At 37.7% G+C, this 288,358-nt stretch overlaps 15 protein-coding genes across 19 annotated transcripts in view; 9 read left to right on the top strand and 6 right to left on the bottom strand.

Moving 5' to 3' along the window:
• Nucleotides 1-9,872, top strand: part of crhr2 (corticotropin releasing hormone receptor 2) — a gene marked incomplete at both ends in the record, with an annotated part of 10,583 nt that extends 711 nt beyond the window's left edge. The window contains one exon of the mRNA XM_079453679.1: nt 9,790-9,872. Coding sequence (XP_079309805.1) covers nt 9,790-9,872 — 83 coding nt within the window. The remainder of the gene's footprint in view (nt 1-9,789) is intronic.
• A 12,000-nt stretch (nt 9,873-21,872) lies between these two features.
• On the top strand, nt 21,873-50,282 carry LOC306892546 (corticotropin-releasing factor receptor 2; the record flags this gene model as incomplete). Its single annotated transcript, XM_079453678.1, has 9 exons — nt 21,873-21,914; nt 22,506-23,007; nt 27,799-27,884; nt 28,827-28,933; nt 37,076-37,148; nt 37,511-37,596; nt 41,553-41,688; nt 44,394-44,435; nt 47,661-50,282. The coding sequence occupies 9 exons, from the start codon at nt 21,873-21,875 to the stop codon at nt 47,799-47,801; spliced, it is 1,215 nt and encodes a 404-aa protein (XP_079309804.1). The 3' UTR covers nt 47,802-50,282.
• Nucleotides 50,283-54,525: 4,243 nt separating this feature from the next.
• On the bottom strand, nt 54,526-58,932 carry myl13 (myosin, light chain 13). Its single transcript, XM_079452853.1, has 7 exons — nt 58,761-58,932; nt 56,748-56,775; nt 56,220-56,369; nt 55,953-56,126; nt 55,763-55,840; nt 55,470-55,502; nt 54,526-55,003 (listed from the first exon to the last, which is right to left on the bottom strand). The coding sequence occupies exons 1-6, from the start codon at nt 58,860-58,862 to the stop codon at nt 55,474-55,476; spliced, it is 561 nt and encodes a 186-aa protein (XP_079308979.1). The 5' UTR covers nt 58,863-58,932; the 3' UTR covers nt 54,526-55,003; nt 55,470-55,473.
• A 16,137-nt stretch (nt 58,933-75,069) lies between these two features.
• On the top strand, nt 75,070-126,287 carry pth1r (parathyroid hormone 1 receptor; the record flags this gene model as incomplete). The annotated part of the gene is made up of 13 exons (XM_079452852.1): nt 75,070-75,144; nt 105,937-106,039; nt 112,409-112,519; nt 113,488-113,612; nt 118,233-118,327; nt 121,533-121,719; nt 123,044-123,197; nt 123,811-123,871; nt 124,165-124,231; nt 124,321-124,415; nt 124,510-124,651; nt 125,268-125,309; nt 125,934-126,287. 13 exons carry the CDS (start codon nt 75,070-75,072, stop codon nt 126,285-126,287), a joined length of 1,611 nt encoding a protein of 536 aa, XP_079308978.1.
• A 2,889-nt stretch (nt 126,288-129,176) lies between these two features.
• tmie (transmembrane inner ear) lies at nt 129,177-148,456 on the bottom strand (the record flags this gene model as incomplete). The annotated part of the gene is made up of 4 exons (XM_079453677.1): nt 129,177-129,493; nt 136,017-136,166; nt 139,304-139,421; nt 148,310-148,456. The coding sequence occupies 4 exons, from the start codon at nt 148,454-148,456 to the stop codon at nt 129,177-129,179; spliced, it is 732 nt and encodes a 243-aa protein (XP_079309803.1).
• Nucleotides 148,457-156,658: 8,202 nt separating this feature from the next.
• Nucleotides 156,659-161,984, bottom strand: ccdc13 (coiled-coil domain containing 13). The gene is made up of 15 exons (XM_079453676.1): nt 161,738-161,984; nt 161,309-161,507; nt 160,743-160,891; nt 160,519-160,661; nt 160,354-160,425; nt 159,601-159,714; nt 159,424-159,528; nt 159,146-159,310; nt 158,821-158,997; nt 158,429-158,635; nt 158,254-158,348; nt 157,977-158,102; nt 157,179-157,330; nt 156,906-157,011; nt 156,659-156,785 (listed from the first exon to the last, which is right to left on the bottom strand). The coding sequence occupies exons 2-15, from the start codon at nt 161,503-161,505 to the stop codon at nt 156,779-156,781; spliced, it is 1,815 nt and encodes a 604-aa protein (XP_079309802.1). The 5' UTR covers nt 161,506-161,507; nt 161,738-161,984; the 3' UTR covers nt 156,659-156,778.
• A 2,727-nt stretch (nt 161,985-164,711) lies between these two features.
• Nucleotides 164,712-166,737, bottom strand: higd1a (HIG1 hypoxia inducible domain family, member 1A). The gene is made up of 4 exons (XM_079451998.1): nt 166,610-166,737; nt 165,835-165,915; nt 165,527-165,661; nt 164,712-165,407 (listed from the first exon to the last, which is right to left on the bottom strand). The coding sequence occupies exons 2-4, from the start codon at nt 165,908-165,910 to the stop codon at nt 165,319-165,321; spliced, it is 300 nt and encodes a 99-aa protein (XP_079308124.1). The 5' UTR covers nt 165,911-165,915; nt 166,610-166,737; the 3' UTR covers nt 164,712-165,318.
• A 4,902-nt stretch (nt 166,738-171,639) lies between these two features.
• Nucleotides 171,640-175,346, top strand: LOC306891422 (tripartite motif-containing protein 16-like). Its single transcript, XM_079451655.1, has 6 exons — nt 171,640-172,321; nt 172,406-172,501; nt 172,575-172,808; nt 172,991-173,150; nt 173,230-173,286; nt 173,723-175,346. Exons 1-6 carry the CDS (start codon nt 171,719-171,721, stop codon nt 174,256-174,258), a joined length of 1,686 nt encoding a protein of 561 aa, XP_079307781.1. The 5' UTR covers nt 171,640-171,718; the 3' UTR covers nt 174,259-175,346.
• Nucleotides 175,347-175,921: 575 nt separating this feature from the next.
• On the top strand, nt 175,922-177,766 carry LOC306891462 (atypical chemokine receptor 2). Its single transcript, XM_079451722.1, has one exon. The coding sequence runs from the start codon at nt 176,147-176,149 to the stop codon at nt 177,245-177,247; it is 1,101 nt and encodes a 366-aa protein (XP_079307848.1). The 5' UTR covers nt 175,922-176,146; the 3' UTR covers nt 177,248-177,766.
• Nucleotides 177,767-180,702: 2,936 nt separating this feature from the next.
• LOC306892132 (5-beta-cholestane-3-alpha,7-alpha-diol 12-alpha-hydroxylase-like) lies at nt 180,703-183,150 on the top strand. The gene has a single exon (XM_079452983.1). It carries the CDS (start codon nt 180,751-180,753, stop codon nt 182,281-182,283), a length of 1,533 nt encoding a protein of 510 aa, XP_079309109.1. The 5' UTR covers nt 180,703-180,750; the 3' UTR covers nt 182,284-183,150.
• An 876-nt stretch (nt 183,151-184,026) lies between these two features.
• On the top strand, nt 184,027-201,003 carry gjc2 (gap junction protein gamma 2). Of its 3 annotated transcripts, XM_079451672.1 has the most exons (3): nt 196,365-196,549; nt 197,834-197,915; nt 199,360-200,997. In XM_079451672.1, exon 3 carries the CDS (start codon nt 199,389-199,391, stop codon nt 200,631-200,633), a length of 1,245 nt encoding a protein of 414 aa, XP_079307798.1. In that variant the 5' UTR covers nt 196,365-196,549; nt 197,834-197,915; nt 199,360-199,388; the 3' UTR covers nt 200,634-200,997. The 3 variants fall into 3 exon arrangements, with proteins under 3 accessions (XP_079307799.1, XP_079307797.1, XP_079307798.1); XM_079451673.1 differs by lacking the exons at nt 196,365-196,549; nt 197,834-197,915 and adding an exon at nt 184,027-184,138 and having other exon boundaries at nt 199,360-201,003; XM_079451671.1 differs by lacking the exon at nt 197,834-197,915 and having other exon boundaries at nt 196,284-196,549; nt 199,360-201,003.
• Nucleotides 201,004-202,918: 1,915 nt separating this feature from the next.
• Nucleotides 202,919-205,423, bottom strand: LOC306891972 (uncharacterized protein). The gene is made up of 6 exons (XM_079452642.1): nt 205,340-205,423; nt 204,445-204,738; nt 204,077-204,373; nt 203,600-203,665; nt 203,432-203,512; nt 202,919-203,250 (listed from the first exon to the last, which is right to left on the bottom strand). Exons 1-4 carry the CDS (start codon nt 205,395-205,397, stop codon nt 203,616-203,618), a joined length of 699 nt encoding a protein of 232 aa, XP_079308768.1. The 5' UTR covers nt 205,398-205,423; the 3' UTR covers nt 202,919-203,250; nt 203,432-203,512; nt 203,600-203,615.
• A 1,326-nt stretch (nt 205,424-206,749) lies between these two features.
• On the top strand, nt 206,750-208,859 carry iba57 (iron-sulfur cluster assembly factor IBA57). Of its 2 annotated transcripts, XM_079451376.1 has the most exons (4): nt 206,750-206,823; nt 206,885-207,196; nt 207,743-208,095; nt 208,277-208,859. In XM_079451376.1, exons 2-4 carry the CDS (start codon nt 206,952-206,954, stop codon nt 208,666-208,668), a joined length of 990 nt encoding a protein of 329 aa, XP_079307502.1. In that variant the 5' UTR covers nt 206,750-206,823; nt 206,885-206,951; the 3' UTR covers nt 208,669-208,859. The 2 variants fall into 2 exon arrangements, with proteins under 2 accessions (XP_079307502.1, XP_079307501.1); XM_079451375.1 differs by having other exon boundaries at nt 206,750-207,196.
• On the bottom strand, nt 208,859-212,278 carry jmjd4 (jumonji domain containing 4). Its single transcript, XM_079451374.1, has 6 exons — nt 211,642-212,278; nt 211,381-211,546; nt 211,131-211,256; nt 210,387-210,654; nt 209,831-209,977; nt 208,859-209,489 (listed from the first exon to the last, which is right to left on the bottom strand). The coding sequence occupies exons 1-6, from the start codon at nt 211,892-211,894 to the stop codon at nt 209,181-209,183; spliced, it is 1,269 nt and encodes a 422-aa protein (XP_079307500.1). The 5' UTR covers nt 211,895-212,278; the 3' UTR covers nt 208,859-209,180.
• Nucleotides 212,279-212,465: 187 nt separating this feature from the next.
• snap47 (synaptosome associated protein 47) lies at nt 212,466-218,988 on the top strand. Of its 2 annotated transcripts, none has more exons than XM_079453438.1 (6): nt 212,466-212,747; nt 212,999-213,523; nt 214,061-214,563; nt 215,727-215,842; nt 217,294-217,487; nt 218,662-218,988. In XM_079453438.1, the coding sequence occupies exons 2-5, from the start codon at nt 213,030-213,032 to the stop codon at nt 217,438-217,440; spliced, it is 1,260 nt and encodes a 419-aa protein (XP_079309564.1). In that variant the 5' UTR covers nt 212,466-212,747; nt 212,999-213,029; the 3' UTR covers nt 217,441-217,487; nt 218,662-218,988. The 2 variants fall into 2 exon arrangements, with proteins under 2 accessions (XP_079309564.1, XP_079309565.1); XM_079453439.1 differs by having other exon boundaries at nt 212,677-212,729; nt 218,662-218,987.
• Nucleotides 218,989-288,358: the final 69,370 nt, after the last annotated feature.

The following is a 288,358-nucleotide window of genomic DNA, read 5'->3' as shown; positions in this document are numbered from 1 at the left end:
GAACAATGTATGAGAAGAAGGACATGTGCATCCTTGTAGGACAGAGTTTGCCTATAGCCTATATTTTGAGTCAGCGAGTCAGTCCTTGGGTAAAAGCTGAGTTATATCAAGGGTTCAAAGGAGAGCCAGTTGCCTTCCACACTGTGAGTTGTACAAAAAGATAGATAGATGGATAGATAGACAGATAGATAGATAGACAGATGCCTTCTTATTTATTGACACAACAATGTTAATAATGTAGGCAATTGTTTGCTCCCCATTTGTGCTTCTGTGAGAGAGGGACAATGTTCTCTGCTCTGCCACATGCTCTTTGGTCTAATGTGTGAAATGAAGCGGCTGTATGGCAAGCCGTTTTGACATATAAACCTATGGTTTGACTATCCATAAAATATATTTTAGATAGTTTCAATTGTATTTCGACGAGTCATAATTATAATTTCACTAGTCAAATTGATAATTAGAGATATCTGCAATTATAATTGCGCTAGTAAGAAATCTGATTCGAGATATCTAAATATGTTTTGACTAGTCAAAACTCTATTTGAGATATCTGTACTGATGTCATAGATATCTAAAATTATCTCGTCACACGTACGCAAAGTATTTAAAGATATCTCGAATTCAGTTTCGACTAGTCACAATTATATTTTAAGATATCTGAATTGTGCCTGCACCTAGTCGAATCTGCTGTTGTGTGACGTGAGATTTAATCTCCTCAGCTCCTCCCCTACACCAGAGCCAAAACCAAAAGCGCGACGGCTAATGCTATCACCTTAGCTTCATCGGAACACAGCAAGGAGACAACAGGCTAGTTTTTAAAATGGATGTCTATGGGTTTGTTAGCTGTTACGCTTTCTCCAGTTGGATGTATTAAAGACCCTTCCATCTAACTGAAATAAGGGTTACACCTCCATATACCTTGTGCTAACGGCTAACAACAGTAGACAGCGTTTGTAACTTGTCAAGGAGAGAAAAGAACCGAATGAAGTAGGCTTGTTACGTGATTATTAAATAATATTTGGATGCATTCATGTGGTAAAAGATGTCCAACAAGCTTGTCTGCATAGCGCTGATATTTTAATTGCAGTCATGTGACAAAGCGGACCAATCAATGTGTAATGTTCAATAAATACAAAGATCAGCAAACTGCTTGTTTTGTTGTAATTTATTTTGTATATATACAAAATATATAACTTTTTTGAAGAAGATTTCAAGTGAATCATAGTTTAACATTCATTAATGGCATTTATAAATATGTTTCGTTATGCATACAGTATGTATTGTTAATGCAGGTTAAGTTGTGTCTTTAGGTAGTTACACACAAGATGGGAGTATTGTAAAAGAGATCAATGATGGTGATGTTCTGTTGTGTTCAGTGATGAGTCCAGTGCAATTAAATATTTACAAATGAATCAAATTGTTGCACCAGACATGATTCCTATACAGATGCGTATCTTAAATGTGTTCATTTGGAATAAAGGCAAACACTATTTAATCCACAGCACAAATCTCCAACATTACGATATTTTACTATTACCTCTGCATACCTTATGCTAAGTTTTTATTTTCATTCTTTTAAAATGACTTTTGTATGAATCAGTTTGAATGACACAAAATGTAAGACCTTTATTATATAATTATTTGACAAAATGGCAGCTGACAACAGTTTCCAAGGAAGGATTGGTTAAAAACGCTTAAGGTGGGGCTTAGAAAAAGTGTATTTGCATGCATTCATTTTAGATATCTATGAAGTAATTTTGACTAGTTAGAATGTTAATTCCAGATATCTATATTGAAATTCTTCCTGTCGCCAAGCTAAATGAAGATATATCCAAAGAAAGATCTTCCTAGTTACAAATCAGACTGAGATATTCAAAATTAAATTGCAGATATCTTTAAATGAGATATCACTAGGAAAAATATGAATTCAAGATATCTCTAATTTAGTTTTGTCGAGTCAAAAATCCAATTCAAGATATCTACAATTAAAATAAGACTAGTAATAAGTTGCTTTCAGATATCTGCAAATGTGATTTTGGATATCTTTAAAAATGATTCATTAAAGATATCTTAAATGTGATTATGACTAGTCAAAGACCAGTTACAGATATCTCTAATTATGATTTCTACTGGTGGTAACTCAGTTAGAGATATCTCTAATTGAATTATCACTAGTAAAAATTAGTTCAAGATATCTCTAATTGGAATTATGCCTAGTACAAAATGAATTATAGATATCTTTAATTGCAGTTTCTACCAGTCAAAACACATTTGTAGATATCTGAAAATATTTTTCAATGGAAGTCAATGGAAGAATATGACTAGTCAAAACAGCATTGTAGATATCTCAAATGTATATTATGAATAGCCAGAATAACATTGTAGATATCTTCATTGCCTGTTATGACTAGTAATAATCACATTGTAGATATACTAATTCCAATTGCGACGACTCAAAATTACAGAAGAGATATCTGGAATTGGAATTTTGACTAGTCAAAACTAAATTATGACTAGTACGGCCAGGCGTATTTTATGTCAAAATGGCTTGCCATAGCGGCTGTGATGTTCTCCTACTACACACACGAGGCACACTGCCTCCATGCTGACACCATTCGTGTCTGTATAGCTGAATAACACGCTCACACACTGCCTCCATGCTGACACTGTTTGTCTTGTCTGTGGTGCTGTCTTGATTTCAAAAGTAGTTCGGCAAATGTAATATCATCATCTGGAAATATGGCGGGGAAATTAGCTGACATGCTGGTTTTGAGTTTGATGAGAAACGGTGTCTGTTTGAAGCTTATCATGTCTGTTTGAAGCTAATCGTAGATAATTAGGTTAGATCACACGATGGAGAGACACCAGCCATTAAAGCGTGGAGGAATGGAGACAGCGTACAACAATTGAGGGGATTTGTTCAGTTTGTTCAGTCATGAAATGAAATGTTTACAGTGTACTTCAGAAGGACACATATGGTAATTGATGTAGTGTTGTCAATAACATCTCTGTCATATGGATTTGTTAGTATTATATTCATTATATGGCAGTGGGTTGTGCCTTATTAGCATTATAAAATGATTCGTGCTTAAATGCATGTGTTGACTCCACATTGATATTATAAAGCTGCGGTAGCTGGCAGTTCCCTATCGATACTTCACTCGTACTGCGTAGCAGGACGCTATGGGGAAAACTCCTTTTTCTCCGATGACTGAAGCAATTCAAAAGCGCAGTGAAACTGCTCGGTGATTGGTTGGAAAAAAGCAGAGCTTTAAACCAATCGTAGCGGAGCTGCCGGACCAATGGCGATGGCACCCGCCAAAATGGGCGGGGCTTATGGCTATATAAGCAGACACATCGCCGTAGGGTCTTCAGATCTCTTCTCCTTCAGCGACGACTCGTCTTCGCTTCCCGAGACTGACTGCTTCGCCGTCGAGAGAGCACCTGCAGCGGATTCGACCTCCTGCTCAGCGCCTTCGCTTCAGCGGATTCGTCAGCGGCTTCGCTCCGGCGGATTCTGTGGGCGGCTTCGCGAGCGAACGGTTCTCGCTTCAGCACGGTCTTTTCCCTGCCGCTATCCGGCGACGCTGAAAGAGCATATTTTCACACACACTTTCTTTTCAGAGAGTGTTAGAGCAAATTTCCTGCGGCATTCACGTGCAGTTTTCACTGCGCTACAATGCCGCGCCGTACCTGTCGCTCGTGTAGTTTCCTACACGCCGCTGACGGGCACGAGGAGTGCGTCTCATGTCTGGGTCTCTCCCACGCAAAGGACGCGCTCAAAGAGACGGAATGCTCTCACTGCGAGAGTATGAGTCTCTCCTCTCTGCGCTCGCGGATAGCTTTCTTCAGAGAGCGACTCCGCCCCTCCCCCCCGCCTCTGCGCACACAGGACACTGTGCCAGCGAAGCAGCGGGGTAGAGGAGCAAAGCGCTCGGGGAAGCGCGAGCTCACGCCGGCTCGCCGTGCCTCGCGTTCCCCGCAGAGAGATGTTTCCCCGGTCTGTTTCACTCGAACAGATCAGCGTCCACTGGCGGCCGCCTGTGACATGATCTCGTTCGGTGGAAACGAACCGGAGGATGACGACGCCATGTCTTTTGCGCGCTCAGACGGGGAGGAGTTAGCGGGTTCGTTGGATGACCCCGCCCCCTCGCCGTCTCCAGAACCCGGCAGACACGCGCTCAAAGAGACGGAATGCTCTCACTGTGAGAGTATGAGTCTCTCCTCTCTGCGCTCGCGGATAGCTTTCTTTTCAGAGAGCGACTCCGCCCCTCCCCCCCCGCCTCTGCGCGCACAGGACACTGTGCCAGCGAAGCAGCGGGGTAGAGGAGCAAAGCGCTCGGGGAAGCGCGAGCTCACGCCGGCTCGCCGTGCCTCGCCTTCCCCGCAGAGAGATGTTTCCCCGGTCTGTTTCACCCGAACAGATCAGCGTCCACTGGCGGCCGCCTGTGACATGATCTCGTTCGGTGGAAACGAACCGGAGGATGACGACGCCATGTCGTTAGCGGCTTCAGACGGGGAGGAGTTAGCGGGTTCGTTGGATGACCCCGCCCCCTCGCCGTCTCCAGAACCCGGCAGACACGCCCCCAGTGCGGACTCCGAGCTCTTCCGGGTCCTCACGAAGGCGGTTAACGAGCTGGGTTTAGAAGCTACCCCCCTCGATGAGTCTGTGGCCGCACATCTGTGTCCGCCCACCGCCATCGGATGGAGGGCTAAAGCGTCTCATCCTTCAAAGCCGTGCAGAACCACCTCGGCCCTCGCTGGACGCGCATACTCGTCCTCAGGCCAGGCGGCCTCAGCGCTTCACTCCATGGCAGTGCTCCAGGTCTACCAGGCGAAGCTCCTCCAAGGCATGGATGAGTCTGACCCTGACCCTGCGCTCTTCAGAGAGCTACGGAGCGCGATGGATCTTGCTCTACGCGCCACCAAGGCCACGGCCCAGGCGATAGGCAGATCCATGGCCAGTTTAGTAGTGCTCGAGCGTCATCTATGGCTGACGCTGACGGAGATCAAGGATGCGGAGAAGGTCCCCTTCCTGGATGCTCCTATTTCCACGACCGGCCTCTTCGGACCGGCGGTGGAGGGTTTGAAGGAGGGCTCCAGCCGGCCCTCCTTCAAAGACTGCTCTCATGTCTGCCAGGTCACCCCGTTCAGTTCCGGGTGCCGGCAAAAATGTGTTGATAATGTGCAATGTTGTAAGTGCGGGGCCTTTTCTAACGCCCACACCACATTCTGCAAAATGTTTTATAAAACACAAACATTGTCAAAAAAAGAGCAAGCTTCCTCTTCCATTATCCTTGGGAGTCAAGCCCCCAAAGGGCGGCGTACCTCCTCTTTGCACCCAAACCCTTGCCGCCCGGGCCAAGGCCTGGAGGGCCATCCCCGGGGTATCAGATTGGGTTCTGGAAATAATATCCCGTGGATATTCACTCCAGTTTGCTCGTCGACCCCCGCGCTTCCGCGGGGTCGTCCCCACCCGAGTGCAGGACTCAAATTCTCACGTTCTGCGCACGGAGTTGAGGAATTTACTGGGAAAAAGAGCCATAGAAATGGTTCCCCCAGATCAAATCGAGTCAGGCTTCTACAGCCGGTACTTCTCGTACCAAAGAAGGACGGCGGCTTCCGCCCCATCCTCGATCTCAGGCATCTGAATCGCGCCCTTATGAAACGGCGCTTCAGAATGCTCACGATGAAGCAGATCCTCTCGCAAATTCGCCCAGAGGACTGGTTTTTCTCTCTGGACCTGGAAGATGCTTACTTCCACATTCAGATAGCCCCTCGTCACAGGCGATTCTTGAGATTCGCCTACGAGGGAATTGCTTATCAATACATGGTCCTTCCATTCGGACTCTCTCTAGCTCCCCGCACTTTAACGAAGTGCATGGATGCGGCTCTTTCCCCTCTCAGACAGAAGGGAATCCGCATTCTGAATTACCTCGACGACTGGCTTGTTCTAGCCCAGTCGGAGGACGAGCTAAGGTCCCACAGATCCCTCCTCCTCAGCCACCTGGAGTGCCTGGGACTCAGGATCAATCTTGTAAAGAGCGCACTGTCACCCAGCCAACGTATTTTGTTCCTGGGAACAGTCTTCGACTCAAAACGCATGACCGCCAGAATATCGCCAGAACGAGCTCTGGTCATTCGACGGCTTGCGGCCTCATTCACACCCGGGGTTTCCACATCCAGCCGGAAAGTGGTCACGACAGACGCCTCCAACACGGGTTGGGGGGCTCTGTGCGATGGCGAACCGGCCTTCGGCCTCTGGTCGAACCAGGAAAGAAGCCTCCATATCAACTACCTGGAAATGCAGGCAGTATGGTTGGCTCTCCGCTACTTCCTACCGGTGCTAAAAGATCGTCACGTCTTAGTCCGATCAGACAGCATGACGGTGGTATCTTACATAAATCATGAATGGACGCTCCACCCCATGTCGGTTCAGCGAATCTGGCAAATCTTCGGCAAGGCGGAAGTCGACCTTTTCGCCTCAGAAGACAATACTCATTGCCCGACGTACTTCTCGAAGGGCAAGGACGCCTTGGCCCACGCTTGGCCCAACCGGCTCCTCTATGCTTTTCCCCCGATCGCGCTCTGGCAGCAGACGATCAGGAGAATCAGGGATCAGCGCACCGAGTGCTATTGGTAGCCCCTCGGTGGACGAACCAGCCTTGGGTCGCGGATCTCTCCCAGCTGCTAGTAGCAGCCCCGTGGCCCATTCCCCTGAGGCGGGACCTCCTCTCTCAGGCAGGGAACACGATATGGCACCCCCAGCCAGAGCTGTGGGCTCTGCACCTTTGGCCTCTCGATGGGAGCCTACGGACCTCCCAGAGAGCGTACTGAACACCATATCACAAGCTAGAGCTCCGTCTACTAGACGCCTCTACGCCCTCAAATGGTCTGTCTTCGCCTCCTGGTGTACAACACGCGGCGCTGACCCAGTGTCCTGTGACGTATCACTGATACTGTCATTTTTACAAGAGTTGTTGGATAACGGCCGTGCCCCTTCCACACTCAAAGTCTATGTGGCGGCTATTTCAGCCTCACACAACCTCACTGGAGGACAAGGAGTGGGCAAGAACGATCTTATCGTTCGTTTCCTGAAGGGCTCCAGGCGGCTACACCCCCCTCGCCCTCTTACAGTTCCCACTTGGGATCTGCCCACGGTCCTGAGGGCTCTAAAGGGTCCTCCCTTTGAGCCTCTGCTATCTACGGACCTCCGTTCATTAACGCTCAAGACCGCTCTGCTTCTCGCTTTAGCATCGGTGAAGCGTGTGGGGGACCTACAGGCTCTCTCTGTGAGCCCATCCTGTCTGGAATTTGGGCCGAACGACGCCAGAGTCGTCCTCAAACCAAGGCATGGCCATGTACCTAAGGTGCTCTCTACTCCGTTCAGAGCACAGGTCATTTCGCTCTCTGCTCTCCCCTCCTCCGAGCGGGACCCAGAGCTTAGTCTGCTCTGCCCAGTCAGAGCATTAAAAATATACATTGAGCGCTCCGCCCTATTCAGACGGTCGGAACAGCTCTTTGTGTGCTTCGGCGACCGCACCAAAGGGTCCTCGGTCTCGAAACATAGACTATCGAAGTGGATAGTTGAGGCTATATCGCTGGCTTACTCTTCCTTGGGCCTTCAATGTCCCACGAGAGTTAGAGCCCATTCCACTAGAGGCGTTGCCTCTTCCTGGGAATGTTATAGCGGTGTCTCTATAAAAGATATCTGTGCGGCGGCCTGCTGGGCTTCGCCGTCCACTTTTACAAGATTTTACAATCTGGACGTTCCGGCCCTTCAGGCCCGGGTCCTTTCTGCTTGAATTAGGTCGCTGAGCCATGGCTAGTGCCACGCCAGCACTTAATTACTTTGGGACGATAACCGGTCTAGGCCACCTTCTAGCTTGGCTTTCGCCGCTGTCAGGGTTTCCCTGCTTTACCCCGTCTCCGAGCCAAGGCTCCGAGACTATTTATGTTTTTCGTTCCATCTGTAGCACGGCGTGATTATACTGGTTCCCCATAGCGTCCTGCTACGCAGTACGAGTGAAGTATCGATAGGGAACGTACTCGGTTACTTACGTAACCTCGGTTCCCTGAGATACGGGAACGAGTACTGCGTTCCTTGCCGTGCTACGAGCTGCTGTGTCGTCGCTTCAGTCGAAGTAACCTGAAGACCCTACGGCGATGTGTCTGCTTATATAGCCATAAGCCCCGCCCATTTTGGCGGGTGCCATCGCCATTGGTCCGGCAGCTCCGCTACGATTGGTTTAAAGCTCTGCTTTTTTCCAACCAATCACCGTGCAGTTTCACTGCGCTTTTGAATTGCTTCAGTCATCGGAGAAAAAGGAGTTTTCCCCATAGCGTCCTGCTACGCAGTACTCGTTCCCGTATCTCAGGGAACCGAGGTTACGTAAGTAACCGAGTACGTTATGTGCACAAATCAGTGCTCGGTGGTATTCCCCCATGTGCTTGCAGTGTGTGTAACTTTGTTCAGTGTGGTTTTGTTCACAATTGTGGATAAAACGGCTCTGCAGGCAAATCGTAGCCTTTCATTTTTTAGTGCAGATTCAGTACAGTAAGATATTTGCTCATAGTGGCCTGCTGATTACATTACGACGGCTTTTTAATGCAAATGTATGCTTCCAAAGCACTGGGGGCAGGTTGAAGCACTTATGCATGCAGTATTTGAAGTCAAGTCAAGTCAAGTCAACTTTATTTATATAGCGCATTTTTACAAATTTCATTGTTACAAAGCAGCTGTACAAGAAACATATTGACTATAAGCAAAAAATATAAGATTTTTTGTAAACAAAAAAAAAGGTGAAATAACAGAACACACACACCGATTCAAACACACCCACACAAACATCACTCCACATAACACGCACAAACACACACAGACACACAAGCGTGCACACACACAGATGCGCAGACACACACAGACACGCACGCACACACATGAACAGGGGCCATCACCTAGAACCACACACCCAAGATAAGGAGAGAGGAAACACAGGTCAAATGTTAAAAACATACTATAAATTCCTATATGCAGTGTTAATTTAATAAAACTTTATAATACTAATTCTAAAGCAGTCATGCAAATTGTTCTCAAATAATTTTTTGAATAACAAATATCATTTTAGGCATAGGCCTTTGTTGTGTTCCTAAGTTGTAGGTTGCTTTGGAGAAAAGCATCTGCTGAATGAAAAGACACAATAAATAAATTAAAATGGCAGTACCCCATTGATGCCTAAATGATTTAAAGAGTCTCATTTGGATGTTAATGGGATGCTGACACCCATGATTAAAAATATAATGTTTAAAATGTTGACATCATTTCTTCACAAATGAATCAAAATGTTTTTAATGTCCTGATCATCTGGGCTGCCAGCATCACTGAGATACAAACTTAAATAGGCTATTAGTTGTAGTGTAGTTGATGTGTTTTGTATATTAATTCAATTCAATTTTATTTATATAGCGCCTTTCACAATTTGCATTGTTCCAAAGCAGCAATATTACTGTTAGATGTGTTCTTTCAGATTTGTTAGTTTATATTTATCTTTTAATAAAATTCAAATATTAGTTTATACTAGTATGAAATATCGTGTCACATTTTACTTCTAGAATCTAGATATTATTTATGACATTAGATATGAATAGATATTTCTTCCTACTTTCTTACTGCCCTTTTTTAAATCGATGGGATGAACAACCATAAGGGTTATTTTTTCATCTTGCTTCAAAGTCAGGCGTGAAATCCCCAATAGGAAAGAGTGTCATTGAAACCCTTTTGCTGTGCAGAACTACAGCCTGAGGACTCCTCCAGTACTCCAGCCCTCATGCAGGCAGATCTAACAGTCTCATTGTGTCTATCTGATCGGTAGTCTGTTTGATCCTGACTAGTGTGCCTATACGATAGGGCTGTATAGTTAATTACATAGATAATTTAAGATTACAGCCACAATGAACTAATTATGATCTGTGTAAATGCACATACATAGTACAATTGTAGCATCGCATTTAGGACTACTTCAGTTGGATCAACAAATATTTTCTAATATTTTTTTCTAATATTTGTAGCAAAACAATACACTGTAGTAACCGGCATTGTTTGGTTTACGCCTAAAAGCACAATAACAGTTATTTGTGGGTCTGTGTGTTAATCTTAATGTAATCTAATGTTAAATGTTTGGCTGTACTAATAAATGATTACAGATAAAAAGAAGGTTCCTTGCTGACCTAAAATTCTACAACAAACCTTTGAAGAACCTTTAGAGACCAAAACATGAACAGTCTCTCTTGTAACCAAACAGCCTGCGGTGAAGTGATTAGTTGGATTAATTGAATATGCATTTCTCAAACATTTGCAAGGAGATGTGAAATGCACCTGTAATCATCATTTCCCATAACTGTTATTAAATAGAGCTTGCCGGTCCCACAGGTGAGATTTATTAGCCTGATATTTTCCACCAGCAGGTGGTTTGAAAGGTCAGGGCTTCTTGAAGTGTGTCTTTTAGGGAAACAAGATAGCGACTAAAAGTCAAAGATGACAAAGATGTCATCATGTTTTCGCTTTTTTCCTGAAAGAGATCATTTATTTACAAATCACGGTCTAGAGTGGTTCAGGACTACATACAACATGCGGAATTCCATGCAAAGGGTTCTGCGGTGTTTATAGATGGAAATAGCTAATTCTACTAAAAACAAAACGCTTTATTATGTGAGGTTTTTATACACCTCTGAAGACATAGTTATGTACTGTATATTATATTGCATTTCTGTCAATCAATCCTACAAAAAAATTACACATTGGACCTCTAAATAACAGTATTAAAGCAAATTAAATCATCTGCTTTTCAGCCTTTCTGTAAGCCGTAGCACACTGTTATGACATGTCAGTAACCACACTGTCAATGATCACTTTTTAACTGCAACTCTAATCCTTACATCATCTCAATAATGAGTCTGCATCAGATAAGCTGCAGTTTTGACAGGTTTTCCACCCACATCTGCTGTCTTCATCACCAAAATGCGATAATCCTTAAACCAGATCCAGGATGTTCAGATGCGACCATTAGGCCATCCTATAAAAATCCATTTATAACCAGATTTACTAAGGATAACTCTAAGCCTTTTTACAGTTTGACTATTTTTGTGGAATGTGGATCTGGCACATTTGGAGGTGCCGTTCAACTCTCAAGGGTTTGACAAAATTAACACAGTCCTGTGAAGGTGGTGAGAAGAAAGTATAAAAATAGATTGAGCTGATAAGGATGCTATTGTAGTGAGGGGTCGGAAGCATGTGGATCCATTGCAGATTAACTTTTAATAATCGAGATCAAGGTCAAACAGGCAGTGATCAAACAACAGTGGCAGGAATATCAGAGGCAGAGTATTAACAGAGACGATACCAGGCAAGAGTCAGGGCTGGCAGCAAAGCAGTCGAAGTTCCAGAGAGCAAGGTCACAAGTGCAGGTGTCAGAGAATCGACAGTAGTCAAACAATCCAGGATAATACACAGACGGTTCACAGACTATCAAGGTTAACACTTAGAAATGTCAGCCGGGACAAAACAAGACTTCACAATGAGTAAGAGTGTGAATGCTGCTTAAGTAGAGCAGATCATGGAGAACCCCTGTGCAGGTGATTAGTCTCAATGCGGGGTGCATGGGAAATGTAGTCCGGGAAAGTCAATACTCAGGAGAGCGTGCCCTCCGGTGGCCATTAGAGAGAGCCACAGAGGTCTGATTCATGACAGCTATATTTATCCAGCCCCTCCAATCTTTTTTTTCTCTCCATTAAGGTTAATTTTCAGCTCAACAATTGGTCAAACATCAAGTATCTCATTAATCGTGGGTCTCACTGCTTATCTGACATGAACACTGTATACAGGCCAGTGAATTGATTTAATGGCTGTGTGAAATATTATTGTTATTTTATTTTGAAATGATGCCATGTTTTTATCTGCAATGTTGTACATTGATCAGTATTTAACACAACTGTACACAAATGTTAGTCTTTTATCTGGCTGTGTAATGAGTTAGTCCAAGCATGAAACAGAGTGCAGCTATTAAGTGATTTAATGAGTCCAAATGAAGGTAACATCCAAGAACAAAAACATGAGCAAGATCAGACATGGCAAGGCATAACCAGAACAAAACAACTGAAAATACATCTAATAACCAACAAAAGACAATAGGAAATCACAGGGGTATATATACACAGGGAAAGTGGCAATGAATCAAGGAATAGCTATGGCAACAGATTAGATGGGTGTGGTCTTTGATTAAAGTCCATGGTAACTAACAAGGGGGCGGAGCTAGACAGAAACAACAGGAATGTCAAGGCACACTACAACAAGGGAAACACAGACAGGACTGTTAAATAACCCCCCCCTTACGGAGCGGCTTCCAGACACTCCTTATACAAATCCAGGGCCAGCACCATGAACAGGAACAGGGCTTGGCTGCGGGCTTGGGCCCTGGCGCAGAGGCGCAGAGGCGCAGGCTGGTCAGGTGGCCAGGGAGGCGCAGGAAGAGCGGGAAGGCTAGTAGTGGCCATCTTGGACGAGGCAGGGAACTCAGAGGTGGCCATCTTGGACGAGGCAAGGAGCGTTGTAAACATGACAGCTTACTTCTCAGATAAGACAGCTTCGTGTTGTTTCCAGGCGGACTATTAAAGAATACACACACGTCTTCCGAAAATCTTGTGAAATTCAACCCATCATATGACGACTTTGAACGTGCTGAAGTGTTTACAGAAAAGTGTGCCTTATGCATCAGACGTTTAGCCAAAGGTCCATGGGCATGTGACGTCCGAGGCTGAGACTACTAAAATACTTAACAAACAGGAAGTGTGTGTAGAGTGATAGGATGTGATCAGTCAATGAAGTGGAAGGGGCGCCACCTAGTGGTATGGATCAATGCGGTGTAGGAGGGTGTGAAAGTATGCCGGTGCAGATCCAGTGATAGTCCTGTAGGCAAGCATTAGTGACTTGAATCTGATACGGGCTTCAACCGGTAGCCAGTGGAGAGAGATGAAAAGTGGCTAATTCCTTCGTTTACTCACCAACAGCCACACTTTACAAAATTCTATAGTTTTACTTCTGATAAAGCTGTAAAGGGCTGTTTCCTTGACGGTTATAAATATTATAAGAGGTTCTTTAAGAGGTTTATGCATCTTTTAAAACCTCTCCCATTTTGTGCTTGCTCACGGAACATTCTTTATTCTGAGATTTTCACACGTACCCGACTTTTCTGACGTTGCACAAGGTCCTTCATTGTGTGCTGTGATAAAAGCGCCGCTGTGTCATTCAGAAGTTGAGCAGGGAGAGACCTTGGAATTTGATATTACAAATGCCATCATCTTATTTGTCATGTTCCTTAGCTTTTCATTCCTGCTGCTTTATTGTTCCCTCCGATCATCAATATCAAATCTTGCGTCTTTCCTGTGAGCTCTCTAGAGGTTGTGTAGAGAACTTGTAACCTTTTGATGAATCAAAGCTTAAAGAACGGATTCCTGTTCGCTATGTTTGTGCATTCTGACTGGCCAAACCCTACTGGGGATACGGGCCAGTGGCACACAGGTTCAAGCCATGCAGGTCTGCATGTTTGGAAAAGATAAGAGGTTACAATAGATTAGGGCTGTGGCACCTTGACAATTCAATGGAAGGACAGAAGTCACACATAAATAATACAGAGAAGGGAGGACAGTGGCTACAATATTGGTTGTGTAATGACTTTTACAGTAATTCTGCAAATTTTCAAAACTATAGGAATGTTTCAGGTATTACAATGTGGCATTTTGGTGCCTAAAGTATATTTTTCATTTTAAGCATCTTTGATGTAATTTACTTTTTATTTTAAATTCAGTAGATATCCATGAAGTGAACTGAATGAAGTATTTGAAATAAGATAAGACACAAAATGTGCAGTGCCACTGAGAGAGACACTGAGACCAAAGTTGAGATGTATACGGTTTCAGCAGAAATAACATAAACAAATGGTATGTGGCCCAAACTTAACTTCCGGTAGACCTCCGCAAAGAATCAATACCTGTTGAGTAGTTTTAATTTAATTTAATACAACAATATACAATTCAATATTAATATAAATTAATAATAATATAGATTAAATATAAAATAGATTGTTATTATAACCAAACACAGACCGGAAGTTAAATTTGGGACTGGCATGTGCCGGTGAAACCGTAAACAATATATAGTTGAGTAAATGATTTCTTAACATTTTTCAGCCATTTGAAAATTGTATGAATGTCGGTTAACCACTGATCTGAATACTCTATAGACTCTGTATGTAACCAATTTAGGTAAAACTGTAATCCATTTCATTTAAAAACTAAAGCACAGTAAAAACTGAAATTAAACGTTACTCTTATCACTCCATAAAACTTTGTGTTCAGACAATGTTTTTCCAAGCACAACTTTACATAATCAAATTCAGTCATCTGAAAGATTTGCCACATCAATTTAGTTTAGCTGAGATTTTATGCTAAAATAATCCCAGATTTCGAATAATTCCTGTCCCCTTTGAAGATTATGATTCACTTCATCTTTCAAAGAGAGCACAGCTTTATTTTTTATCTAGGTTTACAAAGTGGCATTGCAATAAATCTAAAACTACTGTAGCATTGGGAAGGCTTTTCTCTTTTATTTACTGTCATAGCCTATAATGTTACCTTGACTTTACCTCATTAAAAAAGGAATGGTTCTGATCTAGTTATATTTATTGTATAGCCATGTTAGAGAACACCTATTAAACAGAGAGATAAGACACTAAATGTATTGTGTAGACACATTATATGTTGTTACTATAATATGAATAGAAAAGTTCTCTTGTTTTCCTCTCTGTCTCTGAATGTAAATAAATATATCTGACAACACTATATTTTATGTCTAAAGCTGAGGTTCTCCTGGGGACCAACAGCACACTGCACATTTCATGCTTTGTATTTCTTATCCAACACTCTGAGTTCACTTCATGGATATCCCTGCTAGCAAACTGATGATTCGAATCGGGTGTAAAACTACTGAGAAATACAAAATGTGCAGTACTGTGAGTCCCCAGGCCCGTTCTTGATAAACCACTACTGGTAGATCCAGTAACATTCTGCTGGCTAAAATGTTTCCATTCATCTATTCTGATATAATAAAAATCAAAATATAAAATAATACTTTTTTTGTTCCATATTAGTTTCTAGAAGATATAAATACAACATTGCTGCGATCACTGTCATTTTAAAGATAAAGAATGAAATGAAAATGAATAATGAAAATTATGTTATCATTCACTTTCCCTCTTGTCATTTCAAACCTGTATGACTTTCTTTCTTCTGAAGAACACAAAAGATATTTTGAAGAACGTTGGTTACCGAACAATCACAGTACCCATTCACTTCTATTGTATGGGCACAAAACCAATGTACTGTATTGAATGGGTTGATTGGTTATCAATCTTATGTGTGAGAATGTTAAGTTCCTTAGCTCCCTTTCCTTACTTCCTGCCCCCGAGGAACCTGAGGAAAGGATGCAAGCATGAAATGTGAATATAGAGGAGTTAGAGCAAGATGCCTTTGTAAAACTGAATATACGACTCACTCAAGCGCCACTTCAAAGCGTTTCTTTCCATCACTACACATACGAGACGTGATGTTATATTGCTGAGGCTAGATGAATGAAGACAGATGGCTGGTGTTTCGACTCAATACTTCACCTACCCGCTGTGCATTTGGTACATATTTCATGATGAAGGCTATCGATTGATTCCTGGGTCATGGCTTGGAGGTTAAAAAGGTGAGGATAAAGGAAAACACCAGTTTGGGAAGACGCACCTAGTAAATTGGTTCTAATCTGTTATATTGCTAAAAAAGCACTTTTGTCACTTTAAATGCTCAAAAATGGTTTATTAAATACCACATGCATGTTTTTGAATTCTATATAAAATAACATACACCACACCATCTAATGGCTTTTTGCTTTATAGAATAGTTTACCAAAAAAAACGAATTCTTCTACTCGTTGTTATGTGATTCCAAACCTGTATGCCTTTCGTTCTTCTGCAGAACACAAAAGGAGATATTTTGAAGAATGTTGGTAACCAAACAACACTGGACCCCATTGACATAATATAGGCTAGGCACAAAACCACTTTTCTGAAAGTATCTCCTTTTGTGTTCTGCAGAAGTAGGAAAGCCGTACAGGTTTTAGACTTTTTAGTAAATAAACAATGAAAGAATGTTTATTTTTGAGTGATCAATCCATTTGAATTATACAGCACATTTAGTTTTTAGAAAAAAGGTTCTTTGTTGTGTAATTTATCATTTGTTCTTCTGGGTTAAAAGATGCATTTTACCTCATGGGTTTAGCACCACAGTGACGTTTTAAGCTATTCTAAGAACGTGACTTTTTGAGGTCAGTAAAAATTTGAATCATTTCCATTGGTTAAATAGAAAAACAGAATGGAAGGCTTGCAAAAATAGAGTGTGAATTATTCAAAGTGTGAATTGATAACAGTACACGTGAAGACATCTATTGTAAGAACTTATGAGAAGTTAAAGGGAAAGTTACTGTGGAGGCGAGAGTGTTTGTGTCTCTCAATGTTTCTGCCAAAATAAGGTCTCAGAGCAATTAACTGATCATAGAGTTTCATGGTAGTTGCAAAACGGCTCATAACAAAATCCCTGCCTCTATTTGTTGTTGAGGTTCTTTGAGGTGAATCCTGCACTATTAATCATCAGATTATCGGTTAGGCTCGACGTGGCATGTTTGACAGCACCTAGAGGAATCATTCTTCAACTGTGTAGCCGAAGATTGCCATCTCTACAAATGAAGCAGTTTCTGGACACTTATCTCAAGTGTTGATTGTTTTACACTATGGAGAATCTACTGCTGTATCTGCGGGTATCAGGGGAAGGAAAAGAAGATCATTTCAGGCAGATTTCTACCCATGTAATTTTTGTTAATCTCTGCACTATTAACAAGTGCGTTTGTCAGAAAACCAGTGTCATTTCAGTGTTTATGTGTGAAAAATTCTTTTTAATTACTAAAAGTTCATTACAGTATGTACTTCTGATTTTTTTTGTTTTTTATTTCCCTGCTTTGGGAAAAGGTACATCAACACCACCTTCATCTTCTTTTGGAACATTTAGGATTTCCTATATAAGAATAACATCATTACCAATACCATCAATTTAATTATTAGCAGTCCCAGAAATACTCAAAGCATTTAAGAGATCAAATCAAATAGATGTGACTTACTTTAGCCTTGCTGCTATCCTGAGCAAGCCTGATCACAAGCAAAAGTTTTTGAACAAATCTGAACCACGTAATATTCTGTCATCAATCGATAACTCCTCTGCCTCCGCCATCTCCGACACGAATCCTAAACTCCGATTAATACAACTAATAAAACAATTTAATTAATGTTCAATCTAATTTAGCGCCCGCAGTTTAAAATGTATGATGAAGACGAGCAGGAAGGCGGGATCTTGCTGATGAGTTAATCCAATCATAGCTTTGGAGGCATTGCCTCCTCTCACGTGACTTTTCTCCATTCTTTTCAATTACCCCCACTCAAACTCACGGCACGCTTTAGCGGGTATATTTAAAGTCAATGATCTTAGAGGAGGCAAGAGAAACGCAGTGTCCCTTTGGAATTCTTTCGAGCAGGGTCGCTGTTTCACACTGTTGTACACGCTGATTTATCTCATATTTAGCTCAATACGTCATATCCGCTGTCCTATTCTATTTCTGAACTGTTAATAATATTCTCATTGGATTATTTTCGAGGGGGAGGGGAGACACGCCCCTGGCCCAGTGTCAATTTAAAGGTTTATTGTATTGGAAATTAAAATAATTCTTCCAGAATGTTTATCTAACTGCCGGACAGTTCATCTTGGTATTGTTCAGGGGCAATGGCACTTTTCCAGCATGAACTACATTTCATTGAGAGATAACATTTGACACTACACATGTAGTTTTATTTTCAAAGGAAACAATTAATGTGCTTTAGGAGATGGGATTGGGAGGTCAATTGGATGACAAATAATCTATGTATCTACTGCATATGCAAAATATAAGCACATTGTGATAAACACAAATGGATTGTTCATTGTGTAAAAAATATTGTCTTGTACTAGCTAGAGCTCATATTTGCTTTCAAAACATCCCGACAACTCTACAGTACGTGCTAATATTTTTAATCATTCCAGAAAGTGTCAAGGTATTACCAACACCTGAGACTTTAGGTCAGGAAAGATCACTGAACTCTTTAGGCGGCAACAGGAGCAATCTGAGGTTGTGTAGTATGTGTCTAAAATATAAAACTTCAGTGACTCAGACCGAACTGTGTGCTAATAGTGTTGCCTGTAGATACACTTATAGCATAGATTTGAAGTGACGTCCATGTCATAGTGCTTTATTGTTGAATAGGTATATGATGTGTTAAAAACAACAAAAAAATGTATCCTTATAATTATTTATACAGTATACTATAACATCTCAAGTGTTGCAGTCAGGGTTGGCTGTGTTCTTCGGGACACAACCACAACATTGTCTGCTTCGCGTTCCTGACGCAGACATGTCAGCGGTGCTTGCACAGGCTTCTTGGCACCTGGATACGGAGAGCGGTGTCAACCGGTGCGGTAACTTTTTGCCCAGAGGGGCATAAGGAGCTTGCCAAGACCTGGAGGACCTCGACATGAGGGCATGCCGTTCGGGCCTCTTGAGTAGCGAAGGCCACCGTCTGTACAGCCGTTAGTAAGAGCCTCTTGTCGGCATTCACACAAACTGATGCCTTACTACACCACGGGAGGGTTACAATTGCGGTTACCCTCACTTGTGACTCGCCTAGGCCAGTCAGTGAGGCTCCGCTGGAAGTCGTGACACGGCTCAGCGCCGTGGCGTTTAGTATTACAAACCCATTCTGTCGAGAAAACTTCGAGAGACCAACAGAAAGGGAATGTCTTGGTTATGGATGTAACCTCAGTTCCCTGATGGAAGGAAAGAGACGTTGTGTCTGTCATGCCACAACGCTTCGCATGTCCGCTGCAGCGACCGAGAATGCCTCTCAGGTTCCTCAGCCCAAAAGGTGACTGAATGGGCACGCCATCTTCCTTTTATACCTGTATGATGATAGGGATAGAGCTTTCATTTGTGATTTGTCTTTCCAACAAAATAAACCCATGCAAGGGACACTCTGCCCTCAAGTACACTAAATCTATTATTCTTATTTTGCTAGTTTGTGACATCGAGAAAAGATGATATTAGACTTTAATTTCTCTGTCTCTTAACCGGCCATTTTTTCCATTCCCCTTGGAATTTTTATGACTGGTATTTCTAACCTCTTGTGCTGGGTGGAAAGCAGGTCATTCCTGAGGTAAATGCACCTCATCTCAGCAGGGCGTCTCTCCTTCAAACAGAGAAATAAGTTCCTTCAAATGGCATTTTCTATGGAGCTTTGGCAGAAAGTATGAACTGCCATTAGTGTAAACAGTTTGTGTCTTAGGTAGTATGAAGACTTTAAGATTTTTGTTTTCCAAAATGTATCCAGCTGAATTTATTCAATGGCAGAAATTTGGTTTAATCATTTGATAATTTTTATAGTAAAAGAACAATTGTCCCAAAAATAAAGGTCTGTCCTTTACTCTCTTTGTTCATTTACTCTTAATTCTTTGCGTTATACAGAAGGAATTTGTCAACATGTCTTTCACACATGCGGTAAGTGCTCCCATGGTCCAAATGTGAGCCATGTTTCATGTTAAGAATTTAGTAGAACATGTCAGGCCACAGATCCCCTGAATTCTTCTGTGCATTTACAAACAACACTGCAATGAAGAAAAGCTTGAGTGCAGTGTTTACTGCTTTAAATAAACTGTATTTCTAGAAACATTTGAGCTTTAGTACCAATTTCAGCAAGTGTAGGTGAAATAATGTAATAATGTTATTTATTGAGATTGCAGGTAATCATTTTAAGGTGCACTCTGGGAGGCTTTTTATCGAAGGCTATTCCATGCAAGACACTTGTTGCTTTTACTTTACTCTCAATTCCATGCATTGTATTGGCTTTTTTTCTTATATGATTCTGCTTATATAAGTCTTTTTAGCTAGACGAACAAGCTTTAAGGCAAATTTCTATCCTGAATGTGAATTAAAAGCTAGGTAAGCTCAACAACACAGTTTGAGGCTAAAATGGCTGCACTTTGGAAACTTTGGAAAAAAAATTAATCTAACCATGTAGTTATTTTCATGTGTATTTTCATGTTGTTGTTGTTGCACTACTGAATAGTTTGGGCACATTTACTCTTGACTTTCATCAGTAAAGACACTGGATCAGACATTGGATGAGAGCTACGAGCAAGAATAGAAGCCACAAACATGTTTGTCTTGTTGTTTTGGATGCATTATTATCCCAAGAGACTAAAACCCACAAAGTATTGTAGCACTTTAGACACATTGAGTCTTTTATACACAAGTGCTGTGATTTATACAGTTTTGCTGTAGCCTAGTCTTTATATCTTTGGAACTGATGGAACCAATCGTGTCTCTTTAGCATCATAAATGACCTCAGAGCATACCTGATTTAATAGGAGTCTGAGAGAAATTTTAAACTGAAATGTCGTGTGTTCATTTAATTTTGCATTTATATTTAAAAAGTGACTTTACACAGCCAGCTGGACAGATTGACGGTGAGGTGGTGGCCCTGTTATGAGCTCAGTTTGTCAATATTGGTGGCCTTATTAATATGCTAATTTGAGTGTTATGCCCAATCAATGTTATTGACTTTGTAAATATAAAAAGATTTAGTTTATCCAGGTATTACAAATACAGTGTGAGGTCCTGGTGAATCTCTGTTTACTGTCTGCTAGTGTAGCACCCATTCAAACAGAGGGCATGTGCCCACTCAGATTTTTGAATAGTCAGTTTTGCACGCAAACTGTTGCACTGTTTGTAATTGGGATTAAGTAAAGACTTAATTTTATTTACATTGTCTGAGTAAGAAAAACATACAAGGGTTAAGAAACAAATGGAAATGAAATAGAAAAACAAGAACAAAAGAAACATGATGTGCTACGTTTGATATCTGTTGATTATCTGTTGATTCGACTTTCTCTATTAATAGTATATTCTCTATTAATAGTATATTTCATATAGTGCTTGAAGAACCGAGTATAAAAATCCCCAGCATGTCATGACAGCTGTGATCCAGAGCTCGCAGCTTAACCAAATATGAATCTAATGCAGAGTTCAACATAATGAATGAGAACATCTGTAAATCTCTCATAATGCAATTTTAGCTTAAAGAAAGGGTTTTTAGGACAATACTACTAGAATGTTACGCAGGATGAATTTATAAACAGAGTAAAAAATGTAAGTCACAGTAATTTTGCTTTCAGGTGTGATGTCAAGAATATCGTAAGAAATTATAAAAATCTGTTTAGCTTTTTATTTTTGGTTGAATAGAACTGTCCTTCAGAAAGATGATGCCCTGCTGCAGCTCTGGAATTTGCTTATCACTGTGTTTCCGGGATAGTGCCTTACCGCATGTAGGGTTCTGACATACCCTGAGGAAACCATTGTGATTTAATGAGAAGTTTACCGGTGTGGAAATAAACAGACTGGATAAATGTCAGGAAAATCGATTTTCACAAAATCCCAGTTGATCACGTTCACGGTGGTGACAGGGCTTTTAGCATATCCAAAGTTATACTCTAGTGATTAAACTGCACACAGAATTGCATCAAATATTTTACCAGACAGAGGATTACTTTCAAACTGTATTCCTGTTTGATTCAATAATTGAATTGAGTTTATTCAGTCCAGTTAATACCAAATGCATCCTTATCCGTTACTTTTGGCTGCTAGAAGGATGGGTTTCATGGGTTCAGACAGTGGGGGTGGGGAGGTGGCAGTATGTCAGACGGCACAGGGATGTACCCAGTAAAAATTCCCACTTGGTAACAGCAATTAATGTCAGAAACCTTTTGTTTGTCCCAGTTTCCTAACACTATCCTTGTGCCGTGTGTCCTGCAGCCGTGGCCCTGAGGACATCTCAACACGTGTCCAGCCTGCAGGACATCTGCTGAAGATGAGTCGTATAAAGTCTCATGGCAGAAATATCATTTTAACCCCGGTTACTCAAACAGTGCTGTTTTCTATGCATCCATAGCCTGAAGGCTGATATGGAAGGTTTCAGGAGCAGCTACCTTCCCAAGGCATCAGTGCCACTAATGAGGATACTAGCAGGTGCCTGTAACACTCATTTGACAGAACCTCACAAAAACAGTATACACATCTATACATCGCTGCATATCCTACTACTGAATACATTTGTGTAAATAAATGAATTCTGTATATTCTTTATACGGTATATTTTTCTAGACCACGGTATATTTTGGTATACTCAATTATCAAACTACTTTTAATTTTTTATAATAGTCATAAAAACCAAAAGTGAAAGTGGCGCAAATCTAAAGAACCTAATGACGTCTGTCTCTATCAGTCTCTCCTCTCTTCTGTCTCTCCATCGGTTGTTCCTGCTTTGACCCACATTATCAACTCGTCTCTCACCACTGGTACATTTCCCACATTATTCGAAGAGGCCTGTATTACCCCACTTCTGAAGAAACCCACTCTTAATCCTGCACTGTTAGATAACTACAGACCGGTATCTCTTCTCCCCTTCATTGCCAAAACTCTTGAGCGTGTTGTTTGTAACCAGCTCTCCACCTTTCTCACGCAGAAGAACCTCCTGGACAGCACCCAGGCTGGTTTCAAGAGCGGTCATTACATCGAGACTGTGCTGCTCTCAGTCCTTGAAGCCGTGACACTGGCAAGAGCCTCTAACTCATCTGTACTTATCCTACTGGATTTATCTGCCGCCTTTGACACCATTAACCACCTCATCCTTCTGTCAACCCTCAAGGCTATGGGTGTCCTTGGAATGGTGCTACAATGGTTCAGGTCTTACCTCCCCTGTAGGTTATTTGGAGTATCCTGGAGAGGTGAGGTCTCGAGTCCCAACATCTCGATTCAGGGGTGTATTGTGTGGTAGTCTATATTAGACCAGTTTTATTGCACTTATGCTTTTTGTTGTCCATTTGCTTCCGTTTTTTTACCTCATTTGTATATGGCTTTGGATAAAAGCGTCTGCTAAATGACTAAATGTAAATTATCTATCTAAGGCCACCTTTACACAATGAAAAACGGAAAAGTTTTTCTTTTGCGGTTGTGAAAAGTTTCACGTACACACGACTCCGTTATTCAAACAATTACGAAATCACTTTGTAAAGAAAAACGCTGTTTCCGTGTAAACGGACAGCCAAATCGCATAAATTGTTTTGCGCTGTCACTTGAAAACGGTCTTGAGTTAACCGCGCGGAAATGTAGCTGAACTGTCAGACACAAGGCACAAATGGAATGTGTTTTTATATTATTTTATATATTACCATGTTTCCACTCTTTGCTGAACTTGTTTGCCATTTCCCAGGTAGCATTGTTTTATGCTACTTTTCAAAGGAATCAAGGGCATGCGAGTACAGAGAGCAATTTGATTTTCCAGAATTAAAAACTCTTTTGACAAATTGATTTTTAAATAAAATCGTATAACCTTTATTAGATGGAAAATGCTTTTGTATATGCTGTATGTTTTCATCTTCACTTTAAGTGTGTAAATTTGAGCCATGTGGTACCATTGGTATGAAAATCCCTACCCACATCCTACCAGAGCCCCTCCTATGCTGACATTTTATCATCCTAATTTTGGTAAAATAAGGGTGAAAAATTAATATTTGTACAATGGGTCAAACTTCTGAACAAACATTAAGGCGTGGCAACAAAGCAATAGTCATGGCAACCCTGCTTTGGAGCCCTAATCCCACTGTAAACCAATAAAAATATGCTGGCCTAAATAAACAATACACAAGCTAAAGGTTAGTGAGACCTCTGTAGCTCGAAAGATCTACGTCATTTTAAATAAAAAATCTTTCATTATTTATGTTTATTATGCACTGTTTTTAGTGTATGATATAATTTGATCTGACCTATAGATGAAGCCTGAACAAAACTGTTGGGAGCTACTTTCCATATTTGAAGTGTCTTCATCAAAGTACACAACAAAAAAAATCCTATTTCCAGACTGACAGAAATCATTTTACTCAGAGAAATAGAGACAACTTCATAAACAACAATCATTGAGCAATTGTGCACAATAATGAAAAGCCCCAACCAGCACTCCTAGATCAGTCCGTATATACTGCACTGTTTCTGCTTCGGTGGCTTTTATTAACCATAACATTGCTGGATAGAAAATGTTTTAATGCTTGCTTAGATTTGCATTTCTGAGAGAAGTGTTTGCTTTGTATTTTTCTTATTGAGGCGTTTTTATCCTACTGTTGTTTTTAAATTGGCTTACATTGTTTTTTCTTTTCAGTTAATGAAAGGTACAAGCCTATGTGAGTTTTTAGTCATGTGTTCATTTTTAAGCTAACATCTTGAGTAACAATTAATCAATGTGACTCTCTGAGCTAACAGAGTGATTGATGCCTTCATGAAATGTGTATAGAAAGCTCAAGGCTTTAAATCGATTGACATTGACAAAGGTTGTGGAATTTATTGTTCAATGCATTTAACTATTTGCAAATATTTTATTTTAAAAATATTTTTATTTTATTCAACCACAACCTATTTAAACCTATTAACCCTTTAAAGCAATACAGCCCTTGTGTGTAATTTTTTTATATGTATTTCTTTGATAACCATTAAGTTAATTTACAATATGCACACAATAGTTCTTAACCTTATCCCAAATAAAAACGCTGAATTAACAGTAAATTACATATTTTTATCTTAATCTGCATTTTGCATCAGTAAATACTGTTAAGAATCTTTGAGACTTGTTCAACATTTCTATTGTTAAACACTAAACAGTTGTCAGATATTGTCCAAATATTCAAAGTTTTTAGTCGCTTGCAGTATGTGGTGTGTCTTGTTGAACAGCTAAAGACGTGACAGCAACTGATTCCCTTGATTTGATTGGTCAATGCTCGGCTCTTTAACAAGTAACTCCTGCCTCCTTTCATTTGATTGGCCTCCTCACTTATTTTTATATTGTATGTTGCGTTTAGTCAGTAATTTCACTAAGTTTGACACACACCACAGAAAAAATAGTGGGTACGGCCGTAAGTGAGAACATTTATGTGTGTGGTGAATATATCACAAAAAAGCTGTAATTTAATTTGCTCTTGGGGGCCCCCTAGTGGTGGCAAGGCCCTAAGCAGCCGCTTTGTTCGCTTATAAAGATGTTGCATAGGTTATTGATTTGCACGATCATCATGAAAAATATTTTTAGTCCACTAAATATACAGAATGACTCTATAGCCCCTAACAAGTCTTTCTTTTCTATCCACAAATTATCCAGCAATTATCTACGACTCCTTTAAAAATTTATTATAATCTACTAGAAAAGCTGATGTAATGAATTGTAAAGTGTTTCTGTTAAAATGAATGTAATAACACGATGCAAAACAAATTTAGACATGTTTAATTTATTAAGTTAAGTATTGATAGGGAGATAAAAATGATTCGCAAAATGGAAAAATAGGAGGGAAAAGATCAGGGCAAAGTAAGGCTTTCTGAGCATCACAAATTTTTCAGATATGCATAATCACTCCCAGGAATCAGAAACCAAGTAAATCCTTTCTGTACGGTTAACATTCTTGTAGGGGATTTCATGAGAAACAGTATTATTTAAACACTATTCTCCACCAAATTTGAAAGAATTATCATGAGCGTTGATCACAATTATAAGTAATATTCTCCACCACCCTTTGTAAGGGAAACAAATATCAGCCCAAATTGGGATTAATTTAATTGATCATGATCAATTATACTTATCTGGATCAAATTCACGATTTGAGGAAATCATTTAGCATTACGAGCAGGTAGACACTTTGTTCAGGCTCCAGTTGATCTTGGCTGGATGTGATCAGAGAGAACCAGTTTATGCAGAGGGTCTGTCTGTATCTGGAAAGACAAGGCCGCCGCCTGGCACAAACTTAGTGGTCCGGCTGAAGAGAAAAGGGAGAAATCAACAGCCACAGCGGAAGAGACGGTGCTCTCTTTTAAGCTGTAAGGATGTCACATCCTACAGATGTGACTGACCCAATCAGGAGATGGCACCTTTGGAGGGAAAGTTAATGGTCTTTGTCTTCCAACATTTGTTTTGCATGTGGAAGCTGATTGGATGTTCTGTAAGAAAACTTCAGAGAGTTTAATAAAACTAATATGAAAAGAATTACCAAAACACAACAAACATTAACATTAAGGAATACGCAAATGCAGCTCATTGACCTGCATATCATCTTGGTTAAATGAGTAACTACAAATCTTAATAATTGTATTTATACACATTCATTCAAACTTCTTTGGGTTAATGTTTAAGACATATTAACAAGTACATCAATACATTATCAGGTTATAAAATAATATATGTACATTTATATATACATTTATATAGAACTGTATGTCTGTCCCCAAAGCGAATAAAGAGAGCGCATCTCCATACATTCCATTGGGTCGAAAAAAGTGTTATATTGATGGTTTGGTGTGGGTTGCTATGGTAACCAGAGTTTTTCTTTTTCAAGATAAACATGCTTTGTCACTTGTTTCAAAGATGTTTTCATAAAGCAACTTCTTTCATGATTAGTTTAATTATTAACGAGTTGTAATATAGTATACTGTATACGCTGTCTTCGTTGCTCATAATTGGGATTCATTTATCATTTACAAAATCATTATTGCTTTATTCATTTGGAAACAGAATAAAAGATTGTCTGAGTAACTTAAACATAAACACCAAGGGTTAATTACATTATTGAAAACGATGAACATTTTATGTAGAGGTATGACAACTATTCAGTGAGTACCTGTCAAATTCTAGCATGGAAACTCATTCCTTTTAGCTTGTTTGGCCAGTCAAGCATTGTGGAGATGAACCGCATAAAGTGGCACCTACAGGTACATCTAAATAAATTTGAATATCATGAAATACATTATACATTCTACATTATTTAGATTCATTACACATAAAGTAAAATATTTCAAGCCTTTATTTTCTTGAAACTTGATGATTATGGCTTACAGATAGCGAAAACCCAAAATTCAGTGTCTCAGAAAACTAGAATGTTACATAAGATCAATAAGAAAGGATATTTTAAACCGATATTTCAGTATGTTCATTTATATGCACTCAATTCTTGGATGGTCCTCCTTTTGAATCTATGGGGTATTGTCAAGAGTAAGATGAGCGACACCAGACCCAACAACACAGATGACCTGAAGGCTGCTATCAAAGCAGCCTGGGCTTCCATTACAACTGAGCAGTGTCACAGACTGATTGCATCCATACCACGCCGCATTGATGCAGTAATTCATGCAAACGGAGGCCCAACCAAATATTGAGTGCATAGAAATGAACACACTTTTCAGAAGCCCGACATTTCTGTTTAAAATATCCCTTTTTTATTGATCTTATGTAATATCCTAATTTTCTGAGACACAGAATTTTGGGTTTTCATTATCTGTGAGCCATAATCATCAAAATTGCAAGAAATAAAGGCTTGAAATATTTTACTCTATGTGTAATAAATCTTTATAATATATGGGTTTCACTTTCTGAAATGAGTGACAAAAAAATATTGACCTTTTCCATGATATACAATTTGTTTAGATGTACCTGTATTTAAGCTTTGAAAGTTGAAGTTCACTCATTTTGGAACTCTTTTCATTTTCGACAGGAATTGCTTATAGAGAGTGTTTGGAGAACGGCACATGGGCACTGAAGAGTAACTATTCCAACTGTGAGCCCATTTTGGAGGAAAAGGTGGGTAGATTTGTCTGGTCTTTTTGCTATTGTAATCAGTAGCGGCCTTTGTTTCGCCCATTTCACTTGAATTTTATTAACTTCGAATGAGCAATTTCACTGCGGGTCCCCTTGCATGTAATCCACCATGTTCTGTCAGCCGTCGTAGTGTTTTGAAAGGGAGGGGTGGAGTGAGCAGTTAGATGCAATTCACAACATTGCCGCTAGATATTACTGACTGAACCTTTAAATAAAATAAAATACATTAAATAAAAATATGAATATGTATTTCGTCACAAGTGAGTGTTGGGGGGCCTCCTGAGTGTAATACATATATTTTAAGAAAGTGAAGGGACACTTATGTATAAAAGCAAGACAAATTTATAGAAATATAAAAGTCCTGAATCTAATCTAGGAGCAAGTCATGACAGTGCTAGCTTAGGGGTGGATTTTTAGCTTTTGACACAAAATGAAACGCTGTATAACAGTTTTCCATTTTACCTCAAATAAAACCTTTCTCCAGTTATTTTATGATTTCTGGCGTGTTCATGTTGTGTAAACTCTTATCCTGTTTACTGAGCTCCCTATTGTTTATCCATGCATCACTCAAAATCTTACTTCACTTCAATTAACATTGTGTAAAGGGCATTTTGATTTTGTGTCATACTTTTGTGACCTCATTTTAACTTCAAAAACTCATGAGGTATATATAAATGACTCTCAATCCACACAGCCCTATTGTAAGCCTCCATAAAGTGTTAGTGTAACCAAGGACAATATTGTCACGGAGTCATAACTATCAAATTGTGCTACAAATGACCACATATATATAATCATAAAATCCCATATGTTAAGAAAACACACAGAGTTTAGCAATAGTTTAGTTTTTATCAATAGTTTTGCCATTTTGAATCTTTTTGAAGCAAAAGTACTGTGGTAATAATGAATTTGTCTTCTTTACAGAGAAAGTACCCCATGCACTATAAGATAGCTCTCATCATAAATTACTTTGGTCACTGTATATCTGTTGGAGCTCTAGTTATTGCTTTCATTCTCTTCCTGTGCTTAAGGTAAGTGTATCTGTGATGATACTGTACTGTTCTGTGTGAGTAATGTCTTAGGGTTAGACTTTAAAGGTCCGGTTAAACCGTCAGTTTCTTTAAATCTCATATTAATCTTGAGTACCTATAGAATAGTAATGCATACTTCGTATCTCAGAAGAGTATTTAGTTTGATTGCATTTATAAAAGCTAGATTCAGCTGTATGATAATTTCGGAAAACATACAAATATCCTGAGGGTGTGCGGGGGAAGGAACTGAATCACGAGCACACAATACATCATCGCATTAACCCTGCAAAACTGTTTTGATTCACTGTAAGTTCATGTTGTTTACATTATGCACGTGTCGATTGCCAACAAAACACAGACATATGGCTTTGTTTCACTTACCACGTGCGTTTCATGTCCAGCATCTTTTAGCGCTGGGACCGCTCCATCTATCAGTTTCAAACGATCTGCAAATCCAGCGTTATATCCACCGTTTATATAACATCCATCGCTGAATGCCGTGAACAAACAAACACAGCTGAACTTTTCTCACTTGCACAAGAGTAAAGAGCTGCAGGCCCACAGCGCAGCCAATCTTGATGATAGGCGGTTCTTCCAATCGCACGTCGGCTGACGTGTGGGCAGGCTATAAAGGACTAAGTAGAAGTTGCGCAGCAGTTTTTCATGTTCGAAAATAACCTTCCAAAAGCAATACGAACATTGGGGTAGTGTACTGAGCACAGAAATACGTAATACGTACAACTCGCTTTTTGACAAGTTGTAAAGAAGTCAGAATGCATGAAACAGTGTTAAATCCCCTCTTTAAGGGGGTAATTGTCACAAAAATTTTATTCTGTCATAATTTACTCATGCTCTTGACATTTTAAACTTGAATGACTTTTTTTCTTCCGCAGATCACAAAAGAAGACATTTTGAAGAATGTTGTTAACTGGCACCCCTTCACTTGCATTAGTTTTTTGTCCATGCAATAGAAGTGAATGGGTGCCAGTACTGTTCAGTTACCAACTATCGTCCAAATATCTTATTTTGCATTCTGCAGAAGAAACTCATACAGGTTTGAAATGACAAAAGGGCGAGTAAATGATGACACGTTTTTTATTTTTGAGTGAACTACATGAATCCATTAAAAAAAGTGTTGTTCCTTTAAGAAAGTATGTCATAGCAGGCTATGCACATTTATCCCTTAAAAAGATAATGTCCATTACAAGTTTACATAGCCTTTATAAAGTTGCATTGAAATATGAAATATAATTATTTCCGCTCTGAATTATATTCGTTAATTTATCATTGCTTTTTCATTTCCGGTGTCTAAAAAAATATTTTGATAACCTAGAGTTTGCATATTTACATATTTGCAAATGCTAAAACTGTGTCGAAGTATAATCACAGATTTTTCTCCTAAGGAGCATCCGATGTCTTCGCAATATAATCCATTGGAATTTAATTACGACGTTCATTCTGAGGAATGTAATGTGGTTTTTGCTTCAGTTGATTGACCACAACATCCATGAGACCAATGAGGTAGGAAACACTTTTAAACTATTTATCAGCGTATTAGCATGCAAGGGAATCAGCAGGTTTATAACATTTGCATTCATCGAGTTGAAAAATGATTCTTGAGCAAAGATGCATATTGAAAGCTTTGACACTGCAAAAAAAAAGTTACTGAAAATTAAGACGCAATGATGATTTTTTCCCCCTGAAAACACATCCGGTCCATCTCAAAGTAAATTTTCTGAAGATTTGAGGCTGTGATTGTCAAGTGCTTCATACTCTCCTCAAAGAATGACTGTAATCTCACTGATCAACAATCTGAAAACAACACAAGCTCTACATAAACATAAGAAAAGTGTGATTTTTAAGTGTTTTACAATTAAAGGTAAACAAAAGTTTACAATAGTAGATCAATTGTTTTATTTCCCACCCTCTTTAAAGATTTCAGGCTAGTGAGTAATTAGGAAGAGTTGTAAGTGTTATATTTTATAAAAGGGTGATCATGGATGCTGCATCTTCCGTGACAATGCCTTTTATCCACTATTGTCATAATAGTTTCACATAGCTGTCAGTACTGTATGCCATGAATATTAACATATTGATCAATTAAAATTCAGGACTGGAACTGTTTCATAAACCACATATACTAGACTACAGTATAGTACAACTTAAAGGGCATGTTCATTAAACAGAAAACTACATTGTGCTTTTGTTTACTTCTCAAGGGCTACATTTTCTAAAAAATTTTTATAAAATCAAATATAATTTTTCCAAAGAAACTTTGGAAAAATGTATGCCTGTGTTAAAGGCACAGTTATATACGGTAACTTGTGGTCTTGAAAATATGGATTTAAGGGGGGGGACTGAGCCGCTCAGTTCACTCATGCTGTTGCATGATACTAGTTTGGACTGTTGGCCAGTACATAGATCTTGCATCAGAGTGGCTCTGCATTTACAGTGGGTGTTTTAGAGGAGGAACACAACACTCTCTCAGTAGCCACCAGTCCAGAGCCCGTTTGCAAAAAGGTCACCAGTCCAGAGCCCGTTCGCAAGAAGGCCGCCAGCCATCATCCTGTTCACAAAATGCCTGCCAGCTCAGAACCCGTTCAAAGATGGCCTCCAGCCATCACGGCAGTGGTCCCAAGTCCGGTGGTCCCAGAGGCATCCGTTCCTGAGGTTCTGCCCATTAGAGTCTGCTCTGCCAGTGGTGGTTGCTGCCTTGCTGTGTGTCTGGTCTGTGCACTGTTCATCTACACCAGAGGCTGCTGACAAGATAGTCGCCCTGGATCCCCCTGTGCCTGTCGCGGCTCTGAATTCTCCTGTGCTAAATGCATTGTCCAAGATGTTCGCATCTGACCTCCCTGCCTCGGATCCGTTTCTTGCCTTACTCTGTTACAAATTGCACCTTATAAAACTTTTCAAAATGGTCAGGTCTCAGCGGTTGCATATATTTTATGAAATTTGGTATAAAAGATTTGCAGAATCGTAAAATGTTCAAAGAGTTCTCACCAATTAATATTCTTTCTTCTTTCTCTATAGCCCTGGTGTCGCCTTATAACAACAATCTATAATTACTTTGTGGTGACCAATTTCTTCTGGATGTTTGTGGAGGGCTGTTATCTCCACACAGCCATTGTGATGACATATTCCACAGACAAGCTTCGAAAATGGGTCTTCCTCTTCATCGGATGGTGTGAGTTGGATTCTCTTGTCGCTGCATGTCTTAAAAGACATAATCAGCTGCCGTTTCCATTAGCTGCAGATCTGAAAGTTGAGTGTGCTTTGCTAAGTGCTTAAGTTTTTATTCAGTGAAACAGATTCTTTCTCTGTCTTACTTCAGGCGAGTGAATGTAATGAAATCAGGGCAGAACATGTCCTGGTTGTATTTTTATCTAAAACATCAAGGGGCACATGTTATTTTGCTGAAAATGAAGAACTGTTTATTTTTAGAATCATTAAAACATTTTCAAGATTTTATCACTGTTTGTTTAAAAAAGCATATTTACACAGTCTACAAGTATACAAAACATTAAAAATTAATTTACCCTGTGTATCTTTACAGGTAGTTACTCGTTAGGTGTATAAAACATTTCACTGAACCTTCAAAGTTGAGTAAGTGAAGTAAATTGTACTTTAGGGTACAATTGTGTATCCAAAAGGATTAGACATTTTATGTTTCGCATACTTGTAGAACTGCAGAAATGAACCCTGAAAGGTACCAACCCCAGTAATGGTAAATTGTTATTTTTATGAAAATATATTAGATAAATTATAAATATTGTTAAAAATAAATATTATAATCATAATAAAGAGAAAACAAATACTTCTCATCAGGCAAATAACAAACTGAAACAACTAAATTGTCTTTGTTCACTGCACATTCAATTTCTCTCAGAAGTATAACATTTACCCTTTTTTTTATTAAGGACTGCAAGTAAATAACTGTAATTGGGCATGTGAATAAACTGCTTTACTATTTTTTCTTAACCATCTTTAATATTATTTTAATATTTAATGCTTTTACTTTTTTATGAGTAATCCCAGAATTTACTCATAGAATTTAAGAACGTCAATTATTTCTGTGATGTAGTATCTATTGGCCTTCACATTTAGAAAGCTGTAACCAATATTAAATGAAAAAAAAATGTAGTGATTGCAACATTGGTATGAGGACAGTAATGAATGGCTGTGACATGATTACTTGGTTTTATGCGCGTTATGTTTGCTTCCAACGATGCCACATAAATCTAAATGCGGAGATGAAAAGCTTCGGTTTTTGATTACACGCAGCTGAAATGTCAAACTTGTTTCGTCATACAACTCCTGGTAATTACAGCCATTATTGAAAACACGTTTCCAATTTTGATCACACTATTTTAACCCATCACACTCACAATGACGTTTGTAAGCATATAAACTCTTTGTAGAACTTTAAAACCAATATTCATTACGTCGTTTGACATGGAGAAAGTTTTGCTCTCTTAGACAACAAAAGCAATTAAATGTGGAAGTAGTTTTTCGAGTGATGCTTGAAGAGTGTGGTGGAGATTTAATAAAGTCACTAAGCATTTGAATGTAGGGCAAACTATTGAGTTCTTTTTGTGAGTATGTGGGCGCCGGGCCCTGAAAAGGAGGACTTGATGGAGACGCGGCAGGCAGCGTCCCTCCCCGATCCAGCGTTGGAAAGGCCGGGATCGGGCCCAATGAAACTTCCCCCAGATTCGTCCTGTCAGGGCTGCTAAGAAGAACTCTTGGCGGAATGCTGACGGGGGACAGATGCCAGAAAGAGGGGTCGACCTAGGAAGTCTAGGTCGACCCCTCCAAGTGGCAGCCGTCTACGGGCACAAGTGGCCCACGACCACACGCTCCACCTGGGGGACGTCAACATAGCCTCTAGCTGCTCTGCCATCCAGGGAAGTCACAGCCACCGAGCCCTCTTGCATGAGACGCGCCGAAAAGGGCGCATTCCAGGAATTGGAGAGCTCTTCATGCACCTCCGGAAAGAATGGCACCGGGGCGGGGCGCAGTTTTTGGCCGCACCCCGAGCCCAGAAACCACGCATCCTGCCCGAGAGAGCATGGCCGACATCTCAGCGTCAGTCTCCTCCGGAACTCGACTGCCTGACGACAGGAGATCAGAGGAGTCTTCCGCATCTGATGCCAGCAGGCAGCTGTCCGATGCAGCGACAGAAATGGAGTCATCATCCCTGTAGGAAGTCTTACCACTATGAGACAGCCGTCTGCCGCTCGTAGGGGACGAACCAGGTGAGCGTACAGGGGTATGGATGGTCCTTGAGCATGAAGCTGACGGAGCGACATTCATAGGAGTCCCTAAATCACCGCCGCTCGCCAAAGCGATCAACCGCGGCGCAACAGCGGCTGAAGACGCCTGGGAAGCAGACGGGGTGGTGGCCGCGCTCGCAAAGAACGTAGCCAACCATGACCGCAACACCCTGATTGCCATGTCCGCACACACAGGACATGCCGAATCAGTGAAACCTGTCTCAGCATGCTTGAGCCCCAAGCAAGTGACGCAGGTATCATGACCGTCAGACTCCGGGATGAGTCTTTCGCATCCGAGGACACAGCTACGAGACATGCTCGTAGCCGGAGGGACTTACCTCTTAAGGTCTGTAGCCTTCTGCCAAAACACCCAGGGGAAGTCCACCGAAAGGAGAAGTCTGCTGCTCCGCATCGTAAATCCAGCAGGTTTAATATAGTCTCGAAGTCGAGTAACGCGTATCGCATATAGCAAACACACAGGTTCCGAAGAACAAAAAATGAGTGAATGACCGCCGCCATCTTCCTTTATACCCGTATGTACAGAGATCGACTGAAGGGGAACTGGAGCTTTCAAAAAAGGAGGCAAGGGCACCATAAACATATCCTAACAAAACCCACACACAATTCCCAATGATAACTTCGGTATGGTTATGAGATCTGTTAAAATTGGAGTCTGTTACGATAGCATCAGCTGCATATTATATAATGTTGTTATGAAAAATAGATTCTTATCATTTTCTGTCAATCTTCCTGGCTCAATATGTGTTGTGTTGGCAGTCTGTTCATCATCTTTGAGTCTGTTTGAGTCATGCCGGTCCAGGTTGGAAAAGCTCCTTTTTCATGAGCCAAGTATCTCCGCAGACAGTTTATCAGCTCCTCCGTGTGCATCTCATAGATTTCTTGCAACCTGTCTATTTGGGATGAAGGATTGATTGTCATCAAAACAATCCACACACGGATTGTGGAAATCACATTTACCAAATAACTTCGATCACACAACCTAGAGCACAAATACAATACTATAAGCACGAGCAAAACAGCTTGAGCTCAAAATAACACCTGCTATGTGTTCTCATAATCTGCTCTATTGATGTTGTCAAAATACATGCAGCAATTTAGTTTATAATGGCACCTCTTCACGTAAACACTTGGCCAATGCAGTTTTCTTTAAGATGCCGTATTCTATAAACAATCACCTTTTCAGCCAAGAAATATTATCTTTAGCTGGCACCTGTTTCTGCTATTTGCAGTGTGAATAGTGGGAGCTTTGTGAATGAACGCAATCGTCTCTCTCTTGCAGGTATACCGTGTCCGATAATTGTTGCGTGGGCCATTGGAAAGCTGTACAGTGAAAACGAACAGTAAGTTGCTGACTTGAAAGGGACGTAAGCTCATTATGAAGGATGGAAGTTAATTGTAGAGTATTTCTTGGATGAGATGTGATGTTTTAATTTTTCAGAATGTTTTCTATTTGAAAGGCTTTTAGAAAACCGAAGGAGTTAAAGTTATTTTAAGAATTCAGTTTCATATCGGTTTAGTAGTAAAATGCTTTTTATAGTGGGAAATCGAGTGGGAAATCAATATTTCCTTTTTTCGCATCTGTCATATTTTTAACCACAGTGGTGCATTTTATGAATCTTCGGAATTCCTTGCCATCCATTAGCCCTAAATGTAAATTTAAATAAACACGATTTTGCGAGAAAATCGTGGCATATAATCTACATTAAAAGAACAGTTCCCCCAAAAATGTATAAATGTTGTCTTCATTTACTCACCTCCAAGTTGTTCCAAACCTGTATGAAAGATATTTGGAAGAATGCTTGTAACTAAACAGCGCCATTGACTACCATTCAGGGACATATCTTTGTTCTGATGAACACAAAAGAAGAACGTAGGAAGGCAAACAGTTCTGGGGAACATTTGACTACCATTGTAATTTTTCCTACTATGGTAGTCAATGGTGGTGAATAACTGTTTAGTTACAAGCATTCTTTAAAATATATTTCTCTGTGTTCATCAGAACAAAGAAATGTGTACAGAATTGGAACAACTCAAAGGGCGTGTAAATGATGACATACTACTTATTTTGGGGTTAACTGTCCATTTAAAGTGTGTGTGTTCCTTTATCTCTGTCATTTTGTTCTATGCCACTAATGAAGTGTTTGATAAAAAGGGTTTACACATTTCTTGAAATGAATGAATAGATTATAAATAGAGTAGGCTACTTACAGTTCTTGCGACATTTTAAGATGTGACAGGAGAAAGTGTTTTTAACATACAGTAGAAGTATTACTTAGTTGAAAGGGAAATGTTTTGTTTTTACGTATTTTAGGTGTTTACAGTATCAGACAACACCTTATAATGCTCACTGCTAACTGCCAATGACTCAATTTCACTAAAAGCCTTTCACATATTCCCCAGGCATGATTAAAATCAATATGAAACACAACAGGTCTCCATGAGAAAGGACATCAGCCTCTTGTGGGTTTTGTCCCTGTTTGTGAGCAGGCACAAATAACTTGCTTGTATTTATATGCATTGTTGTGTATCACTGGATCTTAATGGTTTTGAGTTGTAAGATTTAAAGTGATTGATGAAGGTGCAATTTTGTTGTTTGTTTTCCTTTTGGCACAATTTTACTCGATTTAAAAATTCTTTATCTTTATTCCCCGAGAACTTTGTTTTTTGTGTCACTAAATATTACCCAGAGTGTTTTTATCAAAGCAGGATTTAAAGATTACATGCTTTTTACTGTTGATTTATCGTTTATTGTACAAATCCTAGCATTTATTAAAAATAACATTTCATGTGTTTGTATTTTTAAGTGATTTCAGCTAGTTCCTGAAAAGCTTTTATTGTGTTTCAGATGCTGGTTTGGGAAGGAACCTGGGAAGTATATAGACTACATTTATCAAGGGCCTGTTATTCTAGTTCTTCTTGTAAGTTTTATTACTTTGTGTCATATTTTATTCTCAGCTGAGGTTCATGTCAGTTTTCCCATCTGCATATGCCTTGAACAGCCATGTCCTTAAAACCCAAGATTTCACGCTAAAGCTTTCGTAAAGCTGCTGAATATTCCGTGACTGTGCAATTATCTCCTCACTCACCTGATTGCGGATTCCAGCTAAAATTATTGGCTGTTGCCGAGCATCCGACAAACACAGCAGTAGTGCTTAAAGGCAAAAGACAGAGACCTGCAATGAACTTAGCTGAAAGTTTATAACAAACATTAGAAAGATAGAGAATCTTATAGTATTACATCATCATTGACCTACTTGTTTTTATATCTGTCCTGCAATAGATAAACTTTGTGTTCCTGTTCAACATTGTGCGCATTCTTATGACAAAGCTGAGAGCTTCCACTACATCTGAAACAATACAATACAGGTAAAGACCTTAAACTCATAATTCACAGCTCAGATAAGCAACACGTCATAGTTATGGAATAGTTCACTTAAACAAACAAACTCAATCATCAATAAATGTCAATATTACTCATGAAAATATATACTTTATTAATGTTTTTCTAAATCTATATGCTGGTATTTATTTGTAAACTACAAAATTAGAACGGCAAACCAACGGCTCACTCAAACCCTCCACTCCCTTTGAAGCACTATTGTGGTTTTCACATAACTAAGCTGTCGTCACGTTTTCGCTTCTTGCCAAAAGAAATAACGTATTTACGAAACGCGTTCTGTAAAGCAGTTTGGCCATTCAGGGCTACTGTAGAAACAACATAGCAATTTCCATGCAAGGGGACCCGCGGTGTACAGTATGTAGATACAGTGAACAAAAACAGGATTTTTGCTAATGGAATGTGACAACAAAGTGTGCCCTATTCTTGAGATGTGCCTGCTTTTAATGTGGCCATAATGTTTTTTTTTATTGCATTCTCTTGACATTCTAATCATTTTAAATATGCAAACGATCATAATTTTAATTTCTATATCTTCCTATTTCTTCCCATTCTAAACACTAAGAAATACAATTAATATTATTATGGAAAATATTTATCATTTGTTTATTTTAACTGACCATTATGTAGAGCTTTGCCGACAGTGTTTGCTATAAGTAAGCTTTGAATGTCATCTAGTATCTTCAATTTCCTCATTTTCAAGCATGGCTTTCATTCATTGTTTATCACTAGGATTTTGCTGTCTCATTTAATCAGTGATCAAATGAAGACGAGTTATTGGTTAACAATTCAAGGGCACTAGGAAATGAATGGGTTTGGATGTTATTAACTTTAAGAGCGTCTTTGGAGTGGGACGTCCCCAACACATAGTTACCAAAAGCAGAAATAAGCAAAACGCAGCAGGTAGCGACTGTCAGAGTAGAACAGGGACTTTGTGCTATAATGTTATTTAATGAAAATAATAACATCTGTAGTAGTTTCAGGGACAACTTTTTACAACTTAATGTAATGCATTTTTAGTGGGGGGGGGGGCATGCTGGGGTACTGCCTTAGAAGAGAGTGGCCACAAGTGACCAGAAAAGTTAAATAGTATACTACAGTACATTACATAGTGTAAGCTGCTACGGTTACCTCAATTGCTACTTGTGCTTGATATGACATTTAGTTTACTTTTGAACTACTGTTTAAGTAACACTGACATTTATTATTGTTTAACTTGAAAAATAAAATTAAAAAACAGAGCAATTTAAAAAACCCAGAAGCAGAAATTATGTCAACCATTTTCTTTTAATAATTGGTTTTGCAATAAAAGTATACAATAGTTTTATTCACAATAATTTTCTAATAATATGCAAAAGAAATAAAAAATAAAGGAAATTACTCACTCGACATAGTGAAATCTTACAGATATTTTTATTTCAAATGGTTAGGCCATAACTTATAGTGTTTAATTCAACATATAATAAAGACACTGGAGCATACCATGTGGTCCTGGCAGAATGCGGTCTGTGGAGATGTTGGTATCTAGCATCTGAGGTTTGTCTCACCCTCTGACATGTGCTGACACAAAGATTATTGGTGGTCGTGTTCAAATTCAGACTGGTTACTTACAGCTGAATTATCTGAAGATACCGCAAGATAATAATTAACAGATTAGACATAGGGTCCAACCTTTTAGCATCTAGGTGCTAAACATAAGCAAGGGGAAGAGCATTCAGGGCTCAACACTTAGAACTGCATACCTCTGTATTTCGGTGGGGTTGGGGGTGCTTTTTGATCAAGGAACAGTCAAAGAACATTCATCTTTATTCTTCATACAAAAGAAACAAAGTTCCTAAAAAATCTCCCAACAATTCCCTCACGTTTCCCTTCCCATACTTGAAGTTGCAGGAGTGATAGAGGAAAGAGGATGGCTGCTGCTGGCTGGGTCCACTGAAAACACTGCCTATTGATTCATTGCTGGCTGCTTCTGTTCCAGTGACATTTTTGTCTAGCTGCCTGATACCCTTTTCTGCTGCTTCTGAATCAACAACACTTGATTTTATCTTCTTTTTTTAAGAAACTCCCTATATCTTCATGGCTGTCTCGTTCCCCAGCCTTTAAAAGAAACACTTTTGTTGAAACACTGGTTGTCTGTTATTCTCAATCTGAACAATTATTTTTCAATATGTGAATACATTAAGTCAGAAATCTTGCTTTATTACAACACAGTGATGATTATTCCACATCACGTACACAGCTTGTACCTTAAAAGTGTGTTGTAATTAAAATACAGTCACAAATTTGCGTGCACAGCTATAAAACAAAAATGTAAACCAAATAAGCAATCGCATTGTAAACAACCTCCGTACCGTGCACATAATGTACATCAAACAAGCACGGTGTTGGACGGTAATGACGCCAGCATCATGAGACACTGTGGTCACTGTTGCAGAATAAACCCCATATTGCGTATATAAAACACCCTAAACCACCCTGTCAGTGTTCATTGATTGATAGCGACCAGCAGATTGTACTTTGTCTTTTGTTAAACACTGAAACACACAATCGGCTGAAATCAAACAACGGCCAACGCGAACAGGGCTGGCAGGTTAAACACACTGATCTGATCAGAACGAGAAAACTTGCATATTAAACCACACAGAAAGTATTAGTTTGGTGTCCACAATCACATATGCCAAGTCCACGATGCTGCTGTTATTTCAGCCGCGGCCCGCACTGCACTTTGAATTTTGAACTCCTGCAGAAACGATAAACCAATGGCTGTTCAAGAAGCCAATCGCAAGACATCTTGTTGTGGGGCATTTCAATGGGGGCCAATGCCACCACTGGCCCCGTGTAGACACGCCATTGCTACGGTGGATGACACAGGACAAAGAGGTCGTCACATTTTCACTTTGCCGAAGGAGATAACGCTTTAACGAACCGAGCTCTGAAGAGCAGTTCGGCTGCTGTAGAAACATGGCAAATTCCAACATTGTAAGGCTTTTATACACCTCGTCATTTTATATTGCATTTCTGTCAATAGATCCCCCTAAAAATCACACACAGCACCTATACATTTACTTTAGAAAAGCAAAGCTATTTAACCCTTTTAAACCACAGACATATTCTACCAAGTGGTATACATTTTTTCCATAACTCTGCAACCATTTGTGCTATCAAAAAAAATGAATTGCTCCTAAAAGTAGACAACCTGTGCTTTTTGGATATATATGGTATATAACGGTTATATCTTGCATTGTGTCAGCCAAATGCTGCGGTTTTCGTGGAGGACGGCAGGGGGCGAATATGAACAGGTAGTTACGGAGCGGCTGTTTTCGTGAAGCGCTTGAGCAAGCAAATAAAATTAGCAAACAAAACATGGAAAAGAGGAGATACCATCAGAAGGGGCGACTGTGGTGATTTTTGACAATGAAACATGAGTCTGATGTGGGCCTGCTGGAACTGCTTCAAACACCACCACATTTGAGTGAATTGCGCAAAAGATTACACCCGGAGAACTGGGGTAAAAAAAGGCTCATGAATGAACATGTACATGAGTGACACTAAAAAGACTTATGCATGTACTACAGTATATTATTTAAGATTATTCCGTTCTTTAGTTTTTCGAGAATTCTAAATAAAAATTATGGACAAATATTTCCTATTAAATGTTTGGTCTATTTCAATTCTATTTACAAACTCACAACACACAGTATGGTCAATAACCTTAATTTATTCAAAAACATTTGTTGGCAATGATACCTTACACATGATGATGGCTCTTAAGGGTTAATAAAGTAAGTCATTTTAAATGATCAGAAGAATGCCATCATAATTCATATTTGATTAAAACAGCATTCTAATAAACACGTGTGGACATTATGAAATTCTGGAGAAGCGAGCTCATCCCACACATGCAAATATCTATTTTCTATTGCAGAAAAGCTGTGAAGGCAACTCTAGTACTGCTGCCCTTGCTCGGCATAACATACATGCTGTTCTTTGTGAACCCAGGAGAAGATGACATATCTCAAATAGTCTTCATCTATTTCAACTCATTTCTACAGTCATTTCAGGTGAGCATCACACAGAGGTCTCTTCAGCCGCTAACTTAATTCCTTAAGTTAAATGTAATGATACTTATAACATGTCATTTATACCATTGCGTTCCTTGGATTGAAGTCAGGTCAGAGAAGATTGCAGGTGAAATGAAGACTGAACTAGTTAATATAACTCTTCCTTTATATCTTAAGTGATGTCATTCAGCTATAAGTACACTCGGGAAGGCACATCATAAAAAAGAGTGTTTGAGCATTGTGTGTGATTTGCTTCCTCTTTCTTAAAGGAATAATACAGCCATAAATTTACATCCCATCATTATTTACTCACCCTCATGTACAGTCATTTCAAACCTTGGTTTTCAAACCAAGAAGGCCGCAAATCGATAGTCAATAGCAACAATGTATTGCAAAGTTAAAAAGAAATGCTGTAAGTGTACAGGTTAAAAACGACATGTGGTCCTGTAGATGTATGACCGAATTATTTGAAGAGTAAAGCTTGCTAAAGCAAGATATAGTATACAGATGCACTTTACTTTGCATTCATCGGTTTGGCATTTGCTCTGTGCTAGTTATCTTTTTCAGTCAGCTGCTAGTAGTAAGAGTGGGCAAGAATGTGCCACAATTCTTTCTCTAACAGTTGAAATGCAGGAAGAGTGTAGGCACACGAAGCATCTCAGCATCACCAACTGCCCGTCACTGCATTAATGACTATGTGGGAGTTGATGCCCTTGTTATTTTGATATTTATTTATTTATTCCTCTTTGTTCTCCTTTAGTCATGTACCTTACCGAGCGCCTATTTTTATTATATTTTTACAAGACAGTAAAAGGGAAACTCAACCATATTGCAATTAAATGGCAAGGCCACTAGTTAAAGCGCACTGGTCTTGCTCCCACAATGCAAAACATCTTTATTGAACAATTAAGACCTATTTATTTAATTGAGAATCAAAATTGTTTTCTTTGAACATGTCTTGAATCTATTTAGTCCCAAGATGGGAGATGGGATAGGGCCTCCCCTTACCCTGGAGAGCATAAGTGGGTTTGAACAACGGATGACTGGATCTCTTGTATTTACAGTTTATTGAATTGTTCTTGTATGCGGTAGTTAGATTTAGACTATAATAAAGAGGAACTTGCCAATAGGGAACAAAGAATAAAACAATCAAGATATGTTCTCTGAAAGCACCTATTAGCATTGTACATCAATTATAATTTTGTTTCAGTGAGCTCAATTGGTATACGGTTGCATTGGCAGCGCAGAGGTCATGGGTTCTATTTTCAGACGTGTATCTTGAATGCACTTTTCTGTCAAATATTATATACAAATATTTTTAGTTTATTTAAGTTAATTTTGTGGTTTTACCATTTGGATATTTACAAACATACAAAATAACTTATTAAGGAAAGGGACAGCAAAGACCTCCTTCACTTCATTGCAATTATTACTGACATTTGTTTTATCAATTACTCATCAGTCCCATTAAAAGTTGTGGCGTGGGCTATTTAAAAAAAACTCTATTAATAGCAATTACCATCCTATGGGACTGTTATTGTTCCCATGTCACCTTTAAAGTGCAAACTCTATCCTTTTCAATCTTTAAGGTCTGGGGTTTATTTTTCTACTCTCATTAATATTTTAAGTGCTTCAATGTGAAAAATAGTTTTGTTTCCCAGGAGAACATTATTTCCCAGCAGCATTTGATTGTTCGCTGCAGTCCACCCTCAGCGAGAACACGCGCTGACATCTCAGGAACAACATCTGCCAATTATTCATGGATGGAGTTTTTTTTGTTTTGTTTCACAGTGCAGGGAAAAAAGTCCACTATCAAACCACCGTAAACACAGGGAAAAGGTCAATATTATTACATAGTTTCTAATAGTTTGGTATTCTTAATGTATGTCAATCACAGTGATACACAGTGACATATATTCTTTCTATTGAGCAGTTTAAATGAATAATTTACCCCAAAATTTAAATTGTTATCGCTTTTTCACCCATTGTTAATTTTGATTTGCTGTCTACTGAGAAACAAAGACGTGACACAAAATTAAGGTGCCTGACGAATTCAGTAACATTAACTTTCATTGAAGGAAAAAGAAGCCGTGTCTAACTTGACCAACTATAATGACTCTATTTCCCCTTTAATGCACTGCATGTGTTTTAAATAGCAAATATTTAGACGGAATATTTGTATACGGTACATATATTATGTCTAGTTTTACACACATTACTCAAAAAAGGCAAGCTGCTTAGTTGTCTAAAATATATTTTTGTTTCAGTTTGGTTTCGCAACATTTTTCTTACTGTAAAGTGTCACAGATAATCTATTTGTTATTCGTAATGGATTAGCAACACAAACTAACAACAAACTAAATATTTTACATCATTCATTGATCTTTATTTGTGTTAATTGTAATTCTTGGTCCATTAACTAATGTCAACAAAAAGAATTTAACATTTAAAAAATGTATATGTGTGCCAACTTCAACATTAGTTTAATAACAGATTTTTTATTGTTTATTTATTCTTCATGTTAACTAATGTTATCAAATGGAATCTATTTTAAAGTGTTACTGTCAGATTAGCCATAATAAATGTAATCTTTGTCTTTATGCACTACGTATACGTACAGAAAAAAGGCTATCAACCAACTGGCGTGAATTGAAATAACTGTTTACTGTAAGTAAGTGACATTGTTTTTTGCTCTCCTCCAACAGGGATTCTTTGTGTCGGTATTTTACTGCTTTCTTAATGGGGAGGTGAGTCAATGCTAAGTGTAATTTCATGGATGGACAGATCTGCAAGATGACTCTGTCAATATACAGGCCCTTTCACCAGCCACAACACCCCATTACCTTATCTGGCCTCTACCACCCAAACCTATTATTACGTGGGAGGCTATTTACCGCCAACACACTCGCACATAAACCCATGAGGAACAGAGCAATTTATCAGGAGCCTGCAAACTGCTCTTGTGTAATGGGCTCATTTTACTATGTGTGCTTCATCATCCTCATCCTTTTGTTGTTAATAGTAGTATCATCTAACATGGCAGTCATTGATCTTGTGCAATCTTTGGCATACTGAATTTATATTATATTGTTATGTAAAATAAACATATTTTTAAAAACATACATTAACGTTTTTGCTTAAACGTTGCTTTATTATAGAGTTATTTAGGATGTTTTTTGCGCATTCTCAGTTTTTAAGTGTGTCGCCCACCAACGTAGTTGCTCCTACCAGACCAAAAACATTATATGGTCTGCTTAATTCAGTACATACAGCAGTAACGTGTGAGGCTTGCCCCTCTGCGCGTGTGCATTAATAATTAATGAATAGTTATGCAGAATAACAGCAAATATGCATGCACAATATGTGCAATTTAAGACTGACGACAGTCAAAATCACTCGTCTCAACGTCAGGAAGTAACCAGAATGAATTGAGGCACGGCGGCAGAATAAATCGTAAATTACTAACAATTTGATGTTCAATTTTCTTAATAACAAAGTCTTCCTCCTGTTGTTTTAAACAACGTTATCAGCTATTCTATTTTTTTTCTCCAAGACTTTGACAGCGTATGACTTTGCAGAACTGGTTGGCTGTGTCCGAAATCGCCTACTTTCATAATATATAGTAGGCGAAAATGAGTATGAGTCATCATGAATAGTGTGTCCGAAACCCCAGTATACAGAAAATGGTAGGCGAGAAATACCCGGATGGTCTACTGCTTCCGCCGAAATTCGCGAGTGTGGATCGGAAGGACACTTATGTATCCCATGATGCCACAGGAGCTGAGCAATGTTCGAATTTCAAAAGCAAATCAAGTAAATATAAATTTAGGGCGGACATCCGAATATGAAGTGCCAAATATATTTCTCGTGACTAAATTATGTTTTTTATCTCAACGCTAACGTGTAGGTTGTTGTTAATACGTCATAGCAGGTCAAAAAGCATAGGGGTCACATGACCATGAAACTTGGCGGACGCAGTATGTCCGAAATGTATTCCTACTACTCCCACTCATACTATAAAGGACGTACTATAAGAATATATTTTAACAGGTAGGTACTTATTCAAATTCAGTACGTACTGTCACAGTATGCGATTTCGGACGCGGCCCTTGACTGCTCCGTGATCTCGAATAACTCTCGTGAGACTTGGAAATCTCACGTGGATAGAGTCTGCATCGATCCAGGATCTCAAATATATATATCTAATAGGGAAAATCGACTGACTTTAATTGAAAAGAGTATTTTAAAGTTTTTAAATATTATTTTTAAGATAGTTTAGGTCATCACAGAGGGCTCGCTACTGACATACAGTATAAAAAAATCGATGCAAACTTATGCAAGATATGATTTGCAGCTGCAGTTTTTTTACACAAATGTTTCCACAGTCTCCACTTGTTCGTTTCTTTGTTGTTCCCTTTAAGGTCTTCGTGTAATTCCTATAAATTTTCCTCTGACCTGTTATTATTATTCCATTTTGAACAACCGTCTTTTTATTCAAATAGTAAAAACTCACCAAACTTTGCATGAACAAATGGGGTGCGGCTAATTGCTTTCCATGTCTTTTTTTTATATAGGATGTATGGTTGCCTAGCAACTACTGATTAAACTTGCAATCTTAAGAGAGTAAACCCCACTGCTCCATATATGAGCTGGAGCCAGAACATTTCACACGAGAGGCTCACTCCTCACGGGAACAAATTGACCCATATGTTCCACATACATTTATGGAAGCATTGCAGATGAAAACCTTGAAAACGCTTCTTATCCTGTATAGCTGTGAGACATGGCTTTCATAACTTTCATTAAAACTCAACAAACCTATTTCCCATGCATGAACTGTATGGAAATAATGAAAGAAGAGAGAACTTTTTCTTGCACATCTGCATTAATTCTATTTTACACAATGATAACAATCGATAACATATTTTCAAGAATGTACAATTAGCCTACAATGTTTCAAGAAACCATTCATTTAAGGGCTCCAACTAATATAAAGAGCAAATAATATTCGTCGTTTGGTTAATTTTGTTAACTGTACTGCATTAAATTGTACTGCCTATAATAGCAGAGTTATCTCAGCCATAGTCACTGCCAACTTTCTATCTAATGTCCTTATCTAGAGCTTTTGAATAAAAAATGAATTTCATTTCTGACAGAGCACGAAAAGTTTTTCTAAGCAACAATTTACATTTGCTATTTTACAGACTAGACAAAGTACAGACATTATTCTCTAATGACTAAGACTTCACTGGCTGGGGATGCACAGTAGTTTGTTTAGCAAGGCCTACGTCCCTAAAACTCTCCTTTCTGCTTCCATTTCCCTGCTTTGCACAAACAATTTTGATATCCATGTACAAGGTGCTATTAAATGTAATGATACAACATTACCATACAACACAAGGGTTTAAATACACAAACTAATGAGGGCTAACCAATGAACAAAAGAACTTCAACGTGAAACAGGAATACAAACTAAAAGCCCACAAAAACAGAGACAAATACTTGGCAGTTAATGATCGAATCAAACTAATATGATCGATATTACGTACTTTAGATTTGTCATGTTTTCATAGCCTACCTCAGTCCCATGTCGGTTACGAAAATAACTTCATGTTGAGGTTGTTTTTACTAATTGCTGCCTGGAGCTAAAGTAAATTGTAATATCTTTTAAATATATGTTGAAAAAAGAAATGGCACTAACAATATTTTAAATAGCTTTTAGCTACTTTTTACCAACTTTTAGCTACAGTTCATATAATTTATTATGAGTGCAGAAAATGTAAAAGTAGTTCACATATTCCACGAGGGCATTCTAATGCTGTAAAATAAAAAAATGTAATGCCAGATGTGTATGTTTCTAATAACGTATGCAAATTTATACTTTTTTGCCTAGTTTTATTTTTATATATTTAAATGATTTCCATGCTTGAAAGCTGGTGATGCACATTCTGATACACCTTTATCCTCCGCAGGTGCGTTCCGCCACCAGAAAGCGCTGGCATCGCTGGCAGGATAATCATGCTTTGCGAGTCAGAGTGGCAAGGGCTATGTCCATCCCTACCTCTCCCACCCGCATCAGCTTTCACAGCATCAAGCAGACCACGGCTGTTTGACCTTTCCACGATTGCTTTTGCTCATTTCTAATTCAGCCACACAGATGGACTGGGAGTGGGTGGCGCGAGAGACAGACTGATTGTTTGCCTTTCTGGTCTGACGTGTCACGAAGTAACCTGTGAATTTAATTTATTTGTCCGTGTCATTTTGTGTGGCCTGAATTAAAGGGTCGTGAAAGTATAGATGAATTGTAAAAATTTAGTTTTAAGGTAACTTTTGTCATATTAAAGGGATAGTACACCAAAAGATGAAAATTCTGTCATCATTTACTCAGCCTCAAGTTGTTCCAAATCTGTATACATCAATTTTTTCTGATGAACACGGAGCAAGATATTTCGACGAATGCTTGTAACCAAACAGTTCTGGCCACCATTTACTACCACCATAGCAGGAAAAATGACAATGGTAGTCAAGAGTCTCAGAACTGCTCTCTTTCCTACATTCTTCTGAATTCAACAGAACAAGTACATTTCTACAGATTTGGAACAACTTGAGGGCGAGTAAATGAAGATATTATTTTATTTTTGGGTGAACTGTCCCTTTAATAAAGACAAAAATGTTTCCATTAAGCAATTGCCAATGGCGTACAATATGCCATAATTATTTATCTTATTATTTTTGGTGAACACACTGTTATACCTTTTAAGGTTTTTAATTCATATTCTTTTTCTGAGACTCAAAATCTAACTGTCTAAAACAACCTGTGGTCACATGGTAAATATCAAAGATTGTCTTTCTAGTGTCATTTTAGAACCTTGTGGTGTTCAAATTCCATTCATGACAATAATTTAGATGATCCGTTTGCACTTTCCATGTAAGCGGAGCCCAGCAGCATCCTTCAGATGCATCTGTGGATGAGAGAGCATGCTGTTACTCATGCCAGTCCCACTGGTGCTCATATCCATTTTAGGCAAGATGATCCTGTTGGGGACCAGTGAATTCTGTCTTGCCTCTTCGGAACAGCTTTCTCATGTCAATGAGTGGAAAATCCACCATATGATAGAACCCAGCAGCAAAGGCTTATTGTTTTCTACATTATCACCAGAGAAATGGAAGTAGGATTCTAGATCATAGAGAAATTTGAGATGCCGATAGATGAGAAGTAAAATGTGGGATAAGATGAAAGGTCAAGGGAAATTGGTCTCTTTGTGGCTTGACGCCTTTAAGGTAGAATGGATTTAACCAGAAAAAAAAATATTTTTCATTTTTGTGCAGTTGTGAGTGGAGCCATGATTCTAAGATGCTGTTTGTGGTGCTTACAGGCAAGATCGAGTCCTTTTCGATTAAGCATACACCTGTTGTCCAAAGCTATTGGCTTTTTCTTGAAAGTGGCTACATTGTGACATACATTTTGTGTTCCTTAAATATCCCTGTTTTGCTGCACTAATTTAAGCTTTGTGAATTTAATTTTAGCAACCAAAATCATTTCAACTCTTTAATGTATGAATCATGACAACCTCAGTCAGGACATTTTTCCTGTGTTTTTGTGCACTAAGGGCATGATTAAAAAGGATTTAAACTTTCTCACTTCATATATTTTCCACTTGAGTGGACAACTGAATATGTGACAGTCTACAGGAATAGCTGTCCGCTGTAATGACTTCTGCGCGTGAAAGGGTTAATTATAGGACACCTAAATGATGAAACGAAACAAAAAGTGATTGCGGTATCTGACAATAAACTTGAGTCCCCGGGAGCAGATGCAGACATTGCCCACATTGCCAATTCTCTGATGTTTATTGTTTTTAATATATTTTTAGTCAGTGCCAGCTGTGACTGCAACTGAATCCAAGTATCTATAATTAAGAGCGAACAGATTGCCGATTTCAATCATTTTCTTAATTTACATGTCTGCATCATTACGTATGATTTATATAAAGAGCAGAACTGTTTTTCTGACCTTTCTTATCATTGTATTGTATGTTTTGTTGTATTGTGTGTCTGTGTGTGATGTGTTGGACGGGAGGATACCGCAATTGTAAAAATGTCCTCTAATCATGTATATATTTTATATGTGGAAAATAAGTTATTTTCAAGTGAAAGGTGTTTGAAACTTGCAGATATGCAGTACAAAATTGTTTATAATGTGATTTAATTGGTTGGTGTAGTTCAAATTCAATATCAGGAGTGCCCGTTTTGCACAAGCATTTGCACTGTGTATGTAATGTTGATATTTTTGAACGGATTTCTGATAGTTTTACTCATTTTTATCAAGTGTAATTACGTAAATATTTTCACCAAAGATAAAAAAATATTTCATGTACGTTTTGTATTTGATTATGTTGTATTACATTTTTTATTTCATGTTTGGTTTTGTCTAATATGGTATGTAAATTCACTATTGAGTGATTTCATGAAAAGAAGCCATAATGCCTTAATTTTGTGAAAGACAAATGTGAGGATGTGAACAATTTATATATATATATAAATGTTACATTAGTGTTATTGCTCAGATGGAATATAAACAATTTCTGTCTCCTGACACTTTATTCACTTTACATGTTATGTATAGTAGCCATGATTTAGATTCATTCATCTTAAATGGTTGTCCCTGGTTTAACATACAGTATGTTTAAGGTTATGCATCTGTGACACTGACTTACAACAGAAAAAGTGACAAACAACATACAGAATAGGCACATTCAGATGCTGCTGATTTATGTTGAGATAGCCAGAGGGTGAGCAGCAGATAATGTAATCCCTCCCCTATGTGAAAGTCTTTCTTGACCAGGCAGTAAATAGAGGATTTATTTCTGATGTATTTTTTATTAAATTTCCTCAGCGATTAAGAGGATATTTGATGCTATTGTCTTTAATGGCCTGTGACAATTTGTACTTGTAGTGACAAACAAAGAGGGTTGTGTGTTGACCTCGAGTTCTGTCAACACAGAGCAAAGCCATACATAATGCATTTATTTAAAAATAATACATTTTTCCAAGACAACAAAAAAGAGATATTTATTTAGTTTTAAAAGATGAAATAATACAATCAAAATAAGGATAATATAAAAGTACAGTAGAAAGACACTTTGTAGTATGACTTTATTGACTGTCTATGTCTAGATTTTAACCAAGAGTGTAATTTGCTAATTGCAAAAACGGAATAGTAAAGAAGATATTTTGAAGAATGTAGAAAAGCTTACCGTTCTGGAGCATTTTTCCTACTATGTGGAAGTCATGGCCAAGAACTGTTTGGTTACAAGCATTCTTCCAAATATCTTTCTCTGTATAAAATAAACAGATAAACAGACAGATACAGAACACATTTTGAGTTAACAGTTGGTTAAACTGTGGCAATAACAGTAAACTCAACTGTGAATTGTTTTGGAAGGTATTTTAGTACTAGAGAGAAGTTCTGGGTCCGAGAGAATCTTCAATGAACCGAAGCACACTGCATAAGCTTACTGTAACTCCTGTGGGCAGAGAACCGGAGGGCATTGACTGAGAAGGTTAAGTTAAAAGAGCTTCAGTAAACATTTCAGTCAAAAATGCAGTTCTTTCAGGATATTTAATCGAAGTCAGTCTTCTGTTCTGAAGGATCTGATACATAACGTTAAGGTTTGTTCTGAGAGATTGACCCAGTTTAAGATCATTGTCATGCTAAAGTGGTGCACTACAAAGCAAATGACAAAGAAGATAATTCACAAAAACATTTATTCAATATATCCAAGAAGATGAAAAGGGTTACCCCCCCCCCCCCCCCCCCCCCCCACACACACACAGGGAAACACAAACAATAACCAGCCTTGAACTGAACAAAAGAGGGAACTTAAAGGTGAAATTTAGCTGCATTTAGTGGTGAGGTTACGAATTGCACTACAACAGCTCACTCCAACCCTCCCTTTGGAAGCACAAGGGTGGCTGACACAGGACTTAGATGTTGTCACGTTTTGCCTTCCACTGTAGAAAGTTACATATATGAATAAATATGTCCTTGATATACATACACAAAAGCAGTATTTAGTTAATGTAAATCATTGGGATCTGAAAAGAAGGGCATTTCAGAGACATTTTCTCAAGTGTGCAGGTATATCTATGAATCTTATAATGTGAAAACTGTAGCTCAATTCTCTGGCACTAATAATTCCAACTCGCCGTAAACTGTACACGGCGGACCTCTGATTTAAAATCCCCAAACGCCAGAACAATTTTTATTCTGCTGCACGGACAAGTGGCAAATCCAGGCTTGTATCCATTAAATAGTTGTTCACACCATATTAAACTGACTATCAGCTGAAAGACCAAACCGCACAGGACACTTCAATGTGCTTTGAACCTTGGAATAAACAAGACATGCTGACTTTGTGATCAATAGAGCCTATTGGCATTTTCAGTCAGAGGAACGCTTGAAGATCCAGCATAAAGGGAGCAGAGCCATAAACTTGCAGGAAAGAATTGACAATGTAACTTGCTTGCTTGCTCATGGTGACATTGTTGAGACACGGAAAGCAACCGTTTCTACATTATAAAGGTGTAAAAATATTGAAAATATGGTTGGTTTAGTGTTGCCAAGGTATAACGATTTATTTCATCCAGGTCGACATGCAGAGATGGCGGGGACTTCAGGTTGACACGACAGCTAAAACTGTCTGTGAATTCAAGGGATTGTCATCATTTTCTCAGCCTCGTGTCAATATAAACCTGTATGACTTATGTGTTCTGCAGAACACACAAGATGATATTTTGAAGAATGTTGGTAGCCGAACAACACAAGCCCCCATTCACTTTTGTTGTCTGGACACAAAACCACAGACAAGTGTTCCACAGAAGAAAAAGTTGTGTACACATGTTTAAAGAAACCCCTTTCGAGAGTGAATAAATGAAGGCCCATCCTTTCAACCTGGTTACATCTATACCAAGGCTGTACCAGGCACCCCTGACATTTTTCTCAGTTATTTCAGTTATCATTATTATTCCACTGAAGTACTGCACTTACAGTGCATTTTTTTGGAAATGGCATATTCTGACATGTCTGCTTTGGTAAAAGCACGTTGTTTTGTGGAACCCAGTGGTATTCCAGAAGATAGAAAATATCAAGCGGGGTTGGGTAATGCCAGTCATCCAGTGCTTGTTCAGACCCATGCAAATGTGCCCTTAGTACCTCACCAGAGAATTGAAGGGCAGCGTTTGTATCATTTAAACTTGAATGTGGGGAAATGCATTTGTGCTTGACTCATCAGATTACATAATTAAGTGAACAGATATAGTTAAGGCATAAAACTCATTCTGTAATAGATGTAATAGATGTTTTTTGTTGTTCTGTCCTAGCCCACTAGTCAGCCAAATTGTGTCTTTATTCTCAATCGTTTCTATGCAACCAAGCTATTTTTAGGCTGTATGAATTATTGCAGTCTTCAGTCTAAACGTCGTGTATGATGCTTTCCTGCCATCTGGCGTCTGTATTAGAGAATGCAGAGACAGCGAATATTCCCAGAGCCTTATTGAGAACTTGGTGCCTGAATACTGTACATTTTTGAAAATATGTGACCCAGTCTGTGAAAACCCAGCTAAAGTAAATTTTTGTGATTTGTTTTCTACATAAAATCATCCTACATAATACAAAGCACATTCTCTGAAAACATTCTTGACTTCTTTAAAATTGACTGTGTAAGGACGCCGTGTCAACAATTGAAATTGTAGAGCAATGGCGTAAATCAATGAATAGACTATCACTTTAAGGTCTCTTATCCTGTGGTGCACAGACAGCAAACAAATCAAATCTATTGATGATCATTTACTAATATGGCCAAAGCCTTCCAACAGATATATTTGTACTATGTTCAAGCCATAATAAAACAAATATGGTGTGATTATTTTAAAGTGAATGTGTATAAAGCAGAGTTTGAATAAAGGAACATCACTCTTCGCAATGCCCGCCAACCTTTTGCTGTGTCCGACATCAGCCATAGCGCTCCCTCCAACTGAGTTAAAGAATATTTATCGTTAAAATATCATTTCTGGGGAGGGTGACGTTTTCTACCGATATATGATTGGTCGGGTCGCCTGTCAATCAAACTGTCAATTGAAGGATGGTGGTAGACAATCTGTCCTGGTTGTCCAGGGTGTTAAATTAGAGAGCTGATGACACGCTGTCACAGAAATGAGAATACCACTAATGGCTCTTACAAAGAGGATATAACCCTGATTAAAAACAGTGCAAAGACTGATGGGTGAGGATAAAAATGACATCTCAGAATGTAATTTTCCCTTCTGCTGCCTCTTGAGACCTTAAATCATGCTTCCTGGCAGAAAGTACAACACCTTCAACATCACTTGCCGGTTCTACCTGTGCTATCCGAATGTAATGAAGTGCCAGCTTTTTTATTATAGCCTATATTAGATAATTATTCATTTTTGACAACTTTGACCACAGTAGATAGAAAATGTGCCTAGACACAGGTCCGGATTAAGTTTGCTTGAATGCCATTGTCTGCTATGAGTGACTTTAGATAACAAACCATAATGCAAGACCTTCAAACCCTTTTCTTAAAGACATGATTTTGCAATATTTGCAATCATTTTTGCCCAGCAGTCCTTAATGTGAATTTAGTGAAATGCATTTAAAATAATGTATGAGAAATATATTGTATTAGGAGCATGTGCGGTATTGGCTTGAGTTGCCTTTAATATTTTATATTTTTCCCTCTAATGTGGTTTTTCATTCACCCATTTATCTATTCATATTTAGCATGCTAAGAAAGCCAGACTTCATGACCAGGAGCTGTAATTTGTCCCCTAACATGATTTAATATATAAAGCTTGACTCCTGGTTCCAGTGACCACATTAGTCACTCCTGGGCATCATCTTATTAACCAACGAGCTGTTGCAGAATGCATTTTATTGAAAACATATTTAAAAACCCATCTGAATCATACTTCTAAATTCAGATCCATTCCAAATGATTATATTTTCCAAGAACATTAAAATTAAAAGGAATCAAAGAGAGTGTGAGAGAGAGAGAGAGAGAGAGAGATGGCTTTTTAAATCAACCATGACATTTAATACTTTTTTTATCCACATAAAGAACAGGCATGATGAATGATGGAGTCACTTTAGGCGTTACGTGGTGCCATATAAAAAGGAACGTTTGAGAGATGGATGGAGACGGATCAAGTCAGTAGACCCATGGCAGGAAACACACACATGGGCTTGCCATTAAAAATAATAATTCTGTATCCTCGACTGATGTATCTTGATCATCTTAAAAAGCAGAAAATTATAAAAGATGTTAGATTAATTCCAAGAATTAGAGACAATTGTGACCCTGGACAACAAAACCATTTTCGAAATTGAGATTTTTTAAATCATCTGAATAATTCATCTTAGTTAAGATGTCAAGATTCATTAATGAATTAAGATTTCTTAATATCCTAATGATTTTTAGTATAAAAGAAAAAGCGATGATTTTTACCCATACAATGTATTTTTGGCTTTTACTAAAAATGTTCCTGTGCTACTTAAGGTTTTATGATTCAGGTTCACAATGGATTTTCCCAAACATGATATTCGAAACTACCCTTTAAAATTTTCAGTTACTATGGTTCTGTGGTAGTTACAAAATAGAAAAATTAAGAAATAAAAATGTACAGAATAAGAATAAAATAATTAAAAAATGTAAGAATAAACAACATGCAACAAAGACAGTTGTTTAAAAAGATTGGTTTACCTGTTCAACCGGCCATGATGTGCTTTACAAAAGCTGTAAGAAAAGAAGAAAAAATATATTATTATGATTCTTTATTTTTATTCTATATATTCTATAGATTTTTTGGTTTGCACAAAGTCAATAAAGTAAGATTGAGAGATGGGTGTTTTCTTTTTTATATTGGAGTACTTAGTCAACACTGCCATCTAGAGGTCAACAGTCATGTTCGGATAAGACTGCATAGTTTTCCATGCATGTACTGGAAATACTTAATTTAACAGCTGAGCAGCTTTAAAAAGTATGCAGAACCTCACCCTCATAATTTATACAGCCGTTTGCATCTTCCTGGCCGGCCATCAGCTGCTCCACCTCATCTTCCTTCATCTTCTCACCTACAGTGAAGACACGACCACACACAGATCTCAACATGCTGCTTTCAAGGCAAAGACATAAGGAAAGATCCAGAAGACGCCTATCATGGTTTTTATGATTGTTAGCATTTACCCAGAGTGGCAAGGACGTGTCTGAGCTCAGCACCCATCACTGTACCATTTCCCTCCTTGTCGAACACCCTCAGACCCTCAACAAAGTCCTCAAAGGTACCGCGGTCCTTGGCCTTGCAGATGTGCTGATGCATGGGCAGGAACTGGTCAAAATCCAACATCTTCACTTGCATGTCTGCCGACACAACAGTGGGGTAGAAAACTCTATGTAATTACCATTGAATCTGTGGATTTGTGTAGTGACAGACTGTGAGAATGAGGAGCCCACCTTCAGCTTTGGGTTTTCCAAGAACATGCAAGACTTCAGCGTTGGTGGGGTTCTGACCCAAAGCCCTGATCAGGTCACCACACTGAGCGAAGGTGATTTTCATCTCGTTGGTTGGTGTCCTGTCAAACAGCTGGAAGGCATCCTTGAAATCTGCAGAGAAGAAGACCGTGTGCCATACTTAGGTGTTTCAAATCGACTTAAACCCTCCGTGCTGCTCATTTGATGTGCCGAGCAGCGGGTTCTGTGTTCATGTCTCTGTGGAATTCACAGGGGATGAGTTTTTTACTGGATCTTTGATGTGGAAATACCTGTTGGCTGTTAGGTGTCAGCAAACAACCATAGCAAATCAATGTGCACTGACCAGATTGCAATAAATTGGTCGAAAATGTAATATTGGTGCTGTTGCTGTGAAGGCTTTTGCATTTCAGAGGGCACAACCAGGTGAAAGATTTACCTTTGTTAATTATTTCGATTTTTTAATTATATACTATTTTATTGTTAAATGTATGCAGGCATTTGAAATCTCACCTTCAATCTGCTCAGCAGTGAATTCAATCTGCAAAGACAAAATTCAACCAGGATATTACAATTAAACCAGGTGTATTTTAAACAAATCCTAAATTTAACACAAAAGTTTGGAACAATTGCGTTATGGAAATGTGATTATTAAGTGTGGCAATTTTTATAAAGCACAACCTATCCATCGTCCTACAAGCGCATGCAGCATGCACCCATCAGTGACACCCGTTTAGGGTTACATGAGCTCAGTACCGTTTGTTCCAAAGAATGAATATGACCTTGGGCCGAAAGACACGTGTGAGCCAACAACTGTACACCCGAAACCTCTTTTGTCATTTTAGGATGAAGTTACGGGTCAGGGAAAGTAAGCTTTTTGACTGACAAGATGCTTATTATAAAGTTTCGGAAAGGAAAAGATAAAATTTAAGTACTGTTATCCTAACTGAATAATGCAAGACACAACATCGGTAATGTTATATTTTGTCCTCCCAAACCTTAATTCTAAGTACTTAATATTTTGATTGATTATTTATTCATAAAGTTGGTAGATGACTTTAGGCAAAACAAGGCTGTTTTGACAGTTCACCCAAAAATGAAAATTCTGGCATCATTTACTCACCCTTTTGTCATTTCAAACCTTCATGTTTCTGCAGAAAACAAAATATATTTTGAGTGTTGGTAATCGGCACCCATTCACTTATTGGTATTGGTTTTGTGTCCATACAATACAAGTGAATGAGGGTTAGTGCTGTTTGTTTACCTACTTTCTTCAAAATATCTATTTTTGTGTTCTGCTGAAGAAGGAGTCATAGAGGTTTGAAATGACAAGAGGGTGAGTAAAAATGTTTGGGTAAACTGTCACAAAAAACAATGTTGTGGGATTGAGAAAATAATAGCGGTTAATTATAAGTAATTACAGATATTAGACATATTGTTTCATATAGAATACAAATGCTAAATTGAAATCCATGGCGACTTCAGAATTCACAGCACATTATGGGTGGTCCATTCTGGTATACCATAATGAAAATCACATTTTGTGCGGCCCAAACCTGGAATATATAACAGCTTCCCCTAACCCGCAAATTCCAAACTATGGAAATGGTGTGTGTGGGTTGGGTGGGCAACGCTGACCACTAAAATCACTTTTGTTGCCTTGGCTCTTCTGAAACTAGAGCAATGTGGTTAGCTTTCCGCAATTTGAGCAGAAAAACAAAAAATCACTTCATCCGCAAAATATGTAATGTTTAGGAAATGGATATGCCAGTGGGTAATACTGATGATATGGTAAAGCGTATGTTTGTATGTTTCTTCGTGTGTAAATACGCAAAAACTTTCAAGCGTGGGAACGAATGCTGAATCCACAGACTATAACAAACACTGATGGTTGTTTAGTTTAGTACAAATAGCTTTTCAAATTAATTATAAACTTAAACAAATATGTACGCAACGCAGTGCCAAATAAATTTGCAAGCGTTTGTTCCCATTCTGTAGCTAATGGATCGGCTGATGGAATTCACAGTCATTGTTCGATGGCACTTTGTCCCTGGATGCACTGAAGTATCTACATCACATTGTCTCTCTGATGTTGCTCAAATATAGCTTATGGATTTCAAAGACAGCAATGAGAGCACAGCTATCTTTGCGAGAAGGTCACATTTAGCCTCGGGAAATTCAATAGAGTAACTGAGATCTTCCTCTTAGATCTTCAAGGAGTAAAGCTCAGATGCCAAGCTGTCGTGAAAGAGCACCTTAAGTCCTCGGTCACGAGCAGCTGGATCCCTTTCATCACTCTTTGTTCTTCAAGCATTTTTATCTGTTTACTGATATAAAAATAATTTTCTTCAGAAGCAAACTTATAAAATTCATAAAAACATTAGAGAATCTATCTTCAGTGAAATGTTCCAACCTCATTTTTCTTGTTTTAAGCACATCTCACATTTATGTAAATGTATGCATATACCTGAAAAAGCTCTGTTAGTAGTCCATCTCTTTCAACAGATCCAAACACCAAAGAGTTACCTGGACTTCAGCGGGGCTAAACTCGGGCTCCTTGGGTGGTTCAGGCTCTGGGGGTTTAGGGGCAGCTGCTGGTTTCGGCTCTTCCTTCTTCTTGGGGGCCATGTTTGATTCGACACAGAGGGGTAAGAGACAGCACAGGGTCAGTCACGCTCTTGGTACAGGACTCAATGGTGCCGGGGGGCATTTTATCCTCAAGTTCTCAGGTGTGCTCCACCCCCCATTGTCCCAGGATGGTGCCAAATACAAAGAGGAAGGCTATGTAAGGTCATACCCTATGGGTTCTATTTGAGACACAATGTTCTCTTGATACAGACGCTCTGGTCCATCTGTACAGGTCGACTGGGATGAAAAAGTGTGTTATTTGGATAGAAATTCAGTGTTACAGCTTTTGGTCATCTTCACACTTGGAGACATAATGGAAACACAAAACTTCATCAGGCTGTTGGTAAAAGGGATATTTCACCAAAATGTTTAATTCTGTATTCGTTTATTCACCCTCCTGTCATTTCAAACCTGTATGACTTTATTTTGCTCAAAAAATAAAATAAGATGTGTTGAAGACCTTTCGGTCCCCATTGACTTGGTTATGTGTCCGTACAAAATACATGTCAATGGTGACCAATGGTTTTTGATTATGAACATTCTTCAAAATACCTTCTTTTGTGTTTTTTAGAAGAAATAAAAGTCATACAGGTTTAAAAAGTCAAGAGGGTGAGTAAATGATGACAGAATTTATTTTTAGGCGAACCTCACCTTTAAGGTTGGATTTTTGTTCCTTGTAATGCATGATACATATTTTCTAATTCCTTTTTAAAAGCTGAATCACTGAACATAGTTGTTCATGTAAGATGTGGATTAACATGCAAAGAGACTAGTTTTATAATGAGCCTAAATAGTGCCTTAAGTGGTAGATTATGATCATCATCACGATAGCATCAATATGCATCTGTCGGATGCAGGTGCTATGATGGATTTTCTGCTAATTCAGAACTAATAGTAAAGTGATTTCTCCAGCAAATGGAGCAGAACTCTAATTACGTCCAGGTCAAAACTGTGCGACATGAAATTATCATTTCACAGATCTTGGTCGAAATTAATCAAAGTTAATAATCTGGACATTTCTCCACACAGCATGACACACCACATAACCAATAACCCATGAGAACTTAAAGAGAACAAGTTTGAATGCAAATGCAAAGAAAGCCATTGTTATTAATTATATATTGTGTTAAACATTGTAAACCAAACAGTTCTTGGACCTCATTGACTACCATGACCATTACAATGGTAGTCAAAAGTGCCCCCGAACTGTTTGCTGTCCGACATTCTTCAAAATATCTTCTTTTGTGTTCAACAGAACAAACGGTGGTCAATGGCAAACTGTTCCAAAAGTCCTAAAAGTAGACTTCCTGCTCTTTAAACAAAATAACATAAAAATAATGTTTTATAATTTTTTTCATTTCATCAGGTCATCATATTCCCCTGAAGCTTAAAGTATCCTTAAAGTAAACTGGTCCTAAAAGTAGACCTCATGGTCCTTAAACAAGAATATATAAAACATTTTGTTTTATTTATTTTTTAGTTTCATCAGGCCATCATATTCGCCTGAAAGTCAGTTCTCCAATCACCCAAAGACCACCAAAAGTTTGTTAGTGTTATAAATCCATGATGCCACACCTTATTTAACTTAAGGGTTTGATGATAGCTTAACAAAGACGATCAGCTGTTACATTATGTGTTGTTTGTTCACTTTATAGGACTTATTGCTACTTTAATTCATAAGCTTGAAAGAGGACAAGAAATTATGGCATGAGATCACCTTTTCGAACTATTTTGACAGAAATCTTACGCTATCAATTTATATGTAAAGAAGTGAGACAGCTGTTGAATTCTGAATGAGATTTTGTACTTCAAAGTATGATCCACACAAGAATTTTCCTTGAATGCATGTTGAATTATATTATAAAAAATATTTGATAAATAGCATTCCAGAGAATGAAGTGTGAGAACCTGCCCCAGCCGCATAGTTGAAAGAAAGGTAACTGCCAGCCATTAAATCAAAAAGCCATTGATTCCCATTTCCCATCCATTTTCATGACTCGCAGCAACCACTTTCCTTTTTAAACCAGCTTTTGACACCTCTGTGAACTTAATATGAAGCATACTTCACAGCCAAGTTCAACCTGCCACAGATGGCAAGAACTGTGTGTGTTGGTCCGGGGTATAAATGGATCCAGTTTTGCATAACAACACAAGCTCTGTTAAGACTATATCAGGTGATCGCTGGTGAATGCATTTCAAACATGCTTGCCATGAGCCTGCAGAAGACAAGCTTGTAAACCATGCAAGATCTGTCCAGAAAGTTATTTTAGCACTGGCCTGTTGTTCTCTTGGAATGAACCCTGTGAGGAGTGCAGACAATTTACAATGGCAATTGTCATTTGACCCCCCTCTGAAGTGACCTTCATGTCCAAATGCAGCCATAATTCTTGGACTCTATTTTCCTGTTAACTGAACTGACAGGTTCAAATGAGGAAGTAATGATAGCTCTGGTTTCCATGAAGCGTTTTTTATACGGTATTTTTAAATCTTTTCACGATAACTCTGTTTGATGTACACTCCCAGCTTATACATGAAAAAAAAGACACTTTAATAACTGAAGTCTCTTGATATTGATAAATGTTCCTCTCCAGAGTTCTTCTCAGTAGCCCAGGACCAAATAAACAGGTACAGATTAATTCAATAGATACAGATGAAAGAACAAATGAATAATGTCAAGAAGAAGTATTGCTTCAATCGCTCAGCATTACATTGCATTGGCATGGTGTCAAGAAAGTAAACACACAAAAAAGATTTAATGAATTGTATCACGACACAAGTAATACATCAATTTAAAGGAAAAACCTGCGGTTATGGAAGATTATTGTACATGTTAACTCTAGCCTTATAGGAACTTGCCTATATTTCTAATTTAGGGGATTTGTATTGATGCATTAATAATGTACCTGTGTTTATTCTAAATAAACCTAGTTCTTTTTGTAGAGTTTGATTGCTTTTGATGTGATTTCACATTCAATGACCTTCAAACAAAGACCCAACTAATCTCAAATTGATCTCTCCTAATGAGTTACAACAACGTGTCAAACTGAGCCCAGATTTGCCAATAAACTGCACAAACATTTGCCAAGTCAGAGATCTTAACAAATGAAATGCATCTCTATTATATGGAGGACTGGTAGAGTGTAATAAAGCATTTCATTGTTTAATAACTAATTCTACAATACAAGTAAAACATTTGTTTACAACTTCATGTAATAATAAAAATAATAAAAAATAAAATATAAATCTATCAATAAATGAAACATTAATCAATAAAATACTTCAAATGAAAAAGGGTATTTAAAAAAACTCAATTAGTAAATCATTTTAAAATGCATTAATGAATTCCTAAATAAATAGTGGAATTTCAAAATTTATTTAATAATGCGATTGAAAAATCAGTCATTTAAAAGGCAATTCCTTTCACCATTTGCATTTTCTTTCCTCGCTGCCTTTCCTTTTCCTATTTGCTATTCAATTAGCTTAGTCGTTTAGCTTTTCCTTTTAGACTCTCTATTTAGCATTACCCTGACACTTTGGGGTCCTTGCATTGGTAAAATAGTTCCTTGTACGTCATGTTCAGAGGTTATATGACCAGTGGAGAAGAAGATAGACCTGTTCACTGCATGTGTGACCACAGGATAGATCTGTTTTTTCCTTAACAGAAATCATAGAAAAAGGAAAATATTGTTAGAACAATAACATTGCTCATGGAAGCAGCAGTGCTGCGGTCGTTTTGGCGGCAAGTCTATTTTTGCTGCCCTGCTAACACGCAGCGACTTAAATGACTTATGCTTATGCTTATACCAAAATGGTTATAGATTCACTCGAAAAATAACAGTTTACCATTAAAGCATGTAACTTATCTGTTGTGTTTTAAACAGCCATTATGACTTCCTAAAATAATGGTTTTTTTCTTATAAAACCGCAAACACACCACACAGTAGATGCTACTGTCCACTGTTTATGTGTGAGAGCGGGGCAGAGCTGGGACTAAAAAGTGACCCTAGACATTTTTTCCAAGAGCAGCACACCACACAGCCCTAGCATTCCGATTCCCCAAACGTTTTCACTGTTAGATGTTGTTGTAGAATTAGCAGCACATTACTGTAAAAATGCACAGTACCATACTGCATTTCTACATTACTGTAAAATGCGGCTGTATAAATACGGAATAAAGCTTTATTCCGTATAGAAATCAATGTATAGAAGGTGAGTGTATATAGCACACTGTTTAAATGGCTCATATGTACATTTTAAGGAATAAAGCTTTATGTTTTAAAGAACATATACAGCCTGTATTTATTTGTATTTAAATACTGTATAACATATAATTATACACCTCCGACTTTAATGCATTCCGGTTAATCAAGTGACACATTAAAGAGAGCCATAACGGCTCTATTATTTGAGTGGAATAACAAGAATTTGTTTCAAGTCATCTGTTCTGTGAAAAGTTTATACGTTTATACGTTTTCACAAGTAGCTCCATGCCATACTGGAAGCATATGGGGTGTGACCTCACAAGACGCGTCTTTATGAGGTCGGGATTGATCGATCAGCCCCGAGTTCAAAGATCGGATATCCAACTTTGACGAGCAACATCCCAGACGTTACACCCGAGTTTGAAGTAGAGTCCTGTCTCTAGCTGTGAAGTAAGCGGTGTCTTATTGTTTTTGATGAACAAACCACCACCAGCAGTATTTGGATTCAACCTTTGCAATGGCAATTTTTTAATGCACATTACAATAACAGTGTTTTGGCAACCTCATCCAAGAGGTGAGTTTCAACAATTGATTGTGTGTAGATTAGCACCTGCTTTTATTTCTGTCTCTGATAATTGTGAGGACAGATTCCTCTTTAAATCATAGCCAGGAATATCAAGTACAATGTAAATTGTTGCAAACCGTTTGCAATAGCCGACATCTATGCCGACAAAACCAAACTGCCCCATTTGATAAATGGGTAACAGAGGGACAGTTTGATTCCTTTATAAATATCACAGCATTTGGTAGGGGCAGCAGTCAGCACACACGCACGCTGCTTGGACAGTTGTCGCCATGTCTTGTCATTCCCTCAAGGGTAAATGAGTCAGACCCAAAACCCAACTATCTCTGTGTTATGCCAATAAATGCCACATCCTTGCTGTAGTCATTTTGCTTCGGCTGCAGGTTTGGGCTCTTTAGTTATGTTGGTGGGGGTAGGAAATGTTATGTTACAGGCAGTGGTAGCTCACAGAAGGGAAGAGTGTCACCTACTGGCCCATAATTTATATATGCAAACTTTCAAAGAATCCAAGAACACAGCACATCATCCCAACTCTGTTTTCTGATTGCTTTCCACAAGTGCATGAAGAATGATACAGTATATTTGTGTGTAATCTGCATTTTGGAAAACCTAATGTTTTTTATATCTGTGCAAAGTGCTTTTATCTAATTTGATGGTTGTAGAAGTGTCTACTATAGGCCCCTTTTTTGTTAGTAAACATTGTGACATGTTTTTGGGGCGGAGCGGAGGAGGCAGAAAGATTCCCCTGGCCGCTTTACGATAGCGAGCATGTTTTGATAGCTTGCCATTTTTGACAATGACTAGAGAAAGTCTGATTTAATTTGAATGTGTAGGGTCCGTAACTGCCTGGGACTGTGACTTGTGGAAAATGTGAAGTTTAATGGAAGGAACCAGATTGGCCAACCTGTACACTCACTCAATAAATGGTTGAACTGTTAGGATTACCTTCCATACCAGTTAAGTGGTCTGACATCAACACAAACCAAATAATGAAACCAAGCGTGTATAGTTAAGAGAAACTGAGAGCATATGCATCTTAAGATGCTTATGTACTCACAGCAACAAACGGTACCAAATGCAACTCCTGGACACACTTGACACATAACATGAACCTATTCACTGTTTTCTCAATTTTACAAATGCACTTATGAAAACTCTAGAAACAGCAACAGCTTTATGTTTATTCTCCGGTCGTTGGCTAACTGCGAACAAAGTTTGCTTATATATGCAAAAACACTTACCTTGTTCCGCCGTAGTTGTGATTAGGTGGGCAACATTAAAAATTTTTAGACATATACCTGAACAATAATCCATACCAACAAAACAGGAGTTTATTTAACTTCAAGCGATATAAAGTGTATGTTGAAAACGGCAGCATTTTTTATGATCATTTCTACTGGTTCCCTCGTTTTATTGTGTTTAACTACAACTGTCGTCAGTGTTTTTGTTTGGCAATGGCAGCAGGTATATGTTAAAATATCAAATTGGAGACTGTATTCGATCGATTGTGGCACTAAACAACACAACAAAAGGATATTTTAAACTCCTTATGTAGCCGAATCTGTGCTGGTTTATATTGGCTGCCAATATATATATATTTGTTTTGCCTCCAGCTAGCAGCGTGACGTAATCATGGCGTCGGCCGTAAAGGGGTCTATGTAGTACATGTACTTAATTCATATGTATTTTTATGGAATATTGCAGACAGGGATCATGACGATCTGCGTGTCTTTGGAGATAAGATGATTACGAAAATTATTTAAATTTATGTGCTTTTTTCCAATAAATAAAATATCTACGTGTGAAAGAACAAGTTCGCACAAATTATATGCCAAAAGGTCTCGATCTATTTATTAATATTACCCCACTTGAATATCCATTAGTGCTGATGTGACGTTGTAAATAAATATCAAACCACAACTTTATTCTTTGATGCTTTACTCATGCAGACACCCATGTAAAAATAGGTTTGCTCGTTCTGCACATCAAAGCAGACCATAAAACAGACTTTTTGTACTCCAACCACTTTAAGAGAGACATAATAGATGGATTCACTCCGCTGCCATATTGAAATAAAAAACAAGGCATGGGTGGTAAGAAAACCGGAAAGACAGACAGACTGCAATGGTTTGGACTACCAACATGGAGTTATTAAAACGATTTATGATCTTAAATGTGACAATATAAGTATAGGATGCTTGTAACACTATAGCTGTTTTACCTGACCACTTAAGCCGTACCATCACATATTAGTGACTGTTTGCATATACAGGTTCATTGCACACACAGCCAATCGATCATTGTTTTTAAATGCATCATTTGTTTATTCATGTCGCAGACACCTGTTGGTAGTCCAAACCAAACCATTGTGGTCTATCAGTCCTTCCGGTTTTCTTCCCACCTCTGCCTCGTTTTTAATTTTAACATGACAGCTGAGTGAAATTAGTCTATAGAGCCATGCTTTGAATCAGAATCACCCCAGAAGTTTAGACAACCATCTAGTATTAAGGACATGTAAAAGTCCTTCTCTTTATAAAGTATGAAAGAGATGTATTTGCTATTTTGAGCTGTGATCTGCAGACATTGCTGCCCCTGTGGGTCCTTATGATAGCTGCAGTCTGTGTTACAGTGAGTCCCATGCTATAGACATTGTGAGATTGTGTGTGTTCAAGTCCATACAAGTTATCCGTTGAAGTAGCTTTCAGCCTGCGGGCACCAATAGGTCGTGTGCACATCACGTCACGGCACTGCGTGAAGTGTCGATGGAGGGCAGGAACAGATTTTCTCCATAGGAATTCTCTTTAACGAACTCAAAATCCCTGTGTTTTGCGTTTTTGACTGTTCAAATCGATCAAACCATGAAAGGTTTTTTTATTATGTAGATAATGTTCATGAAGGGGGAAAATGCGAGTATTGACTGAGGAAACCTGAATCTGCTGTTGGGATGAGCCGAGCCGAAGGACTTTCTAAAACGCTTTTGTTGTTAAAAGAACAAGCACTTATTCCTGTGGTTGTTGAGATTTCTCTCTTTCTCCATTTAATAAGGGCTTGTTCTTTTGACTGAAGATAGAATTTATTACAAGTAAGGTTTGACAGAAATTTGGGCTTACCTGTTTGTTGTTCAGGTCATTAAACATAAAGGTATACTTTGAGTTTGTGATAGTGAATTCCTATGGAAGAAAATCACTTGTTGCCCTCCAGCCTCGCCTCGTGCATCAAAAAAAACCATGTGACTGCACACGACCTATATCGTCAGTTTCATTGAATTCCTTCAACGCGAGTTCATTTCTCAGTGTGATAGTGTATGTCAGTGTTGGCGTGTGCGGAGATTGGCCGGGATGCACTTTGATTCAAACCCTCAGGGGTTTTACACCAATCATACTGGTGTCCATAGAGTGGCTGGAGAAGTGTTTGGTGTAATTGCCCTAAAGATTAAGAAAGGCAGAACCAGATCCTGTTTTTGTATCTGGCCCAATTGTAACAGCTTGAGCCCATCACCCAAAATCTACAATGCATGCACAACCAAGTGTCAGTTACATTAAAGGGATAGTTCACCCAAAAATGAAAAATGTTTGTTCCAAACCTGTATAAATCTACTAAACACAAAAGATATTTGGAAGAACGTTCGTAACCAAATCTCATCCCCCATTGACTCCCATAGTATTTATTTTCCCTACTATGGCAATAAATGGGCGATGATATCTCTTACTGACACATATCTTACAAATATCTTTCTTTGTGTTCAGTACAGGAACTGACCCTTAAAAGTTCGCCCCAAAATTAAAATTCTGTCATCATTTTCTTACTCTTGTATGTAAAATATTTTAAACTTGTATGCCTGTCTGTCTTCTGCAGAACATAAAAGATATTTTTAAAAATGTTAACCGAACAATGGTGGTACCCATTCACTTCTATTGCATGGACACAAAACAAATGGAAGTCAATGAGTATCTCCGTTGTTCACCCACCTCATTTATGGGTTTTCCTAATAGTAAAACACAAATAGAGTATAGCCAAGTAAAATTTTCAATATAGCATACATAAAAAAGCACAACCTCACAGAATGCATGCCTAGCTGGCCAGAACATTGGTTTTAGTTCTGTCAAATTGGATCTTAAGATACTCAACCAATCCAGTGGGATCTCTGAGATTGAAGCCGTCAAAACAATAGCCATCTCTTCCATTATAGATTGGTTTGACCCCTCTCAGAATAGACACTCACTCTTCTGAAGAATGAATCATGCCTTGTTATTTCTTATAAAGTCAGCCATTGTTGTGAGGGCACTTAGGGCTGTCAAAGACATAGGACTGTTTGTCAACTTAGAGGCAGTCAAAGTCCTGGAACTTGCAACTGAGGTTTTAATTATTAATCTACACTTCTCTGTTTTTAAACTGTCATCTATATGTTCCTGTAGGTCAGCTTGTAGAACAATAAAGTCAAGGGTTCATGTACTGAACAAATCTAAGCCATAACCTGAATGCACTGCAAGTCTCTTTGGATAGTCTCTCAAATTCATGCATTTAAAGGGTAAAACTACCTTTTCCATACAGAACACAAAGTCTTGATATGCATCCCAAAAACAAACGAGTACATTTCCAAAAGAAAAAGCAGGAAAAATTCCATTGTAGCGGTTTTAGCTGCATGTTAAAATAATGACGAGCTTAGCTCACCAAATAAATTCTCCACCAGATCTGTCTAGATCAAATTAATGAACTGAGTTATTTAAACATCAGTACAGTCAAGGAATTAGTTTAGCTCAATGTACAATATGTATAATAATCATTATTAAATATACATATTTTACAGTCTCTGATTAGTAATGTACATTATAACAATATTGGTATTCATTCGTCCAGCGAATGCATCAATTATTAATACACTTTACGTTATCTCATGGCCATAAGTAACGTTACTTCACTAAACAGAGGCTGGAGCAGAGGTAGCCTGGATCTAACACGGTTGAATTGACTTTGCGTTGTGAGCATTGATCACAGAAACCCATCACAGATGAATATATGGTTGTTTATTAAACTATATCTAAATGGTACACTTAACGAATGCAAATACAAACAAACACACAACATGAATACACATATGGAGAGAGGAGAGATAGAAATGTGAGAGTAGCATGGAGAGTAGCATCTGAACAACAATAAAACATCTTTAACAGAGGCACAAACTTAACGCAGCTATTCTATGAATAGGACTGAATACTTCGAGCTCTGTGCTGTATTTGTATCCGTAGCGTTTGGAGGGATGGCAAGGTTGCAATTGGTTTCAGGATGCGATCTCGATGGAAAAGTTCTGGCCTCGTGGCTCAGTGGTAGGCCGCAGTCCATTGTGCCTTCTCCCACCCCCCGATGGGGGTGAAGGCAATCTCCGAAGAGACTCCAAGAACTGGTTTCTGGTTGAGGCAGGTCCAAATGTGAAAAACAAGGAAGAGAGCCGAAGAGAGTGATCTCTTATTTAAGTTGTGAGGAGGTCACGCCCTGTAGCTGTGACTGACCCAATCAGACGGTGGCACATTTGGGGGGAAAGTAACTTGTCTTTGTCTGTGGAAGGTGATGGGGGTCTTCTCATAAAACTTAGCTGAAAATCTTGATAAGTGACCCTGGACAAACTACAGATGCAAACAGAGTCATCTCATATCTCCTTTTGCTTGCTTTGAAGCTTAGGAGTAGTAAATACCCCACGGAGAAGCAAAAGGGTTTGCCCTTTGATGATGGCAATCAAGGAACCAGTGGGGGGGGGGGGTTATGGTATTCCTCTCAATGATCCATACACTACACCATGATACCTTTTTATATGCTATAGGTGAAATGAAAACATGAATCTTGACGCTTTCCTTTTATGTGCAGTGACACGACATTCCACAGAACCAAAGGTTAAACAGATTCATACACGATTCATATCACAGATTTCTTCATAACTGTTCTGATGCACAAACACCCGAGAGTAAACATCAAAGTAAACATCTGTACAGTACATATCAGAGACACATACTGCTTTTCTATACATAAACCCTCTAAACCTCAGATGCTTATCCTAAGGCTCTGCACCTGTGCACCGATGCACCTTAGCCCATCTGGAAGGCTATCTCATTCCAGCTCCGTGATCACGTACAGTTTGACTGTGCATCTCAGCAGAGGGCAGAAATCTGCTCTTTAACCAGGCTGAAGTCAACTGCAATGTGAGCAGTGACAGACCGTGTTTCCCGAATGCCTTCAATAGGTAAAATGTAAGATTTACCATATAAATTGGAGAGGAATATTAAAAAGGTTTTGGATTTGATTGTCATAATAATTTTAATTGGTAACGAGTGCGATGAGCTCTGTATGTGGTTACTTAACAGATTGCATAGAAGTGGGAATTTTCTCAAGAACGACAGGAGATGGGAGTTTAATCAGATATTAATCACAGCTGGGTTTATTTGTCATAATAATTTTGTCTTATTCTGATTAGTCTTGGGGTTTTCGATTTGAGCAAACATCTAGCACTGTGCAGCTCCTTTATAATGATTTAATGATTACATTTAAATACCTTTAGATAGAGAATCTGTCTTTTTTCGACTCAGCAATGTGGACAGATAGAGACTTCGTTGCACTTTGCCACTTCGCATACAGTAATACCATCTGCTAAATGCTAAAATAGAGTACCTTAAACCTCTATCAGTACGCATGAAACACACACATATATATATATATATATATATATATATATATATATATATATATATATATATATATATTTGAAACAACTAGAGCGTAACAATATTAAAAAAGTTACTTCCACAATCGCACGGCTCTAATTTCAGCTCTCTATACCCAAAAGAGGCTTAATACTGTCATCGTATTGTACTCAACACATCTGCTCATGCGGCTGCATGCAGGCGCTGTTTGTTTTGTGCTTAGCGGGAGCTTGTGCTGTAGGTGGATTTTAACGTTGCCAGATGGCAGGAAGAGATCAGAGGCTATCCGATTCGATGACAATATAGCGACTAATGGAGAGGCTGAAACGTCAACCGTAACGATACGCACGCAGGCTCACAAAATGTATATGTGTGCGTGCATCACGGGAGAATTAAATTGCTGGTAGCCTTTAGATCCTCACAGCAGGGTTTTGTGTCACTGTGGAGGATTAAAAGCAGGCGTAATATAATGCGTGGTGGAATGATGCTTTTATTTGGAATGATGCTCATAACTTGACGTCATCTAAAGGATCTACTGTTAGCCTTAATGATGGCTTATTTGATGCATTTGATATATTTCTAGATACTTAAAGGAAAGTGTTACGTTTTTCAGCTTTCACTCAGAATTCTTTTGCATTTGAGCTTTCGTGTTGAATCTCAGATTTTTTGTGCCAAGCTTTTTCTGGGGCTCTCCAGCCAATCTTTTTCAAACCTATACAAATGATGGTGTTTATGTTCCTTAATAATTAGGGATGTTTCATAATTAAATAAAAGCATTACTATTGGAAGAACTGCAAAACACACCCCTAGTGGCTACAACTGGATGTGCAGTCCAAGAAGACAAACTAAAAACAGCAAGAGTGCAGTTTGTGCACCTTGGTTTAGCCTTGTCTATTAAGAATTAAAGATGACACTTTAGCTGTTTAAATCATAACAATCATCACAATCATAGCCTATGTTAGATTTAGTGTCTATAAATATAATATCTGCTCATACCACTTAAATTATAACATGGAAATGTCTTGTTACAGATTAGAATTTTAGATTTGCTATATTATATTCTACTTTAGATTAATCTATTGATAACATGAAGCTTGCCTTTCTTTGTTAAAATCCATTGCTGTAAAAGGCCATTTTAGCTGAAGTTTTTCTTACTTTTGCCAGTCTATAGGTGTGCGATCTTCTGAACATTCGATTCTCCCTGGGTGTCTGCTATTTTGCAGCTCTAATGTGCAAATAGTCACATAGCAATAAGACCTTTCCGTAAAAGCTATAGTACAGGCCACGTGGCTGGAGGTACATAGGGCATTTTCATCCCCCATTGTTTAAATAGAGCAAGAAGAAATTTTCCATTCATTGTGAAGTCAGAGCGGTTTCTTTGGCCCCTAATGGTAAAGGTCCAGACAGTGCTTGGGGAGACTTTATCCTAATCAGCGAAAAATCCCATATTCTCTTTAAACCCATATAACACCTTTTACCAGAAGCCATAAGAGATCATGCTGGCAGAGTATAATATAATGAAGTGCAAGCCCCCACTAGATTTCAAGACATCACTTTTCTAGTCAATGCACAAGGAATTCTACCCAGGTAAAAAAAGCACATTTCATTCTGGTTTGGTCAAAGGAGATTTTTTAAAGCCAATGGGATATACTGATTTAATGCTGCCCTGTCAGAGAGCTTTGGAGCGATAGAAGAGTTCTGATTCTTATTATTCTACAATATAAAGTCCAACATTTTATGAATTAAACATTGTTAATTGATGCTACTCGTGTAGCAGATGATTTGTTATAAGAAAATACCTTTTCAAATATTTGTCTTTCCTTTGTTTAAGACCATGATAATAAAATGTCAGTCTAAGAGAGAATTAAACTTAAATTACCTTTAATCCAAAACTAAATGTAGCCAAACATTTTGTTTAAAGAATACAAAGGTAATGGTGTAAATCTCAGAAAGCACAGACCATCCGCTGACCATTTGCTAAGTGTTTGATGCAGTGAGTTTGATAAGTGTGAAAAAGCTAAACATGCAAATGCTGACCTGATTTACTTTATGAAACTTTTGCAAATAAAGCCATTTAGTTTTTTAATGTACTATAGCATCAAAATATTTACCTCTATTTCATGTCAGTCTTTTGTTATGGTATCACTTCTATAATCTCCGAAGAAAATGACAGAACTCTTTTTGATTGCTTTACTTGTCAACCAACTCTTCCTGTCTAAGACTGGAAATAACACAGAACTTTTTCCACATTTAAAGGTCTGAGTATATGCAGGACTACTTTTGGTTTAAAAGAATTGGAACAAAAAATTTATGTCAAATCACCTGTTCCTGTGGCTCTACTGGAAAATCATGACGTATAGTGGCACAAAAATAATTGTTTAAATCCCAGGAAGCACACATATGATAAATTTTTTAAATGCACTGTAGACTATAATGTCATGTAAATAATGTAGAGATAAAGTCACTATTTATTATTTTCAACAGAAATTGCTTTTAATGCATTTGACTATGTGATTGTTGTTGTAAATTGCCTCTCTCTCCTCAGACCAACCATTTGGTCTGGTAATCTGGTAATTAGATTTTGATGCTGATTTTCTTTCTTCCCAACAATTATTTGCAGATTATAGAAGCTTGTTTTGGAATACATTCAGATTTTTAAATCTTTTTAGGGATTAAAGTCTTTTACAATGAGAAACAAGTTAGTTAAGACAAGCATGAAAGGCACTTCAAGAGGATTATTTTATAGGTTTAAAGGTTGAAGAATAAAACATCTTTACGTAACAACGGTTTTGGCAACTAAACTGGTGGATAGAAAATGAATAGACCTTCTTTCTCTATCAATGTATCCTCACGTATAAATACCAGACTGGGGTGACCACTTTGTATGCACAGTTCACATGTTTATTGATTATACTGAGTTGATGTTATTCGATTACATCATATCTACACGCCCATGACAGTGAAACGTATATTTACACATTTGGCAGGCACGTTTATCCAAAACAACTTGCAGTGCATTCAGTCTATCCATACTTTAAATGTGTGTTTCCTAGAATCCAACCCATGACCTAACATAATGCAAATATTTTAGTTATTTTATGTAGGTAAAGAAAGTAAACACCAAAATCCTTGACTTGTGTCATGAACATAACCGAAACACACTGTACTGCATGTTGCATTATTCATTCAATCGGCGTCAGCCTTTACATTAAAACTTCAAGAGCATCCAGAGTCTGCAAGATATGCTCTTTGCAGGTGTTAAGTTGAATTACAAGGCTGTCATTTCGAGAAATAGTGTTTGTCAAATATTTGTGTAAATAAAATCCCCAAAATAATATAGATGAAGCCAGGAAAATGTGTAAATCAAGGTTTTATCATAAGTGGACGTCAGGGACAGTTCAAGACATTTATGTATTTGATGAAAAAGCAAATATTAAAACCTTCACTGAAAGAAGTATTTCATAGACCAGCTAAAATACATCCAAACGTTCCCCAGCATTGTATTTGCATAATTTTATTGGTTGCATTACACGGTGTCGACGCGGACCGCTAAGAATTGCTCGTTTTGCCAACATAAAGTACAGCACTGAATGCGGAGCTTGTGCGAAGGGGGCGGGAGGCGCGTGTTGTCTTGAGTCGAGCTGTAACGGCCGTGAACCAATCAAATCCCTCACTCTCTCTCGTCAGCCAATCGGAGTTATTCACGGTTCTCCTTGATACCTGCCTCTTTCTGTCCGCTACTTCAATATGTGCTCGAGGTGCTGTGAGGCTTACCGACGTGTGCTACATCTGGAGTCGTTTTATCAATGAGGAGCTCTCAAAATTTACTCTAAGATACTCTTAAAAGCGACAGTGATGTATTTTTGAGCGGCTGCATCCTGAATTAAGTGTGAAGTAAAAGTAGGGTTATTTTTCAAACATTACAGTTTTCGTCATTTGTATCGCTGTTGGCGTCTGTGCTCCACTGTCAGTTCCACGTCTGCCCCAAATCTAAAGCAGTCGACTGGCATTAGAGGTAAAACCTCTATCGTTAGTTTAATCCGAAACTCCCAAGCGAAACATGCTGGATGTTTTTAAATAGGTGAAACCGGTTGCAATTGAGAAAGTCAACAAATACATTTCTGTGCTTTTTGAATGAACTGACAGCTCAAGCCGCCGCGTGTGTTTTTGACTAAACTGCGACATCCTGAAATTGTTTTCTTGTGGCTGTAGTTAGCATTTCATTCGGATCCACCGCATCGCTCTATCGCTCCACAATCAACACAGCCGATACTTTTTGCCGTTTTGATGTGCCCTTAGACAGAACTGGAGGCTGAGCCCATGGGACGCCACTTTATGTCGCTTTTTTTACAGCAAGGCTGAAGGGAAATTTAAAAGACCTAAAAATAAAGTCTCGGTTTCTACTCCACAAAGAATCATTTGAACTTCCTACCGCAGAAGCAGAAGGACATAAATAGTTCTGACATGTGGATGTAATTTCAGAAAAAGGCAGACAGATGCAGAGAAATAAAACTCGAGCGGGAGAAAGAGAGTGGGAACAGTTAAAATCGAGGCTGCAGAGCTGTGACAACGAAAGCCGTGAGAATATATTCATAATATTACACTCCACTGCAAACGATGTAATGGGAAGGCGGACGGAGGAGAAATGACTGACTCCGACGGCGCTTAAGTAGACGCGAACCTAAGAAAAATAAGCTGCCATCAATTTGCATGAACTAACTTTCTGTGACGGGATGGGAGCCACGCTGGTCGTGCACACTTTGGGCTTTCTCATTTGTGGCACCTTGCTGAGTTTCGTCTATGGTCTGGTAAGTTAAACGCCATTAACGGTGTTCATTTTATTTATATAATGTTACCATTTCCCACTGCCGTTGAGCGATATTCTATAGTGAAAAAAGCTTACTAATGTGGCTTTTATAGCTGAATTTCTTCAAGTGATGTACACTTCAGATAGTAAACCCATGCAAAACTGTCAAGAATTAAAGACATGGTGATATACAGATAAAACCTTTTAATCGGATTCGAACCTGCAACCTTTCCGTTACCATCATCAGTCCACAGCTTTAACCACGAAGCTGTGCAATAAGCCGTGTTTTAGTGCTTTTTTAATTGTTCGAATACTTGTTTTGGTTTATTTTTAGTCCTTCGTTTCTATTTTCCACTAGGGCACGTGGACTGAAGATGCTGTAGTTATACTAATTCGCTATGCTTCATGGTTCATATTCCAACATACTCGACAACATGTAAACCTGAATTACTGTTTTAAACTCTATCCGAGTGCCTTTCACTTTATGCAATCTGATTAAATTCACCCTTAAGTTCTTTGTAGTGTAGTTACAAGAAAGAATAGTGATGCTGCTTCAGTAAATGGTTTTGTACTGTATGTGCACAAATTCACTATTATGTGTCACAGTAGTGAGTCTTACTAGTATGACATATCGCCTATTGCTCCCTGAACTCTGTAAGTCGCTTTGGATAAAAACGTCTGCTAAATGACTAATTGTAAATGTAGAGTCTTTATGCATCTGTAGAGTGTCCTTATTAAAAGTCAGTAACTATTTTGCCATGATGATGGGTGATAAGTGATGTGGCAGCAGGTAAAATATGCCGCTTTTAAGGAACTTCACACAGTATTCAATTACATTTTATGTATATATATATTTATTTATATACACAATGTGCATTGTTCCAAAGCAGCTTTACATGAGAAAATAAGCAAAACAGAGAAAATGTCAAACACAGCACAATGCATGGTGTTTATAGAACAAGCAAGATTATTCTAATAAATAATATCTAATAAAAGCCGGTGAGCAAGCCAACACTGCCCTGTGACGAGGAACCCGAACTCCAATGATAAATTAAAAAAACCTCGGGAGAAACCAGGCTCAGCCGGGAGGGCCAGGTCCCCTTTGATGGTTTGAAGTGCACTATATAATTAATGCCACTCTCTGGTGAAATTTGTAATTTGTCACAGCGTGGACAAAAGGCTGTGCCTTGTTTCTCTCCACATGCAAAATCAAGTCCATGTCGACAAGACACCGCTGTATAGACGACTGTAGTGTCTATAGATGTATAGTTTGGACATCTGATTCTTGCATACACATATTTAGAAATGCACCAGCAGGTTGTCTTATTTAGCCAAGCTTGTGTTGCTCGGTCCACCATCAAACGTTATCATTTAAGGCACCTGCAGCTATGTAACCTTTATTCTATAAGAGCAGAAAGGCGATTCAAATATGTTTGTAAGATAAGACCGAATAATTATGTTCTGCAGGAGTCAAACAAACATGGCCTTAGACCATGTGCACCACAAAGTGCAAATTACAGCCGTCAGCACAGTTTTAGACATACTGAGATTTTTAAATATTAAAAAACAGTTGATAGCACTTCCCGTTTGTGCTCAGAGTTAGACTAGTGTTGTTACTTTGGCTTCTGCTGTTAGAATTGTCACATAGTGTATTTTGAGAGTGCCCAGGAAAAGCCATTCGCATTGATGTATTTTGCTGTCAGACATTAAAACAAGTAAATAATAGTAACAAAACGTTACCCATTAGTGCTGTATGTTAAACGACAGTTTCATCCACGCATAGCAACATCGTATGATAAAATCATCATACACATATTAAAAGAGCGTTATTTGACCAATATTAGTGCATTAGTCCCGTGTAGAGCACCCAGTGCGTCCATCTGGCTAACAAACTGTGCATACAGAGGTATTTTCATTTTCTTAAGTCTAACTGACTCGGAAACGCTATTTTGACAAAATCAGCTGCCGTATAACGCTAGTAAATTGATTGCACTGTTTCTCCCTGCCGCTCACTCACTGCACAGAGCAGATGCAGAGACCACCCCAAATATCTTGCTCTGATCTTGCAGTTTAGTCCTACAGGGCTGCATTTATTTGGTTTTCTCTCTTTCTCTATTGCTACTATATGCTCCACTGTGTTTGCGCGTCCGGGAGCTGCACTGCTCCTGCACTTGATTTCCTCCTTATTTGTTTCAAAGATGTAACGTTATTATATTTGGTAACATCAAAAAATATATTTGTGAATAGATTCGAATCGCTAGCAGAATGAATCGATATTCATTGAGAAACGATTTTTACTCTCACCCCTACAATATATTGACCATTAACTTAGTATGTTCTATAGTATGAGAGGAGGCATTTTGACAGGAAAGCATATAGGGTGCCACTGAACTATACATTTTTCATGTATTATTTCAGATCTGCCTGCCTTACAGTTTGAGTGGCAATTTTTAACCTTATTTGGCAATTGCTCAGGTCTTATTGCCTACAGGCACATTGGACACAATGTATCACCTCTGATAATGGTAAGCGGAGCTGGAATGACTTATTATATGACTATATTTTCATTACATTTTCACAACTCGTGCCATGTGAATTCAGCAGTATTTTTTGTATAAATGCTTTAAAACAGTAAAGCTGTTTATGAACGATGCTTGCTGCGGCTGTTGCTCCATCAGAAAACTGCTTTGCCCCGGCAAAGCACCCCCAAGGATTTGGGTCTAAAAGGGCTGGGCGGAATGACGGAATATGCAGCGGAATAAAATGTCTACCATGAGAGATTTTTCTATTTCCTTGTTTTTAATGTTTACAAGTAGGCGTGGTTAACTCGGCGCTCTGTAAATTGGGAGTTATGATGAAAAAACATGTGAATTAATGCACCCATAATAAAGTATCAAATCAAATACTCCTTGGCCTTCTCGTCCGGCCGTTTCTTTCTCCCGCAGTACTCGTGCAGGGGTGCAGGGATCTGTGCGTGCATATTAAAAAAGGCTTGTACTTACGTAGGCTATTTCAGAAGTCAGATTGTTTTGTAAAGCTGTTAATAGTTTTACTAAAGTTCAACTTTAGACGAGCCGAGGCAAACCTTGCGTAGAAATGCGCCATGCTTTGACGTGACGCGCCGCAAACCCCTGTTTTGGGAGACGCGTGCAAAGACAAGCATGGACAGAGCGTCGCAACACCCTAAAAATGCGCATCTAGTGAGTAAAGAGCGATGAAGACCTAAAGTACAGACCCCGTGAACACCAGTTTATTACAACAGTTTAATAGGCCTACTGTACTCATTGTTTGTGCATATATTCATACTTCATTGTTATACATGTTGTCTATCTTCCTAATGTGATATAGCTAGAAGATTAATAAATAATACATCTCATTATCAGAACTTAATTTGATATATTTAGTAATTTTTCATAACTTGCTTACATTATAACTATGGTGAGCATTCAAATGAACTGTAATAAATTGTCAGTCTATGAAAAATTAGGTACTGCATATGATATTGAATTTGTAATGGGAGATTGTTACCTTGAAAAATAAATTGTTTCCGAGAAATACAATTATTCATTCTGTGAAATAGAATTTTGCAAATGTCTTGTAAGCAGAGGCTACACTAACTCTGCCCACCAGTTTCTGATTGGAATAGAGAATATGTAAGAATGACTCTGGCCAACTAGCGCCTCTAGTGATGCAGAGAGTAAAGCCTGTGTTGACTACTTCACAGGTTCAAAAAGTCTTCTGCCAACTTTTTTCCCCATCACATATCCGATCATAAGCCATTTATTCTTAGTAAAATAAAAAAAGGGGCTAACAGATGTTTAATTGGGTTTTAAGGGTTTAAAGTTTTAGGGTAGGGACGGAACGACTGGCAACGTAACTAAACAGACCTGCATATTGTCAATCCTACCAATGACGAAGAGTCCCACTGATTTATTTCTTAAAATATTATTACTTTATTGATTTTTAATATAATGACAAACAAGCTGATAACACCCTAAATCAATCAATAAATAATTTTTCTGGATAATGTTTGAATGGTATCTGTTATCAAGCCTGTGGATGCTTTGGAACATCAGGTTCCAAAGCAATTGTACTGACAGGTGATAAAATGTCATCGATACTTCCTTATATCAATTCGATCCCGAATCTGATCAGGAAAATTAAGATGATCAAGCCGATACATCAACTTTGCCAGCGCGACTTGAGCAGGATGTAAAGGATTAAAAATATGAATATACTTACAGGCTGCGAATCTGAAGCACCAGACTGTCCTTGCGAAGTAGTAATGGTTTTTAACTAAAGCTTTCTCTGCCAGTTTCGCGAAGCAATCGTCCGTCAAATGTCCTGTACACACTTGAATATTTGGATTGTACTGTTCTGGAACAGTATTGTAAATAAAATGTAACAATTAGTTTTTAGTTGTCTCATCCTCTGGAAGGGTAAACAAAGAGGCTTTCTTTTCGCAACGAAACACACAGCGTTTCCACGACATGGCTGCGGCGACGATACAATGAGATTTGCACGTACATCCACCTTACATTTGGTCTTAGTCAAGTCATACCACGAAATGACGTAGATTCTTAGGGTGTTGTTACACAAGGCGTTTCAGGCAGGTCTGGGCTTTTAGATAGAATGCAACTTTTTGTTCCGACACTTACATTTTTGCAATTTTACATCTAATTTTACATGTCTAATACATGCATGGGCAACTTATACCACACCAAAGAAACAGAAAAATATGTTTTCACGCCATACGACCTCTTTAGAACGAATCACATTGACCTGGAAGGGAAGCTCTCCATCTTACCGCAGAGAGCAGCTCAAGAGCAGGTAAAGCGGATTGGTAAAGGGCCGTGGCAAATCCCATGTTGTGTTGCTTTTGTATGTGAACTGCTATCTGAGTTTACGTTATAGTTACAGATTTGTAAAACTACAACAGAGTATAAGGAGTTCGGGCCAATTGTGAATATATTCAACGTTTTGATTAATCTGCACTTTATGGGAACACGTCGCAGACTTTGCTGAAATTAGCGCGTTTTACTGCAAATTATTTTTCCATACAAAGAAGAGAGGAGTATAGCATTGATTAGTTTGCTTTTGGTTATAGAAAGAATAATGAGGCTAGTGAAGTGTGATCTAACCGTAGCAAAAGTTATGCGTTTTTAAAGGTAAACGTACAAGTATAGACGCCGACTTAGTGGAAGGACTGGAACCTTGTGCTAGTGGCTATTTTTTCCTAACAGAAACTTGTGAAGTAATAACTAAACCATACACTGACTGTACGCTACAGTACGCTCTGTAGCAAAATCTTAACTAATTAACAATAACTATATCTATATGTAATGCTCTACAACAATATTTTTAAGAAGCTGTTCTGTTTTTAAAAAATACGAAATTGCTAAATTGCTAAGGCATTTAATAATTGTAAAACCCCACCCTCTAAACTGTTAACCCCCCCCCCCCCCATTAGCACCCCCAAGAAAAACGTCCTGGCACCGCCCCTGGTTGATTTGTTCAAGAGCACCAATATGATTGCTTAAAAAGATTTTTTTTTCCACTGCATGAGAGTCTTTTAAGGGCAAAGACCTGGTTGTGGTTGAGTTAAGATACACCAGTCTGATGCAATAAAAAAAGACCATCCTCCTTGGGCACGTCACCCAACATGCCTTCTTATAGAAAATGCTGTCTGGACCAAGTGAATCACTATGTTCCTGCATTTATTATAGGGAAGTGCATTTTCTCAGGAGCCATGGCATGTAACTAATGCCTGCTGCATGACAATGTTGTTAATTTGCCATGTAACTACATGCATATTGGTCAATAGAATAAAACAGTGAGAGCACTGTCTTGGAAGACAGATAATGTGACCCAACATCTAGGTTTCACACCAGAACTGCAATGAGAAACGGTCATATTGTAAGGTCTTACTCACTGCACACACACACTGGTTACTTTAACAAAAGTCAATTATTGAGCATGCTGGTAATTAAGACTCAGTGTTTCCCACAGGATTTTGACAGACTTGTGCCGCTTGTGACGTCACATACTGTTTAGTATATTTGTGACGTCATCACGTAGCGTTGGTCTTAGAGTTAGCACTTGATGTTTGTTTTTGATAATGATTTACGAACGCAACAGCATCGGACAAAATCACAATACAGTATACAGTATATACATTAAGGTGCTGCTATATAGTGTTTGCCCGTTCTCGACAATGTGTTGCTGTATTATAAACACTTCTTTGACTTTAAATGCAAGTGACAGTTAAATACACTACACAGAGCTAACTACACATGCGGACGAGAGGCTGAAGGCTTGCGCACACATGGAGCTCATCGGAAGAGAATGCATACGAACATGGAAGAGGAGGACATGCACACAACCTCACGCCACTCACACCAAACGAGTCAGGAAAGCGAGAAGACACGGAAACGCTGTTTATCCACTAGTTAATCGTTCACAGATACAGTCATTATCACGGATGGATGAAAAAAATTCAAAATGTGATGCCAAATATACTTGGGCGGCCATTAATATACCTTGGTGGCTCGCCCAAGTAAATGCATTGTATGAGAAACGCTGTAGACTCGTATGAAACGGAACCGATGGATCTGTTACCCATTCATTATTTAGACTATTGAGGCCTGCCAAAGTCTTAATTTGTTCCGCCATAGTTTCAAAACGAAACTATTTTTTCTTCTTCTCATAAAATATTATTGTGTTGTCTGTTTCACATATATATGTATTCCTTATTCGTTGCGGTCTGGCACACTATCAACACTGGCCGCCGTGAATACATTTTTCATTATTCCCATGTACATTTTTGATTTAAAACAGTTATTAGATTAGATTCAACTTTATTGTCATTACACATATACAAGTACAATGTAACGAAATGTAGTACATTTACTGTAGAGTTGCAAGCACTTAGCGCCTCTCTCTCTCTCATGTTATGTGCAGCGCCTCGACAGCGCCTCTCTGTCACATGACAGTGAACGACTTAAAAGGTGGCGGTGTTTTCTATATGCGTTCCACCGTGTACTTGCCTTTCTGCGTAAACGTCAACAGTCACAGATGTTATTGACAGAAGACGTCTGATTGAGTTCATCATGACTTAACAAACAGTTAGCACAGTTTCCCTGTGCTTGGTGTGAGTCTGTGTGCGAGCTCTCACCCTCCCTATGGGGCATTGTGCGGACACTTGTTTTCCTTAGTTGTAACACTTTAACAGCAACAGTGTATTTACTCATGTTTCTGAGTTTATGCCAAATTGTCTGCACTATACGTGATCGACTATCACTCTCATCAAAATAAAAAAGCGCTAATAATACAACAAACACAATGATGAGAAGAGCAACGGCAGTAAAAGCTGTGCGCTGCATGAGAGCAGAGACAAACAAGTAATTTGGCCAAAATCCCCTCATATAACCGCTCATCAATGTTCAATGATTTTAGCAACAGTTGAAGTAACAGCTGGTGTGTGTCTGACAACAGAATAGATAATATGTGAAAATAGCATTCAGTTGTGTTAAAATACAATATAATGTAACTGAGTAAAAGCAAAACTAAATCCTGTGGGAAACGCTGCAGATGTTGTATCTGTATTTCTGGGACAATTAGGCAGTTTATAAAGGTAGATAAAAGGCCATTATAGATAATTACAGTAGGTCTCTAAATTTGACACACTTTAAAAGCCATATTGTTTGAACTTCTTGACAACAAGAGGATTGCAGGGACAAATGAAACGTGCTTCCAGAGGCGTTGTCTCTGCATTCCCAGGACATCCATTCCACCCGAAAGGGTGTTTTCTGCCACGGGTCTAACTGTCAACATGCTACAGACTGTCCCCACAACACGTAAACATGTCACTATTACATAAAAGCTAGCCAAGCTTTGGTTTGAAGTAGGCCTGCTATTTTTATTTAAAAAACTTTCTGATGGAAATAGATTTTGCTGGTTTTTCTATGTTTTTGTTTTGTCATAATTTGTTAACTATTTAATTTATTTTCTTGCCTGTTTATTTTATGCTTTGGATTTATATAATTAAGTCTTTCTCCATTGTCCAAAAGGCTACAGGTATGTGAAAATGTGATTATATGTGAATGCAGGTGCTGTTGTGGATCAATTCGTTATGCTGCTGTTTGCATGTTAAAATAAATAATTTCTCATCTCATTTTGAAGTTTGCATCCTCCGGTTGTCTTATGCAAAGGTGTATGCGGCTGACAAACGCGACCTCCGGCGGACGCAGCCTTCAAAAGGAGACGCAGCATGTATTTTTTTTATTCCAATTTAATAGTAAAATCGTATCATTTAACGGTTAATGTTCAGATAACAAGGGTCGGTTCTTGGTTAGGGAAATTAACCGAAATGAGCATCCCTACTTACTGCGTGCGGTTCATCTGCGGGCGGACTGCTCCATCTATCAGTTTCAAACGATCTTTTTGATGGTAAGCGAGTCTTCCTATCGCTCATCGGTTGACACGTGGGCAGGCTATTTCTTTTGCCTTACCGTGGCCGTACTTTTCCATGAGAAAAGTTTTTACATAACGTTTCTTTATGTTCGAAAATAGAGTAGATTAGTGGTTCTTAAACGGTTTCGTTGTACAGCCCCATTTGTGTGGAGTGCATCGCTTTGCTGCCCCCCAAATAAAGACATATAATCTTAAACTTAGAATTTTAATTAAAACAAAAACATATTCAGTTATACAATGCTGGAACTTCAACTATTTTGGTTGGTCGTCTTTCTTCTGTTGTCTGATTATATCAAATCTATGATAAATGTCTTATTTTAATATAATGGCACAAATCTGTGGCCCCCCTGGATCCATCTTGGGGCCCACTTTGAGAACCACTTAAGTAGAATAACATAAATAGGGCTCGACATTAACGCTTGTCCGCTTTTCTGCCGGGATAAATGAATATTTTGTATGGGCAAGTGAGAGATAATTTGACTTGCCCGACCAGACAAGTAACGAAAAAATATGTAGAATAAAAAGAATATGCGCATTAGACAGAGCTGCTTGTTTGGGTGAAGTGCGTTTGTCGTAGTTGTGCTTGTTTGTGTGTGACAATAATCAATCGAGTCCATGTAACTAGATGTGGACGTGGAGTCCTGTTATTTAAATGTCATCTGGCTGTTTTGCATTTCTGAGTGAATTATGTGCACCGTTTAACATATGACACAAGTGATCATCGAGGATTTTTCTACGTCTGTACTAGTTCTTTCCGATCACCTGTTCTGTTTTTACCTTGTTCTGCATGTACTAAATACATCATGAATTTCTGCATAATGACAGTCCGCTTTACTTTATCAGCAGTGTTTTTACAGTTACTATGACAGCTTTGACCTTCAGGAAGGATTCCTGCTGATTTGCTCTTCCATTTGTGTGCCTATTACTAGGTACAAATCGTCATGATTGCAATCAGACCTTTTTTATTTATATATTCATTTTTTTAGTTCATGCCTCCTAACCTTGCAACCACTTGATGGGAGAAACCAGTGTGTCAGCTGTAGGGTAACAGTGTGTGTCATGACACATTGCTCTAATTAAATCAAGCAGGATGCTGCCAGGCATAAAATGGTGCCATGGACCAGTGGGCAAGTATTTTTTAGCAGAAATGCTGAATCCTGGCAGCTCTGTGTTGTGTTAATCTCTGTACAGTCTGCAATGTCATAACAGAGAGTGATAGCAAGTGTTTGAGGGATACAGAACAAATTGAGTGTTTTTAATTTCATTCAGCCTCAGGGCTCAGTATGACACTATGTCACACCCACTTGTGACAGATGACTAACACTCTTAACTGCTGAGCATCTTTCATCATTCCGTACTTAAATAAGATGCTTTGTGCTCATGGTTTGTGTGTTTGTGTAGGTTTGGTTGGCTGCCTATGTGATTTAAACTATTTTAAAGTCCTTTCCCACCCTTTCCAACAACTGTTGGAGTCTGTATCTTCAACTTCATATGTTGGAAGTGGATTTTTGCATTTCACCACCTTTACATTACCATTACAATTTCAATAAAGCTTGCTTTAAATTATTAATGTACTTTAAATAATTTAAAGCAAGATTATTTTTAATTGAAACTTTAATTTGAAACATGAAATTAGATCAGAGCATATGGTCTACCATCCTCCTTGATTGTTTGATTAAGTTTATCCATAAGTTTTAATTATGATCCCAATCGTATATCATGCTTCTTTGATGACGAATTCTTGATTCAGATGCCTTTTATTGATCATTGGTTTATGATGACAGTTTTAAATATAACATTTGAACTATAATCTCTTGAACAATAACAAAACATGAAAATCTTCTCATCTATTGTTGTTATTTTTGTCAAGAAGTAATGATCCTCACATAAACAAAGCAAAACGTTTGCAAAGATATTCTGCTTGTTCAACATGCTGGATTCTGGGGAAAAGCTCCCTAAAGTTTGACAGGATTTAGAGGCAAGCCTTTCAATCCAGATCATAGACAATCCTCAACACTATAGTCTCTAATATGATTAAAGAAATCACTGATGTGGCCTGGAACATCAAAACAAAGAACACAGCTTGTAGGCTAAAATTTGTGAACATGAAGCAAACTCCCTCTAAGTCAACATTCCTCGGCTACAAACTCCCAGTTAAGGATAACTGTAAATGGAAAGATATATTCTTCAATTTAAAGTGGTATCTTTGATAGAGACAATTAGAGAAGTATTTAAAACTTGTGGCCGGTCTTTGGCATGATGTACAGTGCATACTGGCAAGAGTTCATGACTCCGAGCTCATAACTGGCACATCAATAGTGAAGGCCTTAGTTTCACTGGATTCGTAAAGCAATACGATAGCAGTGTTTGACTGGAAAATGTTGTTTACTTGACTTCCCTTGACCTTTGGAAGGATTTTTTTTCTCCCCCTTTTTCCACTTAAAGAATGTGTGAGTGTGAGTAACTCAATGCCACTTTTACAGCAAGCTAAATAGGTGACACAGCTAACGGAGATTTTTTACCATGTAGCATTTTGCCTGTCAGATTTTTGGATGCAGTCCCTGATGCGTCGACCCATGTGTGAATGCACTCATGCATTTCATTTATGTAGTATATTGATTTCTGCTGGTTGACTACCAACATTTCTTTTGAGGATTTTAGTGTGTGTTGAAATGTACTATTTTGTGCTTGCTTGATATTTGAAAAGTTGCGGCAGAGAGAAAACGGAAGTTTTTCACAATTATTATTTTAAGTGCAGTTGGACATTTGATGTCAGAGTTTAATTCTTTCAATTCAATTCAATTTGATTTATATAGCGCTTTTCACAATGTGCATTGTTCCAAAGCAGCTTTACAGGGGAAAATAAGAAAAAACGAAAAACACGTAAAAGGTAAAACACAGTACATGATGTTTATATAACAAGTTAAATTATTCTAGTAAATAATATATAATAAATGCAGTCTCCCGGTGGTTTATTTAGCATATTTTGCATTAAGCGAATGCTTGGTTTTTTAAATAAATCTTTTTCTTAATGGGACCAGCGCATAGCATCAGCTGCCTAATGATGGTCTGTGCTGTACAATTTGTGTGTTCTTTTGTACAGTTTGCAATGAGCAGGAAAAATGTGTTTTAGTGAAAGTAGGCATGTATTAATGATGTGTTTTTATATTTTATTCTTCTTCTTATTTATTGTAGTGTAAATCATTTCTCCTAGCTACTTGTCATCACATTCAGTAAATTGAAAGGTGGCACACATTATTTACCCATGTTTTCTAACATTTGTTATCGTGTCTGTTATTGTGCCGCACTTGCATGCCATACGTGGGCAGTTGACAGGTTTCAAAGAGACACGAACAGAAGGATTGTGTGAAAATAACAGTGATTTCAAATACTAGGAAAACATCAAGATTGTCTCAGAGAGCTCAGGGAAATCTCGACAACTCTTTGTAGATTGCCATTTGATTTAATCTACATGATTTTACATCAGATCTGGGAGTTGAGTTTTCCATTTGATGCTCGAATAGATTATAAAAGCTATATTTTCTCATATGTAGAATAGTGAGTAAATCTTTATAAACATAAAACTATACCTGTAACTGTAAAAATATAAAAGCACAGTTGTTTAAATGTTTAAAAAGATCAGAGTATTTTGATTGGTCAATTTAATCGGATTCAGTCAATCCTATGTGAACGTTGTCTTCCCTGCTTTCATTTTCCAATCAATCTCCTGGCTTCGGAATTCCAGGCAGCTCTGCATTCCACAACTCCCTGGTTGACAGAGTAGTGTTACCATGTGAAAATTCACAGTCATGCACATTTGCCTCACCTCCCATTTTTGTCCTCACCCTTACAGAAAAGGACCTTTATTAGTTTCATTGCAAACCTCAGGGCCTTATGGGGATGCATTTCTCAAATATAATTAGTAGGCAGGCCTGGTACAATTATCTGTTCTCATGACTCAGCATCATTGTACATTGATTCTAGCATGGCTTTTGTGCTTGTGGAAAGTTGGGATTGCCTGTTCTGTAGTGCTGGCTGATAAGGCGACTGTTCTTTACCAGTGAGGGCAGGTTTCTACAATGTCCCAGATAGAAAATCAGTCCAGCAGCCCCTGAGGGGCCTGTGGTCGAGCTGGACTACTCTCCGTTTACAGTTCTCGAACTTAAGGTTGCCGATTTATGTAAGTTGAGTCACTGAGTGAGAGCGTTAGTCTCAGTGACGTTGTAGCAAAACACTGGGGCTCATTTATTGAACTTCAAGTTAATATATGCAGAGAGTATGTGGCGTAAATGCTGTACTATCAGTTCGACAACTTGAATTCCTGCACACGGTTGCTTACTGATGTACACAATCTGCTTTTCCTCATGAAGTCAAAGATAAACATCGTGCTTGGAAACGCTATGGCCACACTGGGACACTTCACCAGAGAGGCCATTCCTAAAGGCTTGGTAAAGTCAACATGAAATAAGAAAGACCCTATTTACTTTCGCAGTACACCAACTTATTGTGTGTTACTCATCTGTGTGTGTTATCCCAAATAAACAAAATAATCTTGGTAATCTTTCAGCAAAATGTAATGACTTTCTCAGCCTCTGAAACAACTTTCTTGTTCCATTCTTTTATGTAAAGTCCACTTTTTCACAGTTTGAGATGCAATCATACATTTTTGTCTTAAAAGATCAGGGTGCAGTTTCACAAATGCTAACACAATTTTTGAACACCCTTTTTTCCAATAATTAACACTTTGTAGGGCTCCAGACTGTGACTAAAACATATTAATCTGCCAGTGATACTTTTGGAGAGATTGCCACTGGCGACCATGCAAATATTCTAGTTTTTTAATTGTTTCCAAACGGCACTTAAATAAAATGTAGTGTACCGAATGCCAACGGGAGAGGGAGAGAGAGAGAGAGAGCTGTGCAGGTAAACCTCACTTCCCCACCCCAAAAGGTGCTCTAGCGACAGACACTAGAGGCTGCGTCTTTCCTCGTACCCAACCGGTTATACCAGCAGCTGAGCTTTTTCCCGCATGCTCAGCACCTGCTTTCTGTTTTTTTAACACTGCGGACCAGAACCTTACTGAATAAGCGCATGCATATCTCCGCAGAAAACTCCATGGAATTCTGTGGATTTCAGTGCTTGTTATTGAAAAATATACAAACATACCATGAACGCATATGATGCGTTGTTTGCTGTGACAATTTTTTGTGAACCTGAGAACGAACAATATGATATTTGAGTGGTTTAAACTAAGCTCAGGGAAGTTAAATTGTCTATTACTTGAGACTGCTCTGGATCCTTTCAAATCCGTTCAAAGCGAGAACAAACAATATGCAAATTATCTTAAGTTTTATTTGAAGTTTTCTTTACAATGTGTTGTGAACATGCGGAAAAAAATTCATTACAAACTAAAATCATCGATTAACACAAGCCCTTTCTTTTTGCTTTACTCAACAAAATGTTTACTCTTTTATACAGTATACATAATATATTAATATGGTCTTGACATTAACCTTTTCTGTTGGAAAAGTCTGTTGTACTCAGTTTAAACAGTCGACTTAGCATCAATCGATAACAAAACTTCTCTGCTTCTTTTTAAATTATTAACATATTTTATACTATTATGCAGAATGAACATGAAAAGTCTGGCCGAGCTTATGATGAAAAATGCGTGACCATGGTCACAGCTGAGGAAACTCAGTGCTGCATGGAGTTGGATGCATACTGCGCCTTAGTGGAAAATGTCACACCGACACTTAATATCCAGAGCCCGACTGACTCTGCACCCAGGTTTTGAGGCTTGCTGTCTGAACCCATACATGCTACAGATAGCCTATATGCACTTCAGACTGGAGCATGGACCACTCCAGGCCAGCAGAGATGAGTATGTTTAGGGCAGAGCTAAATAATTGAATGTATAAATAGGAAATTAAAGATTTATATATTAAAACAATATAATTCTGTTTCTTATTTACAAGTTGCCTATATTTACGTTATGACTACCTATGTCACACTTTCTAATGCCATTAGTACAGTATAAGACAATCACTACTGACATTTTGTCTGCCTATCTCCAGACAATACCGCTACACAGCATACAGGCAAGTTGTCAGCGGGGCCTACGGCATTGGACGTGGTGGAAGAAACCAAGTGCAGGCAGACACAGGGATGACGGGGTTAACAATAATTTATTATAAGATAAAACAGAAAACAAAAACCCACGAGGGGGTAAAACAAGACAGGATAAACAATAGTTACAAACAGGACACGGACTAACTAACCTAGGGACATAAACACTAAGGACAAGACTAACTCACCAAAAACACGAGGTAACAAGAACTACACACGATGCAAGACTTAACCATGCTTTCAAGGAAAACAGCATACAAGGTACAAAATACAATGAACGAGCACAGGACAATGAACACGAGGATGTTTTAAAGGGAGACAGACAAAGGATAATTAACAAGGGTCAGGTGCGGGTACTGAAACACTCAGGGAAGGTTAACTAGACAAAAGGGCGGGAACACTGACGAGACACGAGAAAGTCAGAATCAAAACAAAGCCATGTCTTTCTCACACAAAACCTAAGGCTATGCCATAACTCCGCTGCAAGACCAAGAATAAACATGACATGATAGCGGAATCATGACATAAGCCCCCCTTAAATGAACACCTCCAGGTGTTCATCAAGGGGTAGACTGACAAGACAAGGCAGACTGGGACACCGACAAGACAAACCATAGAAAACTAAATCAGGGGTAAACAAGAGTACATGACAAAGGGGCTGGGGTGACATAATAAAAACAATAAACAAGGAACAGCAAAGTTCATGGGGGGAACACATGGGTCCATGGGTGGAACAGTCTCTGTCTGTGACTCTCGAGAGCGCGCAGTCCCAGAGGCTCTGGGAGGCACCGGACTTGGGACCGCCGGACTTGGGACTGCCGGACTTGGAGCCGCCGGACTTGGAGCCGCCGGACTTGGAGCCGCCGGACTTGGAGCCGCCAGACTTGGAGCCGCCCTCCGTTGCCTCTTCTCCACACTCAGGGAAGGTTAACGAGACAAAAGGGCGGGAAACACTGACTAGACACGAGAAAGCACATGGCAAGTCAGAATTAAAACAAAGCCATGTCTTTCTCACACAAAACCTAAGGCTATGCCATGACTCCCCTGCAAGACCAAGAATAAACATGACATGATAGCGGAATCATGACACTTCGTGTATTGTGTCAGCCATTAGTTTCCTGAAGGAGGGACTTACAAAGGTTTTGAATGGCCCCATTTTGGTGACAACCAATAAAATCACAATCACAGATTGTCTTATGGTATTTACATAAGTTATCTCATCGTACAGTTAACCCACATCACAACATTGCAGTTTGTTAAAATAAACTATTGAACATTTGAAGTGGAACTTTTTTGATCCACTTGAAATGTTGAATACTGTATATACAGTATGTAGATGTACCAAACATACACAACCGAAGGAAACATATACCATCTGACCCATTGAAAAACATCTTAAAAAACAACAACGTTTAATTACTTGCCCAACATCTATGTGGGTATTACATTAACACCCTAACGTTAATGTGTGTTAAATCGTGAATGCTGTGCTAGATACGCTCCAGTAGCCTCATCCTTGTTGATCAACTGGAGGGATCTGGAAAGGGGAGCAGGTGTAGTTGAAGACTAGACAGCGCCGCGTTCTCGTAGAGCCTGTGTTGACCTTGAGTATTCCACTCTCAGAGATTCTATTAGGGTTGATGCATATTCTGGGAGAAAGAAGAATAAGATTACATAATTTTTGTGAACATGGTTAACCATGCTTTACCTCCATCACATCTCCGTCTCCATTAGGAGTGGAAGCTCCAGGCCAGTAGAGGTGGTTAATAATAGCTGGCCTCACACTCCCTCTTCTTTGCAGCAGCAGCCTCTAAAGCTTTCCTTAAACCTGTATCAGAACAGAAACACAAAATGTTAAAAAGGAAAATGTAATTATAGGACTACCTTTATCAAGATACATACTCAATATGCCAGATGTAAAAAATATGGCTTGTTCCTTTTGGACACAACTCCTCCCGCACCCACATGGCAACCTGATTATGAGAAAATTGTATTTAGTTTTAAATATAGTCAGCAGCTAGGTATTTTGTGTATACATGTGCATATCTGTATAACGGTTTAGATATTTTTTGGGCCAAATGCTTACACGCTAGTTGCGGTGCTTCATAACTTATACACATCACATTGCGTCTCATTATTGAAATCATTAAACCAATCATGCTAGTAGTTAGCAAAAACAACACTTAGTCGAAAACGTTCACAGTTCACGTTTTCGTCGAGCTGCATCTCTGACGGATTGGTGACCATGTTTCCCGCCAGCGGCCAAAGCACATAATGACGGCTGGAACAGCACCAGCTCCAAGTCTCACTTGGTTCTTACTACGATATCCCAACTTGAACTGCATCATATCGCCGGGACGATAATCCTTGTGTAAAGTGAACGCTTCACACCATCCCAGTGACTTGAAGCAGATGCAGAGGTGAAGTCTCGTCTCTTCACCTGCACTAAACGCACCCATACCATCGTCCTTTTACTTGTTAGAAAACCTGTGGACACAATGTCCTGACATGCATGAGTTTGTGCAACCTCAACAAACACAATAATTTACCATGACGATGATAAATGAAAATGCGGTAACTAGCTTTAACACACTGACTCACGAAGCTCATACTGCAACATACTTTGGATTGAGCCAAGGTAAAGCGCAAACTTCTCCCTCTCTTGACGTCAAATGATGCGATGTTGAAAAAATACTTTGAATACTTTGACGACTGTCAAAGAAACTGTCACTTCATCTACTAAATTTGTGCCCTCATGTTTCGGAAAACATTTTAAATCCGGCATTAACTTTTCTTATGGTATTTGTTAAACAAGGTTATGTATTCATTTTATAAAATAATGACCCTGGAGATGCACTTTAAATGTTAAATCTGATCGGGCAGGAATGTTTTTCAGGACCAATAGGGATGTTGTCCCAAGCATTTGTTGAACTTGAAAAAGTCAGGTTCACCTTACTGGATCGACATACCTTTTCCAGCATGTACATGTGCCCCTAACCCATTATAATAGTTTCTTCACCTCTGTAACATGTTGTAATGTATAAACATAAAGCCGTGGAAAAAAGAGAAAATCAGCAAACCACTCCGAAATACATTTGACTTTCATCAAGGTTCATTTACAATAAGTCATTTAACTAGCTAATCAAGGGGGAGGTATGTTTTGAAAAGATAGGAGACACCTCCTTATAATTAAACAGCTTTGATTAACTCCCATTGGGATGCTCACAATTCCCCCCTCACTGTGTTCCTTCTGGTCCTCCTTAATCATCCACTTACACAAAACTCAAGCACTTCTTCTGACCTCTGTCGTTTTCCATCAGGTTGTACCTTGTAACAGAGTGTTGTCTGCATTTCAGAAGACCAGCTGAACACTGTGAGAGGTGCCACTTCATTACGCCGATAACCAATTAACATGTTGTTCTGGATTAATTGCACCTCCCGTCTACTACACTTAACCATGTAATTTTTGTCAACATGAAGTCTAAATTTATCCTATTTATTTTTTGAACACACATACAGTTAGTTACAGTTTTATAATGGGTATTGTCTCAAAGTGCACACTCTCAGCTTTATTTAGAGTGTATTCACATTCAGATCAGCTGAAGGGTTTAGGAATTACAGCTCTTATGTGCATTCACAAACGTCTTAAAGTTCATTGTTTCTAAAGAACTTTGGTAACACTTTACTACAAGGCATAATTGATAAACTAAAACTACTTTTATAATTCATCATACATACATGCTTTCACTCGTCACAAAAATTTGCCCTGCCTTCTAAAACAGTTCCATTGCTTTTAAACCAAAGGGCATCAGCGTTCTTTTAGCAGTAGTCTGAAAAGTCTGGTGTGCATTTATTTTTCACAGTACAATCCATTCTTCTTGGATACAAATATGTAATGCCCACTTTTCTGTTTTTTTCTCTTTCTTCTTGTCTTGCTCAGCGAAAGCATGGGAAACAATGGCAGAAATGTTAACCACTTAACATTAAATGTGGTTTAGTATAATGTAGTATTTTGCAAAGAGATAATTTACACAAAAGGCAGGATAACATCTATCAAGGTTTCCGGCCACCCATGCTGTGACAAAAGCATCCTAAAAATCTCAATTCATCCGCAGAAAACCTTTCACAAGATATTTTCGAAACCAGCTGCATTTTGCTCTGACACACATAAGTAGACAGCAGATTGACAGCAGGCGATAGAGTGACGAAAGGACAGCGGCGCTCCCCTGATAACACCATGTATTGGGTTGACGCACTTTACATTGCAATTTACATGCCTCTGTGTGGCGATACCAGGGATCGTTTCCAACTATTTGCTGCGTGGCAGTAGCAGTCGTCGTGTCATTTGGCACTGGCTGTTTTTCAGAAGCCACTAAAAGGATCTGACAGCTTAGTGTTGGTATAATTTCACCGTCCTGTGTAGAAATGTTTTTTTTGGCTTTGGGACCTTCAAATAGCATTCATTTCCTAACTACTAGAAGTGATTGAAATATCAGTTTTACATGAGCTACTCATTATAACATATTCTGAGCTTGATTTGCCTTGAACGCACTCATTTATACAATGCGGAGTCGTTTGGGTACAGAAGGTATGCAATAAATAGTCAAATATGACTTGTATCATCATGACTATGTTATGAATCATGTTATCAAACTTTCAAGTTATTTACTTTGTGCATGCACATTGTTGATCTTATGGTGATTTGTTGTTCTTCCAATATACAATGAATGCAAGTTCTTAAAGAAAATAAAATGTTTTTGGATAAAAGTCTTAAATTAAAGTCCTTAAGTTTCATGTAGAAACATGGCACATTTCGGAAGTGCAAACTATGTTTTATTTATGTCATCATCAATCAGATTTGTTAAAATAATACTTCTAGAATACTTCTATTTCTAGAACACTTCATCTTTTTCCAGTGGTCAATCAAACAGTTTGTCCAACCCCCAAATCACACCATTGGTTGAGCTATTATAGCTGTGCTTTTTGGGATGCTCAGTCAAACAGCAGTGTTTTGATAGTGCCATAGAGGCTCCGTGTTTGCAGTTTTTTTTTTCTGGAAAATCAACTGGTGAAAAGCTTGATTGTAGTTGTCTCTGCACATTAGGTTTAGAAAAGAGAAAGCAGTGTAACATTGAAAACCTTACATTGTTTTAACACATTCAATTCACGAACAGCGAAAACAGAGACCTTGAAAGGTTTTTCTAAAGGAAAATACGAAATTCCGATGGGATATTGGCAAAATAGCAAATAAAAAAATATGACAGTGAATTATATTATAAACATATAATATATTATACTGAATGTTGTTTTCTTTTCTCAAAATAGGATTTGAAAGCACCACATATTAAAAGTAATATGCTTTTATGTAAACATTTTGCTTGCATTAGCGAACATATATCATTTTATCATACAACAGACCTTGACCTAAATCGTTCCGCTGCTGTGCATTTATTACTGCGTGAAACTTGTGTCATTTGTATGGACACATTGTAAGCGAACTGTATATTTTCTCAGAATAGATTGAGACTTTGGCTGAAGCTACAGACCTTTTGGTGTTTACTCTCGCTGTTTCTCTCTCGCTCTGCCATGTTTTTCTTCCACGCTTGTCATCATTCATTTATGCTATTTGTTGCAGGACATCTGTCTTTGGAGAGTCGTTCTCAGTCATATTTATTTCCCTAAAATCTTTTAAGTGGTCTTTGAAATGTAATGAATCCATTTTGACTCCCTTGAAATCTCTCTGAATAAAGGTTCTGGAGTCTTGCACACCGCACACAAAAAGAAAACTAGTCAATTACCTACGTTGAGAGGAATAGTGGTATATTTAAGTATGCGTGAGAATAGCTATTGGCGTTCTAAAGCGTGTAAGCGGTGCTTGTCAGTTTGTGCAAAGCACAAAGAAAATAAAATGCACTTCGAATCTAACCAGAGATGCAAATATCAATATGTCTAAATATGTCTATAAATATAATATATAGAAATGATAAAGTTATTAGCTAGCTAGGGAAAGCTGTGACCAGTTTCAAACGACTGAACACAAATACAGGAGGTGCAAAAATTGATGTTTTTATGGTATTTCACAAGAGAAAAAAAAGTTGTTAATAATATAAAATTCAAGTGTATAAAACATTGTAACCTATTTGTATATCAAGCCGACAACATCTGTAGCGCCAAAAAATAGCAAGCGCTTAGAGGAACTCAATATAATCCGTCTCTTCTAATCCTCAATCTCGTTGCTGCTATTCTGACATTGGATTAACTTCATAATGAGCCCACATGCGTTACAGATGCGCGTGAACTATTGTGTGGCACGTTGGCAGATGTTCTGCCCCATTACATGCAAACATCCACCCGCAGCCTATGGACGGTTACAAATGAATGAACCATTAAGACATTGCAAAACTCCCAGAGTCCACTCGCCACTTTACGTAACTGATTTTTAAGCCTTAGATGAAAATCATAATGATGCGTCTGTAATGTCAAACAAGAACAAACACTGTATATTGTAAGAGCTTATATAAGAGCTCAAAAATGCGCTTTTTTCAATTGAAGGGAACAAACATAAGGAGAGGCCCCTTCTGGCCTTGTGTGCACAGTAAAGCAAGCAACACACAATGTTTCCATACCAAATTCAGCTGCCGTTCCTGAATCGTATCTGGCCAAGGCAAGGCTGTAATTAAGGGACTGAATGCTGCTCTAAGTCAGAACGTGGTTTTGCGAGCATTTCCAAGGGACAACCAGTCTTGTGGTCTGTGGTTTTTATCATCAAATGCAAATTGCACAGTCGAGGAGGAGTGGCACTGACTCGCAAGCTTCACAATGTCCAGGAAGCCACTCGGCTCGAACATTCATGTGGTGCAGTATGTCAGAAGCAACAAATTCATGTCATTTCCAGATTGTGGACACGCCATTAAAAACACGATGGCAAAGCTGTAATTAACGATATCTCTGCTCTCTCTCTTTCTCCTATTGAAAACACGCCAATAACAAGGATGGAAATGTTACGGCGTGGCTTGAAGAAGGGCACATTACCAAAACAAGTAGAGGAAACAAATATATACTTGAATTTCCATAAAAAGCTTACTTTATGATGAGATATGTAAATATCAACTGGCATGTTGTTTATTATCCATGTGGAAAAGATTGATAGGAGCACAGGAAGTTTCACTTTTTAGTGACAGGGCTGAGATTTGGTATTCTTTGAGGGCACGTATGCAATGGATGCATCATTCACTCACATGCTTTCGGGTCCAGAGAATGACAGGATGACACGGATTGTTACAAGGTGGACACATACTGCTGATTCCTTCCTGTAATAACAATGATTTATTGTTGCACAACTTCTCAGGGACTGCCAAGTTGTACGCGCGTATGTTTCTCACATCCGTAACTAATCCCTGTGTGCCTTGGCATTAATGCAACAATTTAGTTTCATTAAACAAGGTTCTCATGACATGTCAGTAATTTCTGGTATTTATTATAAGGCACAAAATAGAGCCTGAAAGTCGTTGTCTTTTTCAAAATTATTGATAAAAACACCAAGTTTCAAGTTGCTTTTGTGTTTGTTTTAGAACGTGTTTGCAGTTCTGTTACCCACAGGGCTTTGTCTACAGTTTTATACCCTGATTTGCTAGTTTTGTTTTATTAAGCAAAGCAAATGCATCAAAATTGCCTAAAAAAGTTAAATGGTTGAATGCTAAATGGCATGCTTTGAATACATTTAAGCATTTGGCAGACGCTTTTATCCAAAGCGACTTACATTGCATTATCCTATACATTTTACATAGCTATCTGCAATCCCCTGGATCGAACCCACAACCTTGTGTTGTTAATGCAATGCTCTTACCACTGAGCTACAGGAAAGGCATGAATAAAAATCCTTTGCATTTTTTGTTCAGGGAAAGCCTGCACAAAAATGGATGAAAAATACAATAAAGGCACCTGATAAAGTTGTTTTACTTTTACTGGTAGTTAGAGCAGACATACTGTATATAGCATTTGCAAATAATGGATCTAGGTTTAAAATATACTGCTTAATTTCCAGTCTGGTTCACAGAACCATTCATAAGTAGCACGGCTATATTTGTAGCAATGGCCAAAAATACATTGTTTGGGTCAAAATGATCAATTTCTTTTATGCCCAAAATCATAAGGATATTAAATAAAAAGATCATGTACCATAAATATATTTTGTCAATTTCCTATCGTAAATATATTAAAACTTTATATTTGTGAGTTGATGCAGTAAAATTGCAAATTAAAATGGCCGGAATTGCGCCTTCAAACTTAGCTCGCTGCTGCCAGCTCTTTGGGAATCGCCGCTCAAGTTTTGTATCTACTGTTTGTAAAGCTTAGAATTTCTGCTTTCAGGTTCATTACAGCGATAAGTCAATAGAGAGCATTAAAACAAACCTGTTACTTCTTAGCAACAGCTGGCTAGAGGGCCTCTGATGGGCAACTTTAAAGGCAATTGTAGTGAGGTAGGACAAGAGCAGGGATTCGAGGGCGGCTGTTGCTGAGGTATCACGGAGGAGATTGGGAGCATGCGACCGGACGGTCATTGACCTCTTGATTCCCGGCTCTCGTCCCGCCTACCTCACTACATCGATTTTTTCAATATTTAGATTTTCTACACCCTTAGATTTTCAAATAGTTGTAAATCAGTTGTATTAATCACATTTTAGAAATATTTACTTTTATTACTGGATTTGCGGTCCTGGGTCACATATAAAACTATGTGTTTCTAACCCCAGCTGATGTTCGAATTTAGTTTCCAGTGTTTAGAAAAAGTTAAAACAAAACTGGTTGAAACCCACAGTGAAGTGCACGTAGCATCAAATACCAAATAAAGTACAGCAAAAAGCTTGAGGCCACAAATTTATTAAACATATTTTGCTTCTCAGAAATGATGGAAAAGAAAACATTTTGGAACTGTATTTGCCCATGGTTATGATGCGAATGCTTGACCACAGCTTGTTTTGGTGTGGCTGACTCAAACAGCGCTGCTATGTTTTGTTGTCAAGCCAGAACAAGCCAATAGTCTGCCACACAGGAATACTTGTCCTTAAATGCGCTGAAGTGCATTGCATATATTTCGGCTAATGGAGCATTATGGCAGTGACTGAGACACAGCAACATCCTTCCCATATGCTGAAATATCCATTTTGATGTTCGATCTGACATAAATTAGTAGAACATGCATGAATTCAGTACCTTTACAAAACTTTACCATAGTAGTTTATAAGAAAGTACCCTAAATGACAACGAGAACAAATTTCTAACCCGGTTGTGTAACATGATGGCTTGTGGAGGATTGATGTACTGTACTTTGTTGACCAAATGGACATTGAATATTACCGCTTATTCCTAAAACTTTGCATTGCGGGACTGTGAGTATTGTTGGGTTTTGACAAATTCCTTATGATAGGAGCTACGGTAGGTAGTCAGGAGTAAATGCATGTGACGTTACATTTGTAGTGTAAACTCTAATAGGTCTTGATGCATGCTGGAACGCAGTAAAGAACCGCCTACTCGCCTGTCAATCAACCACTGCGCTCTAACAAGGGTTTTTAACATTGCTGGTTTTGTACAGTTTTAAAAGCAAACAACCATTTCGAATGGAAATATTTGTGAAGGCACGTACATACACGTGCACAAGAATTAACAGAACTTCTTTAGTCTGCGTAATATCAGTGTGAGAAGGCAAAATTATGTGGTAAAATTCAGGGGCCGTTTACACGAGACCGTTTACAAGTTAATGCGCAAAACAATTTATGCGATTTGGCTCTCCATTAACACGGAAACAGCGTTTTAGGGGACTGATAACGCAAACTTTGAGTTCCAAAGTTTTTGGAAACCACGGCGTTCTCATTTCCGTGTAAACCCCGCAGTACGCAAGAATGAGAAAACGACATCTTGTGCATGCGTATTAGTTGTGGGGGTGTGGTATGCGCGTGTACACCAAAACACAAAGGCAGTCACCTGAATAACATTTATCAAAATTATAAACAATTCTACTAGCGTAAATTGCCATAAATCATATCTTGAGGTCGGTTAGTAAATACAGCAGTATGCAGATCTGCAGAAACTATATTTGCTTTAGATTTAAAGGATCAGGCCGAGTCAGCATCCTGAGCTAATAAAGTGACTCTGGATGAAGTACGCTGGATCTCTTCAACTCCCTTAAACCCAAATACAGTAAGCTCAATATTAGTTGAGGTATTACTTAGAAAAAAGGGTTTCCGTTTCAGAGACAGAAACAGAAGCGCACAGCGTCATTCAAATGCGGGGTGTGCAAAAACTGTGTGTATTTATACATCTCATTTTCTAACTGGACCGCCTCCATCGCCGCTTAACAAAAAGAAGACTGTGTTGCGCATTAAATGCTGTAAATAAGAATATCTCAGCCTCCTCTTATGAAGCTGATGTTTACTTTTTGTCCTGGGAGTCAAGCCAAAGGAAAAGGAATAGTTTTCAAAAATAATTGTGAGGCGAAGTCTAATTACCTGTGATCCTCCCCAGGGGAAGACTTAAACCCGAGTTACGCTCCGTATCGCGAAAGAGTGGCAAAGATGATCGTTTACTGCTAAATTATTGTGCGTTGTTGCCACTTGCTTTCACAATCCTGGTCTGTTTAGTATAATTGTGGAACACCTTGCAGCCAATGACTGATTTCTATATCTCTGCTGGAGCCACGTTCAATTTAATATTCTCCGAGTAATGTAAACCAGCTATGAATGGCACCAGGATAATATATATATCCGATTGAATTAGTCTGAGGAATGCCAAGGAAGACTAGAAGGGTCAGTGATTGCTTGTTACTCTCTACAGGAAGTTGCAGTTGGCATTTATGAAATTAAGTTGGACTTGTGTGACCCCAGCAATCATGCATCTTGATAAGTTGTCCTGTTTTCAGTCTGCGAGTAAAAGTGAACAGGAGCGGGAGGATGCATTAGCTGCTTATGTATATAATGTTGTCAGTGTAGCAGTTAATCCAGCCGAACCTAGAATCCACCCATCAACTAAGCAGCTTGGCCACATGGAAATGCAATATAGTGCAATATATGTAAACACGTGCTAGACGGACGGTTTGAGTCCGGAGCGCCTCGCACATAAAGCACTAGTGTTTACAGCGGTTCGCACTGCCAGTGTTGACATATTATTTCTGCAGAATATAATTCATTAAAACAGAAGTTTAATCTGTTTCATAAAATACAAGTTGATTTTGTAATGTTTAAATCTTTTTCATTTTGTGTTTTGAAGGTGATTAAGAGACTTATATAGTTCATCATTTCTTTAAAAAAGTCTAAAAATCTCATCTCGTTCTCGTGAACTCAGTCTCCTCTCATGGGATAAGAGTCTCGTCACACCCCTAGTGAACTGCATCATTGCTTTTGTTGGTGATGCAATTGCCATTGCTTGATTTGCACATCCTTGTTGGTAAATTGGTGATAAAAGAATACAGATAATATCTGGCTATGCATTCTCCTTATTTGCTCTTAAAGGGATAGACAAAACCCTTGCAATCAATGGGTGCCACCGTTGTTCATTTACCAACAAAATATCAAAATATCATTTTTGGTTTTCTGCAGAAGAAAGAAAGTCATACAAGTTTATAATGACAAGGCAGTGAGTGAATGATGCCAGAATTTTTACTTTTGGTAAACTATCTCTAACCAATAACACATTTTGGTTAAATTCCCTGTTTGTTTCTGGCACAACCTATGCATAACGTTGTGTCAACGCGAAGCAAATTTATATCCTCGTCCTCCTTCCTCAGCTGGTTGGATTAGGTTCTGGAACATTCTATATTGCCCATTCCAGAACAGCAAACAAGTTCTATCTATCCCATGTTTGCTTGTGGCAAAAGCTTGTTCCATTTGTGGTTGTTTACTGTGCGTAGCCCTAAACGTCTTTCCTCTGTACCCCCTTTCAGCCCAAAATATGACTTCCCTTCACCTTCATACTTGAGAGAAGAGAAAATATTGATGGCTAGAATATTACGGTTACACATGCTGCCACTCAATGAGATCAGATACTTGGGCATCAGTAAAACTCTTCAGAAATCCACAGTCTGATCTGAATGGGAGGTGGAAAAAGGTAGTGGAAAAGATGCCGTGAAGGAGCCTGTGATGGCCACTAAGCAGACAGTTTTGGTTGACTGGTCTAGATTAAATTTGGATGATTCACAGTCATGTCTAGCCTGTTAGTAGAACTTCAGCAGTGAGTTAGTGGTTGGTGGAAGTCTGGGAAGTCTGTTGGTGGCTTAAAATCTAGCATGGGACGGCTGAATGTCTAATCTGTTTACATAAAACCTCAATTCTAAGTAAATGTACAGATACATAAAGCTATTACATAGTCTGTATATCACAATCTCTTATCTGTAAATCCGCTTCAATTCCAACTGGATGACAAATCCTTATTTATCATTCTGTTGAATACCCTGCATTGCTTGAAATGTGTCATAAAAGTGAGAAAATGAATGATTTTATAGCATATAGAGAATTGTTGATGTGTCTGAAGTAACACCTGTGATTATCCTCCATTTTCATTCCTAGTGTGCTATAAGGGTGTGTTGAAATGAGTGTTTGGCTTGGACAGCTCCTGTCTTTCCACAGCCCTGTTGCTATTTTAACGGAATATCTAGATATCTTTTAATATATCCCCGAGATATCTTGAGATATTCCAGCATTCCTACTCATGGGTTCCAATTAAATTACTTTTTAATGACAGTCCTCTTTTATCTTAGGCCATTTGTTTTTGACAGTCTATCATATTTCAGGTATAGAAAAGGCGTTTTCTCCGTTTTACATTTAAGTAGAACAATTTTGCATAGCAGAAACTCTTCTATAATAGGGATTTCAAACTTTTGGCCAAGTTCCACTTGTGGGTCGTGCAAAGTCACGTGGCTGTGGCGGTAAATGAGATATGAGAATTAAAGGAAACATACAGCTCTGTGTATTTTTTCCCAATATTTCCCTTAAAAATATTTTTGTTGGTCTTGAGATAGATTATACCTGTCTTGGTGGGTCCTGGAATGAAAAAGTATGGGAAGTTGGGAACCGCTGCTCTATCATACCTTTATTGCCTCTATAAAAATGACTTTGAAAAGCTGGTTCTCATTATCATATCCAAACATGGCATTGCACAGTCGAGTTGAGAGTCACTCAACCTTTTAATCGTGAGAGAAAAAAAGATTTTGTTTCATTCATTTTGGCTGCGCCATTTGAGAAAATATTGCATTTTAATTTGATGAAACCCTTCTTGGCTACACAAGAGTGTTGACTGTAATGTTTAAGGTGAAGGCTGAATTATTTCCAAAATAAATGTGTTAATCTAATGGATAAATTAGAGGTTCATTAACCAAATCAATCTAGAAGACCTTTATATAGTATTTTCATGTTTATTATGGAGCTATTTGGTCAGCTGTCTTAATAAATGTCACACATACAGTGTAACTCCCAGTAATATCCTTCAGAATTGCCAAATATTGACAAACGTGCAGGGACTGGGCTTCCATAAAAACACATAGGCAAAAGAAAATAAAGAAAATGTCCTCCACTTGTTTTTAACAATTGTATTGTGATCACAGTTTTGACATGTACCAAACAATCTCAGTCTGTCATTAGCAAAACTGAATGTATGTAAAAATGTATGCAAAATGTAAACTTTTAGCTTTGTCAACACTTCACAAATATTTGAAGAATACAACCAAAAGAACATTAATGAATGTTAAACAAATATGTTTAAAATTTTGTTATATACTGTATATGACGAGTTTGGTTCCAAAATGAGATAATGTTAAAAAATCATGTTATTTATTATGTTATCATGTTTTAATGTGTTTCAGTGTTACTATGCTTTAAATCAAAACAAACCAACTGCAGTTTTATTGGAATGCACAATAAAGAAACATGATGAGTTATCTCATTTTGGAACCAATGTCATGAGTCTGCCTTCATGTCATGTCTATTCTTGGTCTTGAGGCAGATTCATGACGAAGTCTTATGTTCCAGTTTTATCGTGTCTTTGTTCCCGCCATCTCGTTTCTTTGTTAACCTTCCCTGAGTGTTTCATTACCCGCACCTGACCCTTGTTAATTATCCTTTGTCTGTCTCCCTTTAAAACATCCTCGTGTTCATTGTCGTGTGCTCGTTCGTAGTACACGTTTCCTTTACCTGTACTTGTCACCATGCCTTGTCCATGTTATGGTTACAGTGTATGTATTCCCTAAAGTACCTTGTTTGTTTTCCTGTCTGGTTATTTTTGCCCCCCATGTGGGAAGTGTTTGTTTTCAATTTTGTACTTTAGTTTTGGTTAGTGTTTTCCCCCATTGTGGGTGTTTGTTTTGTGTTTTATCATTGAAGTCTTGTTAACCCCTTCACCAACGCTGCCTGCACTTTGGTTCTTCCACCACGTTTACGACAACCAAACTCTTCATTTGTAAGATGTAAAAAATTAAACAAAAAACAAGCCATCTTCTGAAGCGATCTATAAAATATTTTTTCTTATATGTTTACAATTAAAGTTTGCAAATATTGCAATGATGTCATCAATTTTCAAAACTATCTTTTTAACGTTTAGCATAGAATAAAGTAAAAATTTTATTTAGTTTTAAGTAATTCGCTACTAATTATTTATGTTTTTTTAACGTCTTGCAAAATGGTCTATAGCCTAAAAAAGCTTCATGTGTTTGTAAGCCCAAAATAAGAAATGCTAAAATCGCCATAAGCATCACATTTTTCCAACCGGAATCACTACACTGGAAATCACTATATAATTATGACTTCCAACCATAAGTCAGAACTTCACAGAAGGATTTGCAAGCGGCTGTGGATCTCAATAGTGTGCGCTCACTCCCAAACTCTCAATAGACTCTGTATCCTTGTTTTCACAAATAACATTTCAATTTTGCTGCTAAATTTTTGTAGAGAGTTGCAGTAGAGAGGTTATGTGCTATTAAGGAAATCATTTTTTATTTGTTCTTGTGATGTAGGGCTGAGTGATTTGATGGTTTCAGTCCAGAGAAATTCTGCTATACATTTTATATTACTTATGGTTGTCAAGCAATGGAACTTGATTCATAAATATGCATTTTAACTAATGCATGATCACAAGTGACTGTTTCTTGTCTATTATACAAGTGGATTTACAGCTTGAAATGTGACTCATGGGAACTTAAAATGTAGACTATAATTCGTTTGAGCCTTTTGTTTTGAACTTATTATATAATTTGAAGCAGCTGTTCATACACGAATGCCAGATTTTGTTTCGTATAAATAATCCTATTTTTGGTTTGCTTCCATAAAGTTCCAAATAATTAAATGAAATACATTTTATTTTTATAAATTAAAGGGGTTATTAAGAAGTACTACTATGATTATGTAATTCATTTTAGGGTTGAATTCCAGCTAAATTAATTATGTATCATGATACCCACCAGTACTGGGGAACTCCCACTGGGATATAAAATGTTGGTCCAACCATCCAACCCTAGTAATCCGTAACTTTAGATATATTGTGATCTCATTGCATTGTTCTTTTTGTCCATTCTGGAAATGCCTTTTTAGTAGAACATTTGCTCATGTTGAATAGTTGCAAAAAGGAAATTGTCTATGGGGTCTATTTATCACCATGCAGTGGAACAAAATGTGTGCTATTGTTATCATTCATAATAAATACAACTTATAATAACTGCACATCTGCTGTGTGCTTCATAATGTTGCTTTATATTTGGTTATTGGAATCATAATTCAGAAAAGATCAGTATGGCCACTCTCTCTGCATCTCCTTCATTACATCACAAAGCCTCGACACGACACATGAGGGTCTTTTAATGAAGTCCTATTATTAAAGGTCTTCCAGGAGATCCCAAAAAGTGCAGCACAGCATAGATGCTGCTCATTTTGCAGTGTGCTATCGTTATATGAAATGTGGTCTGTGTGCTGAATTTGCTAAAGATTGTGATTTATTTTTCTATGTATATAAATGTTTTAAACATTATGTTGGGAAATAATAACTGATCACTAATAACATTTGATATCTGTAGGTAAAAAATGTAGGGTACCAAATCTAAAAAAATCTGGAAATTGTCTGGGTGTAAACTTATTCTCCTTAATACATTTTTAATGCTTTGTAAGTGTCTGCTTCATGAATAAATGTAAATGTAATGTTTGACATTTTATCTTCACAGGTTGATGCTGATGATGTCCTTACAAAAGAGGAGCAAATCAATCTTCTTTTTAACGCCAAACGGAAATGTGAACGAACGATCAAGTCCAAACATAAAATCCCTGGTGAGTATAAATATTACATTTTTTTCAATCTAAAAAGAAAATCCTTACTGCATTCTCATTATTAATCTCACTGGTGCTTACTGCAACACTGAATAAACATCCACCATCTCTGAGCTCCCAGAGCGCTATTGTCTTGACCCTCTTGTCATTGTAGCATCGGTGAAGTGATGTCTTTGATGAGGTAGAAATTGTCAGTATGTGTCTCCACAAGGTCAGGTCTGAGATGCGAAGGGCTTGACTGCAACGCTTGCGATATTTCAAATCAAGCTTATGCAAAGATGAACTTACATTAAGTTGGAGTTCCAAGCAACACTACATCATGCAAAGCCAACAGAATCATTAGCTTCTTTAACATTGCACTGACACGTTGTGTTCTTAATCAAAACTTCTTGCTTCTTGGTTTCGGAAAGACATTTTACTTACAAGACTGTCGCTTCATAAACATCCAAATATAAATCCAAATGTCCTACTTTTTCCCAATGATTGTGGTGGCATTCATTGCCGCTCATCTCATAAATATGATCATTACGACTAGAATTTCTGCCTTTGAAGAAATCCTAAAATTCGTGTTGGGTGTTTTATCTGTAACAAGTGACCCAATGACCTTACAAGCACTTGGCATTGCGGCATCAAAAAAGGAATTTTTGCTGGATCTAAAAAAAAACTCGCGCTAAAAGTGTCTAAGTTTCCCTGGAAAATAGAAAAGCACAGTTCTATGTAATCCCCTTTGGGTCATTTGCCACGTTAAATTGAGATCTGGGAGTACAAGAGTGTGTGAAACGGTTAGATTTTTTTACGGTAACCTCAGTTTCCTTTCACTGTGGTTGTTTTTTTCCCCCTGGCAGATTGATTCAAAAGCGGTTTTAATAACCTTTTTTGGCAGCCCACTGTCATAGCCAGACTGACATATTATTTTGTTCTCATCACAGGCTTATTTTACTCTTGTTAATTCACTGTCTCGTAGCATGAAAGAGTTAAGGAATTGTTTATGTGCGACCAAAGTGAACGTTTAGGAATCTTGTAGCCCAATAGTCTGTTCTCACACAATGAGACTGTGAACTAGACTTTTCAATTTTCGATTAAACCAATGGATGAAACATAACAGGCTGCAGAACATTAGTGGGCTTTGAACATATCCTGTGAAGTACTTTAAGTCATTACTCATGTTTGAGCAAATTTTGGTAAGATAAATATGATCTTAGGGCGTTTTCTCAAGCGGTGGGTGATCTATTAAACATTTGTTTCCATTTTTATATATAATAAAATCGATTTATACTTTGTTAAATATTATACGATGTTAAAGGGAAAAACTATGTATAAAATAACTTCACTAACTTTAAATACAATTACCTTTTTTTACTCATTTATATTAAATCCACCTACACCTACACTTCATTTCATCGATAGACTAAACTAAAGAAAAAGTAATATAAATATGTATATTTTAAACAAGCATACTGTTTCCTGACGGTAGAAAATCCATTTTAGATTGGTTCAGTGATGGAAATAAAAATCGGTTGCAAACCATCTTATAGTCAATGCAATGAATGCATTAATTCGTGAGGTGAATACTAGATTTGTCAATATTTTTCATAAATATTTCACATGGTATTTTTGTTTCTTGACAGTGGTGACCCATATTAAGTGATGGGAGGGAAAAATAAACATTTATTTGGAAAAGATATGGAAGCAGCAAGATGGCACCCAAAAATAAATGAATACTGAATACATCCTAAATAAGTCCTACATAAACTTTTGGGCATTTTTATGTTTAGTCCAGTACTCAAGAAGACCTTTAAAAAACAGGATGTGGCGAACCTTTGCCCATGGCTGTGTTTATGTAGCAGAAGGTAGAGATGTTCTGAAATAAATCTTCAGTTAATCCAGCAGCGGTGTGAAAGCAGCATGTTATGATGAAGAGGTATATAGAGGTTCCTGTCTCATATCACAGCCCACTGATCTCAATGCGTCTGGACGCTGATGCTGAGCAGAACTCTGGCATCCAACTCAGATGGAGTTAATGTTACTTTGTCTGAGCTCTGTCACAACTAATGCCTCCAGACATCTCTTTAGTGTCACTGCCAAGATGGACAAATGTGCGTTTTTCACTCGTACAAAGTCATTTCCAGTCTCTCTTTGACTGCAGACTACAGATTTGTTTTCAGAAATGTCTGGTATGATGAGGATCATACAGGAATAATTTAAATTAACATTCGGTTTCAATAAGTTATCAGTGTAATATGATTTGTAACACATATTTTTGTCCCCTTTTTGCTTTATTGCATTTTTGTATCTTTCATTGATTCCACAAAGAATCTGATGATCAATGTTTTTTTCTAGGAAATATGCTAAAGGAATTATGCAACACGTTTGTTAAAGAGATCTTTATTGTGCATCAAAAAATACGAACATGTTTGGCTTGAGAGTCTTCATCAGGGCATGTGTGCCACAAGTGTTGCCGTATCCCTCTTCTTATTTCCTAGCTGATTTTTCCAAGCACCTTCTGAGTGGGTTACTTACATTCCCAGATTTACATTTATCAGATCTATGTCATTATGGCATGATTCAAAAATGTTTGATTTAAAAAAGGGAATCGAGTGTGCTCACACTTTAATTTCAGTTTATTCCTGATCTTTTTTTTTTGCAAAAGGCTTTATAAAGAAATCACCTTAACCTCTAAAAATCTATTCTTTAATTCTCTGAATTGTTCAAAATGTTCATAAATGTCTGCCCATTGTTCACATTGATTCAGATCTCCATTATGTATCATGCATTTAAGTAAAAGTATGACAACCGCTGTCTCTGGGCATGCGTAAGTTCCTACGTTATCAAATCTATTCATAGCATCTGCTGTGATGTTATTTGCACAGGTTTCTTGGGTGTGATTTTCTGCTATCAGGTCTTTGCCGTGGGCCTTTGTGTTCTGGGGCAAGTGAGTCAGATGTGACCAGTTTATAGACTGTTTCTGGTGGCTGTTTTCTGACCTCTTTTGGAAGGGTGCACACGTCTTACTGATCACAGAACAGCAGAAGAAATTCAGGCTGTGGAATGGGTCTTTTTGCTGTTTGTTTCTAGGTGCGTATCAGAATGTGACCCGTCATGTTTTAGTGGTTGCAGTTCTTGTACAGTATTTGTGTCAATGACATGATTTAAATTTTAAAAAGTTTCTTGTATTTAAAAAATATTTAAAACTATTCTCTACAAGATCGGCTTTACTATTTTATTTGTTATATATTTTATGTGGGGCTTATGTTTAAGTGATCTACTGTACTGAGATACAGTAAGTCTTTTAAAGTATTGTATCCTAATAGATATAATTTATTATAAATACTTATATAGTTTGTTTACAATGAAACAAATAAATATATGGGTAATGGAAGCTAAGAAATAACTGTTATTACAAAACTAATATTATCGTTTGTAATGTAATAGTAACAGATCCTGATATTATAGTCACTTTTTTTGATTTACGTTTTTAAAGCATTTTTTTATTCATCACCTTGGATGTATTTGTCATTGGCCTATTTTTATGTATTTCTGTAGATTCTGAGATTTCTGGTTCTCATTTTTCTTTAGGTACTGCAGTCGATATTCTCTGAGGTCATTTGAGGGAGGTCACATCTGCGTCTCTCCCTGAACGTTTTCAAAAGCAAATTCCTGCAGCGGGGTTTAGCATATAATCTGTCGACCTCTGTACTGGGTTTACGCAGCATAATTCCTGCATCTGAGGTCTAAAAAGTTTGACACATGAGCTCTTCGTCACTCGACTTTCTCTTCCTCACGGTCAAAGCATCGCTCATTGTCTGTTGTTATGTGAGGTATTGCCAAGGACATTTCTGGCCCGATTGCAGTACATTTATGTCAAAAGGCATTATTCCAATTTCTCACAGAAACAGCAGTAAAAACAAGTCTTTTCATCAAGAATTCACGGTCAAGAAATAAAAACGGCCGCCTGCCACATCCCTTGCTGAGTGATGAAAGACATAGCTTGATTCACCGGCCTGGCATTTTTGGCCCCCCTCATGCACCTCGCCCCTTACCAATCCTTTATGAGACCACCCTTGATGTCGTTTTTGTGGCACCTTCAGTCCACTATTATTAGACCATTGGATCGGTCGTGTGTATTTGAGACTGTTTGCTCAGCTCATAGTTAGCCTAGGTGGTTTAGCTATTCTAGTCCGGGCTGTAGGTGGTGGAGCCTAACCTCAAGTCAAGGCTAGGCCTCAATGCTTGTCTTACTGCAAAGCTCCTTTATTTGTTATTATTGCACGTTTGTGCTTCGGTTAAGACCAAGTCTCCATGGCGGGACATGAACAAGGTTCTCATTGAGATATCCGCTGAGGTTTCAGCCTGGGTCGCAGAGAGAAGGGATGTGGCTTCCACAAGCCCCGAGTCTCTGTGCCTTGTGTGTGAAAATAGCCTGACGCTCAAACTTTGCGGTCTGGGTGTAAAATAACATATAAAGGCTTTCTTATATATCGAAACCCCTCCACAATTCAGGCCAGGCCTGAATCTCATGTTGGAGGGGGCTGGTAGATAAATATTTTTTCAAAAACCCCAAATGACATCATCAATAGCCACAACCTCTGATACGATTATAGCGTACTCATAACCTTGGAATTTGGGGAAATATTTATGCAACGTTTCTGTGCAGAGTTATATTTGAGAGCAGCGGGGTATGGGAGGTGGTCGCGGGTTAATCTTCTGTATTTAAAGCAAAAACCACCACATTTGGCCATTGTTATTTTGGAAATGTGAAACACACACGCGGTAGTCCCGTCCTGCAAAACAGGCCTGTTTTCAGAAACTCCCCTTTAATTAGATTCACAAAAGTGACAAGCTGGTCTCCAGGCATATAAAATGTGCTCCATCATTATCCTTTGATTTTCCCTTTGCAAATCTTTAATTACAGGGATAGGAAAATAATGGATCTGCAGTAAAGCCATACGCTATTGAGTTTTATCCTTAACTAGTTATTTGTGGCAAGTTGGGGGCAGCTGGTTTCAATAACAGTGAATGGAAGCAAACCCAGAAAGGTTTTCTTTGCCAAGAAACTGTGGAAAAAAAGGGCACTTCTGCCTTTATCAGAGGTCTGGGTCCTGCACTGGTACGCTTATATTCAAAGGCCTTTAAAAAGAATCAAGATGTTTTCGCATTAAACATTCAGAGTCTTTAGTCAAGCTTTTGGCAGTGAAATACAAGTCCGGATAGTTGGTCAAAAATAGTCATTTGGAATATTCATGAACAGAGACTAATACTGTAGGTGGTCTAAAATACACCTTGACCTTTATTTTTAAAGAAATGACTGACGTGAACCGCTGTTGCTTCTTGAAGAATGAAAGCCGCATTGACCTGTTTTGAACCTGCAAACGGTGACGTCATGACAGTACATGAAACAAGAAAAATACACTTTGAGTTTTACAGTAGCTGTTTAAGACATCGATAAAGAGATTCTATGGTTCATATAATCGTGTATTTCTAGCAGGTGTAGAAATAAGAAAAAAATACGCCAAAAGGTGGAAAGATGAGGTTAATGTTTATAATTATACGAAACATTTCAAATGAACCTTAATGTGGTAACTGATGGGTTACCTCTAATTTGTAAACCCACATTTCTATGCACATTTCTTTTCAGATTTTCTGCACTGATCGTGCGGTTTTCTCTTGGGCTCATTTGTTTGGCAATATTGTGTTTTGAATACTGTATGTGGAATGATTTTAATCATTTTTTAAAAGCACTGTTTATTCCTTTTAATGATACACATTTAGGGTATATGAGGAAATTTGTGTTTGTCTGGTTATTTGTAACTACAACTAAAGTGTAAAACACACCTAGAGGATTTAAATACAACATTACTTTTATCATTTTTAATGGGATTTTTTTTGGAAGGTACATGTAGTTGTTAAATGAAAATCAAGTGTATATAAAACACATTTTTTATTACATCTGAAATGTTAATTGTTCTACATGTGTAACAGTTTTATTTTTTGAATGCCTTTACAATTCCTTTTTGTAACATTCTTACGTTAAAAGCTTTTCCTGTTGATTCATAGCCAAACTAACATGACTAACTAAGGGCAAGATGAAACTTGAAAAACACACCACAGTTCACTATTACAGTGTTTGCCACTCTCTTTTCTGTCAAAGTACATTCGCCAGCTTCAATAATAGAAAGCATGGCCATTTCCGTTCACGAAGAGCAAAAATAAATGTCTGTAAGTGTTAGGGATGCTGCTGTCAAGCTTCTTCTGTCCTCTGGGTCCGTCATCGGATTATAGTGAGGTTATTCATGTATTGCTGCAGTGGGAGGGTTGCTCTGGGAGACTGGAGTTCACTTTTCTAAATGTCAGTCCTGTTTCATATCGTAGAGGGTTACTGCCTACCGGAGTGGGACGGCATCGTCTGCTGGCCCGAGGGAGCTCCTGGAAGAACAGTGTCCACTTCCTGCCCGGTTTACATCTATGATTTCAACCACAAAGGTGAGATCGCAGGTGCTGGTGAAATGACACATGCCTGCAGCACACAACTCTCTCTCGACAGAACTGGATGAAATTCAGAGCCGAAAGCCACTTACAAAATAATTTGTTTTTGCAGGCAGAATCTCTCCTCTCACATCATCGTTTTTATTTATATTATATTAAGCAGCAGAAAAAAATAAGACCATTCAAATTTTTCATTTAATAAGCATGTCTAGATGTAATGTATATATATATATATAAAATAAGCCCATGATATTTGTGGTTATATTTTAATTTATATTAATGTTAGTATTATATTATATTATATTATGGTACGGTATATATTAAATAAATGTATTACATTTTAATATATTCATATTTTAATATTTAAGACGGACAAATAATTTGACACAAAATGCTAAATCTAACTTCTGACGATTTAGTTGAACCTGTGGGGTATTCAATTCCAACATTGTACAAAAACACCCCCCGGACAATATACACTATATTGTAGTGCATATTTTTTTTTTTTAATTTCATAGTCAATTCAGAGCAGATATTACATTTTTATTATATCAAATGGCTGTATTTATATTTATTGCCATATAGTTATTCCCACCATCCACACATTTCAATGCAAAAATAACGTGTTATCACCTCACCTTCCATTAAGCTTTGTAACACAATAACTTGTAAAAGCAACATCCCATAATAGAGGATTCCTATATTAAACAGTGTTTACTTACAATTAATTATGCAAGCTAGAGACCTGAATGTGACACAAAAACACTAATTGGACGTCTTAGTCAAACCCACCTTATTACTTCATTCCTTAAATCAATATATTTGTCTGTAAGTGTATCTTTGATGAATGCTAACATCAGCAAACACTGTTTATTCAATAGGCTGTGTCTATTCTGTCAATTTGACAGAGAAATCAATGTGGTGAAGTGAAGAAACATTAAAAGGTGTTTATGATGTATTTTCAGGACATGTCTACCGGCAGTGCGACATCAATGGCTCTTGGGAGCTGGCTGCTAGTAACAACAGGACATGGGCTAATTACAGCGAGTGTGCCAAATTCCTCACACATTACAACCCCAACCAAGAGAGGGTAAGACCTCTGACCTTCAACCTGCTTACTGTCTTCTGTAGTTGCTGTTCTCTCAAATCCATTTCCGCAACTATTTCAGGCATGCAATATTATTTAAAGTAGATCAATCGTGAGTAAGACCACTTTGTGTGAACATCGTTCATCTGTCATTGTGTGTCCAAACAGGATTTGTTGACTCGTGTCCCATGGCGGTTACGGTCAATATTTAATCTTAGCTTTAGTTTGATCGATTAAACAGTTTGCACTGTGATTCATATCATTTCTGTCATGATAACATGTCACAACCTCTTACTGGTACTGGAACTGCAAATACAGCTGGATCTTTCTCTTCGGTTTATTTCCAGAATATAATTGCAGTATTTTAAACTAATTTTAAAACAAACCTGCTTTTTTAGGAAATCTATTTAGGTACTTTCCATGACCAGTCATTTTATAAACATCTCCTGTCTGCCGCTGACTGACAAAACTTTTGCTTTGGGTTGGATTTTAGTGTAAAGTATAACAATTTAAGATTAGATTTGACACTTATAGTGTGTCCAAAGATTAAACGTATCCAAATCATTTTCGGGACTTTACTTTTTCAGTTGTTTGTTTTTGCAAGCTGTTGTAAATAAAGCAGAAACTAAATTACAACAGGCTGAAACTCGGGCTCACCCACATTTTGTTTGACTTCTATTGATGGTTAGTTTGTTTAGGTTTGCCTTTCATCTGTGGGCTGTTCGTTTTGGTGTAGATCGGCAGACAGTCAACTGAGCTGTGGGCAAAACTATTTACCATTTAGATGAAGAATGCACATACATTACAGGGTTTCCTTAGAAACTCCATCTCTGTGAAACTGAGTGCACCTTTGAAGTCAGAATAGAATATAATCAATTAAATCAGCAGAATCAAAGTTGTTTGTTTTTATAATGGAAAGCTGCAATTTGCTTTTTACATGATGGGTATAAGATTTGACCCCATATGGTTTCCTAGAAGCTTCAGAAAACACTGATTTGTTAATTGTGTAAACATGAATTAAGAACTAATTTCTAGACGATCACGTTGTTGTGGCGCCTTGTAATGTTTGCATATCAATTTGCATACCAATTTAATTTGCATTTGTTTAAAAGGTTGATTAAGATGACAATTTTACATTTGACTCCTTGATCATCATACGTAGGATTTTGTGTAAAATTATAGATCAATGTGTTATTGCTTAAATTATTTCGTATTTTCGTGAATAGGGTACTTTACAAATGAAAGGTAGCAAAACTTAATTCTGTTTAATGGAGCAGCATTTTTTCATTCTCCAGCAACTGAAAACAATGCGAACTCTGATTTGCATCAAACCCTTTACTAGAAAGTTCCTCTTTGAAATATATAGTAATATTGTCATTTTTATATATTCCTATATGCAACGCAGTTCATACTTTACTGACACAGCAAACTGCAAAAAGACAAATTGTCATTCTGTCGTACTCTAATCTTATCACAATACATTTAGATTGTGTCATCCCACAACCTCTACATGAATAGACTGAAATGAGGAAATTTTAGCATGTTGTAGAATCTAGATGAAGTTATTTTCAAATTTTATCCTTTCAAATCAAGCGACTGTAGTTTGTCAAACACAGAATCTGTTCAAACTGTCGCCGTTACACGTCGCACTTAACATCTCACTTGTTCATTGATTATCAATCTAAAGAAGAGCCTACATTACAATCATATCTAATGAGCTCGGAATGTATTTGAGTATCAGATGTAAAAAAAAGTGTATAATAATGCTTTTTAAAAGTGCTTCTCAGAACTTTGGTTCATGAAAGCCCACGGATTCTTTTTTCAAATTTTTTAAGTTTTTGTGTCACGATTTTCCTTTGAACTGTAAATTGGTGGCTTGAGTGTATAGGAATCCATAGTTTGAGGTCTCGCTCTTTGCTTCCAATGTTTACATTTGATGAACTCCCAAGAGGCAATTCTGCATTTAATGAAAAATTAATCAATTTAAATGAAACATTTTGCAGCGACCACGCGGCACAAACTGAGCAGCGGGTTTGGCCGTTGCCCCGCACGCTAAATGAAAGCAGCTGGCAAATTCTTTGTTTCATGAGCTCCAGATCACCGTGAAACGCACGCTGCTGATCCAGCTACACCTCGGTCAGCGCGGTCGCGAATCGACATACCCGCCTGTCTGCAGCCTGGAGTCATCCGAGTTGAAAATATGGCAGCTCACCGCTTGCTTTTTTGTCAGGCCTGCGAACTTCAAGACAAACTATTTTCACAGGAGGCTGCGAGCAGACACCTTAGTCACCGAGCGTCAGGTTGCTCTTCAAATAAACACTTGCGTTTCAGTGAGAAATGCCTCAGGCAGGGATTTGCTTGGTAATCCCTTTAGCTGTAACGAAAGATCCAGCAGTTGAACTTTCGAGTTTAAAACCCATAATAAATTTCAAAACTGCTGACATATTTGATGGCATTTCATATGCCGTATACGGCAGTGAACTGTAGGATGATTTTAATAGCTTAAAAGTGCTCTTTAGTTGGGGAAAAGAAGCATTCTGGTATCTGGTATTGAAGTAGTCAACAAGCTCTTATGATAAAGGTAAAAGTCCCTATAGCCCTTTCTTAGTCAACCTACAATTTGTCTTTCAACACTCAACAAAGACTTTTAAATTTCAAATCGAAAACGGTTCTCTTTAAAGTAATTTAAAATATTTGCAACATAACAACATAATTGATTAAATCCTCCTCATAATAATTGTATTATTATTATTATTTGTATGGTGTTTGGTAGTTACTGATGTAACAGATTGTCCCTTGGGGGGAAATTTTTGACGACCTGTAATAAAACATCATGTTGCAAATTTGTTTTTGAAGTCATGTACTTGTTTGCTTGACAACAATATACTAAAAACTGAAATGTTTTTTTACTATTCTCTTTCGACAAAGACCAACATTGGTTTTTGTTGTCAAGTATTTGCGAATGCCTATAGACCAGAGCTATTGAGAGAGAGAGTCGCGTCAACTCCTTTGACTCCAATGGATCAGTTTTTTCACACAAATGGTGGTTAATGGAGGCTCCCATTTATTCCCGGAAGTTACTATTAACGCATGGACCTGCGGCTAAACAGACCAACTTAGGTAAACTGTTAACCCATTTAAAGACGAGGGCATTTAATGAAAAGAAAAAATAAATAAATAAAGTGCTTAAAAAAACATAACTCCTGGAACTATCTGAACGCTCCATTAACCACATGACACGCGAACATTTCGAACTTCCATTGGCGCAACTCTCTCTCTCAATGGCTCTGCTATAGACTGAACATGTAATATGACATCCCAACTTACACAATGAAGAAAAATCAACACTTCAGGTTACCTTATGAAATCACTGTGAATGAAAAGCACTACAATGGGGATGGATATCGGATTTCCAAATCACTGAATATACTTGGTGGACAGTTAAATCAATAGTTAAAGACTAGAAAGAGTATGAGACTGCTGTAAATCTACCCAGAGCAGAATCCCTGAAAGACTAACTGACTGTTTCTTGAGGAGAAAAAGCTTTATGGGAGAGTGGCAAAGTGAAAGCCACTGGTAATAAAATGTCATGACATCTCGACTTTAGTTGGCCAGGAGGCATGTGACAGAAAGTGAATCTGACTTGAAAAGGGTTTCTGTGGTCTGATGGGACTTTAGTTCAGGTTTTTTTGCCATCAGACTAAACAGAAAGTTTGGGACAAACCAGACATTGTGCATCATCAAAAACACAACGTCCCTGTTGTCAAGCCTTGTGGTGGCAGCGTCACTCTGTGGAGATGCTTCACTGCTGCTGGACATTTAAAGGGATACTCCACCCAAAAATGTGTCATGTATTAACCTTCCCCCTAAGTTGTTCCAAATCTGTATAAATATCTATGTTCGGTTGAACACTAACAAATATATTTGGAAGAATGTTAGCTAGTGACATTTCTGGGACATCATTGACTGCCATACAAGGACATTTTTTAATTTTTTACTACTGTGGTAGTCAATGATGTCCCACATTGCCTACATTGTTCCAAGTCTTTGTGTTCATCAGAACAAAGAAATGTATACAGATTTGGAACAACTTGAGGGTGAATAAAGGATGACAGAACTTGTATTCTTGGGTGAACTGTCCCTTTAAGACTTATGGTATGAACAGAGTACAAATAGAGCAAAAATACAGATTTTTCAGAAAGAGATTTTCATAGAGACAAATAAGCAACAATGTAAATATCTTGGAGTGGCCAAGTTTAGATTACAGTTCAATTGAGAGTTTTAGAGTGGATCTGGAAATTCTTAAAAAAATTACATAATGTGTGATGTTGTTCCATTATGGTATAAAATATTCAATGGGGGATGAGATCTCTTTGGTTACTTAAATTCTTCCAAATATCTTCCTTGTTTAGCAGAACAAATAAATGTATGCAGGTTTGGAACAACTATAGTTGTTGACTATCCCTTTACAACAATTGCATAAGAACTAAAGCAATCCAAGAAACTGTACGTTGAAAAAAATATTCTGGATTGTTTTGTATGTGTACAGTGTGACTCATATTCTCTCTCTCTCTCTCTCTCTCTCTCTCTCTCTCTCTCTCTCTCTCATTTGCTGTCACTCAGGAGGTTTTTGATCGGCTTTACCTGATCTACACAGTGGGCTACTCCATCTCGCTGGGATCACTTATGGTAGCGACGGTCATCCTTGGATACTTTCGGTGAGAAAAGCCAGCCTCCTTTTTTATTAAGGAAAAGGTACACAGCAGGCGTTTATAAACCAGGAATCTTCAACTTCAGTTTTATAAGATGCTTCTCATGCTAGGAGATGTACAGAAAACAAGTTTCTGTGTCTTTCAGAGATTCTCATTACAAAAATGTCGCATGTACGTGGAACACGGTGATATTTTCATAGTTTGTCTTGTTTATATTTCTCAGGTGTGCATAGACACCTGAATCAATCCTTCTTCTGTGCCCTTAGGCTACAATCTAATACATGCATCATTCTGTTGAAATATATGGGCTTGTTTGCTTGTCACAATCGTTCAAGTTTTTCTCAATTAGTGTTAAAGAGATAATTCACTGTAAATCCTTTCATCATTTACTCACCCATGTCGCTTAAAACCTGACGATTCTTTCTTCTACGGAACACAAAAGAAGACCCTTTGAAGAATGTTTTTAACCAAAGAACATTGGCTTTCATTGTATGGACACAAAACCACTGAGACATTTCTCAAAGTATCTTCTTTGTGTTTCACATAAAAGTCATACATAGGTTTCCTGTAACAGTCACAGCAAAATCCATTTTTAAGGGATCTTTTTTAAGTGTCGAGAAATAGCAAACAGTTTGGGATGGTCAAACTTTGCGTTTTGGCATTCGCCTAAAAGGATCAGTTTTCCTAATGAGCTGCATCAAATGAATGTTTACCCAATAGTTCACCTAGCGTATGCGCTGGCTGTTTTTCAAGACTAAGACATACGAGTGCATTTATTACTTTCACGTTCAATCGTTCCATTTTCATTACTAATTAATGCAAAGAGGTTCCCCTCTGTATTTATCCAACGGGCTTATTCAAATAAAAGGTCGGGTCGTGCGCAGAACGAGCCGCTGACAGGTGCCGGGTTCGACTTGACTCGACTCCAACGCTCCGTGTTATTAAGTGCCGGCCCCTCGCCTGGGCACCAGGAAATGCGGAGCAGGAAAATGACTTTAATAACGTCTCGTTTGGTTTCCCTGCTGATGGGCTGCCAGTCTCTCCGCGCTCTCCGTTCTCAGCGTCAGAGGTCTGGTCTCAGGTGCACAAGCTCTGGGACGTCAGCCATGCAGAGCAAAGATTTTTAAACATTAGCAGCAGTGTTTCTGAAGAGCGGATCAGCTCCCCGGAGCTTCCCGGTCGATAGTTCCCGACGGGATGGTGGTTAAACATCAGTAGTATAATGATGAGGAGGCAAATGATCCACACTGTCACTCTACACTCTCCAGAGCATGAAGAGGAAAGCAAAAACAAACCTCAAAATTATTAACCGAGGGTTTCGGTTTTCAACATGCCTGACTGCTGGAGGAAATAAAGTCAATGGTTAAGCAGTTAAACATTTTGGGAGGAGGATGGGGGAATGGTAAGAAAAGGCACAAGCTCTGTTTTGTTTATGCTTGCCTGAATGATCAAGGTCTGAATGGATGATTCTTGCGCAAGAAATTGACCTTTTTAAAGCTCACAAGCGTATTTTAACCACAATTTGTGTTTCTTGTGATTATTAAAACTAAAAGGCTTATGCTTTAAATGAGATTCATATATAGAAAAATACATTGGCTTATCTGACTCCACCCATGTATTGGATCAACAACCTGCTGTGCCTTTGTGGTGAAGAATGTCAGCTTAATTGTATTTTTGCTTCTGTTGACACTGATTAACTTATTCATTGAGGATTGATTTGTTGATGGGAATTGGCGGTTCGATTTCACAGCAAAGACAGACCTGAATATCAATTTGCAGTAAAGTGAGACTCTTGCCCCCTAGAAACAATGCTAGTACCCACTGTTAACTGGGATGTGTGGTGACCTTTTTTATCCAGTGCCATTCTTTATCATTATTTTAATATTAAATTACACTGCTTGTAATAGAGTTTCGCAAGTATGACGTATTTTTGTAGGCTAACCCGGAAGTTAGCATTGAATTGGTTCCCTTGACCTAAACCTATGTATTTTTCCAAAAAATTACAAATAATATGGTCTATGATTATAAGTTTTATCTATCAAGACAATCTTTATAAATTAACACAACATGTATTCATTTTGAAGCTTAAATACAATCGGCAGAAGTAAAACTAACATGAGTCTGTGAATTACACCACAGTCGCTTTATTATATACGTAACCATCACCAAACCTCCGAAAACTTTCAAACCTTATTGAAAACATGTTCCCTATTAACTATTCTGTGAATAAATCCACATTTTTGAGATCTGTGCCCATGTTGCATTATTTAGGCGCTTTTTATGCTTGATATCATTTAACGTCCCCCGTTTAGCAACTTGTTAGCAACTGTTAGCAAAACACAATAAAGCTGAAAAAAATTATGACCGGGTCATTACTGGTGTGAATTATGTCGTAAAATAAAACGTAAAGCTTCTGGTAACCACAGACCATATTTCAGACATTTAACCAAAATCCCATTCAAAACATCCATTTAGTTTGGAGCGATGGAACCGAAAGTGCTAAAACGCTAACTCGCTTCCAGGTTTTGTACACAAAAACATAGCATCTAAAGTTTCTAAAGAACTATATTGAACTTTCTTTTTGGTGGGCTACGATTTATTGTTTCAAAGAGGAAGGAAATTACATTTTGATGACACATTGAATTTTGATCATTTTGATCTACTGTAGGATTACGAATACAATATTTTTGTTAGAGTATGAGGGTAAACCGAGTTAATTTTGAATCAATGTTGACTTGTCAACATGGTGGTTGGAAAACAGTTGACAAAATTGCAGTCTAAACTGATCGAAGTCTTGTGAATTGGCTATGTGTTCTGTTGAACGTATAAACTGCTTTAAGTGGCTCCGTTTACCGGGAAAGTCTGAAGGAAATTTGGGTAGCACATGTTTGCAATTTTGTTTTTATAGCTCACTTTTCGAGCCCTGTGTTTTCGACACTTGGGTTTTCCGAACCCTTTAAATCAGAAGAATGTGTTACAGTCAGCGACAGGCTTACCTGGTTTCAATTAAGACTAGTATTGTTCTCCTAGCATTGGAAAGCAACTGAAACACACACAAAAGCCTGCTATTACATGCTGTTTGCCAATATCCCTTTGATTTCACGTCTGTATTCATCACGCTATTTACTACTATTTACGTAATGACACCTGTTTTGATCCCATCTGTCTTTTCTCCTGTAATATCATCTTTCTTTATGTCTTTTTCATTTAGCCGACTGCACTGCACCAGGAACTACATCCATATGCACCTGTTCGTGTCATTCATGCTGAGAGCCATTAGCATTTTTGTGAAGGACGTGGTGTTGTATTCAGGCGCCGCGCTGGAGCAAATAGAACGCATCACTGTGGAGGATCTAAAGTCCATCACCGAAGCACCTCCGGCTAACAAAAATCAGTTTGTAAGTGGATCGGCTGGATTTGCACTAGATCAGGAAGGTTTTGAAGGTTTTGCTGTTGCCATAGAAGCGAACAGGAGCATCATTATCATTAATAAAGCCATTTGTTGTGTCATGCCACAAACACCCTGGACTACTTACTGCATGCTTTTGCTACCAAGAAACGGAGGGGTTTACGTTATTTATTCATTTGTTTAATCAGAGTATATTAAAAGACAATTTGGGCTGCACTGTTTAATTTCAATTTTGGCAAAGCATTACAAAAAAAGACAGCCTTTGAAGTAGACGGCATGACCAAAATCTTAAAATACACCACAATACATAAAACACGGTGTATATGGGTGCAGATTAACTGCATCATGTGTCATATGGTGTGACGGCAAAAAAACTAGAAAACAAACTGTTAATAATGTATTGTTTTATATTATTAATATTTATAGAAAAGCATAATGGATATTTATCTTCTTTGTTAGTTTTTTCAATTTTTTTTTTGTCACACCACAGGACACATGTGTTGTTTATTTGTCAAAATAAATAAAAAACCCATATATATTTTATTAAATCTATAAAATCTATCTGAATAATCCAGTGAATGAAATGCATTTCAAACAAAATGTATTTCATTCAATTTCATTCAAAAGGGCTCTCACGTTTATGTAACGATACATAGCCGCTGACCACTCATAGCAGTGCGAACATTTACATTTTACATGTACGTTTATTCATTCAGCAAATGTTTTTATCCAAAGCAACTTGCAAGTGCAGAAAACAAAGGACGCAATCAAATCAACAACAGAGCAACACTGAGCGCTGGTCCCAGGTAGTCTATCTAGCATTGGGGTTTTTTCCACTTTACAATGCCAAGGGACCAGAAATATGATACACATGTTGTGTAAAATACATATTTATCTATATATCTTTATCCATTTATATATTCTCTATATTTTTAGATAACGAAACATTTAAAGAAATACCCTCGACCCCAGTGTTTGAAAACATTTGGTCTAGCATAGCACATGTAGAATAGAAAATTGGTAAACAAAGAAAATAGAAAAATATCTACATAGGTTCACATATAACATAAAATGATCACCGGTGATTCTACCATTGCAAAGTACATATGAAGAGATATCAGCACAGAATATCAAGAGAGATTTGAGGACTGGATTTCATAAAGAACCTTAGCAACTATCCACTGCAAAGCAACACGAATCAATCCACTCAGAAACCCCAGCTTTATGGCAGCAGTCATGACTCCAACCGTCACATTTTCTTTAAAAAGAAGAGTGAGGATGCATGCTGAATTGATTTTCAATCTCTCCTCCAGATCGGCTGTAAAGTGGCTGTAACCCTCTTCTTGTACTTCCTGGCCACTAATTACTATTGGATCCTAGTGGAAGGCCTGTATCTCCACAGCCTTATTTTCATGACCTTCTTCTCAGACAGGAAATATCTCTGGGGCTTCACTCTGATTGGCTGGGGTGAGTAAACAATCTTGTTTACTAATATTTCTGATTTATACAATCATTATCCGGCCTCTGGCCACTTAAACTAAGGCGTCAAAGAGAATTAAATTATAATTTTCTATAGATTTCTCTTCGGGCTCCTTTGAAATTTCGTTCAGTTGATCAATCTGTTTATCGATCTCATTTCCAGTTTATTCCTAAATTTTGTAAGAAGTTTATATGGTGTATTGGTACAGTGGGATATTTAATATCAGCTGGAGACCAGCAGCCACGTTTGAGGAAATACTCTGGACTCTACGGCCCCTGCATTGTACACACTGTGCGGATAGTTAGACGTGCACAGCGCATACAATGTGGATGTCGTGGAGCTAATACCTCAGTGAAGCTTAAACCTAAGCTGCAGGATTTTGTAACAATGGCTGTATGTTTATTTTTATTAAAACAATAAAGAGAAGTCACAGAAATGCTGGCTTGCCGAATCTGTGTATAAAGTGTATAAGTTCGAGTTTGGAAGGATTCCAATCATATGAAACATTCGTTTTCAAGCAATAACATTTTCCATTCAGTATAATAACACATGTTCTTTTAAAAAAATTGCATTTGAAAAATCACGTGTTTCACTAAACAGGTGTTCCCGCGATGTTTGTGGCCGTCTGGGCCAGCGTCAGGGCCACACTTGCTGACACTGAGTAAGTCCTTAAACTAGAATCTGTGTGCCAGTATTACCAGGTTTCCATTGCTACTGAAATGCTCAAATTTAATTTGCATTTTAATATTGATTTTAGCATGCTGTGCAAATAAAATGCGGTGTATTTGGATAAATGTTTAAATTAAATGTTATCCTTTAATACGCATGGAAGACTGGATTTTTTGCAATAGGCTCATGAAATAAAGCATGTCTATTCACAGTAGAGAATCTGTTAAATATAAATAGGATTTGTTTTGGCCTGTTAAAGTAACTGATTTGGTTTATGGTCAACAGGTGTTGGGATTTAAGCGCAGGAAACTTAAAATGGATCGTGCAAATCCCTATTCTCACGGCAATTGTTGTAAGTTTATATTGTGTTTGACTTACATTTAAACTGTTTTTATGTCATTTGTTGAGTTTTATTCATTGTTCATTACTTTTTTTGCCAAGATAAATTTTTTGCTGTTCCTGAATATCATAAGAGTTTTGGCAACAAAACTTAGAGAAACTAATGCAGGGAGATGTGACACCAGACAACAGTACAGGTAACACATCTTTGCTTTCTTACAACTTCAGTGCATAAGCAAAACAGACAACACTTAAAAAATATGAATTCAAAATAATTTTTGTCCCCCACAGAAAGCTGTTAAAATCCACCCTTGTCCTGATGCCTTTGTTTGGAGTTCACTACATAGTGTTCATGGCGATGCCCTATACAGAAGTTTCTGGAGTGCCGTGGCAGATCCAAATGCATTATGAGATGCTATTTAACTCTTTCCAGGTAATAATTACAACTTTTAACATACAAATACAAAAAAACACATTTTATGCTACAATGAGAGCCAATACCATAATATTTGAGTATAATATGTCACAGTTCACTTTATTTTGCTATCCTCACTTATATAAATAATATAAAAAATTACATCTGTTGTCTGAATAATATTGGTTTGACTGTATAACACCGAAAGCTTGGAACCACAAGTTCCTGCATTAATCACATTATGGTAGACTATCGCATCTTTAGATACTGGAAGCCTCTATGCTTTCCCCATCTGAACTAGGTCTTTAGTAGGTCAGAACTAGGTCATATTGCACTGGAAAGCATTGATTTAAATGTGGTATCGTTTGTTGACACCGAAAGACTCTGAATGAACCCCTATTATTTTTCCTTCATAGTTTTACTGTGTTTATTGTTTTTCTTATCATTTAGATCTTTATTGTTTTGACGTATTTTTGTAGATATTGTATCAGCTGTGGAGCCTTTAGTAAATTAGTTGTCTATTGTTTATCGCCCATCTTGTGAAATAAAGTAGGTCGGTTATCATACATTTGAGACATACAGAAAATGCAATTCTCAGTAATATGGGTAATAAAGTTCATACGTTCTTTCCCAGGGATTCTTTGTTGCAATCATATATTGCTTCTGCAATGGAGAGGTAAGACATAAATTATCCAGATACTGTATCACAGATCATTTGAACTGTTATGTATTATTTTTATATATTCATATTAACATATAAAAAGAATAAATGAAAATAATAAATGTTAATATTAATATTATATTGACTATACAGCCGCAGAAAAAATGAAGAGGCCATTTCAGAGACCGTTTTCTGATTTTAAAATGTACTGTTTCTGTGTATGTGTAGGTAAAATCATTCAGTGAACTCCTAACAAAATCTCCCCCAAATTTCCAATAAAAATATTGTTTCTATTTGCATTTATTTAAAGAAAATGACAACTGGAGATACAGGTGAAACAACAGAAAAGATTATCTGTGTTTTTTATGGGATAACCTCGATTCTGTATCACAGTTTTCATGTGTCTTGTCACGCCGTCAGTCTTTCACATGGCTGTTGGATGACTTTGATTTTATAATACAACACACACTGGACTGGAATGGCCACAATACGGTACATCTAGAAATGCTAATATGAAATGAAAACTTAGAATGGTCTGTTCATTTTTTCCGCGGCTGTATATTTATAGCATGTCTAGTTAGTAACAGCATTACTAATGCAAATAAATTACTGTTCACTGATTCTCTCAATGCTCTTTAGGTCCAAGCTGAAATCAAGAAGTCATGGAGTAGAAGGACACTTGCTCTGGACTTCAAGAGGAAAGCTCGTAGCGGTAGTAACACGTACAGCTATGGACCCATGGTGTCTCACACTAGTGTCACCAACGTGACCGCACGAGGCCCCCTGGCCCTGCACCTCACAACCCGCCTGGGGCCAGTCACCATCAACGGCCATCGGAACCTTCCAGGTTACGTAAAGAACGGCTCCGTCTCAGAGAACTCTATCCCGTCCTCAGGTCAGGAGCTTCATATACAGGAGGAAGAACCTTCGAAGAACTTCCAAGAAGAAAAAACGACCCCGGTGGTGGAGGAGGAAAGGGAAACAGTTATGTGACTTTAAAAACAAATTTAATGTGTCATTACATCAAGTACATTAAAGGATGAAAGAGTCCTTTGTACCTCAGGATTTTCTCACAATTTGGGTTGTGGGACCATCTCAGATGTGTTGGAGATGTCATCAGAGATCTTTTAAATGAGCCACAAAGTTTTTCAAGATTGGATCTCATACAGACACCAGGAAATCTTAACCAGACGATGTCTGGAGAATGAAAACAAATAAGGTGTTTTATGTTTATCTTTTCTGGTGAATGTCTTCATATGTTGCACGCAAGTTTCTGCATTGTAATCGCACATGGCTTTCAGGTTTTCATCTCACCTCTGTTTGTGTATATTTACATATACAGATCTGCAGATTGTGCTCCAGGATCAAACCATGTGAAACATATGGCATTGTGGACAGTGAATTGTAACTAAGAATCTCATATTATTTTCAATACATGTTAAAGCAAAGAATTTTTGTGTTTGGCACAAATGTTTTTTTTTGTACCGCAAATAGATAGCATCTCAAAAGGTTGCCAGTAGAGGCACTTTTTTATTATGGTAGCAGGATTTTGTTAGTAGAATGTGATATTTATATGTCTCCAGGCCTAGAGTGATTGTCTCATTTATCTGCTAAATTGATCCGTGGATTTGCCAAATCTTGCCAAGTCTTTCCTTCATTAGTCTGGCAGGGAAAACAATTGTTAATTTGCTCTGAATCTGTTCAGATTTATATAGGCTTGCATTATTGCCAGAGTTCGGTTGGTAAGGATGTCCAACATTTTATGTGTTTTGCTGAGAAATGTACAGTGTGCTAAGCATAAAAATGACTTTCTGTGTTGAAATGGTTGAATTTTCTTGGTCATTTTCATTTATCAACACTTAATAATAACTTTTATTAATAAAATGTAATAAACATTATTATTATTCGTAAACACTAGTGCCCGGTTTTACAGACAAGGCTTAAGGCTAGTCCCAGACTAATATGAATGTTTGAGCTGTCTAAACTGAAAGTAATTTGCTCTTACATATTTAAAAATATATCAGTGCCGTTTTTTGTCTCAAGATGCTCACTAGTAATGTTTTTTCCTTTGTAAATTAAATATGCTAATTTAACAATGCATAGTCCTGGTTTATGCTAAGCCGTCTCTGAAACCGGGCCTAGATTTTCTGAATGGTTGATGGGTACTGGCCCAAATTTAAAGTCTGCTCTAAAGTTTGTTAACATGTGCCCAACCCTAAATATAAAAAAATGTGTTTAAGACATTAATGAAAGTTATTATTGTGTAGCACCCTGTATACCTTATTCCTTAAACTGTTCTCTATTTTCTTAACTGGCGTAGTTTTAAAAGTACAAAAAATTCCAACAGAAATGTGTTTTTGTTTATTAAAGCAGCGTTGTGTTGTGTGTGATGAGCATTCAAGGGATTCTTTGAACCCTTGTATTGATTCCTTCCATTTAAATTCCGCACTTTCACCTGTTATAATGATATATAATTATAAAACCCTTTTGTTTACTTTACACTTTGTTTTTCTCAAAAAGGCATTTATAATACCTAACATCATTTCACTGAACTCATGCCTTCCTCCTTTGCCACTTAATTTACAGTTCATTTTGTCACAATAATGTATTTTGTGCATTTACGAGCAGCTGAAAATACCCATACCCCAAATCACAATCATCTATTTTACTGCTATCTAAACAGAAAGGGTTTTTACCCTGTATACGTCATTTATAAATAAACCTATTATTTATTTATATTAAATTTAGCGTCAGTATTAAAGATGCTCATTATGATTTGTTACGTGATCTAACGTTCTGCTGCTTTTTTCATTGTTGTGCATACAAAAATATCGTGGATATATAGGTCTCATTGTTTACAAAACATGAAAATGTCCATCCAGTTATATGAGCTAAATGAAGACGTTTCTTTGCCATTCTGTAAGTATGATGATTATGTAATGACCATATTCAGGATTCTGATTTCATATGCCGGCCAATTCATACAATGATTGTTTGACCATTAACTTGTTGACTGTACAAATACTGTACTTATATTTAGAAGTTTTAATGTGCTATTCAAAGATAATTTTACAATCATATTCAGTTTTTTAAGCATTGGTTTTCATAAATTAGCACTTTAAATTCCGATGGGTGTTTTTGACTTGTGATCGATTTGTAAAAATATACACATGCAATCGGCTTTTGTTTATGTACATAACCCAATCCTGACCTTGAGTTAGAAGACCGATTATGCTAATACTTTACCATTGAACTCTTCTGGAATTGAAGCTTTTTGATTCGTTTGTAAAATATAATATTTTTTCGCACTTTATACGCCTATTTACCTGGTCAGACTGTATTTTTCCATCATTCCCTCATGTTCTCAGAGAACAGTTCAGTGTAATTTACATTTTCGAAATTTCCTTAAAATATTTTAATTCAAATAATTCAAATGTTACATACTTTGTTTTTCATATTACCCATTTTCTGTAAGAACATCAGTATTGTATTTAGTGCAGATATGTGTTTTGTGAAAATGAATAAATGAAAATGTATGTATACAATAATATCTGTTCTTCCTTAAGAATGATTTCACACCTTTTTATAATGTAGGCAAACATGCAAGAACAACTACATCCACAATTAATAATGAATCATTTATTGTATATTTACATGTTTCAATAAAACACATGTTAATACAAATGTTAATGTACAATATAATAAAAAAACACATTCAAAAAACCTGTCAGTAAAAAATGGCTTAAGTTCAAAGTTTAGCACACGTCATGTAAAGGAATAGTCTACCCAGAAGTGAAATGTTTTATTTTTCCTGTCATTCCAAATAGAAACAACAAAATCTTTATATCAGGGCAAACTATCCCTTTTAGGGTGACTAAATGTTTACTTTTTTGCAGGCTTTTTGGCACTGCTCTTGGCTCCGCCTGCTTTGCTTTCTTTTTCCTCTCCTTTTTCTCCACCTCCCTTTTTACTTTTCCCTCCCTCTGTCGCTTCTTTCTTTGACACTCCTTTATCTCCTTTTTCTCCCTTCTCTCCTTTCTTTTTCGTGGTTTCGTCTTTCTCCTCCTCCTTCCCTTCTTTCCCCTCTTTTGCACCTTTGCCTTCTTTTTTGCCTTCCTTGTCTTTCTTTTTGGCGGCCTTTTCCCCGTCAACCTTTCCCGCGACGGTCGGCACTTCCTCCTTTACCTCAAGCTTAACCGCTAAACCAAAAAAATGGAGCCAGATTAGACAGTAATGATTAGTTTTCATTTCATTTACAAATTATAGTGAAATATTAAATATGTAGTCATGGGAAATGAACGGCTTGTCACAGATGGTATTCATAAATTTCAACTTGTACATTAATTTTACATACAATTATTTAGCAGACAAGCTTTTATACACTTTAATGATCTGTGCCAATATTGAAATTAAACTAAATTGTCTCCACCCTTCTGATGCACGCTCAACATATTGAACGTAGAAGAAGAAAAGGGCTCAGAATAGAACAGACAGCATTATGATATCATCTAATCATTTTTACATTGATCAGATTGATCAAGTGCAGCCCTGTACAACACACACATACTGTGTTTTTTCTGCTGAACTCTCAGGCTATATATATGAGTAGTGCTCATTGCCCAATCTGAAATAACACGGAGCCACAGTGAAAGAATAATCATTTTACACCCTGTAAAAGATTATAGTTTAAGATGTCATTTTCAGAAAATGACCACCCAAAACCTTTTCTAAACACGGTTTTCATTGCTCCAGCTACATACAAATACATAACAGAATAATATTGCTCTACTAAATGTAAAACGTGAGATTCCAGTGATTGTGCTTTAAGATAAGCCAAAGAAAGTTGAACAAAGTCTTTTTTTTCTCACTCAATGAAAGCAAACGTATGTTTACAGAGATGGGCCGTCCAAAAGAAGGGACAGTGTTGAGATTGTCTGAATCTTTCTGTGGCTGCCCTGAATTCCATCAAACATTTTTATGGGAAAACGTTCCAACTGTAATATTTTCCCTCCCTCGCGTTTGCCCTGTGCACACAATCTCATCCAGCGAGGGGCCAATCTTACCATGATTTATACCAGCACATGTGCAAGATGTGTGAGACACGACGCTTTGAAAGAATAATATTTTTGTAATGTTTAACAACATGCATTTATTAGTGATGATAAGATCATCATGTTTTGACAGGAAATGCTAATCTGTGCCTTAGTGCTGGTTAGATGACGCAATGAACCTGTGGATGATTAAAATCTGCTGAAAAGCAGTTCTACTCATCAGAGAGATCATTCGAGATCACAAAGATTTTGCCGCAAAGTGATAAACAGTGTTGAAACCTAAAAACGTTTTCATTTTTCAAGTTCAGAGAATCGCTTACTGAGAACTCACATGCTGACGTGCTTTTAATAACGTTCTGTCTGTCATAATAGTGACAGAATGCAATGTGATGTGTCATCCTAACTATAAAATCTGTTATTTACCTTCGCTGAAGATTTTTTCATTCAGCGATTATTAACACAGCAGCTGCCCGGAACAACAGATAACTGTGAAATTTCACAGTCCTGAGTTCATGCATCAAAAATAGAGCATACCTGTACATATAATAGAAAGAAATAGGAATGGAAAATGCATATAGCATATGGACAATACGGACAACATGGAAGATACTACTTGAAAGAAGGGATTGAAAAAAGCTCCGTATAAATCGTGCATTCTCAGTACAGGAAGATTACTGTAAATATTGTTCAAAACAAAAGTGTGAATCCTATGAAATATGTCAAGAACATTAACATTTAAGCATTTGGCATTTGGCAAATGCTTACAGTGACTTCAAGGTACATTTGTATCAGTATGTGTACTCTCTGGAAACACATTGAAAAACATCAAGGATATAGACGGCTCCGGCTGCAATAACATAAACAACATTATGTGGCCCACGGAAGATCTCTGCAAAGGATCTGTTACTGTTGAGTAGTTTTTAATTACAACAATTTTAATTACTTTCCTTTTCTTTAGCGTGTTTGCTGTACAAGCCTGAGCTTCATTTTAACAAATTACATCCTCAGTGATTTCCAATTCATTAAGGAAACCTGAAAACTGTCAAATCACTGCTGACCAGTGCAAAGCAGATAGCAGAAAGAGGTTAATGACTTGACCTGCCAGTTCAGGGATTGAATGTGAGACCAATTGATGGCTGTGCATCTTTCTGAAACATCTCCTTCTGTTTCTCTTTACAGTGTTCTAGGCCTGAAACTAGTCACACTTCAGTCATTTATTAAGGCATGGGAAGGAAAACAGAGAATGCAGTAGGCCTTTAAGAGCGACAAAAGCAAGTGTGTAATTGCTCACTTTTGTTAGTTTGAAGGTTTCGTAAAATGGGATTTGTAGGATTTGGACTTAATGTTTTAACTCAGCATTCACATGGATACAATACACATGGATACTTCGTTGAAGTCTTTAAAATATTGGATTAGTGAAAATCATAGATATATGTTATGAGATTAGTTAAACATGTTTAATGAAATAAAATGTAACAGCATTGCACAAATTCCAGCATTGTTTTATTTTTTGGACCACAAAAAAATGTCATGGGTCTGAAAGCTGAACAAATAAGCTTTCCATTGATGTATGGTTTATATAGGACAATATTTGGCCGAGGTACAACTATTTGAAAGTCTGCAATCTGAGGGTGCAAAAGAAAATATGGAGATAATTTCCTTCAAAATTGTCCATCGGAGGCGCTGTAACAGGTTTGTTTTAGCTTTGAAATTTGGCATTAAAGAAAAATCTAAAATTTGGAACCATACAATTTATTGTTGCCTATTGTTACAAATATACCTGTGCTACCCATTGCTGGTTTCGTTGTCCAGGGTCATAGTGTAACAATAGATTTATTATTTATATTAAACTTTTTTGAGCTTTTAAGTGTTTCTACATAAAAATGTATGTACAGCTGTGGGAAAAATATTAATTTAAACAATTTAAAAATAATTTTAGGTTTTTTACTATTACACGTGTTTAAGTAAAATGATCAGTAGTGACAACTTTTCTCCCGAATTCCAAATAAAAAAATTATTTGCATTTCTTTACAGAAACTTGTAACAGGCCAAAACTGGTTTAAATAACAAAAACAATGCAAAGAAAACAAATTCATGCCCATGTTTAAACAACACAATACTAATGTTTTCACGTATATTTTAGGATCAGTTCAAAGATTTAGATTTGATGTAATAAGCCAGATTTTTGTGTGACTTTATGTAATTCCTGAGGTTTGTTTCTGTTGAAATCCAACACACACTGGACTGGAATTGCCACAATAGATGCATAAATGCTGGATAAATGCAAAACTGGAGTGGACTTTCATAGTCATATTTTTCAAGATTCACAAATATATATTGTATACTGGCAGTGGCAACCATGCATAGTAAAAGCCAAAATAACAATTCCTTATGTATCAAACTAAAGTTAGAGCAGTTGATCAAAATAGGATATAAGTATCACTAAATCATACGACTCCATATGGAAAAACAGCTGTCTGGAGCGCTGCTTTAATTTAACGTTTGATCACGAGACGTGGGTCTTTCGATTGCAAACCACACAATCAGACCACACTGATATTTCTAAATTTCACCGGTGACCTAATTAATCCAGCTGCAGCCGCAGTGGAAACCCACTGACATTATTTGCATAGCTGCCTGAAAAATGCATGTGTCCACAGAATGAAGCCACAAGTGTGTAATGCGTTCCATCTAAAAACACAGGGATCCAGGATTCCAGCAGCGCCCGATGAGGGATGCTTACTGTGCTTAATGGTCTCCATGGTTTCTGGGAGAGTCTTATTAGAATGCCTTTAGCACTAATGATGAATATAATTAAGTCAGGGATTGTTTGGAGAAGTAAAGGCCGCAAAGGGTTTGTTTGTTTCGTGGCATGGCGTGTGCACAGACTCTTCTACATTTCGCTCATGTGTGCAAATGAAACGTTAATGCAGAGCTCCATAGATTGTTGTATCTCATGCATATCAGAGTTTGCTCAGACAGTCTCCATTGCTTTTTACAGTCTGTAAGATAATGCTTTATCAACCAGGAGCCCGTTAGGATAATGAGGCTATAAATATTCCTCTGACCTGTAATGTGATGGTTCAGCAATTTGGATGATTTCAACATCAAAACCATAATTTTGATGGATGGATGTAGACCTCATGTCTATTAGCTCTAAATTCATCTGAGATGGCTTTCTTGCTTTCTGAAGCAGAAACATTTAATGGCGCTATACACTGTTCTTTTCCAGGAAGCACACAAAATGATACATTCAAAATGCATACAACCTAAATTCCGGAAAAGTTGGGACGTTTTTTAAATTTGAATAAAATGAAAACTAAAAGAATTTCAAATCACATGTGCCAATATTTTATTCACAATAGAAGATAGAAAATGTTTTTTTTTCACTTTTATCCACTCATGTAGCTCATTTAAAATGTAATGCCAGCTTCAGGTCTCAGACAATTTGGGACGGGGCATGTTTACCATGGTATAGCATCTCCTTTTCTTATCGAAACAGTTTGAAGACGTCTGGGCATTGAGGCTATGAGTTGCTAAAGTTTTGGTGTTGGAATTTGGTCCCATTCTTGACTTATATAGGTTTCCAGCTGCTGAAAAGTTTGTGGTCATCCTTGACATATTTTTCATTTAATGATGCGCCAAATGTTCTCTGTTGGTGAAAGATCTGGACTACAGGCAGGCCAATCTCCGTCTTCTACGACAAAGCCATGCTGTTGTGATTACTGCAGTATGTGGTTTTGCATTGTCCTGTTAAAGTATACAGGGCCTTCCCTGAAATAGACTTTATTTGGAGGGAAGTATATGTAGCTCTAAAATCTTTAAGCATTCACAGAGCCTTCCAAAACATCCAAGCTGCCCATACCGTATGCACGTATGCACCCCCATACCATCAGAGATGCTGGCTTTAAAACTGAACGCTGATAACATGCTGGAACGTCTCCCTCCGCTTTAGCCCAAAGGGCACGGCGTCCGTGATTTCCAACAATAATGTCAAATTTGGACTCATCTCACCATAGAACACTATTCCACTTTGAAATAGTCCATTTTAAATGAGCCTTGGCCTACAGGACACGACAGCGCATGTTCGCATATGGCTTCCTTTTTGAATGATAGAGCTTTAGTTGGCATCTGCTGATGGTTGTGTTTACCGAGAGTGGTTTCTGGAAGTATTCCTGGGTCCATTTAGTAAAGTCATTGACACAATCATGCCGATGAGTGATGCGGTGTCTTCTGAGGCCTTGTCCATTACACACAGAAATTTCTCCAGTTTCTCTGAATCTTTTGATGATGTTATTCACTGTAGATTATGAGATTTGCGAAGCCTTTGCAATTTGACGTTGAGGAACATTGTTTATAAAGTATTCCACAATCTTTTCAGGCAGTCTATCCCAGATTGGAGAGCCTCTGCCCATCTTTACTTCTGAGAGACTCTGCTTCTCTAAAACATCCGTTTTATAGCTAACCATGTTACAGAACTGATATCAATTAACTGTATTAGTCACTAGATGTTCTCCCAGCTGAATCTTTTCAAAACTGCTTGCTTTTTTAGCCATTTGTTGCCCCCGTTACAACTGTTTTGAGACCTGTAGCAGGCATTACATTTTAAATGAGCTAATTTAGTGGATAAAAGTGTAAAATTTCTCAGTTTAAACATTTATTTATGGTATAAGCAGAGCTTACAAGGTTAATGGTTTATTCAGGAAACACACAAAGAGAGAAACAGATAGTATTAAAGTAGAACGTTGAAAGACTTCAGTTCGAAGTCAAAATGAAAAAGCTTTCTCAATTGCACTGCGTTTTCAAAAAGAAAACAATGCCAAATGGGACTTTATTTTCAGAAGAGTCAAAAAACACTATATGAGAGATGGTTATAATAGAACAAAGGACTGGTTATGTTAGCCAAAATGAAAGGTAGTTTAAAAGGGAACTTTTTTACTTTTTAATATTACAACCATAATATATATATATATATATATATATATATATATACAACTACTATAAAATATTTTGAGGACAATCATTCATGCACTGTTAAAACATGCATTATAATATAAAGACCACAAATGCACATTAGTTGTGATTTCATGTTGACTGTAAAACCTCAAAAAAGCTAAATAAGTCGAATATCCAGATCTGTGCTTTAAGTCAGTATTTCATGTTTCTAATACACCAAGCATGAGGTTTTGGGGCAAATTCACTAAGATGAACCTGAATATCTACTGACAGCAAATTCTTTTCGCAGCCAAGGCATTTGAGAAGCATATTTCTCCAGCTTTATCTTGATAGTATTTATCTAATTTGACAAAAATCACAAATCCAGGCTAAGGACACACAGGCAGAAATAAACAGGAAGTGCAGACGTGAGGTTAAGTGTGTCAGTCTAAGCAACCACATTGGCTGATTCATCTTCTTCCCTGACCACAGGAAGTTGTGCGCTCTGTCGGGCCTGCACTTGCTCAGAGACCGTCTGCAGCGCTGCAGCTTCCGACGGGACTGAGCAAACACGAGTGATGTGAAGAGAAGGGAAAGGAGACAGAAAAGCAGAAGTAAAAGATCAATAGCATAAGGGAAAGACAGATGAGATCAATCACAGCAGCGAAAACAGAAGATCTACAGAAAAGGATGAGTGTGAAAGTAAAAATTCAAAGTAAACAAACAAGCCTGTTACCTCCTGGCACCTCTGTGAGCTCATTGAGGGGCGGTACTGTCTCCAGTGTATTGGCATATGTTTTAGCTGCCAGTCTTTGTGCATGTCGAGCCTCGATCTCTTTTTTTGTCCGGGGAATTCGACATTTGAAGATGCAGCATAGTGTTATTACTGGGCAGAGAGGTACAATAGAAGGCTTTAAAATCTTGACAAACATAGTTCACAACGGACAACATCATTCAGTCACCAAATGTGCACTGTCGCAAAGCTATGGAGCGATTTTAGTCTCATTGATTATTCACGCGTAAAACAAGATACACACATGCGTAAACCGTTTTGCATGCATAAAACCTAATTTACGTGCACATAGTATATATTTACATTTACGAAAAGCAATTTACGTGCGTAAAACAAAACTATTTTCTCACAAAGTACGTTTCGCAAACATACAACTGCGCACAAAACTTTCGAAAGGTTAAAATTTACACATTTGTTTTGTTATGGGAATGTCCTAATCGTCACACACGTGTGAATCGCATTGGACGTGTGTGTGTGTGTTTTGAGACTCTCCTGGCAACGCAACCCCTACCACTTGGGTTGTCGTACTCTTTAGCCAATCAGATTCAAGCTTATCATTCAACCAATCACAACCCGCTGAGGGTGCAGGACTCAAGGAAAAGGGCTCTGCGCAACTTTAGTGCAGTTCGGCTCAAATAGAACGGAAATGACTCATCACCCTCACCGCACGTTAATCACATTACGATCTTTTCTTGAGAGTCCAAATTTATTTGAGGGTACAATTTATTATATTTTTTACTGTTTAATAAAATACAATACTCAATTTACTTCGCTGCTGTCCACCTGGTCTCATTTCACTATGCGTTCTGTCAAGTCAGTTTGAAATACTGTAATGTTTCCCCTGACTTTGTAGTTCTTTCTTCATGTAAATTAATTTGGTCTAGTTAGACATATGTGTTATGTTCCTTATTGGCTTCTGTAAACGCCATTGAAGGGATTATTTTACTAATTTAGATTAAATGGATAGATATATTAGCCTATATAGACCCATACTAATAAATTACTACATTTAAAGTTAACTAGTATTATCAGATTTTAATAAAAAAAAACCGACACAAACCGTCTTTGACAATACTACTGACCGCAAAGGAAACACGGTAAGGTAAATAGACATGATACAGCAATGAATCGCAAAATGGGAGGAAACTGAAGATTTGCAGTCGATAAAAATACTTTATTCCACATGTAACCAAAATCATCTATGTTCATGTAACAACTGTATTATTTTGGATTGGCAACCACATAAACACATCGTAATGGTAACGTAATGTCACGATTGTCAGCTGGAGTGCCCATGAACTCCAGTAGAGGGCACTCCACTCAGGACTACATTTCCCAGAATCCCATGCTAACCGCCACCAGGTGTCTCATGTCACAGACAATCACCACCAGATGATTCCCATTACCACTCCCCTATATATACTGTGTTTGGACTCTCAATCTTTGCGAAGTCTTTTTAGCCTGTCTGCATTTCTGAGCGTGTATATTACCTGTTTACCCGTGTATATTACCTGTTTACCCGTGTATATTACCTGTTTACCCGTGTATATTACCTGTTTACCCGTGTATATTACCTGTTTACCCGTGTATATTACCTGTTTACCCGTGTATATTACCTGTTTACCCGTGTATATTACCTGTTTACCCGTGTATATTACCTGTTTACCCGTGTATATTACCTGTTTACCCGTGTATATTACCTGTTTACCCGTGTATATTACCTGTTTACCCGTGTATATTACCTGTTTACCCGTGTATATTACCTGTTTACCCGTGTATATTACCTGTTTACCCGTGTATATTACCTGTTTACCCGTGTATATTACCTGTTTACCCGTGTATATTACCTGTTTACCCGTGTATTACTTGTTTACCCGTGTATTACCTGTGTCTACTCCTGTTCCTTTGACTCCTTGCCGCCTGCCTTTTGACCCTCTGCCTTGTTGATGACCTTGATTCTGCCTGGCTATGTTATCCTTGTCGCTGTTGTATGACCTCTGCCTGTTTGACCATTCTGAGAGTAAAGCTGCATTTGGATCTCACCCTAAGTCTCGGAGCAGTTCATGACACGTAAGCAACATTTAAAAACATAAAAACAGACTCGCCGTGAACGGTTAAACTATGTAACGTTAGCCTACAAAACAAAATATGTGCCGCCTGCACCAAAGCTGCGCAGAGCCGTTTTCCTAGAGTCCTGCGCCCTCAGCGGGTTGTGATTGGTTGAATGATTAGCTTGAATCTGATTGGCTAAAGAGTACGACAACCCAAGTGGTAGGGGTTGCGTTGCCAGGAGAGTCTCAAAACACACACACACACGTCCAATGCGATTCACACGTGTGTGACGATTAGGACATTCGCATAACAATACAAACGTGACATTTTAACCTTTCGAACTAAAATCGTTTAACATTTTAACTAAAATCGCTCCATACAAAGCAGCTCTATAAAAAAACATTAAAGCACAGAAAATGTATGCACTTAAAAATAAAATCTTTAAATAAACCCCGAAATGCAAACTCGTGAGCAAACTAAAAGCAACCATGGCAAGGAATGAAATCATGATTTTGCTCTGTAAACAATTAGAATTTAATTAAATAACCCTTTCAATATTTACAGTATATTGATCATGTATTGATTTATTTAACCTGGAATGATCTGGAATGAATATTTCAAATGACAAATGCATTACCTGCAATTTTAAGTCAACATGACTGATCCTATTATGTCTTTCATTCTGCATTACACATAATAATTCATTATTAAAAATTACAGTAATAATACACCATATGAACTGATAAATATCCTGAATATTCTTTTTCACTCAGAAAAAAAATGTATATTATTGCAATATAATACTATTATCAAGTGGTCTAAAGTTTAATCACAATTAATCGCATCCAGGATAAAAGTTTGTGTTTACATAACATATGTCCGTGTTTGTACTTATAAACACAAACACATTTATGAAATATTTACTTGTATTTATTTATATTTACCAATAATTTATCAACATTATATATATATATATATATAGACATGTAAAGTATATATTTTTATAAAGACAAAAATAATGTGCACAGTACACAGACATGTATTATGTAAACACAAACTTTTATTCCGGAAGTGATTATTCACGATTAATCGTTTGACAGCCCCAATTATTATATATTATGGGTAGAAATGGTCATGTAATGTACATGCATACATTCATACATACAACAAATACTTACTAATTGCTAAGACAAACATGGAGAAAATGCCTACGACCTGCCATAATCTCAGACCCCAAAACACCACCGTTTCTGAGGTGACCGGATCTGGCTTTTTCGGAGGATCTGTCGGCAGGAGCTGTAGAGATAAAAGTTAATAGGTTTTCTTCAACCCATTTTTATATCCATACGCCTATAAAATGAAAACAACAGCAAGTAACAGAAATTGTTTCTACTTCACTGTGGTCACAGAAGTGACTTGAATCAAACACCTTTGAACGATTGAAAGTGCTGTTTTGTGAATGATAAAGGACATAAATGTTAATACATTTTGGAAAGGGAAAGAAAAAGTAGTATGAGACAAGCAGAATTTTTGTGAGGATTTGTTGCCATTCATGATATAATATGACAGCTGTTAGTTGGTTGTGTGTCAGTATGTTGACATGTTGATGTGTTTCTCAACACTACCCGCTTATCAGTCTCTAGTGAGTCATGGTCCACTCCACACCTCATTTGTCTCCAGTCCTGAACTCTGCAGTGTTCTCTCATTAAGTTTTATCTCACTGAACATCTACTAGCTTCCCCTGGTACCTTGGTAATCAAACGTATAGAGTTAAGCGAAAAGTACACAGTCATTATGAGGACACTACTGAACTTTGTTGTAGTTTGTTATACAAAGACTGGGAGATGTTCTTTGACAAACAGGGTGAGAACACTGTCATAGTCTGTCACCTCCGAGATGTCTTGCAGAACCCGTCTGCCTCACTGCCCAATTTTTCACAGACCCAGTGGTGATGGGCAGCTGTTGGGGGATTGTCATGTTTGTTGGGATGTCATGTACCAACCTGTGGTCCAGTTTGCCCAGGGGCAGGAACAGAGTCGGATGCTTTTTTGACACCAGCACATAAGTCTGGATATCGTAGGTAGTGAATCCACAAACTGTTTTGAGTTTGGGTGGGTGGAGAGAAGAACATGAATATGGATGCCCTTGAGTGTATTTACTAACAGCAATTTGTATTGCTTCCAGTATATTCATGTACATAATGTGAATTAAATAACTAAATGTAACTGCACTGGGTTGTTTTCAACACACCGCTGGTTTGTGAATGAACATGGGTTGTTATTACATTTATACAGAGATATTATTGTACAGTGAGATAGGTAGTTCCTAAAGATGATCTCTCTGCTGCATTTGACACTGTGAACCACCAGATCCTGCAGTCCACTCTCTCCAAACTGGCCATCACTGGAACTGCACTCAACCGATTTGACTCTTATCTCACAGGCATAGCCTAGGGAAATGCAAGGGGTCTGCTAATTATGGTTTACTCACAGGCCACTTTTTGATACAAATATTAATATTACAACCAAGTTTAAGCACACGCGGACTCATTGAAGCTCCCGTTTATTGCAATTTTAACCTACGTGCATCAAGGGCCGGATTAACCATATGGGCAATTGGGCAATTGCCCAGGGGCCCTAGACCTCTAAAGGGGCCCCGCGGGCGGTAACACCAATCAACGTGCACTGAGCCGGTCGCGTGACGGCAAGCCCTACCACAACACAACTCAAAAAATGCAAACATGGAGTAGCCAAGTGGGAGCGCTAATCGGAAATTTAAAAGGGAGAAGGATATCAGGAAAAATGAATTTAAAATATATACCAAAAATAGGGAATTTCTTTACGCTAGTAAACGTTAGCAACTAGTCTGCTAAGGCACCATCCGTCAACGAGGACAGCTCAGCTAGCCAGGACATTCCTTCACTGCCGGCTCTAGCAAATGTTCACAGCCCCAAGAGCGAAGAGCCCCCAGCAGCATCTTCAACCACGACCCGGATTCTGCTGCGAGTGCGATCATTGAGGGAAACGGTGATGGATCTCGAGTCTAACCGCCATCGGAACCGCTCGTCGAGTCTGCGAGCAGCCCGTTTCACATTCAAAGAAAAATGCTCGTGTAAGATGTGTTTGCCAAATGAAACCAAGCATTTCAAATTTATACATGCTCTTCCCCATTATTTAGGATTCAAATTGTGTATTTTGCCAGATTATTTAGCATTTATTTTGTCTTGTCTAATTGAGATGAATTGACAGATTTCCAAGTTCAAAAGAGTTTAGGAGCAGATGATACTGTATTTGATAAATGTTTTCCTTGTGGTCTTGTGGTGGCTCCATGAAAATGCTGTAAATTTTGTTTGTTTATTGTTGTTGCGAGAAAACAGCAGATTTCAAAATGTTTATATTGCGCTATAACTTGATAGTCCTATTGAATTCTGAGGTGACAGGGTGATTTCTGTTTAAAACGAGATGAGGACCAAAATGCTACTTGCTTCTAGGAGATGGATTCTATGGATTTTTGTTTGTCTTGTCTGTGGACTTCCTCTGTGATGGCTCTATCAATTCTATTCATTTGTGTTTCGAGTAGGTGTTGTTAAATAAATATTGAATGCTTTGAAAGTCATTGCTTATTTATTTTTTGTGACTATGTAGTGGGTCAATTTTGCCAAATGATACTGATGCCGACGTGTTTTGTTTTCATAACATGATGACTGAGTGGTCTTGACAAGAGAACATAGTGGTGCATTTGTAATTCTATGAGCATTTGCACATCTGTACATCAAAATGCACTTTATGGCAGTTAGTTATTGAAAAATGTAGTATATTGACTGTATTACTCTAATTTATTCTGTATTTTCCCAGATTATGGTGATCCAGGGGTTGTGATGATGAGGCCGGGGCCCTTAAAAATTGTTGCCCTGGGTACAGTGAAGTGTTAATCTGGCCCTGCGTGCATCCATTCAGGCAGCTTTAGCAATAGAAGAAACTTTGCTTCACCATCTCCAGTGGCATTGCTAGGTCCCTTTTATGGGAGCCAAGCCCCCCTAAAGTTCTAGCCTAGCCCCCTAAAATGTTGTGAGTAATTATGTAAGTGTTCAAGATCTCTTTATAGTCCTCTTTAAAGATTTTATTATGAAAACGGCAGGAGGCTACATTATTTAGCGTATTCTTCAGTTCAGCCATGTTGCGGCTGCTGTGTTTTTTATTGTTCTGAGTTCCGAAGAAACAAAAGTGTACATAGAAGCTCTTTTTCATTTTTCAGACGCGTCAGTATTTTATTATTAATTTAAAACACATTGTGGATGTAATAGATGAACACGCAGTCATGCACAGGAGTGACAGCGCTCATGCTAATCAGAATGAATGGCAGGGAAACATCATATCAAGTTATTCCTCCTAGAAAATAATAATTCAGCAGTTGATTGTGACATTTTATATGGATTTGTGGTTGTTGCTGTCACTTTGAATTATAAATGTTGCAGATTGATCGATTATTGTGATACTAATTTTAAAAACTTTGTCTTTATTGAGGCTATTATTTGTGAATTATTTATTTCAGTGATGTATAAAGTATGTGGTGCTAAGAGAGTGGCTATGTATTATAAATTTATATATATCCTCCTTGAGGCTGAGCCCCCCTAAGATTGAAAACTCCCTGATGGTCTCCCTTGCGATAAGTTCAGAGTAGGCTACGCATGAAAGGAGTTGTGTGCAAATAACATGCATTCTCAAGTATTTCTGAACTTCTGTTCAAATATGTTAAAGCTGTAAAGCGCCAATTTGACAGGCAAAAGACACTGGTCCACGCCGCTTCTGCATTGTAAACTCGGACAAAACTGTCCTATGTGTTAAAATCAATGAAACGCGTAACGTGTAGGCTACTGATGGCAAACGTCAAACAAATTGTACCCAAAATATCGCAGACTCTTATAACGTTGTCTGATATGATCATCCGCGGAAAATACTTGTGAACTTTCGTGTAACAGCCGCGACAATGCTGATCCATGAGAAAGACAACGGAGAACCTTCACCTCCACTAGAATAATCTTTGTGCCATTAACCAAGATCAGTCATCTCATTGAAGCCTTAATAAAAACTTAGTAAATTGTCAATCTCAAAGTAAAATGAAAATGTCTGATGCTGCAAATCCCTTACATTAATCAAACAATCTATTTTTATAATAATTAAAAATAATACACAGAAAAGTGTGCATGTGCAACAATAACATGCATCATAGCGATAATATAATGTCTTAACATAATAGTGCTGTGACAATAAGGATTTGTTTCTATTTAAATAGTATAAGGGGGTACCTGCTCCATGCATCTCTCATCTAAGGGGCCATTGCCCCGATAAACGTTAAAGACCCCTGCTTGAAGGTATACTGGAGAGGCGAGACATCCAGATATCACCAGCTGACAACTGGAGTTCCTCAGGGATCAGTTCTTTCTCCTCTCCTCTTTTCTATATATTTTAATTCATTCATTTGGCGGACGCTTTTATCCAAAGCGACTTACAAGTAGGAGAGCATTTAAACATTTTGTCAACAACACACATGGGTTCTCATACCATTTTTATGCAGATGATAAGCAGCTTTATTTCTCCTTTCAGCCAGATGACCTTGCCATCTTTGCCCGTGTCTCTGCCTGCCTTCTGGACATCTCTTCTTGGAAGAAAGACCACCACCTACAACTCAACCTCTCCAAGACAGAACTCCTGGTTATAATGGCCCACCCATCAATTGTAACACCACCTTACCATTAGGCTCGGATCCTCAACTAATACACCCACAAAGTCTGCAAGGAACCTGTGGGTGATGTTCGACGACCAGCTGAAATTAACCAACCAGCTCTGGTCAGCTGCACCTCCAGTTTTCAATAAGCCTAAAATAACCCATGTAACAACCCTCCTGATTTCAACTCACTGGCTGCCAGTTGCCTTCCACATCAAGTTTAAGTCGCTGACGCAGGCCTTCATAACGATAACACCAAATTCTCCCCTTTCCGTTAACTCACTGCTTCAGGTCAACATCCCCTCCCATCATCTTCGGTCTGAAAGTGAGCGATGCCTGGTTGTCACATCACAAAAACTGTAACTCATTCGGTTCCCTGTGGTGAAATGAACTGCCAGCCTCCAACCGAACTGCAGCATCCTTCACAAAAACATACCTGTTCCACATTTATTTGACCAACCAATAACTATCTATGTCTTGTGTCTAAAACATAAAATCTTGTTTTTCATTCACTCCCTTGCTTACTCCAGCTTTAATCCTCCTAGCAGCATGGCCTTGTAAACTAACGGTATGCTCTCCCAATTGTAAGTCGCTTTGGATAAAAGTGTCTGCCAAATGAATAATTGTAATGTAAAGGTTAGTTAAATCCCAGTCGCTATTTATGACCAAAAAAGTATATGCTTACCCTAGGAAGAACTACTGATAATTGGTATTGACTGATATTATAATAACACAGATAAAAATGGTAATTTCCCATGTTGTTAGAGCAGGAAACAGCAGATGTCCCTTCAGTCTAGAGTAGATTACTATTGACCTGTCACTTTTAATCAATGAAGCCTCTGCAATGTACACATGCTACCCTGTGATGTCACATCAGCAGACAGTGTTAAATGCAGTTTATCTAGCTTTCAAACAGATCTGTGGCACATGACTGATTTAATGATGGATATCAGAGCCAGACAATGAGAAAAAAATCCCTTTAACTCCACTCGCTGTGTGATGTCAGCAGGAGGAGTACCTCAGGGATTATTTCTAAACTTTCAGGGTCTCTGCATGTGAATAAATATCACTGAGAACTAAAAGAAGCGCTCACAGTATTGTCCTTATGGGATTTATATTCTTACATAAGCCGTACGCTCATCAGGCAGACACGGAAATGTCAGACATATTTGTCATCTTAGTTGGTGCTTTGGAAAACATTATTTTCGGATTTTACAAAATTGGCCGGAAAACTATAAAGCAAGCAAATCAAACTGAGAAAAGGATGTAAAAATGCTTTCATTCTTGATAAGTACTACAGCTATGCACAAGCGGTTATACACATACCAATACTTTAAAGGGATCCTTGATGTGACAAAAAATATCAAAACTACATTGCTGCAACTCAGGGAAGCTATTTTATACGGTAATACTTGTATGTCACAGCTGGATCCCTGCAGATATGCGACAGGTGAACTATAATTCTGCAATCAAAAATATTTTTAAGATAGGCCTTCTTCACTTTCATTTTTGACATATACATTTGTCTGCTGCTATACTATCTTTCTTTTCAGAAGTGTTGTATTATGAGCGAATGATAAATCAAAAGCACATCGCGAATTTACGCTTTTTCGTTTTATTTCGATTTATACAACTATGTACAGTACATATTCTGATATAAACAATGCATTTAGTTTTGTTGGTGTGTCTGTGTCTGTTGTAGTACTTACAACATAACAATGAGTCAGACTGGTATAAAGGTATAAAGTATAAATGGTATAAAGTTCGTAAAGCTCAAACTTATTTTGGGTTGATGAAAAAAAAAATCAGTTAGTGATGCTTGCCATACGCTACTTTCCACGAGTTTCCAAGCAGAACTATTCTTTGTGAAATGCATAGAGATCTGTTAAATATCTAAGTGTAGGCAGACAATCATGAGATTTGGTTTTAAAGATCGATTGGTTCAATCACAAGATACAATCTCTCTTCTGTGCTGTATGGAGTTCAGCTGACACCAAGATATATCTTGTTATAATATATAACAGTTTTTCAAACAAAATGTCCTTTCTATTTCATTCTTTTGAGAAATAAAATGACTCTTATTTGAAGTGCTGTCCTTAACATCTCGAGAGAAAAAACATATATCGTGCAGAAAGATCCTCTGAAAGATCTTCAAATGTCACAGAATCCACTCAATTACGTACAAAGTAAGTATTAGTTCCTTGTGGCACATTAAATAACACAAACGCAATCAAAACAGATTAGCATTAGCTTTTGAAATCTATCATGTTTTGCTGTTATTACGGTTAAAAGTTCAAACATGCTGACATTTATGGCAAGCGACAAAAAACATTTTGTATGCTCAAATATAAACAGATACAAGAGCATATCCCTTAGGGAACAAGTTTATTTTGGAGATATACATAGATCCTCCTGTTTTTCCATTTCAACTCCTGCTGCCTTCTGAGTACGCTGGACCATAATGATATCACTGAACCCAATTTGTGTTGTTTTCTGTTGGTCTTAAACGTTCGGCTGACTGAGAAAATTGAAAGCACCTGGGCAAAAGACCCTGTAATGAGGGGATAATTAGCAGTAGGCGTAAACTAGTGGTTTTGACACCTGCTATCAAGGTCACATGCGGAAGACACCTGTAATAGATCACACCATCTCTAAAGCCTTTACTAGAACTTCAAACCATTTCCAATGGGCTTTTAAAGATTTGTCTGAAAACAACCGATACATTAAGCAGTCCTTGCTAGTCAATATTGTTGGGATATTGTCTGTTTTATAGATACATTTAGGCTGATGTGTGCAATTTTTTATGTGCTATTTTATTCTCATTTTAAAAAATCTTGTTGAATTGTTTAACATAAAAAAAATCTGTACTGAATACTGAACATTTGCATACTGTATTGTAATTTATCTTTCAGGCATTTATCTAACAATACAGTTGCTTTCTACACTGTGTTGAAACAAAACATACCACAATGTAGCATTTCATTTATGCAAACCTAAAGCTTTAACACAATTGCCTTTAAAGCATACGTACTTTTTAGATTTCCAAGTCTAAAATGTTGAAATAACCGTACAATGTCTCTATTAGTTCTGTAACGGTGCCACAATTTTATGACATCAGCCTTTAAGCAAACTTCCACTTTCACAAAGAGAAAGTTTCATGATGTTTGCCGCTGTTTACAAAAACTAAAAAGAAATCCATGTGTTTACACAAAACACGACTGATGATTCTGAACTTTCCAACGGGAAAATGTTTTCATTAAAAATCACATCACTTTCAACGATGACCATTACGGAGCAGTAATGTAATTCTTGTCATAATGGACGACATGGAGAAATGCTCAAATGTCCCTGAGGAGTTTATGATGAAATCTAAACAGTCATTCATTGTCTGAATTGTTCCTTTTTAATTTGACAATGTCAGCAGTTGGATGGTAGGAATACTGATCCTCTGACATGATAAAATTATCAGGGAACAATGTAAACATGTTTTCAGTGTGATGCAGCGCTGTAGCTTGTATTTGAGATGTATTCCTTATTGTCCAGACACAGATATTTTACACGGACACATAGTAGAGGCTTGTTCATAAAAGGACCACCAAACAAATATGTTAAAAATGTTGTACTATCAACTGATGATCAAATATGTTAAGAAGCAAAACAGCTTTAATAAATCACCTACATTTTCTAAATAACAGGTTACATGTGGCTAAAGTGTAATTTATTATTCTGTTTATCACCCAGCAAGCAGCAACAAGTCGAACAATTTAGAAAGAAAAGCAAAATAAGGCAAAATGAGTTATCAGGTCAAAATTGCATCAATATATATATATGTAAAGTACATTTGGTGATAAGAATTATATCAAGTAAAATTTATCTTAATTAAAATTATATTAACATGCAACATCATTGTGGTCGGTTTCAAAATTCATAAAACATTGTTGGTCAGATATATTTTCTGTGTAAATGTGACTAAAGAAAATCAGTGCTCTATGCCAAAAATGGTTCATGGTATATATCAATTCATATTTATATCCCAAAAATCTAATAATCTAATTGAGTGGGAATTTGTAACAATGACTCTTCACAAAATTGTAAACATGTTAATGTGTTCATTGCAGGTTTATTACTGTTTGTTTTAAATATGTCCTTGGCTCTTTCAATTTTCAGTTTTTTCATTTCTTCAGCTGATCTTGAGTCATGCAAGAGAGTCACTGAAATAATGCACCTTTCAATGTTATTGCATAAGTTTGACTATTTGGATGTATTTTTAGGGAAATCTATTGAAGATTAGACACGTTTTAAACCTGATGTGTCTTCTCAAATAGCGACGCAGAGCACTGCAGCTGTCTTGTTTCAATGCAGTGCACTGCTATGAAAGCACAAAGCGGTTCCCACCAATCTGTTCAATACAAAGGGCCCTAAAACAATAGGCCATAAAACTCAGTGAAACCAGCTCTTACCTCTGGATCTGGGACCTGGGCGGCTGCATTGAAGATATGGTGTGAGATCAGGACAGCCACCACACTCATGAGCAACGGGACGAGGGTTGGCGGCGGGTACATAGGCCCATCGGTCGCCATCTTCCCTCTTCTTCTTCCCCGTCTCATCCCTCCGCCTTCCTGTCCGTTCTGCTGGTAAACTGTGCAGGACCACAATAGTCCAGGTGATTGATAGTCGCTCGGGGCGAAACGGCCACCGCCTCCCCTACATCAAACCCCTTCTGTTTTCTTCTCTTGCGAATGCTACCAGGCTTTTACCCCTTTACGGACACAGTGCACTCTCCGCTTCAGAGCCCCAGCCTCTCAGAAAAAGGCCATTAATTAATTAATAGCCATGGTGTCGTTTACAGCCTGGCCCGCTCGGAGCTTGAAGATGTTACGAGAATATTTGTGGGGGAAGGGACACTATTGAACAGAGGAATTGTGTAAAACTCTAGAGATGGTGTATTTTGATGTTTAACTGTTTTACGCTCTTGCTAAGCGTACCACTTATAATTCCTCTAAGGGACTGCAGTTTCCCAAACACATCATGATAGTTCACCCAAAATAAATAAATCTTTATTATTAACTCACCCACGTGTCATTTCAAACCTGTATGACTTTCCTTCTTCTGCAGAACAAAAAAGAAGATGAACGTTGGTAACCACAACACTGACCCCTATAGACTTTCATTGTATGGACACAAAACCACAGAGACATTTCTCAAAATATCTTCATTTGTGTCATACACAGTTTCGAAAGACATGAGGGTGCATAACTTGACTGAATATTTATTATACCTTTAGGACATTAGTTGAAATTACACAAAGCACAATACCATTTTAATTAATTTAATGCAATTCTTTATCAAAAGCCTGTGTGAAGGTCGACTCTACATACATGTGCTAAGAACACATCAAATGTGCAGCATCACGCATAAACTGGTTTACTGTGTGTAACAGAAGGAAAGCTCCTCATGAAACCCGATAACGGGCATGAGTGTTGTACAAAGCCTTCCAGGAAAAAACTAAGGGTGACACAAAGTTTGAAGTTACAGTTTCATCTCTAAAGTAGAAAAATTTGTGCAATAGGCTTTCGATTTAAATCTATAGGATATTGGTTGCTCTAGTTGGTTGCTTGGGCTGTCAAAACATCAAATTTTTACAGCATGATTTTTACCTAGAATTGTAATTTTTCCTACTATGGGAGTCAACAGAAGCCAAAGATTAATATAAAGATTTAGAACACAAGGGTGAGCACATGATGACAGAATGTTTATTTTTAGGTAAACAATCCCTTTGAGATATATCCTGCATCGGTCAGTTTGACACCTGATGCTATAGCGTGAGATAGTGTTTCTGTGAAACTTGTTTCCTGGAAAAAAGCAAATGTGATTGATTTGCTCATCCACGATTCTTCACACCATGACAACCACCATTCAAAAGACAGACTGTGACATTACTGCCAACCCTTTCATGAGGAAAATATCAATAAGTAAGAGGCTTATATTCTGTCCAATTCTCTATTGAACATTCTGGATCACAGATCCAATAGAATGCCATTGCTTCAATGTCGCACACTAATCTGTTAACAAATCTATTGTGTGGTTCTATGGATTCACACAAACTCACATCTCAGAGAAAACGCTAGCCTTGACGTTTTATCTTTTTTTAAAGGGTATCCTTGAGAGTGGTTGATAATCTCTTCTGCCATCTAATGCTGGGGCCGGACCAAAAGATTTTTTTAAATCTTGTAAGATTTTGAAATGGTGAGAGACCACAAACATGAGGAGAAAAAAGTCCTAGATTTATATATTTTGCATCTTTAATGTGTGGTGCACCATGATGTGACGAAGACAGTACACCACACACAAACAGAGTCCTAACTGTAATCCCAGGAAATTCTCTCCAGACTTATTTATTATTGCATTGTTAGCTTTGTTTATTATATATGTGTTCAATATAAACAAATGTGTACATATAACCTTTTATGTAATTTAAAAAATATTACTCATTGGTGAGAAATTGCTCAAGCAACGTCATCTAAAGAATTTAAGGTGGCACAGCATTAGATATAATTTTATTGCAACTCAAATATTGTGGTATTTATGTCTTCACAATACTTAAAAAAATATATTCATACAGTTTTGTAAAAAAATAGCTGCTGCCTTTATCACACGAAAGAGTCTACTGGCTCCACTACAGCTTCACTGGACCTATTTTTTCTGTTCCACCTTAAAGCATCCCCACACTCGGACTCCAACCACTACCGTCACTTACACATAGCCTGGTTTTTATTGAAATTATTCTTAATTGCGATGATAGTGTTTGTAATGCTTTTGACAGAAAATTGACAGAATTAAGAAAAGGCTTTGTTGAAGTGATGATGACTACGTTTGTTATACTTCTGGCAGCTGGCTTTCTGATTGGGAATTGTTTTGTTCCACATGTCAATCAACAGAGTTCTTGTGCGTCTGGGTTTCCCCCACGTGTCAGGATTTCTTAACGTAAATATTCAACATGTTGAATATTTAAGATTCACGATCGAGGCGGCTCCCATGTTCTTCCGTTCAGGTTCAATCACTCTTAGCAGACATCACACCACAGTGAAATCTGACAAGATTATCCATAGAGCCATTCAAGATCATAGGGACTTTACCTAGGACTGTCGGAAGGGGAGAAATCAGCCCGATTATGTTTTGGTGTGGCCGCAGCATAAGCTACGTTAGTGCCGTTAGATTAAAGTGAACCGTGAGCCACACCCCCTGCTTGTTTTCCAGGTCAGATGTAATAGGGAGGAACTGAATGAACAAATTTAGCTCAGGGAGTGCGTCATATTGGTCACGTCAGTGGCACAATGTAAAATATGAAGAAAGGAGCCAGAAAAGGTAGAATACGGTTGCAGCCTGCAGTACTCAGTGTCATAAATAAACGAAATAATGCAAAGATTATGCAATTCATGAAATGCATGCTGCAGTGTTTGTGTTAGTAAGATCATCAACCATTAGGGATTGCTGTTCACACTAAAACGACCAATTCTGTATATGAATATACATCATGTACTGCGAATAACATGAGCAACAAATGCTAAACCGTTTGGTCAAACGGGTTATTATCAACTCTTTGGATCTGCTGATATAATCCGTTCTTTACTTTGGGATTTTCCATCCTTTTTTACAAGGGATATGACATTTGTGAGCTGTGATTCTCTTTGCTTTAATGTTCATGACTGCTGTGAGAATACATCAGCAGTCTCCAAAGCCTGACTGACAAGGTTTTCTTCACTTTCTTTGAGAGCCAGAAGAGAAGATAATGAACAAAATCAGAGCAAATGTCATGATAATGTTAAGATCAAGGAATTACTACGCAGACCATACTAATACGGTTCAGCATGCATTGTTGATATAAATGTCATGCCTCTTCTATATGACTGATTCTATCTTAATCCAATTTTATATCAAAGTTGTTTTTTTCCTGATAGAACAATTATAATGCTACATATATTCTAAGCACGTGCACAAACTTTCAAAATGGAATAGCTCATTCATCGCAGAGTAGTAATTTACTCAATAATGAACGACCTTCTATCTTCTGGCAAACACAAAAGAAGATATTCTAAAAGATGTTGATAACCCAACAATGCACCCATTCACTTCTATTGTATGCAAAACCAATGCAAGCGAATGGGTACTGCCGTTGAGTATACGATGACAGAAATTTCATTTTTGGGTGAACTACTGGTTAAGGAGGCCTTGTATATTATGCTAGTTCAAGGTCATGCTCAAATGTGTTTTTTTAGGCCAGAAACATTCCATACAAAGCCCTTCTAGCTAAGCTTTGACAAACATCTTCTTTGTTCCTGTAGCTCAACGGTAAAATATTGGATAAGAGCATCTGACAAATGCATATATATTATCATCCTGATTCATTTCTTCATTTCTTCATCATTAGTTCAACGGATATTGAATGTTTAGGTTTGGTTTACTAGATGGGCAGTTAGTAGTTTTGCACATATGATATCATAGACATCGACATCTTATTTGTAAAATGAACTAGAATGATTTTGAATAGCAGACACAACAGCCAGTGATTTTGAAAATTGAAGTTCATGTGTAGCTTTTATTTTCCAGTCATTGTTTCACGGCTAGATTCAGTGTCACAGCCGATTACTACAATAATTCAGTCCTGGAAAAATTCTGTGAGATTGATGGGAAACAAGCTTTAAAGGAAACAAAAAACTGTAACGTGAATCGAGACTGTATCGCTCGTCCCAAAATAGAAACACCCCACAGTTTTTTAAATGACTTAATAATAGGGACTGACCCTTTCCTTTCAACGGTTTCATTTCAAGTAATTAAGCTTATAAAGAGAGATACACCCGTGGGATTCTGGAAAAACAGCATATCTGTGTTGGAGTGGTGCGCAGGGGCCGCCACCCAGAAGGCCTCTCATAAACCACACTGCCAAACCGTAATACAGAGAGACGTGATGTGGTGCCGCTAAGAGCACCAATCACAGCCCGGGGTGCCAGTCTAAACGCTAGGCCATGGCTACAGTTTACTGTGCTATTTTCGCCTGATTTTGGGTCAGGAAAATAAAATATCTGCCATTATGAGACATTACAGTGCACTGTTAAATTCTTTGGCAGTCATGTTTTACTTTCATGTTTATAATCTCATGCATTCAGTTAGTAAGGGGCTGACTAATGTATACATGGACCAAAGTCAATTATGCAAGCTTTACTCATTTAATCTGGTAATGTAGGCGATGTATTCATTTGATTTTAATTAATGGATCTTGTAAGCGAAAATGTAACCTGGTTGTTAAAGTGATAGTTCACCCAAAAATTTTAATTCGGTCATCATTTACTCGCATGTCGTCAGGCATCTTCCGTTGTGCCGCACAGCAGCGTATCGTTACTTCCGGCAGCACCTTCATTATGGAGTTTACCGAGTCCCTTGCACAGCTGCCACTAATACGGCTAGATGACAAGTCGCTTACGGCAAGATCAAAAGCTAGATAAAGGATACAAATTCCTCGATGAAGGTCTACTTATGAAATTAAGTGTTTTGTTTTCATTTTGCCAAGGTGCTAGGATAAGTACTTGAATACATGTTCTGTCAGTCAAAAACGTTATGAAATATTAACATGCCTGATACTGAAACATATTTGGAAGGATTTTTGCAATTTTAGTAGGAAAGATTTTACGGTAGTCAAAGGTGCCCCAGAACTGTTTGTGTTCCTAAATTCTTAAAAACATCTCACTTTGTGTTCAAAAGAACAACAAAATATACAATATATTTTTCCTACTATGGTAGTGGACGATGTCACAAAACTGTTTAATTGCTAACATTCTTACAAATATACTTCTTTGTGTCTAACAAAACAAATACATTTATTTAGGTTTGAAACAACCTGAGGGTGAGTAAATGGTGACAGAATTGTTATTTTTGGGTGAACTATCCCTTTAAGCTTTGGTTTAATTTGATGTATGCTGCCCTCTTCTGGTAAAAACGCTTTATCTGACAATTTGAACGTTTAGAAAACATAAAACAGCTGAACTGATCTGCATGTTGATATACAGTAATGTTAGATTTTAAATGAAAACAACAACATAGGACTCAACAGAAGCCTAACACCATGTCTACACCAGACGCGACAGGCATGCCACATCCAGTGTGGACAAAATTTTAAGTCATAATGGGTTTCTAATGTCTTTTGTCGTGTCACGTCTGTCGTGTCCGGTGTCGACACGGTGTAGGCAACTGAAGATAAAGGATGAATGATTTACCTGTTACAGTTTTGATACAATTCAAACTAAACAGTAACATTAACAGTTCACACTATTTGAGGTTTCAATCCCTAACCAATATTTATTATTCATTAATTTATTATTAGTTATTATTTTTACATTCAGGTTTCATTTTTTAAAATCATGGCCTACCTGTATTCAAACGGTCGAGATTTGGTCTTGCACTATTTCACAACTGGCAAAGCTGGCATAGTACACTTTATCCTCTGCCTGCACAGCGGGGACTTATTTACCCAAGTTCCTGGATGTAGTCAATGGTGTGGAGGAAGCACTGGTCAGAAACGAGGGAATACCTCAGAGGAGTGGCACAGAGAAAGAGCCCATTCAAAGATGGAATGACAAATAGGTTAGTCTGTTTACGTACACGCTGTTGACACAGGTATGTATTTGGCCCGGGGGGTTATTGCTGGGTATTCAGGAATAAATCCACACCTTTCGGGAGCTTTGGGGTCTGGCAGAACAATACCAATCTGTTCGGTTTATACGACCACCTATTTCAAAGAGCTTCATTTCCAGAACTAATCTTGTTTTACAGAGATGAAAAAAAAGCTGTAGAAAAAGACATGGCTAAAATGGTTTTTCAATTTAATTATTAAAGCAAAAATATGATAAATAATATGAATCATATTAGAATATGTAATTTATTGTGAATATGTATGTTATATCATCTTTAAATATATAAAGATTTTGTTAAGGCCTAAATACGTATAGATATTGCAAAAACATTGCTTTAGCAGTTCAAATGTCCAAATTACTAGTAGTTTTATTTCTGTACATATCTTAGTTTAAATAGATCTGACAAATACATTGATATTCTCAAACTACAGACTGACTTGATCTATGTAAAAACAAGGTCAATATGCTGGAATGTGATAATCACTCAGTCTACTCATTATGATTGATTTATCACCTATGCCGCCAGTCACATACATAAAACAAGATTATAATGTCGGTTTTTGTGTGTGTCTAAAGCAACAGTAAATAACCAGTCTTACATTATTAAAACACTTGTGGAATGCAATTTTCAATAGTTTTACCACTAGTTTCACCCCTTTTATCTATAGGAGTCCACAGAAGCTTTGATGTGCACTCCCTATATAGTATATACAGTTCCTCATAATTACTTATTTGAAACTCTCTAGGCACTGTATTGTACATCGTTTTTCAATGAATTTCAATAGAGTTTGCTGAATAATCTAACAAGCCAAAAAATACCCTTACACAAATAAATATATTTTGCTATATATTAACTGTATATTATTATTAATATACACATATATTATTATTATTTCATATGGGTACCGATCACACACAAAGTCAGTCGCAGGACTGTTTAACATGTTAACATGATCCACAAAAGGAAAGAAAGTCTTATAGGTTTGGAGGGATGGGTAAACGATGACAGAATTTATATTTTTTTGGTGTACTAGTATAAAAACTTTCGGCCTAGATGACCTCAGCTGAAAGGGAAAAGTAATTCCATAGGTTGAGCGTGCTTCTATTGTCAAATTCCCATTTAAAATCCTGTGCATGGATGAATCATGCACAACATGCATTACAAAAAGTACTGTAAACACTTGATTTTGTGTCGACTTAATGGTCAAACATCCCTTACTCGAAATCTCATTTCAAACACAAGCTGCTGTTTGTTTCTAAACGTATATAAGGTGATTTTCATCATTTCCAATCCAGCGTGATATTTTTGTCTTGCGGTACTTTTGAGCTCATTACAGCCTCGGGCTTGCCAGCGTCCCTCAGGATTCTGGGAAGATGAAATAGTACGCCATTTCAAGAGGAGTACACTGCTTCAGCCACAGGTTCAAATTAAGCGTGGTGGAGCGGCGTGGGGAGGCCTCAAACCTCAAACCAGGAAACAGAATAACTCATGTATCCCGGTATGAATGCCGAGGCTGATATGCTTAATGTAAACAAGAAGAGAGATGGCTAACGTGAGGTCAAATCGTTGCATATTGCCGGGGGAGCTTGTTTTGGATTTGCTATTTGTTCTGGTTTCATACTAGGATGCAAAAATCTAATATTAATGAGCAACGTGCGTCAGAAAAGAAGGCAGCAAGTTTGTTTCCAGTTTAGGGAGCCAAAAATGATAAAGAAAAAACGTCAGAACTTGGTTTACCTGAATAATTTTTCAAAATGTTGACCTTCATTATACAAGTGAGGTCCTTCTAGTTTGACTCTCTTGTGCTTACTTTATATAGTAAACATCTGATGACAACTTGTCAATAACTTAATAACTTTAATTTTTTCATAGTCAATTCTTCCAAATGTTGCAAACTCACCTTCCTAAAACATGAAACATCTGTTTTATCTCTTTTCACCACTCAATGCTGGTTGGGTGGTGTCCAAATATTGGCAGTTTTATCTTTGAGTGATCTCTGTTTTTAGAGCTTTTCTGAGGTTGATCGTCACAAAGGAGGCTTATGCCAAACTCCTGTGGGCTAGCTCTGTTTGGCCGGTTCCATCATGTCCTTGCAGAATTGTAGGACCTCTTTCTTTTCCTTCAAGGTGTTTCTCAGAGTGGTTCTTAAGGCCTCGTTCTCCTCCAGTTGCAGTGCCAGCCTGCAGGAGCAAGAAAACGTGCCTGCATGTAGTTACTGGTCTGGAATGAGCAACTTATTTACCCTAATGTCTACAGAGATTAACAAATAGCAAAAGCCATAAAGATATGTTTTAGTTACTTGTGAAACTTTCTTTAAGATCTGAAATAAGGTTGAATGAAAATGATTTTCCAAGAAACAAAGAAAAGTACCGAGATCTGAGTTCATGAAGTTCATCGTCGTGTGAAACATTGGTGGGACTTCTGGGAAACAGGCCTTCGTGTTTCTCAGGGAGACTCAGCGAGCTGACAGAGCTTCCTATAAAAATACAAGCCAATGGAGATAAATTAAAAAACAAACTTTCTTTAATAATTGTTCTTTGTTTAGTGACATTCTCATGAAAGCATTTAAAACCAGAAACAATACAAATCTGAATAAACTTCAGAAAATAACTAAACACAACCACACACTCAGTCAGTCAGAACCTGTTCTAATGCGATTAGTTGCAGGCCGACTTAATTCTTTTCTCGAGTCCAGTTTGGCTTTCTCCAACTGCTTATCCAGCACAACTGAACGCTGCAGTTCTTGTCTGAATTTCAGCTCGGCTTCCTCACATTGCAGCTTCATCTCTTCCTCCCTACAGTACAGAATCAGAGACTTAGTTACAACAATAACTGGCAATAGTTTGTGTTTGTTAGGATGTTGATTATGTGATTGGTGTGTAAGATATTTATAAGGTTATTGCTTGTAAAACACTGTGGTTTTTCCAAAGGCTTAAGTATTTATAGACCTTGTTTTTGTCATTATTTAAATTGTATTATTTTAATTAAAGTATTAAATGTTGTATGCATTAAGAATACAGATGAAAGGCAGTTGGTCGGGTTGGACATGGAGGTAAAAAGGCTATTTATGCTGTTTAATAATGTAAAATAGTTCAGGATAACTCTCTGCATTGTCTACAATAGTGTCATAATATAATATTTTAAAATTTTCCTACATAAGGTGTTCTAAAAGTGGAACAAACATTACTGATTGTTTACCACTAGGGGCACGGCTGCATAACTATTTTCATACCCTAATCAGAACAAACACAACCAGGCAAGGAATATAATGCCCTCCGGAAAAACACCCTCAGTACTGAATATCTTTTAAGTAATATCACAAATAACACTAATGTACAAAATAATATAACATTTCAACTGCAAATGAACAATTTTGAAACAGAAAATAGTGAAAATAATTCCTCTGTGATGGATATTAATCACTTTCTAGTCTTGCTTTACCTGTTTTGCTGTAACTTGGTCAGCTCCAGCAGCCTGTCTCTCTCCACACTAGCAGCTTGATAGAGAGCTTTGTACTCTGAACACTGAGCCTGCAGTGTTGGGACTTTAACAGCACAGTCTGAGCAGCTGATAAATGACAAAAATGAGTGCACTAGTGTTGACATTTAGCAAAATCTGAAGACATACTTATGTATATTATATTGCATTTCTGTCAATAGATCCACCAAACCTGGACCTTTAACACAATTGGTGGTAGACCTGAGATGGATATAAATACCTGTTATAGTTTGACTCCCTGATGTTCTCCTGTTGTGATGTTAAAGGTCTGCCATTAGGACACATCTTATTTTCTGATTCACCTTCTTTGTGCTTCTGCACTAGGTACACAACACATACATATTAGGCGTGTGGAAAAGAACACAGCTTATCATCTGTGGTCAGATGTGTCGTACCTTGATGGCCAGTTGTTGGATCTCCCGCTCAAGTTCTTTGACCTTCTTCTCTTTTTCCGACACCATATGTTTGAGCTGCAGGATGAGGGAACTGTGCTGCTGGTATTCACTGTGCAGCTGTCTCTCCAGGCCCTGGTGAACCTCATCACGCTGCGACCCTTTCTGACTCATATGACCGAGCATGGCCTGCCACTGTGTCTGCTGCTTCTGTTACAGGTGGAAGGTCACAGGTCAGCTCTGCCAAACAGCATAAAATACATCTGCAGGCTCATGGCTCAGGCTGGTTGATATATAATATTACATTTTAACATTTATTCATTTGGCAGATGCTTTATCCACAGCTATATACTTTTTTATCAGTATGTGTGTTCCCAAGGAATCTGTTAGCTTACCAGTAAAGCATCAACCAGTTCATTGTCATGCCTGCCTTTTTCCAGCAGGGTAGAGATCTGGGATTTCAAGGCTTTGACCTCTGTGCTCAACACTTTGTTCCTGGCTTTGGAGCCTTCTAGTTTCTTCTTTACATCTGAATTTTCTTCAAGAAGCATTCCATAGTCCATGGTGAGCTTCTACAAATTTACATTGTTATTTTCGCCTATAATCGTTAAATGTTTCCTATATGAATCCATCTTATATATTGCACATTTTAAGAGACATCACCAAGTTACACAATAGGCCTACTCCTATCCATAAAGATGTTCAATAGATTTTTACAACCTCCAATGTCTCCTTCCGGTCTTTCTCTATAGTACGAATGTGGCTGATGTTTCTGTCTTGTGTCTTCTGCAGACCTCCCAGTGTCATGATCTCCTCCTCCAGGCTGAAGTCACCCAGCTGCTTCCTCTGAGATGTCTGGCTCAGTTGTTGTTCCAGATCTCGCACCTTGAATGTATAAATTGTTAATAGTAACATTAGACAAAAGCCTGATTGACACAGAAACCAATGTATATAAAGGGTAAATGAAATGTAAATGCATTTTAAACAGGCTGACTCACTCTGTTCTGAAGTGCTAGGATCTGTTGAGAACGACCTCTCCAACCTCCTGGATTATAAAGTATCTGGGGAATATTGACATCCTCACCCACCTCGCAGCTCAACACCTAGAACAACAGAAGTCTAAATGAGATCATGGGGAAATAGTAACCAATTCACAAAAATTCTTGTGCACAAACCTTGTGAGCCATTTTTAACTCTTGCTTAAGGGCCTGGATTTGGTTACGGTACTCAGACACTTTGAGTTGGGCTGCTGATAGTTTCTCCAGAAGAGATTTGTCCACTGGACTGTTCTGAATAAAGATACATTGAGAAACGGGTTTTGGGCAGTTGACTCAAAAATAATATGGACACTTACGTCAAACTAAAATGAATGACGTTCAATGTACATATTACATAATAAAATAACTAACCAAGTGGTGTCTGCAAATAAATAAATAAAATTCTACTTGGTTTGGCATTCTGTATTTTAAGTATCTTAGGTATTCACATACTGTTTCATACTGTTTACATTCAGTGTACGAAGCCACTGAAACTACTCACCCTCAAGTTATTTCAAACCTTTATACATTTCTTTGTTTGGTTGAACACAAAGAACGATCTTCGGAAGAATGTTAGCAACTGACATTTCTGGGACGCCATTGACTAGATTATTGGAAACATTTATTGTATTTCTTTTTTGTTCTGTTGAACAACAAAAACAGATATTTTGAAGAATTTGGGAAAAATAACAGTACTGGGGCACCTTTGACTGACATTTTTATTCTACCGTGATAGTCAATGGTGCCCCAGAAACCTCAACTGCAATAACATTTTCCGAAATATCTTTCTTTGTGTTCAAATAGAAGAAGAAATGTATACTGAGTAATTCATGACAGAATTTTTGGGTGAAATATCCCTTTAATAATAAGCATAAAATAAAACAATATTACTTCATTCACAGTCCGTGAAGCTTTCTTCTGGTTGGACTTCTGTCCAGGATGATTTAACAGTGTGGCCTGAAGCTTATAAAATGACACAAATATAAATGAATAAATGTATTGCATCCAAACTAAGAAAATGTTGCATTCTCATTTATTATTATTTTTTATCTTTACCTCTTTCTCCAATTGTTTGACTCTGTTGTTTGCTAGTTTATTTCTGGTCTTCTCTCGTTCCATTTCGGCAGCAATTTCACGATTCTTTTTGGACAGTTCCACAATTTTGGTCGCTGCAGCTTCTCCGGCCAGACCAGCAGTACCTTGGGTTGAAGGATTCAAACTCACATGGTCATCACAGTTTATCAAACACGTTCATGTAGATCGACCTCTGTAGCACTTACCTGCTAAAGCCAGTCTTTCTTCTTCTCTCTTCTTCTTCAGGTGTTTTATCTCAAAGTCTTTTTCACCAAGCAGTTTATGGAGTCTGCCATTCTCATCTCTCAGCTCCCTCAGCTGCTCGTGCAACTCCTCATTTTCATTCTGGATCAGTCTGAACGAAACCACAATGACTATTCCAATAATATACAGTATAAATAGCCATATGATAAATAAAGGTACTGATTTAATGACATTAAATATATACGATATACAAATATACATAAATGTGCATAAATCTCGGTGTTGCATTAAAAAGCATGGACAATTTGAATTTTAAAACACAAATTGAATAGATAATTGTATGTACACGGACAAAGGGCAGTAAAAGCACTTGTTAGTCAGCTGCACAGATTAAAATGCTGATTTATCACCACTGTGACTTTAATCAAGAAGTTAATCGGTAACTGAAATAGGTGAGGTGTCTTCCATTACATTTTGGCTATGTTAGCAGGTCTTGGCTTACTCACAGCCAAGTTCATCATATTTATGACATGCTGCACAGTGCTTTTATCTTATGTAGTTGTCACACCTTGCATTGACCAGATCCATCATGTCATCATCGTCTTCTGTGAAATTCAGATTGTCCAGATCGTTTGAGCCTGTATTTTCTCTCTCCGACTCCTTTCTCATCTCCAATCTTTTCTGGATGCGTTGAACTTGTTGCTCTTGAAGAGCCTGAAATTGAAGCCTCAGGTGCTCCTTTATTTGATCACTGTCACCATCCATCACTGAGAAATCAAAGACAATATAACACATCACAGTCTAAAATCATGTTTAGTCATACTAATGTAGTTGTTAATGGGATACAGCAGGCATGCCTGATGCTTTAAAACAGTGGTTCTCAGATCTTTTTATGTATGTAAAAAAACAATATGAAATAGACTACATCAAATAGGGGCTCGAAACAAATAATAACAATCGTCGTTAATGCATTTTATTATAAATAAAAAACGTTTACCTATTATCCCTCAGTACACAGACTCACTATCTTCTGTTTGAGATTGTTGACAACAACTAGTAGGCTAAGACTAGTTTAGTACTGAACAAACTAGCCAGATTTTTAAAATATTTGCGTAACCCGGATGATAAACAAATAAACAATAGCAAATATTTAGAAGTGTACTCAGTAATTTAAAGGCTTTTGGTTGCTTAACTTAGACAAGCGTTTCCCGTCCATTTGTACATGGCGCCGTCTCCATGGTTACGTGCTTCCAGGAAGTAAATGCAAAGATAAGCTCGAAAACCTCCCGAGAATAGCTGTACCATCCATGCTAAGTGCCTTAAATGGCAGCCTGGGATTTACTTTGTAACCAAGTGTTTAATGATATAAGGAATAAAATGATCGTCAAAACATTAGCAAAAAACAAATGGGGGTGTGCAGTCAGTTAAATGTCGGATAAACTTATGTTTTTCATAGACGCGAAGGAGTTAGAGCAAAAGTAAACAGAATAGATTGTTTCAGTTGAGCCTAAACTATTAAAAATGAGTCTCTTCGGTTTCCACGTAAATGTTTTATGTACAAAGTGTGATTATCGCTGTTGTTCCAAAAACTCCACTTGAACGACTGTTGGGAAGTTTTAACCCGTAATGTTTTTTGCGCTACACACTCAGGCCAGAAGGTGGCGATAATGAGAACAACTGGTGAACGTCTTTCAAAACTCACATATTTTCTCCTTACACTGATATGTCAAAACCATGGACTAGTTAAGGATTCGAGCGCTGTTTAAATAAACGTTACACAACTAAATTACGCCAGTCCAACGCACACATCACCACCTTTTCTAATAAATGTTGTTATGTCAACGTTGAATACTAGCGCAGTTAACGTTATTACATTGTTTCACGTGTGTTCTGTCTAATGCAGCTATATTTCAAAGTTCAAATCCAGGGATGTGATTGTTCCGTATAAGTATGTATTTCCGTATTTTTTCGCTGGGATCACCCGCGTAAATTGCATAAATTCGGCATAAAATACAGCCGGCCAACATGATCCTTTCTACGCTCTCTACATCATGCTTCTAAATGCAGAGCGGCCGCTTCATTCAGAGCACAAATTTGCGAGTTATCTTTGTGTATCCAGAGAGTCCGTGAAAAATAGAAGCCAAACAAAGCTGTTTTGGTACTCAAGCATTTTTAATAGATTCGTTTTAAATTAAGCAGGGAATTTAACAGCGTTTTGTAATTTATACAGAAAATCCAGATTCTAGAAGTTTAGAAATGTGTTCATAAAAACATATGATATGCTTAACATTATATTAACATTATACATCTTGTCACTGTCTAATATAAACGCGTTGAAGTCTCTACTGAATGCATAGGCCTACATTTAAATGAACTGAAACCGCAACATGCAGCGTTTGCAATACCTTACATACGGTTTCCGGACAAATTCTGTATGAATGACGTAGATGCGCCATCTAGTGGCTGTCTATGTAGGTCTCTTGAGGCCACAGTATTCTATTTACTTTTTGTGTTCAATGATTGTTTAATGAAATATTGATAATTACAACAAAATTAGCCCTAATATAAATGACTCAAGGGGTGCCATTTGTTAATGCCAATTTATTTGACATTAGCATAAGATATTTGCACAAACCATCAACCTTATTTATTGGTTGGAATTGGTTGGTTGGTTGGATTACTGGTGGAACATTCTTCCTAACTCGGTCCGGTCAACCACATCTCTCACAACCTCCAAAAAACGACTTAAAACCCATCTCTTCTGTGAATACTTGACAGACAAATGAGAAAAAAAATTATGTAACTAACCCTCTCTCCCTCAACAGGTAGTGGTCTAGCTTTTGTTGAAACTAGTAACTTCGTATTTGCACCTATTGTACTGTTGCTCTTGTATGACATATCGGTTATAGCTCCCTGAACTCTTTGTAAGTCGTTTTTGGATAAAAGTGTTTGCTAAATGACTAAAAGTAAATGTATTAAATATCTAGGTGACTTTTAAACTAATAAACATTTGAAATGATATTTCCAAAATTGCCAGTCATTATTGGGTAATCATAATAGTTTGTATTTATGTTGCAAGGGAAAAATATATATTTTTGGCAAACAGTTGCCTGTTTTTAATCATGTTACATGAAATTATTAACATTAAAAACCATTTTGTTGGGGGTTGGGTGAGGTTGAGTGCAGTCTTCCATCTTTTTTGTCCTTGGCTGATCACATGCCTGAAAACATAAATTCTTACGAGTCATTAAAGATTGATAAAATAACCTTTTAAAATGAATGCCACCCAGCTAGCACAGGTACATCTGTAAGACTTCTGCTAAATATCTGGAGATCTAAAAACCATCTGCTGTGTAAAAACATTAACATCTTAAATAAGAGCAGTTTTACATCCATTCTTAATCAAAAACATCTCACAGACGTCTTATATGTGTCTATATGACATTTGACAGCTAATTTCTCTGATACATATTGCAGATGGGCAATCTATGTCTTGCAGATGTAAATGAAGACATCACCAGGGCAGTATCAAGTGTCGTAGTGGGAACCGGATGGGGTTATGTTCCCAAGGTCCTTTGTCCCCAGTTTATCTGATATATATAATGAACGCATAAATGGATTAAGGCTAGCTAGGGTGCATCCTTGAAATTAGAATTAGGCTCGAATGTGGTATCCACAGATTTACAGAGCTGCCTTAAACAATAAAGCTCCTTAAACAAAAAGTAGCATTCAATACAGAAGTTAATCTCACTGCCACACAAAGTAAGAGTACTTTCTGCTGGTATTTAAAGTCAATCAATCTAAATACGCTAGATTAACAAGCACCTACTGAAGTATCTGTGTTGTGTTCAGCTGTACTTATCAGTGATGCATCAGCAACGCTGTTGTTCTATTTGATGTGTAACACACCATTTAGCTTAAGACATAACTCAGAAAGCTACTTAAGGTTAAATCAGAAAGAACACAGGAGTGGAAAAATAAACAGAACTTCCGATTTACATCGTTTTTATTAACAAATATAAACACAGTGGTAGTTCATATGCTTAATACATATTCTACTTACAAGAACATTTATATAAAAGTGTATCTGTAATATTTAGCAACACTTCAAAATCAAACCACAAAGTAATACTCTTACAGTTACACAATATATCACACAAACAAAATTAAACAAATGTGAAAGAGTTGGCATGAACATCCTATTTTTGATGACAGGTACACCGAATCTACAAAGATCTGCTGTAGTACCATTATTTATTTTGCAATAATGAGGTCCCCTCTTAATATCATGTGCCATTTCCTTACTGTACTTAAAAAGATTGAATTACAAGGTGTATAGGTATTACTGCCACAACTAATTACTGAAACAATGACATGGGTTTAAAACAAGGCAACAACCAACATCATTAAGCAAAAAATGCACATATACTATTGTCCTCTGCAAACATTGTTAACATCAGAGGTTTATTGATGTTTGAATAAAAAATAAAGTCTAAAGAGTTCTTTTAAATTATTTTGGCAATAAATACAAATATACACCTTAATATGAGGTGGCTGATGGAGGTTATTCCAGGGTTTTCACTTTTTTTCCAAAGCATTCTGTTCTAATGCTTTCTTGGCCTCAGCAGGTTTCATAACAAAGTCTCTGTACATGGTGTATATAACCCCTGCAAGCAAAACAGATTTATGTTATGCACTTCAAAAGTTGCAACAAGACATGTATTTGCCCTGATTTGCATGTATGTGTAAATATATGCTATGGGATCCTGGGGACATTAGATCCTACCTAAAGTCATTGCTCCGACCACAAACCCTTGAGCAGCCACACGCATGTGAATTAGGTGGACAGACATCTTCACATCACCTCTGCTCTTCAGTTTGTACAGCCTGTATGCCACAATGCCAAAGAATCCAGCCATCCCTTAAAAGAAAGTTCTCATATGATAAGATTTATGTAATCTTATATATTAAAGTTACATGATGCATGTCATCAATTGCTAGGCAGTAGTACTAAAAACATTTTTTTAAATGAATACACAATTTAGACCTTTGGATGCAAGCAATTATGACCATTAAAAAGAACGAATGGTTTACCTATAGGGACAAATGGATTCTCCTTTGCTTTCCTGATGAACTTGGATTCATTGTCTTCATACTCGACTGTGGTCATTTTAGCTAAATGGAACAGAATAAAAAATTATACAAAAACAGAAATTGACACAACCACTCTATTATTCATGAGTATACTAGCAAAAACAAACATTTCATTCTTCCTCAATACAACTTCCCAAACAAAAAGTTTACATAGACTACATTTAAATTTAATGACATTCGGGATGGTTTAGAGTTGGACTGATATCAACGTGTAATGCCATGCCATGTTAATATCTACATGTAATCTGCATACAAATGTACATGTCCATACAAATTATTAGGCTAGTCTAGACTGTCCTTTGGAAATCAAAGGGAGCTTTATGATGAACAAGATTATATAATAAATGTGATATTCACAGTTTTGTTTTTATAATCCCATTCAACAAAGTCACACTCGAGCCATGTTACATGAAGGTCAAACTATTTTAAACAAAGCATATAAAAGGGCATTTTTTGCCACGTTTGTGATCCTAACAAAATTTCTCGGTGTATGTCGATTCTATGCAAAAGGACTTTTAACGTAGAACTCTATTTATCGTGAGCCTGAAATAAATTTAGCTGCGTATAGTTAGCAGTGACACAAGCTTGCTTCTCAAAACAGAGAAAATGACCGCTGTTGTCTATTATCATGTCAAAGTTTACTGTTATATTAGTAAATACACGAGTAAATAATACATCCCGATTTGTTATTTATTTTAAATTAATAGAAAATTACCTTATTTATGTAGCTATCCGCTGAGTGAAGTATACCTTACTTTCTACCGGTTCCTGTAGGCAATGTGAGAGAGCGAGCGTGTGTTGCCAGATTGGGTGGACAATTTCCAGCCCAAAAGGCTCACTAAATCCCGCCCACTCCGACAACATCCAGGCCAAATTTTAACTGCCAAAATAATGTGATAGAAATGCTTTTCTTTCAATCAACGATCATAATGACCTTCTTCAAAATATAATAAAAACTTGGAAAATACATTAAACGGATCAAACAGCAAAACAAGAGCAATAAAATAATATAATGCAAAATGTAGCAAGTCTAGCAGCTCTCAAGGACGAGAATGCCAGAGCATAGTCTGTACAGTTTAGAGGTGTGTTGAATCTGCTGATGATGAACAGTAGTATAATCCCATATACAGTTTTATTTTTATTAAACCCTTCGACTATGCATTTACATAACATTTACATTTAGTCATTTAGCAGACGTTTTATCCAAAGCGACTTACAAAGAGTTCAGGGAGCAATAGGCGATATGTCATAAAAGAGCAATAGTACAATAGGTGCTATACTACAAAGTTACTAGTTTCAACAAAAGCTAGACCACTACTTGTTGAGAGAAGAGGGTTAGAGGGTTACTGACACAAGTGTATCAGACTAGTGTAGATTGTTTGAAGGTCTCCCTATCCCAGACCAAGACCTGGTTAAACTTTACAAATAGGGGCTTGTGTTAAGGAATAATATGTTTATTTCCGCACTACACATTGTTATCGAACGTTTCGAAATAACTTGACTAAATAAAGGCCAACAATAGGGCAAGCTGCTTGGGCGGGTTTTTAATTTGACAAGCAATTTTGGCCGGTCAAACCCGTTTAAAAGAAGCCCAATCTGGCAACACTGCAACGGGAACAAAGTGATGTAACATAGTCCTGCGTCTCAATGACGTACCACGTAGTGATTCTGTATTACAAAATAAGAGTCTTCATTTAAAACGGACTGCATGACAAAGCGGTTAAATAAATACATTTGTCAAAATATTTATCAACAATATAAATGGGAAAAAAATTCACCCGGAAAGATAGCATAGCTTATGGGTAAAGCAAACCTAAATTATTTGCTTACGTACTTTTACTTTGAAGAGGTTACAAAAACCGCCTTTCCAGGCCTTTCTGTTCCATCTCAGTGACGATCACGAGTGAGTGGACGTGAGCTGTGTCTTGTCTGTGTTCAGGGAGTGTACTGTACACTGTGTGCAGACGTTGTCTTTGACTCGTAAACAATGACAGCGGTGAAATTACAGCATGTTCATGTGCGGCACGTAGGCACGATTTGAATACACCTGGGGTGCATAACTGGTTAAAGAAAATATATCTTTGGTGCCAAGCTGTACCACGTTTGATCTATTAGTTATGTGTTGTGTTATAGAGAAACACAGTTGTCGAAATGAAAAAAAAATTATATATATATATATATTAATAATGTACTGTAAATTAAAAGAGGGCCTCTTTTAACATGTGTCCAACATGATGTGACCCCAATCTAAGCCGTAACCCCCATTAGAGCTAATGACATTGAGGCTGTCAAAAAATGCATGCAACTACTTTTTATTGAATAGCAGTGTTAATTCCTTTAAAATGACCAAAGACTACTGTGGTATGCTTATTCATTCTATTTGTATGACTGGTATTGTGATTACTAGAATGGACCCAACTATTTGATGCTTTACGGAGTTTTATTTTGTTCATACAAATTGTAATCACGAAATGTCGGTAAAACCAGATACATGAGTTTACGCTGGTGATTTGTACAACAATGGATCAGCACAGCCAGCAAAATAGAAATTAAAATGTATTACAAACAGATAGGCCTTACTACATGGTGAACTGTAACAAGTAAATAAATACATCGCTAGATGATGCAAAGCAGTTAAAGAAGCTTTATTATCCTACCAAACAAACCAATACTGATGTAGACGTAACATATATGAGCAATAAATGATCACTTGTGTACAGTCATAGAGTACAGGCCTAATGTACAAAGTATTACAACAATATAGAGATCCCTGGTAGCACACTCCATCCGGTTTACGTCTATTTGACCCCTGCGAGATAGTTTGCTGTCTGCTGTCAGACGTCATATAGAAATCTAAGATGTCTGTAAGATGTTTATGAGATGTTTTTACACAGCAGATATTTTCCAGATCTCCAGATCTTTAGCAGACAAACAGACGTCTCCGAGACATATTGCAGATGTAAATGCAGACGTCAAATAGGGATAAGCCAGATTGAGAGCACTATACACATGTCTGTAGTTAAATTATGACATTCGGATAAAAATGGAGAGATGCAAACTCATGATGACAGTAAGCAACCTGAGACAGTCACATGTTTTTAATTCAAATTATTAACTTTATTCTGCCATTGCTTCAAAGCAGAAAACCTAAATTTAAATTTCACAAGACCCACACTGCGCAATTCCATTTAAAAAGTATTTTCATACATACAAGACAATACGTCGTATGCGAAATAATAACAATTATTAACATCAGTGGGTCCTGTCACATTAATTCTGACCACAACAGAGTTATATGTCACATTGAACTTTACTTTATCTTAACTTAAGTCACTATATGGTGTTAAAAATTAACATATGATATGCAATAAATTGGTACTCTTTGTATAATACATAAAACAATATTTATATCTATAGGCAAATGTATAATGTGGTTAAATAATGCAAACTTATGATGACAGTGAGAAATCTGAGACAGTCACAGGTACGAGGGCGTGTCAAGTCAAGTTAGTTTAATTCATTGTGCAAGACATATTGTCTGTAAGCCATTAATTTCTCAAAATAATATATGGCTTGGTTACAGAGACTAGCAGATCTCTCATGCATCACTATAATCAGGCTAATGTCTATAACAGTATTAGCCTAAGTCTAATGTATGATTACTCTAAGCTTTCATGTCGGTCCACGGTTGAGGAATAAAACAGACACTAATCTCGCTGCATCTTTATATTATAAGCCTATATAAAGTCATCAATAATTAAGGTTCTATAAACTTATTCTGACAGAAAGTGACAGAATTCTATAAAAAATATATGTGTGATGGTCTAGTGGTCAGTAAACAACAGTGAGAACTTATTAGTATAACATTACTTTTTAGAATTTAGAAATTATAAATCTATTAACAACAACAAATGCTTAAATAATTTTGGGAGTAGCCACATTTTATAGGAAAGTATCTGGGGAATTTAGGGATTCAAATGGTGTAAAGAATAATCTAATGTACAGTAAAAATATATTTTCATACACTAACAATCATTGGTACAGTGTTATATATATATATATATATATATATATATATATAAAAACTTATGATTTTACAAACTATATACAGTCAGACTCCAAACTCCACTTTGGCAAAGACCAAGGAGCTGTCAAAGGACACCAGAAACAAAACTGTAGACCTGCACCAGGCTGGGAAGACTGAATCTCCAATAGGTAAACAGCTTGGTGTGAAGAAATCAACTGTGGGAGCAATTATTAGAAATCGAAAGAAATACAAGACCACTGATAATCTCCCTCAATCTGGGGCTCCACGCAAGATCTCACCCCATGGGGTCAAAAACGGTGAGCAAAAATCCCAGAACCACACAGGGGGACCTAGTGAATGACCTGCAGAGAGCTGGGACCAGAGTAACAAAGGCTACCATCAGTAACAAACTACGCCGCCAGGGACTCAAATCCTGCAGGTTCAGACGTGTCCCCCTGCTTAAGCCAGTACATGTCCGGGCCCTAGTTTGCTAGAGAGCATTTGGATGATCCAGAAGAGGATTGGGAGAATGTCATATGGTCAGATGAAACCAAAATATAACTGCTGAGAATGCATCCAATGCTGAGTTGCATCCAAAGAACACCATACCTACTGTGAAGCATGGGGGTGGAAACATCATGCTTTGGGGCTGTTTTTCTGCAAAGGGACCTGGACAATTGACCTGTGTAAAGGAAAGAATGAATGGGGCCATGTATCGTGAGATTTTGAGTAAAAAACTCCTTCCATCAGCAAGGCCATTGAAGATGAAACGAGGCTGGGTCTTTCAGCATGACAATGATCTCAAACACACTGCCCGGGCAACGAAGAGGTGTCTTCGTAAGAAGCATTTCAAGGTCCTGGAGTGGCCTAGCCAGTTTCCAGATCTCAACCCCATAGAAAATCTTTGGAGGGAGTTGAAAATCTGTGTTGCCCAGCGACAGCCCCAAAACATCACTGCTCTAGTCTGCATGGAGGAATGGGGCAAACTACCAGCAACAGTGTGTAAAAACCTTGTGGAGACTTACAGAAAACGTTTGACCTCTGTCATTGCCAACAAAGGTTATATAACAAAACTATTGAGATAAACTTTTGTTATTGACCAAATACTTATTTTCCACCATAATTTGCAAATAATTTCTTTACAAATCAGACAGTGTGATTTTCTGGATTTATTTTCTCATTCCGTCTCTCACGGTTGAAGTGTACCTATGATGAAAATGACAGGCCTCTCACATCTTTTTAAGTGGGATAACTTGCACAATTGGTGGCTGACTAAATACTTTTTTGCCCCACTGTATATATATTTATGTTCTAGCTTTTGTTGAAACTAGTAACTTGGTATTTGCACCTATTGTATTATTGCTCCTGTATGACATATCGCTTTATTGCTCCCTGAACTCTCTATAAGTTGCTTTGGATATAAGCGCCTGCTCAAATAAAATATAAATGTAAATATCTTTTGAGTATATATTGTGTATAATGTGTCGCCTACAGTTATTTGTAAAGTATATTATATTGTATTTGAACTGTATTATGTAGACATTTTGTAGCATTCAAGTTTTTTTAGTGTGCACAGGGAATTTTTTCTTTAAAAAGAACTAAACTGTTAGTCTCAATACTGAAGTTCAATAGGCCCATTTATAGTTAAAGACTGACACCTGCTGGACTGTTCTATCATCACTGAATGTCCACTGAATACAGACACACCTTATTTGCGCACATCAAGCAGAACCAGGAAACGTGAAATTGGAGGGAAAGCGAAACTTACATGTTTGCTAGCTGTTGCACGTTATATTAATGTGTGCATACAGTAAAATGACAGAAGCCAGTTTTTCAGACAAGTTCAGCTGTCCAGTGTGTTTGGATCTACTGAAGGATCCAGTGACCATTCCATGTGGACACAGTTACTGTATGAGTTGTATTACAGACTGCTGGAATCAGGAGGATCAGGCGATGGGAGTCTGCAGCTGCCCTCAGTGCAGACACACATTCACTTCAAGACCAGATTTATGTAAGAATGTGATGTTTGCTGAACTAGTGGAGGACCTGAAGAAGACAAAACTACAAACTACTGCTCCTATTTACTCTTATGCTGGACCTTTAGATGTGGAGTGTGACGTCTGTACTGGAAGAAGATTCAAAGCTGTGAAGTCCTGTCTGGAGTGTCTGAACTCATACTGTCAAAATCACCTTGAACAACATGAAAAATTATTTCAAGTTAAAAAGCACGATTTGATGGAACCATCTGGAGAACTCAATGACATGATCTGCCCAAAACATAACAAACGGCTGGAAATCTACTGCCGTACTGACCAACAGTGCATTTGTTATCCATGTTTGATGGATGAGCACAAATCCCATGACACTACAACATCTGTAGCAGAGAGGACTGAGAAACAGGTATGAACTGAAATCAATTCATAAATGACAACAGAAATAAAATAAAATGAGTAATGAGTTTTTATGGTGTTGTTTTTCACACAGACACTTTTGGAAGAGACACAGAAAAAACTCAAGAGAATAATCCTGGAGAGAGAAAATAATCTTCGGGTGCTAAGAATGGATGTGGAATCTTATAAGGTGAGTATTTACCAGAAGTCCTGCTCAGCTTATGTAGCCTACAGTCTGGATCACACAATGTGTGTTTTGACAGCGCTCTGCACAAACAGCATTGGAGGACAATGAAAAGATCTTCACTGATCTAATCTGCTCCATCGTGGTGCGTCGCTCTGAGGTGACACAGCTGATCAGAGATCAGGAAAAGGCAGCAGTGAGTCGAGCTGAAGGATTCTTAAAGGAACTGGAGCAGGAGATTGAAGATCTGAGGAGGAGAAATGCTGAACTGCAACAGCTTTCACGCACAGCCAATCACATCCATTTCCTGCAGGTTAGACAACTCTGACAGTGGCCACCAACAGAATATTTCTGTAAGAGCATGCTTCAGCTGAAGTTGATTTTAACATGGTTATTGTAGTATTTAAGCAACTAAAATAATATAATCCAGGCAGGTGAAGTGCTTCAGTACATCATTTAAAGGTTTTTAAAGGCTTTGTTTCTTCTGTTTTGTAGAGTTTCAAGTCTCTCTCTTCAGCTCTTGAATCTACAGTCTCACACAACATCACTGTCAGTCCTCTGCTCTCTTTTGATGATGTGAAAAAATCTGTCTTGCAACTGAAAGAAAAACTTGAGGATTTCTGTAGAGTGGAGATTGAAAAATTATCTGGAAAGGGTAAAGTATTAAGATATTAATTTATTATGAGAAATGAGTTCATGGAAATTATACTAATTACTACTGTTTATGTCCTTAGTTACATATATCACAATTATTCACAATGAACCCAAGACCAGGAAGGAGTTCTTGCAATGTAAGACAAACACATTTTAAATATTTTTGATATCCACAGTACTCTAAGAATACAAAGCATGGTTTGTAAAATCGTTGCCACAAAAATCACTTTTAGTGTTAGAAATATGAATGTTATTGCTAAAAAACTAGTACGAGTCTAAAAACTAAAAACGCATAAGCTGTACAGTTTGTTACAAATGTAAAATTACAACATTTAATATGTTTAATCTATAAACATACAGCTACATGTAATAACAATGATGAAGGAAAGCATATACAAGTATAAATATTTATTTATTTGTGCTATTTTTTATTATCTGTCATAAAAGATAATGAAAATCCTTCCAAGTGATTCATTATAGAACATTCAGAATGAAGCAGTCCTGTGATATAAAGAAATATTATTATACATTTTAAAATGTTTTCATTATTACTTTGATATTTTTGTCCATCAGATTACCGTCAGTTCACAATGGATTTAAACACCGTGAATAAACGTCTTCGTCTGTTTGATGGGAACAGATCGGCAACCAATACTGATACAGTTCAGCAGTATCCTGATCATCCAGATCGATTTGATTTTCGGTCTCAGGTGTTGTGTAAAGAGAGTGTGAATGGACGCTGTTACTGGGAGGTTGAGTGGAGTGGGGATGATGGTGTGTTATTATCAGTGACATATAGGACCATCAAACGGAAGGGAAATGGTAAAGAATGTACATTCGGATGGAATGATCTGTCCTGGAGTTTGTTCTGCTCTCCCTTTAGATGCTTATCACTACACAGTAGAAACTGGACTGATCACTCTGTGTCATCCAGCAGCTCTAGAATAGGAGTGTATGTGGATCACAGAGCAGGAACTCTGTCCTTCTACGGTGTCTCTGACAGAATGACACTCATCCATCGAGTCCAGACCACTTTTACTCAACCTCTCTATCCTGGATTTACTGTTAACAAAGGATCCACTGTGAAAGTGTGTAAACATACAAAATAGATCATAGGGAGAATCAGATATGTTTATGGTTAAATAAAATCAAAGGACTGTCTAAACTGTTTTAAATGTGTGAACTATACCCACGGAGTGGCAGTTGTACAGCAGCATTACAGCACAGTGCATTATTATTGTAACATTATTAGTGTTATTGCACATTACTTGAAAAGGGGGTCATTTTAGTTTCAGTTGTACGTGCATGCATCTTATTATATTGCTGTTTTCCTTCTGAAACCTTGTATCGTCATATTGATTTTTAGTTTTTTCTTTGCCGTAAATCATTATTGTTGTTAGTCACCCTTTATGTTTGTTGCTGGGTTTTGCAAATATCTAACCAACAAAAAAGTATTAAAAAGTGTTTGTCAACACAGTATTTAATAATTTAAATGTGTAGTTTTTTGCAGGATCATTTGACAGAAATGCAATAAAATATACATAACGAGGTCTTCAGAGGCGTAAAAAGACTTTACATAATGAAGCATTATGCTTTTCATGGTGCTCTCAATCGATAAAAAAATTATCTGATTAATCCAACAATTATCTTGATCAGGCCAACCAGAGTGAATGTTGCGTCAAAGCAAATTTGATCAAATCGCGTCGGAGGGGTTTAAAGGCCTGTACACAAATAAAACCATGGTTATATCATGCAACGCTAGACAAAGGATGACAAAACAAATAGATGCTACATTAATTGCAGCCCTATATTACTGAGCTGTATCTATCTACATACAGCGCCCTTGCATAGAATTTGCCATGTTATTTCTAAAGTTTCTTTCAATTCATTTTCTAAAGAGGGTTCTACTTAACATGTTCTAGATTGTTTAACACTTTGGTTTTCATGAATGTGAAAAGAAAAGTGATATTTATTTTATAAACCTTATTTTTCTGTTAGCTTAATTTCACATTCGCAAATCTAAATTCTCTAAATGCACTCCTCTTTTTTTGAGGCTTAAACGTGAGTTGAAAATGTACTTAGAGCTACAAGAACAGTGGCTGTGTTTAAGGTGTTTAATGATAATGGTTGTTGTAAATGTTTGTTTTTTGTTATCTTCTACAAGCATTTAATAAAAATAAAAAATGTATGTATATTCTATTTCTTTCTTTTCTATTTTTGTTTCTATTTGGAAACGAATGTTAATGTGACTATATATCTCTTGTTCGTATGGCATTGATTTAATAAAGCATAAAAAAAGACTGTCGTAAAACGTCGGCGATAACAGGAAGTCATGTTAGGGTTAGTTTTGCGAATGCGCTGAACAAATCGTGTTTCCGGGACGGATCAGGTAGCGACACTGCTTCAAAAAGGGTGGAGTGGGCCGTTGGTTGCAATTCGCAAATGCCGCTAAATTCTCCACATTGCTCCTTTAAAATCTATAATGTCTTTTCAATTTCCTCAAAAAAGGTGCATTTGGAGGTACGAGGTTCCTGAAGAATAGCAACAATATATTGCATTTGCTCTTGAGCATATTGAAGAATCACGTTAATTAATTCCCAGTAAGTCTGCTACATTTCCTGAAATATAAACATCTCACTCAGACATGAAAAGGATGTGTATTTGTTTCCTCAATTGGATGTTTTCCTGCTCCTCCCAGCGATTAGTGATCATATTTCCTCTATTGTGCTGACAGATAACAGTTCAAATCCTTTCTAACTGCACTTCTCCTTTGAGTCATTGTTTATGAGGCAACGGAGCAAGATGTTTCAGCATTCTAATATTTTCCATGATATCGAGTATTTTTTCTACGTTTCCTGGAGACCATCACAGGGAGTTTCCTGAACACAGTATATAAGCTTATGGACCATATTTTGCCTCATAGTGTCATTCTGGTTTCGAAGAGGAACTGGTTTTGCTTTAACTAAAAAATACAAAGCCTGCGGACTCTTTTAAACCATGGATGATTTAACCCCTTCAGAAGACAGCACCTCTTATGAGGACTACTACAATGCACTGGGACTTGAGGAATTTGAACCTTGCAAGAAAACGCATATTAGGGAGTTCAGCAATGCCTTTCTACCTGTATTCTACTCCATCACCTGCATACTGAGTGTCCTTGCTAATGTAACTCTTTTAATAATTTTCATAAAGTATAAAACTACAAGGAAAGTGTTTCCTGTGAACATGGTCATTTCGGATATTGTTTTTACACTGACACTTCCATTCTGGGCAGTGTATACTAGTAATGAATGGATCTTTGGTTATCATAGCTGTAAAGCAATAACATTGGTCTATATGGTCAGTTTGTATAGCAGCAATCTCTTTGTCGCTTGCCTGGGCTTGCAGAGATTTTTGGACAATGTGATGTACAATATTAAGATCTTCAGAAGTCCGAAGAGGAACACTATCATGTGCATTTTGGTGTGGCTTCTTTCAGCTTTGGCTGCAAGCGTTCATGCTCATTTTGTGGAGACTCACGAGTTTGATAAGCAAAACATCTGCATATATCACTTCGGAGATGAAGATGCCTGGAAAATCTATGTACGATTTCAGATGAACTTTCTTGGCTTCGTCATACCATTCCTAGTGCTTCTGTTTTGTTCCATCAGACTTCAGTGCTTTTCCAGCGAGGGGACGACATTCCAGAGACACATGCCTGCAAAATGTGGAGCTGGATTTACTGTGGTGTTTTTTCTCCTCTGGTGTCCCTACAGCATTGTTATTTTTCTGCATGCTCTGCAAGACCTTCACGTATTTTACGCATGTACCATTAACATACACTTTGATGTTGCCATTCAGGTGACGGAATGCATAGCGTTTTTGCACGTTATTGTAAATCCTCTTTTGTATGTTTTTTTAAACAAGAAAATCAAGAGACGACTAAAAGGTACATTCAGAACCACTAGGGAGTATTTGCTAGAAGAATCCAACAGTTCATCAGTCACGTCAAGTCAAAATGGAACTTTTGAACTAAGGTCAGTTCAGCAATTTCAAGCCCGTGACCGGAACAACTCCTGGGCTGAGCGACCTGGTAACCTCATACCTGAGACAACATAAAACCCTGTTACGTTTATTTTGTCTTCTGTATTTCAGTTTAACAATTATTTCACTATATAAAATGTCGATTCATTTTTTTAGCATCTTCATGTTGTAGTTTGTAAATTATATATACTTTTACATAAAATATATTTGAGCCAGTATATATCAGGAAGCTGATTTTGTCCAACTTCTGAATTTGCATGCAAGTGTTCAATGAAATTTGTTTGTCGAGGACTGAGTTTTATAAATAAAAACAGTTACTAATATGATTTAAAATAAAAAACAAAGTCAGTGCTATATCTCATTATGTTGTGGGACAATAAAATAGCTAAATGTTTGTGTGTTTGTATATTTTACAAAACTATATCATGTTCATGTGCTTGTAAAATAAATGTTTTTCTTTTTATATTTTCCTGCATTTGCTTAATATACATTTATACCTAGCATTGCAACAACTAACCAAGTAGAAGAAAACATCTGTATTGTATTTTTTGGCAATGATCTTTTTTTTATTTAAACAATTAATAAATCTGTTCGGCCACGAGATGGCAGCATAGTTCTTATTCCTAAAATTGTTATCCTTGGATTATTGTACCATTTGTGCTGGTACGGTAGTAAGGTACCTCTTGGGGTCATGACTGTTTTGCACCACCTTAGGAGTAAACCTACAGACAAATAATGGCAACATTTTCATGCCTGTTTTATTTTTGTAAACCCTCTGAAGAGATTTTAAGACTCCCTAAAACGAAACAATACAGTACATGTCCTGTGCCAGATATTCAAGACCACATCCTGTGTAAACTTACCAGAAGTTTTTTGAAATAAATATTTTTGCGAGACACTTAGTGTCAAAAAGACACTTAGCAAATCTGTTGATTTAAGGTTTCTCTGAACTTCTTCTTATCATAAAGATTACTGCAGCCCTGCTCCTTTACCTATTAAAACTGATTGTGTAACAAGCACAATCAAACAATAATAATTACTCAATGTCTTCAATTGTAAAATTAAAGCTCCTGGTTATTAGTTTATCCAGCTTGAACTTGTTTAATAGTTTAATGCAAAAATTCAGATGACGGTCCACAAATTTGTATTCGAAAGATGCATTCTAATTTATTACTAGTGTAACAGCTGACTCACTCCTAACAAACTCATAACAAACTAACTTCCATTCTAAAAAGTGGCTTAAAGTCCCCAGTTTTGTTTGTGCAGCTCTTTAAAAGTTCAGTTTCTACATCCTGTGTATATCCTGTTTATATCACGTGTATACAACTTTTCCACTGCACCAGCAATGTGGAGGAATGTTATTTCCACTGTATGCATTACTTTTATGTCACTTGAATGACATTATTCTTAATACAAAAATAATTTGAAGACATCTCTTATCAGTAAATAATACAATTTAAGGTAAGAAGACTTTTAAAGTATAACACATTGTAAACCTTGGTTAAATGTAGGAAAATGTTTCAAGTTTCAAGAAATGAGTAAAAACGGTGCTCTTAAAAGGTCATACAGTATCAAAAACTAGAGGACTTCAACACATTATACAAAGGTCAAGGTCTATGAATGGTCTTGAATGATCCTCTATCATAAAGAGAGAGAGTAATTGAGGTCACAGGCTGATGTAAAGTGACACGAATCTATCTGTGAACCAATATATTGTATCAGCTTTGTCCAATAGAACTTATGACTTCCACAATCCACATCACGGTATTAAACAAAAGCACACAAAATTGTGCAAATGATATTTGTTGTAGCTTCCCTTTCAGCTATGCAAGACATTTACCACACATACTGTATAATTCACAATGTCAGCAGTATGATAAATAACCCCTCCTCCTCTTCTGCAAACCTTCTTACACCATGCGATTGCAATTATTTGACTAGACTCATAACGTCAGACTCCATAACCTGTTGTTTATATACTGCCCTTTAAAGTTAAATGTTACCATATCCTGTTTATACTCTGTATATATACTGGATACACTGTCAATGACACAATTACACCATTAACCTGCATGGATGTTATTTCTAGTGTATACTGGTAAATAAATCAGTCTGGTGATTACTGACTGTATGGTCAGAAAAGAAAACGCAGCCGGTAATACACCTTTACAGCAAAGTTGAAATAAAATTTTAAGAAAAACACATTAGTTATTGCAAATGTTTAAATAATTGTGTTCCAGTTATAAATGCAAAATATTTTTTAATCAAATGGGGTTGTTTAAATTTAGACTCAAAATAATTGTACCTACAGTAATATGCAAGCATGATTCATAAGTAGGTCAGTGAAGTATATTGTGAGTGTGTTTGTCTATATTTGTAAAGCTTCTGCTAAATTACTAAATGTAAATGTCTGTAGGCTGGTGACTAGCTTGATATCTGCTTTGATTAGTGTTTAACAATTTTGACTCCAGCAAAATACCTTCCTATACATTGTATTTTTTTATTTATATTCCTTTTTCTCAGTTTACAAATTGTATAAACTGTAAGTTTTCCAACTGAAGTTTATATTTTTTTTGTTAAATTTTAAGGTAATGCTTCATTGTTTAATGGTCATAAGACTTTCAGCCATCAGTGTTGTTTCCTTCTGCTGAATATCATTACACAGATGACAAAAATGTCAATAAAGATGTAAAAAAACATTTAAAACTTATTAAAATAGAAAAATATTATTTACATTATTTAGACAGACTTTAAGGGACATCTGTGAAACTGTAATTAAAGAGTAAAGTGGTAAAAACCAGCTAAACTACAAACAAATGCACACATTAGTAAAAGGGTGCAGAGTGTTGGATGATAGTTTCTAACTTACACCTGTAAATAACATAAAACATTTGGATAATATTAAATGTTATTTGTAACTGCTTTGCAAAATAAGAAAATATAGCTATTGAACGGAGCTTAACAAAGGACAGTCATTTGATGATGGGCAATGAATCAAGGTAACCTTTATTGCACCATGAAAAACAAGTCTTACCACCACAGTGACATTTCTGTTATCTAAGTGATAAGAATAGCCTTGATCCTTTCCCTCCTTGACTAAAAATTACCTGTAGACTAGAAGATGGGTTAAACTACACTCATCGAACATTAGTTAGAGTATTCTGAATTTTATCATGAGCTGAGAGTTTCCTCATCGCCAGTAAAAGTACGTAATAATTGCCAAAAATACAACAGCTACTTCAAAAATTTATTTTTGTTTAATATAATTAGAAAAAGAATACAACAAATATGATGAGGTATCCAAACGTTTGACTGCAATGCATTTGCAAACTATTACTATTTTCATTTTAGTCTTGATCTAATTAGACATGCTGTCTATAGACAAATCCGCCTACAGCACCTTCATGGTAAACTGACCTCTGTAGTCACAAACACAACTAAACCTTAATTTTGAGTCATTTCCTGACCCTGTCCTGTGATCTGGAACTATGGGGGTGGAGCTTAAACTGTAGTGCCAAGAAAAGAAAACGAAAACAGAGCAGAGCAGAGTGCAGCCGCAGAAATAACAGAAGAGCAACATGGGTTACCTCCTTCAAATCCTGCTTGCTCTTTTTGTCTCTGCCATCGGTGGCCTCTATCTTCTAGGGGCTTTTCGCCGCAGACGGCCTGGAGAACCCCCTCTGGATAAAGGCCCTTTTCCCTGGCTTGGCCATGTGCTGGAATTCAGGAGGGACACCGCAAAATTCCTGCAGAGAATGAAGGAAAAACATGGTGATATTTTTACAGTGCAGCTTGGAGGCTTCTATTTTACATTCATTACAGATCCACTTTCTTTCGGCTCAGTGGTCAAAGAGGCGAGATCAAAGCTGGACTTTACTAAGTTTGCAGAGCAACTGGTCGCAAGAGTGTTTGGCTACCATCATGAGGAAGATGAACACAAGATTCTCCAAACATCAAGCACCAAGTATCTCATGGGAGATGGTCTGGTTGTAATGACTCAATCCATGATGAAAAATCTCCAGAATCTGATGCTCCACAGTGTTGGATCTGGAGATGACAAGGGATGGAAGGAAGGTGGACTTTTTTCTTACAGCTACAACATTGTCTTTCGTGCCGGCTACCTGGCTCTCTTTGGCAACGAGTCACCCAGAGGTGCGGGAAGTTTAGAAAAAGCTACAGAAATTGATCGGCAACACTCGGATGAACTGTTCTCGGAGTTTAGAAAATATGACCAGATTTTTCCCAATCTGGCTTATGGGGTCCTGGGACCAAGCGAGAAGATTGAGGCAGAGCGTTTGAAGAGGCTGTTTTGGAACATGCTTTCAGTGGAAAAAATGCGCTCCAGGGATAACATCAGTGGATGGGTGCAGGACCAGCAGCAGTTCAGGGCTGAGAAAGGCATGCAAGAGTTTATGCAGGATCGATTCATGTTTCTGCTTCTGTGGGCATCTCAAGGAAACACGGGTCCGGCCGCCTTCTGGTTGCTTTTGTATCTTATGAAGCATCCTGATGCTATGCAAGCTGTCAAGAATGAAGTCGAGAAGATTCTTTCCGAAACTGGGCAGGATGTGAAACCTGGTGGGCCACTGATTGACCTGACCAGAGACATGCTTCTCCAAACTCCCATCCTAGACAGTGCAGTAGAAGAAACCCTCCGTCTAACAGCTGCCCCCGTCCTTACAAGAGCCGTTCTGCAGGAGATGACCCTCAGCATGGCCAACGGACAGCAATACAGCATCCGCGAGGGCGACAGAGTGGCCCTTTTCCCTTACACAGCTGTTCACATCGATCCTGCGGTTCATCCAGATCCACACACCTTCAAGTATGACCGTTTTCTCACACAAGATGGAAGAAAAAAAACAGATTTTTACAAGGACGGAAAGAAACTCAAGTATTACACCATGCCCTGGGGAGCAGGATCCACCATGTGTCCTGGAAGATTCTTCGCCACTAATGAGCTCAAGCAGTTTGTTTTTCTCATGTTGTCCTACTTTGATTTTGAGCTGAAGAATCCACATGAGGAGATTCCAAGTATTGATACCAGAAGATGGGGCTTTGGCTCCATGCAACCAACTAAAGACATCCAGTTTAGATACAGACTTAGATTTTAATTTTTTAAAAATGTAATTATATTAACTGATTCTCATACATCTGAACAATATTCATTTGTAATTCATGAGAGCTTATAAACTGTAAATGCTTTAAGGGCTTTTTAAAGACTTTAAAAAGAAACGTTTATACATTACAGAGCATTTGAACTTTGAGTTCGCTGGAAGAGGTTATCGAGGTTGCTTGACGAGAATATATGGTTACAATGTTCTCTTTTACTCTGAAGTGGTTTTACCTCGCAAAGAAAAGACGTGAAAGCGAAAACGATCAGTATATCAATCAATAACAACAATATTGGATTAATAAACTGTTTAAATATATATTTGCTATATTTTTTGCTGTTCCTTATGTGCTATTTAAGAGAAGCAAGAATGTCATGCATAAAATAAAGATGATGAAATTATTTTTGTCATTCCTTGTGATTTAATAACTAAACAAGGTGAAACATGGCTGGGTCTTCCCTTAATTAAATGTATATGTATATTGTTATTGTAATACATACTGTTTCAAAGTTTAACTTGTTTCCCATAGTTGTGTAATGAAGTTTATGCTGTTGCTATTAGAAGAAATATTTAAAAAAATCTGTCCCACAACTAGCCTACTAAGCAGTACAGTATAAGCAGTTATATTAAGTATGGACACTATTTAAAAATTCTGAAAAGGCACTGAAGATACCCTGACAGCGGGAACCTTGTTTGTAAAACTGGTATTATTTCTCTCACAGGCTACACCATGTGTACAAAGAACCTGGACTATAAGAACCATACTGTATATGTAGCCAGAGAATATCTCTGCATCCACATTATTTTTGTATTCCTTTTTGTCTTGGAACTTCCGTTTTAATAACTCAAAACATCATTAAAACAGCTCTGATGAATATGTATGTCATAGTGGGAGGGTGAAGTGGGATGATATCATATGAAGATATATAAAATTTTCTCTCGGGTCTCCGATTCGCAACTATAAAACCTGTTAAGTTACCAGTAACTAAACTTACATGCATAGTGGGAAATTCAGTCGCAAATTTAGACCATGTGAATTCTAGACAAAGTGGAGCAAACATTCCTGGATCCTTACAACAAATAACGGAAGAATGGAGACGGCTGGTTGCTCTTGTATCGCAGGTCTCCACCGAGCCCCAGCATCCATCACAACTTTATAAAAAACAACTCAAAACATGCTAACCAATAGCTGTCTGTTTTTATGTCTATTAAATAAAAATGATTTCATGTTGTTCAACGAGAGCAGGATGAAAGGACGCTTTGATAGCGTTGATCCACTTTCTGATTCTGAAATTACAGGCTGATAGAAAGTAAAACGTTTACATTTACGTATTTATATTATAAATATATTTTTGCTTAATTAAAGTTTCTTCCGTTTTTATACAATCTAGAAAGGATAAAACATGGTTCTCTTCTTTGCTTTTAATTATGCTAAAAAGTAGCAAAATATAGCAAAGAATTTCTCTGACTGAATCTGGACAGAAAACTATAATCAAAACATCACACGTCATCATGCTTTCATAAGAGTTTCTTTATTCCTTCGATCCAGGATATCACAAGATGTAACAAAAGTAAGCGCAATGACTAAATCTGACCGGAAAACCCACAATGAAAGCAACACAAAAATAGGTCTTCATGCTGAGATGTGGCCGCCCTGGCTGGAGAACAATGCATCCATTGCTCCTGAGTGTCACTGCATGTACTTGGTGGTGAGGGGTTTTGAGGAAAAATGAACCATTGTCCATCCCTTCGTCTTTGCTGCGGTGATCAAGGCAAAGGTTACGGGTTCATGATCCATCCCTGGCAGTTCTACAAACACATACTGTCTCTGCTCATCTGCCTTCACTATGGACAGGTAGGTTTACTTTTCAGTTTCCTTGTCAGTGCTGAAATGGTTTCATTTGCATACATGCACATGACTTTGAATAGTAGCCTATATAGTATACATATATTTAACATTTTACAAGATGTATGTGAATCAGAGTCAAATAATCTTGGTAATGCCTCTTATGTTGATTCAGATAACTCGACAAATAGATTAATCTATGTACTTTGTCTTGATGTAAGATTTATTTCTTATTGCTACTGGTTTTCTGTAACAACAACATTCAGTCAATTCTGGCATGGATCATGCAACTACAGGTATGTCTGCTTCTAAAGAACAATGAGTAGAATTTAATTAGATCAAATTTTGTTCAGTCAAGTCAAGTTTAAGTTTGTCCCAATGCCCAGATTCCCACAACATAAATGGTTGTTTGGTTTCATTCATTTCCTATCACTCAATGGCTCTCTCTTTCTCACATATTTGACATTAGATCTTAGCAGTGTTGGGAGTAACGCATTACAAAAGTCAAGATATTAAAGTAATGTATTAGTTTTTGCTGTAACGCAGTAATATAACGCATTAGTAATACAATTTGGGTAATGTTACACCCGTTACAATGTCATTAACAAGTGTTACAACAACGTATTTTCCCCCTGAAATTCTTTTAAAATAAATAATTTACCAACACATTCCATTCCCAGAAAAAAACAAATCTGTGATTAAAATACTATGATTGTAATATTTATACTGTAATACAGATTCTACAAAATGATAGAAACAAAATGAAAGTAAGTTGAAAGAGGCTCTGCGTTTTACCCTGTCATTTGGCTATAGGTTGCATTATAGTGGGCTATTCCTCTACCATAGTTCACCAGATGGCTAATAGTCAGTTTGTCTACTTTTGCGATTCCTTGTGCCATGAGCCTTCTCTGTGACTGTTATATTTGGGCTGCAGCCTCAATATATTTCACTCGAGCATTTAAGCCCGTCTGAAAAAGCTGACTGTGAACACTCGAAAACGCATTGATGAACATAGTTGGCCTTTATATGGAATGTCAAACTAGTATTAGTTTCGCAGATAGTTTGTTTAATAATTTTTTTAAATATTGTGGTAGTCCAGGGATATTACCTGATACAGACATTCACACTCGAATCCTAAAGTATTGTTTTTAGGCATTGTAGACAGACATACGGTTGTAGCCAACGGGTATTTACAGATTGGTTGATGCGGATATTGATTTTTGTCCCGCCCCTCCTGGACTGTGATTTGATGGCCAAGTGAAAAGTGACATGATGAGCACAATTATCATTATCCATTAATACATCGGCCTCCACTGGACGTTCAATGAGCAGCAATAAACTATATTTTAACATTTTAGAACGCATACACTGCTGAAAAAGCAATAGAAACCGTCACATTAACTATACTGGATTCAATGGTTATGAAAATGAAGGGTTGGGTATGTGTTGGGTTCTGTTGGTTCTGTTGATTTGGCCATTAATTCATACCCAAATAATGTACAAAGCACACTACAAAAGAGGTATTTAATAAAACCTATTGATTTTATTGGAGACCATTATAATTTCTGTGGTGTTTTTTTCAGCAGGCTTTTCATACTTTTGTGGTTATTTTGATCAAAGTAACTCAAAAGTAGTGTAACACATTACAATTATTGTAACATAACTAATTTCTTTTAAATGACAGTAACTAGTATTATATAATTTATTACTAATTTATTATAAATAAATATTATTATATTTATTATTAATTGTTATTTTGGAGGTAACTTGCCAAACACTGGATCTGAGCATTTGGCAATCTCGTTTATCCAAAGCAATTTACAGTGTATTAAAACTAAGATTATCTGGCAGGTAGTTTGAGTCTGCTTGCATCAGCCTATCACATCAGGTGCAATTAATCAATGTTAACCAATAGTCATACACCACAACCACAACCACAACCCCATCCCCTCCTCCCCCTACACAATAATGCACACAGTAAAGTTTTGGATTGTAGGGTACTGTGTAGGAACCACCTTTATCTAGCAGTTGTGGCCTAGTGGTTAGAGAGTCGGTCTGGTTACCAGAAGGTCACTGGTTGAATTCTCAGGGCAACTGATGTGCCATTGAGCAAGGCATCTAACCCCGGTTTGCGCCAGTGTGTGTGTGTTCATGACTTGTACTGCGTGTGTTAACTACTCTCACGTTGGGTTAAAGGCAGAGATGAAATTTCGGTTATGGCTCACCATAACTGACAAATAGGTCCCTTTCAGTTATTTCACTTTTCACTTGCATCATAGAGGATTTTACACCACATGATTGCAACAATATTAAGACATTTGCCAGCATACTGTAACTCACTGTCATATCCAAGCAGCACACTCTACCACACCTCTACCAATTCGGTTCTATCCGATTCTTCCATAATTCACACACAAACAAGCCATGGTCACAAAACTGCTCTTTAGAGAACTTTTTAAAGATAAATTATAGGAAGTTCTTAAGAATATTCTTAAGTGTAATTCTCAAATATTTTCTTATAAACATCTTAATTTTTCTAAGAATAAAAGGGCACACTTTGTCAATTATTATACTGTAAGAGTAATGTGTCCATTTGTTAAACTTTATTTTTGAACAAGCACCTCGCGTCAAGTAAGGCACTTAGACCTTATATCAAAATTCATTATTGCCGAAGAAACCCCACCAAATATATGTTAAAAAACTATTAGCTTTTGAGATTTTTAAGACAACAGAGAGGGTATTCTAACGTAACCTTTAGATTATATTTACAACAATAAAGCCATTCTCATTTACATATTTTCAGTTTCTATTGTCAGTTCTGACAAATTCTAACCAATCTTCAAAAAAAGCGCCGTTTTTGGCTATTCTTTCAAACAGCCCCTGTAACCATGTGCATATTAACAGATGAAATTTCTTCATGTTTATATATTCAAACAGTCAAAAACAGTAAACGCTGTTTTGTACTCATTGGGCACTGGCCCCATTAGCCCGGTCAGCAATCCATTGATGATTGCATGTTGTCCCCGCTTACGTCTCGCTTAAAATAACTCATGCAGTTACAGTCCATGTACAGAGCAGGCAGTAACGTTACCTGATCAATGCTTAAAGTGCGAGATCTTCTCTTGTCTGCACAACGTGAGCACCGTCAAATGTGTGTATCCAGGCAAATCGTGTGATCCTTCTGCAAGCATAGTAGATAACTCCTTCAATTGAATGGGATCATGATAGTAAGAGCTGATGCAGGGTTATAAAGCCAAATGTGTGAAATTATTAATGCAGTCACAATGTCTAATGTAGTCTGCTTTGCATCCAGAAGCTTTATTTTCAGTAAGTTTTCCACAAAGGGGCTGAATCCAAAATCGCATACTCAATGAGTAAGTACCTAACCGGGGCTAAATAGGTACGTTCTGTTTCCCCTGAATGGGTGTAGTATGAATGCGATCCGGCCATCATACGCCATATTGACGTGAATATGTGACGTTATTCTTCTTCTGTTCCTTTTCAATGGCGGGTGGCAACTTACGTTTGAGGTGTATATCCCCCACATACTGTACTGGAGTGTGGGCCAGAGATTAGCCATGTGATGTAATGGCAAGCGCAACAACTGAAGTTATAAGCGACAGGTTGTATTAAAACCGTAACATAGGTTTTGTAAACAACCCAAGTACCGCACAGACATTTTTATTTTCATGTATATTAATTTTTATCTTGTAGGGCTACAGTATATGCATTTGATAAAAGTATACAATTTAAAGCAATACAGCAGCTTTGTGATTTTGCGAAACATTTTCTCAGTTTAATTTCGGCAATAACAGGCCCATCCACACTTCCCATTAGCAGTTAACCAAACGAAACGTGATTGGTTGCTTTACCTGTCAGTCATATGGCCTTAAACCCATTCATCTCCTTAACAACTTGCTTGTGTAACTCTGGTGCTAGTTGTTCCAGGGTGTACGCTTCCCCTGCCAGCTTTACTGCTCATTTAATTTGTTTGGTTTGTTAACAACTTGCATACATTTAGTATACAAACATACAGTATGCATAGTTCCAAAATAAGTTATGCGTGGCATGTCATGGATTTGAATGCCAGTAAACACATAAACTGAAGAATGTATATGGGCAATTCCGTGAAAATGTCAACTTTATCATGAAAAAGAAAGTGTTTTTTACTATGGTAAAAATTTGTTCATAGACTGAAATGTTCGGATGTTTAGACTCTACCAACAAGGGTTTAGTAAAATATAAGCAGATGGTTCAATATATTCATAACAAATTAATTCTCTGAGCATTTTTATCACGTCCATAATGCAAAATGTCACGTCCATAACGTTGGAATTGCCCATACTGTGTCATGTCATTTTATTTTTTAAGAGCAAATCTGTTTAGTTTTCTTATTCCCCTGACTTTTTTAAATTCATTCTCATGACCCTCTGTTCTTTAAGTGAGTACTTATACACGACTGAAACTTTAACAAGACAGGAACTGTAACCTGCCGTTTGACCTATTGGTTACAGGCTTTAAATAACAAATAAACAAGATGCCAACTTAAACATGAGAAAACAGTAGGCTACAACAAAAAGAGACTTTGTCCTAAGATCAGGATTGTAGTTAAAAAAAACTAAAGTTATGCTATTTAAACTGTATCATGATCATTTTCTCCACACATTTAGTTATTTTATTATGTTCCCCGAGGTCCACTATGTAATGTTTAATCTTTTGCCAAAAACTACTAAATTAACTAAAAAATCGTTTAGATGCTTTCGTCTGAAGCTACTACTTGAAGTTACTTCTATCATGCTTGGTTTGCATAGTGTTTTTTATTATGTTCCTTATTGACCTGAACTTTAAATGACTTTTAATTACCTTAAAATGTTGTATACACAAAACCAAGCTAATACAGGATGTGAAAATAGGGATAAATGGCCTACAACTGACCCCAAAAAGCTAATGTTTAACCAACATGTTTTTTGCAGACGTTAATCTTTGAACCGTACGATGTCAAATTACAAATAATTGAACTAAACAAACAACCACTCTTGTAAATTCAAGAGTGGTTGTATGTAAATTATATATGTAATTATATGTATTGGTTTAATAAATTAATGCTGTATCTAGTGATTTATTGTGTATAAAAACTGTAAATATTTGGTTTTATCTTTAAAGCTTTAAAGAGAAACATGTAAACTGGAGTGCAAATGGAAAAAAAACAATTAGAGTTCTTTAAAATTGCGTAAAAAGAGAGTGTAAACTGTTATAAACAGGCACTAAAAGCAACAAAGGCTGAGCACCTCCATAACCTCATAGAAACTGGTTATTTCGCCGCACCATGGTAGCAGTAAATTCATGATTTTTTTTACAGAGAAAACCGAACACATACAAGACAAAATAGTAAAAACTCAACCTCCAAGTCTGTCCTATGAATTAGTACCAACAATCGCCCCAAATGAAAGGCTACGGTTTTATTCACCTATAAAACAAAAATATTTAATTAAACTTATTGCAACATCTAAACCTACAACTTGCTTATTAGACCCCATACCAACTAAATTATTAAAAGAGTTATTACCCGTTGCAATTGAGCCCATTTATAACATTATCAACTAAATTAATCTAGGCCATGTCCCAGGACCCTTTAAGTTGGTCGTCATTAATCCTCCTATCAAGAACTAGACCCCAATGCGCTAGGAAACTATAGACGGATTTCAAATCTCCCTTACCTGTCTAAAATACTAAAATTGAATTGAAAGCTAAATTGATTTACCTAATTTTGGAAGAACAGAAAATGTTGCCAAAAGTTTTCAGTGTAGGAAAGTCTCACATATGGATCCCTTCTAATGTAAGTTATACAGGCCTGCCATCTAGTGGTTGTCAGTTTTTTAGTCCATGTTCTGTTGGGTGGGATTTGGATAAATCACTGTACTACTAGAACTAGCCATGCATAGCACTTTTGCTATATTTGTACAATTAATAATTAATCAAATTAAATCAGACCTAGCTTTTATAACATCATGATTGTCTATAGTCGTGTGTCACGTGTACTGCTTGAACTGGTAGAGCATTGCATACAGCACACAACTCAAAGGTCACGATTTAGTTTTTCAGGAAACAAGTACTGCAAAAAAAAAACAGCCGGAACACTGTTACTTTGGATAAATGCATCTGCTTAATGAATACATTTACTGTACTTATAATTACACGTGTCCATCACTGTAATATAATCCTGAAGGGTCAAGTGAAAAGAGTACATGAAGTACGTCACTGCATAATTACTTTACTTGGCTACACTTAATTCCACCACAAACTAAAATAATGAACTTATACAACATCAGCTTTTTAGTAAACCCTCATTCTGAGACTATGACCTCATCTACATAAATGATCGCCTGAGCGTAATGATCTTGGTTAATGATGACAATTATTACTGTCAGAGCTAAAGTGGGGAGGCCCAGGGCATGAGTTGGCCCAGGACACTGCGGCTCGCTGGCGTAGACTGGGGGCTTTGAGGAGGAGATGTTGTCCTATGTTGCTATGGCAACCCAGATGACCCCGAGAGCTCTGAGACTCTTTGAGGCTTGTTTTGACCCCCATATGACATGGCCAGTTTTGACAAGATCATGACAAAGATTAAGAGCCTCAGGGGTCCTGAAGCTGAGTCTTAAACAACTTGATGAGTGTGTGTGTGTCTGAAGTTGTGTCTTTGTGTGTACTGCAGCAATAAGCAAATTTGGGCTGTAAATTATAAGGGTGTTATTAATGAAGGACTAATTTGGTTGAAAACATACACAAACATGATGCATGAAATGCATTTTGGGGATATATTTTTAAAAACGGTTATTTTAAGAGAATGTGCTTAATGTGCTAAAGCACCACTTCAGTATTCTTAAGAAAAAGTAAGAATTTAGTCTCTTAATCCTGTTATTTACTGTCGTCTCTATAAATGCCACACGTGACACATTCCTGTGATTATTAAATCCAGCTAGAGTGAATGGGACAGTCTGTGTCTGTTAAACTTCTGTTTATAAAATAGTGTTCTCACTTGAACTGCGCCAAAGGAAATGGAAAATAGACTCTTATCTGGAAAACCTCTAATGTATTTTTTTCCCTCATCTGACATATGCAGATGTTGAGTTACGACAAAATTCTCCTAATTACCAGAATATTTAGAGAGATATATATCTATTGTGAATGTATTTTATAGGTTACGGTTTGAAATAAAGTTCATGTCTGAATTATGACAATAAAACTGTAACAAATCAATCATTAAACTGGAGCCAAAATAACATTTTGCTCTTTTCAATGAACACAATTTCATCACATTCATAAATCATGAAACGCTGTGAAAATTATTTTCCCTAACAAATCATGTTTCCATCTTTGTTAAGACCTAGCTTTTTGAGTACTTAAGATTTTTTGTCTTGAATGGGAAATTTACTTAAACTTACTGGAACAACTGGGAACATTCTCCCCCCTTTGATGTGAGATGCACACGTAACGCCTTTATGGGGCATAGGGGCGTACCTCTATAATTTTTACTTGAGTATCATGAATTTTAGCAGCTTTGCAATGTCCAACGCACACTCCTCAGGTGTGACTACATTCACATTATAACACAACCTCTCCTTCCTTATTGCTTTATTTTTTAACTACATTTTGGAATTTTATATTTAAAAGATATTGATACAATGTGGTAAGCTACTTCTTGGTAGTAGCGTGTAGTTTACATAACTACTTTTAATTTAAATCCCTTATCTTACTGTGCATGATTAATTGACGCACAGTGCTGACCAAAATCAACTTTCTATAATGGTTACTACACCATGTGAAAGCTTTTTAGTCACAGAAGTATTTCTAATGCTGAAATATAATTATTGTTGTTATCCATGAATTGTACTGTTCATCAATCAAATTGACTGATTTACAAGAAAGACAGAAAAAAATGTAAAGCACTTTTTGGCCAATTACAGTTGTTAACTCCACAGATCTTTTATTATACTGTGCCCTACATGTCCATTTTTGCCTGCGAGTAAAAGGGGCTGTTTTGGTGTGTCTCTTTAATGTCCCTGTGAACCGGATGTTGCGTATTCTGACAAGGAATTTCAACGGAGAAAATTTCACTGCGAATGTATGGGATGTGTAAAAACAGTTATTGCATTGATTTTGAAAGGAAGCTGGCAGCAGACTGACAGTTGAAGGGGAGGAGTTAACGGATGCTCCGGTGAAGCCATCTAATCTACGTCATTTGAGATGGATAGTCATTTCACGGCGGAAGTGCATATTAAGATTTTGACTGAAGATTATAAGGTTACATGAATTTAAAAAAGAAAATGACCCTTATTGATAAGCTATTTACTATAAATGCTGCAATATTTCATGAAAAAAATAAGAACTGTAATTTTTTTTCACTGGGACTTTAAATGCAAATGAGCTGCTGGTCTCCACCCCCTTCCCAGCATAAACTGCAGGGCTGTGAGAGCTGGTGCTTCCAGTACTGAATATGGTCATTAAGCAAATGAGAAACACTGTCTCATTTTTAAAACCCAAACACATTGTTTTGTATAAGTGAAAGTTAACATAAACGCATCATATCTATAAAAACTGAAAACATGCTCTCTATCAGTGAATGTAAAACACGCCATGTCTTTACAACATGCAAATTGTATTTATAAGTGAGAATACACGGGACAAATGCATCATATCTACAAAACGGAACACATGATCTATAAGAGTGAATACACAAACGCTTTATGTCTTTACAACGTGCACATTGTTTCTATTAGTGACAATACACGGGACAAACGCGTCATATGTTTAAAAACCGAAAACATGACCCATTATGAATCCAGCATTTTACTAATATTCTTTTGTGAAGCATCCTGATGTCTTCTGCACATTCCGTTGATAAATAAAACTAATCAACAATGTCTTCAGAGGCTCAGATGTCAGGAGTAAATGAAGACCTATGTTCAGTCTTGGATCCAACAACAAAACACCTTGTTTGTTTACAAAACATTATTATAGCTCACTGAAATTAGCCGAGCGTGAAAACAATGACGACCGTGTACAACTCGACGAGGGCGGAGACAGCAGAGTCCATCTGCAGTCATGGGCAATGCTCAATCAACGTGACGTCAGATTACTGAGAGAATGCCAACAGCTTGTTCAAGAGTGTGTAATTTTTGGATGATCTATTGACAGAAATGCAATATAATATACATGACTATACAAAACCTTACATAATGAAGCTTTGTTACCTTATAATGAGGTACATACATGGGTCCCCTTGCATGGAATGTTGTTGCCATGTCGCCACGCTATGCCTAAACAGTAAATCTGCTCTACAGAATGCGTTTCGTAAATAAGTTATCTCTTTCAGAAAAAAAATTGAAAGAAGTGATGAAATCTTAATCTTCTCACAGCCTCCTTAGTGCTTCGAAAGGGAGGAGTGGAGAGAGCGGTTGGTTGCAATTCTGATTGAAGTTAAATGTGCCGGAAATCTTTGGGTTTACTGTATAAAAAGTTTTTGAAAAATATCCCAAATATTTGTGTTTTTTCTTTATTATGACAGGTGGTCTAATAAATCTTTCAAGTTTATTTTTCTTAATAAAAATGGGCTCTGTGATAAAATTGCTCAGACTAAAATGGCTTTCATCCTTAGGTCCTCCTCTCAAACAGACTTTGCAGAAGGTCAATTCCACACGGGGAGAATCTGCCCTTATTAAATGTTCACTCTGAAATACATAGCAGTATGGAAGTACAATAAATGTTAACTTTTGGCCATTAATTTTTCAGCTCTATGTCGGTTAAATACAGTACTTAAAACATTCGATGCATTTAGCAGAATTTTACTTTGTTTTCTTAAAGCCCTTTTGCAACCAGTTAAACCTTTGAAATGAAGTCAGTGACCAGGCAACACTTCACAGTCACTTAATAACATGATGCTTTAGCGCTTGATGTGCATAGCTGCAAGTTTTTATGATGGTCCAGTGATGTCCTTCTGTACTTGATTAAATCGCTAGCCAAACAAGAGACTTCAGCCTCGCTGAGAGAAGTTTCTCTGGCAATGTTGGCATGAACCTCTGGGCACTTGTTCTAAGTAACCTCCGTAGACTCGTGTTTTCATCAAACTCTGTGCAAGGGGCATTGACCCAAAGGAAGGCTGAGCCTGGCTCAAAGAGATGTAAACAAATGAGACTGACGCTACACAAACTGCCTATAGGTTGGCCGCCGCACTAGCTGAAGGGTCGAGCCACAGTGTCCGAATATGTGTGTATGTGAATTTGTCTATGACTGAAAGAGAGACAGTATAGAAGTGATTTTCAGAATGTCTTTGGAGTTCTTCGCGTGTTGTTAAGATTGATACAGTCTCTGTCTGAGAATGAACAAACAGCTTCTGTCATGTAAGTGGCCACACTGACATGGCCTCTAGAAGACGGACACCAGCAGAGTGGGTGGACAGCAGAAAAAGAACACGCACATCTGCAGAAGTCCACTTCCAGTTTTCTGCCCAGTGAACATACAATGCCCTCTTATGACATCATGTCTTTTTTTTAAGTAATGGAAGGCACTCCCTCTAGACAACTGCCTATTTGCCAGTGTAAAGAGGAACAAATGACATGAGACATTGTGCTTTAAAACAACAACAAAACGATTTGTCAGGATCTCTCTAGAGGGTAGAAAGAAAATGTAATCACTATTAAAGTAATAATCAGGCCTTCCTACCCACCAAGAAGGGCGGTTGTTGAAGAGACCACAAAACCAGATACATCACTGACAGAGCTGCAGAGCTTCATCTTAAATGCAAGAAACTGTCCAGACATCCATAACTTTGTCAGCACTCAGTGTCTTTGGGAAAGTTGCTGGAAGGATGTAACTTTTGAGAACGGTTAGGTCATGCCTTGAGTTTATTAGCACCCACATGACACCCTAAAACTTTTTGGAAGAAAGCATAGTAGCCCGACTAGGTTGACCTAAAATACACTCTACCTCATTGTTGGTGGCACTGGCAACATTATGCTCTGAGGTTACATTTACTTATTTACTTTTTAAGACAGCTTTAAATGTGGCTCATCCATTTAAAACAGTTTCTGTATTAGGTTAATTCTATTTTGTCTTTTTTAAAGGTATAGTCCCCAAAAATAGAAAAAACAAACGATACAAGCCACTTAATCTGTTAATATATTCTGTTGCTGTCATAGTAAATTACTCATAAGACTGGCGTCCCCTAATATGACCTATAAACATGCCATCTACTGCTTTTAAGTGTATCTGCCATATCTCAACATACAGCAAACGAAGTTGACATAAACCTCATGACACAGAATTAAACACAATTTATGGTAATTACTTGTGGAAAAATGTTAGATTTGTTTTAAACTTATAAAAACAGAATCTCCACAAACAAGCCCAATTTAGCACCAAGCAAAGGCAGTGTGAGAACCTGGGCCCTACAGAAACCCTGGAGAGAAAATCCCCACTGTAAACGTCCGAGTACCATGCTGGAAAAGACACGCCGCAGTGCTACGCTTGTCCCGTTTCTCCATCCCATCTCTGGCTCATCGCCTGGGCAGAACATCTAAATATTATGACACAAGAAATGACAGAGCATACCTGGCGGAGACATTCTACACTGTGGCAATGCGCTCTATTTCTATATTGTGCCACATCTTTCCTGGAAGGTTTCATAGCAACTTCTTCTGTAAAGAAAATGAGAACAACAGCAGAGAGAATATTTTCAATGACTTAAAATAAGAAGTACAATATAGCAAAGGAAACAATTAGCTAATGAAAAAGTGGAATGTTCAAATATTTCTAAATGGTATGACATGTCAAAATTGGCACTATTTAACGGAGAATTTAAAAAGGAACCTTCATTACTTCCATTATTTATGAAGTAAACTAACTAGAATGATTTTCATCTGTGAAGATTTTGTCCTATATCATTTTTATTTTATTAACACATGTCCAGTAGAGCACTGCATGTAATTGTGACCTTACAATGTTCTACAGATGCTTCAATAACCATTTGAGTGCTGGCGCACCGCAGCGGTCAATCTTCCAGTTTGAACCCTTGTCATGGGGTCATTCGCCAGAGGAACTTTTTCTCCCGCATTTTTTTCTTTTTATTTCCTCTGCTGGCTGTAGGGAGGTGTAAAACAGTCCAGACTCAATGCGCGAGACAGACGCCCGCTCTTGCGCTGGGGAGAATGTGAGATGTGTAGCACTTTGTGTGCAGCTCAGTCCGCCGCTGTCACGGCTCTTAGACGATCATGCCTCATCATATCATTTGACTGTGGAGCGGCGGCCACATCACAGAGCTCGCCTGAAAGGGATTGTTGAGAGGCCGCCGCAGTTTCGCGGGGAAGTTATGGCCGGATGGAGCGCGCGTCTTTTGGAGGAGTTTCCCTGCTGCAACTTTTTAAGGTCTGTGTGCGCGCTTACCTCGCAGTTTGCGATGTCATACTGTCATGACGAACGAATGTCAGTGAGGGGTCTGGACGGGTTCTTCTCAATATGCAGATTTTACTTCTATTTTTGTTATATAAATTGTGATGTTTTGTATTTTTTTACTTTTTGATCAATTCTAAACCAATGCAATCACAATTTTTATATTATTGTAAATGTATTCACGTATATATTCTTAAAATGAATGCTTACTTGTTAGCCTACATTATATTAATGAACGTTATTGTAGAAGCTACATTTGTAAGCTTTTGACCAATCTAGCAAGTATAACGTATAATTAAGCAGAATCAGTCATATATAACTATTCCACAAGGAAAACATCTGATCATTTAATGATGAGGAATCAAAGTTTAATTAACCATGATTCTTTCACATGGCCTTTACAGTCAATATTACAGTTTGTTACGGTTATATTTTTTTATATTATATATTTATTTTTATATTATATTTTTTGTATTTGTAAAAAACCATAAATCACAAAAAATGACAACGTGCATATATGCATGCCATGGCTTTCCTTTTGAGTTGGTCAAAAGAAAGTTCATGTTGTTGCACCTACCCGAACTTTTCATATCTATATATCTAATAAGGTTTTTATTTAATTTATATTGCAGTTTTACTAGAACAGATAACATACAAACAAATGCATGAAAAAATTTAGCTGCCTGAGATGAACTTTGATGTCCACATCAGCAAGGAAGTATGTAAATATTTACAATAAAATCTTAACTTCTTGGAACGCAATATACATTGCTTATGTTAATATCTATATTTTAAAATGTTGTGCATCATTAAGGTGTAGTTTACTCATTATTAATCATTGATTGCTCAAATAAAATTGAACAACACACTGAGCAATGTTCAATATTTTGGAGAAATCCAATGCACAGTTGTTTAAAATAAACAAATACAAAAAGTAGAGAAACAAATCTGGGAACACTTACATTACATTCAGTGAACGGGATAAAGCAAACTGGCATAACCCGAAAAACATTTGCTTAAGATTCGTGAATTCTTAAAACAAGATCATGTGGCTTAATTCTTAATTTCAGACTACTCCATCACGAACTATTTATTTTAGCCTATTTATTAAAAGGCTACACACTTTTTTACACTTTCCTTGAAAAGGATCTACTCAGGCAAACATCTATTGTCCCTGAGGTGTCTCAGGCTATGAGCTTTCTCAAATAGTCAGTGCCATCTGTTTCTAGTTACCTTTGCTTTCCTCTGTGATACACACAGTGAGCCTGTGGCAGCCGCTGTTGTCTGTTCAGATGGCACGAGAGATGGCTTGTCCCACATCAGGAGATGCCATGCTGGAAAGGTGAACAAGAGCCAAATCGTATACTCCAGAAAAGAGCAGTTGTTTTGCAAACCTTTCCTGGTTATTAAAAACATTAAACTGTGTTTGAGTTGACTCCATGGTCTGCTTAACATAGTGACTGCTCCGTCAGACATTTACAATTGCAAAGACAATACATTTTTATTTTATTTCTTTGTATGTCTGTTAACCTTTTTTATAAAATAATATTATGTTTCACATATTCATTGTGGAATGAAAAATGACACTGCATGCACTTCTCAACAGTTCATGTACATATTTGGAAAAAGGTAGAAATTCTGCCTGTATTCTCTTCGTAACTGTGACACTATTATAAATGTCACAGTTACTGCAATACATTTTATTTAAAACTATCCAAATAAGCAAGACTTAAAGGAACAGTTCACCCAAAAATGGAAATTCTGTCCTACCAAAATCAGAAGAATGTCTTGGTTCTGTTGAACACAAAATTAGATGTTTTGAATAATGTTGCAAACAGAAAGCAAACAGTTCTGGGGAACCTTTGACTACCATTGTTATTTTTCCTGCTATGGTAGTCAATGGTGGCCAAGAACTGTTTGGTTACAAGCATTCTTCCAAATACCTTCCTCTGTGTTTATCAAAACAAAGAAATTGACGCCAATATACTGTCTGACATAATAAGGCATGAGCATTTGGGTTTAGGTGAAACAGAAAGAATAATTGTTATTCCATGTCAAAAATGTGCATTAAAAATGACCTATGTATACTACTTTGTAAATGTATGATATGTTTACTGATCCCGTCGCTTTTTAATTGGCTTTCAGCTGAAGATGTACAGTTACAATTTCAGGATATGAATGTTACATCAAACTCAAGCTTTGACCATTGAGTGACTTTGTGGCCTAGTTCTTTCTTCAGGGTCATGTTTGGAAGCACAAATTTAACTGCGACCTGAAATAAACCTCAATTCAGGAATGACATGAAATGTGGTCAATGTGTGTGGAGAGGTACACCCAGGTGTGTATGCTGCTTCCTTGCCTGAGAGAATAAAGAAATGCACATCCCTTTATCCTGTCGTGCTCGTGCAAAGACCTTTTATCCTTATCAAGAGGTCAACAAAACTCTTTGATAATGAAAAATTTACGAACTGGCATGTTTTAATTCTAAAAAAGTGAACATAATGTGGCCATTTGGAACCCTCTACACTAAAATGTCATGTCACTAACCTTTCCGAAACCTAAAAATACTGTGTTTTGAAAGTTGACATGCACTTTTTAATACTGTTTTTTGGTTATATTTTTTAATTCAGTAACAACCCTAAACAATGACTTATAATAATGACGGCAAAAAATAAACATTGCAAAATATGGAGAAACAAGGTTTCAGAGGGAAATCTGCGATACTGTTATTTTGTCTGTGTAGTGTGTACACTGCTAACCTTTCCTCTTTTCTTCTACTTTTACAGTTCATAGGTGAAAAATTTATATCACCAACATGAGTTGGAGCTTTCTCACTCGACTTCTGGAGGAAATCCACAACCACTCCACGTTTGTGGGGAAAGTGTGGCTGACCGTGCTAATTATTTTCCGCATCGTTCTGACAGCCGTTGGCGGTGAGTCAATCTACTCGGACGAACAGACAAAGTTCACCTGCAACACTAAACAGCCTGGCTGCGACAACGTATGCTACGATTCCTTCGCCCCGCTCTCGCATGTACGGTTCTGGGTTTTTCAGATCATCATGATATCCACACCCTCTGTCATGTACCTGGGTTACGCCATTCATAAGATCGCCCGTGCCACGGAGGAGGAGCGACGCAAACATCAGAGACACCAGAAAAGGAGCCGCCACAGCCGGTGGAGAGACGGACATCACCTAGAGGAGGTTTTAGAAGAGGAGGATGATGACACAGAGCCGATGATTTACGAAGAAGACACTTTGGATGCACAAGAGGTCAAACCGGAGATGGATAAAACCAATAGTCAAGGCCCTGTGAAGCACGATGGTCGTCGCCGGATCATGCAGGAAGGCCTGATGAGGATGTATGTGCTTCAGCTTTTATCCCGTGCCATCTTTGAGGTGGGATTCCTCACGGGTCAGTATCTCCTCTACGGCTTCCGCGTGAACCCCTCGTACGTCTGCGACAAGATCCCTTGTCCACATCGGGTAGACTGCTTCGTCTCACGACCCACAGAGAAGACCATCTTTTTGCTCATCATGTACGTCGTAAGCTGTCTTTGTCTCCTGCTCAATGTCTGTGAGATGTTCCATTTGGGAATCGGTGCCTTCCGTGATACACTCCGTAAGCGTCGAAACCAGGGCAGGCGAACTTCCTATGGCTTCTCATACTCCAGAAACATTCCTGCATCTCCGCCAGGCTACAACCTAGTAATCAAATCCGACAAGCCAGGTCGGATTCCCAACAGCATCCTAGCACACGACCAGAACAGTGTGGTTCCAGAACAACATTGCACAAGCCCTGATGAGAATATTCCATCTGACTTGGCTAGCTTACATCACCATTTACGAGTAGCCCAGGAACAACTAGACATGGCTTTTCAGACATACAACACAAAAAATGCTCATACTTCCAGAACCAGCAGCCCTGTGTCCGGTGGCACAATGACAGAGCAGAACCGGGTCAATACAGCCCAAGAGAAACAAGGGGCACGACCTAAAGCCGGCACTGAAAGGGTTGGGACAATAGCAAAAAATGGAAAGACATCCGTGTGGATTTAAATCCACAATGGGAAACTCTTGACTACTCATTTGTGGACCATCATGAAGTATTTTTTCTTGCTAAACTACTGTAGTTAGGCTCCATTTCTCCAATGTTCTCAAGTAGAGGGATAGGGTTCATTTCTTTGTATTTATTGCTTTACCTGCGCTCACCCATCCTCTGAGCAAATCTTATTGTGCTTCTACTTATATTAAGTGTTATGTTCCTTTAAATTACTGTACAATGCATGTATTTCTATTGACCATATTGGAAAACAACATAAATTTTCACTTAAAAGGATCGTCAGTTTTAATGCACTGCATTTATATTCTCCACTCAAGGTGAGATGCTACCTTGACTCTTTTTCGAAAGAAAATAAAATCCATTGACAAATGACATTATCCCTTGCTTTCTTCTAACCATCATTCAAATCCTAATAACCACTGTTTGACATTCAGCTATTGTTAGTGATTATATTTAGTGCTGTGGAGCAATTCATGACAGTACGTTTATCGTGTTTGTTGCAGTGGTCTTTATCAACCTCGTTCTCTGTTTATGAATATGTCTTTATGATGCGTTCATTTCTGTTTCTCAGCTGTGACAAGACTTGCTTAGCTCTGTAAACAGCATAATACCAGCTGATTTAATTCAACTCAGTTGAATGGAAACGAAAGAAGCATTCCAGACTTAAACCAAATCCTGACGTGTTAAACAACTGACATGCTGTAACTCTTGACAACTGGTCTGTTTACTTTTCCTGCATTGTTTCAAAAGTGACAGTAACTCTCTTAGTGGTTCTCAGTGCATCTTGTGTTAGGCTTTCCTAGGTTATTTCAAAATTTAACTTGGCTCAGGCTGTTAAAAGATGATGGCTAACGTTGCCTATAATTCCATAATAATGCTCTGCTGCAAACCCTAGTAGCAACCATATAAAATATTTAACATGGGCACCTTTTAACATTTGCTCGCTGTTTGCAAATACAAAATATACTAAGTTTCGAAACATAGCTCATAAGTGAATGTTTTTATGCTTTTAGAAAGCAGAGACACGTATTGACAGAGAATCCCCATCCCCAAATTTGACCCTGGTGCTGACACAAAATTATGCCATTGGTTGAGCCAATGTTGCTATGTTGGGATGGTTGATGTTTTAATAGTGCCAAAGTGTTTAGTGAAATCAGATTTATCTGTCCCTACATATTAATCATCAAACATGAAAAAGCATTTTTACTTTTTAAGAACTCTAAACTTTACCGTTTAATTCCTATGTTATTTTGTACTGTTTTCTAAAACTATTATGCAAACCAGATTTCTCTGATCTGTGAATATTGTTACTAGTTATATAAGGAACCATGAAACCATGCGGTTGCAACTGCTGAACTTTCATGTGTAGTGCAATGTCAATAATACTCAAAATCATGTTTTGGACCACAGTTGAACTTCTCAAGGTTCTTAAAGATCTGCATACTTATTTGAAGTATAAAGTTTTAAGTTAATTTTAAAATCACTCTCCCTGTGAGTCTGTGGTCATGACGTTTTATTCATGATTCAGAAAATAACAAATGTAGAATTAACATAATGTGATGCCTTGACCTTAGCCTAAAAGGTATATATACTAAAAAGCATATATGAAGAGGGGACGTGGTATGAGTTCTACACATATAACAAAAATTAGCATTAGATATTTTAGGTGTGTCCAACTTCATGAAGCGCTGTGCAGACTAATCTGCTTAAAATGTGTATTGTGATATAATGCTCTCAAATCACTTTCACTGTATTTTGATGTCATATGTTAACCAGTCTTTGCAGAGTTGCATGAAGTCACATCTGTTGAGTTCTCTTTTTGTGTCCAGTCTACTTATATTTGTTTAAAGAAACAACATAAATGTCATTCAAGAGAGTGTAATTCAAGTTGAACGCAAAATTGCAGTGGCAAGTGCACAGTAGTCAGTGTAGGATTATATGTCATGGGCAGTTTGTCCTCAAATTACACAATAATATCAGACAAGGTCCAGGAGGCCCCAAGGATGTAGAGTCTCAATGACTGAACCAATTCTAAAATGTAGAGAATGCTGGATTTTTAGCATTCTGTATGATAGTGTAACACAGGATATTCACCCTATAAATAACCCTTTTTTGTTTAACTAACTTCTGTTATCTGGTTGTTTAATAATATATAATAGGTACTTTCAAGAGAATGAATAAAGTCAAGCCCAAGTCTAATTTCAGTGAAAAGGCTCTTCAGTCTGCCTAGTTAGGAGTGGATAGAAGCCTTTAAGTGGCTTCCTGAGATAATTCCTGAGATGGGTATCTTCAACTTTATTGTATTTCTGCTTTAGTTCACACTTTCACATCCCCTAAGAATCTTTACAAAGCAAGAAATATTACTCTGGGGTTCCACAATTTTCTATTTAATCTGAACACACATGGCTGCAGAGTTTAGGACAACTTGCAAGCTAAATACTAATCTAAAAAATAAATTAGGAAATTAAATTGAGCTGTCAGTCAAATATGGTTAGCTGACCAAACGTGTAAAAAATGGTTAAACTAATAGCCAGTGGTTAAAACAAACGAATAACCAGTGTTAAGTATTGGTATAATTGTATTTTCCGGGTGTTTTAGCCATTCCTCTGTTATCTGAAATGAAAAATACACACAGAAAATGTCATTTAAGGTAAAATATTAATTAAAATATAAATATAAATATAAGAAAATCACAAAAGCAGCATCTGAAAAAATGTTTAGTTGTAACTCTAATGGGTAACTCTAACTCTAACCCCTTTAATGGGACTCTGTTTCTGATCATTTTAAAACTCACCAGCACTTCTTTTACAGAAGATTTGCAGAAGTATTACAGAAGGGGCGGCAAATGCTGCAATCTCACCCAGAATTATAATCACTACAGGAAAAAAGACAAATTCTCAGATCACTTGGGGGTTTAAAGTATGCAGGTAAGGAGTAAGCAGTGCTCTTGTTTCTAAGTTACCTCTAGTTAAAGTTGATCATCTTTCAGAACATGAGATACCAGTAGATGATGGTGTAGTGTCTGGAGCTGTAAAATATGCATATTAGTCCATACAGTCAAGGTTAACCTACCATGTCCTATTCTGGAACTATATAGTTGTCCTCTTTTGAGCCACGTGTGGATACATTTAAGATTTTGTTAGAAACACCTCTTTTGTGCCACGAAAGAAAAACTTACGTATTTCAAGTTACATAATTATGGGTATATGTGGACAGAGGAAATGATCTGCAAAATGTGTGACTCATCTGTAATGACAACACGGGGATTTACAAAAGTAGTAATAAATCCTTAAGCAAACTTCTTCATTGTCAAAGAATTTGTTAGTCAGTTGTGTCGATATGCATGTACAGAGAAATCTTATAATATAAACTTCAAATAAGTAACAGAGAATAAAATAATACTACTTATCATATAAAAATATATTTTTAGGTTTCTTACCTATATACTTGACAGTAAAGCTGGCTGAAGCCTTAACTGCTTTTCCTTTAATAACCTGACATGTCCATTCTGTGATGTTGTCTTCATTCAGAAGTGTTGTAGTCAAAATGCTGCTAAATTTACCTAAATATATGATCTGATATCTGGAGTCAATGCCAGATTGATTTACCCAAGTCAGTTCTATTTTTTCCATTTCAACAAAATGGTCACAACAAAAATTATCATATGTAAATAAATGAGAGATGAGAGACAACGAGCTTCCTGTTCTGATCTCAGTATGTGTGGATAATGGTGAAACTGAAACAGAAAAAAGAAATGAAACGGAAATGTTTAAGTTGATCATATAATGAAGGAATAAAAATACTGACCACAAAGAACGTGCAGGAAAACATAAGCATAATCTGTTTTGTTGATATAGGCGGTGAAAATTCCATAATCTTCTTCTGTGATATTGTTGATGTTCAAAGAGCAGTCAGATGCCAGACTCCATCTCCCTACTTCATTACCCATGTTTCCTATAGGTAACAGTGTAAAAGAATATTGACCTCCATGTCTGTTATAATGCCATTTAGTTGCGTTGCAGTCTGAAAGAGTTCCATTGTATGGCAGAATGACATCTTCTCCACATACTCCAAACACATGCGTATCCACTCCACTAGTACCTGACACGACAGATGTTGTAGCAGTGTAAAATATTTAGTACAATTTATTAACACAGGATCATAACAGGTAGATTCTTCATTTAATATTTAGTCATTTGTAAATGTTTACACTGATTTGTCTTGCAATGTCTGCAATATTAGATAAACATGCTTATGCTTTCTGGGCAGAGTAGCCACTTTAAAGATGCTAAAATAAGCTATAAAGTTTTGGGCTTTACAGATTTTTTTTGTCACAACATAATTCTTTGCCATAACTTTGATGCGTTGATGAATTTACAATTATTTTAAAACACGACAAAAAAAAGGTTAACTATCTTAAACATGTGTGAACTGTAGTGGAATCCATTAAACAAAGCCTTGAAGAATTGCACTTGAAGAGTTTATTTCCACAAAGCGATAACTTTTATTGTGTTTTCCAATTAATATCAATCAAATTGAAGTGGGTTTGTTTTTATTTAAACTCAAAAACACAGTAAAACATAATAAAAACATGATGACATAATAAAAACATAATTTGTTAATTAAATTTAAACTGAGTTATCTATTTTTGGAAATAAACTCTTCATTAACAGTTATTTTACACAGGAAATATAAATCTTACCTCTCAGAAGGAATAGAAATACCAGTTGCAGCAGAAGCATTTTAGGCATGTCAGTCATTTTCTATCTGTTCTTCTTTGTTTATTCCTAGCATGGCCGCAGCTCTTTATAACCAACGCTTCTATTGGTCATCAACTTCCTGTGATCTGTCCAGTGTTTCGTTCTGAAACTGTAGCTGCTTAGTGACACTAACAAATTGCACAACAATATGAATTCCAATTGGCGGTGGCCACAACAATACTAGATAATGGATCTTTCAGATGGCCGCTCCAAAGAGCTAACTGTTCATATTAATGTTGTATTGCATTTGTATGCTAGAACATTGGACAACTATTCCAGGTTTAGACCACTGCAAAAATCAGCATTATGAAGCAAAACAGGTGAAACATTTGAACTCACATACACTTTCCACCCGTTTCCACTTTCAGAAGGCAGTTCATACCTGCTTTATAGAATATCATCAAAGTGTAACTGACTGTACCTTTATCCGAAGAACCGCATTGTCTTATTACTGCAGTATGGTAAATATGAATAGCAGTTGAGCAGTGCTCATATAATTGTACTTTTTTGTGGAGTTAATGATGTTTCTGAAGGTGAGCTTCTTTCAGAGCATGAAGTGGCGACATTGATCAGTGCAGTGACAACTGAGGAAGTAGTAGATGCATGTTCGTTCACGTACATCATGTAGAAAATACAATTCTCAACATCATAATTTTGCAACATATAATTCTGTACCTTCCATGAACTCTGAAAATCATTATTTTGTTATCTGGATGTGAGAATTTTTTTTATATTTATGTTCATTAATTCATGACTTTCATGTTTTACCCTATGGTTTCCAATCCATGTTATCAATATTGCAGATGCACTGAAGTGGCAATGCAACTAAAATACTCAAAGAGGAAAGCTATATGTTGCATTTAAATCTTCTTGGGTTAAAGCTGGGCTCTGACCATATAAATCATACATAGGCTAATGAAGGTTCACATTAGAAATGTTTAGGTTTCTCATCCAAATACTTGACAGAAATCCAGGCTAATGTTTTCATATTCATTAATAATATACATTATAAATGTAATTCCTATAAAGATTATGACGTTTTCTGTAAAGATATACAAATATGTCATGATTTTGAATTAAATTATTACAAACAAGTAGTGTTAAAAACCTTTATATTAAAAAGAAATTATAGAATTGGACAATCAAATAAATAAGTACGTGACAAAGAGAAAAGAATGTCTTCTTAAACCTTGTTTAAATAGAAATATATATGTATTATATGTATCCTCCGCTTTTGTTTTATGCTCAATGAAAAAAAAAGAATTACGCAATGATCTCATTAATATTCATGAGTCAATCCTTCGCCATAGTACGATCGCATAGTAAAGTTACGTATTACACGCGGAGTCTCTGTAAACGCAATGCAACACGGGAAGGAAAATGGAGGCGGAGAGGACACCTTAACGTCGACTCACCTCGTTTAGAGGTACTTTTAGCTTTTGTACAGTGGCAAACAACACAATGTACAATCTGGCTTTGTTTGGCAGTGCTGCTAGAGCGGTCTTTGCAGGATCGAGCGGACTTCCTGCGCGCAATTTACTTGGTTTCTGCCTTATGAGACACCAGACCCAGAGTAGAACATACACTCAAGATCAAGTCAAAAACAACACAGGACACTTTAACTGTTACAGACTACAGCACAGGACTCTCATCAATCTTTCTGGACACGACACGAATTCATTTCTTCAAGGAATAATCACTAACGACATGGGTCTTTTTGAAGAGGATGGGACCGAAGCTATGTATGCGCACATGTTGAATGTCCAAGGCAGGACACTGTATGACATAATCATTTACAGGTAATATATTGCATTTCTGCCTATTTAAATAGTTTGAAATAATAAATGAGAGATTGATGCAATTTTACAGAGGTTAGAAATGCGTTGTAAGATGTGGGCGTGACCTTAACATTTATCTTATTGTCGCACATTGGGCTGTGTGCAAGTTGTTAAAACATCAAAGAACAACAAAAAGTAACTTCGTCCCATATTGTGATTGTGAGAGTTCATAGAAACTGCATAGACTTTGGCTTAATAGGAAAATAATATTATCTTTAAATATATATATATATATATATATTGTTAATTTTTACAGAATTTTAAGGTATTGTTTGTGTAATTCAAAATGGGGTGTATCGGGTAAGCTGTCACAATGAAAGCTGGCATTAAACTAAATAAACAAACCGTTTGCATTAGAGTTAACTGTTTAGTTTGGTGGCCATCTAGAAAACCTTTAGAGTGCTGAATTATTTGGAAATATATGCTAAATTTATGTATAACGTATTTGTCAGTGTGTAATCTGTATATTTGTTGTTTATTAAATCTATGTTTATTTGTGTCATTCAGTTTAAAGGAAAATCCAAGTGGATTTAAAGGTGTTCTTCTGGAGTGTGACGGCTCTGTGCAGGAGTCCATTATTAAACATCTGAAAATGTACAAGATACGTCGCAAGGTAAACATCAGCATGTGTACCAACCTCTCGCTGTGGGCTTTGTTACCTCAAAACAAAGATGATTGGCTGAAGAAATCCAAGCCAAACGTGACGGCCCCAGAAAAAGTGTTTGTTTTGGAGATAGACCCAAGAACTGAGTTTATGGGATGGAGACTGATCACCAGTCATGAGGTCAATCCAGTGGAGATCATTTCTGCCTGTCACCCAGGCAACACAGAAGAATACCACCAACATCGATATGAAATTGGTATTCAATTCAATTTATTTTATTACAATTCCAGTTCTTGGTAATTGATTGATTATGTCCTGCACTGTGACATGCTTTACTTCATCCAGCACATTTAAACAACATTGTAGTGGAAGAATCACCAAACAAAAGTGATTTATGCTCATATCTAACCAAATTCTTGTGTGATTTCTTTAATTAGGACTACCTGAAGGTGTCAAAGACCTTCCACCAGGTGAGGCCCTTCCACTGGAGTCTAATCTGGTCTATATGCGGGGAATCAGCTTCATAAAGGGTTGCTACATTGGACAGGAACTAACTGCTAGAACTCACCACACTGGTGTAATACGGAAACGTCTAATGCCTGTTACCTTGTCTGGTCCGGTGGAAAACGTGGACCAGGGGGCTGTTCTGGAGACTGAAGGTGGCAAACCAGCTGGAAAGCACAGAGCAGGAATTGGCCTGTTGGGCATGAGCCTTGTACGCATGGCTCATTCCAAAGAGCCACTGAAACTTAAATCATCTGATAATACGACTTTGACTTTACAGGCTACGGTGCCTCACTGGTGGCCAAAAACCACAAAAGATAAATGATTTGCTGATGAGAAGGGCCAGTTTTATTAGCACTTCTACTACATATGTTGTTTTTAAATGGTCTGTTATTGCACTGTTAGACATATTTATTTATACTTGATGTAAAAGCTAGTTGAATCTAAATCAAAATAAAGTTTGATCCTTATTTATAGATATGTTGGTTGACATGAAAATAAAATAATATCATCTATTCTGTTTGTATTCTGTTGTATTTATTTCTGAAGTCGGACTGTAACTCAATCTGTTTTAATTTAATGCAAAAGAACTGTGCTGATGATTAGAAAACTATTACTAGTTCATTTTTAAATCAACAATGTTTTACATTTAATTTCTATGTAAATATATGCAGCATATGACATAACTTGATATGTCTGTTAGAAGGGCTAAAATGCTCTGTTTGTCAAGTTTGATATCATGTTGCCTTTAATTCATGAAAAGATTACCAAAAATGTTTATTAACATATTTTCCCTTTACTGAACCAACACAATGGTGGCACCCACACTTCCATGTCTTATACAATAATACGAATAGCATCTCTGATCTCCTGAAGTAACTCCTCAGGTTTAAAGCTCAGGGCAGTAAGGTCCAATCTTTTAAAGTCTTCATTATTAAGCATGCTTTCAAATATATACAATACTCTCTGCAGATCAAAAGCTGCATGGTGAGGCCCCAATGCTAACAGGCTTTCTGCAAGGTGACCTTGATAATGATCTGCATTTCTGGGGCATGAATTTAAGAAGGATATTCGATTATTTGCAATGGTCTTAAGGAAAGATGCAAACTCCCCATAATCAATGCCTGTACATGACTTCATGATCACCTAAAACGTAAAAGAATCACTATGCATTAGTCAAAACCAGAAAACAACACATTTAGGAAACAAACTATTAATTATATATTATTTTATGTTATTAATACTAAATTCATAATATAAAATTGCAAAAGCAAGATTTAACCTAATTCTTAGTTAGTTTTTCTTAATTTTTTGCTGTCGTACCATAGGAAATGTTTATAGTATATTTGTCATCTACTAATGTATAGTGACTCCAAAATAATTGTATTTGAATACAGCAACAAATAAAAATGAGGTGTCACTACAAAAACATTAAATCAACACTTTAAGCCTTAACATCATACAGTACCAGATATGAACACTGTTACCTGACAATGCTGATGCCAGGTGTCCATAGTATCACGCCATTCTTCAATCTCTCTCTGGACAGAAGAAAGTTCTTCTTGCAGAAACTCCCACATTATGTCCAAATTACAGCCATTCAGCCAGTTGTGATTAATGGAGATGGTATCCTCCTATTATCAAGAGATTTTCTTTAAATAACTGGTAATTAATAGGTTGAATAGACTATAAATGCTTTAGTAAGAAGCGCGAGAAGTAATACGACAAATCATCATTCATTCTACATAAGAAAGAAGCTTGTTAACACTTTCTCTTACTTAAAATACAGTACATGCATTTGTAGGTTCACAACGAAAAGCAAATATACACAAACACATGTGGTTCAAGCACAAGGAAATACTGTATGAAACATCCTCTCTCAGAAACATTCCTGGATACTTTAACTTTTGCTCCAGGAACTTGGTCTGTTTTTCACCCAACATTATTGTGTGAGAAAAGGACTGCATAGACATTGTAAAAACATTTAATCAGCAGAAAAAAGTAATGTGGCATGAGGGTGAGTAAATTCTGACTTTAACTTACCAAATTGTAAACTTGGTGATGCCAACCACTTGGAACAAAGATGATCTCCCCAGCTTCTTGAATAATCTCTAAGGGCTGACAGGCCTCTTCAAACTGTGCATATAGACCTTTGTCTTGAAGGACAGGTGCTGTAACATCATATGCTAATTTTCCATGACAATCCCGGAGGAACTCCTCTTGACCTGGAGGGTACAAGAGCCATTTCTTACGTCCACAGATGTTTGCAGACCAACTGTTCGAGCGAAACACGTCCGCATGGAAAGGTGTCCTTAAAACAAACACAGAAAACAATCAAGCATGATTTTGATGGGTAAAAAAGTCTTGACATATTGACAACAGTTCAAAATAGGAAGAAAACAGCAGAAAATTACAAAATACAACATAATATGTCTGATCAAGTTTCTTAATTCCCAAAGAGAAATTTAGTGTATGAAAAATTATAAACAGTCAAACTCAACACTTGCAAATTTTGGGCACATTATCCAATTGATCCAATATTGTTAGTAATCACATATTTTATTCATATCACATTTAAGTTCCTTTTCAGCCCAGAGATAATCAGAAAAAAAGACAATTTACTTTTAATTACTAGAAGAAAGCTAAATAAATAAATTTAAACAGTACATGCTTATTTCTTAAAAGAAAAAAGGAAAATCTACGAAACCAACAAAAAACTGTGACAGTGTACTCAACATTTTACTGCAGACTCTCAAATACAACTACAATAAGGTTGCTGATCCATACCATGACCCCTTGGGTCCCATGTAGACAAATCGATAATCATCCACTTCAATCGTGTCCCAATATTCATTCAGCCAATCAGAAGAGAAATAAATTGGGTTCTTGTAATTATTGTGGTCAGGAAAGTTCCTGTAGTGAACATTGATAAGGAGAGTGTCTTTACGTATACATTTACTGTTTACAGGACATGTAGAATAACTATATGATTTAAAAGAAAGATAAAAGACATAAGTTTAAATAATAAAAGCAGTACCTGTGCATATGCCAGTCCTTCAGGTATAAACACCCTTTTGGTGAAGAATGTCCATTCTGTATGTACTCTCTCCAGTACTGGATAAACTCCTTAAAAGGCACGATCTGCTTAGGATTTGAGTTGTATTCCTTTGCATTGCAATTTGCAACTGGAACAGGAGTATCATCTGGAAAGAGATCTTTTTTTTAAATGTGCAGCTTATAATGCATGGCATGCATGTGCAAAGATATTACAAACATTTTATAAAGATGCGTTGCTCACCAAATTCATGCAGAAGTCTCTGAAAATTGGGTTTTCCCTCATCTGTAACCCAATTTTTCCTGCAGTTCCAATCTTCAGTGAATCTTTTTGAGAACATGCAGGGATGATTCGGGATCAAATAGTTCTTGAAGAATTTGGTGTAGGGTATTTCTTTCTCTATGTACTCAATGAAATGAGATGAGCAGTGTTGCTGCTTGATCTGTCTGGGCATTTTGACCAAACTACAGCAGTTGTGAAAGGTTTCCCTATCCATGACATGCCAACACGTAACTCAGCACAGTTTACTGACTATAGTAACATAATAACAATAAATAAAACATAATAAAAAAACGTTTAAAATTCATGCAGATGCGAAGAACAACATGTAAGAAACCATTAATACAGATTGCCGAAGCCTCACGTTTGCCATTTGACAGGCTTGGGGTGTAACGTTTGACCTACAGAAAAGCAATAAATAGCCAGACGATTAAACGGCACAAAAATTGGCCTTAAAATATAAATACGAATCGATAATCACTTATCCTTTGTTATATTCAAATAATCCCCAAATAATTGTGATTTTCTGCGCCAGCCTTGTTTCATGGCTATCCAGGTGCTGCCCGGAAGAAATTAATGTACGTACCAGTCGCTGAAATGAGATGTAACAATGTTTTTCAGTAATAAAATACATAATTAATTTAAAATAAATGATATAAACAATGTTAAAACAATGAAAAATAAAACAATGATAAAATAATAAAAGCCGTGGTCTTTATCTATGAAAAATGGATGCTTCGCCGTCATTATAGCGGAACCTTTAACAAATGTATTGTCTTACATCGGACAGTAAACATGAGCGAACCAAACAACAACCGCAGCGTTCAGCTGTGTTTACACCGCATACGCAAAGCGGGGATAGGAGCACCATTTCTTCATTAAATATTTTAGATAATCTATAGCGAGAAACCGAAGTCAAACAGTAAATGTTTCGCGCACTTCTGAGATGCCTGTCATCGGGACACATATGACGGCATTTTACGATATGAAGGGAAGTTGTTTACGTTAAGTGCGTCATATATGTCACACCTTGTTGTAGCTGTCATCTAAAGGTGCATTTCTTCAGAAAGGTATTAAATAAATGTTGTTTTTATGGCTTTTATTAAACAACATCATACACGAAATAATATACAGTCTCCTGTTCAGCTGTTTTTTGTCTCATAATGTTTGTAATGCTACTCTGATGATATTTCAGTAAACCATCTTTTGTAACATTGCGGCTCGTTTTAAACATGATACAGTAAAACTCTGTATTCAATAATTATAAACAACTGACTTTAGACAAAAGTTTATATTCTGTTATGTACCACATTATTTACAGGTGGCAGGAGCTGCCAAATCACCCAATCAAGATGAGCCAACATGTGCCAATCCATAGCTGGTCTGGCTCTTATTACATCAACAGTGAGAAACGCTGGGTCAGCGGAACCCTTTCTTTAACTCGCACCACCCTGCGCTTCACCTCCGAGCAGAACCAGGAGAGTCTGGCCAGCCTTCGGCTTTCACGCATCATGGAGATCAAGATGGAGTCCTCGAGCTTCATCTTCAGCACTCTCACTGTGTTGGAGCAGGAAAACATCAAGCACTGGTTTGGCTCCCTTAAACCCTGCCGGGCGGCTGTTTACCATGTGCTGGAGCACTTCTGGAGGGAACGGCTGCTGTCGCCCACAGAACCCCATGGTGCCGAAGCACCTCTCAGTAAAGGACAGGAGCTGATCGGCCTGATATCTGGAGCTCAGCGGAGGCTTGAGGACACTGGGAAAGTTCTGCACCACCAGGGAGAGCAGTTTGACAACATGGCTCAAGGCCTGGACAAGATCGAATCAGATCTAAATGTGGCTGATAAGTAAGTTTCTTTCAGGTTCTGTTGCTTTTGTCTTTTTCTGTCATGCAGGGTAAGAGATTAGTGTCATAACCATGGGTAATTGTGTTGAGGAAGGCGGGACAAGAGCCGTGACGCGGGGCCGGTGGCGTGAGTGATAAGTACAAGCAGCTGTGCGCGCACCGGTCCCGCATCTTATCACGGAGGAGATTGGGAGCTTAAAAGGACGATCGGCAGGACTGTTGACGAGAGAGGACCGGGCCCGGACATATGTTTAGTGTGTGTATGTTTTATGGTCGACTGCCTTATTTTCATGTCAATCTCCTCCGTGATAAGATGCGGGACCGGTGCGCGCACAGCTGCTTGCACTTATCACTCACGCCACCGGCCCCGCGTCACGGCTCTCGTCCCGCCTTCCTCACCACAGTAATATATCTATTATGCACATAATTCAACAGCACATCCTCCAGTTATGTGTACCTTGTTTTCATTTTCACTTAAAGTAAGGTGTTTATCAAGCCCTGAACACATTTACCAATTACTTGTTTTTTTTCTACGCAGACTGCTCTCTGAACTTGAGTGCCCTACTTGGTGGCCTTTTGGCAAACTACCGTGGAAGAGCCATCAGGAGGCTAAATCTGAGGCAGCTGCCAAATCATCCTACAACAAAGCAGCAGACAAGGGCCAGAAAGTCATAACCATCATTCCTGCCATTATCTCTCGGGGTGGAAGCACAGGGGACATGAAACCGGGCAGTTTGACGGTGTTGGTTTCCTCACTGGAGTTTCGAGATTCAAGCGGACAGCTTCTTCATCACTATGAGAAGGAAGAAGTGGACGATATCCGTGTGCACAACCCCTACGAGATAAGCGTTCGACAGCGTTTCATCGGCAGGCCCGACATCTGTATTCAAGTTCTGTCTGCCAAAATGATGGAAGCTTTGTCTATACTGGAGATGCAGTACAAGAAGAAAATCGAGTTCACTCATGACTACGCTGCATTTCAGGTGACCCCTGCAACAACACCGGGCAGCCCAGAAGGTGCAGGGAACATCTGGCGTGCAGGTACAGCTGCAGTTGGATATGCAAAAATGCACATTTTCAGTCTTTTCTTTCAGTCTCAATGCTGAATCATGTAAATTGTAAACCAGTGAACATCAGATGAGTTTCTATCTCACAAATGTGAAGTTCATCCCTATAACAGATTATGTCCCTATATGACATATACATTGTCAGAAAAACCTTTGCAGGAGTGGTAGCCTTAAAGTTATAGTTCACCCAAAAATGAAAATTCAGATATCATTTACTCACCCTCTAGTCATTTGAAACCTGTATGACTTTCTTCTGCAGCAACAGAACACAAAAAAGTTATTTGGAGGAATGTTGTTAACTGGCACCTATTCACTTGCATTGGTTTTGTGTCCATACAATAAAAGTGAATGTTCGGTCACCAACTGTCTTCAAATTATCTTCTTTTGTGTTCTGCGGAAGAACAAAAGTCATAAAGGTTTGAAATGACTAGAGGGTGAGTAAATAGTTCACCCGAAAATGAAAATTCTGTCACCATCACTTTCAGGGTTTCTTTTTGTACCTTTACAGTACAAAAGTACAAAACATAATATGTTGCACATTTTTGGGTACTCTTAGAACCCATTTCTTTCTGCCACTGGGTGGCAGTCATGCTCTTTCATCTGACAGGGTTGCCTGAAATGAATGCCCCTGAAAAATAATTTTCATTGAGCCATTGTGGGCTTTTTTAAAATATGTTTACACTCTTAAAAAGGATGTGTTAATTATTAACGCACTGTTAGTGTTCTGCTTTTTAACACATTGTGACATTTGAGCACATTTTATGTTTATTTTGTATTAAATAAATGAAAGACACAATACAAGTTGAGTTAAAAGTAACACAAAATGTGTTGTTTTTGTGACACTTTAACACTTTAATGTTGTGGTTATTTTGTATTAAATAAAGGAAAGGGACAACAAGTTAAAAGGAACACAAAATGTGTTGTTTTTAAAACAATTGTTTTTAGAGTGCACATTTATAAGTAACTTTATACTTCTCATTTTTGTTTCTCTGACTCTCACCATCGAATAATTTTTGTACATATGTTCTTAAGTCATATATTTTCGGCAAAATGCATCTTCCATTGTAAAATAATCTTATTTGAACTGTTGTAGTTTTTTTATTAATATGTCCTTGTTATCCTGTCATCTGTCTGCAGGTCATGGGCAGGACACAGATGTGCCAGTGGAGGTGCCTGCTGGTGAACTGACTCAACTGCAGCTGCAGGTGCTGCCGCCCACAGTGACTGAAGCAGAAGCACAGGAGCTCAAACAGGTTAACTGTAAACTTCATTTTCTGAAGATAATGTGCAGAAAAAGACTTGGGGAGCATGGGAGCGTTTTTCCCCTAATTTCTTCGCATGAAAATTGAAATATACATTCACTTGAAATATACATTATTTATTCCCTAAGATTCGGCGTACCCCTTGAGATGACACATCTTACATATAATTTGAGCAAAAGCCAAATGTTATGTGCGGTTCCCCTTTATTTACCTTCAAAGCAGACATCCTTAACTTTAAGACCATTTTGGTTTTACAGAGAACAAAAATGGCACATCTTTCCCAGCTCTCCCTACTTCCAAATGCTCAAGGCATTCCCCCACCGCACATAGATACAGTTCTCTGTGTCATCGTCTCCAGACGACTGCAGTGCCAGCTGTAGTAAAATCCTCCGAGCACTCAGCTGAGGTGATCCATGGTACGCAGCAACCAGACATAAACACTGACGCAAAAACCGTGAGCTTTTTTTCATTGAGTACATTATTATGGGGTTGTGCGGAACGACTCTCTTCGTGTTGAACCATTTCAAAAAACAATATTATTGCTTTGACCGAAGATAATTAACGGTTGGTCAACCATCACAGATATCACTTTTCAAGATGGTTTTGGGGTTGAGAAACACTGAAAACAAACATGTTAAATGCCATGAGAAGATGGTAAAGACATATTTTAGAGGGATGAGGTCTTGTCTTTGGCAGGCCAGCATGTCTTACAGAGGCCTTGTAATATGCAGATTGTTAATAAGAAGGTGAAAAACGATGTAACATTGCACTTTCAACAGAATCAAAATGTTGCACCAGGTTTGATCATTTGAGGGTTTGTATGTTCTTATACCATCTCATTTCTCATGTCATTTAGTTTTATTTAAGTCACAGCTTTAAATAAAATAGAACATATATATATATATATATATATATATATATATATATATTTGGTCATTAAATTACATAAAATGTATTTGCATTATCACTAAATCAATAATCAGTAGTATTTGGTTGTAGAGTTATTTTTACGCTCCACACCCTAAATCTTTGAAACTACTGGACCTTATTAAGAGAAACATGAAAAGCCCTTTGTAAGTATTTTGAAATGCTTTATTTCCTGTAAGTGGACTGTATATCAAACACTTTGTAGATAAAAAGCAGGTACCGCACATATCATTGTTTGCTTCTGATATCAGTAATTTCCTTCAGTTTGTTCAACCCATGTCAGTTGGGCAAAATTGGGATGTATTTTCGCACAATGGTTGCATATTATAGCATCTGTTGTATCCAACAAGAGTATAAATACATTTGTAGTAGATTGTGCAAAAACCCATTTAGAGATGGAAAAACTAACTATTGTTTCCAAACATTGCTAAAATCGTTCAGATTCAATGGATTCATATTTCTGCCATTGCTCAAAATGATTTCCACCTGTTGCTTTTTGTGCTGTTTGTGTGCAGATGCTGCAGCAGCTGAAGAGTCTGGCTCTGGAGGCTGAGACGGAGCTGGAGCGACAGGACGAGGCTCTTGATGAACTCAGCTCTTCTACTGACCACGCAACCATGAACATCAACAGACACACTCGCCGTATGAGGAAACTGATGTGATCTCCTGAACTTTCGTTCACCAGATGAACCCTAAGATATATGCACAGGTATACACATAAGAAGGCAAATGTTTCGCAAGAGCAAAGGTTCCACTTGAGAAAATTAATCGTATTCGTTTCATCTTTATGAGTAAGGTGTGACTATTGAGAATACTGCAGATCGTAAGTGCACAGTCACTGATAGCAATAATAAACAGTATACTGTTTGCTGGAATGTCACAAGCTTTATGTCAAAAGCAATGATGCGTTTTAGATGCAAGATAACCACATTCATCTCATGAGCGATGTGTACTCTAAGGGCCGGTTTCCTGGACAGAATTAAATAAATGTTAAAGCAGTGTTAACTGAAAATCTTAATCTTAAAAAATATTGGTGCCATTGTTTTGTTTTAAGATTTACACCAGTAATCTTTGTAAGACAAGTTACTTATTGTAAATGTCCTAAACCTTAACCTATTACATTTTCTAATTAGCATACCTTTCAACAGCCACTTTTCAGATGCAATCTGATAATGTGTTCAAAACATGATACTGTAGCATGCCATTCTTGCTATATTTGTTTATATCGATGTAGTATGCATACTTTATAATAGCAGGTGTTACCCAGATTTCTGTTTATAGAAGCATATCGTCGGTTTCCTATGAAAAATTGTGGTGGCCATATGTTTTTCAGGAAATGGAAAAACACTGCACTCTTAAAATGATTAAATATAGTGATGTCAAAGTTGACAAGCACTTTTAAATACTTTTTATTGGTTAGACATTTACAAAACCTGGTAACAAACATAAAAGGGTACTAAAAATAATGATTTATGGCATCAACAAAAAGAAACGGAGATACAAGGTTTCAAAAAGAACATCAGTGATATGTACTAAAAGCTCATGATCTGTTTTATAGATCACTGCTTAAAGGGGAAGTTCCCCCAAAAAACACTTTGTGTGATTTTTTTTACTCACCCACATGTGGTTAAACATGTTTAGTACTTTTCTGGACCTTGATGTCTATGAGGTGGCCTGGAAATCTCTCAGATGTCACCGAAATATCTTCATATGTGCTCCTAAGATGCCGGAAGTTCTCTAAACATGTTTAACGTCGTGAGTAAAATATCAGACAAAGTTGATTTTTGGGTGAACTACCCCTTTAACCTTGAATTTAATTTAAGTACTTTTCATTGGCCTTGTTACTTCTCTGTTGAGGATGACAATACTTTTTCTTTCCTCAGGTCTACGTTGACCCGGCAACCTAAATCTGACCACACTGCTACAAATTACTCTTGTTTTCAGCATTACATGTTGCATGGCTTTGCATCCACCCAAAGGTTGTGGACGATATGTTGTTATAAAGTAACATCTCAATGTTTCATGATTCTGTGCACTGTCAATCCCTAATAGGAATGCACTTTATCGCAGGCGTGACCCTGTTTCATTGACATGACAATTACATGTGTGCTGAGTTTCAATGACATCGTTGATAAATGTAAAACCATTATGCCGTATTTATTTAGTGTATTCTTTGTGATCAAGTCAACTGTTAAATAAACTTAAACGTAAAAAATGTTGTTGTCACTCTTCTGTGAGACTGGTGGTATGGATTTGTTGATAACAAACTTTGTGTCCAGCTTAAACAAAACCACAAAGCAGGGCAAACCCAAGCCCCACCCAGTCTTGATTTCTCACGTCAAAACATTTCCCGGCTGGAGTCGGAAGCTTTTTGCAATAACAGCGCCTGATAGCGCGAAGTGAAGGCTTTGTAAACAGTTTGACACACTTGCGGGGGAACTCTGTTATTACAGCATCCTGTTGGCAAAAGAAGTTAAGCATCTGCTCACCACCCTGCCGTGCAGTTTTCACGAGAACCAGAAAGACCACCGTGCGCTAAAGGCGAAACAGGGCAGGAAGGAAACAGGAGGAAGATCCGCTTGAATCAGTGAGCTGTGGCCTAATGGTTAGAGCATTGGGCTTGTGATCAGAAGGTTGCCGGTTCTAATCTCAGTGTCAGCAGGTCATGACTGAAGGGCCCTTGAGCAAGGCACCTTACCCCTGATTGCTCTGCAGTAATGTGCCACTGTAAAAAAAAACTATGTGTAAGTCGCTTTGGATAAAAGCGTCTGCCAAATGAATAATAATAATAATTATTAGCTCCATTTGCTTTGGAGGGATTTTCCTTAGCCCAGCCCGGGGAGTTTCTCCTGCGCTCTGTATGCTAGTAACCATGTAATCCCTGGTCAGGATTTGGTTCCTCAAGACACAACCGCAACTTTCTCCAAGTATCACAACAGTAGTTTAATACGTTAGCCCTGTTGTTTCTCTTTTGCAGACAACGCAGGGCTCACTGACTCATCTATAGCATTCAGCTTCTGTTTATTCTGCAATACGTGAGATTTGACGGTTCACTGAGTTCTTCTCCGTTGCGTGATAAACAGAATGCTCTGTTGGGATTGTCAGAGTAAACTCTCAACACGTACCTTCCAACTATTTGGATGGGGAAGCCTGAAGACATGGAGAGAATGAACGCATAGTGATGTGGTTAGAAGCAGCCATGCAATGTGAGGAAGTGGCGGCGGTCTGGCCCAACCACAGTCACTGTACATAAGATCCGGCTCTGCCTTGCAGCGGATGGTGCGGAGACACTAGTGATTTTTACTGGCCTTGACTTACTGGTCTGTTTACATGATGGACTTGTGGTGGGAGGAGGGATGTCTGTATTGATGGTATATCAATCAGCTTTGGCCTCTGTCATGGGAAAAGGTTTGTGAGGGCATGAGCTTTAGTTGACTGGAGGACTATGAAATAATTTAGGGTAATTGCATAATTCTATATTTAAATATCCAAATATGCTTGTTATTTCTATATATGCAAGTACACAAGTCTTTTTGATCGTGTTTTTTGGAAAACTTCTATGACATACAATGACATTACTAATAACACTAGAATTTTATAGTTTTATTTAATCAACACTGCATATAGGAATTTATAGTCTGTCTGATATTTGACCTGTGTTTTGACTTGCATAACCTTAAATGTTTTGCTTATAGTAAATGTTTTCTTGTACAGCTGCCTTGTAACAATGAAAATTGTAAAAAGCGCTATATAAATAAAGCTGACTTGACTTGACTTATTATTGAGGATATGCATCGACGTCACTTTCCCACGTGAACATGCCCTGGGTCACGCCCTGGGTCACGCCCTGGGTCACGCCCTGGGTCACGCCCTGGGTCACGCCCTGGGTCACGCCCTGGGTCACGCCCTGGGTCACGCCCTGGGTCACGCCCTGGGTCACTCTCTCTTGAGTGGCAAAACACCTAGCAAAATGGCTAAGGAGAATAGGAGAAACAAAGAAACCGGGACTAAAACACGCAATTATTTGCTAATACTACAAGCAGCTGGACTATTTGCTGGATTACAAGCAGTGATCCAAACGACTTCCCTACGACTTACAAAGGAATCAGGTGTTCCAGGACACTGAAATGTTGCGCGAATTGGGTTTCCTCATATCGTAAGCACTCATTTTGCTGAGTGTTTTGCCACCCTCTATAGGAGAAACAAAGAAATCGGGAGTAAAACACAATTATTTGCTGAAATTACAAGCAGCTGGACTCGACAGTGATCCTTAAGATCCTCTAGGGCTGTCAACCGATTAATTGTGATTAATCACATCTAGAATAAAAGTTTGAGTTTACACAATATATGTCTACTGTGCATATTAAAGCCACACTAAGGCCACACTTGTCACCCAAACGTTTCCGGTTCGAGCCTCAGTACCAGCAGGGTTTGGAGGTGGGGAGAGTGAATTTTCAGCTTCTCTCCTCCACCTTTAATACCACAGCTGAGAGACCCTTGAGCAAAGCACTGCTCCCCCAACTGCTCTCCGGGCTCTGCAGCAATGGCTGCCCACTGCTCTGGGTGTGTGTTCACAGTGTGTGTGTGTATTACTCACTGCTGTGTGTGTGCACTTGAATGGGTTAAATGCAGAGCACAAATTTCGAGTATGGAACACCATACTTGGCCACACTTCACTTCATACATGTATACATATTTGGGAAATATTAACTTGTATATATTTATATTTACCGATAATTGAAATCAAATATAAATGTTTATAAATTTTTATATTTTTCTTTTTCTGTATGTGTTTATAATTCCGAAATAAATATGCATAGTACATAGACATACAGCCGCGGACAAAAATAAGGGACCATTCCTAATTTTCATTTCAAATCAGCTTTTCTGCATGTATTGTGGCCCGTCCGATTCGTTGTTTGTTGAATTTCAATAAAATCAAACCTTAGTAGTGACAGTCATTCAACAACAAATGTGAAAGACTGACCTTAAGGCGGGCGTACACGGTGCGAATTCTGATGGTCGGAAGATCGTATGTCCACGCACACGTCACAAGTGAGTTTATCTGAAAATCATACGGACGAGGTGATATACGACACGATTTTACGACCTGCCGATTTCCGAAGCAATCGCACAAAGTTCTGCGCCAAAAACATGGAGTCAGAGGAAGATCTGCTTTTTTGTGGCAGCAATGGCTTGCGAAAGAATAAAAAAGAAAAGAAAAAGAAGGACATGGCAAAGAGTTTGGCTGAAGAGCAGAGAAAAGCATGGACTTTCAGTTCTTCAAAAACAGCTGTGTATCTGTGTGCGCATGCTTTGATGTGGTCGTGGAAGATATGGCAAAGTATATAACCATAGCGTGTCACGCAAGTTTGTGCATATAGTAACGTCGTTTTTATATATTTTTTTAACAAATGTTATTGCTGGATAGTCTGGGTATAATAATTGTATACATACTGTTTTTACAGGCCAAATGTTTGATATGGAATAGCCTACATATTGTATTGTGGGAGAAAAGTGATGCAGAGTCAGCATGATGCAGAAAACTGCCTTCAGGCCTTTTGTTATATGGTTAAATCCGCTGTAAAATATCATCACGGATGACCCTGTCATGGTAAACGCTGCTGGAAACATCATACAGCGCTCGCTGTTCCTGCCAGAGTTCGGCGAGGTTAATCCTCTTTTTCAATAGTCCACATTCGCTGTGGCGCTGCCATCTTTGTCTATCTTCTTCTGTGGTTTTCCTAGTTCGTGATTGGTCAACTTCAGATAGATCAACAAATCGGCTCGTTCAACCGCACACGTCACAAATTCAAACCGAATTTTTCTGTTTCTTTGACCTGTTTCTCCAGTGTTCATTTTCTGCAAATAAATGCAAAAAGAAACAATATTTAAATTTATGTAGTAGGTCACAGAAGCAAACAAAAATTATAATTTCATAGAACACATACCTATAAACAGTCAATTCCTAAATCATAAAAATGGTCTCTTAATTTTTAAATAGTCACGTTCTTTAGACTTCATAGTATACACCTTTGACCATACTGTAAGTCCATACTGCATGTTTGATGTATGTGCAGTACAACTGCTTTGTGTTAGTACAGCCTATTCAACTCTAATTGCATGCGCAGACGACAAGCACGCGTTCACACAGTCAAGAATCTGAGTTCACACGCACAGTCCGCAAAACAAAGCGTGCCCCAGGCTTTGGGGATTTGCAATAAATCATCTGGCTTATTGAGGAGAGGTCTGCTATACTGAGTGATCAGACTTACAAGCTTTGTCTGGTGGACAATAAAATGGGTGGGAAAAACATTAAGGAGGAACAACAGAATGACTATTATAGGTTGGATTGTGGGCCAATAAGAAACCACCCAACGACTATATTGCAACACATTTGAAAAATGCTTAAAAATCAGAGCATTGTGGCAGTGAGTTGCACATGCAAGCGTTCACATCAGATCTACGAAAACTGATCTACACCGTCTGAGACTTTTATTTTTGTCTGTGCTGCTAATTCGGGCAGAAGTAATACACAGCGTGCATATGTGAGCAGCCCAATTAGAACATGTCTGAATGTGGAGCCTGACTCATGTGTTGGCTGCTCCCGGCTTGCTGCAGGTGTTGCTTCCTCTCTCTCTGGTTTGTTATGGGAGGTTTGAGTTACAGGAAATAAGCCTTGTTGCTTAATTTAAAACCTCAATGAAGAGTGCAAAAAAGGGAATAAAACGTGTGGAGGTTGCTATTTGTGTAGCAGTGCATTCTGGGAAAGAAATAAGGCTACTCTGAGAAATGTGTTTGCTTAAAAACATTTCATAGCATGGCAAGTCCCCATGATGAGACTTTAGCTATAATTTTAGAAATTTCCACACTGGAGAATATGGTTCAAATCAAAGGGCAAATAAGCCATAATATGAGTATGATGTCAACTGTACCAGTCAATTACTTATATTAAGTTTCACGTTATTCAACCTCAAACTTGAAATTCACAGATCCTTTGGTATCTCTTTCTTTTTCAACACTCCATTTAGCGATTAAACTTATTCCCAAATACATGCAGGTGGACTGTGTCTGTATTTGCATTGGATTGAAAACTGGCTGCTACTTTGGGTTACATAGCTTAAAATGACCTTAAACATATGTGTGGCTCTGGTAAACAATTCCTAAAAATATTGTAAATTAATGAGCACTTCAATAAGTTAGTCAGTACTTTTTGATACAGGGGGTTGAATATACGTGGAGCAAAGACGCAATCATTGAAGATGATTGTAAAATTATATTAGGATCTATGTAGTGCAATATATTTTTCAACCTATTATGCTGTTTGCCATATGTAAGCCTGAGGCCTCTTACCCGTTTACCTGTGCACCTCTTACCCGTTTACCTGTGCACCTCTTACCCGTTTACATGTGCAATATCCCCTTTTGTTCCCTGTGGACTTGAAAGAGTGTTCAGAAAGAGTGATGAGTGATGTGTTTAGGTAACATTATTATTTATTATATATTAATTTTTTTTACCAAATTTCAAATAAATTTTTTGTTTCTGTTTGAATTTATTAATTAGAAAAAAATGAAAACGGGAAAAACAGGTACAAATAAAAGAAAATATGCTTTGGTATTTTTCAGACCTCAAATACTGCAAAAAAACAACAACATTTCATATTCACTTTTAAGCAACACAACAGTTATGCGTAAATGTATTTAGGAAAAGACACACAGCAACAAAAATGGAAAAATGGAAACAAACTATTTCTGCTCCAAGCAATGCAGTCTTTTAGAAGAGGAGAATAGTTGCACAGTCACAGGGACGTAATGTCACCGGTGTGTTTCTAAAGCAGTTTACAGCGGCTTCTGTTTTATAAATCTGAATAGTTCATTTTGGTGCCATTGCAAAACTACTGTTCATTTGAATCTGAGAGCAGCGATCAGACTAAAGGTAAGTAGCATGGTGTGAAATAATACCTTACAAAGATCTGTGTCTCAGCATGAATGTCCTCAATATGACTGTAATGTACATTCCTAAACACTGAAGGTCCATGCAGAGATGAACATGATATCATCAGCCGTCTGCAAATATTATTGTTACCGCTTCTTTGGTTCTGAATGAGTCTTGACTCTTTTTTCAGATGTACTTGTTTAACGTTTGTTTAGCTGATGGATGTGCAAGCCAAAACTAACAAACAGTGTTAATCTCTAAGCTTTAAAGCAGTTGCTCATCACAATACAGTAAACAATTTCAAATACACGAGATTGCCAAGTAATTTAAACACAGGTAACAGTGACATTATTAGTAATGAATAATAAAGTTATTATATTTGCATACGTCATTAAATCAAGGACAAACAAAGCTGTACAATCAATGAAATCTGATTTTCACACCCGCTTCAGACATTAATGAAGCTTATCTTACCCTTCTGAAGGTGGCAGCACAGTCCTTATTCAGTTCAATTACTCTAAGAGCAAATACTTCACAAATCCAAGAGTTGTGATTCTGCATGAGCTTTCATCACTGTTTCTTCCCGTACCAATTCACAGCTCTATCATAAAGCACATACGGGCTGCTATCTCAACAAAGAAATCCTAAACTCATTATACAGCATTTTTTTGCAGTGATATATGATCATTGCTGTCTGCTGTATTTTTTAACAGTGGAAGTAATCAATCTAGGAAAGTCCCAGTTGCCTAAAAACACTTTTCCCTCAATATCCTTGTTAGGAGGCACACTCCACATTTATTTTACAGGGGCCACAGTTTCAATACCAGCTACTTTTAAATGGTTTACTTGATTTCAAAAGTTACAGAAAATTATTTGAAATTCAATAAAAATGTTTCTTTATAGCTGTAAGAGCTCCTCTCATGTTCTGAATTTGCATCAAAGCAAACAATCAACAACAAAATAAAACAACGATTTGCCGCCACCAAGGCAAGAATCATTATTACTATTGCTCACACACCACTAAACCCTACCACTGAAGATGGGACCACACTAAAATCACTCAAAATACCTTTGCAAACGCTCGACGCATCCACAACACCCTATTGCATTTGAGTTTTGCATTTGCGCTATTCTGAAAACACACTTTAGATTAATAATGCTCTAATGAGTTTGCAAGAGGTTATATTTTCTTCTCTGTACTTAGGTATGATCACTGGATTATGTATTCATTAAAATCCAATCTATACGGCTCCCCAAACAGGTTGTCAGGCGAGCAGCCAGTCCCCACCGCATCAGTATTTTTACGAGAAGGCCCCCCAGAAACCCAGGTCCTGCTTGTTTTTAGTGGCCCTGGCTGCAAATGGAAACACTTAGCTCCCACAATAAATTACTCAGCCTCAGTGATGCCATACTGCACACGGGGCCCTCCACCTCTGTCGGGCCACAGGGTGAGTCATTAAGGGGCGTTCAGCCTGGGAGGGGGCTGCACAGTTATCAGCAGCAGGGTGGAGATAAGGTTTCACGCCAGATCTTCCTCTCCGAGGGTGGAGAATGGATTCTTACTGGGCTCTTAAGTGTACCGGTGACCTGGTAGAAAGTGCTTCGAGCTTCATGTGCGAAGTCTTGGTGTTACAGTTGAGTATGACTGCTTCAAAAGAGCTCCAAAAATCTCCATTGTCAAAGAAAAAGTTGGAGAAATGGTGAACCAAACAAACACCCATGAATCGTGAAAGGTACTTCACTGTAAAATAAAGTCACCAATTTCAACTGCCTTAAATATTTGAGTAAAATCAAAGTAGCTTTATGAGTAAATTAAACTTCACTAAACTTCACTAAAACTAGATTTTTAAGTTAAAAATAATTTAATTGACTCGTAAAGCTAATTTGATTTAACTTAAAAATGTAATGAAGCTTTTAACTTCAGTTTTAAGTTATTTTGTTTGCAGTCATGACAGAACGGACCAGCCGGTACCCAGTCCTGCCCAGCCAGCCTTCCAGTCGGTACCCAGTCCTGCCCAGCCGGCCTTCAGCCTGGGAGGTCTCGCTCTCGAGCATCTCCAGGGACTAAGACCTTTCCGCCCATGGACTTTGTTGTTCCCTCCCCCCTCCCTTGTTTGTTATTTTTATTATGCCACCCCAACCCGTTTGTCATGTATTCTTTTCTGCCCTAATATTGTATGCAATGTTTTGTTGGTTCATGTCACTGTCCCAGTCTGTCTTGTCTTGTAAGTTACATTGAGGAGCGTCAGGATGTCGCTTCTTAAGGCGGGTGTTCTGTCATGATTCTGCTCATCATATCAGGTTTTTCTTGATCTTGGGGCAGAATCAGGCAGGATTCCTTGTTTTGTGTGGAGAGAAACATATTATTGTCAGTCAGGACATAATATGCGTTCTCTCCAGTCTCGTCATTGGCCCTGCCCCTCTCGTTCCTAGTATTGCTTTCCTCCTGTGTCTCATTATCCAAACCTGCCCAGTGTTATCTCCTTTGTTAGTCTCCATATTTAATGCCATCTTGTCTATTGTCTTGTGCTGGTTCCTTGCTCTAAGTGTACTTGTGTACTTGAAGATACCACGTTAGTATACCTTGTTTAATGTCTATAGTTCCCCTGTTTATTGTTCCTTAGTCTCTGTGTGACGTTCAGAAGTTTGTTTATTTTGGAAAGTGTATATTTTTAGTTTTGTATTTTAGTTTTGGTTAGTGTTTCTCCCTCATGGTGGGTGTTTGTTTTGTGTTTACAAAATATCCTGTTAACCCCTTCAGCACTGCCTGCACTTGGGTTCTTCCTTCCTTTTTCATGACATAAACCAAGTTTTATGTCAACTATTTGATTTTTTATGGCTCAAACAAGCTTGAGGCCTCATTTATAAAATGTTGCGTAGAAACCATCCTAAATTTGATTATACGATCATCTCTCAGAGTGCAATTTCATATGTGTAATTCATAGAAGGAACAAACGCACAGAAAACATGTGCAGGCCTCTTCATCAGATGTGAAATCTCTAAATCGAAAATTATCGTGAAATTGCGTGGAGCTGAACAGTTTCAGATCTCCGTCTTTTAACGTTGTCTAATAAATGTCATTAATATACGAAAGAGCACATTTCAACATCCAAATCCAATACAAGCAGCAGGAATTACTTATATTTCCAAAACCTGCAGCACTCTGAAGAGCAAAAGTGTGTTCGTCTGCTCAGACACTGATGTGGCGCTAACCGCTTTCCACTTCAAATACCGTTTTTATAAATTTGAACTTTGCTGTGAGTTTTTGCGTACGCATGCTTTACGATCAAATCTGTGCGTACACACGTATTATGAATGAGGCCCCTGATCTTACAGGAATTCTTAACTTTTACAAGGTGGCTGATTCATAAAAATTCATATGATGTAAATTATACAAAAATACAAATTAATTTAAATAAGCCACCTCATAAAATAGTTATGAATTGCAATGAGATGGTGTTGCTTTTATTACTTTCTAAATTCGCCAAAATTTGCAAAAGTGCATGATTAACTTTCTAATGACTAAACTGTGCATTTTGATCTGCAGTTCTGTATTTACTTAACACATTCTGGGCTACATGTCTCAACGCTGTTGTCTCTAGCACTATGTGCTACAAAGTGCTGAGGTGCTCTCTTAAATGTTCACACACTGCAAACACCATCAGAGTTTTCATTTCAGCAAGATGACAGCGCATGCAGCGATCGGGTGGGACTTGGGAAAGTCCTCTCCGACCGACCGAGGCCCCTGGCACGGGGCCAGCATGGTAAGCAGAGCTTCTGGGCAAAGATGTGAAGTCATTGTCCAGATGCACTTTCAGACGCTCCAAAGAGACTGGATCCAGAACAGCACACCCACCTGGGACTGTTATGCAGTTAATATGGAGCAGACGAGCGGGTGAACTCCAGTCCTGGCAGCAAGGGCTACAGGGTTCACACACCATCAGCACAGGACAGAACACAGCTAGACGAGCCAGCGAGGCAACAGACTGCGGCTTGGAAGGAGATCTTCTCAAAATGAGCGAGAGGTCATCTCTGGTGCGTAGTGATGAATGAAGTTTAGTATGCCAAAATCTAGATGAGTGTCAGTTAGGCTTGATTATTTAATGAGAATTCAATAAGGAAGTCTTCAATTAAAGATTTAAAGAGGTTTTTTCTATACTGAACTTATGTGAAGTGAGCCCAAAGGAGGTAAACATGGGGAATATTAAAAATATTAAAAAATAATGGAAACTTTCTGTCAGCATTTACTCACTCTCGCTAAACTCAGAGGGCTTTATTTCAACACAAAATATTCTAGAAGCAGCGCAATAACTTTTTCACTATATTCAAAGTTTTCTCAAGACAATGTTGCTATAATTTATTGTTTGCAGACATGCATATCGTGTCAAGGCCAGGTTTTACACCAACAATGCCAAATAAGCCAAAAGCTAAATCCAGATGCCTTGGTTTCTTATGTCTTCTGATTGTTTGAAAATGCAAAAGCATAAACAATATTTCAGTACTAAGCTCCAGGGCATTTTGAGAGATTTTTGGAGAAGATTTTCAGCAAACAAAGACTATTAAGGTCTTTTTCTCTAGCAAAGCTTTAAAAGACAAGTTGCATGGACCACTTATTAGGTACTTTTGTGCCGTTCCACCAAAATATGTATCCTTTTATCATTTACCTAATTCCAAACCTATTCTTTCTACCGCAGAATCCAAAAGAAGACATTTTGAAGAACACTGGTGAGCGAAGAATACTGGCTTCCAAAATACTTTGACTGTATGAACATAAAACCACTGTCTGGACATTTAGCTAAATATCTTGTTTTGTGTTCAACAAGCATTCAGATTAGTTTTTTGAGGAAGTGGTGGGGGGGCGGGGATCTTTCTTTAAAATCTTGACAGCCCATGTTTACTACATGCCTTTATTGAGCATAAAATAGATTACTTCAAGTATAAATCACTTCATTGTGCTTTTGTTGGCTGAATTGGATACAACTAAATGGTTAAATCATATGGTAAACGACAACATAATTGTAGTCTAATGCCTTATTAGTTTGCACCAACTAGCATTAATATAAATGTGTAATGTTCAAACGTTAACAATTGTGAGTTGATTCAAGGTAACACAAAATGAGGTCAAAGAAAAGAAGTGTAACACTAGGCATGATTTTGTGAGAACTAACGTTTAGACAGAGCCATTTGTAAGATATGAATAATAAAGGAAAATTCCCACGTCATGCTATGATAATGAGTTCCAGTTCAGACTTCCATTTTCCGAGAAGCGATCGTAGCATCACATGGCACATGCACAATGAAAGGATGAGAGTCACAGACATACTCTGTGGGTTTATTTCTCTAACTGCATGGAATTCATGGACAACACCTATTTTGGTGGAAAATCTTGCTGCCGTCCAGATCCTTTGTCCTAGTAAGGCAGCATTGGAGCAGCCTGGAGTTTTGAAACTGGAGATGACGGTGCTCCACTGAGAACAGAGACCAAGGTCTTCTGAGCCATCAAGGACCAGTCAAAGACTCCCAGATGTGGTGTGTAGCAGGCTCCAGCATGTGTTAGGCAGTTACAGATCTCCGTTTTAAAACGTCAAACGTGCCAGAGACGAGAGAAGAGCGTGGACCCACGACTCATAACAGGTGAAAACCGAAGGATTGCTAGTCGACTGTTGACGGTGTGGCTAATGAAAAACAGTGACGTCCATGCGGCTCGGTTTTCCTGGCGAGAGACACATAAGCGTTCCTCAGGATATCGCCCAGGAATCCCCTGCACAGAAGGGAAAGCACGGTGCAGTCAAAACAGCGTGCCGTAATCCCGCAGACTGGTTTCAATTATAGCATAGAATATCAAAGTTAATTACTCCTTTTTTAATGCGCCTTTTTCCGCTTTTCCTCTTCCGCGCCCTGTTTAGTTGGACAGAAAAATTGTGGGTGGAGCCCTCACTAATTGGTATGGAAAACTTGCACCCGTGGTAAACCGATGTTTTGAAAGACTAAGACGTTAAATATTTGTGTGTGCGTCCAGTTCGGATAAGTTTGGACGTGCCCCACGAGAGCTTTATAAAACCCTTCAGGCGTGTTAAAGTCAGAAAAGTCACGTGTGAGGTGTTTTCCTTTTGTTCTGCTATGTGTTTTTATGGGACCTTGGCTCACAGAACGTTTGATCTGAATGGAGTTTATATTAGATAACTTTGAGATTACTTTGAGTATGTAATAGACAGTTTAATTTGGACTAAGGTTCACTTAGTTCAAAGCCTAATGACGGAAGAGGCAAACAAACCATAAAAGCCAAACTTTGTTATCCAAAGCTGCTGGTTTGTTTGCTTTTCCTATTTCCTTCCTCATTAGCATGCAGCAACATAATAAACTGTTAAATCATTTCAGCTGTTGTAAGTGGAACAACAATTCAACACTGGTGCAAGAATGAAGCATCTCAGGTCACAGAAATAAAGTAGAATACATTTTTAGGGCTTGGTAAATGTTTCTGTTGAATGATCAAATGTCTATAGCTCATGATGTAAGCTTACACATTGTATTTTAACCAAAATTATTAAAATTACATTAACACTACAAATGTTGTCAAGAGACAATACATTTGTGTAGTTATTCATTATTACAGTATTATTTAAAGATATAAATATGTTATCATATAAACAATAGACTAAATATTTCATAAAACAATTATATATTAAATGATAAATGTTTAAAATATTCATTTAAAAAAGTTAGCTATAAACACGGTGGTGCTCAATAGCAAATTTAAAGGGATAACTCACCCAAAAATGAAAATTTGGTTATCACATTGTCATTTTAAACCTGTATGACTTTCTATCTTCCACAGAACGCAAAATCATATCATTTGAAGAAAGCTGGTAACCGAAGAGCGCTGGCACCCATTTACTTCCATTGTATAGACACAAAACCGTTGCAAGTGAATGGGTGCCAGTTAAAAGCATTCTTCAAAAAAACATTCTTTTGTGTTCTGGAAGAAAGTTATACAGGTTTAAATTTCACGAATGTGAGTAAATGATGACAGAATTTTTATTTTTGGGTGAATTATCACTTTAAGATGGCTGTGGTAATAATTTTGATAGACTACTTAGTTGAATATCAAGGAATCAAAAGTAAAAAGCATCCATACAAAATATTTGTTTTTATATTAGGAAATGTATCTGCTGTGTTAATCGCAATTCAGTAAATTTATCTTCCTGTCATAAAAATTCAAATTCAGCGTGGCCAATTTATATTAAATTGTTATGAACACAAACGAAGTCAAATCTCAATTTTGCCATCGCTTCCCACCTTCTCTTTCAATATACTGCAAACAAATGTGTTTCTTTCTGTTTACATGTTGTTTCCTTCTCTGTTTATATAAAAACATTTATTGGGGGACATTTCGAAAGTTAAAATTGATTCTTTCCAACCGAAGGTATCAATGACAAATATCTTCATCTAAATAAATACATGATTTGTGTCAGTGGAGATCCCTCCTCCATAGCTTTGTGGTGATGATCCAGGAAATCTCTATTCCAGTTTTAGGGTTTGTGGTGGCATCTAATCTCCAAATTAAAGATGGAAATCTTCTAAATATTCCACACATCTGCAAACAGGATGGAAAACTGTCAGAAGAGGAAAGGCAGAGAGAAAAAGACTTGTGGGAGTCACTCAGCTCTAGGAGTGGAACGCTGGAACACCATTGTTTATTTGCTCTCTTGACCTTTTCCTGTCAAACATGGAGCTTGTACTTAAAGAGAACCTGTGGTAGACTCAGCCATGAGACTGGCACAGATGCACACTTTGTTTTATGACAGCAGTTTGCCCTCTGAATGTTCCTGGTGATTATTGCACTTGCGTTTAACTCATGTGGTACCAAAGGGGCATAAATAACATGCATCTGTCAGGTTCTGCATTATAAATGTGTAGCGCTAGTTTCCAAACTCATGTCAATTTTGCTCTGAAGCCAAAAAGATGGTTTTAAAACATTTGCATTTTACAGCAAGCCAAAAACAATGCAGGGCAGGACTTTATTTCATTAATTGGGAATCAGATGTGAAAAGTGGTCTCTATACTGTATCAGACGCATAAGGGGAGAGTTTAAAAAAAGAGAGTACAAGGTTTATTACAAAAGCTGAAATAACTGGAACAAGTTTTAATAAATGCTTATTTTGGAACAATGTGCACCAATGACCAGGAACATGTATAAAGAGAGATTTCATGTTGACACATTTTCATATATTTATTCACCAATCATACAGACATCAATGGTATTGTAATTTCCAAAAGAGACTATTGCAACACTTTTGCTCGCTGTAATATACATATATGTGAGTAATGTAAAACAAATGAGCATTGTGTGTAATGTCCAGTTTAACGTAAGAGCTACATTTAGTTTCCCCTTACATGCTGAAAGGTCAAACCACATGATCACCTAATATATGATATGCTATGTAGTGTTAAAACAACATTATATACACAAACCCAGGCTCTGATATAATCTAAAAATAACACTCTCATAATTTCCTGTTACAACAAAAAATGCTGTCAGTCATAAGTAGCACAGGTATATACATTGTATGGGTCAAAATGATTGATTTCAAAAATCATAAAGATCATGTTCCATGAAGATATTTAGTTAATTAATAACCGCAAATATATCAAAATGTTTATTTTGTGAGTGAATGCAGCAAAATCGCAAACAAAACTGGTCAGAAACATGCCTATAAATATTCCTCGCTCCGGCCCGGTCGTTATTATTTCCAAATAATTGTATCTTGGGCAAATATTGTCCAATCCTAACATATCCTAACCATAAAGCTTATATATTCAGCTTTCAGATGATGTATAAATCTCAGTTGACCCTTATGACTGGTTTTGTGGTCCAGGGTCACATTTTATGAGGCAACTAATTTGTATTAATTTGGATTATGCGAATCATACAAAAACGCAATACTGAAGCCCCTCCCCTTACCCAGCCCTAAACCTAACGTCACTAAAGTAAATTGTACTTAAACGTATGATCAACAAAGATCTTACAAATGTAAACAAATTAAACACCTCATAAAATAGTTATGATTTCTGAACTACATCATTTGAGTGGAAACCAATATTAACGAAAAACAATGCAAATAGCTGTTGCAAATCATTTGTTTGTAAATATAATTTTCTTCAAAAATGCTTTCCTTTGATACACTGACACATACTCCTACATAGAGTATTTTAATATTCATTAGCATAGGCTTAACATGAATGCCTTCTTCACTTTCTCCTCAAATAAAAAAAACCTTTATGAAGAATGCATAGCTGGGTCACCAAAAACTAGTCCCAAAATTGTACTGCAATTACATGCCAAAACGGTGGCTGAGCACAGCTAAAGAAAACAGAGGTCTGTGTTAAAAGTCTATTGCAGTAAGACTCATGAAGCAAGAGGCTCCTATCAAGTATCTGGGGGAAACAGACCCTCTTGAAATGGAGGATATGGCATTATGACAATATGCAGTCAAGAACTGTTTTGTGTGCGTCTCTTAAAAAATGCATATATTATGAAGTTGTCTTGGGCTAAAATTTGAATGATGCTCTTCCTCCTTGCCTGAACATTCAACTGTATGTTTCTCAGCACACTGTGTAGACACAATGTAGATTTAAGAGGTTATATAATATCATATAACAGAATCAATAGTTCCAAAATATTTGTCAGTAACTTATTTTCCAAAACAGAGCTTTTGAATGACAGCAAGCTTTAACATTTATTGCACATGTAGGAACAAAATTTAGCCTAGGATTTTTGGATATAGGAGTCTTTCTTTTAATAAGTTAGAATGCATACTCTAAATTAGGTAGATGTCTACATTGTGTTTGGAACCTTAAAATCTAAATTCTTCCAGAGATCCTGTCAAGGCTTCTGACTTTCGCCTGGCAAGTGCGTGAGAGAGGGACCTGAGGCAAATGTAGATACAGAAATTCATACAGACTTGGGGGTTGGCCTATGTGACATGGACCAATGTATGTAACCACCTAGCGACACATTAACAAACACAATGTGCAAAGAACTATTCACAACACTAAAGCAAACAATAATTTAGAAGAAGCACTAATTTTTGCTGTGGCAAAAAGGGCAGTTAAATGTTCTTTTAGAAAAACAAATCACTATGTTCAAATATTTTCTGAGCAATTGAAAGAGCAAATCTGTCAGTTTACACAATCTAACATGACAAAATTCTGTTGACATGGTTGCTTGTAATATTTTCAATACGCAGCAAAGCGTGCAGAAACATCTGTGTGGTTCAAGCTAAAATGGTACAGCTCTCATTTGTCTTTCGTCTGGTCCAGCTGGTATCACCTCAGGAGACAGAGAAGGTTCCTGGAACCATTGCTCATGGGAAAGATCTGCTACCTTCGAGAATGGAAACAGAGTTTTGGCAGTCCGGTCCAATACGCTTCGGTACCACAGTGGAAATAAGGTGTAAGACTTAATACGACTAATATTGCGTGTAATGCCAGAAGAACTACAGTACAATGTCTTTCTGGAATTACAGTGCACACCCACTGACACACATGTCCCAGTGGTGGATTTGTAGAGGTTTTAGGTTTCATAATGCAATAACTTGGATTCAATAACTTAAGTCTGAACAATGACTTTTCCAGAGAAAATCAGATCCTCCGAGTCCACAAACATATACATTACACGAACGGGTTACTGCAATGTGTCACAAAACCACCAAATATTCTCACTGATTACCCTCAGGGTACAGTGCAACGGAAAGGAAAATAAATGTTATCAACATGGGAATGCTCATCATTGTCAAGAGACTATTATGTTAAGAATTATGAGGGAAAACCACAATGCAACACAATGCAATTTATAATCAACAGCACACTGAGGAGTCCAAAACTGTAGCAACTTTAGATTGTAATCAAAACTGTGAATGCAAAACTTGTACTGTAACATCTGGAGCTGTGCACTGACCGATGCATGTTTACACAGCAGAATTTCATTAAGTACTGGTAAAATAGCCCTATAGGTCTTCACACCTGCACAAATCAATTCCTCAACAAACAAATCCAATTTCTTAACCTGGGTCTCATTTGAACACTTTGGAATGGTTAATGAAGGGATACTTTTCACCAACACAACTCTTACAAAAAGGTATGCAGTACATTTGAACACTCAGATTTCAATGAATGAGCATGGCTGTCTACATTCACACATGCCAGCAAACTCATTCAGAAATTTTTTATTCAGATTGTTAACAATGAGATTGTATTGGTTGACAAAAAGTAAATGTATTTGCTAACATGAACCAACAATGAACAATACTTTATTTAGCACTTATCTTCAGGTCAATTTCTGCATTTATGGATACGTTTTTAAAATCAAAAGTTGTAATTGTTAACTTAAGTTATTGCATAGTAGGAAAAATAACATCGGTAGTCAAAAGTGCCCAGAACTGTTTGCTTTCGTACATTATTCAAAATATATTATTTTGTGTTCAACAGAACAAAGAAATGTATAAAGCAATTCTTTCCTGCTATGATAGTCAATGGTGGCCAAGAACTGTTTGTTCACACCCATTCTTCCAAAAATTCTTCTTTGTGTTCATCAGAACAAAGACATTTATACAGATTTTAAACAACTTGAGGGTTTTTGGGTGAACTGTCCCTTTTAGGGTTAAAGGTTGTGTTTTGTTTTAAAAGTTGTGCACTGTGTTTTCTTACTTTTGTACCTTGTTTTCAAGGTGTATGTCCTAGAGATTGCATTTTTATGTGTATTTCAAAAACATGTGAATACAACATTTATATTGTCCTCAAATAGAAGAAGCAACAGAAAAACACAAGGGCTGGAAAATGTAGAGTTAAATTATGACCGTTATGAACCTTGACTAAAACATTAAGTGTGTCTCAGGGAATATGTATGATATTACCTCCTTAAGGTATTATAAAAAGTACTAAGTAATTGAATACTGGGCTATAAACTTTAATTGCTCTAATTCGCCAAATCTGTCACTTTGATCTACATTATTCCTATCTTCTTTTAAAATACAGACATAATTCACTATTCATATTTTTCCTGGTTGTCAAAACATAAAATCAAGTGCTGGTAAAATGGTGTGATTTCCACCACGTTCTGTTCACAGTTGAGGAATTTTTGAAGTCTTCAAGAATAATTTCAAAACAATATCCAGCCCACATTTAATTGACCATATACCCTCTCAGTCCAATAAAACACCATTAAATTTGTTATTGTCAAGATCTCTCCCACCAGAGTGAATTATAATGTGCTTCAGCTTGAATACAGATGGGAAAAATGGCAACGCAGGTCTATTCCCTCGCAAATTTTCCCAGCTGCCTAAGATCCCAGAGCACATCAGTGAAGTACTTTACCAAATTTCTTCTCATTTGAGCTTCTGCTGTAGGCTACAGGTCTCTATTGTCTAATGCTTAACTTTACAGATGTCTATGAACCACAATAACCATTATCTGCAGATCTTTCCAAAGCTGTCAAAGGTAGATTTACAACGAAATTATATCCTGTCACATTACAATATCAGATGTTCATTATTCGAGAATGAAATATTTCAGGAGCGAACATTACCCGGTATGTGCTTAATCAGAAGAGAATATGTCAAAAGAAATCATACCAATGAGAACTGGAGTTTTAGTTGACCTCTGAAGGATATTATCCAACAGAAAAAAGGTTAAGATGGATAAGAACAGTGAGTAGACACTTTCCAATGTCAGACTCTACCTCCATTACGTTGGCAGGTCCATCTGAAGAGATCTCCCTGATGTTATTTATGACCCAGCACTGGTGGTGGAAAAGCAGAAGGTGAACCAGTTCTCATCGGACTGGGACCACACTGCAGCTGAAAACAAGAACGGAGAAGAGCTTTACCTGCTCATCCATCAGGATGGAGAACACATTTCCTCCTCAGGATTCTCTGTGAAGACACATCTCATCCGGAGGCTGCTCAATGGATCTTTCTCTGACTCCGAGAATTTTCCATGCTCCCATATGATTTTATTGCTACCTGTACACAAAAACAGGACGTTTTAGTAGCCCTCATTAAAACATGCATGACTTATTATTCTGTGGATGGTAAAAGATGGTATTTTTTCAGAAATGTCTCAGTGGTTTTGTGTACAATACAATAGAACGCCAGTGTTTTTTGGTTGCTAACATTCTTCAAAATATGTTTTTGTGTTTTGCCGAAGAAAATTAAATTCAGGTTTGCAATGACATGCAACATTTTTGGGCAAACTGTCCATTTAATGTAATAAAGCTAATTTGGTGAGATTTGTTCATTTTGATAGAAAAACTATTTTGATACATGCTTAGGTGATTGGCAAAGCATTATGCTGCCTTACTCCCTGATGATCATTTATATGACACCTGCAAAATGTGTTTGATGGCTTAAGTGCTCCAATGACTTGCAAATTGATTGGAAAAAAGAAAAAACTTCAAATCGTGCTAAACGGGGCCATTTTACGTCAGAAAGCCACAAAATTGGCATGTGCAATGTCAATCTGAAATGCCCCACCTTGTTGCATGGCCTTTAGTGTGTGTCAGTGGTCGATGAAAACATTTTAGTGTTTGGCAGGCCATATTTTCAACATAACCCACAGGATATGTTGGAACAATTCACCAAATGCACTTGGGCTGGGAGAAGGCAGGTCATGTGTCGTTCCTTCAGCTTAAAGGGAATGACCCAGGCGTGTGATCACCTCACAGTGTTACATAACTAAATTATATCTTTGAACAGAATAAGTCATGGAATTAAGGTGACGATCAAACAGATCGTCTGACGATCAAACAGATGGCGTTTCCTGTTGGAACATTTGGGCAACTGTAGTTCCTCATTTATATCAACAAAACAAGAGCTAACCAGAACTGAGGTTCAGAATAGATTCAGAAAATGGCATTTTGCCTCAGGGAGAGAACGAGGCCGCCAGCGCTGCATACTTCTCATGTTTTAGTGCCCAGAAAAAGTCAACACTATTGAAAGTCCCAGTGCATTGAACGTTAAATTATGCCAATTTTACCATGAAATAAACACTTCCAGGTGTCATTTTCTCTTCGATTAACAATCATTCATGCTCTTGATAAAACTAAGGTATGGTGTTGTTACAGTACGTTTCAAGGTTGGTGGCCTCACATCACACAAACACACTGAGTGACCCATGAGTGCAGCTTAATGAATGAATTATGAAAACCCTGTTTAGATTCTCATGTAAGCAGAAGACAGTCTCATCACAAGCACTCAGACCCAGATCAGTTATTGTAGATAAGATCTAACAAAAATTTGCACATTTGCAAACATTAGAGCACCACAGTAATTATAGAAAGTTTCCTTGCATTGTGAGAGAAGAGAAGGCTTTGTAGACCAAAACATACTCTCATGTCACCAGCAGTTATGCACATTTGTGTTTTGTGCCTAAGCCAGTCAGAATATGACACAATTAGCTCCAAACCAATTGTGTCTAAGTATTTAGGTAGGTTAAGGCCAGGTTTGTTATAGTTCATTAAAACAAACTACTAAAACAGTTCTGATAATTCAAATGAAAATATCGACCTAAAAATTATTCAAAAAGCTTTAAGCTTAAACGAAATCAGAAATGTAGCTTCAGCAACAAACTGTAATAAGTTTAAGATGAGGCACTAAAATTATTAACTGAAATCAAAACTAAAAAACTAAAACCAAACTAAAATACCTTATTGCGGAATTTATAAAAACGAACAAATCAAATCACAAAAAAGCAAAACTGCAACAAACTTGACCATGACATTTTATATATAATTATTGAAAGCTAATTCAAAATAATAATAAAACTACTATAAAACTGAAAACAAAATTATAACACAAGCCAAGCACACTGTAAAAACCAACTAATAGAATTTACTTAATATTGTGTGTTAAGGTGCGCAAGTTTTCGCAGTTTTTTTAAAGTAAAATTTTATTTTTTTAAAACTGTGTGTAAAAAATAACAAAGAATTAAGTAAATCCTATTAGTTGTTTTGATAATCTCATATTTGCACATTTAGTCTGAGACAGCTGGGGAAACATGACGCACTAAGTAACACCATGATGCTTCGAGCAAATCCAATGAGAAAATCATACTTGTACGTGATCCTGAATTCTGCGAGAGGCCCAGACAGACCAAGGTCAAAGAAAGCACATAACATCTGGTCTGGGGCTGGCAGCGGAGCATCCTATGTTGAAGAGAAGGCAGAAAGGGAAAAAGGAACATCATTCCGGCGAGCGTCAATGGAAGAGAAGGTGGAGGAGTCATTCATTCAGTGCTCAGGATGGGATCCAGACAGCTGGAATGACATGGATGGGGAAGCCCTCATACCCTTCGATGACCTCATCACTCATATGTTAAAAGATCTTGTCTTGGATGCACTTGTCTAGCAGTAGGCTGCTGGAGAAACCAGGTATAAAAAGATGTTGGTCATTAACATTTTTGCCACTAAGCACCTTGACAAATGATGTCAATGTTGTTCAAATAATTCCTTGTGACACCAGATGGTGCAGGTATATCTAAACTTTATCTATTGCCTAATTAAATCGTTAAAAATGTCTGTGTGAGTTCCGTGTTCTTTGTGGGTATGTATCACGATTTATAAATCATCTCTGTAATAATGTAAATATGATGTTAACTCTGCACTATTCCCCTCACATACATCTGTTATGTCTCACTCATTTGGCTGAAGAGGCACAAGTTGGTCCAAACAGCACTAAGGTTTTTAATGTCATTGAAATGTTGTTTTAGACTGCATATTTCCTTGATGAGCACTGCCAGTTCCTACAATATGGCAAAAATAGAGGAAGGGCTGTATTTCACATGAACCTGAGAATTGGACAGGCTTCTGTTGACATTTATAAATCACACGCTTCTATAGAAACCAACCTATACAGACATAAATAGTAACAAAGAGGCTGCAGGCAACTCATTCAAAGTTTCAGCAAGCATAAAAAAATTATGTATAATATTCAATATGTGTATAGCTCACAGTACGTATATTTTACCAGGAATTATGGAATTAAAATTCTTAAACAATTATATTTGAGGCGTAACTTCTACTTATATTAACAACCATGTAGGTCTGCTTGAAACGCCTATATTTACTGTATAGCCTATACTATTACTAAAAATCTTTTTATCTATAAAAATGTAATACGTCTACCCATTAATATTGAACCAGCAGGCCCTCACGCCACATGCAATATAAACAACCCCCACAGTACTGAGATGTCAGGTGGCTGGAACTATTAGTCGTCGACAAGATTCCTGATCTGTTCGGAGGTGGGCGTAATTCCCTGCGAGTAAAATTACTGTGCGTGACTGCAAGAGGAACGTCCGCGACACTCAATCTCTGTCAAACCCCCAGAACCACCGTTTCCATCCTGCTTTTGTTTACGCTAATCAGGAACAAATGTGCATGGTTGGCTGTGACGGCTGAATTTGTGGATGAGCTGGACAGGAAGCATTTACTTGTATTTAAGATGAGGACAACAGACGTGCTCGTTGAAGATGGATGAGTGAAATGCTGTCCCGTAGCGAAATTCTATCTACGTACCTAACGCAGACCAAATGCTAAAATGATTTATCCTGCATTTGAAACATATGAATATTTAATGTCACGATCATGTATCATGTCCGTTTGATTCAGCTTTACAAATGGGATCCAGTTATAAAGCTGCTGCTTTTTTAGAATATATACTCAACCGTTCAAATGTTTAGTGTCTGAAATGTTTTTCATGGGCACAATTCAGCCCAAAATGAAAAGGAATTTACTTGCCCTTGTGTAATTTCAAACCTGTATGAAGTTCTTATTTCCACAGAACACAAAAAAAATTAATTTTGAAAAATGTAGATGGTCCCCATTGACTTGCATTGGTTTTGTGTCAATACCATAAAAGTGAATAGAGAATGCAAACTTTTGAAAACAGGTCTCAAAGTGAAACTATTTGATAACGCTGCATTTCCGTTTCCATGTATACTGCAAGACTGAACGTGTTTGCGTATTACGTGCAGTGTTTTAAGGAGATAGAATGGCCATTATCATAGTTGATTGAGACTGCAATAGATTTCCATCACATTATTTTAGCAGTTAAAACTTGGGCAGATTTTTGTTGGAATGGGCAGGCTTTATTGAGCCTTTGGGCTGGAAATTGTCCACCCAATCTGGCAACACTGATTACGTGATCAGTCGCGGGAGTATAGCCAAAACAATATGGCGGCTTCCCGTATTTTGAGCTCTTGCTGCTCGACTACGTATTAACATTTACCCAGAAAATGTGGATTTGCTGCACCAATAAGACCAGCAGAGACACACTATTTACATTCGCCAGACTTTAAACACACACACAAGTCGACCAATGGTATTAAAAAGCATCTTTGGCTTATAACTGTGCATAAGACGTCCAAGACATCGCCTGCATACTACAGCGCTTTTATCCATTTTCCTGGATCTTTGTAAATGCAGACCATTTGGATAATGCTGTCATGAGTACGTGAAAATTTACAAAAACTTTCTGTTTTTCATCGTGTTAACGTGGCCTTAGAGGTTTTTTTTCAAAATAAACGGCCCTTCTTATACTGGTTCTCCATTCATGGACGTTGTGGTGTTTAAATTCAACAATTCTGGTTTAGTTGAATAGGCGAAAGAATATTACTGCATTTTGTTTTGGGTTTTTTGACTTTATGAAAATGTGATCAGAAAACATTGCAGCTCCAACCTACATCATGTTCATGACCACCTTGCTATACAAGTTAAAAAAGTCCTTATAAGTATAAAAATGGCATATTTCACAACGTCACTGTTCTTCTGAAACAGTTTCTAATCCTTTTAAAAAGTACAGTGTTTATTCCATTTCCTGAAAAAGCCATTTTTAAATCCATTGTTTCAAAAGTAATAAGTAGTAACAACACTAATATAATATTCTTCTGAAAAGATGTAATGACTCATAAATGTATTTAATGAAACAAATACACTGTTGAAACGTTTCTACATCAGCAAAACTTTATCTACCCCCCTGTTGCCGTCATACAAATTACTTAAGTCCCACCCACGATTCATCAGTATGGGCTGCTCTGTTATCTAGCATGTGGGTGCTGAGATACAAAATTGAAGTCATTAATAACTTCCTGTAAACATTGCTGTCTTTTGGCCAGAGATGTATATATAAGCACTCCAGTGGCACAAAGAGACCGTTGCCTGTGAAGATTTCTGAAAGCGTGCAATGGTTGACATCCTCCCCCTGTGATCTTCACCAGATGGAGAAGCACTCTTCAGAACCGTCCGAAACAGCAGCGTGGACGGGCCGGCCAGAGAAAAGTGCTGATGTGATGAGGCAAAAGAACATCATTAATAAAGATAATGAAGCAGATGGCGTCTCTAATCTCTCTGTTGAGACACGTCTGGCTCAAAATGTGGCAGCAAGCGGGCGGAAACGTTGAAGGGTGGGCTTGAGGAGAACACTTACGATTTGTTGCTTTCAATGAAGAGAACTTCTAGCGATGTTGCAAGAGAAAAAAATTCAGGGGTTACCAACTAGATGTATTAAACTCTGGAAGAGCATGATGACAGCATGCTGTCTAAAAAGCTTGATTCTGATTAGTCAATTGTGGAATTCTACATTAGAATGTTCGGTTACACTTTATTTTATGGTGCCCTTGTTACATGTATTTATTATAGTATTTACTATAAATTATGCATATTTACATGTAACTAACCCTTAACCAAACCCTAATCCTATAGTAAGTACCCTTAAATGTATAATTACACTGTAATACAGGAAGTATACATAAAAGTGTAACCGAATGTTCTGTATAATAATCACGAAACTCTGTAGGTTGGACATACTGTATTGGTCAAAATCTAATTTGAATATTAAAGTTACATTAATTCATCTAACAGATACTTTATATTCAAACTGATGTAAAAATATTTTGTTAATAGAGACAACTATAAATGGTATAGTACAAATTTGTAGTACAAAAAAAAGTAAGAGAAAAAGTATTTAATTTAATTAAAAAGTTTCAGGCCACAATCTTAGAATAAACAACAATATCATAATTTGATGTCAAAGTGATAATATTACAGGTATCATTCTTGGTGTTAAAGTGCATGTTACCTGGATGTCCTATAATTGTCTTTAGCTCAGGAACAAGGGAGCTGATCGAAGCACTGGGAGTAAATCAGTATATCGTGTGCACAGGTTCGGGCACTGGTAAGACCCTGGCTCACTTCACATTGGCAAACATATATGAGAAACACTTATATCTGTTACATATCAGTGCACAAATTGAGCATTGTCTAGCAATGTTTGTTAATACATAACATAAAATAGGTGTTTGTCTTTTCAAAAGTTCTGTTGCATTTCATGAAGTTCATTGGGTTCGCTCCTGCGATTTCGGTTAAACGTCTTCAAAACTTGTCACGTGATTTCTATTAAGGCGACATACGGAGCATTGATGGGATTTTTTTGGAAAGAACGTTTCAGTGCACAGGAGGATTTTGCGAATGAGACCGCCCTTAAAATGGCTGACTCCCTGGTCAGTACCCTGACTACTGAACAAAGGAGCTGATTGAGAGACAGCCTTTATTGCAGCGTGTGACATAGCTTTTCTTCAATGTTAACGATCTGCAAAGTTGTTCATCAAAAAAGGCAATGATAAATAAAGATACAAGTCTCCCGAAATAAAGAGTCGACTCTGAACCGCCCAAACGAGTCGTTTCGCTTTAGAATCTTTTAATGGTAATTTACAGATGTCACAAATTAACACATCTGCTTAATCCACGCCTGCCTGCGGAACACATCTCAGGTTCATGCGAAATACAGCCCTTCCTCTATTTTTGCCATATTGTGGGAACTGGCAGTGCTCATCAAGGAAATATGCACATCTAAAATGTGTCAGTTAATTTTGAGTTTCTGTCATTTTTATTACATGGATTCATGATGGAGGATGTAGATTTGTTTATAAGCTGTAATGTTTCATTAGGCATCCACGTTAGCATTTGGCTAACCTATATTGTTTTGGTAAGTTTTAACTTTTTAGCTGGGTCCCGTTAGCTTGCATGTGTTGAAAAATGTGTTGATTATTGTTGTGTCTGTCACTGTTACTTGTCTAAAGCACAGGCTAATAAGGGATGTGAAAAGGTTTGTATTGATAACCCGTAATGTTTCATCAGTCACGCAGTCACGTTAGCACTCTTGGCTCATGTTGTGATAATAAATGACAGCATTTTATTTGACCATGGATGCATGTCGTTGTGGACTCTTATACAATATAGGACACTCAAAACCAAAACTTTTGGTTGGTGGTCTTATTTTTATGTTTGATTGCATAAAGGTTATGATACACAAAATCTGAGGCCCCTTGGATTCATCCTGGGGCCCCCAGTTTGAGAACCACTGCTATGTAAAGATTAGACTTGTATTGTTGCTCAGCTGGTTTAACATTGCAATATCAGCACCTGTAATTTGATTTTCATAGGTTTGTTTTCCAAAAACCACAAGAATTGTTCACATGTATAGAATATAAAATGATTCTGAAAGTAAGAATAGATGTAAGCACAAACATAACCCTTTACATACTCACCGCATTGGCAATGGATGATAAACTTTTCAGACTATATCTTTGTCTATACTGGGGGTCACACGTTACTTCTGATGGGAACACTGTGTTGATACGCCCAAAAGGAGTGGAAAAACAATCACCCGTGTGAACTGTCAGCAGCCCATAGCCACAAGACCATCTAATCTAGCTCTCCACACCCCAAACACACACATACACCCACCCCCTTGTCCAGCTGTCATGCCACTTGTGTTCCACTTTCCAGTCCATGTATTAAATAGTAGGAAGTGGTTGGGCAGGTGTGAAGCGTCGCCCAGATAAAGCCAGGTAGGAAATCAGTTTTTAAAGAACAATTTTGTCACATAAACTTTTGAGTCACATAGACACAGAGTTTACGGTCCATATTAGTTTATCTATTTGTCACATAGCAATATTTATCATACACTATTTATTTACTGTAGCCAACTGTTGGTTGTCAGTTTTTTTTTCTAAGCTTACTCTTTAAAAATGGCAACTGTGACATTTCAAGTGCAATATAGGTTTATGTTCATAGAATATAACTGACCAACATCCCATGAAATGGAAACATGCATGAAGACTTGTTTAAGAGTCTCTGATCAAAGCAGAGCACACAGCCCCACCAATGAAGATAAATACACGCTTGCACTCTTCACTCCCCACACCCTTAAAACAGCAGCCTCAGCCTATCCACTCACGGGAAATGACAGACCACATCAAGAGGAAGCTGCTGCTCTCACAGAAACGGGTACAGCGGGAGAGCACTGATATCTCTGTAAAAGCAAAATCCAAATGTGCAGGTTGCAAACGCAGACTACTTGTAAAAATGCTCGCACTGTCTAAGAAAATAAAAGGCTGTTTATATTCCAGTGGATTGTTATGCAACAAAACTTCATGTCTATATAGTTTGGAGCGTTGAATATTTGAACATTCTATTTTTATCGTGTATCCTCAATACATATTGTTATCGTTTTATCGCCCAGCCCTATTTGCTGTCCTATAAGCGGGAGTCAAAAAGCTCACAAAACTATTCAAAACTATCTTAATTTGTGTTGTGAAGATGAAAACATGTCCTAGGCTTGTCGAATTACTTTAGGGCAAGTTATTCATGGCAGAAATGTCATTTTTTATTAGCGGAGTTCCCCTTTAAATGGTAACCTACTTTACATTTTGCATTTAGTCAGTTAGCAGACGCTTTTATCCAAAGCGTCTTACAGAGAGTTAACCTAAAAGATTTATGAAATTCAGGTTACCCATGATTAATCAAATACATTCTCTACAAATATTATTTAAAGAAAATAGGCGTGACTTTCATTTTCGAAAAAAACGTGACCGTCTACATGTCACATCAATACAGTTGCAAACTTTCCAGGTTGACGTGACATCTTGAAAATTAGTTTATTGAAATTAGACAGATTAATGTTAATCAATGATTCTTAAGCTACTAAAAGGATATTAAGGCCTGTTCTTTTCTAAAGGGAGATATCAACAGGATTTTTCTAGTTGTTAAGAAAAACAGGGTTTAGTTTAATATGTAGATACAAACAGTTCACATGACATCAAGTAGTAACCGTTTGTGTGACATTATATCTCATCCTGTAATCTAAAACTAGTTTTGAAATTTACAATCAAATTTTATGACTCCAACTTGAACATATTAGCATGTCCTGATGAACGATACAAAGTTTAGCCAATCACAAAATTTTTTTTTACATATTAACCCATATTGCACATATACGTCACAAAAAAGGCTAGACCAAAATCATTTCTTGCTTTTGCAAATGGATTTTGATGACATAGCTACATATCACCGGGGACACAAATGATAACAACTGATGCATTTGTTGCATCAAAGAGTGCAGAACAGTACTCTACTCTCAGCCAGTCTTGTCTCATTGTTCCAAGGTTACTAGAGCAGGCAGGACGCAGTCCATACCCAGACCTGACAAATGCTGTGATGATAGCATTTGTCAGATAGTGGTATGGGTGTCTCTGGAATGGCATTGCAATGGTTTGAGTCCTACCTCTCGGGTAGGTCATTCAGAGTATCCTGGAGAGATGAGGTCTCCGCGTCCTAACAGCTCAACACGGGGGTGCCACAGGGCTCAGTGCTTGGACTGCTACTCTTCTCCATTTACATGACATCCTTCGGCTCGGTCATTCAGAAGCATGGCTTCTCCTATCACTCCTATGCCGACGACACACAACTCTACTTGTCATTTCAACCGGACGATCCGACGGTCGCTGCTCGCATCGCGGCATGCCTGAGTGACATCTCGCTTTGGATGAAGGATCATCACCTGCAGCTAAACCTTGCAAAAACGGAATTGCTTGTGATCCAAGCCAACCAAAAGATTCACCACAACCTTGCCATTCAACTAGGCTCATCAACAATTACACCGTCCAGCACAGCCAGAAACCTGGGAGTGGTAATCGATGATCGGCTTAACCTCACAAGTCAAGTTGCCAGCAACACCCGGTCCTGTAGATTCATCCTCTACAACATTAGGAAAATTAGACCTTTCCTATCGGAGCACTCTACGCAAGTCCTAGTCCAGGCTCTTGTCCTGTCCAAACTGGATTATTGCAATGCGCTTCTGGCTGGACTTCTTGCTTGCACAATCAAACCGCTCCAGATGATCCAGAATGCGGCGGCAAGAGTGGTCTTCAATGAACCGAAGAGAGCGCATGTAACTCCGCTCTTCATCAGGTTATAAAGTTCAAAGCTATGCTCCTGGCCTACAAGACCAACACCGGGTCTGCACCATTGTATCTCCACTCGCTAATGCAGATCTATGTTCCTGCCAGATCACTGCGGTCTGCAAAGGAACAACGACTAGTGGTACCATCCCAAAAAGGAAAAAAGTCACTCTCCCGTACCTTCTCTGGATCTGTTCCACATTGGTGGAATGATCTACCAGCTGCCACAAGATCAGCAGACTTGGTTGCCATCTTTAAAAAAACGCCTAAAAACGCATCTCTTCCGTCAACATGTCGCTGAATGATTTTTCCTAATGCTCTTCCCTTTCCTTCTTTAAAAAAAAATACAAAAAAAACACTTACTAACCTCATTATTCTTAGCTTTGTATACTGTGCTAGGCTTTAATGGACTAATTTGATGCACTTATGTATTATGTTGTTATAATTGCTTCCAATGTTTCCTCATCTGTATGTCGCTTTGGATAAAAGCGTCTGCTAAGTGACTAAATGTAAATGTAAATGTGATAGAGCTGGACGAAGGACGTGGCGACTCAAAACTTCAGTCGCTATTAGATTATTAATGATAATTTTAAATCAACTTTTTTTTTTTTGCCTTGTTGTGCAAGCACTGTCGAGCTTGTGCAGAGGCTGCAGCTTTTGCCAGAGGGGAACTGGAATCCCCTGGTTAGGCCTGGTTTCCCTCTGAGGTAAAGTTACTTTAATCTGAATGGTCCGAAAATGTAAACGTACTCATACACAGCAAAACACAAACAACCTGTAGTATACAGATGTGATATCCAAATTTCCCCCAAAAAAATAATTTGATCGAGAGACAGAGACATTACATTACAAAACACTAATATACATTACATTATAAAACTATTGGATATGAGCCAACACGCATAAAAAACTGCAATGTGCAAAACTGTGTATATAATCTACAAAAGGTCTAATTTGGCTTACTCATAAAAACAGACTCGCTCTCAATTTTAGAACTATCATGAAGGTGAGTAAATAATGGCCAAATTACAGTATTATAAGCATTAACATCATCTCATGCTTTTTGCCTTTAGTGGGGATAAGCACCTTAAAACAGACTCGCTTTCTAACAAATTGAAGTTGTGCCTAAACTCTTCCCCTGGAACACACACTGCTGTAACATAAAATACATAAAAAGTTAACAAACTCCAAACAGCCAAGTCATAAAGAGGTTGTTTTTCTGTTATTGCCATTAACTCTCTCTCCTCCAAAAGCACAAGGCCACCCAAACAAAATTGTGCAACATGAATACACTCCATAGCATTCCTGCAAACACAAGAAAGGCATGCCAACCTTCTAATAAGACCTCAGCTCATGTCCAAATTTCTGTTGTGCTTCATTCCCCGTCTCAGGAAATTTCAACAGGCTTGTAAATTTCTCCACCTGTTTGGAAATGTCTTTCAAGCATTTTGGTCCATGTGAAGAATCAGAAAGGAGGTACATTTTTAATAGCATTTGGTTATGCTGAACACTCTTCTGGGCAGAGTGAGTCATTCCAACAGATGTATTTCTGCAAAGCATTCATGTTATTTCACATCATGTTTACAGTCAATGTCAAATTCACAGAACACACCTTCATGTACTTACTGTATAACACAGGCTAGTGTTTGTCCGGACATACAAAATGATTAATTCTTGTTTATATTTGTCAAATGACTAATACAATTTGGCTGATAGCTAAAAATAATAAGATTAATGAAGCATGAAGGCTGAACAATACAACTTCAGTGCTTTTAGATGTGATGGAGCTGTGGTGGTAAAATATGAATAGAAACATAGACATTTTTACACCAATTTAAATTACAGTTACTTCGAACCGCTTAAAGGACAAATATTAGAAATGTAAAGCAAGAGATTTGATCCAAAATAGACAAAAATTAGAAATGTAAAGCAAGAGATTTGATCCAAAATAGACAAAAATTATAAATGACTTCACAAGTCTGCTCCAGTCTATAAATGTAATACGTTTTTGGATGTTCAAATATTTCTACAGCCCCAGATAATATGAGTAAGCCATTTATTCAATTATAATGGTTCAATCTATTGGGTGGTCCCCCTAGTATCTGGTGGACTGACCAAAGGAAAGGGAAATATACAAAAATATAACTACGGTCATTTTGATTACTGTAAAAGAGAAGTAAATGCTTCACATTTTCAATTACACAGCCTCTTTACACAACTATTCACAGAACATATATTGTGCATATTAACTATTTAATGTGATACGAAATTGATCATGTCTGTGTGTGAACTTTGATGGGATTTTGTACAAGCCTCGTTTTTCTGCACGTTTAAGAGTCTCTCCTTATGAAAAACAACTCTTGAACCCCATTACCTGTCATTTCTATCCTGATCGAACTGATGTCTACCCTAAATGAAACCGGAGACGTGAAGGAAACACCAGACCTCAAGTAGTCAACCACAAACATATGTACAGCCAAAGCCCCCAGAGTGAACGCCAATTCAGTTCGAGGAATTCAGGAAAACAATTCTACATCGCTGTTTAGAATAAGCGGAGTATAGGATGTTTAAATTCTTTTCCTTCAATTTACTTTTTCAACCGTTACAGGAAAGTTATACAACCAGCCCTAGTTTCCCAAAACGTAAATTAAACTAGACTCGAGAGCGGTGCTTATCCGTGCAAAACCTGACTCCGGAGTGCTTTGGTGTTCCGAGTGTTTTTAAGTGCATTGCTGCGGTTGCTTACTCGCAAGACTCCAAACATTCTGGTCCCCAAAAATGAACTTGGTCCCCTTACAAAACAGCACAGAACCAAAACGGTTGAAGTAAAAATCCATAAGTTTGTTCCCCAGAAATGTATAATTCTATCGCAAAGAAAGTTAACAAATAAATTAAAACCACTTGTGAAGTAAAATGTCTTGTGAATATCTGTGGAGACTCATATTGACATTCAAATGTAGGATCTTAATACAGATTGACAAGATTGCAATTGAACCTGACTTCCGACAAATACCATATTTATTTTCCTCAATTCTTGGAATTCTTCAAAACAGTGTGCATAGGAGGGTCCCCCACCCCCTCCATATCGTACACCTTTACTTACAAACCATGCAGAACTACCACAATGGTGGAGACCAAAGCCCATCCAGAAGCCACTGTAGGTCTGATTTGTTTTGGCTGGGTTCTGCTGTAACATGCCTGGGAAGGGCAAGGAAAGGAAATGGGTGGACCAGCAACTCTCAGCTCCCCCAGAGAAGGTCTGAGAGAAGCCAACAAGTGAGAGTGTTTTTTCTCACTACTCCACGCTTGTAAGACAGAGCCTGGGCCCATCTGGATCTAATAACCTGACCCGAGCGGCTGCCCGACAAACTTAAACTCGATTGCCAGGCCGGTTCGGGGAGCGCCGTATCGAGTGCGGTTACACTCGGCCAGGACTGTGGGGACGACTGGGGAACGTGCCGTGTATGTCGGCTCCACGGTCCCGGAGCAATTTGTTTTTTCAACATTGATGAGCTCCAAAAGCAAGCCCATAAGAGCACCGTTGGGTCATGTGGTGGGTTAAAGACCTGTAATGATGTGTGTTTGCCAATGGTGGGCAGTGTAGCACTATGTAATTCTGTTATGGATGCATGTTTATGTTTGACAGGTTAATGTTGTTTGACTGGTATGTGCTTCTTTGATGAATTAATTTCTTGAAAAAGTGATAAGGGTACCACAAAACTAAATATGGTTTCCATGTTTGAAAGAAAATATAATTACACCCACATTTACACTAGAAAAAGATACATGCACTCAATTCACTCTGCAAACACGTTTCTTAAAGGGACGGTTCACCCAAAAATTCATCATAATTTACTACGTATATACTGTATGTATACATTTGCTTGTAACCAAACAGTTCTTGGCCACCATTGCTGACCATAGTAGGAAAATAACAATGATAGTCAAAAGTGCCCCTTTCCTACATTTGTGTTCAACAAAATATACAAAAAAAGTTTCCTACTATGGTAGTCAATGCTGGCTAAGAACTGTTTTGTTACAAGCATTCTTCCAAATAAGAAAATACATTTATACAAATTTGGAACAACTGGGTGAGTAAATGAAGACAGAATTTTAGAGGTGAACTGTTCCTTTAAAAAAAGTTAATACATAAGTTGGATTTTCCAACAAACGTCCAAGTTTGCTGCCCATCAAGGCAAAGCCATTCTCATTCGCCTTACAAGATCCAAACAGTTTAGTTAAACAAACACAAAACTAAGACCTAAAATGGTTTAAACTGCAAGAAAAAAGTATTTTTCAATAAAGGCACCAAACATGCAACAGCAGGCCAGTGCAGAATAACACACTTCTGCCAGCAGGACTGCCAGATTAGCTCACTATGCCACTTTGTTGGTAATGTCTGTCTTTCCCTTCCTGGATGTTATTTATGACTAAAAGCTAAATGTTTATTCATCCCTCTCAGTATAAAGACCAGAACACCTGTGCCCACCATTGAAGTTTGTCTACACTGCACTCAATTTTTATTTATAGGCCTTTACCTTTTACCTCCTAGAGATTCAATACCCTCATGAACAGTTTGGTTTCCACCACACTGACCTATAATTTTTAACTGAACTTTAACACTGTGATCAGGTGGTTCAGGTGTGTTTTGTTTGGATCTGTACGGTAGATCTCCAGAAGCAGGACTGAGCACACTACTGCTTAAACTAAACAGTACTTTACATGAAGGAAAATGTAAAAAGAGAAAGAAAAAATACCTTCAGGATCAGACCATCCAGAAGATTTTTTATCCTTATTGTTTAACAGAAGCACCCATATTACTGTACATTATGCTTTAGTAGCAGTACAACATATATTATATTCATTACTTTACCACTATAGCAGCAGTTACTGATGTCTCACAAATGCGTTTAGTTTTTTACTTTTTAGTTTTATTACTTCAATAAATACATTATCAATAGGGGTGGTTACTTGAGAGCCCCCACCAAATGATACTATGTTGAATAGCTCATAATCTCCCGAGAGCTATATCATTAATGTTGATATTACAACATGTTTGACCTACTGTAATGTTTCATAAATCAGATTCTCCTGCTGCCGTTCACCTTATCCGCCCCAGAAAATCCTGGCGAACAAAAGAAAGATTAGATGATATCCGCCCTCCACTCAGCTACATTCTGCTGGATTTTAGTATGCTCTTGTCAAAACTTCAAATAAATGTTTCTATAGATAAGAGAATATAAAATATAACCACTTTAATTACCTGAAATATGGAGTTCTGTTGAACTTTAGGTATTTAGATATAAATTAAATGGAGAACACAGATAGGTGCAGGGATGTTGCTATAGACATAAGTAATACATCAGCTGTGACTTACTTAAAATCCTGGACTATCCTCAAATACCTTGAAAAAAGTTTTCTATGTAAAATAAAAGAAAAAAAGGAAAACTCCACACACTACCGATAGTTTCAAAAACAGTCATTTATTGACAACATTTCACTCTCATGACCTTCATCGGGCAAATTAAAGGTCATGAGACCAAACATTGTCGATAAATGACCAATTAATTGCCTACTTAATTATTAAGTAAAATCAAAAAGCCTTTAAAATTCAAGACTTTTAAGAAACTATTCAAAAGAAAAGCCCCTTCAGTCTAGCGATGTCCCGTATTTGTCAAGACCTGATCTGACAAAGTAAGGATATGTGTAGTAAAGAATGCGTAAAATGAATAAGCAACAGGCAAATACTGGGTTGTGACAATTGGTCTGTTGTATGTTCTTATTATAAATAAACAAATTATTTCATATAGATCTCTTATAGTTACAGTAAATAATAGGGATAGCTTAAGGATGTATTTTTTTAGAGGAAGAAAGCCAGGAAGTATTTGGGGGACTATATTTCTGCAATTACACAACATCCTAGCATAAAATCAAACCAAATGTGAATATGTACTTTTTTAAAAGAACTGATGGGATCCTGCAGATGGTTTCATTCATTCAATTAAACAGTGGTTTATGAATGCATCATATTACAGAGTTTAATACGTGGTTTTTAACTGATTATCCTTGTGACCTAAACTCACCATCAGACTCTAAAAACAACTCTACAGCAGAAATATCTTCTGCGTGTTTGTGATTACCAATTGCTAAAAAATGTCTACCGTTAAAAAAGATCTGCAAAAAAAGCAAATGATAGCAAAACACCTGTTACAGATATCAATAAATGTCTTTCAAGAAGACGCATGCGAGCAAGCATTTTTCGACTTCAAAGAGAACAATGATGGATTTCCGAAAATGCGTGTATTATGGAACCCACGTGTCCAGAGACATTAAAACACACAGAACAGACAATCAATCACACCGGTTTGAGACGCATAGCATTTTTTAGCAAAGATATCTTTTGGAGTTTGACAGCTGTAAATGCTGGGAGCAAAACAGCTTCAAAACAGATTTTCTTTGTGTGTAAACATCTGCATAGCGTTACTGATAATGAATAATCTTATTTAGGACTAGCCTGCTTTCTTGGAGATAGACCTTGCGTGCAGTATTTTTACGTATCTTAAAACGATCTGATTGTACAATCTTTACTCAATAAGCTTAAAATATATATTTTCTTAAAAGGTAAAAAACAACACGACATGAGGACAGCACCCATAAATCAGAATTCATCACTTGGTACCCACAACTTAACACCTCCCTACCATTAGCAAAAAGTCTTCATCATAATAGCTTAAGCATTATTGTGGTTAAGTTATAATCACATTGAAAGGTGGGGAGTCATTTGCTGGCCGACAAATTTCCATTAGCAGACACTGGCTGTACGTTAGGACGAAAAAACCTCAAACAAATTATTGCACATCCTGTCATGGTTCTTGATTCATCATGTCTCCACAGACCCCTGAGACTACGTGTTTAGAGGTCGAGTCACTAGCGATAAGATGTCGCCCAGATAGTCTTAAACAGCCAGGGAGGTATTTGTTGTGAATCTCAGCTCAAAGACAAACAGTCGGAATGTTAATCCTTACAAAATTGTTACCGCTTTGTAAATATTTATCATGGCAAATTTGCAGTTGTTTTGACAAAGACACTGTTGTACAGTTTCCCAGGCTTCTGGTGCATTTTACAAACTCTGAGTAAATAAATAAAGTTTTGAATTACAACAAATGCAAGAGTACAATGTTTTCAATTTAGACCAATCACAGTTATGACATAGATGAGTATGAAGACATTGGGAATGAATTATAATTTTTCTATAAAAACCATAGTGTGCAAAAAGAACTATCAAATTGTACACCTGGTCCAATAAAGTATTTTGAAAACAAGGCAATACATGGGTATATGATGTATAACTTAACAATATTAATAACTGTATTAGATTAATAAAACAGTATCAATAACTGTATTAGATTAATAATACAATATATACAGTTATGTTCAAAATAATAGCTGTCCAACAGCACTAACCAGATCGGTCACTGTTTTTGGTAGAATAATATATCTATATGGCAAATGCAGACCCAACAGTCATGACATGCATGCTGCTAATGCTGTGCCAATAATTGAATGATTAATTGAAAAGGGCGTGTTCAAAATAATAGCAGTGTTGAGTTCAATTAGAGAGGTAAATCATTCTGTGAAAAACAAGTGGCCCATATTTAAGGACGAAGGAGCAAATGTTGTACCGTGCATTTCCCTCTGAGTAAATCTGAGTAAAATGGGTCGTTCCAGACATTGTTCAGAAGAAGAGCGTACTTTGATAAAAATAATTATTATAGAGGGAAAATCATATAAAGTGGACAAAATGATAGGCTGCTCATATCAAATGCTTTAAAATGGCAACCAAAAGCAGAAAGACTAGAAGAAATGGAAAACTACCATTCGAATGGATTGAAGAATAGCCAAAATGGCAAAGATGTGAAAAAGGCAACGATTAGCTCTGTGAGTACTGTAACAATTAGAAGACGCCTATGTGAAGCCAAGCTATCGGCAAGAAGTCCCCACAAAGTCCCATTGTTGAAAAACAACATGTGCTGAATAGGTTATAATTTGCCAAAGAACACATTGACTGGCCTAAAGAGAAATGACGCACTATTTTGTGGACTGATGAAAGTCAGATTGTTCTTTTTGGGTCTTGGGTGGCAGACCCCCAACACAGAATTCAAACCACAGTACATTGTGAAGACAGTGAAGCATGTTAGCGCAAGCATCATGATATGGGGATGTTTTTCATACTATGATGTTTGGCCTATTTATCGGATTTCTGTTTATCGGAGGCTTGACTCCTCCCCGGATAGTACCATCCTACAGGAAAGTAAGTAGTCATATGCTTTCCTGTAGCTCAGTGGTGAGCATGGTGTTAACAATCCAAGGGGATTGCACATGCTTAGAAACAAATGTATAGGATAATGCTAATCGTAATGGTACTTAAATCAAGCACATCAACTTCAACTAATATAAACGCACAATACATAGAACCGCTACATCGATCTGTGTAACTATGATGTACGAATAGATAGTGATAACGTGCAGTCTATGTGTGCAGTATACATATTTGTGTGTATTCTGTCCCAACGCGGTTACAGGTTTACATAGTGACACTGGGGATTATGGATCGATTTAAGTACGGTCATGTTGCCTTATACCGAAAAGGAAATGTCCTTGAAATGTGTGTTTCAACAAGACAATGACCCCAAACACACCAGTAAGCGAGCAGCATCTTGGTTCCAGACCAACAAGATTAACGTTATGAAGTGGCCAGCCCAATCTCCAGACCTTAATCCAATAGAAAGCTTGTGGGGTGACATCAAACTGTTTCTGAGGCAAAACCAATTGTGGTCTGTATTGCAATCGTGCTGGGCTGGAATGCCTGTTCACAGGTGCCAGAAGTTGGTCAACTCCATGCAACAAAGACCTGAAGCAGTTCTCAGAAACCGTGGCTATACAACTAAATATTAGTTCAGTGATTCACAAGAACGCTACATTTTCAAGCATTTTTCATTTTATACAGTAAATGTTTGACTTTGTTAATAAAAATGCAGACACTACTGAGTAATAACAAATTTGATACTTTATTCTTCATGCTTTGATTTAGAATATAATGTACAGTTAGTTCCCAGTGCATTTGTGTATTGAAACAAAAGTTTAAAGGATTTTTGAGCCTTACTCACTTTATGAGTATACACTGCTATTATTTTGAGCTCAACTGTATCAATTATTTGTGTTATTTGTACAAGTGAGTGGTATTTAAAAACAATTTTAGCAGTTGCATGCAAATTAAAGGACAAATAAGTTTGTTAACTTAAGACTACTTTGAAATGATAGAGCAAGCATTTAAGATCATTACTCAAAATAACTCACAGAAATGCATAAACTTTATTTCTTAAACTTAAATACTGAGAACATTTAAAAAAAGCGTTAAACGTGTTAAGGAAATTAACTGATTTTAACATAAATCATACGTCAAAAATGTTACGCCCAATTTACAAACAACATAGCATAACATTTCTAAAGAATTAGTAAATGCCAGAGAGTACATAAAGTTTCTGTTGTAAAACAAGCAAACATTTTAAGGGTTGCCAAGAACTCGTCTCTCATTGGATGATTCCCAATCCTTTTCGACCCTGCAATGCCAACCCAAACTAACAAATCAATTATTGGAAAAGTAAATACACAAACAACTTAAGTGACGACTCTTACTCTGTTTGTCTTGCCCGAACGTTACGGTTTGAGTCAGTCGTACCTTTCCCTGTCCATCACTCCACCCAATGCCTCATGACCACAACCCTGAATGTACATGTCCATTGCCTCAATAAATAAACAAAAACAAACGGGCCAAGAGGTGTGGAAAGGTGAAAGGACCTACTGCAAGCTCTCCTGATGAAAGTCAGGCCTGAGCACATTGGCTTTGACAGCAGACACAGGAGGGAGTCTTCCTGTTTGGACGCTTTGTAAATGTTGGGGGAAAGATTGAGGTGCAGTAGGGTCACACCCAATAACGCAGGTGACTCATGGGCTGTTGCGGTTCACGGTGGGGTCAGCGCAGGCACTTGGTTCTTCTGTTGGCTGTTGGGTTTGGAGTTGAGGTAAGAGAAATCTGTGTGTGGCTTGTTCGTCCACAGGGGAGGCAGTGTAAATATAGTGGTGCTTGCTGTGGGACAGCTCTAATATCTAATGTGTGATATCCAATGCATTTTGACTGACCGAGAGAGGTGGCAGCCCTAAAGAAAGGGTGAGATTGAAGTTTCTAAATGGTTCTGTGATGGTTAAACAGCATGTACAGACGATCACTCAACGTTAATTATGTTATATAGATGTATTTGACAGCTCTTGCTATTAACAGCCAATAAAACTGTAGCCAGCTCCATGTCAATCAAATGCCTAAAATGGTTGGGTTGGGTTTCATCTGATGGTAATGGTCTAGACAGTCAACAAAAAAATCTGCAGGTTCAACTAGATCTTTATATTTTAGGAATAAAACTGTGAGTAGTTACTAGGGCTTGGCTATGCTGTTGTTAGTGTGAAGGTGTTGCTTACTGGCTTATACAATATTTTAAATATTCTTCGTACTTTATCATTACTTATTGCTACATTTTATTTTATTTATTTCAAAAAAACATTTTTCCTTTGAACGAAATACTTTTATTATTAATTTCAAGTAAATGTATTCCAATATCAATCAAACTGTAGTTGGGTTGTTTTGATCTTAAAAATAAAGAAGCTTTACGCTACCATAGAAGAACCTTTTTTTCTAAATGGTATCAGAAAAACCTTTCTGTTTCGCAAAAGTTATTTGTGGCTAAAAAGGTTCTTCAGATTATAAAAAGGTACAAAAGAGACTGAATGGTTCTTTGTGGAACCAAAAATGGTTATTCTATAGCTTCACACCTTTAAATGTATGTTTTTTGCAATTACACTCTTTAATTGTATGTTTTATTGTAAAATATTTATTATTTTCAGAAATCACACATTTCTCCACACTTTTCTAAAATTTCCACATGAAATAAAAAACAAAGAAAAAGGAAGGGAATTAATCTAATAAGGATTTGTCATTCCAGAAGTGAAACGGATTATTACACTTTGCAAACATGCACACAGCATTTTTTGGTATAATGTACATTATGGTAAAACTTGCACAATAACACAATGAACTTGCATCTACAAAACACTTAAGTCTAAATATCTGTCTTCACTCAACAGGCCATAAGAAAGCATTTCTCCACCAAGAGCTTTTCAACAGAACATGCAGGAACCACAAGCGAATCGTGGATCTAATTAAGTGGGAATTTTCATGTAGATTATCAGACATAGCAGACCTAGACTCAGCTAGCACAAGAGAGAGCGAGATCAGACAAAAATCATACAGGGGAATTTCCCAAACCAGCTGTATTTGTTTTAAAATAAATTTATAAAACCCCTTGTTTTAGAATTCAGAGGTTGACCTATGGTCCACGTCTCCCCCATTCCTCAACCCCCAATCTTTTTTTAAAGCTTTAATCAAACGCACATCTGGATTGTATTGCGAGGTTGCAGAGAGCGACTTGATTGCTGTTTAGCAGACCACGCTATGATGTCACATCACATTAATAACAATGTCACCCAAAGCAGCCGCATTTATCTTCTCCTCCGACCATACCAGACCACAGATCACAATACTTGGTGAAACAATCAGCCCGGCTTGACAACGAGTCATGCAATCACCCAATGGCCAATGTGAGTCATCATAAGAAGTCTGGGTTTTCTTTGAGTACCGCTCATCAGGAGTGAACTAATAGCTGTTTGTGCATTGGAAGTCTACATTTTACTCTATTTCAACCACACCACATGTAAACAAAAGCCAATTACAAGTTTACATGAAACTCATCAGTCGTATAAACCAAAATGCATTTTACAGGGCTCTAGACTAACATTTTAGAAGCTAAACAGAATTTCCCTATGTTTTACTCACCCTCAAGGCATCCAGACTGAATATGACTTTCTTCTTGAAGAATGATGCAGTCACAGTTTTTTTATTTTATTTATTTATTTAAGAGGGACAATGCATATGAATGAACATAGCTTTACAGCAATGTACATATGCCAAAATTAGCCCCCAGGCTATTTTACATTTGTAGTCCCTATGTGAAGTCGTCAATAAATACCTAGGAACACAGCTAGAACATATAATTTAAACATGATTTGACTAAATTTAAAGACACACAATTAACAGCAACGTATAGGGAATGACACAATTAGTAAACAGGACATCCAATATGGCATACTCATACATGACGGATACACACATATACACATACATAGTGAAGTGCTACTTAAAGTGCAGTAAGTGTGTTATCCATTTCTTAAAGTGCTATTAGTGGCTGAAAAATGCTGAATTTAGTTTGGTATACATACATAAAATTACCCTAAGTAGTACAGTGAATCGTATCCATTTATCTAAATTACACCAAGTATCATTAGTGAGCACATGTTTGATTTGTTATAAGCCAATGTTTAAGTTGGTTCTTAAAACTGGGGAAGGTCGGGCTTTCTCTCACAGCAACCGGTAGTTTGTTCCAGATCTCTGTCCCCTTAATCGATAGTACATATTGGCCAAATGCTGTATGTCTGCGGGGCACCACACAGTCACCTCTCGTGCAAGCCCTGGTTACACTTCTGCCTCCGTCTGTTGTTTTCACTTTCCAATAGGATACTGTCTCCTCTGTGCAGGGGTTTTCGTCCCCGTCATTTGCAGGAAAAACAAGCCTCTGGTTCACGCACAGCCAAGTTCTAACAGAAGCTAGACATTAATGTAAATAGCACTCTCAATATGGATTTTTCTATTAAACAAACACCTCGATTCGCTTTACAATAGCCTGGTTGGAAGAAAAAGGATACGTTGTATTATAGTAGTATTTAAAGCACATATTTAACAACTAAATTGTTGTATGCTACTTGTTTCTTTACTTATACTATAACTTATACAAGGAAAACACAATTCCTTGAATATCAGTGAGTGTTTGGGCCCATCCTTTGTTGTGTGAAGAACATTATGAGCGGAGATCTTTATTATGCTGCTGCCCCTTTACAAGCGAGTATACGGATCTAATATGCGTTTTGTTTCAGTTCATGAAACAGACTTGTTAACAGGATGACCCGAGCAATGGGTATGGACAGTGACCAAAGGCTTGTGAGGTGGAAACAGATTGATTTATTGTTTCCTCTTCTCCATAGTGCAAAAAGAATCCAGCAAACAGTGTAACAAAGTGACACAAAAATAAAAGAAAAAATAAACTGTACAATATCTACAGGCTTGTTCAGCTAAATCCTATGGACCTGATCAGCTTCTATAGTGTCCAGTTCAAACTGTCTTTACAAAACACACCAACCTACTTCAACCACCCTGAGTGAGTGTTTGGGAGCCATTTTATATTCTAGGCCCCGCCCTTGGATCATACCATGTTGGAACAAATGGAGGTAGGTATATTAAGTACATTTAAACATTCTAAATTATTAAACCAAATACCAACTAATAAAATAAACTAACAAATTACAGGTATAAACCTGGTAGACAAATACAGCAAACATCACCTGGGCACAAAGCAACAAAGTAAAGCAATTAACAGACATTAACATATATTCATTACACCAACACAAGTCCATATTTGTATGTGGGTAAATGGGTCTGTGTGTGTGTGTGTGTGTGTGTGTAGTCACAGTCTCAATGTAGCACTGTGACATTTCCTCCCCCTTCTCGAGACACCCTCTGTGGTGTTCTAGAGAGAAAGTCCGCCACACAGTTCTCCCGGCCAGTTCTATATGACACTTCAAACTGAAAAGGCTGCATTGCTAAAAACCAACGGGTGATTCGGGCATTTGTGTCCTTCATTTGGTTTAGCCAAGCTAAAGCTCTGTGATCTGTTTCCAAGTTAAACTTCCTACCAATAAGGTAGTACCTGAAAGAGTCCATGGCCCATTTGAGTGCCAGGCACTCCTTCTCCACGGTGGAATACCGTGTTTCACGAGGAAGTAACTTCCTACTAATATAAGCAATAGGCCGAAGTTTTCCTTGTTCCCCTTGCAATAGTACAGCTCCCAAACCATGTTCTGATGCATCGGTCTGAACTGTAAAAGGTTTCTCAAAGTCTGGACTCTGCAACACGGCTTCATTGCACAAAGCATCTTTTAAGTCTATAAAAGCACTTTCACATTTAGTTGTCCAGCTTAGAGTATTGGGTTTATCCTTTTTAGTTAGCTCTGTGAGGGCTACAGCCCTTTCTGAAAAATTGGGGATGAATCGTCTATACCATCCTACCAAGCCAAGGAAAGCTCGTACCTGTTTCTTGGTGGTAGGCCGTTGTGCTTGTTTGATCGCTTCAACCTTCCCCACCTGTGGACGAATGACTCCATGTCCCAGTACATGTCCAAGGTAACAAGTTTCCTCTTTGGCAATGGCACATTTATCTGGACGGATAGTGAGTCCAGCAGACTTAATCCTGTTTAGCACTTCCTGTAGATGCTGCAGATGATCCTGCCAAGATGTGCTGAAAATGATTATGTCATCCAGGTATGCTGCAGCGAAGACTTCAGTTCCACGGAGTATGTGGTCAATCATCCTCTGAAAGGTGGCAGGTGCTCCATGGAGACCGAAAGGAAGGACTCTGAACTGGAAGTGACCGAATGGTGTTTTGAACGCTGTGAACTCCTTACTGTCCGGACTTAATGGCACTTGCCAATAACCCTTGCATAGGTCGAGTGTTGTGAGGAACTTTGCTTTACTAAGTTTCTCCACGAGTTCATCGACTCTGGGCATTGGATACGGGTCGAATTTACTTACAGAGTTGAGCTTCCTGAAATCTAGACAGAATCTGAGGGACCCATCTTTCTTTGGTACCAGCACTATGGGGCTGTTCCACTCACTAGCTGAAGGCTCTATAACTTCAAGTTCCTGCATTAACTGTAGCTCTTGCTTCATTACTTGTAAAAGTCTTTCTGGCACTCTGTAAATTGGTTGCCGAATAGGTTTTGAGTCTTTTAAATGAATGTTATGTTGGACAAGGTTTGTTCTTCCAGGTGTGTCTTGGAACAACTGACCAGGGATGCATTCTAGTATTTGATGACGTTGCCCTGCTGACAAATGCTGAAGGTCAACGTGGCACTCACTCTGATGCATAGGTAAGTATTGCTCCTCTGTTTCCTCATCTTCTTCCACAAATCTTACCAAAAGCTCTTTCACTGCTTGCGGTGGTGCACTTGCCTGAGAAGGACGTTTATGCCACTGCTTCAACATATTGACATGGAAGGTCTGAAATGGAGGTTGTCTTGAAGGCATAGTGATTTCGTAGGTAACTGGCCCAAGTTTCCTCTTTACCTGGTAAGGACCTTGCCATTTTGCCAACAGCTTGTTCTCCGTTGTAGGAAGAAGTAAAAGGACTTGATCACCTGGTTGAAAAGATCTTGCTCTTGCTTTCTGGTCATACCAAACCTTCTGTTTGGCTTGGGACTCCTTCAAGTTCTGATGAGCCAGGTCAGATGATCGTTGAAGCTGGTCTCTCATTTTAAGGACGTAGGAAAGGAGGTTTTGCTTTCGTGGTTTGTCTTTGTCTTCCCAGCTGCTTCTCAATACATCCAGAGGACCTCTTACTTGATGTGCAAAGAGCAGTTCAAAAGGCGAGAAGCCAGTGGATGCCTGGGGAACCTCACGGTAAGCAAATAAAAGGTAAGGTAACCATTTATCCCAGTCTTTTCCAGATTCAGATACGAACTTCTTCAACATGGCTTTCAGTGTTTGATTGAATCGCTCCACCAATCCATCAGTCTGAGGGTGATAGGCAGCTGTTCGTACTCTCTTTATACCTAACAGTTGATAGACTTGGTGCAGTGTACGACTCATAAAACTAGGGCCCTGATCCGTTAAAACCTCTTTCGGGATGCCTACGTGGGAGAAAAAATGTAACATTGCTGTTGCAATCTGTTTAGCCGTTACTTCTCTAAGGGGGTATGCTTCAGGGTACCTAGTGGCATAATCACAGATCACAAGTATAAATCTGTTACCCTTCTGGCTTCTTTCAAAAGGTCCAACAATATCTACTCCTATTCTTTCAAACGGAGTCTCTACTGCAGGAATCGGTACAAGTGGTGCCATAGCAGGTGCTCTTCCTTTTGCCAACTGACATTCCGGACACGACTTGCAATAATCTTTTACCTCACTATACATTCCAGGCCAATAAAATCTTTTAGAGATTCTCATTAGGGATTTCATGAATCCCAAGTGTCCTGCCCATGGAATAGAGTGACCCATTTCTAACACTCGTTTACGATACAGTTTGGGAACCAAAAGTTGTTTTCCCTCCTCCTTAGACTGTCTGTAAAGAAGATCATTGTCTACTACAAACACCTCATCACACAGTGAGGTGCCGACTGTGGCCTTATTAGCCTTCTGAAAACATTCAGACAACGTGTGATCATCTTTCTGCAGTTTAGCCAAATCATGGAGTATGCAAAACTCACTGTCATCAACTTCCGGGTCTGCTAACTCAAATTGAAGCTGTTCTGGCCCATCAATTAGATCTGTAATCAAATCTCTTTGTTTCTCCAGTCTGTCTTCCCTTGACACACTTAATTCACTTACACTGTCTTCAGTGAAAAAGGGCATTTCTGAAAGGGTGCTTTCTACAGTATCTAAGGGTGATTGAGTTAAGCGTTGTCTTTGAGCTCTAGTAACCACTCCACACCAAGCGGTCTCCTGTACTAGGTCTGCCAGAACTGGCATATCTGTGCCTAGCAACACTGGGTAGGGTAAATTAGCTGCAATACCCACATTCATTAAGTATGGCTGCTTGTTCACCTCAATATAAACTTCAGCAGTGGGTAACTCTGTCTTGTCCCCATGGACACAACACACTAAAACTGTGTCCTCAGACCACAAATCCCTGGTTATGTACTGAGACTGTACTAAGGTCCTTGCACAACCTGTATCAATCAGGGCAGTTACTGGCTTCCCATTCAATAAAACTGTAATGGTGGGTTCTGTACCAGAAGAATTGCAAACTGTAGGGGTGGGTCTAGGTATGTAACACAACTTGGCTGATTTGGGCTTCTTAAGTGGGCAATGCGTGCTGATGTGACTTGGTTTACCACAGTTATAACAAACTACATCGTTGCTGGATAACTTCTGACGTGTGTCTACCGGTTGAGGGAACATCTTTACATGGGTGGGTTGTACAATCTGGGAGTGACTATTAGAGTACGAACTTCCCCCATACCCCTCAGACTTACTTCTTACGGCTTGTAGGCTGCCAGCATATCTGAATGTTCCAGAGAATCCCTTACGAGCTGCAACATAGGCTTCAACCATTTTAGCTGCTTCTTGTGCTGTAGTGGGATCTCTCTCCTTCACCCATGTTCTCACATCTGGATAAAGCACACGCATATACTGTTCCAGAACTATGGTTTCCATCAGATCCGTCTTGCTGCTTTCCTTAAAGTCGACCCATTTGAAGAACAAATCCTTTAAGCGGACGTACAACTCCATTGGTGACTCATCAACAGGTGTGTTCACAGTTCGGAATCTCAGTCTGTAGGTTTCTGCATTGATTTCATATTTCTGGAGAATGGCTTCTTTAACTCTTTCGTAGTCAGACATATAGGTAGGTGAAATTGCAACAAATGCAGCTCTTGCCTTGCCAGTGAGTAGGGGAACCAGATGAATGGCCCAGTCTTGTTTTGGCCATTTGTACACCTCTGCCAACCTCTCGAAAGTAGTGAGAAAATGTTCAATATCATCAGTATCTTGTAGTTTTGAAATTTGAGGCATATGGTCAAAAACTCGAGTTACTGAGTGTTCAGACGACTTAGCTCCTAGTCGGTTCTGCTCCAGATCCATCTGTAACTGAGTAACTTGATGAGTAAGGACCTTGTATTGTTGTTCCCGTCGAGCTGCTTCTTTTTCTTGCCTCTCATCTCTGTCCTTCTGAAATTGTAGAAATGCTTGAAACATCCCTGCCAGAGCTGTAACTGCTGAATCACCTGTGGGGTTAGTGATATCCACAGGATGCACTGGATCATCAGATGTGGCACCTTGATCCTGCTCCTCATCAATATCTGCTGCTAGCTGGTTCTTCTTCTTGGGTGGCATGCTGGTAGCCTTTGTCACTCTTCGGAAACTTACAAAGTGTTGAATGTTAGTGTTCCATCCCACTTCTGACACCAAATGTTAACAGGATGACCCGAGCAATGGGTATGGACAGTGACCAAAGGCTTGTGAGGTGGAAACAGATTGATTTATTGTTTCCTCTTCTCCATAGTGCAAAAAGAATCCAGCAAACAGTGTAACAAAGTGACACAAAAATAAAAGAAAAAATAAACTGTACAATATCTACAGGCTTGTTCAGCTAAATCCTATGGACCTGATCAGCTTCTATAGTGTCCAGTTCAAACTGTCTTTACAAAACACACCAACCTACTTCAACCACCCTGAGTGAGTGTTTGGGAGCCATTTTATATTCTAGGCCCCGCCCTTGGATCATACCATGTTGGAACAAATGGAGGTAGGTATATTAAGTACATTTAACATTTCAACATTCTAAATTATTAAACCAAATACCAACTAATAAAATAAACTAACAAATTACAGGTATAAACCTGGTAGACAAATACAGCAAACATCACCTGGGCACAAAGCAACAAAGTAAAGCAATTAACAGACATTAACATATATTCATTACACCAACACAAGTCCATATTTGTATGTGGGTAAATGGGTCTGTGTGTGTGTGTGTGTGTGTGTGTAGTCACAGTCTCAATGTAGCACTGTGACAAGACTACTTTTACATGGATCCTTGCTAATATGGGAATTTTTATCTAATTTTGTTTTTATGTGTCCGGCTCAGAGTAAGAAGATGTGAAAGAAAACTCAGTTCAGTAGTTTGTGCTCTGACTCTCTGGGTGCGCATGTTTAAACACGTTTTCTGCATTCTCTTCACACTGCATAAAATACTAGCTGCTGATTCTTGTATCCTGCAGAAAAAACTGTTTAGCTCTACTGTGTCGGCCGTTCCGCTTCATCATCAATAACATTAAACCTGTCTCTTGCTGGCTATGCACCTGCACATATTACGTGTTTGGGGGGCCTGGGCACTGATAGATAAGTGAATGGCTGAAGGAGGGGAGACGAATTGGAGCGTCTGGAAGCGCTGCTTACGCAATATAAAATTTCTGCACATTACATTTATAACGCACAAAATGTAGATATATTGAAAAATTATACCATTTGGTCGCAGTCTAGAGCCCTGGTTTTACATGTGCATTTCCAAATGGAAACATTCCAGTTAAAGGGGAAGTTCATCCAAAAGTTGTAATTGTGTCATTTACTCACCCTTTTGTCACTTCAAACCTGTATGACTTTTTTACTTATGCAGAAAACAAAATATATTTTGAAGAATATGGGTAACCAAACAATGGTGGTACCCATTCATTTCTATATTATAGTGATAAAACCAACGCAAGTCAAAGGGTACCGCTGTTGTGTGGTTACAAACATTCTTAAATATATCTTTTGTATTCTGCAGAAGAGGGTCATACAGGTTTGAAACATGCTAAAACTCACTCAGAACTCCTTAGCAACCCCTTGGCAACACCCACAACACCCTAGCTCCGTTGCAACACCGCCCTCAGCCCAGTGTGAACCTCATTGCTTAAAAGGCTGCACATAGTAGAACTTTTCCACTAAGTTCAACAGATTTTCCACTAAGCAGTTCTTCATATGGAGGCACTCAACGTCAATACACCAGCATCTTCCAAAAGATTTCCCTTGTTGCAGATCTACCTTGAAATGTTCTTCCGCAGTGTAGACCAAAAATTTATGCCTTACCTTTATCAAGAGGTGAACTGTTTGTACTTTTTTTCTTTTGAAGGACAAGATCAGATCCTCTTCCCAAAGGCGCAGTTGCTTATCGTTTCTATGTTCTTTGAGTCTCATCTCACAGTACGTCTGCTGGATACCCAGACTATATTTAAATTCCAGAGTACTGACCTCAGGGAACGGAAAAGCAATGATTCTTAACAGCCACCTACCATTAGAGAGATTCTGGAAGCAGCGTGTTCTCTGGTTCTGAAAGCTGGTTTATTCAACCCTACTATCAAAACAATGTAATGGCACACATTTTTTGCACCAGAATCAACCAAATGTGTAATTTGACAGGATCATGGCAGCTGGTACAAACTGATTAATACCAAGAAATGGAGCTGAGCAAATATACACAAATAAAAAATATATTTTAAAATTAATAAAAGTTTACCCCCATGTCCCCTGTCTTATATGACTTTAAAGACTTTTATACTCAGCATTTAAAAATATGCAAGGCATAACGTACAGCCTGCCGGCAAATATAAAGTAAACCTCATCAGTTGTAGAATACAGCAGATACTTAGTAATGCTGTTGTTAGGCCAGCTGTCACAGCAAGTTATTAAACAAGTCACGCTGACCTCATGGCCTGGCCTTTTCGCCTTGCAAGGACTCTTGTTATGATGATGTCATGGTGACCTCATTATGAAGTCATTTGTTGTCATATATTTTTCCAAAACACAATTTCATTTTTAAAAGTGTTTTGCTTAAATTTAGCAGCTACTATTTTCTAACACTTTCAAAGGTCATGGATCAGAAAACTTCCCCTTCAAGATTAAGTGTTCTGTATCCGTGTTTTGAGTGCATAAGCATATGCCATTATGTCATGTCCTGCGTAGTAATGAATAAAATGTAATTCATCGTTTCCATTTTTAATGCCGAATAACAACTTCACAGAATATTCCGATAACTTCTGGAAGAAAAAAACTATTGCATATTGCATTCACTGACATGGTTATGATGAGAGTGTTAATTCCCTAAATTAGAACTGTGCAGTACACCTTGTCCCCATCATTTATGTTCTAAATCGTATTAAACACACACTTTCTAAAGTTAAGCGAGCAAGGGGTGAATTTCAAATAACTTTACATTAGTTTTGAGCAGATGTTCCTAATGTATTTTTTATTGCTGTGTATATGCAAATTTAAAAATGAAAAACATCAAGAATTGTTCTAGGTGTTTTTCTTTATCAGATCACTAATAAAACACCTGGGAATATGGTTTCAATTGGCAATACAGTCATAGTTTTTATGCCCGACCACTGTAAATTCAATTAGTCTTTTATAATTTTCCATAAAACTTTCCACTCCCTTAATGACATAATTGTACAGCAAGTGGCCTTTTTGGCAAGGAAAAACAGCACACCTCAGTATTAGCAATGGATTTTATGAATTAAGTGATGTATTAGTTGCAAAGTAGATAAAAAATCAGGTTTTATAAATTTGTAAATTTACAGGAATATGCATTGTTATTTCATGCATGGTTATAAAGCTCTAAATGATTGTTAAGCTAAATCTCACTGAAAACTAGATACAGCTAATTTCTACATATTTTTAATATTTCTGCACTGTATAAATAATCAAGTCATTATAAAGTTTACAGTAAGTGTCTAAAATTGACCAAAGCATTTCTGAAAGCTTGGCATACCTTTTATTAACACAACTATTCCAGTGATTTAGTGTGTTAAATAAGATTGAGACACAATTAATGATTTAATCACCTCATCATAGGATTTTTTAAAATAATAAATTCAGAGTTATGAGAAGACAGACATAACATTATGGGATTGGTCATAATATTTGTGACAATAATGTCAATATGATCGCTACAGCATCTGAAAACAACTGTTAATGTGCGGGCTAATGTACCAAAAGAGCAAGGAATCATTTGTTGTTCATCTTATCCTGAAGTATAATTTAAAATTATATGTAAACTTTTTTATATATATACATGTAAACTAAATATTATTGAGTGCAAGTAAAAAGACATCTGAAATGCACAAAACCTCCCTCAGTAATATCATTCAGTAGTGGACAGAAGCCTTATCTCCACCTCATAGATATCTCAGAATGCCTCTTCAACAAATCAACAATGAATTCATCACGTCACACTCAATCTTCACTGTCCTCCTCCACACAAACTCTCTTTGTGGGTCAAAGGTCACACATCTGTGATGACCGGTTGCCCTTTACTAATCACAGCGCATTAACTTATCGGTTCTTCTTGCTCCACAACACAAATATATCAGGCTCTTCATTCACGCATACTCCCACAGCTCCTTCAGGCGTTAATAATCTCAAGATTTTCACTCATTCCTTATGGGACTGCTTGCATCTGGTTTACTATCAATGCATATTTAAATTAATCTGCCTCATTCGTATTTAACCCCATGATCATGTCTTTTTGCATGGTTCTTGTTGCTGTCTGAATCAGCAACATGAAGACAACTCTGAATACAACTGGCAAAACCAAAGACTTTGCTTATTGTAGCTACACGTATTTATGAGCCAAACTGCAAGAGGCACATTAAATAACTGCTGTATGGTGTGCACCACAAGGCAGACACATGCTTTCATGTATAAATCAAGTTCTCAGTCCACTCATGTTCTCACTGCTGTCTGAAGGGGAAATTCACTAAACTGTTGCATCACTGTTGTACTTTACAGTAGAAACCTGTTCAGAATTGTTTGTACCACGAGCAAGTGTGTTTACAAGACTGGCCATTTTGACATTAAGTGAATATGACTGTTCAGGAGTGAGTTCACAGAACACACACAGAGGTAAAATACCTTACCTAACAGTACCTGCTAAATATTTCTTAAAATACAACAGTTTTGAGTCATAAGTTTCCTCAGAACACAACTGAATCACTGTAATAGCTTGCCTTTTTAAAAGGACCTGTTAATTCTTGTTAAACTATAACAAGTTATACATGCATTTGTGAAGCTTCCAACCAATGTGCATTGGCTGCATATAAAGCCAGAATTCACATATGAAACCTAGAAAAGTGAGTGTTCCAAAATACTTCTCATAAACTTCACATTTGCCTTATGGATATAACGAATGATTCAAATGAGTGGAAAAAATGTAAGCGATTATAAAGCTTTGTGCAAACTTTAACACACGCACATTGGGATCTCATAAGCACCTGGAACAATCTAACCATGGGAATGTATGACATTCGAGTACAAACAGAATGATGCTCACAAAATAACCAACTGGATTATTTTAACCTGGATCACTGTATAATAAAACATCAGGACTGATAATGTAAGTTATGATATATTTAGTGAAAAAACTTAAGTAGGAAATTAAGAATGCATGATTAACAACGCTATTGAAATGTCATTGCCTTTGTTGTTTAAAAATGAAAAATAAAGGCTGGGTTTTCTTTCTCCTGCATCTGTAGCTTTAATATCATACATTAACATTTGAGGCTGTCACTGTCTTATACTATAGGTACTTCTTGTTAAGAGGTCTCAGTGTACCATCATCAATAAGGTTAAGTCATATTGTGTGGCAACAATGTCAGTACAAAATTCCTTCCAAGACAGACTATGGATCAAAGAAACATATTGCCGATTCTGTGAAATCCTGTTTTTGTAGATGGGATCACATGAGAACCCCTATATCCAAACTATATCAAATACTGAATCATAAACCATTGAGAGGAAGTTAATGGGATTCGACTTGACATGTATTATTGGCACTGAAATACTGTTAAATTCTTTTAGGATAGAAGTAGTTTTAACAGAGAAGAAGATTTGTAGTTTCAAGATTATTTGTTCATCATACATTCCTTTATAAATACAATAATGTGTAGCCACATTTGTTTATCGATCATTGAAAATAAGTGAAATTCTACAATTTGCACATGGAGCCATTCTGCCGGTCCTGGCAGGAGCTTTGGGAATTTACCAACATATAGCGTAAAATAAATGCAAATAACAGTGGAATAAAAACAAGAAATAAGAAAATACTAGTTATTATTCAGATTTTACTAACATACCAACCAATTCCTGTGAAAAAATAAGATGATAATATAGTAGTGCAACATAATAATAATTAAAGATACTATTAAAAATGTGCCATCTCACTCAAAATCCCAGGTGAAAACTGTGGTTTTATAATATAATAAAAATGAATAGTAAATATCTATGTGGCATGTAATATTTTGCCTTAAATCTTGAAGTTTGCAAAATGACAGAATGTACGTCAACGTGGTAAATGTCTTTAAGCCTGTAAGACTACAGTCACACGGTCAATGTTCCTGTTCTTAATGTGATATGTTAATGACTTCCTAAGTGGGATGGTGCTTCATCAAAAGGCATCTTGCATGTGTGTTAAGGCCCACTAGTCTCTAATTAGTCTCTACTACAGCTCTAAGTCAAGTTAAAAGCTTGTCATTTTTTAGAAGCGAAAGAGAGTACAGTGTGCAAGTAAAATGTTTTGCTGATCATGCTCCTTATCCTAATACAGTGCGGAGGTCTTTCAAAAGAGGAAACTGTTTATCTGCCCCCGGACAGCAGAAGTGCTCTGGAGAGACTCAAAACTCGTCTCTTATCACCTCTGTCTTTTAAAGCCCATTTGATGTTGGCTGGGTAGTGCGCTGTCTATTGTCAGCCACTGAACTTGCTGGCTTCCAATGTTCACTCACCCCAACACGCTTATCAGAAACGTGTCACTCTTAATAAAAGATCAACATCACGGCTTGTTTCGCAATGTTATTTCAGCATAAATCATTTCAACCTCTGAAATTATGGTACGACTTGTGAGGAAAAAGAGGAAATGTCTTTTTGTGATGTTTAAAATATGTTGGTCGCAAATATTATCAGCGGCAAAAAATAAACTGTGAATGTAAACTTATAATTTGTTTTAAACTAAAAATGCAAAGAATACCAAGGAAACTGGGCTACTTTATTTTAGTGTATTAAGTGCTTGATTAACCTGGTTAGATGGTGGTTAGTGAATAATCCAGAGCTGGAAAAAGGCATAAAGCTGTAAAGTAAATTTATTGTTTGCCAAACATTTAAACACAGATGACACTGAGATGTACCGAGATATGCATATCATTTTTCAAAAGCCTAAAAAATGGTGCCAGCTCACAAATACTTCCTGTCAATTTGATTCTTCAACAGCAGCATGAAAGACTACAGGCCTAACAGATCTAGTGCTGTACTGTATGTTTCCTCCTGACCCACCTGAAACAAATCCAAAGCAAGTGAGTTCAAGTGCACCCTGAGCCGCTGGCAGAGCACATCTCTTGTCTCTTTGAACAGGTTCAGGATTATCGGTCACATCCTTCTTCAAGATTCCTTTAGGTGGGAACACAGCAATGGAAAACAGAAAAATTTGTGAAATGAAGTAAAAAGCGAATAGTTTTATTTCACGATTACGTTATCATTTCTATAGGTTTCATTTTAAATAATACTTTCTTACCTAATATTTCTGAAAGTGCTTTATGTAATATGCGCATGATAACGTTGCATGGTGCACAAATCTATCATGTACCATGCCTGAATTTGGCAGCCATCAAAGAAACTGAATCATGTTCAATGAAAGGGTGTGTCAGGAACATTGGAGAGAGAAAACAATGGCTGACCTCAACAGTGATCCGAGACATGATTTCGAGGTCAATGGATAGCCCAAGGTTAACCCAAATACATAAACTGTAAAAACTGAAAATGCATAACCACCGATCAGCTCATACATTTGTCATTTTATCCCAGGTAGAACAATGCACATTCTGACATGCAGTACTGTACACCAATAGGAGAAACAGCAAGCAGATCATTTCAGATTTGAAAATGTAAGAATGTGCAAAACATAATGACAACAGATCATTGTTTGTGAGATGGCAGGCATACTGTACACAAAGACAACTACTTTTCTTGTGAGGCACTGCCATCAGTGCTATTTCCCTCTGAGGATCTCTCGTATTAATGTCTGACATTTTAAAATAATTGTTTGAGAAATAGTTTCTATATGGTGTCACCAATTACAGAGCAATGAATTTAAACAGATGATCAACCAGAGTTGAAATGGCAGGGGATTGGGGTGGCTGCGCTGTTTTCTTTAAGCATGAAAAACATAATATTGCTCCACCCACTGTGACGTAAAATAGGGGTCCTGACACACTGAAGTCAGACACTTAGTTTGATGTTCTTCAAAGTAGATGACAAATTAATTTTAAACAATAGTGTTCACAGCTGTGACTGCGCCCTAAAAGTCAAAACAGCCATCACGGGAAGGAAAAAGTTCAACCAAATATTTCCACTGTGTTATTAATCACCACTGAGAGATTTCTGTCAAATAACATAAAAATGAGTGGAATCCAAGACAGTTGAGTAAGTGCAAAGGGATTTATAAACACTACTATTTTTCGAAAATAGAAAACAAAATAATATTTTTTCTTTAAAAACAACTTCAAACGCTAAGGAAATATAAAGTGTGTGTTTTACTCATCCAGATTAACAATCACAACAGGAACGAGAAATAATTATGCATTGGAAACAGGAAATCAACAATGCACAAACCGTAATAACTCAGACAACAGAAAGTAGACAAAACACAGACCCCCAAGTGGTCATGGGGGAATTCAATTAAAACCTATTAAAGGTCCAGTCAGTAATATCTAGCGAAAGGTTGCGAATTGCAACAAACCACTCACTCCACCCCTCCCTCTCGAACATGGCTAATTATATGCAAGTGGACCCACAGTGTATGTGGATAGAAGATCTTATTCTAAGTTAATAAAAACATAACGCTTCATTGTGTACACGCTTTATACACCTCTGAAGACATAGCAATGTATATTATATTGCATTTCTATCAATAGATCATCCCAATAATTATTAATAATTAGAAATAATATTTTAATGAAAAAACAATTTTGACCAAAAAATCACATTTTATCTATATTTTGACATTCCTGAAAACGTCCCAGTGCGACATCCGATGGGTGTACCCAGATCGCATCACATATGCATAAATCAAACATCTTGACTTATGCAGCCCTAAATGAGTAAGAAGAGACTGATCTCAGAACTGACATTAGCACAGTTACTGCTCACTGGTGGCTAATTAATAAAAAAAGTTAATAAAATATAAACATTATGCATTATGCTAATCATTTAAAAGATTTTAATAAAATATAATCATAAAGCTTTATTTAAAAGTAAAAATGTGTTTCAGGAACTTAAAATATTTGAAGTAGAATGTTTTTATAGAATTCAGTTGACTTAATCTGTTTGATTATTTTGAGCATTTGGGTTTACAGTGTTGGCAAAAGTCCAATAACTCATTACAAACCAAAACCTTGATTTAAAGAATACATCAAATCTGTAAAGGATTGACAATACTGTGTGTGCACTTGTAACTTTTCACTTCCAAACTAGTAGGATTTAGGTGAACTAACTGTAAGTTCATGTTAGAAATTGTGGTCAAGAGAAAAGACCGGAGGATGTGACTTTGGTCGTTGAAAGGTCAAAAAAAATACGTCAACACGGTGGTTCAGAGGCCCCTGGGTGATGAACAAAGTCTATGAATCATTATTGATGCATAAGACATTATAAAACATCACATTGTTTTAATAAAGAAATGACGGTGAACCAGAAGGGCTGGGTGTTTATAGACCGTAAAAAATTTAAAGGTCTGCTTCACTTCTAACGTATTGTATAAAAACGTCAATTGGACATTTCTCTTTAAATCTGATTTTACAAACCTTCAGATACTTCTACAAAGAACCACACCTTAAAATGCCTGCGGGTTGCCCATTTGGTCAGAGCTATCACATTTCTCTATAAACACAACATATACACATTGACTGTGCCTTAGCTGGTTAACTGCACCGTCTTTAGATATAGAACTCCCAACGGAAACAGTTATAGCTTGAAACATACCAGACAGCCGTTGCAGCTCGAAGGGTTTGCCAGTTTTTATTTAGGTCTATTTCCCCCGATCGCTTGGCACGTCGATGAGTTACAGAAGGGTGTTAAAGAGTTTCATTCAAGTACAGCAAAGTGTTACGTCTGCATTCATCATAGGGCTGGGCGATATACACTCACTGGCCGCTTTATTAGGTACACCTGTCCAACTAGTCGTTAACGCAAATTTCTAATCAGCCAATCACATGGCAGCAACTCAATGCATTTAGGCATGTAGACATGGTCAAGACGATCTGCTGCAGTTCAAACCGTGCGTGAGAATGAGGAAGAAATGTGATTTAAGTGACTTTGAACGTTGCCTGGTTGTTGGTGCCAGACGGGCTGGTCTGAGTATTTCAGAAACTCCTGATCTACTGGGATTTTCACGCACAACCATCTCTAGGGTTTACAGAGAAAGGTCTGAAAAAGAGAAAATATCCAGTGTGCGGCAGTTCTGTGGGTGCAAATGCCTTGTTGATGCCAGAGGTCAGAGGAGAATGGCCAGCCTGGTTCGAGCTGATAGAAAGGCAACAGTAACTGAAATAACCACTCGTTACAACCGAGGAATGCTGAAGAGCATCTCTGAACGCACAACACATCAAACAGGCTGGTGGGCTACAGCAGCAGAAGACCACACCAGGTGCCACTCCTGACAGCGAAGAACAGGAAACTGAGGCTACAATTCGCACAGGCTCACCAAAATTGAACAATAGAAGATTGGAAAAACGTTGCCTGGTCTGATGAGTCTCGATGTCTGCTGCGTCATTCGGATGGTAAGGTCAGAATTTGGCATCAACAACATAAAAGCATGGATCCATCCTGCCTTGTATCAACGGTTCAGGCTGGTGGTGGTGGTGTAATGGTGTGAGGGATATTTTCTTGGCACACTTTGGGCCCATTAGTACCAATTGAGCATCGTGTCAACGCCACAGCCTACATGAGTATTGTTGCTGACCATGTCCCTCCCTTTATGACCACAGTGTACCCATCTTCTGATGGCTACTTCCAGCAGGATAACGGTTCATGTCAAAAAGCGCGAATCATCTCAGACTGGTTTCTTGAACATGACATTGAGTTCACTGTACTCAAATGGCCTCCAGTCACCAGATCTCAATCCAATAGAGCACCTTTGGGATGTGGTGGAGCGGGAGAATCTCTGAGGAATGTTTCCAGTACCTTGTTGAATCTATGCCACGAAGGATTAAGGCAGTTCTGAAGGCAAAAGGGGATCCAACCCGGTACTAGTAAGGTGTACCTAATAAAGTGGCCAGTGAGTGTATATCGTGATTCATGCTAATTAGGGGTGTAATTGTTCAAACTGTAGAAAATCAGAAAATAAAATAAGATAGTGTATATACATTTTAAGGTATTGAAATGGATTCAAATAATAAAAAATAACCTAACATTGCATATGTACAAATTAAATAAAGATTAATCATAATAAAGTTACAGAAGCTATTGAGATACAAGCAAGTTCCTTGACTTTACGTTTAGGCATTTGGCAGACGCTTTTAACCAAAGCGACTTACATTGCATTATCCTATACATTTATACATAGGTATCTGTAATCCCCTGGGTTCGAAGTCGAACCCACAACCTCAGTTTCGTCCATTCACTTAAGACATAACCTACTATGTTTGTTAAGATACTCCTCAAGAGGGGCATGTTGACCTACTTCGTGTGTGAATTTGTCCGTTTAAGCGCAAGACTTCAAAGACAACTCAATATTTGAGACTTAGCTTTCCTTGTGAGCTTCGGATCTTCTCATGATTCTTCTCATGATCCCACTTAAATGATTTAATTGGCAAGGCTTCAATGAGTTTAGTTTAAAACAGCAACACATGCTGTTCAGGTCATCATCACTGTAAATATACTTTATTGTCTTGAAAATTCCTGAAAAGGTTTGAAGAATAGCAATAGAATAGAGGGTATGCATTGACGTCACTTTCCCACTTGAACACACCAGGACCCGCCCCCCTTGAGCGCCAGGACACGTTCCCCTGAGTGGTGAAACGCGAAGCAAAATGGCTGAGGAGAGTAGGAGAAACAAAGTAACCAGGACTAAAACACGCAATTATTTGCTGAAATTACAAGCAGCTGGACTCGAAGGTGATCCTTACGACTTCCATATGACTTACAAAGGAATCAGGTGTTCCTGGACACTTAAATGTTCCACGGAATTGCATTTCCTGATATTGTAAGCAGTCCTTTTGTCCCTCAAGGGGATGCACTCTGGCATGTTCACGTGGTGTTCACGTGGTAAATCTACTAAGAACTAATCTACTAGGAACTTATCATTCTTCTTCGGTTTCCCATATTCAGAGTTTCTGCGCAAGAGCGGATGTGGCGGCATTTAACTGTGATTCATTGAGAAACAGAGGCCAAAAGAATTGCACGATATATCGCCCAGCCCTAATTCATCATCCGCCATCTTACATGTTGCCAAGGAAACAGGCCATGACGAGCCTTTGGAAGATTACATAGTGAGGGGCTATAAACCCACCCAGCATGAAACTTTTCAACCCCTTTGCACTCTCTGACTCTCTCTTCTCCAGACAAGTGTCTAGGGTGCTTAGTGTGAAGTTATAACTAGGTTAAAAAGATTTGAGTGAGGTTTGAATTTGTTCAAGGACGAATGGAAAGTGTTCCAGTGAAGACTAACCCAGAGCTTGGTTGCATGTGAAGAGAAGACAGTATCTGCGCGCCGCATTGTTTATTGGCCACACTTATTTTGTGACAGAGTTTCACATTTCCGCCAACTCTAAGCCACATTCTTAAATCTCCAGGGTTTGTTGGTTGCAAGATTGTCTGTTTTTCCTCTGTACTGTACCAGAACGCAAATCAAATCCAAAATATGTTGTATAAGTATCCATAAAGTCAAAAACAGGAAGGTATGGTTCAAAACCGATTTACTGAATAACATTTTATACATGTGTCTAAATAATTCACTCTGTTCGTTCACTAACTGACATCCCATAATATCAATTTTTCAATATAAACTAGAATAAAATTAGTCACAACTAAGTGTTCACACAGATAATTTGAGGCTAAGGATCTTGCTAAATTCTTAATACAGCATCACAAACAAGAGTGAAGCTGAAGTCTTAGGTTATACAATCATTAAACATTTTGGGGCATGTCTTAGTGATAAAATAAATTAAAAAGCCACAATGTGATTTTAGTAGGGCACTCATGTTGGTGAGCATCCTGGTTAAAGAGGAGACAAGAGCTCGGGGAACAACAATTACGGTCCCATCAGCAGATGGATCTGCTCTTCTATGCCACTTTCCCACAGCCCGTTCTCGTCATCCTGGGATGTCCCGCCAGATGATATCAGCCGGCAAATGTTTACTAATAATATCAGAAAACCTTAATGATGTTTCCCGGATTCTTTCATTAGGTAGATAGTTTTGAATGAGCAATAAAGGAAAGTGGAAAATTATCCGCATACACAGGTCAAAACATCATGTTGATGTAGTGTTTTCATTGAAGTATATATCTAATAGATGTGGGAGCACTTGAGCCCCATCTCCCCAAGCTGATATAAGGAGCTAATCTAAACAATAAACGCCCTGTAATTGAAAATAATTGTTCATTGTGTATCACCCGCCCACCCAACTGCAAGGCCAATGTCTGGAAATATGATTTAAACAATAACTGAACATTAGGATCAAGCGTTCAAAAACTGGAGCACACATTCTTAAATGCTAAATGTAGCTCGTTCTGTTATTCTGGCAGATGTGGGTGTTTTAAGGGTGTTTTGGGGTGCGCAAGACAGTGTACTTCTCCCTTTCCTGTATAAAAACACATTAGCATGGAAAAATTCTTTCTTGCCTGTTTGGGTTCCTCTCTGGGACTGAATGTGGGAACCAGGCCCTAGTCCTTTGCCTAAGTGCATGTTTGGGTGGCTGTTTGACAGCGATGGTCATTGCCTGATGTCAGAGAATGCATATAAATCCAATGGCCCATCCTTACCGCGATTTTTCATAGATCTTTATTTCTCTTTAGCCACTAAAGGAAACCATTGAAAAGCTGCCTGTGTAGATATCCCAGTTATCCACACATGAAACAATGGGCTCACCTCCAACATACACAGCGGGCAATCACCACTTGAAAAATGTAGCATTTAAAACAAATTAGACATCAGACCATAATGGATGCTACAAGACTGAAAAACTAGGTTTCCTGGCACGTTTTGATTTACTAAGTGGTTGTTTTGATGTGAAAAATCCTTCCTTCTGTCTCCTGAAAAACCTTGTGTTGGCAACGAGAAGCTGAGGGATCGTCTTCTGTGGCATTTCCCACAGGCACTGTGATTACCATGAAGGAAACGATACTGGCGTGTGAGGAACAAACTTTCATAGCATCTCAATTTCAATAAAATCGACCATGCCCTGACAGAGGAGCTGTGCTGTTTGTGATATTGAAAGATTCTCATGGCATTCGGTTTCCTTCAAGTATGAATGAAAATCCTCAAAACATGGATTTTCGTGATTTGAAAACTGTAATTATATGTTATGCTAATTCATTCTGGCTGGCTGGCTTATGTAGTTGTTGCTTCTGTGCTGTTTTATGAACCAGGACATTTTATCCGAGGAGTCAGGATATCATTATTCCAACAAACGGATATCAAACAGTATTCAAACAGTCAGCCATGTTTAACTTGGAACTAAGATTTGTTTTGGTTAATCTGGTCTGAAATGGCATTTAATTTTTTGCATCTATCTGCAGTACCAAGAGTCTGCAGAAAAGGGGACATATTTTTGTTGAGTAACAACAGCTAAAGAAATAACTTTTGCCACCTTTAAACCTGCTATGTCTTATAAATAATAAGCTCCTTAAAGGAATTTGCCACCAAAAATGAATAATTTCTCTCCCTCATACCAACCCAGATGTACACTCACCTAAAGGATTATTGGGAACACCATATTAATACTGTGTTTGACCCCCTTTCGCCTTCAGAACTGCCTTAATTCTATGTTGCATTGATTCAACAAGGTGCTGAAAGCATTCTTTAGAAATGTTGGCCCAGATTGATAGAATAGCATCTTGCAGTTGATGGAGATTTGTGGGGTGCACATCCAGGGCACGAAGCTCCCGTTCCACCACATCCCAAAGATGCTCTATTGGGTTGAGATCTGGTGACTGTGGGGGCCATTTTAGTGAAATCATTGTCATGTTCAAGAAACCAATTTGAAATGATTCGAGCTTTGTGACATTATCCTGCTGGAAGTAGCCATCAGAGGATGGGTACATGGTGGTCATAAAGGGATGGACATGGTCAGAAACAATGCTCAGGTAGGTCGTGGGATTTAAACAATGCCCAATTGGCACTAAGGGGCCTAAAGTGTGCCAAGAAAACATCCCCCACACCATTACACCACCAGCCTGCACAGTGGTACCAAGGCATGATGGATCCATGTTCTCATTCTGTTTACGCCAAATTCTGACTGTACCATCTGAATGTCTCAACAGAAATCGAGACTCATCAGACCAGGCAACATTTTTCCAGTCTTCAACTGTCCAAATTTGGTGAGCTTGTGCAAATTGTAGCCTCTTTTTCCTATTTGTAGTGGAGATGAGTAGTATCCGGTGAGGTCTTCTGCTATTGTAGCCCATCCACCTCAAGGTTGTGCGTGTTGTGGCTTCACAAATGCTTTGCTGCACCTCGGTTGTAACGAGTGGATATTTCAGTCAAAGTTGCTCTTCTATCAGCTTGAATCAGTTGGCCCATTCTCCTCTGACCTCTAGCATCAACAAGGCATTTTCGCCCACAGGACTGCCGCATACTGGATGTTTTTCCCTTTTCACACCATTCTTTGTAAACCCTAGAAATGGTTGTGAGTGAAAATCCCAGAAACTGAGCAGATTGTGAAATACTCAGACCGGCCCGTCTGGCACCAACCATCATGTCACACTCAAAATTGCTTAAATCACCTTTCTTTCCCATTCTGACATTCAGTTTGGAGTTCAGGAGATTGTCTTGACCAGGACCACACCCCTAAATGCATTTAAGCAACTGCCATGTGATTAGTTGATTAGATAGATTGCATTAATGAGAAATGGAACAGGTGTTTCTATTAATCCTTTAGGTGAGTGTATATGACTTCCCTTCTTCAGCTGAGTACAAACAAACATTTGCTTAATCATTTCAAAATATCTTTCATTGTTTTCAAGACATTTATGACCACTGGAGTCATTTGGATAAATTAAATGATGGATGTACAGTATGTGCTTTTCTAGACCTTTGCCATCTTGGTCTCCGTAAGACGACATCAGGACAAAGTTATTTTAGTTAAAAAATAAAGAAAATAAGTATATACATTTGGTATGGCATCAGGGTGAGTAAATTATGAGAAAATTTTCATATTTGGGTAAATTGACAGAGCAATAATTAAAGATACACCAAATATTATGGTAAAATATTACTATAATCATTCAATTTTAAGTAAAGCAAAAACTTTGAAAAACAAGTTATTGTTCTATTAAAACAAACATTGGATTTTTAACCTTGATGATTTTTTTAACTGCTTATAATAGAATAAAAAGTTAATTCTGTTAATTCATTAAAGCTCACATCAAGACATGTGAAAAAAAGGTACACGGATAGAGTATAGGATGGTATTTCTTTGACCATCGTTTAGTGGCGACACCTCCCTCAATGTAATGGACACACAGTGCCAAACAGAATAAAATGTATGACATGGGAACATCTCATTTGGTCTGGTTCTCCAATACCGGACACCATGAGTCAAGTCTGGAGCAGCTGCTCCAGAGCACTCCTAAAGTGTTTGTGTGCATGGGCATGACACGGGGAAGTGTGCAAGAGGCTCCTCTGGGTTCTTTAATGAAAATGTATTGGCCTTTTAACCCAGTATCCTTCATTTTCTTTTCCTCTACCACTTTAGAAAAGTCTTACCTACTGGAGAATCACAAGTTCATGGATGGAAAACTATGATCCTGTGTCACTTTCACAAACTATAGGCATTTTCTCCAGCTGCCACCCAATGCATAAAAGAAAAGTGTTTCCAGATCTTAGGCAGGTCTGGAAAAAAGTATGTGCTTTTAATTATAAAGTTTTCTTTTGAGACAACGGAGAGCAGTATTTCAACCAAAGTAAAACCAAACCATGAACGAGCTCTAATTAATTGTGCTTCTTTTAAAGTTTGATGTTGCCATCATATGAGGGTATCTACAATAGACATCATGGTTTCAGTTTTTTCGCGCGAGAGCACTTCGACTCATGCGTATTAGGTTTGTGCACCGAATGCCGCATAGGGCTTGCCCCTATCGGATGCCGGCGTTCTGACTCACAAAGCGAAAGTGCTCTCGTCCAAGAAGAAGAAGTGCTCTCGTCCAAGAAGAAGAAGTGCTCTCGTGAACGCACGCCATACACTGACAAGATAGAGAATATTATTAAAGTCTGTATTTTGGTTTGTTTTTCGCACAAAGCATTCTCATCGCTTCACAAAAAAATTCAACTGAGCCACAATGTGCGGATGGTTCTCTAAACATGTTTAACGTCATGTGGGTGAGAAAAAAAATTCACACAAAGTAGATTTTTGGGTGAACTTCCCCTTAAATCTATTAGACTATGCACAACAGCTCTTGTAATTCTTTTATCCTTAAAGTGGCATTTAAGCATCCTTAAGTTATTTTGAGTAAAAATTTGCAAAAACCTAATGTTGAGCAAGTACATGAAAGAACAGTGTTTAAAACGGTGTCATTAACCTTTCTGGATTGACCACGGAAAGCTTGTAATAATGGTTTGTTATTTGCCATGTCGGGTCGACTTTCCCAGAGATCCTTATTTGTTGTCTTTCGTCTATGTGTCATTTCGTTACATTCGTACACAGAATGAAGAGGATCAGGCTGCTAGCCCGCATCTGGATGCTGCAGGTGACAGGCGATTTGTAGCATGTGCTCACAACTGGTGGGTAGGATTTTATACAACTTTTTTAGTTGGTACTTTCACATTTAAACCTCGTGTGATTTAGAAATTACCTCGTGTTTCATGTGGCACGAATCAGCACGGATAAGTGAAGCCTGTGATTTTACTCAAAGTTACAGACTTATATCCCGGATATGATGGCAAAGGCTTTGCATATAATATATGATGTACAATGATTTATGACCTTACCTGACAGTATTTCAAACCCGCGTTCGGGGATCTTCTGTGCGGTTCGCACTCCGGGAGTTTCCTTGAGTTAACAAAACTTGAGATTACAATTGCAATTACAAACTGAGATGGCGACAAAGAGGCCATTCTTGAGTAGTGCCACTTTAATACAGCCTCAAATCTGGATTTAAGGTTCATTAGCATGGCAATGATGTAATGTTATCAATAGGTCCTCTGATAGCAATATAAACTGCTGTAATCAGTCATATTAGTGTAAGAAAGAATCAGGTACATCTAATGAAACAGTTTATATAGAGCATTTATGCCTTTTCCACACTGTAAAAAACTTTTCAGATGGCGATTAATACAACTCATAAAAAACCTTCGATTTTACTTTGGTATATTAGTTAGTAAGTATACTTTAAATCGACAAGAATGGGTACATCTTGCCCACATTACTTTTTTGTAGTAAAGGGAACTTAAAATAAAAAAATAACCCGAAATTTGGTTTTCTGAAGGCCTGGAAGCTTATAAAAACAACATATACAACTCATTTTACTTAAGAATATTAGTTATAGTAAAATGTATAAAAATGAGTAACATTCTACCTATTTGTTAACATTAATAATGACAACATTAAAATTTACCCTAAAATATTAGCCAAGGAACTATGCGCATACATCAACTTCAAGGCAGGAATCAAGAGATTTAGATCTTCACCTTCTGCTGTTGCTGGTGGTACGCGAAAGTGTCAAGCTACAGGTACATTTCGTTTAAAGTTGATATTATTATAAATGCAAATTTTGAATCATTTAATTGTTATATCTAGCAAAAGATTTGTTATTGGCTGTTGTCTTGACAGGATCCTCTGACACAGTGGTCGGGAAACTGTAGCTCGCCTGGTGTCTTACCCGTCCCCATCATGTGATTGAACAAAAAACATCAAAATATTTATGAATATTTCAGGACGTCCTGGCTAATACATGCATGCACTGCTATGAGCATCCATCACGTGTTAAGAATGAGATACTGCAGAAAGTTGAGAATCCAAATGCAAGGTGTTTAATAAAAACCAATCGGCAAACAATCCAAAACGGCAGCAAAACATAGTCAAGGGCAGGCAGGTAAATCCATAACCCATGAGACTGTCCAACCAAACGACAAAAACACAGACATAAACATAGACATAGACACAGACACAGACACAGACACGAACACGAACACGAACACGAACACGAACATGAACATGAACATGAACATGAACTATGGCAAGAAACAGTGAGACGTTCGGCACGCAGTAAAACTGACAATAATTTGCAAAGTATACATGGCATGCGCTTAAATACAGATCAAACAGGAAGTGTGTGAAGAGTGAGAGAGTCCATAGTCCATAAGGGGAGAGGGGGCCCCCTGGTGGAAGGGATGAATGGGCAAAATGACCATTCCTCAGGTCACGACACTAATCAACAGCAAACGTTTCCATGGTAACCTCTCGCACCCACAGCCCAGATTCACTCTACCCAGAGGGCGAGGAGTTTGAAAGAGTGAGTGTAGAACTTGTTGCCTTGCTATAATCGCATGTAACAAGTTTTAAAAATACACCATGCAGCAAAGTATCCGGTTAGCAAATGGAAGCAAACTCTGACGCGTCAGTATGGATGTGCTGTGTTTAACTCCTCATATCAGTGTGAGCAGTCATATGAATGCGGGTATGTAATTGTCTTGACCACGTACGAACCGAACTACAAAGCTATTAGCAAGACGGTAGTTTAGCCCCAGTTTGGCTAAACCGCTTCTAAAACCTTCTCATATCGTCTGGTTGGGCCAGTGTCAGAAGGGAAGGATTTATAGAGCAATTTTTGTATTGTTCTTATTTAAGTTACATAGTTGTATGTGTGCGTTTTATGAATGCTTCTTTCATTTAATGTCTGTTTCTGTGTTCCGTCTTCCACAGTCCATGCAAGGAATTCGCGTAGCAGTTCTGACCAAGATAAATTTGCTTCAGAACTGAAACGAAGGAATCTTATAGGTGTTTTAGTATAGTGAAAATTACGCTGCAAAGTATGTATACAAAATGTTTGTGACTTGTTCAATAAAAGACACCTTCTGTGTCTGACCCTTTTTAGGTATATTCAACCATCACTGAATTTTAATGTTTTAGCTCATATATTTATATACACATTACTCAAAGATATAGTGTAAAAAGTAATAAATAAATTAGGAGTACTCTTCATTAAGTAGCTGATTTGTTAGTCTAGTGATTCAAGAAATGAAAACAGTCTAAACAGCCTTGAATCTGGATCTTGATAAATTCTACTATCTAGCAAAGTGTGTCATCTAACAAATACTTCAACTAAATCACTGAACTTAAATAAAAACACAAAACTCTGAACAATTACGCGTTTTACCTCTACATGAAAGTCATCCTCAAATACAAGTAGCGATAAATTGTCAAACCTATGACAGCAACATTATGTTCCAACAAGTCACAAAGTGAGTTGAGACTCAACACTTGCTGCCCTTCTAATACACTACAATGCATCCTAGCTGTAGCCTACACACACTTGCACAGACCCACATACCCGCACAGCAGGAAAACAAAAACTGCTAGATCAGCAGGAGCTAGTGCCATAGTAAGAGCTGGCATGTTGTTTTGCAAGCGCTATGAAGTGCAGAATGAGTAGAGTAGGGCTGTAGCGCAAACCTACGCTGAGCTCTTATGGGCTTACAGTGCCGCTGCCGGCACCTGTCGATAGGAGAAAGCTTTACTCACTCTCGCTAATTGCATACAAAGCAGGCAGGATTTAGCCGTGGTTTTCCACCAGGCGCCAACATGCCCTGCTTGCAGCCACTTTGACCCTCCACATGTGGTCTTATTAACACAATGGCTCTGTCTTGTCTCTCAATTTCTCTCCGTTTGGAGGTTCGGGGTTCGGTCAAAAATAATATAAATTAAACCACAAAGCCAGTTTACACAAAGTGATTTGAATGAATTATCAATTTTGTTTAAATTTTTTAATTACTTTATTTGTACTATTTTACAATCATGCGAAGTCCTGAAAATGTAAGCTTTAGCGCAAGTTCTGCCAGGAAGACTCTAATGTTACGTCACCCATTACGTATAGACCCCTTTACGGCCAACGTCACGCTTACGTCACAGCATTAGCTGGAGGCAAAACAAAGGGAAACTGGAGGCGGTCAATACAAACCAGGAAAGATTTGGCTACACAAGTAGTTTAAAACATCATCTTGTTGTGTTGTTAAGTGCTACAATCGACTCCAATGTGATATGCTAACACATACCTGCTGGCATTGCCAAACCAAAAATAAAAGACGGCATGAACAGAAATGATCATCAAAAATGCTGCCGTTTCACCTCATAACACTTAAGATTAAAAATCGGCTATATTTTATTGGTCTGAATTATGATTTGGCTATGTGTCTAAAAATATCTCACATGTGCTTGAATCAGAAACCGGGAACAAGTTTATTTTGCACGTAGTGTTACTTTTTGAACGCATAGGGTATGCTAGTTTTGTTAGTTATACAACTAGCAGTTAACTATCTGCCAAAAACTAAAAGAAAACTGTTTGTCATCTCTTCATTAGTTGTCACAAGTCCATTAAAGGGAAAGGGGACAGTGAGAAGGCTAATGTTAAGCATCAGGTTTGTGTTCAAGTAGATGCATTTGCTAACGTTTGCCACTGTTAGTACAAGCATGCATCTATAGATGAAAAAAAATGAATAAAAAAAATGAATAAATGTAGATGTATACGCTCTCAGTTTATCTTTACTAGATGCTTGTTTCTCTGGTAGGTGTAGATGTAAGGCCACTTAACTGTAGGTAATCCTGTCAGTTCGTTCCTGGATCCATTGAGTGAGCTACCTTGTTGGTCAGTTGTTGAATAAATGTTCACTGCTACATTTTCTTGCCTCCTGGGTCTTTCAGGTAAAATTATTAGAGTTCAATTGGTACCCTAAATTGTTCAAGAAACATGAGGCGACAATCACAACTAAAGGTGAGCAGGATGACTTTTGTAAAAGTGTAACAATTACAATTGATTAGATAACTTCTCATGATTCTGCCTTCTATTGTCTTGATTTTCTGGTCTAGGGGCAGAATCATTACAGACCCACGTGTTTTATGTGGAGTAAGGCATGTTATTGTCAATCTGGACTTAATATGCATTCTCTCCAGTCTCGTTTCTAGTATAGCTTTCCTCCTGTGTCTCATTACCCACACCTGTCCACCGTTATCTCCTTTGTTAGTCTCCCTATTTAATGCCATCTTGTCTATTGTCTTGTGCTCGTTCGTTGTACTTGTTCCCTGTCAAGAGTCTATGTGTGATGGTCCCAGTAACCTTGGCTTTGTTCATGATTCTTCGTGTGAAGTTGTGTTTTGAAAGTGTAGTTTGTTTTTGCCCCCCATGTG

Source organism: Barbatula barbatula, assembly GCF_947034865.1.
Source record: "Barbatula barbatula genome assembly, chromosome: 3".
Lineage (NCBI taxonomy): Eukaryota > Metazoa > Chordata > Actinopteri > Cypriniformes > Nemacheilidae > Barbatula > Barbatula barbatula.
The sequence above is the reverse complement of the archived record's forward strand: the minus strand, read 5'-3'. Positions and strand labels throughout refer to the sequence as shown.

What these genes read in the sequence shown, in the direction of transcription:
- jmjd4 (XM_079451374.1), bottom strand. Translation starts at nt 211,894, where the DNA reads ATGGATAGGGAAACCTTTCACAACTGCTGTAGTTTGGTCAAAATGCCC. An exon ending in GAGACTTCTGCATGAATTTG is followed by an intron (nt 211,547 to 211,641) that starts GTGAGCAACGCA and finishes ATCTCTTTCCAG; the next exon opens with ATGATACTCCTGTTCCAGTT. An exon ending in CCTGGCATCAGCATTGTCAG is followed by an intron (nt 209,490 to 209,830) that starts GTAACAGTGTTC and finishes TTTACGTTTTAG; the next exon opens with GTGATCATGAAGTCATGTAC.
- higd1a (XM_079451998.1), bottom strand. Translation starts at nt 165,910, where the DNA reads ATGACCACAGTCGAGTATGAAGACAATGAATCCAAGTTCATCAGGAAA. An exon ending in GAATCCATTTGTCCCTATAG is followed by an intron (nt 165,662 to 165,834) that starts GTAAACCATTCG and finishes CTTTCTTTTAAG; the next exon opens with GGATGGCTGGATTCTTTGGC. An exon ending in GGTCGGAGCAATGACTTTAG is followed by an intron (nt 165,408 to 165,526) that starts GTAGGATCTAAT and finishes TTTTGCTTGCAG; the next exon opens with GGGTTATATACACCATGTAC.
- LOC306891972 (XM_079452642.1), bottom strand. Translation starts at nt 205,397, where the DNA reads ATGACTGACATGCCTAAAATGCTTCTGCTGCAACTGGTATTTCTATTC. An exon ending in TTTCCTGCACGTTCTTTGTG is followed by an intron (nt 204,374 to 204,444) that starts GTCAGTATTTTT and finishes TTTCTGTTTCAG; the next exon opens with TTTCACCATTATCCACACAT. An exon ending in CTTTACTGTCAAGTATATAG is followed by an intron (nt 203,666 to 204,076) that starts GTAAGAAACCTA and finishes CATATTTTACAG; the next exon opens with CTCCAGACACTACACCATCA.
- myl13 (XM_079452853.1), bottom strand. Translation starts at nt 58,862, where the DNA reads ATGGCCCCCAAGAAGAAGGAAGAGCCGAAACCAGCAGCTGCCCCTAAA. An exon ending in TGGAAAACCCAAAGCTGAAG is followed by an intron (nt 56,127 to 56,219) that starts GTGGGCTCCTCA and finishes TTGTGTCGGCAG; the next exon opens with ACATGCAAGTGAAGATGTTG. An exon ending in ACACGTCCTTGCCACTCTGG is followed by an intron (nt 55,841 to 55,952) that starts GTAAATGCTAAC and finishes TCTTCACTGTAG; the next exon opens with GTGAGAAGATGAAGGAAGAT.
- LOC306892132 (XM_079452983.1), top strand. Translation starts at nt 180,751, where the DNA reads ATGGGTTACCTCCTTCAAATCCTGCTTGCTCTTTTTGTCTCTGCCATC.
- gjc2 (XM_079451673.1), top strand. Translation starts at nt 199,389, where the DNA reads ATGAGTTGGAGCTTTCTCACTCGACTTCTGGAGGAAATCCACAACCAC.
- ccdc13 (XM_079453676.1), bottom strand. Translation starts at nt 161,505, where the DNA reads ATGGATGGTGACAGTGATCAAATAAAGGAGCACCTGAGGCTTCAATTT. An exon ending in CTTCACGGACTGTGAATGAA is followed by an intron (nt 159,715 to 160,353) that starts GTAATATTGTTT and finishes ATCTTTATTCAG; the next exon opens with AACAGTCCAGTGGACAAATC. An exon ending in ACCAAGTTACAGCAAAACAG is followed by an intron (nt 157,331 to 157,976) that starts GTAAAGCAAGAC and finishes TCTGTACTGTAG; the next exon opens with GGAGGAAGAGATGAAGCTGC.
- LOC306891422 (XM_079451655.1), top strand. Translation starts at nt 171,719, where the DNA reads ATGTGTGCATACAGTAAAATGACAGAAGCCAGTTTTTCAGACAAGTTC. An exon ending in CAGAGAGGACTGAGAAACAG is followed by an intron (nt 172,322 to 172,405) that starts GTATGAACTGAA and finishes TTTTTCACACAG; the next exon opens with ACACTTTTGGAAGAGACACA. An exon ending in TGGATGTGGAATCTTATAAG is followed by an intron (nt 172,502 to 172,574) that starts GTGAGTATTTAC and finishes GTGTTTTGACAG; the next exon opens with CGCTCTGCACAAACAGCATT.
- LOC306891462 (XM_079451722.1), top strand. Translation starts at nt 176,147, where the DNA reads ATGGATGATTTAACCCCTTCAGAAGACAGCACCTCTTATGAGGACTAC.
- iba57 (XM_079451375.1), top strand. Translation starts at nt 206,859, where the DNA reads ATGTACAATCTGGCTTTGTTTGGCAGTGCTGCTAGAGCGGTCTTTGCA. An exon ending in TATGACATAATCATTTACAG is followed by an intron (nt 207,197 to 207,742) that starts GTAATATATTGC and finishes TGTGTCATTCAG; the next exon opens with TTTAAAGGAAAATCCAAGTG. An exon ending in CCAACATCGATATGAAATTG is followed by an intron (nt 208,096 to 208,276) that starts GTATTCAATTCA and finishes TTCTTTAATTAG; the next exon opens with GACTACCTGAAGGTGTCAAA.
- snap47 (XM_079453438.1), top strand. Translation starts at nt 213,030, where the DNA reads ATGAGCCAACATGTGCCAATCCATAGCTGGTCTGGCTCTTATTACATC. An exon ending in AGGGAACATCTGGCGTGCAG is followed by an intron (nt 214,564 to 215,726) that starts GTACAGCTGCAG and finishes ATCTGTCTGCAG; the next exon opens with GTCATGGGCAGGACACAGAT. An exon ending in AAGCACAGGAGCTCAAACAG is followed by an intron (nt 215,843 to 217,293) that starts GTTAACTGTAAA and finishes GTTTGTGTGCAG; the next exon opens with ATGCTGCAGCAGCTGAAGAG.